Below are 278,393 nucleotides of genomic sequence, written 5' to 3'. Positions count from 1 at the left end.
CAGTCTTTCCTTAAACACCTTTAGGGACGGTGATTGCACCACCTCCCTGAGCAGCCCATTCCAATGTCTGATCACACTTTCTGTGGAGAAATTACTCATGATGTCCAACCTTAACCTCCCCTGGTGCAGCTGGAGGTCGTTTTCTCCTGTCCTGTCGCCATTGCCTGGGCGAAGAGGCCGATCCTCACCTGCCTACATCCTCCTGTCAGGTAGAGAGTGATGAGTAGTTCCGAGATTGAAAAGTCCTCGGGCTGTGGGGTCAGGGAGAGTGCTGGGGATGTCCCAGGCATGAGGGAATCAAAGAGGCCCTCAAATGGTGCACTTCTGTTACCACCAATGTGTTTTTAATTACATGGATTCCTGGCGTGATTCTACTGAAATAATAACATCGCTTGAATGAACGCAATATCTCCAGAAAAAAAAATATCTCTAGGTCTTCTTTTAGTTCTTTACTGGGGCCTGGTGGTTGGCTGTTTGACTTTTGGTGTAGATGGACAGTACATTTTTCAGCACAGCAAAATGAGAGGATTCCCATGGTGCATATAGAAACCGTTACAGTAAAAAAGCAAAGAAACAGAAGTTTTGGGAAGGACAATGGTAGGGGCTTGTCTGAGAGGAATGACATGAAGTTTTACTCCGAATAAGGTTTCTGTTGGAAGGAGGAGGTTGGTTGGCCTTGTGCACACCTTGGTCCCATGGAATTGGTCACTTCTCTGTTGCCAAGACCAAGGAATGCAGCCTGCCATGGCTGTAAGATGGGGAGATGTGTTTGCTGCTGGGGAACAGGATTTCTTTACCCATTTTCACTTGGAGCAGGGCTTGTGTCCAATTTACTGTGTAGTATAAAGGAATGGTAAGATGGCCAGAACCTTGGAAGGTTGTTGTGAAACATACCTTGGCATAAAAATATTGCTCAGTTATTTACTTTATCTGGGCACTGTAAACTGTTAAAAGTGCTTTGGTTTCTTTGTTCTTCTCTTATTTTTTAAAATTACAATTACCTCTTCCAGTACTTTGCTTTTGTATGTTTTTATTTAATACATAGTTTTAAGGACTGCTTTGTTTCCATACTGAAAGAAGTTATTCCCAGGTACTGTGTGTACCTGCACAAGTGTTCTGTCATCATGGACAGGATGCATTTTGTACAAAACAGCCCTCAAACCACTGGGGCTTGCCATGTGCACACACACCTGCTCTGCTAAATCCACACTGGAGGGAGATTTTGCCTTTCCACACCTTCATCCTCTGGATTCAGGCTTATGAGATGTCCAACATATCAGACTTTTAATTTGCATATGGGGTTTTGGGGGAAACATAAGATCTGAGAATTATTTGGTACAATATTTCAGTGATGAAACTAAGACTAAGTTCTGTATGCTAAAGCAAATTTGTAACAGGAACTGTATAAACAAAACTAGTCCTGTTTGTAGCAACAAAACTTTTAAGTAAGCAACAGACACTAATGTTTACGAACAAGAGAAAACAAAGAAATAAGCAAACAAAATAAGAAAACAAAGAAATCAGCAAAATAAGCAAACATCTGTCTAAGATGAGGGAAAATTCTCTCTAAAATGAAACCGGTTTGTGAGCTGTGCTGCTGCTGCAGCAGCCTCAAAACACCACCTGCAAGTGTTAAGCAGGAGGTGAGAGCAGCCAAGGTTTGCTTCTCCCAGGTTCTCCCTGGCACCTTTACTCCTCTGACAGTCTAGAAAATGCCCTTTGGAGAAGGCAGAAGTGGCACCTCCGAGCACAGCTGCCCCAGGAGCTCACCCATGGAGCTCTAAGGGCTCATGGTGGGGAGCACCTGGAAATGGTTGAAGTCTGTCCTGAAGCTGAGTGTGGTAGCAGGTTCATTACAGTCTGAGTTACACGGATTTAAAATGGGTCTGCCTTAGTCTTCATCATCCCAGCAGCTGTGATTAATCTCTGTATGAGGTGTATCAGGAGTCTGGTGGGTCTGATTCACATCTTTAAATGTAAATTAGGAGTGACTGCTGGGAGACACAAAATATTCCATAAGAATAATTTCTTTAGCTGAGGGAAGACAGGCAGGTATTGAAAGAAACCTAGATATTTTATGAGTATTGTGAATAATGTTTTGATGTAGTTGTGTGAAATGTGTTTAACTCTACAATATGTGATGGTTGTTATCACTGTGATGATTGCAGTCCTCCTGACAGCACGTGTTTGTACAAAGCTGTGTGGAAAATGAGGGAACAGTCAGCTCTGACTCTGCAGCTCTGTCTGAATTATTGACCCATGGCATGGGAAACCCTTTTGTACTCACCACTGTGCCCTGCAGAAAGAGAATCAGGTGGGGTTTTCCCCCAGGGAAAATCGGAGGAGCCTAGAACTTGATTTAGAAACTAGCTTATCACCTTTAAAAATGGCCTAAATCCCACATTTAGAGAAATTTTAATCAGGTACATTTTTACAAAAGATCCAGGGTCCCAGGAACTTTTTGAGTGCAGAAATGCTAACGAGTTAGCTCTGAAAAGGGAGGGGAAAATATATAATATAATATAATATAATATAATATAATATAATATAATATAATATAATATAATATAATATAATATAATATAATATAATATAATATAATATAATATAATATAATATAATATGTCTATAAAGTGTCAGTAGGCAGTCCCAGAGAGAAAGCTGGAAGCTGTTTCAGAGCAGTGGTGCGACAGGGGGAGGTCAGGCCAGAGCTCCTGGAAGCTCCCTTGGCTGCCCAGTGCCAGTCTCGTGCTGGGTGTGCAGCAGTGCCACCATGTGACACTTTGGATCGTGTCACCGTTCTGTTTAACACAATCTGAACGATTGCAGGGAGCTGGTGGAGGTCAGTGGAGTTGATGCACTACAGTGAAAAGGAATTTTTGTAGTGCAAAAGCAAGCTCGGGTTTGCATGCACTGTGCACAGAAATGTTGTGGGCGCAGAAAGCTTTGCCTTTCAGGTAACGGCCCTAAATTTAGTGAGTTCAGTGGCAATCCCTTCCACTCTGATTCCGAATCAAAGGCCACTTGCCAAAGACTCAAAGATTTCACTTCCTTTCCGTTCCTTGTCCCAGCTGCAGCGGTGGGGGGCAGAGAGAGGGGCCAGGATCCAGCGGGGTCAGGATGGGCTGGGCTGGGCTGGGCGGGAGCTGCCGCCCGGAGCAATGCCGGCCCGGCCCGCCTGGTGGCAAACTGCTGTCGCTGGAAATGCCTCCATTCAGCACGTCTGGAACAACAAATGCGCTCTCTGGGACTGCAGGCTGTAATCTCATCCCCGTGCATTTTCATTTGCAGGGCCCTGCTCATCCCTCTCGAATAGCAATATTGCCTCCATCAGATACTGTCTCAACAAACGCGGAGTTCGTGCTGCAGAGATAGCGTCTGTGTCTCGAACTCCACAGAGTTTCGGGGGGCAAAAGTTTTCTTCATCTTCTCCCTGTAGTCCTGGAACGGCAGAAATCAATATTCTGACATCTGTAAATCCTTTGTTCCCCTTTTCACCAAGGCTTTATCAGCTGTGGGAGGGAGGGATGGGGGGAAGAGGGCGTTGAGAGAGCCATTGTCCCTTCTCTCGGGAATGATCTGGAACTACTATGCAAATCTTCATTTGAAGACCCTGGGAACTGGGGGAGGGCTTTAGCTGCGAGCTCAGTGGGAGGGGAGCTCTGAATCCCTGCTCACACACTCCTGCCTAGTGCAAGGAGCTGGGAAGAATCTTTTGAACGAGCAGAAGAGACATTTTGTGCTTTGTGCGCTCCTGTGAGGCTTTGCACTCTTTATGTCTCCTGTTTTGTGCCTTTTTTCTCCATACTTCTTCTAAATGTTTGCATAAGAATTGGGGGCGGGGGGGGGGGGGTGGTGAGAGATCCAAGAGCTGCGATTAGCAGGGATGAAGTCAGAAGGGTGCAGGGTGCGGCACCTCTCCTGCCTCCCTCTCACACCCTGGGGTCTCCCACCAAGTTGTGGAGCAGCTGCAGTGCTTCTAACGCACCTACATCCCGATTGCTGGCATTAGCATATGGCACAGGCACAGATTCAGCAAAGCAAATGATTCAGCTGGTCAGGAGTAGTGGAGTAGAATAATTTGCCGTTCTGAAATTATCGCGTTGTAGCCAAGTCTTCTCTTACAGGGGCAAAGCCCCAGAGAGCAGAAGCTGCTTTGTGAAACCCTGTGGGCTGTCCCGGCTTGGCTCCGAGCTCTGTGTCACCTGGTTTGTATTAGGGCAGGGTCACACGAACTGCCAGCTTTCCTGGAAGTTATGTTGGGTTCTCCGTAGGCCTCGTGGAAGGGGAAATATCCTGGCCTGAGTTGTAGCCACATGGATGAGCAGGAGAGTGGGGCAGGGACGATTCAGATGCATATCTCTGCATTTTTGTGTTTATAACTACTGTAAAGGTGGTCATAGTCCTTTTGATTTCCTGACCTTCATTTTCAGGTCATCTGTCTCATCGTTATGTTTTCAAACTTTTAAGGGTTTAATGCTCCAGAAAACTAAAATTTACTTTTGAATAATGACAACCCTGGAAAATGGAACACTACTCACTCTCTCCTGAATAGCTGAGAAGATGTGACCACTTAAAAATCTCATTTTCTGTCAAAAGTATAGGAACTGAGCCCTGATTGTGTGTTACCTCCCACATGAAAGCCACGCAGTGTAAACCACTGGTGTTTGTCCTGCAGTACTTTGCTGCTGTGCAGAAGGAAAGTGCTCCACAAGCTTGGTCTCATATGCACAGCTGGCTCTGAGTCTGCTCTGGTTTTCGGTGTGTAGCTCTAGCATGACTCAGCTGATGGGTGAACCCCTGGAATGGTGCAAGCTGGAGCCAGCCTGGACACGGCCTCTGGCTCCTGTCAGTGCCCCCAGCACCTGTGCACGCTCCGTGCCCATGCAGATGCTTTTCTCAGTGCACTTGTTTGCATGAGGGCTGGTGTGTGAATGCACATTCTTCTCACCCACGCCTCAGATACACATGCAAACATACATCCTCGAGTGCACACAGCCATTCCCTTTCTCTCATACACGTTTGTGCACATACACAGACCTTTTTGAAAGCTCCTGTTTTCAGAAAGGTTTTATTTATAGGTCCTGCCTGGTTGTGAATGTGAAAGAGAGAAAGCCCCTCAGAGGGTTCCTTTCATGTGTAAATCAGCCTAGGCTGAGAGCATTGGGGTCACTGAGAGGAGGATTTCACTCTTAATTACTCAGAGAGAAAGCAGGCAGGGGACTTTCTCAAACTAATAGGGTTGTTCTCTGCTGGGGAAATCAGCTTGAGACGCCCAAATTTCTCTTGCATCAGACTTCGGGCTCTGATTCACGGGCCTCTTCTGCCAGTAGCCAGAGCTGTCTATGTGGCACTCGGAACAAACAGTTCAGCTTCCAAAACAGTTTACTTATTAAAGATGGTTATGCTCACTCTACTAATTGGGTGTTCTTTGGAGACCAAGGGAAGAGCTGACCTAGCTTGCTTTGGTTTTATGCTACTTTATTGACAAAGATATTAGTCTGTGATAATGTATCTGTGACTCCATCCTCAGTATTCTTCCAGACCTGAAAACTCACACTTCTCTGCCAAGTAGAAAAATGCTCTCCAGATTAGTCCAGTGAGCAGGACTCTGAATTTGAACTTGAAACCAGCACTGGATTCCCAGTTCAGATTCCCACCGAATGCCTTTGTATCTTTAGCTGTGGAATGGAATAATCTCTCTGGAATGGGACTGTTGAGAACAAAAGTCAGTCTGTATTGTGATACTCTTGGAATAGGGCTGTGAATGCCAAGGTAAATGGGTGTGTCTGAAGAGATGTGTCTTTTTCCTGGGATGCAATACAAGCACGGGGATTCCTCTGCTGAAGTAGAATTGTCACTCTCTGGTCATAAAACTGAGTCTGGAAATCTCCTGCGGAGGTGAGAACTCCCAGTCACAAGACACTTGAGTTGTCCAGAGGGACTTGAGGGCCTGCTTGGGCCACCACACACTAACAGAATGTGTAGCTGTCAGCAGCTGCAGGGAAGAAATCTGTGTTAAGTACATACTCATACAAGCATGCGACTGTGCACTTACACATGTTTTAACTTCACTTGACAAAATTTACACTTTCTCATCTGTACCTCCTTTTCATATATGGCCTCTGCTTTTCTGAACCAGAAATAAATGCATTGAGGGCTGAACATTCCCAGCCCATGCACAAATAGCCTCGTGGGAGCCTTGATTCAGGATTCTTGGAGCTGTCTTAGTTCAGCTTGCCTGGGAAGGTGGAGGGGTTTGTCTGGGAGCACCTGTTTGAAGATGCTGGCTCATAGTGGTGGGAGCCATGGGCAAATGAGGTCTGAAGTATCTGCAGAGGTCAGAGGGAAATGAATGGGTCATTTCTTTTGCAAATGAGGAGCTGCAGCCTGGAGCAGCCTTAGCAGAGCCCAGCATGTGGGTCCTGGCTGTTCCTTTTCTGACCTGATGGAAATGGGGCCCAAAAGGACTTCCCTGATGGAGTTCTGTCTCCATTAAACAGCCTTTGTTATCTTTTCCTCCTGCAGCATGCACTGGGTATAGAGCATGGATTGGGGGTTATCCTGGCTACCAGCACACTCAAAAGGATGAAGGTTTTATGGCTGCAGAGAAAACCTTGGGCTGCAGGGTATCCTTATTGCCTGTCCAAGAGGAAAGTCTTGGTTTAAGATGTAGAACACATGTATATTTCTGCTTTAATGCTCCTTTTTACTCAACCTACACTGAAATGAGTAAATCCAAGGGCTGCTTTAAAATAATGCACATAACTGACTAATGGATTAAAAAGCCTGGATTCTGTTCTTCATTCTGGTGGTAAATTTTCAGTTACTCTGCAAAGCCCTCTGAATGCCTATGCCTCACTTTTTCTGCAAAACACTGAAGAGAGGTAGTGTTGTTTTTTGGGTTTTTTTGTAACATCTTGAGGATTTGGGGTACAAGATGCTTTATCTATACAAAATATCACTGTTAGCACTGTCTGTCAGTGAAGTCTCTTTTAATCTACTTTTATGCAACGTTACTTTCTCTGAATTGTTGATTTAGAATTAATTTTAATGTTATATAAACAATGTCAGTTCTCTCTTGCCATTTGCTCTTTTGCTTCTTTGCAGACCACCGGGGAACTCCTTTAGCTGTGACATTGTAATGGGAGGTGGAGACACCTCGAGGAGAAGGTCGAGACAGACAACAGCAATTCCAGTCAATAACATCCTGACTTGCCTCGATTACAGGTTTGTGTGTGATCTGTGCATGCCATCTTTCCTATGTACAGGTATTTGCAATGAGGCAGGACATGAAAATAACTGTCTCCTTTGTAGGAGCTCTATGGGTAGCTTCCTATTATTATCATTGTCTTTTCACAGCTTCAAATAGAGTAGGGCAAGGTGAGTGTTTTAAGGGAAGGCAGCTAAGGTTGGAGTCAATGTACTGAGGGTTTTCCCTCACTGCTGTTATGTTACAGCCATGACAAGCAGCTAGAACAGTCCTAGGACTGCCAGAACTTACTAAAGGGAAACATGAGCTTATGTTTAAATTTTACCTCTGCTGTGTGTAAAGGGTTGTTTTTTATGGCTTTCATCTCTATTTTCCTTTAGAAACATCAGAAGAACTGTACACCCTTCAAATCTGTGTTGATGTGTTTTAAATGTATGATATGGAGCACATCCACTCTCAGCAGGTTGCAGGAAGGGGCCATAAAATCATAACACATCTTTGGAGGGGTAAGCTTGTTCTTTATTTCCTAGAAGCATCAGCTGGGTTTACACCACTTTATGTGGGAAGAGCTGCAGGACAAGATGAATGTTCTGAGGTCTCAGGGACAATTTCATGTTTGGGGTAAGGCTGTGGAGCCTCTGTCCAGGCAGTAATTTGACAGCAGATACGGGCACACAGTAGTGCAGGCTCTGAAAATTGCAGAAGCCTGCTGAGTTATTGTGAGCTGTTGTGGGCACATGGGTCTGCCTGCCTCACATTGTGCAGACATAACTGAGGCGTAAAGGAGGCTGGCAAATTGCAGAACAGAGATGGAAGGAGGAACAGGGGGCTGAAGAAGAAAAGTTAAGGGTTCGTAGGCAATGGGCTCAAGCCTAGTTGTGAATTCCTAGCAGGTTCTTGGTCTTTAAATGAAAACGTTTGTCAAGTAACATACTGATTTAATGTGGGAATGGGATAGATATCTGCAAAGGTTTTGTGGTTTTTGGTCTGATTACAAGAGATTTAACAGAGAAAGCAGTTTTACTTTCTCCCAAGGTATGTATTTGTTCATGTACCAAAACTAAATAGGGCAGGCAGTATAGATGACAGCACACAAAGTGAGGCACAGATGATACATATAATGTTTCTACAGATTTGGACTGATTGTAAATAAGGCATATAATGTGATTTCCTTCTGGTAGTGTCCAACCATACCATCAACAGCATTGGTGAATTATCCAGGGCCTTGCATCAGCTGCACTTTGCTACACCTGGCTGCTGGTTTGCATCCTCTGTGCCACAGACCCACTCCTCTTTTACCTGGGCAATGTACCTGGCATTTCCATCATGAGCAGCACCTTTCTTGGACCCTTCATTAAGTCCTGTCACTGCAATGGACCTCAGTGTCACAATGTAGTGCCTTGGCTGTACTCAGCAGTGGCTGTGATCAGGCTGCATGTCTGTGCTGTGCTTGTCACCAAACTGCTGGGACAGATGCATTCCACAGAGCACAGCCAGCAGCTCTGTCAGGGCTCTGTGTAACCCTTTCTGGTGCCTGTCAGGAATGTACCAGGCTCTGCACAGCAGATTGGTAGGCAGTCTCACTACCACACCTCTAGCTGATGGACAGGCTTGTAGTATTTTTAGATTGGACCCTCATTTCAAATTTGGTTTTGTTTATTTGTTTTGTCTTTTAAACTTTCAAAAGCTTTTTCTCAGACCCTGAACCATTCCTATGCTGGTGCCTTGTGAGTTAGTAAGGACTCACAAGTTTTTTTGGTAGATGTGTGCAGGAAGTAGCTACAGGGTTGGTCATTCCTGTAAATCATTGGACTCTTCATAAATTTAATTCTGAGCTTTTCCTTAAAAGCCCTCTCCCAAAGTGGACACAAGACAATGGACACCAGCAGGCACAGCTCCCAGTGACTAGGATATTGTCACATATCCAAAAGCCTGGTGGGAGGAGCAGACATTAGGTCTGAATTCATCCTGGCAGGGAGATTTGGCTGAGAGAGAAGGAAAAGAAGGTCAAAGGCAGCTCCAAGGAAACGGCTTTGGTTTAAAATGTTTCATTAGAGTTTTCACACTGGAAATATAAAGTACAAGAATACAATTACTTGGCAGAGAAGCCACATTTAGTAACAGTCCTGTATACTTTCAGCATTCTGTATGGAAGGACACACAATATATCCCTGACCACCTTAGCAAATTTATGGGTTTCTCTTCATAAATGTGGGTTTTTCCAAAATATTTTACATAATTTGGAAGGGTTTTTAATCAATATTGATAAAATATGTTCTTTCTTCAGTAGATCATTGCTCTCTACTGTATCCATGTAAACTTTGCAGGGCAGACTGGCTTTTATCTGAGCCGTGTATCAGTGTCAGTGCAGCTGGGAACACTTTTGGGATGCTCACCTCATGTTTTTTCCCTTCCCTTCTTTGATTTTTCCCAGTGTAACTCAAAAAGATAATCCCAGACACCCTTTCCCAAAGGGTTAGTCTTTCCTTATTGATTCAAGAAGTTGTCTTTTTAAAGACACTTGTTATCTGCCACTTGGGTTTTGTTGCCTCAGGAAGTTTCACCTCTCCCTGCAGGCAGGGCTGGGAGTTTGGACTAATGCAGATACCTACAAGACCTGCCAGTGCAGGGCCATGGCAGATGTCACCTGTGAGGAGGTAGGAAGTGGGGTACCAGTATGTCTTGTCTGTGCTCTTCTTTTGGGACACAGATTCACCAAAGAGCTGAGCAACTCACATGTCACAGAGGAATATATGGTGTGAGTGACTTTTTTTTTATGGGAAGCCAGGATTAGTTTACATTTGCATTTTTTCTGGTTTAAGTTATAAGCTAAAAATGTGGAAAGGCTTTGTCATTACATCTCAGTGGCAGTTTTCTTTATTTTGGCCTAGGAAGAAGGATTTCCCAAAACAAAACACAAGCACACACACAGTGCCCTGCAAAGGTAATTCCTTACCAGACCCTGAAACAGTTGAAGTACAGATTGTCTGTTTTGCACACTGCTAACCTCTTTGGCATATTTGTACCCAGGTTCCTTTGTCAGCACCTGGAATCATTTTTATGTTCTCCCCTGGCTGTGCTGGGCAGTGTGCTGACAGGGCCCTGAGTGCACCAGCTGATTCTGCAACCTCCTACCCCTGTCCTACAGGTTTGGCTGCCTGTGTTTGAGGTCTGTCATGATGCAGTGGAATGTAAGCTGGGATAAGAGTGCTGTGAGAAGAGCTGTCTGCCAAAGGGCTGGGAGAAGCCAGCTGGGGCCTCCCAAGTTCCATTGGGAGCCATGGCACAGAGCTGCCCTTGTCCTCAGTCCTCATGTGGGGTGGGCTGTAAGGCTGTTTGTGCCTGGCTGTGGCTGATCCTGACTTGACTTCCTGGCTTTGCTTCAGACCTGGCACTTCATCCCTGTGGGCTCCCTGATCTCCTGGCTCTATGTGGTCACTGTCACCAGACCTGCTCTGCTCTTCTTGCTTGGTCACTGTCTGTGTGCCCCTTTACCCAAGGTCCCTGCTGTCCCTGCTCACCTTTGCTCCTCAGGCTCCCCAAGCTCCTCTGCAGCTGCTGCTCTGCCCCGCTCCTGGCATGGACCACAGCCCCTCCGTGTGTCTGAGACTCCTGGAGGGGATGGGCACGGATATGAGAGATAGTATTGCAATGACAGTAAGGAAGATGTGGCATTAATTTTGCCTCCCTTCAGCTACCTGAAAAGCCAAAGCAAAATTCAGGTCTGTCAGCAGGAGCCCGGAGAGCAGCCGGCAGGAGGAGCTCGCTGGACACGCCGCTGGATCGTTCCCAGGCACTCACAGACGCGGGTTTCAAGGGCATCGCGTTAGATCTGCCTTCTTGGGACTTTCTTGCAGACAAACCACCAACAGCACAAGGCAGAGGAAACTTCGTGGTATTGCAGCCGAGCAGCCCCAGTGATTTATATTAAACGTGTTTTAGACTTTTCTCAGCTTGTTACTCCCACCATCATGCTTTTTCCTGTCATTATTTTAGATACTTAAGGTGTTCAGGAAGATACTGAGGGTGTCTTTTATTCCCTAGAAGCAGCCAAGTGTTTTATTTTCCAGGAAAGTTAGAGTAAGATTTCTTGGACAGCATCCTAACCACGGAGTAAAGAATTCAAAAACAATGTTTGTCTTAGCATAGGAAGATATCCTCCTGGAGTCCTCATGACCTCTGAGAAGACCTGCAAGCACAAAGCTCTGAAATGTATCAGTACCACTCTGAGTATTGGCTTGACAAAATTGTTCAAGCAGTTCTGCCTCCTTGTATACAGCTCACCTTTGTCCTCTGTGAGAAGCGGGCACAGAGGACAGTAGCAGCTCTTTTGCACAACACGGTGTTCTCTTTAGTTAGGTGCAAAGTGTCACTCTGCTTCTCAGGCCAGTCCTGCAGCCCTAAATTTCACAACCCCCATGGTCGTGCCTCTGCACCACCTTTAAAAATAATTAAGTTGTTTGTTTTTTTTAAGTTGGTGAATTCTTTGCTTTTGTAAGTCTGTCCCTCATTTAGTTACTAAATGGGAGCTGGGTGCCTTCTGGTCCTGAATGTTGCTGTAATAATTATTTTGATTCTGAATGTGCCAGAAACTATTCTAATGCATATCAGTGTAAATTAAGTCAATAGAGATTCTTCAAATTTATCCTGGTGTTCAAGAGAATGGAATTCATGCACTTCAATTTACAGCTTATTAAGTGATCAGAATTAATGAACTTGCAATGACCTTTTCTGTTCTTGTTTACACGTTTTCTTCCTATTCACTCATAATGTACATGATTTAGAAAATGCAGAGAGTTGAAAAGGCAGCGTGTGGGTCAGATATGTCCCATGGAGCACAGCATTGTGCTTCAGGCTTTAATCATATTTTCAAAGCTGCACTGTAGAAATGGCACCTCTGTTGATGCTCAGAAACCCAGCTTGATTTTTAGAACCCTCTCTGCATTCTGAAAGCTAGAAAAACATTTGTACTAAGGAACAGGGAAGGTGTTCTTCAGAGTCACTGGAGTTTAATAGATGCTGAACAATTCCTCCTTTTTTTTGTTTTTTGAGAATTGTTTTTCAGTGTAGTACCATATTTCAGCCTGGAGGTTGGGAATAATACAAACCATTGGATCCATCTTCCCTTTTATTCTGAGGTTTGGAAATCACTTGGGATGTCACCAAGAAAACCTCACATAAACCCTCATTTTCCCAAGACCAACTGAACATTATTGCACTGTGATTCAGCTCAGTGTTTGAATGACAAAAGTTTCCCTTTCATTTTCATTATGTCTAAGGCTAAACTTGTGAGGCTGTGTGCCCATCTGGTCATTGTTTCTCTCTGACTTCATGGTATAGGATGACTTCTAAATGCTTCATCTGATCAACTACAACAATTTCAGTGACTTTCTATCATTACTGTGAGAGGGAACACCAGTAATTTGTGGAAATACTAGGAAATCAAAAAGGGAGAATTGTGAAGCAGCAGTGATTTAGGCACCACTGCACTTGAAGGTGTGAAGCAACTGGGTGATAGCTCTTGCATACCAATACCTTTATCTCATCTCTGGCTATTGTTCTAGAAAAGTTACCTGAGCACACAGAAAGATCTGTCACTAGATAAATACGGGGCTTGTACCCGAAGTTAGAAAGAAAAAGAAACCCTGATGTGAAGGAGTTAAGGGTGCTCTGCTAAAGGAGTAATGTACACATGCACAGGAACACTGACAGTGACATTTAGAGAACCCATTTACTCAGGGAGTGGAGGTAGATGGGGCATTAAAATGCTATTGTAAGAGAGAATAAGGGATTCCTGAAGAGGAAAACGCTGCTATCACAGCAACACATACACAGCCTGCTTGAGGGCATGCACGTGCCCCAGACACTGCCAGGGGAGCTGAGAAGCTTGGGAAGGTGGCATATGAGGCCCATGGACAGGGGGAGTGTGAGGCTTATGGAATAAATCCCTGTATGGGAGAGCAAAATCTTCAAGGGAACGGCTGTAGATAATAAACTGCCCACAAGAAATGAGAAATAGAGGGCAGGCAGCCACCTCACCCTGAGCAACTCTGCTGATGGCTGTGGAGAGTGAGGAGGACCATGGCAGCACATGGGAAAGAGGTTTCAAGCCATGTGGGCTGGTTCTGGCCGTGTATGACTTGCTGGAAACTAGAGAAGCTGGTCAGTAACCCAAGCAGGCACACGTGGAGCCCAGGGCTGGACAGAGCTCCCAGGAGAGCCACACAAGTCACTCACCCTGCAGAGAGCTGGAACTGCTCCCCTCTGTGCTGGGGCAGAGGTGGTGCCTCTCAGGGCCTACTGGGCACTCCCTGTGCCTGAGGGTACCATGCAGAGACAGCCCCTGGAAGTTGATGTATTCCTAATTCTTTACCTCTTTTGGCTCATGTACTTGCATACCAATGTTAAAAGATGAGAGAGACCCTCAAAGGCAAGCATAGAGAAGTGACACAGTACTCACTGAGGATTTGTAAAAACGGGGGGGAGGAGACCCCATGGTTGCATCCAAGGAAGGCAGGGCATGCTGGATTTACAGGACTCAGATTTAAGTACAACTGACATAAAATTCCAGTTGAAAAACAAATGTGTCTTAATATGAGTTTCAAGTACTGCTCTCTTTTTCTGAATTTGTTAATTTTTTTCTTCTTCCCTTCTTAGTGCTGAATATTCAAGCCCTCAAGACAACAACTTAACAACAGTGAGTATTTCCAAGTCCTGTTTCTTTAAAAAGTTCATAAAACTTGTCAGTACCCTAGTAAAGCTCTTTCTGCTATGCTATCTAATCCAAAGTAGTTTGTATCAGATTTATGTTCTGGCAGCTCTGTGATAAACTTGGACTCTACCACACTGCAAACACAAAAGATTACTTAAACTTGTTGTTATTGAATTTGAAGGACTCTTTTGTTTCATGGATCCACACCCTCATACCAAGCCCATGGTCCCCAATGGCTCTGTACCTTATGCATTTACAAACTTAGGCAAACTGGAATGAAGACATTTCCAGCAGTGAGAATTTATTATTTTGGTAGATTTAGCCTGTTCTTTTTGTTAAAGTTGTGCATGTAAAAAAACACAGTAGGAGATATAAAGTATTGGAGAATTCAGTGATGTTGGGTGTTTTCACCAAAGAGTCCTTGAGATGTGAAACTCAGGTTTTCTCTCTCTCACTTAAGTCTCCTTAAACCTGATGTCTCAGTTCATAAGGCTGCCCTGAAACTTTGGATCAACCTGGTAAAGTTCCTAGAGAAAAACAGTTACGCAGAAAATTAGCCGACTCTTGATTCCCCTGGTGTGAGGCCTTGCAAACTTGAGCCTGAAAACATAAAAGACTGAAACTCATGTCAGTCACACCCTCAACACAAAGATTATAGGTGTAACCAGAGGAGGAATTCATCACAAAATCTCTCTGATCTGAAGTCAAGCAGAGCTTTGGAAACAGCTGCCAAATACCCAAGGCCAGAGAGAGACCTCTCATCCCAGGGCCAGTTCATCACCTGTGTTATCTGGGGCTCAAAGCTTGCTCTATCCCCAGACTGTGGAAAGAGGAAAACTTACTGACATCCTTTGCAAAAACTGGAATGTTTTATTTGTGCATTGTGTTTGGTGGGTTTTTTGGGTTTGTTTTTTATTTGTTGTTGTTGTTGTTTTTTAATGTTAAAATGAGTCAACATTTGGTGAAGGAATAATAATTTTTTTACTATGACTCCAGGAGAAAAAGGTATTTACTGTCTCCCCACTTCCAAGTGAGAAATTCACCTTATAACAGCAGAGGTACCTTGGGGTTGCACCTAACAGTGACTAGCATCTCTAATAGTACAATGGTCTGTACTGTCTGACTGCCCCTGGAGCAAAAAATCAGTTCAATCATTTATAATTCATCTTTAAATTACTTGTCTTGAAAAGGCTGTATATTACTGGTGTATGACCATGCAATCTGGTGTCTGTGTTGTTTCTCTACTCATCACCACCACTATTTTACTTGTTTGTTGCCTGATTGCACTGACATTTGTAAGACATTAACGAAATTTGGGGGTTTTCTTCTAATGTTATGTCCCAAACTGTACATGACTAGCTCAGTGGGACTCTGGTGCAGGTCACTCTGCATTACTCTGAAAGCTGCTGGAAGTCCAGGTGTGCACAGGCAGCAGGGACAGGCAGAGGACACAGTGAACTTCTCTGCTGGGTTTTGGTTTCAGCCCCATGCTCTGTGCTGTTGTGTTGTGCTGTGAGAATCCTTCAGTTCTTCTTCCCTTTGGGTCTTCAATGCTAGCAGATGGAAATCCAGCTCAACTTTCAAAAACTCTGAATAATTTATTAAGAACAAAATTGTTGGGTCTGAGAGCTGGTTCCTTTCTCTTTTTCTTTCTCCTTTTCTCTCTGCAAACTGCCTTTCAAAACCAAAGTTTCTAATTACAGGTCAGGGAGGCAGGTTTAATCACACAGCAGAGCCCTTGATGCAGCATTAGAGAGTGTTATTTATACACCTGAATTAATAGGGATGCAGCATTTCAGTTGAGAAGAATAAGGTGGTTTTCAATTTCACTCTTTTTATGTGAAACAAACCACATCAGATTCACTGAGCTTTTTGACCTAAATTATTGGGATTCTGAGTAACTAGCAAGTAGCTGCTGTGCAGAGCTAGGGAAAAAAAAAAAACAAGAATAGACAGAGAACTGCTTACATAGCAGAGGAACAACAGAAGCAGGATGTATTGGAAAAAGCTGAATTGGAATGGAAAGAGGAAGCCATTGGGAAAACTGCAAGGGTAGAAATGCACATATGCAATTGTCTATACCGAGGAAAACTTTTGGAGAGCTGTGGCATCCACAGAAACTGAAGTGCAATGTCAGTCTCTTGGCACACACTTAGATACCTCAAAATATTATGGTACTTTTAGGACCAAGAATAGGAGAGATGGAGGTGAAGCATGTGAGGGGTTGCAGGGAATGTGATCCCTACCCCCTCACCCCACTTACAGTCACCATCAGCTTTTGCAGGAGGTATTTGTTCTGTAGTACTGGAAAGAAGTGGGGAATCCCAAACAAAATTGTTCATGCTGTGCTGGGAGCTCCAATGTGACTGTTTTACAGCAGCACAGAGATCCATTTTCCCTGCTAGTTTGGATATGAAACTCACATTCACTGTGGACTTTCATCCAGCTCTATCCCTGTATCTAACTTGTATATTTTGGCTTCTTGCTTGCTTTCTGCTTAGAAAGTCCAGGAAAATCTGTAGCAGCTTTCTGGACAATGTTTTCAGGGCAAAAATTTGGGCTCCTGTGCCTATACATCTGATTCTTTCAGCTGTGGAATACACTGAGATCCTGATTGGCATTGTTTGGGCTCTGAGATAGCTTTGTGTATCTCCCACTTGGCAGCTGTGTTGGGCCACATGATGGGCAAGGGGGTCCCCAACACCAGGCTTTTCCTTCTGGCAGCAGTTTTGGTTGTGGTTCACCTGTGGTGCCTGTGAGGCACCTCTCCCACAGCATGCCCTGCAATACAAAAATATCTGTCACATAAAAATCCCAAAGTGACAGAGAGGGAGGGTTGCTATGCTTCAAAATAGCTAAAATGCAGGTTCTGTGGGTATGGAGCTGAGAACAGCAGCAAGGATACCAGATCTTATGCTCAGTATGTGAGACTTGGCATGGCCTTGAACTCCTAGAAGCTGCATTTTGCTGTGAGTGGTAGATTCCTAGAAACTGTACCCAGCAGCCTCTAAGCTTAGCTAAGAGACAGATGTATGGAACACAGGCAGCACCTATATGATATATTACTTAAGGAAAAAAAGGTTATCTACTTATGTAAATTTACATTCACTCCCAAGATAATTTTTTGTTTGGTATACTTAGACTGTGAACCCTGTCCTCATGTATGTCTGCAAATCATTACCACAGTGCTGGAGCAGAGTGTGTGGGGAATAGGAACTGATTCACCAGGTCCAGAGCATCACAGTGCCCTGGCCACTGAAGCTCTCAGAGTATGTCTCCAGCAGTGTGTCAGGATCCAAAACTGGGCTGCAGGCTGGATGGAAACTCAGTTGTAGAAAAGAGGTCAGAAGCCTGAGAGAGCAGGCAAAAGGGAAGTGTTCAGCAGAGAAAGATGAAAACAACTGTTCCCCTGGACACAGTGGGAGCAGCCAGCTATGCTTCCCAGGCTTTGCATTGCCAACAGGAGGTTTTCTACTGTTCCACTGTTCCATTATCTGCCAGGCTGCCAGGGAGGAGGATGTGAGGTCTGTGTGTGCTCTCCCTGTGACATCCCTGTTATTACTGTCACTTGCAGCTGGCTGACGCCCACCATGACAGAGGCCACCAAGGGTTTGGTGCTGTGTTGTACACCAAAGACAACTTGTCTCGTGTCGTAGTCAGGCTGCCCTGCCTGTGGGAGGAGATTTAGGGAGCACTGCTGCTTTTTGGTATGTATGTATGTGGGTTTTCTTCCCCAAAAATAGCTACCTGTTGAAGTGGGAGTATTTCAGAAGGGAAGAGGATTAGCAGTGGTGACATGGATGGTCATATTTCAGGGCAAACACCTGTAAATCAGTCTAAGCCTGTAAGTAGCAACCTATTAAACTGAGTTCACCTCAGCAGCACTTGCCCTGTGTCTGCTTGAGAAGGCTGGATCCAGTTACCCAGCCCTCAGAGTAGAGCTGCTGCTCCAAGCTCAGCCTTTCCCCATCTTCTGTACCACTGCAAATGGAGCAGCTAAGGATGGTAACAGCTGACAAGACAAAACACATTAAAGAGGTGATGACATCTTTTTAATACATCATCTGTATTTCTACTTCTCTCTTATCCCGTTTCTGGCCCCTCTTGGAGCTCTGAAATGCTTTTCCTTCTTGTTTTGTTTTTATGGGCTTTTTAGTAGAGAAATTCTGTTAACATTAGAGATGTTAGATGGAGTCTTCCTGTGCTGTCCCTTCTGTTCTGCAGAAAAGCTGCCAGCAGGGATGTGTTGCCTGGTTTGCTAGAGGGGAAGCACACAGCTGTTGTATTATCCCATGCCCTTTCCAACCTGCAGGTGTGCAATGAGAAATCAGAATATTAATTTGAATCCTCTGTTCTTGCCCTGGGTTTCTGGGTTTTCAAAAAGGACTTGACCATGTGGAATTTCTGAATGAACGGATGCAAACTCCCTTTTAACAAACTTTACATAACAAAGTGCTAAGAACACTTTTCCTATAGATATATGGCTTAACCACAAAGTATTAAAAGTTACTTTGTAAACAAACATTCTGTACCTGTGACCTGGCAGTGAAAATGTTACAGGGTCACAGAGCTCAATCCAGTTCTCTCAGCAACTTCCAGAGTGATTTCTGACATTACAGTATTTAGTTCTTGGGTTCCACTGTTCCATTATCTTAGAAAATAACAACCACCTCACCAAGACTCTGAAGACATGTGAGATCTTTGTCTAGTTCATGTGTGCAACTGAGATTGCATAAGGAAAGTATCCTTGTTTTTACTGATATTTAAATATTCTGTTAGTCACTCTCCTTTTTGTACCTTACATGTATGTGTGTGTGTGTGTATATATATATATACACACTTTTATATAATCTAATTTATATAACTTATAATCGATGATGAGCCTACAAAGTTCTTAGGAGTCACTGCTTCTTCAGGTCAGTTACATCCACCCTTCTCCTAAGAAAATCGAAAATTGGCATTCAAAAAAATTTGCGTCCACATAATTCAAAGTGAATATCATCCCTTGTTTACAGATTCTGAAAGTAAAATTTCAGCAGGGATTTATACATATGAGAGAAATATAGGAGTCAAATGCTATATAAGGATGTTTCTGTAAGTATGTGTCCTGTGTTTTCAGTAAGTGTTCAGAGATCCTTCTGGCTTTGGAGTTTGGGAATTCCTGAGAACAATCGGTGTGCCTCTGAGATGCTGCATTCATCCCTTCAGGACTGTGCTGATAGTCACTTTCCTTGCTCAAACACCTTGCCCTAGTTTCCTTCCAAGAACTAAGAGTGTTAATTTCTTAAGAAACTTCTGCTAATTGTAAAGTAAGTGGTCTGGGGAGAGGGGTAGACTCAGCTGTATCAGAAAGAAGATCCAGTTCTGCTTGTACAGAATAATGAAGATTTGGCTCTGTCAAAACCCTATTCCCAAATTTTCTCTGGTGTTTTTGGGAAAGACTGCACCGCTGTGGGAAGCACTGTTGGCCTGGGTGAGTTGCTGGCATAAAGCTGTTGATAAAAAATGCACTCTGTGCCATTGCCTGGGTAAAGAACATTTCATTTTCTAGTGGGCATGAGGAGTTGTCAGTGTCATTGAAATTTTGTAGCTCTGAATAGTTGCTGTAAATTTCATCTGGGCAATATCCCCAATTGTGTTAGATATAATTACATTCAAAGTTCTTTTTAATCATTTATTTGGAACATGTCCCAAGATTCAGCAGTTTTGGACTGGGACAGAAATTGAATTATTTATTATCAATTAGAGGTTGTCAGAGCCTTTGACACCACGTTGAGCTGGCATTGTTTGGTATCTGTATTAATGATCGTATAGATAAAAGCATGAAATTATTGGTTGGAAAGCTTTTATTCTAGGCTGAGAAGGCTAGTTTGCATACTTGGCTGGATGCTTCCTTACACTCACTGTCATTATGGCTCTGTTTAATCAAGTCAACGTTGCCTGTGGAATTGCTTGCCCATAAATTGATGAATTGAGTGTAAGAATAATTCCCCCTAGATTGAACCCAGTTGTGACTTCCCTTGCCATCCCAGCCCAGCACATTTAGACTCTTCTGCTTTGGCTGTGGTCTGCTACAGACCCTGGAACAATCTTTGTCACATCTGTTCTTTTCTTAGAAGAGCAATTTATTGATGGCTGCTGGTGCTATGGCAATGCTGGGTGCTGAGCCTTTGTTCCCCCAGGTGAGGGGACAGAGCCCACAACCTCACAGGTGTTCCTGGCCTCTCTCACAGCTCTCTTGTGCACCCTTCTCTCACATCAGTCTTAACAATGATTTTTCTTATTGTGCTTTGGCACTTTGCAAGAAAGCTCAGCTTAAGAGGGAGATCACATTACGGAAGAGCAGAGTGTGCTCCCAGAAACATCACTGCAGAAAGGGAAACTGTCATGGAATCAGAGGACAGGAGCATGGAGAAGATGCCACTTGTCTCCTTGAGTGGCTAAGGAGAGAGGATATTCATGTGAAATTGTCTCATCCCCGTATCTCCTCAGTTTTGTTACCAAGGTTAGTATAGCCTTAGTGGGAAAAAGAAGGGGGGGGAATCCCTTCTGAGGACATACTTGCACCATTTTTTGTAGCAAATAAGTTTTGTTTCTGCTTGCACTCTGAGCTGCTGGAAGCTGTGTGCATTAGCCCTGTACTGAGACTGATCCAGCATATTACAGGATGTGATTTGAACAAGGTTATAAGAAGTTACATGCTAGATCTGCAGAAAGAGTGGGAACTTTTCATATGATAACAACAAAAATTCATAATTCCCTCACCAGTTCTACTCCCCATTGGAGTCAGTTTCCACTGTCTTCTGAGAATTCCAGTTCTTGAAATTTATGTAAATTTCTTAGTGGGATCACTGATCTGGGGTTTTTCTTCTTCTGATTTTCTTTTTCCTGCTTCACAGCATACTTATCAAAAGCAGGGTTGTCCTACTGTCACAAGGAAATTTTTTGCACACACAACTTTTCCACTTATTTCATTGCAGTAAAGGAAACTGGGACTAGAGAAAGAGAGAAGTTCTCATTTTACTGGGAAATTTCGAGATTTCAAAATAATTCCAGAGTGTGTCACATTTTAGATCAAACTTTCTTACAAAATTAAACTCTGAAAACATTGTCTTCTTTTAATCAGAACAGTTCCTCTGATTTCAGTGTCTTTAAACTGAAAAAAAATCTAGCTTTTTATATAATTGTATATATTTTTTTTTTTTTATTTTGAAACGCTTTCCTCAACTATTTGCAGTACATCAAAAATGCCAAAATAGGTCTTTTTGACATTATTTAAATACCACATTCATTTTGTTAAACTGAGAAATCATAATGTTTTTCAAAACAATTGGGCTTCAACAAACAAATTTTTTCCTTTAGCATTCATCCACTCACAAACACTCATTATCTAGACAAATATTTTAATACTATGTAACTCTCATTCTTTTCAAATTGGTGACTATGTGTTAAGAAGTTCCTCTTCCAGTGATCTCACTTGGAAAAGCCGAGGCTGCTTGCATCCAACCTCTCAGGTCAGTACTGACTTCCACAAAGGAAAGTATGCAACTGGAATTCCTGGAACAGACCTCTCTCGCAGTATGTGCGTTGTATCAAAGACGCTATTTCTCAAGGAAAAAATAAACCAAAACACAACACAAAACCCAAGCCAGTCAAAACCCAGCCCATAACAGCAAATCAACAAAAGTAAAGCCACTTTTGTTATAAATCAGTTTTTGTCTTGACTTGCAGAAGGTGCAATGGCTCCTTCATCTGCTCAAATCCTTCTACTTGGAAAAAAAAAGTGGAAATGGAGAATGTGGCCTGTCGAGCTGCGGTGTAATGCGCCTCAAACGCTAGGAGCAATCCTTGTTTCACAATCTGGTAGCGATGTTCCTGTCTCCCCGCCTCCCTCTCCAGAAGCTGACAAGCAGCAGCAACTCTCAACTGAGGCAGACTTGGGAAATGACTAATTAAACAATGATTGCAGGATTGCTTCCTGCCCTGGGTATCAGACCACAAGGGTGAAGCTTCATAAAGATGGAGTGAGTGCAGGAAGCGGGGCTGTGCATACTTCCACAATGGGGGCATTATGGAGACATGCCCCGGAGGCTGCCGGAGACCTCGCTGAATGGATCCTGATACCATCGGGGAATGGAGTACCTGCTAGTTCAAAGCGAGCCTGAATGCAGGTTTTAATCCTTTCTGACAATTGTTGAGAGGAAATGGCCTTTCCTCTGACCTTATCGTTGTAAACAACAACTAGTCATCAGGTTTGTCCTGCCGAGGGAATAGTCAAGGTCTATGCAAGGATTTGACTTCATATTTTTTTCTTCTCTGATTACAATGGTTTAATTCTCTAGACCTGAAATGCATTCTCACCCCTTAATATACTGACTTCATGTACATTCTTTCTTAATTATTGAGTCCATACAGCTCGGCCTGGTTCAAATTAGCTCCTTGGAGCTGTGGCATACGTCCCATGGCCAGTTTCGGTTGCCCTGTGGTTGTTTTTATGATGGGCTGTTGAGAGATGCCTTTTCCATACACCAGTATCCCCAGAACCGGGTGTGAGACAAGCTGACAAACTCCTCTAGCATGACAGAGTTATTTTCACATTGGCCAAGAGGCAGGATGGGGAATTGCTGCTAGGCACCATTAGTGTGGCAGTTTTAGTATGATAGAAGGATGCAAACACTTCTGGAATTGCAGAGGTAGGTGGATTTGTCTCTGTGGGATCACATGGCTTTTAGAGCTAAGACAATACAGATGACAGAGGAAATAAGACAGTGGCTTTTCTGCTCCTGGAGTTCAAGCCAACTGTCTGTAAACAGCTGGACAGAGTGACAATGCAGAAGAGGGCTGACCTGCTGCACTGACGCGGTTTCGGAGTGATGAAATCCACCTCCCCCCAGATCGGGGCAGGACTTTGCCTCTGGCAGGGCCCCAGTATTGAGATGCACATCCCACATCGCGGTGCCTGTAAGCATCCCCTTCCGGGTTGCTGCTCATCAGGTGCTAAGTGCTGTAACAGATCAGCTGTCAGAGCCTTTCTGAAAGGGAATTTGCAGAGCCATTAGGAAGGCACTTCTGTGCCTGGTCATAGACCTTGGCAGGGTATAGGAGGGTACTGATGGCTTTGCATGAATGGCTTTTTCATTTCGGTGGAGTTTATGGATAGCACTCGCATGTCTGCTCTTTGGTCCCCTGTTCTGAGACAGAGAGCAAACCAGAAGAGATTCCTCCCTTGCACTGCACAGCCTGGCTGATCACTGCAAAATGAGGGATGGGCTACAGAAGTCAGTGTGCCTAAACTCTCTGCAACTCTCAGCTTTTTTTACTGGAACTAAGGAGCATTCCTCTTTCCCTAGGTAAAGAGGATGAATTTTAATCTTTTCTTCTTGTCCTGGTTGACCCAGCTTAATATCTGTTCCTCCAGCTTGTAAGGATTCTTGCTACATGTTTGACAACAGAAATGTGGTGTATTTGCAGCAGGCTGGAAATCACTGTGTGTAGGTCCAGATTTCTAGTGAAAATCTTGTAAGGGTCTGCAAATGAGAACAGGTTAAAAGCCATTTTCCTTGGGTTTGTAGGAATGTCTGAGTGGGCTGTGGTAGGCTAAAGTGAAACTGGTGGATTTTCATAGAGAGGATGTTTGGTTTTCACAACTGTGAAAACCTGTGGTAACTTTAGGCTGTGTTTTGTGTAACATATTTGTGAGCAAAGAGAAGAGCCTGAACAGTGCAAAGAGCAACCTCTGAGCACCACATACATCCTCTGCCAAGGGAACGATCAAGGTCAGGGTCTCAAGTGGTGAAGTAAACAGGGCTGGATCTGCCCTGTGCTTTGTCTCTGGCACCCACATGTGCTGTGGCCAAGAACAGGCTGTACCCAAGGCATGGGTTTCTCTGATTTCCAGCAGGATGTGGGGCTGTGGGTGGAAGAGGGTGTTATAGTAAACATTTGCAGTTTGTCCTGTAGCCACGTGAAGTTGTTTTTCTTGCTCCATACCAAGATGAGTTGGAATAATTTTGCTTCCAGTTTTGTTCAGAAAACAACTATGCAAGGCTGTGGCACATGTGTGCCAGTGGGACTGAGACTTAAATAAGTGGGAAGGATCTCAAGAAGATCTGATGTGATGTGCCTGAAGGAATTTCCTTTCCTGGGGGTTGACCCCTGTGGCAAGGTTGTGTAATTAGACTGCTGGGAGATCTGGTCACTGGGAATGGTGTGTACTCTGTAACCTCAGGAGGCCAGCAGGTTGGTGGGGCTGTCCCACCATCCCGGGTATCTTGTGTGTGCTCTCTCCATCACCTGTGCACTGTCTGCATCGGGGTCACATTGTCACAAAAATGAAAGAAAGGATAGTAGAGGAAGTATTCACTTTTCAGTTGGGATGAACACAGTATTTTCTGAGAGAAATGCTCTCTGTCCATCCCACTCCTTCTCCCCTCTGAGATTTGCTTGTTTATGTGGTTGCAGGAGGTAGCTCTTTGCCTTGTTGTGGTATTACCTGTGCTAAGGAGGATCATAAAAAGCTCAAGCACTTATTGATTTCAGTAGTGGGAGCTGTGTCAACAGTGATAAAATGGTGCCTCTCCCTCAGTTATGGAATACCTGTCAGGTTTTCTCTTTCCACCCTGAGGTTCCCTTTAAGACTTTTTGAATTATTTCCTCCGCTTTATAGAGCTGTAACAAAGGATGAGTGGCTGGATCACTGTGCCAGCTTTACCTGAGTAAAAGGGGCCACAGACAGGCTGAAAGGGCTCCTGTCAGCAGGCTACTAATTGCATGTGTCCATCAGCAGGTTGTCCTTCTATCAAAGAATGTTATCTTGAGATGAATCCATAGGCAGCACAGAAGGATCTTGTTGAGAGAGGCAGAGCAGGGAGCTGTAGAGTGCTGCTGCTTATTGGGATGGTGTCTTCACAGCAGGTGCAGGAGTGAAAGGGCAGCACCAGCTCTGCGAGACCTGCTCTGCCTTGCAGTGATTGTGTTAAGAGGGAGTACACTTTGCTTTTCTTCCTCACAAGGGACCACTTGCATTTGTTTTGCACTGCTTTGCAATATTTCTGGAAGTCTGCAGTAACTGCTTGGAATTCTGTGGGGAATGAATGCTGCTTTTCCTTCTTGTTTTGTCCACACACATTACACCATGCATTGAGTGTAAAGAAGAGTAATCTCTGTTTTGGAGCTTAATGAATGCTGTAATAGACTGTCTTGGCAGTCTGCATACCTGAGAATTTTTTTTTTTTTTTTCTGCATAGTAACAGCCCAATTTGCTGTTTTGCACAACCCCAGTTATGGACTTGTCTAAGTTTTCTTGTACAGTTCAAATCTTACCTGTGGCCTGTCTTGAAAGCCTCTCACTGAGACCAGGGAAAAGGGCAATTACTTAAAAATATTTGCACGTGGTTAGACTTTTTTCTGATCTACTGAGAAATAATCACAATCACTTCCAGATTGATTCTTTGACTCAAAGAAAGCATCACCAGAGCTGACAAGGTCTCATTCTCAATATGTTATATATTGTAATTAGGATGTATATTGCTATCAGCACCCTGAGACCACAGGAGAACATGAGCTTGTTTGCCCTTACTGAATGCATGTGAGTCTCACGAATATTTTTGAAGCAGGTCAAATACTTGCCATTGCAAATCTAAGAGGCCTTAATGAAAGCAATCCTTTGAGCAGAAGTGAAGGTGGATTTCTCCCTCCTTACAAAAATGCTCAAGGAACACCAGAATAAGTTTGAAGTTGTAGGTGAAGTCTGTGGAGTTAGTTTTCTCTCTGAAGTTGTGGAGGGGAGGCTCCCATTCATTCATCTGCAGGTTGGCACTTAGCACATGTCTGGGGGCAGTGGAAGAGCCAGGCAGCACTGGGACAACAATGATAAAGTCACTATGGAAATTGAGACGCTTCCCAAAAGCAAGTTTGCTGATTATATGGCAACAAACAACTTGGTGTTAAGGGGTAGGGTAGAATCCTCTTTTTAAGTAATTGTAATTATTATTATTTAGAGGCAATTACATTGTTAAATGAACGCACAAACATTATTAGCCATCAAAGCATTACATGTGATGCTGTGGGAAGGTGGGGAAAACAGTGAAACTGAGGCATGACACCCCCTTGATACCTCCAAAATGAGGCAGAAGAAACCCCAGCACTGCGGAAATTCAGCTTTTGTGAAAAATGGTTTGTGGGATTCTCTTTAACCTGCCTACATGGATGTGCTTGAAACCCCAAAGGAGAGGGCTGGGTAGAGAAGCAGGGTGTGAGGTGCAATTCAGGTGGAGTGATGATGGAAACAGATAAGGCTACACATCCTATCATTATCACTTCAGATCCTGCCTGCCAAAATGTCTGGTCCAATATTGGTCCCACTGATTGACTGAGACACAAGACTACTAAAGACCCGAGAGGTCCTGAGCTCAGTGTAAATCCTGGGAATAGAAAGAGGTGTTGACAGAAGAACTTGCTGTCCTCCTGGACAGTCTGGAACATCTGCCCATGAGGACTGAGAAGCCTGTATTTAGCCATTTGTGTCTTTGGATGTTGAAAGTGGGCAGAAATTTTCCTGTTGAACCAAGGCTACATCCATGATTAGGACCAAGGTTCATTCTATTTCCTTGAGCTCATGCTGCCATTCACTGACTTATACTGCTGGAGCTCATTTTCATGGTTTGGTGGCAGCTTGATGCTAACTCTGAGCAAAAGCCTGGCGAGATCCCAGATGTTGCCATGATCATTTAAGAAATTCCCTCCTCCTAAGACACATGCAGGATCACAGTCCTTTTCCTTTTCCTTTTCCTGCACTCATGATGCTCAGGGGGCTGGAGCTGAGCTGCTGCGGCCCTGTCTGCTTGGGGATGGAGTTGTTTACAGGAGAGGGAAGCCTGTGTTTTTGTGGAGGTGGGGAGGAGGCAGATGTCCTGCCTCCTGTTCTTCAGCAACCAGGAGGTTTCTCTGTTCTTCAGAGTCACATACATTCAGCTAGACTTCTTTTTTAAAACGAGACCTGATAACCTCTCCTCTGGCCTCGATGGAGGAAAGCTTACCCCCAAACTCTCCTGCTGCTTTGCTTGGTGATGCCTTCAAGCCAGGGAGGACCTTTCCTGTAAACTCCTGCACAAGAGGAGGCCTGTCGCTGTGAACTCTTGCATAGTAATTAGAGGAAACAACTTTGGGCTCCCACCACTGGTTATGCAACAGGACTGGATTGTTTGTCACCACACAACCCAGCACCAACACGCTGGTGCCTCTGTTCTGACACCCCTCGTTTGCCTCCATCCATTCTCTAAGCATCTGCTTTGCAGATTGCAGGAGTTTCTGTCCCACAGTCAGCTCCCAGGTAAATCCTGTCTGGGACATTTCGAGGGAAATTGTAGCTCCACAGCAGAAATGGCCCCAGTTTCCAAGGCAACTGTCCCCTCACCCTGTTTTGAACTGCCTGGTTCCCATAGAAAGTTGCCCGTTAGTCTGGTCAGCAGCTGCTGCAGGAGCACGCCACCTCCAGAGTTGTCCTTGGCTGGACTCTTTATTCCCGTAATGAGCAGGCAGGGGGCCACGGGTGGCCTGTGCTGCAGCCCCGAGCAGGGCCTGGCGGCGCTTGGGCAGGGCAGCGCATCCAGGAGCTGCTCTTGAGTGGGTGAGGGGGTGGTTGTGCCTTTCTACCTTCCCAGGGAGAAAGTGGTGCTTGGGGCTCCTGGGAGGTGCGTGGAGCTGGAGGCTGAGGTGCTGATGGGGCTGCTCTTGGGGGTTTTTTGGCGAGCGGGAAGGTGACAAGTGAATAAGAGGGACACGGCATTTTATTTAATTAGAAAAACCAAACTCCCTAAAACTAGCCTCCGAAGGGCCTCCGTTGTCATCAGCCGCACAAAGAGCTGTGACAAATGAAAGGAACTGAGCAGAGAAAAGGCTGCTTTCTCTTTGTGTCTCTTTCCCAGCTTCTGTTTGCTTTGCTGTCTCCCTTGCTCCCATTGATCAGGCATGTGGAAACATTCCTCCTCCTGCACTCCCATTGTGGCCGCCCGGTTGCCAGGCTGCCGTTGGCTTGAATAACTTCACTAAGCCAGGCCTCTCCAAAACCATGCCATCCGGCGTGCTGGGTGCAGAGCCAGACACTGCCCTCCCATCCTCCTCCCCTCCCTCCCCCCTCCCCAGCAGCGCAGGGGTGCAGTGAGAAAATGTGCCAAAGAACAAGGGAGGTAACGCGGAGCCCCAGCTGTCCCGATGCGGGGGAGAAACACAAGCTTGCCCTAAGAAAATAGGGGCAAAAGGAGGGGACAATGGCCAGCCTGGGCTGCTGCCTTAAAAAGAAGGTGGGTGGTGGTGGTGAGGGCTGTTAGCCCAAAGTTTCTGAGCAGAGAGGAGACAAAATGGTACGTTTCCCAGGGATACAAGCTAGTAAAGTGCAGTGAGGTAAACCCTCCCCGTGGAGGGGAGAGGTGGAGAGGACAAAACAGGAGGCAGCAGGCAGCCGGCTGGGAGCAATTCATGGCCAACTCTCACTGGCTGTGCCACAAACATGTTCTTACAGCACACGGGGCACCTTGGGCCAAGCTTGCCACTGCTGCTGGCTTGTATAGCACCTCTTGTTGAGGTGACACCACTGTCTGGTGCAGGTGACAGCTCTGGCACACAGTGTGGCTGCATTCCTGGAGAGAGTTCAGGGGCAGGCTGGGGGCTGTACCCCCAGGACCTGCTCCAGGGATTCACTTGGGGTAGTTCTGGTGCTGAAGACACTGGACTGGAGCACCTAGCCAGTGGCCCAGCGACCTGGGGGGCTTGTGCTGTTGTTGCAGAGGGGCTGACACCAGCCTGCAGTCTTGCTGCCTACAGCCATTATTATGCCGAATACGAATCTGGCCTATTGTTCTTAAGGCTGTTTTCCATCGGTGAAGTAGCAGTAAGCAATCTGTGCTTTCAGACATGCTTTTGACTCAGCACGGCTGGGCTTGGATCCTCCGATGGTGTAAAGCAGCCCATCAGCTCACAGCATCACCTGTGACCCCGTTTAATGGTCCCACCGCTGGCAGTTATGTCCCGGTGCTCTGGGTCAGAGGAGCTGTATGATGACCACGGGCTGAGGCTGTGGCCAGGCAGAGGATCCTCTCCAGGTGCCACCAGGCCTGGCCACAGGGGTGGCCCCTGCATCCCAGGAGTTGGAGGGAGATGTCCTGGGGCAGCTGAAGCCAGGCTGGGTTTGCTTTGCAGAGAGGTCCTGGGTTTGCACCGGGTTTGTGCTTGTTTGAAGGGCAGGGACTGCTGAGCTCAGGTGATTAACATAACAATCCCGGAGCTCTGCCTTCATCCTGCGGCTAAAGCCTGGTTTGCTCAATCCAATTTCCAGCCTCTGCCCTTTCTTTAGCAGGCTAATTACAGCGTCAGGACAGTGGAAATGACCTTCTTAAAGTCACAGTGCCCCTCATCTACTTACCTGTCAAAACACAGGAGACAGAGCACTGGTATCATTCAGAGAAATAACATGTTTAGATACAATGAGTAAATGTACCAAAGTGCAGAGCTCTTCCCTGAAGTTCCCAGTGGAAACTTGGTGTGTTGTTACCAGTAGTGATGTGCATTTGTAAAGCTCTTTTCAAGCAAGGTCCACTGACCAGCAGAGCAATGGAGGTGCAGGTTTGTTCAAATTTAAAGAAGAGTAAGCGTGCACTATTACACTGATAAATGTGCAAATGCTCTCATCTCACACAGAAACCTGTGAGGGCACTGGGCTGGAAAGCTTCTGCAGTGCTGGCTTCTCTCATTAGTCATCCTAGCCTCATTCTGTCTGTAACACAGAGTGCCTGGCTCCAGTGCAGCTCTCCCTTCCTCCTGCACAAACTTGGATGTGGCCTGTGGGCCCAGAGAAGCTGTGAGTGCTCTGGTGGTTGGTCCTGCAGGTACTACAGCCCTGGCATGGGCTGGAGCAGGAGCCTGTGTATGGAGCCTGCCTGGGGACTGGAGCTTCAAATGAAACAGCATGAGAAGCTGCAATCTGCAGGAAATTCTTGGGCTCAGCACGATGCTGATGTGGCCCTTGACAGAGCAAAGGATGGGTGCTCCCAGTGTCCTTCCAAGGGCTTGTCCATTGGAGCAGAAACAGGTGATTTCCAAGGATGGCAGGGCTTGTTTTTGTTTGAACATTCTGAGCAGCTTTGTAAAGACCTGAGCTGTATGTGGCCTTCATATTCTTGAAACTGTCAGCAGCCACAGAAATCAGCCCCTTCACAGAGGATAACAGAAAGTAAAAGTTTGTGCCTGACCAGTAGCTTGGCACAGGATATTTCTGTTGTGGTCCTGTTGAAATTGTCAGTGATACCTTGTTAAGGCTAAGTTTTGCTTAGGATTGGTCTCATTTTGTGCCTCAAAAAGAAAGAGGCAATCTCCTGGTTGCAGGAGGACCTGTGAGGTGAAGCCAGTCTAATCGTGGAGCAGCCGTAGCTAAACTGCTTCTGGAGCTGAAAGGATGGTTTTGCTATCTCTCCTGCCTTGAAAGGAGGAAATATGGTGAGCATCATGAGGCTTAATGTAATGAAGCAGGCCAGGAATAAAATTAACTGGTTGGCTGATACAGATGTGTCAGTCACACTTTGCCCCAAAGCCACTGCTGATTGCTGAGATACCTGTCCCATCAGGCACTGAGAAGAGGTAGCAAAAAAAATTTCAATTCATGGCAGTCTTGGAGACCTGCTGCACACAGCAAATTTGATGCTGTGATAACTGACACTGTTTGTGACAGACAAATCTGTGGCTTGTGTAGTGAAGCAGTTCAGAAGTGCCTGCTGTCGCATACCAAGAGGTTGTGGAAATGGTACTTGCTAGGAAATATGTTGCAAGAGGATCCCAACTACCAAAGGCATCTACTGAAAGCCATAGGAGAGCAATGAGATATTTGAGAGTACTGGGAGATTTTTTTCCCCTGTTTTTTTTTTTTTTCCAAAGGCATAAATGGTCTGATTCTATTGAGAGCTACAAAAGAGGGGATTTTTGAGAAGCAAGGTGAAATCATGAAAACTAATACTCCAGCACTGAAGTATAAACTAAACATATCTGAAAGAGAAGAAAACAATTACAGGAAAGGCTGTTACTAGCAAACTGCTGGGAGGAGGGCAAATGCATCCAGGGCAACAAGTCTAGGATAAATATAAGGAACAGTCTTGGAGGCATGACCTTGCCCATCCTTACTGCAACAGCCTTTTCCTACATTTTGCTGCTGGGAAGATAGTAACAGGAGTTGTTCTATCTCAAGTGTGGAATGCAGGGTTGTAGGAAAACAGTACAATTGCTCAGTCCTGTGTAGAGTGATGTGGCTTTCCAACAGGGCAGGAATCTATGCACAATGAGATGGACTCACCCATGTTACTGTTGTTGATGGGGAGCAGCTGGTTGCTTCAAGTGAGTCAGATATAATTTGAAATTATGCCTGGAATTATATGAAGTATTTAAAACCCCTAAGATAAAAACTGAAATAAATCTGTTACCCGTAGTGCGGGTGTACTCTGAGAAGAGACAAACTGAAGCTCACAGGAAACATTTATTGAAAAGGAAAAATAATGTCTCTGCAATAGGATTTTTTTTGTTTGTATTTTCCTATGTGAGCTGTCCAAAGGAGACTTCCTTGTTGGAGGAAAGCCCTGCTGCTGCTGAAGGGCAGGACTCTCGTGGGTTGTCACTGGTCAAGTGGTGACAGTAGGCAGCTTGGCAGAGTCTGCATGTAGACTTTGGAGTACTAAAAATCAAGGCAAGTGCTGTGAGCTCTTCTCCATGTGTGGTTAAATGCTTTCTCTGTAGCTGGTGCCAGGCACTGTCATGGCCCACTGCTCACAAATGCCTTTGCCAGGTGGAGACCACGTCTGCTTTAGCTGGAGTTAAGGACCAAATGTGACTTTGTTTTCTGTGTCACTTCTAAATGATTCTTAGGCTCCTCTTTCAGGTAGGAGGTTTAGAAAATTGAATCCTATGATTTCAATGGGGGAATTCACCAGTCTCTCTTTTTTCCCCTGTGCTCTGAAATACATGAATAACCTGAGTGTATGATAGCTACCCTGTACCACAGCTATGCCAGTGGAGGATCTTGTGTTTCCCTCAGATTTCACAACACAGTAAGTTACTTGGATCAGTCTCTCAGAGAGAAGCCACCATGGGAGTGCTGTTTTCAGCATCCCACACTGTCCTCAAACAGAAGTCAGAGACCTCCTATTTGAGTTTTATAGTAATTGGTTGCTGTGCCACTGTTTTAGTGCCATGCTGTCTACAAGCAGAGATCGTGCAGTCTAATTTTGTAATGAAGAATTATAATAAAACAGTAGGCAGTGCTTCCTGCAAAAAATATCTCCTGCGTGTGGCTTTTTACAGGATAAACTGTCTGGCTTAAATATAGAAACAGTGTTCTTCTGTCAGGAACTCTAAATGAAAATGCATTTGAGTTGGTGTTTGCTGGCAGTGCATTTGGTATGTCATTCACTTACCTATCTAAATTCCAAGTGTAGTAGTTAAATCAACATTAATTCATTCTCCTGTGATGTATTGGACTGATGGAAATCATTACACATTTGGGAGATGTGTGTTCCACATCAGAGCATAGCAGTTGTCTGTCAGGGTCTGGCTTGCAGGTACCCAGGGTCCCTTCTGTACACCAGGCAGAGTCCTGAGCCTCCTGCAGCGTTGGCTGTGCAATCTCCTCAGCTCCTGATTACTCTCTTTTTTCTCACTCACAAGGACCTTGAGTCAGCTACGTCTGGGCAGGCTCTCAGTAACAAAACTTGTGTTTGAAAAGTGCTATGTCTGGCAAAACAAGCGGCAGCTCTTGTGAGGTCTTTCCAAGCAGGTTTCTCTCACTGCTGTCATTCCCCTTGCACATGCACCATGCTCCCCATACCCACCCCAGGATTTTCTTGCTTCCTTCTGGTGATTGACTGTTATTTTGAAGCACAGGCTTACAGAGCCAAGACAGAGGATCTCCAAGGGAAGTTTTAAGTGTTCAATAAAGGAAGGAATGCAGGGAGAAAAGAAAGCACCGACTGCAATGGCATCATTCTCTTTCCAGCATCCCTTTGAGGGTCTCCTGTCTTCCCTGCCTGCCTGTGACCTCCCTCCTCTTCCAACCAGGCTCTTTCTTTTTTCAGTCTTCCTCCTGCCCCTCACCCTCCTCATTCATTGATCTCCCTTTAGGCTTTATTAGTGACTCTCCCTCCCACCCTTTCTCTCCCTCAGTTTTTCTGATTCTCTAACATGAGACAATTGAATGAGGCCAGACTCCTAAGCCGAAGCTGGGGGTGAGAGGGAAGAGGCGTTAAGATTTAATGATATTGCCTCTTTAAGGAATCCCTAATTCCTAACACCCATCTCCTCCCCCACCTGAGAACCAATTAAAACTCAATGAATTCAAGTGGAGGCTTTTGTGCATCACATGTGCTTGACTAACAAAGCCTTCTCCATGCTGGAATAAAAGCTTCTATTCAGCAGCCAGTTTGTTCTAATTCAAATCACTTCCACTCCAGCATCCTCTCCTTCCTTGCTGCTCCTGAGTTCCCAGGCTGGGCTGCCACCCGCACAGCCCTGCCCAGAGCTTCATGTTTTACCTTGCAGAGTCCTACTGCAGTGAAGCAGAGGATGGGAGATGGCCTCCATATGGTTAACTGGGCAGTCCATGCTCATTGTGTCCCTGTTCCCAGGAGCCTCCTAGGCTGGGGATGAGCCCACGTGGTGCCCTGCAGGAGCTCCAGCCCTGGGAGCTGTCTGGAAAGGATTTCTTGTGGTGCCCTTGGGAAACAGCTCCTATGTGCAGAGTCCTCTGTGTGTAGACAGAAAATTGCCTTGTCTATGGTCAGAGCTCAGCCTTCCTTGAAATAAGTGAAAATCTTCTCTTTTTTTCTGTCACTGTGGGGGTCATGCCGATGTAGTGACACCTGAAGTAGCAGGGAAGTCCAAAAGCACACAAAGTCTATGAGAGTCCAAGTCGTTTGTACTTTCATCTTCCTCAGGGTATAAATTGCACTACCTGGGAACCTGAGGGTAACTTCTGTCCTTTATTGTGCCCTGAAAATGAGCTTGGATAATCTGGGGGATAGAATACATTTCATGCTATTCAACTACCAAATTTAGAAACCTCACTCGAAAGCTTTGCAGCTGCAGATCTGGAGCTTGGGTGGCTTTAAGTAGGGAGGTAATTCTCTGTCCAGATGTTAGCCAGGTAATCTTCCAGGTGTAAAACAGGCTCTGCTCAGAGCTTCTGCCTGTCCTTTACTGATCAGGGTTGCCTGAGCTGGTAGCAAAGCTGTGTGCATGACATTAACTGGGTTATCTTTTCTCTGTTCCTGCAGCCTCCTATTTGCAGAGATACTTTTGGATTTTTTTTTGCTCTTGTGAGAAATCTCTGGTAGAAGCAGGTTGAGCGCTTTGCTGTGATCGCAATGAGGTTTTTACTCCCTCTAATCTCTCCTGGGAGTGAGCTCCTACACTGCAGGCCAGCTGCCAAGGAAGCTATCTGCTCTGCTCCAGAGCCTTGTTCTGGTGGATGGCAGTTCCATTGCTCCTGAAACACATGCTTCTCTCAGGGAGCCAGGAAGGAGATAGCCAGCTCTTGGGTAGCTGGGACCTGTCCCACAAAGAGCTCTGACAACTGAGATGAGCTCTTGGAAGCTGGTTTCATTTTTCTAGAGGCACCAATGCTTAGAGGAGTGGTTTGGGTCTACGGGCAGTTAGGGAACTGTGATGTCTGACAGCAGAAATACTGTGTTTTGAACTCATCTGTAGTTTGTGGTGCTGGTAATTCTTCCTACCACACTGCTTTCAGCTGTCCAGCATGGCAGGGAACAAGTGTTAACACACCTCAGGGTGTGTTGCAGTCTTCTAGTCAACTTTTATGAAAGAAAGATTTGAACACCCCTTAGAAGTCCTGTTCCTTGCTATAGCTGTGGTCTCTCACATCTTACCAACAACCCCAACTCTGGCTATCAACTAGAGCTGAATATATTCTACTGTTTTCACAAAGTATGTTTGGGTCTATACTTGTCTGTCTCACTCATGTGTTTATAGATTTGGACATGGAACCTTCTTTTGATGTCAAAAACCTCTTACTATTGTGTAAATTGACATCAATTTTTCATCCAGATTTTTTTTTCTTTAAGTTGGCCTCTTGTTGCAGTGATGTGCAGAGTTAAAAGTAAAGAAAATGTGCTGTGGATGGATTATCCCTTAGCAAACCCAGCCCTATGTCTACATAAAAGCAAAAGAACAATGTCTGACAATATGCAAAATGCTTGGGGTGCTCAGACTAAGACATAAATTGTAAAGAACTGTTCATTAAATGACAAGTTAATTTCAGGTAATGCCATGTGGTGTCATGACAGTAGAATCTCTCCATCAGTATGGTGAAGGGGAAGAAGATCAGAATCAAAATCTGTTCTTCTGTTGAAAAAATTCTACTTTCCCTTGAGTTAGAGAGGGCTGATTATTTGGGGAAGATAAAAGTATTTCCCTTTACAGCTTTGAGTTATTTTCTGCAGCATGTTCTCTCTGAAGATCTTGAAACTTTTTTTTTTTTTTTTTTTGAGGTAGGAAGAAAACCCCTTGGTTTTCAAGTAGAAAAAGAGAATTTTCTTGGCCCAAATCACCTGGCCAATTTGTGAGAAAGAGGTAGGAGCAGCATAAACAACTAATGACTTCACTGAAGAGCTCACTCCTCTGGAGCCTCCTGTGAGATGGAGCTGCCCTGGAGCAGTGAGCAGTGCTCTAAGGTGGGGCCTGACAGTGCTGTTGCCTGCTCAGGGCCTGGCACAGCTTGGTTGGTCCCTAGGCCTGTCTGTAATAAACTCACTTAATTGAAGAGAGCAGGAGATCTGAGCTGCTGTGGTTGTGAGGCTCAGTGGGCAGAACAGCCCCTTCCTTCATGATGCAGCTGAACTCTCCCTGTGTCAAACACTGACCTTCATCTCAGGGGCCCTGCACTTTGTTCCTGTTTCTTGTTAGTGAAATGAGTTTGATGGTCTCAGACTTACTAGTAAATGGTCTCTACTTCAAAACAAAGTGCAGTTGGTTTGGCAGGAGAGTCCCAGGTCTGACCTGAAACTAAATTACAGCTGACCCTGAGACAGTGAGGCCCCTCCAGGTCAGGGACAAGGGCATTGTCAGGACACTGGGAGCTTGCACTGTAATTAGCAGCAAAGGTATCAAATACCTCTGTTTCCAGCATTCCTGTCCTTAAAGCAACACAGGCATAAAATCTTAATTTTTTTCCTACTGCAGCCTCACTAAAAACAAACCAAAAGGGAAGTAAGGCTCAACGAACTTCCACTGATTTGCTTTTTCTCTGTAAATCCCTCCCCATCTTACACTGTCTCCCACAATCCCTTGTTCTCCCAGCATCTGGGAGTGAACTTGCCACACACTGCATTGCTTTCAAGGCTCCAGAATGACCAGCACACTTGAGCATGCTTTGCCTGACAGCAGGAGTGTGTAAGAGCAGCTTTTCTACTTCAAAAACTTGTTTTATTCCAGAGCTGCTCTGCTAGCAGCTGTCGGTTCTATTCCCAGGTGTCTTCAAACACCAGAGAGGGAGGTCCTTTTAGATTCACCCTTGAAAATGTGATTTAAATACCCTTTCTGTTACAGGAACATTGTAGCATTTGAGAGAGTAGAACACTGGTTTCCTGGGTGTCCAGCAGAGTGGCAGTAAACAGAGCCAGGATGCCTGGCAGTTAAAACCATAGAGAAGGTGTAAATTACTGAGCCTTGTGCTTTCAGCCTGGTCACCTGTGCACTAACAATCCCAGACCTTGTGTGTGCACCATGGGCTTGTTTTGCAGAAAATGCTCTGTGCTGAGAGCTTTCCCAGGCCTTCTTTGGAAGAGGAATGTTTACTCTTCCCTAGCTTCTTTCAAACATTTAAAATCAGTGGGAAGTTTTGGAAGATGCCTCACTATTTCCATCCATCACAAGTGGGCAGGTTCCAAAGCCCAGGGTGTCTGTGAAGGAGTACACGTGATTACGTCCAGAAGGGAAAGGCTAGAGCAGGGCAGGACATACTGCACAGGGATTCCAAAACCACCCATATAATCAGATTACAAGTCCAGTGAGTCAAGATGTCTTAAACCAGAGTATGATCCCTCTCTTTCACGTGTAACTCATGAGAGTCCTTTCTTCTGATGTCTCTAAAAAGGCACTGATCATTCCTGCAAAAAGGAGTGCAGAATTGCTCATTGAATAATTGGGAATATGGCATGGAGATGGAACTAAAATCTTAAACACATTTTTGTCTCAGCCTTAAGTATTTTTTAATGTTACTATGCTAATATTACTTAAATATTTAATATTACTATTCTCCATTTTGATTAATGTATCTGACAGAAACTTTGAATTGTAGAGGTTACTGTTTCATTCATACTTTTACTAAAGGGATGGTTTCAGTATACATTTCACACCTCCACTGTGAGAGAGGTTTCCTGCTGCTCCTCTGTGTCCCTGCTTTTGAAGGAGTATCTCCATGTTGTCTGTCTTAGCCTTGGCTAAATAATGCCCTGGCCAGCTACTTTGGAGGGGGCTGGTCCTTAGCACTGTTGCAGTGCCTTGGCCACCAGCCAGCTGGGAGCTCTGAGGAACAGTTTGTGAATCACTACTTACTCCTGGTGGGAAAAGGGTCAGTGACTCAGTTTACTTCAGCTCATGGAACTGCATGGGCATGAGGTAGGTGGGGAGATTTCTGCCTGGAACCAAAAAAACCTCAACAAACCAAAAACCCAACAAACCTCCAAACATCCCCCCCCCAAAAAAACCAACCAACAAACCGCCCCCCGCTTTCCCCCAGAAAACCCAAACAAAACCAAAAAAGCCCAGATAAAAGAAAATGGCATAAGGGACCCTAAGGTAGCAAAATCAGCCTTGAGGGAAATCCACAGCAGGCAAAGGCGTGAAAAGATAAATGCTTTAAGGCTGTGAAAAGTGAGAAAAAGATGGGCAAGGATGGACAAGTAGCAGCATGAGCAAAGTATTTCCCACTAGACTGTGAGCAGTGCAGAATGAGAGCTTCTCTTCAGTTAGAGGTCAGCTCACAGGGTGTGTGGGCAGGGCAATCGCTGTGTCTTGGGACCAAAGAACAGATCTTGAGCCTTTTCTAGTTCCAAACACATTTAAAAGCTGGTGAAGATTGCTGAAACGAGAGTATTTAGTAACAGCCATCTCATTTCACATTCCCTAGCCTGGAAGGATTGGGAGCCTGTAAGCCTGAGTAAAGACGTGCCCTGGGGTGAGGGAAGCCCTTCCTCTCTGGGGGACACCACTCCTGCTCCAGAGCATCTGTGCTGGGTGCACTGGTGTAGAAAACCAGTTCTGAGTATAACACACACTGGGTGAGTTGTGCCTTGCAGTAGCCTGTTCTACAGCAACAAGAGAATGACCAGAGACCACTGACCACGAGTGCACCTGGACCCTGGCAGGCTCTCGCCTCCTTTCCCCTTCAGCAGGGAGGAGGCTCAGGCAGCAGTGACGTGTAAGAGCAGCTAAGCCTCTCCTGCAATCTGAGCATGGCAGCTTTGCCTGGGAAGACACTGGTGTCCGTCTTGATTAGGATGTGATGCCTGATGTAAGTCATGTGACAAGTACAAACAAAATACCTTGGCAAAACCTTGGGGAACCAGGACAGGCTGAGCTGCTTAGGAAGATTTACAGGGTGTATTTCTGTCCTGTATACTTGCCTTGGTCTGAACCTTTCTCATCTCAGGAGCTCCAGCATGCACCCTGGATTTTAAAGATTCTCTTTTCTGTTCTTTCCTCCAAATAATCTGCAAACCTTCTCAATGTTGTGCTGTTAAGTTTAACAGTTACTCAGCCCCAGTTACTTTACACCATTTTAGTACCTGGATGCTATAATGTCATCCTCTGAGAAGTGCCATTGGGATTTGTGGAGCAGAGGTCCCATAATCTTAGATTAGAAAATAAGTCTTGAAGAAATGGGAGAGTTAAAAGCCAGTGCGAGTGCTGTAGCAGAGTAGGAAATCGATTATATCCTGAAAGAGAGGGGATGAAGAAACAGCTTCTGCTTGCTCAGCTCCTGTTCATGTGTTGAGCCAAAAGTTCTCTGTTTGCTCCTCTGAGTGCTTCCTTCTGGTGCTGCTCTGGGACAGTGCCAGGACCCAGATTTCTGCCTCCTGCAAGCATCTCAGCAGGGAATCCAGTGCTTCCCTTGAGTCCTGTTCTCCCCCTTGTTCCTCTATTCTCTTGGACTTGACCTTCTTTAAGGCAGATTTTAGAGGTCCTTGACATGGTGCTGACTCCATGCCCAGATTAATAATTCACACACACGTCAGACCTGCAGAGGATGTGCAGGTGCAGGGTAGTGCAGCATCACTGCCTGGGGAGCTGCTGCTGGAGGCCCAGCACCCTGGGCAGCCGGGCACAGCCCTGTCCCTGCAAGGAGACATTGCAAACATGTGCTGGCTGTGCTGGTGTGTTTGGGGCTCACCCTGCCCCCCTTCCACTGGGATACAGGATTTTAAATTCAGAACTTTAATACTTTGGTAAAATGTTAGTATGCAAATCCCTTTTGTATAAGGTGTCTGGCAGCTCTCAAATGTGACTCAGAACTTTTTCTGTTACCCCTCTTCACACAGCTCTTTCCCAAATGTCTTCTCAGTCTTCTGGTATTTGGTGAGCCTGGCCCCATGCTGCACTGTCACTTGCCCTGATATGAACCCATGGACCAAACCCCTAAATTTCTCTGTTACTCCTCTTCTTTAGGCTCCATCTATGCATGTAATGTGCAAGAACAAAACAGGATATAATCACCAAACTGACATTTGTTTAATTTATTCTTCAAAATTTTATTGAATGGTAATTCCCCAGCCTTCCTGGCTCCCCGCTCCCATCTTCAGCCATCCTTATAGTTGCTAGTTTCTCCTGATATCTAAAATTTATCTCTTTCTGTATCAACTAAACCTATTGCCTTACCTTCACTGAGCATTAGAAACAATTTAATCAATCTTCTTTAAAAGAGTCCAGCACATCTGGTGGATTTTGCTTGCATCCATCCTCATATCTCTTTTCTAATGGTGGGGAAATGAGTCCCTGTGTACCCCACCATGGGAAGCTCTGAGCTTCCAGGTGAGGAGGGGAAGAATGAGAGGCAATGTTCTGCTTCTCAGCTGGGGAAGAGCTTCCTGACAGTGGATGCTCTAAGATAGGTCCCTTCTCCATAGGAAGTGAAGACTGGGAAGGGGTTAGGTAGGAGAAAGGACAGAGCAGAAAGCAGTGCCTGATGGAAGGCTGGGACAAACTCTAAGAGGTTATAGAGGGAAGGTGGAGCTCAGGGCACTTTCAAGGAGAGAGGTCTCATTTTTCAAATCTGTTATTGCTTTCTGTCACTTTATAGCAGTCTTTGGAGTATTAAAAAAAAAAAAAAAAGGGAAATGAAAATGTTTCCCTCTGCTCCTTGGGGAGGGGGGTCCTTTGCAGGCTGCTGCAGGAGGTGGGACCTGGCTGCTGGGCACACTCCATGCATGGAACAGCTCCTGTGTTACAGCTCAGCAGCCAGGGCTTCCTCCCTCTTTGCTGGACTGATTTAGACAGGATCATGGAGACTAGACGCCACGTAGTAGTTTTTGGAGTTTGTAGAGAGGGAGAATAGCAGGCAGGGCTCTCTGATTTTTCCCTTAGCCATCATTTCCAGGACAGCGGGTGGAAGCCTGCAATCTCCTACTGTCCTTCAGAGACCTCTCTCTGGGTTTGCTATTTTATGCTGAATCCCTACACTGAATTTACTACTCTGCAAGTTCTCTTGATGCTTTATTTTTCATTCCCTGCAGACTTCTTTCCCTTTTTTTCCCTGTGAGGCTCCAATTCCTCTTGCTGCTTTGTGGTAATTGGGGGTGGTCTCCTCCTTCCTTCCTCACTCCTTTTGCAGTTATCCCAGCTATCTCTATTTACTCTTGCTATCCCCTTTCTCCTGCTCTTTATTAACACCTATGTTTCTCTTGCATGCCACCCTGTTCCTCTTCTGTATTCCCACCCATCCTGTTTTTCAGTGCTCTGCACCATGTAAACCCCCATGAATCTTGCTCCCTGAGGTTTCTTATAAGAATTAAAGAAGTCCTTGGTGCATTTGCAGTTATTCGTCTCTTCCTATTGCTGACTCTGTCCCTCCCCCCACCTGAGTGGAATCTAAATAATTTAATTTCCCTAAATAGCTCCTCTCTGCCTGTGTGCCTGACTCTTGCCCCAAGCCAGCTCCTGCCAGGCAGGTAGTTGCTGGAGCAGTGGCTTCCCTTCCAGGTAGACACCCCTGGCTGCCTCATGCATGGCCTAGCAGGATTTTGCCATCAGCCCTTCCAGAGGGTCAGCATCCTTCCCGAAGCAGGCGTGAGAACCACCAGAAGGCACTGCCAGAGCCAGGCAATGCCCCCAGGCTGCCCATGGAGCCACAGTTAATACCTGCCAGGTTTGCATCTTCAGCACTGTAATGCAAGTGTTACAAAAATTATTTCAATTCCAGTTCAAATTTGTTTATTAACTGTCCAAACTAAATGAAAAGCAAAACTTTTCATGGTTCCTGACTGCCAAAACCTCCCAGCAAGAGACAGGTCTCCAAGACAATCTCTCCCTAAGCTTTATAGGATGAGGGAGGAAAAGAGGCGGCTGCTCTCCCTGACCCTCCCCTAACCTCCACATTTTGGAACCTCCCTCTCCCCATGAATAACTCCAGTGTCTGCCACTGGTGCTGGGCAGAGCTTTGCCAATCATCCTCCTCAGCAGGAAGTGGACATGATTTTGATAGTGTCACTCTACCGCACATGAGACACTGAATAGCAGCAAGAAAACTGAGCAGTTTTGTTAATCTCGCTGGTGTTTGGCAACCTCTCAGCAGCAGCCACAGAGGCACTACAGCTGTCTGTCTGCAGCCCCAGGAATACAATGCTGCATTATTTTATATTCGGCAGATCATCTTTCCAATCATAAGGTCTGGAATGTTTTATATGTTTACTTCTCCGTGAGGAAAGCTTCCTACTGTCACTAATCAGCGGATTTTTCAAGACCCACTGTCCTGTGCATTACAGAGATAAATGAATTGATACTTACAAAGCACTTGGGGGTCCTAAGGTGGAAATACAAAATATGTGTATGTTTTGGAAACAACCTTGGAATAAGTTACATGGTAGGTTACTGTGTCATTGCCAGTGATGCAAGTCCAACCACATTCTCCACCCAAATCTTCCTGAAGGCTCATTTTTTTTCCTCTGGTCTTCACAGATGTTAACTCACATTGATCCTGTTCTCCCCTCTCCAATATTATTTTGGTGGAGAAAAAGTAAATAAAATAATAAACATTTAAAAAAGACAATGAAGCATTTTAACAGTGTCCCTCAGAGTGTTCAACCTGTACTGTCTTAAAAATAGCACGTTTAAAATTATAGTAATGCACTGGTAGCAAACCAAGAGATGTTATCTTTTAGTGAGTCCAACACTGAGCTCTTGTTTCTTATTTTTTTCCCCCTCTTGTTTTTAATTAGGATTAGTAGTGGGCCTAGGTTGGGCAATAACGGAACATAAAACCTGTGTCAGGTAACTTGAAATTGTTAGTTAGTTCCCCCTTTAAAGTATTTGCCTCCCAAATGGGAGAGAGCAGGTGCTGGGAAGGAGCAAAACATCCCTGAGTCTGGGCAGTGTGGCAGGTGGCTCTGGTAGCCCAGCTTTGTCCAGGTTTCTCAGGAGGTGCAAGGGGAGATGGCTGGGGTGCTGCCCCAGCACCGCTGCTTCCACTGGCTCTGCACTCCTGCCGTCACTGCCAGCTGCAGTACCACCTCTGTCTGTCATTATTTATATTTCCCTGCTGCACCAGCCCTGCTGCCTCCCAGGGCACCTCCACCCAAATGATGACTTCAGCCCTGTGGAATGAAGAGTGGGTTATTCTGGAGAAGCAGCTCAGCCTGGACCGGTGGCAGCAGGAGCTGGGATGCTGCACAGCTCAGCTCCCAGGGGCAGCTCCCAAGGCTCTGGTGCTGAGTGTGTTGCTGTGCCCAAGCACAGGGCCAGGACACAGGACAGGATCCTGAACCAGCTCAGGAAATGGGGTGGGTGAATGGTGGTTTGGCAGAGCTAAGGGGCAGAGGATAAACTTACTCAGAGTTGCAGCCCATCTAACAAAGATACTGTTGCAAAGTATTGTTATAACTAAGGTGTAGTGGTTCCTCTCCAGGAAGGAGAGGATGTGTACTGGGACGTGGAAGAACAGTCGTGAGAGAAGGGGAAGAAAGGTCAAATGAGGATGGCACTGACCTGAGCTGTCAATACCTTGCTTTAAGCAGTGAGAGGGTACAGGGGGGACCCATGCTGGAAGGAGCAGAGCCAGGGATGCCTGTGGGAAGTATTTGGCATCACAGTAGCTTATGCCTGGAATCCAGTGATACCCTCTTGACATGAGAAGGGGTCACAGCACTGACACCAGAGGTTTTGAGCACTGCTCTGTTCTGATTTGCCACAGATGCAAACAAATGCCTTCTCCCAGAAGGATGCTTGGTACAGTCAGGCAAAATTTCAGCTCTCCTCTTGACTCCAACTTTACAGGTATTTCATTTGTTCCTTGCTGAGCTCCTCCAGCCACCCGGGCTAGGTTGCCCAAGAGCAGAGGCAGAGTGCACAGACCTGCTCGAGAAGCAGTATGTGAATGAACTTGTGTGGCAGTGGAACTCGAATGGAGCTCCGCACGAGTCTGTCAGCCTGAATGAGTAAGAAACTGCGCGGTGCCTTGGGGACCAGCCTACCCCCTTCCCACTGAGCCGCAGGCAGAGAAGAGCGGCCGGGCTGTGCATACCTGGTGCTGCGGGGCTCTACGGGGCTCCGCGGTGCCCGGCAGCAGCTCTGCCCCGGGTCCTGCAGCCTGGGCACTGCCGTGCGGGGCAGCGAGCGGCGAGGCCAGGAAGCCCCTGACCCCTGCAGGGTCCCCGTGGGCTGCCAGGGGACACGGAGGTACCAGGGCTCTGAGAAGGCGCCTCGACTCCCCGCGGCCCGGTCGGGATCCCGGGGTGAGCAGGGCAGTCCTGGTCCCGACCTGGAAGCACCCTCGGCGGCGGCGAAACACCGGGAGGAACAGGGCCGGGGTCTCCGGGGTCCGCCGCAGCGAGCCCGAGCGCACCGGGCCGGGCCTGGCTCCGTCACCCTTTGTCCACCGCTCCGGGGCAGGTGCGGGCAGCGCGGCCAGGGACAAAGCGGCTGCGAGCTCCGGGGCTGCTCCTGCCGCCGCCGAGCCCGGAGCCGGGCGCTCTCCCCCAGCGCGGTGCGGGCGCGGCTCCCGGCACTCGGCCCCCGTGCCGCCGGCGGGTTTTATGCGCAGGGCGGCCGGCGGGCCGGCGGGGGTGGGAGGAGCCGGGCAGGTTGTGCCCGCCGGGCCCTCCTCCCTCGCTCCCTCCCCGCCCGGCGGAGAGGGGTCGGGGGAGGGGGCAGCATGGCCTGTCCGTCCGGCCCCTTTTCCAGCGCTCATCTGCCCCGGGAGTGCGGCGCCGCTCCTCGCAGGGAGAAGAGGTCCGAATGGAGACAGACGGCAGCCAGCCCGGCCTCGCCTCCCCGGACTCCCCGCACGACCCCTGGTACCTCCACAGCGGCCGCCACCGGCCACCCCCACCGCCCCCCCCGGTCCGGCCGCGGCCGCCCCCTCCCCCGGCCCCGGCCGCCCGGCCCGGGCAGGCGCGGCGGCGGCGGAGGCAGCGGCGGCGGCGGTGCCGCTGCCAACATGGCCGATCCGCGCCCTCCCCTCCCCGCGCGGCCCCGCCGCCGCTGCCGCCACCCCCGCGGGGTGCCGCGGCCCCCCGGCGCGGCCCCGCTCACGGCTCTCCCCTTCCTCCCGCAGCAAAATGTTCATCGGGGGACTGAGCTGGCAGACCACGCAAGGTGAGCGTCGCGGGGCCCCGCACCTGCCGCCGGGGCCGGGGGTGGCGGAGCTGGGGCTGAGCCCGGGGGGGGTGCGGCGAGGCCGGGACGGGACGGGACACCCACGGTGGGTGCTGTACTTGCAGAGGGCTTGCGGGAGTACTTCAGCCAGTTCGGCGAGGTGAAGGAGTGCCTGGTGATGCGGGACCCGCTGACAAAGAGATCCAGGTGAGAGGCTGGGCCCGCGCCTCCCTTCGCCCCCGCCGCGGCCCGACCGCCACTTTAACCAACTTTCTCTCTTCTCTCCGCATCCCCTCTCCTGCCCGGGCTGTGGGGCTCAGGGGCTTCGGGTTCGTCACGTTCATGGACCAGGCTGGCGTCGACAAGGTCCTGGCCCAATCCAGACATGAACTGGACTCCAAGACGGTGAGATGACTTCTCTCATCTCAGGGGTGCATTTACCGGCGGAACGGCTGCGCTCGGAGCAGCCGTCGATTGTAGTGTTTGATTTCCAGTTAGAGGTTGTAAACTATTGATTCCTGATACGGATCGATCGTTCCCTTCTCTGTCCCACTTGCCGGCGGGTAGCCTAGCTGCCGCCCGAGCACAGGGCTCACCGTGTGCCGATTCCTGGTGTGGGTCTGTGGATCCCGGTGATGGTTTTCTTCTCGCTCGTTGGTTGTAAGGCCCATCTCAAGGCCCATCCCGGCAGTGACTGTAGCTCTCTCGAAGCTGGGATACCTGAATACGTTTGGGATGAGGATTTGCCCCAGGAAATAAGACATGGCTGCGTTCCGAGAGAGGGAAGCCGCCCTTTCATCCTGTGTGCTGCTGAGCACTGATCCCTCCTCAGGGGTGCTGTTCCCCAGCGCCCAGGCCCTGCTTCCCTGGCCATGGTGGCCTGTGCATCCCCCCTTCCCGGCAGAGAGCCCTCATTCTGTGCACCCCAGAGACTCTCTTGTGGTCTCCCCAGGTGAAGTTTTTGTATTGGTCACGGAGGTTCAGGACTTTATTGTCTCCAAGTGTGGCCAGTGTCTGCCCGTGTGGGCTACCACCAGCTTCTTGGAGCGGCTGTGGCTCCAGCCCTCACTTTGCAAGTTTGGGTGATGAGGACCCCCAGGTGGGCCAGCAGAAAGATTTGGTGGCTCACTGGACTAGTGGCGTAAGGTGGTGGGTCCTGCCTTGTGGATCTGTGGTGCTCAGGAGATGTGCAGACTGTTTTGAGGGGTGGGGGTGAGATGTCTGAGTGGGAGGTCCCTTCTCTTTAGTTTCAGTGACTTGCCTTCCCCTGAATTCCTTTTCCTTATTGCTGCCCTGGGGTGAAGGTGAGGGTAGGGATGGGGGAGTGGCCGGGGCTGCAAGGGGATGGCACGGTGAGGGGGCATATTCTGGCTCCAGGCAAGGGCTGCTGAGGAGTCCAACTGCAGAGTTTTATTTCTTGCAGTGCGTGGCCCAGGCGTCCTAGTCTTTATCTTGGCAGAAGGAGAGGGCGGGAGAGCGAGACCCTCTTTCTTAGGGTTTACGGCATGAGTTGCAGCAAGATTTATGTCTGTTCCTGTTTAACTGCCTGGATCGCTCCCTTTGATGTGCACAGGTCCTTCCACCCCATGGGAGCTCCTGGTTAAACCCACCCCAGCCTTCCTGGCTGAGGCTTGGTCCCCAGGACTCCTGGCCCTCCTCCTTCCAGGAGTGATGCGAATTTTTCTCTAGGGGGTGGGTTTACAGTAATGTCTTTTGAGGAGGGCCCAGGGTTTTCTTTTTTCTCTCTTTCTTTTTTTTTTCTCACTAGCCTGTGTAAACACAGTCTCTGATCAGCTAGTCCTGTCATGAGTCTGTGGGTTGGCATAGACCCCTCTTGAAAAGGCAAGTGATGGATGTCGGTTGTAGCACTAATCCTGGAAGTGTTTCAGGGCTGGGAGTGAGCTGAAATCCATGTTGTCCATTCTCCTCCCCAGGCTGCCGCTGCCGGGCTGTGCGAAGGCGCTGTGCGGCCCCGGGCGCAGCCCAGGCGGGCAGGGAGGGACGGTGGGCGCTGCAGGAGAACAGAAGGGCCTCGTGGCCATTGAAATTCCCTGCTGCATCTGCTCTGCTCGCCCCGCCGGCAGGCACAGAGAATAGGGACAATTTTCACCAGGGCCTTCTTTGTTAGGAACTTTGGTCCTCTTCCCCCTTCATTCTTATTTGTTGTTTGGTGCAGTTTTCAGCTGGGTCAGATGATTTAGGGTGTTTTGCCTTGTGAGAGGTTGATCTTATGGGAGCACATGGAACCTCCATATGCCTTTTCCCTGCTGAGGTGAAAGGCTTTGCTGTGAGTCATGGGTTAAATGACACAAACTTATCTAAATCTTAATTTAGAGTTTTATGAAACTTTGCAGGAAAAGGCCTGGTGCCCTCTAAGGACAGCCTTCTCATGGGGCTTGGTGTCTCCTGGCAAACAGCATTTGATAGACTGTGTCTTCTCAACTTGTTGCTTCATTGTCTTCTGATTCTTCCTACCCTAATGAAGGCGCTTGGCCCAATTCTTCGGGGCAGCCTTGTTCTTTTCAGACTCCTCTTTGTTTGTAAGCTAGATAGCAGACTACAGGGTTATTTTTGAAAATACTTGATATGAGAATTGGCTTTACAGTCTCAAGGTAAAAGATTTGCGTGACTTTGTAAAGCTGCAGCTGGCCGCTGCCTTGAGCTGCTTCTTTCCACGCTCTGGGAAGAGCACTTGGCAGTGCTGGGTCATCCCGTTGTTTCTTTGTTGCTGTTGTTGAGTTTTTGCTGGGTTTGTCTTTTGTGGTGGAGGGAGTGATCTGCAGCTCCCATGCAGTGCCAACCAGCAGGGCAGAGGTAGTGACAGAGGTACAATGAAAGAACAAACCCGGTCCTGATGTCTGGCAGGTCCTTCCCAGCCTTCCCTGTGCTTTGGGACACTGGTACCAGCTAGGCTAACACAGCATTTACGAGATCTGAGCTATGAAATGAAGCTCTAGGTGGCCTGAAGAGTATTACTAAGGACCTGGCTGGCCTGTTAGTACACCTGCAACTTCAGTGGGATTCCTCATTACCAAAGTCTTGTGGGGTGAACTGGAAGCAGTTTGAGCTCAGGTGACTTCCATTCACTGCAGCTTGATCTGGGGTTTTGTTTTTTGGATACAATCTGAGCAGTTCTGAATGCTCTTAGCAGATTTCTATCTGGGTTTGTAAAAAGGATCCATTACGTCAGTGGGTGACACTGAAACACAACTCCTCCAGGGCTATTTGTTTTAACACCAGAAATGAGGGAATAAGGTACCGGTGCCTTTGCTTTAATTAGGAAAGACTCCAGCAGCCAAGGAGCAGTCCAGTTTGAGTAACTTGAGTCCGGCACCGAACTCGCTCCCCTCTGCGTGTTCCCAGGGCTGCGCCTGCAATCAGTCACCCCAGCCTCCCTCTACCTGCAACAATAGCTGGTTGTGCAGAAGAATTTGTGAAATGACTGCCTGCTCTCTCCAGCCAGGAGGACACGTTATCTCTGCCCAGTTGATCACACTCAGGGTAATGAGAAAATGAGGCTGAGCTTAGCATTGCTGAGTATGAAAGCATCTTATTGGCAGGAGCTGAATGACACTGGCTGAGAAGTAAAAGACAGTAGATTATTGTTTTTGCTTATTATCTGCCATCAACCTCCTGGTCTCCTGCCGTCCCCTGTCCTCAGAATTCGCTGTGGGTGTCTGCACTAGCCAGGAAGCAGTGGGGAGGGGGGGGATGTGCCTGGGGAGGGGAGGGCCTGGATGGTTCCGATGCCCCAGGGAGGCACTGGAGGGTATGCTAATCTGCCGGCGCTTGGAGCTTGGGGAGCGAGGTTTATTTTTGAATTTATTTGTGCTCTTCAGTTTTGCCTGTGTTTACCTACGTGCTGAGTTTATTTATGTTGTAAGCTGTGAGTCAGGATGGAGGTGGGGAAGGCAGTGAGAGGAGCTGGTGGAAGGGCACAGGGGGGCCAAGCTCCGGGGCTCTGAGTCAAGTAAAAGGATGCGGGACGGGAGGGCAGCCAGGCTGGAAAGCTGAACAAAGCACTGAGAGGAGCTGGAGAAACACAGCTTCCTTTTGGGCTGTTGGAGCTGCTGGGCTGATGGGACAATGCTCCAGGCTGCCCTCCCAGCTGCAGCCTGTCCAAGTGTGGGGATGAGCCAAACCTGCCTTTACCACAGGTCTTTGTAAGCTGATTTGTAGGTCTGGATCATCCCCGATGTGATGTAACTTTACAGGAGTTACTGTAAAAATGGGCTATAAAGAAAGAAGTGGTGGCTGAGGAGGAGAGAAGGCTTTGTGGGTGTTTGGCTTGCAGCTGCATTGGTGTTGTCCCAGCTTTTGTGGTGGTGCTGGTGGTGGTGTGAGGCTGATGTAGGCAGGCACTCATCCGTGCTGAGCCCGGCAGAACACGCGGCACCTGGATGGCGGCGCGGGCCCGGCTGCTCCGGCCAGCAGCAGGTTTATAGGGAAGCTGAACAGGCACAATGGAGGCTCAGCCCGCCGAGGGAGGGAGGGAGAGAGGGAGGGAGGCATCGCGGCTTTGTGTGCAGCGCGGCCTGGGGAGAGGGGCAGCACGATCCCTGCGGCCGCAGCCTCCGCAGCCGCCTGGCCTGGGCTCCTCGGGTTAATTTGTGCCATCCTGTCTGCTCTTTTATTGCTTCTTTTTGTCTGCCCTTCATTCTGTGTTTGAAGGGATGAAATGTTTGGGGGTTTGTGTGCTGCTTCTTTTCTGTCTTGTTACTACCCAGATGAACTTTGTAGTTGTAGGAAGAGTGAAGGGTGAGAGCAAAAAAGGCAAAATAAATCACTTTTAATATGAGGCTGGTGATGCAAGGCACCCAGGGGCTGGCCAAGCGGGAGGGTGCAGCCCAGCCTGTTAATCCCAGCATGTGATGGGCTCTCAGTGCATCTGCCCAGTGCTCAGCTGGAGATGGACCACTGCATGCTGGGACTTGTAGTCTTCCTGGGTTACACCTTACCAAGAGGGAAAGATGTCTGCAGCCAGCTTCATTTTATGAACCTCAGGTAGATTCTTTGAGTTTTTAGCAAGGTGCCACATGGGCAGAGACAGCTGCACACATGAAGGAAACCGTGTGTCTGTAAATAGGCAGGAAAAATGTGTTCACCTGTTCTTCCCCACATCTCTTTCAGATTGACCCGAAGGTAGCGTTCCCTCGCCGAGCACAGCCCAAGGTAAGCACTGTGGGCAGCCCTTGTGCCACAAGGGGCAAAATTTGTGGTGGTGAACCTTGTCCTTCTGTGCAAAGTGGCAATGCATGCAACAGAGGTGCTCGCTGGGATTTGCTCAAGGCCTCACCTGGAGCACAGTGCTGGGAGTTTGCATGGCACTGAAGGAACCAGGAGGCCCCTTGGTTGTACTTCAGGATGCACTAGATAGAGCTGGTGGATTAAATGCTGCCCAGGGTGACCTTAGTCATTCCAAGGTTGCAGACAATGGTTGGAAGTTGCAGGCCCATGGAGATATGGAGCAGCTCCATGCTGTGATGTGACACAGGTGGAAGAGTGTTGTGTGTGTGTGTTCACCTGTGTGTGATGAATAGGTGTATGGCAGGGAAGGGGAGAAGGATTTCACTTTGTGAAATGCCCTTGTGTGCTTCAGCACTGGAAAAGGCTAAAGGAGTTTGGTGTTGGATCTTACCTACAAGAGGCTCTGGCATTAAAATGCACAGTGGCAGGAACTTTTTCCAGGTGTGCAGCTAGAAACTTTTAGCTGAGGAGCCAGCAGGATGCTGGGGACTGCCTTTAGACTTTAGGTCTTCCTTTAACTTGGCTCTTGGATGTGGCTTTTAAAGTTTAGAGTCTGTGTTCCAAGTGCTGTTAGGGGTGAAAGAGCTGAGGAGAAGCTGTGCTGAGAAGCAGAGAGGAAAGAGGAGACTGGTGGTAGGAGGGAAGTAAGGGGTTCAGGCACTGAGAACAATTGGTGAGCAGGTATCCCAAGTAACTGGAGCCAGGAAGCACATGGTAGGAATTGGGTTAATTCCATTAAGCAGTTTGGTGACAGAAGGTGCTTTAGTGTTAGAACGGGCTGCTCTCCAAGGCAGGGAATTGCTGCGGATTAGCCCTATGCTCCTTGGGGTAATTAGGACCATGTGTTCCTCTGAGAGCAGGGGTGTAGCCAAGCAGCTAAGGGGAGGATGCAGCTGGAGAGCTGGTTCAAAGGATGTCGGTGTGCCTCAGCCTGGCAGCCATGGCCCCTCTCAGGGTAGTTAGTTTTCTTCCTTGTCCCAGCAGTATCAGTGACAAGTGGCAGAGGGATCTTGTCTTTACATTTGCAGAGGCAGAAGCATTTTAACTGGGTGTTGACTGGGCTCCATTGAAGTGCCTGGAGAATGGTAGTGAAATGAGGCTTATTCCATTCCAGATTGGAAGGCTGTGCAATTTGTGGGGTGGGAGGGCAAAGCCTGGGGAACCTGCCTGTGATGGCTTCCTGTCACCCTGGGAGCAGAGCAGGCACCTCTGGGGCTGCCTGGAAGAGGCTGGCTGTGCAAAGTGGTAGGGCTGGGGAAGGGACAGCTGTGCCCCACACATTTGGGGTGGTGTCACAGTGCCAAGGGAGTGGTGGCAGGCTGGTGAGGGAGGAGGCTGGTAATTGTCTGACGAGGAGGTGGTGGCTGGGTGCTGGCACGTGTGGTGGGCTCTGTGAAGACAAGAGCATGAATCTGGTGTGGGACAGATCTGCCAGCTGTGTTTGGCCAGAGGGCTTCAAGAAGTTGGAAGCCCTGCAGCAAAGGGAAAAGCACTTCCCGGCAGCAGAGGGGAGTTAGTGGCCTTTTGAGTCTCGTTCTCTGCTCGCTCTGGGTTTATTTGGTGAATTCCTGTCCTTCCCTTTTCCAGATGGTGACCCGAACGAAGAAGATATTTGTGGGTGGTCTGTCTGTGAACACTACTGTGGAGGATGTGAAACAATATTTCGAGCAGTTTGGAAAGGTAAGTCTCTTGAGTGATGTTGGATCAAAGCTGTTGCTTCTGGGGCAAAAGGAGTTTTCTGAACTTTTGTGGGGGCGGGATTAGAAGCTTGAGTCTTTTGCAAGGGTTAAGTAGATTAAAGGTCAGTTACAGATGCTGGCTGGCTGTAATGTCCTTGTAGGGGCTACAGCCAGTGACTCCTGCCCTGTGGTGATTTGAAACAGAGTTTATCCTTGTTCCCAGAGTTGCTAGGACCTCAGCTATGGGAAATTTTTCCTATCCAGAAGCCTCTTGTGGCTCACAGATTTGCAGTTTGTTCAAATGCTGGAGGAAGGTTTGTAGCTCCTAACAGAGTGGCTGCCTTATCAAACCTCTGATTTTGGCCTGTTTCTAACTCAAAACCTTGTGATTTATTTTTCATTAATCCTGTATTAAAAATAAGTCTTTTGGTCCTGAAACTTCTGCTGAGTCTTGGGCAAGTGGTGGTGTAAGTTTTGTATGGTTGAAGAAAGTTTGGCACTAAGGCTGTCCCTTGTGTTGGTCTGGCTCTTCTGTGGCCAGTGGTGGCTCAGGGAAGGGTGGGCTACTGTGGCTGGAAGTCACTTGTGCCATGGTCCATGACAGCCAGGTGTGTGAATTGTGAGACTGAACCAAATCTGAGCATTGAAGGGAGTTCAGTTGTGACCTTTCAGCTGAGGAGGTTGTCAGCATCTCCAGGAGTGCTATCAGCAGGATTAGACTGAAGGATCCCAAGATTTTTAATGGGATTAGGAATTGAAGGGGATCATTGTACCCAAGTGCCGAGTGTGGTCACCTCTGTGGGCAGGACGTTGTCACTGTTTCACTGTTGTTCAGTGGAGTTGTGCATAGATTTGCTCTTTGGGGCAGGAAGTGTTGGATTCTTCAGCTCTTGGAACCTTCCTGCCCAGTTAGGAGGGAAGAACATGGTTTGGTGGGTGATGACCCAGCCAGAACGTTGCTGATGGAATCATGGTCATGGAGGGAGGTACCATGGAAGCTGCAGTGTGGGGATGAAGGCTTGGTATTAATCTTCTTTTGAAATTTCCTACAAAAGGGTGATGTCATGTTAAGGCACACTAATTAGTGAAAGGAAAGGGGGTTTTGTAACCAGATTTGCCATATTGGTGAAACTTTTGGGCAGAAAGTTTGATACAAGTATCTCCTCAGAACTTTGCTTCTGAAGACAAATTTGCATGTCCTGGTGTGCAAAGTGGGACTCTGTTCACTTCTAAGAGAAAGTGGTCGGATATCCTCGTGTTTGCCAGTTGGTAGCTCTGTGTGCTTTCATTTTCTATAAGAAATAGGCAAACTCTGTTGTGTCCCCAAGAGCTTTTACATGGTATCCTCAAGGGTGCCACCACTAAAGGTGGTGGTGTTCATGTGTCTGTGCAGTCTGAAGGCTGTTGGACTTGCAAGTTCTCCTGTGCTGCTGATGGATGTGTTTGATAGGAAAACAAATTGTCTTTGGCATAATCCCCTTTTAACCTTGACTGTATCCCTGCTAATTCAAAGAAGCATGTCACAGGGCACTCAGTCTACAGGCAGTTACAGTTGCTCTAGTCTGAGCAGTCCTTTCCAGCTCTTTTGGGGTGCTGTTATGTTTCTCCTGTTTAATGGTTGTGTGCTGAGAGGTGTTCTGATGTCAGGCAAGGACTGGTTGTGTGAGCCGGTTTTCTGGAGTGGGCAGGAGGGAGAGTTCTGCACAGCGATTCATTTCTGAAGAACCAGTGTCCTGGACAACATCCAGAGCTTCAAGTCTGTGTGGGGCTGGAGCAGTTGCCCCCTTGGCTCTGGGGAGGTTCCATGGGGAGATGTTAGTGATGGTCAGATTGACTTGCTGTTTTCAGGGCAATTTTCAGACTCATCTGTGCACTTCAGATGAGAGACTCTTCAGAGCTCTTGTGTAAAGCATCATTCCTGGCCTGTAACCATCTTCCAGACTAAGCCTCAAATAATTCACCCATGGCCAGGAGAATTGTTTCCTGAGAGATTCTCTATAGTAGAGAGCTTGGATGGGCAGGATCGATAGGAAAGTGCATTTCAGAGGAAAGCCTTGTGGCCTTCACCTCTGGAGTTCTGAGCTCTGAATGTGCTGTTGTATGGTTTGTAGGGTTAAGCCTGTTGCCTTCAGTTTCAGCTGTTGCTCGTGGAAAACATGATTTTGATGCACAGTCTCTTTTGGTGGCTCTTTATGATGTGCTGGGCCTCCCAGATTTCAGAGGTCACCTCGAATCCCATCTTTATGGGTGTCCCAGACGTCATGAGTGGTCTTCATCTCTTTGATTTATGGCATCTTTAAGTGAGAGGTGCTGGAGCTCCAGTCATGGTATCCTCATCTCAGAAAATGTTTTTTCATTAAGACTTCCCAAGTCATTTGGGTCCAGTACTGCTTCTGGAATTGTATCAGGACTGTGTGAAAAGCAACTGTTAAGGATGCTCTTTTGAAAGCATTTCTTTAGAGGACCTACCCTATTAGGAAAGAGCTTTGTAACTATTCCCTTCTCTTTGAAGTGGCCCCACAGTCACCTAGGACATGGCAGGACAAAAATTGCTCCTCTTTCCTCCTGCCTATCCAAGGAAGGCATGGGAACACTTAGGATATAGAGAGGAGAGAGCTGAGAGCACCAGCATCCTGTCTTGATTGCTCAAGGTGCCAGGGTCCCAGGGGTGATTTTTAGTAATTGTTGAGAATCCAGTGGCAAACTTAGTTTGGATGTTGGCTTTAGGGGGAGATCATGCTCTGCTTCTGAGGACAGGGGAGTCCAGGCTGCTGGATGGCTTTTGCATGAAGGTTTGTATGTCACCCTCAGGCCACAAGCCTGAGTGTGTCTCAGATTTGCCACCATTTAAGATCTTTAAATTAGAATAGATGCTTTTGAAAAATACATTTTAGCCCAGACAGAAAGCATGTACATGCTGAAGGAATTACAAGAGGAAGTGCTATGGCCTGCAGAACAGATGAGGTCAAATTAGATTATCATAATGTTCTCTCCAGTTCAAATCCGTGAACTGCAGCTCACAAGCCTACCAAGGTGGTTGGTGTCAGTGCATCTCAGGTCAGATGCAGCACACCTCCTACATCCATTAGCAGGAAAAAAATGGAACTTTAGTTGGGCTGCAAAGGAAATGGTTTTCTATTTCATTAGACAAAAGTCCCAGATGTGATTTTTCCATTTTGGCATTTCTGCTTATTCTCTTATTTTTGTTTTGTTTTGTTTTCTTTCCTTGCTGTGTCCAAAACCTTCTCTCACCTTTGTAAAATGGAAGTGGCAAAAAAAAGGTGAAAATGTGTGAAAAGGAAATCCGTGAGTATTACTTAGAGATAAAGCAAGAGAGGGAGAGACTGGCACCCTAGTTCTTCATATCAAAATACTTGGTTTTAACAGGCACAAAAGGTGAAGCTTCAAAGAGGATCCCAAATACACTGTGTCTCTGCTTCAAAGAGGAATCACTTTGGGGTTTTTTCCCTTCCAAAACTCTGACTAAAATATATGGGCTGCTGTTTTCCTGAGAAAGAAAATACAAAAGTGGGTTGGTTTTTTTGTTTTTTTTTTTTTTAGTACAGAGAGAGAGAGACTGAAAAGTGATCTCAAGCTGGCTGTGGTTTGTCAGGTGCAGCTGCGAGGGCTTTGAGCATAGCAGGATCTCTAGGAAACACCTCTCTGGTTCCAAAACTTGAATCTCTCTGAGATCCAAGCTCAGGCCATGCACATGCTTTCTAAAGGAGATTATTTTTTCAACTGTAGGACAGAAGTCCTGGAAAGACTTTCATTCACAGTATGTGTAGCCAAGTACTTTGGCTTAAGTTGGATGGTGTTGAAGATCATTAGACAGCAAAAGGAATTATTTCAACAGCTTCTCTAGATTCAGGCTACCACCCTCACTGAAACCTGAAAGAGAAAGAGAGGAGGAAGGTGTTTGCAGCTACCACCTCAGGCACAGCTAGTCTTCTGTCTAGTTCAACATGTATGAGAATGCCAGAGGAGCTCAAGTTGCAGCTTCCTCCTTTGCTACTTCAACCTGTGGGGACATGTTGTTCTGTATTATTTTTGGGGAGGAAAAGGAGTTGTCCATCAGAGTAATTTCTTTGGACTGTTGGGTCTTTGATCTTGTAAGCAAGGTTATTTGTTTCAAATCAAAACTGAAAAAACTCAGATCATCTTTCTAATGCAAGAGTTGTTCTGATGAAGTTTTGTGGTAGAGAAGGTTATATAAATTGCAAGATAGGAGGAGGCTTAGAACAAATAAAGTCATTTTATCATGGAGCATATCTAAACTATGAAATCTTTGCTGCGGGAAGTTGTTGCTAAAATTTACATAGGCTCCAAAATGATTGGGCAAATTCATGGAAGGTCTTTTAACATACACAGACACCCTTTTGAATTCAGAAAATCTCCAAATCACAAATAGCTTGGATGGGGATGTTGTGTTCTGGGCTCTGTGGTAATATCCTTGCCTTATCTTTATGTTCTTCCAAAATTGTCTGTTGGTTGATATCTTGGGAGGTTTTGGGCAAGGCAGAGCTCTGCTCTAACTTGATGCAGCTGGTCTTTTGTTTGTCATCAGGAGAGAAGCTGATCTTAACAGAAACTGGAAGTGCAGAGGTCCTGGAAGAAATGGGGGCCTGCACCTGAATCAGGTTTTTGAACTCATGGTTTTGTAATGTGCTTTTACATTTGGTGAAGCAGCAGTGCAGGAAATACATTCCCAGTGACGTCTTTGCATGACTCACTAATCAGTTGCAGCACCAAGGGTGCTTGGAAAGTGCTTAAAACCAGTCTGCATCTCTCACTGGGCCTGAGGTAATTGTGTGTGGATGAGTCGGCCATGAAAGCTCAGCCTCTGTGAGGCAGCTCTTGCCCAGAGAGAGATCTCCTCTCTAAAAATACCCTGGAAGCAAACAAGAAAAAAGATCTGGGGTCTGAGGAGGGTTCTGACCTTTAGGCTGCCATCTAATACTCCATCCAAATTCTGGACCTGAGAGGTCCTGAGATCTCTCTGGGGTGATGGCTGTTACTGTTGCCATGAGGGAAAATCACAGTATCTGAGGTGCTGGATCAGATGAGGGTCTGTCACAAATCCCTGTTCATGTAGTCCTGCCACAAGAATGGGGTGGTTGACTTAGGTGTGTGCAATGAGTTTTCCCTGCTGACTAATGGGGAAACCTTCAGATACTGATGGCAAATGTCTTTAAGGAAGACTTGTTTCTGTGCCTACAGTGGCCATGATTTTCCTCACTTTGGATTGGGAGAATGTTAATTAATTAATCCTTAATCTGCTGCTCTCTGGAAATTTCAGGGATCAAAGCTACTTGTCAACCTGCTGTGGATTTCCAAACTGGATTTTGGATTTTCTTCCACATATCAGAGGGCAATTTATGTAAATTCTCACACATAACATGGTTGCCATGAACAGATGGGGAGGGGAGGAGAAGGGGAATCTGATCACCTCTCTTGTGGCAGTAGGCAGTTTGGCCTGTGGTAACAATGCCTCTGGAACAAAGGGTTCTCTGTGCTCCGCATCTGGTAGGCACATAGCCAAAACCACTCTAGCAGTAATGGTCAGTCAGGTCTTCTGGGGTTCACCTGATATTTGCCAGGTGCCTGTGTGAGAGCGGGCAAGGACACCTGGACAGTCTGTTCTGTTCTCTGTGGCATGGAGCAGGCTCTGTCCCCTTGGCCAAGTCTCATTCCCAGAGTTCTGCCCGTGGGTCTGCAGAGCAGGGTAAGAAGGGTTTGAAAGGCACAGCACACCTGCTCCCTGGAGGCAGCCTCTCTGTCCGTGTATCCTCCTCCTGGAATTGGCCTGTCCTGTTTGTGCAGCTGGGACAACCTCACAGGGCTGTTAATGCTGTCTGTCTCTTGACAGGATGCCTGAGTGGTTTCTAGATAGTTTGGTTTCTATTTTCCATGTGGAAGCTGTCTCAACAGTTACTATTTTTCTGCCTAACTTTACTACAAATGTGTTGCTATGATTCCTTCTAGGACCGGCTCAGACATTTTTATTTGCAGTTCAGGTGGAAGATGTCCATCTCCACAAACCCTTTGCTTTCAAAACTACCAACTTTCAAAATCTGCCTTTGTGAAAGTGCATCCATATTTCCTATCAAACTGGCATGGGAAATTATTATTTTATTAAATCTGCATGAGGATGTCATTGGCTTCCCGTTTCATTCTTAGTTATCTGCTTTTCATTCTTAGTTATCTGCTATGGGGAAAATTGAGAGATATTAGAGTGGAATGAAAACCCCCAGGTATTTTGGCCAAGGCTGGATGGATCATTTGTAGTTATGGTACCTTTAAGTGAGGGGTGCTGAAGCTTCAGTCATGGTATCCTCATCTCAGAAAATGTTTTTTTTTTCAGGTAGACTTTTTCCTGTAATTTGGGTCTAGTACTACTGGAATTGCATTGGGACTGTGTGAAAAGGAACTGTTGAGGATGCCCTTTTAAAGTATTTCTTTAGGGGACTTACCCTCTGAGGAAAGGGCTTTCTCTGAGTGAACTCTGTTCATTCTTCTTCCAAGTGCCCTCACAGTTTTTTAGTACCTGGCAGGACAAAAATTGCTCCTCTTTTCTCCTGCCTGTCCAGGGAAGGCACAGGAACACTTAGGATCTAGAGAGAAGACAGCAGATTTCTTAAGCTCAAGGTACCAGGTTCCTAGTGGTGATTTTTAGTCAATTGTTGAGAATCCAGTGGCAAGCTCAGTTTGGATGTTGGCTTTAGGGGGAGATCATGCTCTGCTTCTGAGGACAGGGGAATCCAGGCTGCTGGATGGCTTTTGCATGAAGGTTTGTATGTCACCCTCAGGCCACAAGTCTGAGTGTGTCTTAGATTTGCCACCACTTTAAATTAGAATAGATGCTTTTGAAAAATACATTTTGGCCCAGACAGAAACCATGCAAAAAAAAAAAAAAAATCACTCCTCTTTTTTTACCTTCTTATTTAGGAAAGGCATAGGAACACTTAGGACCTAGAAAGCAGGGAGGACCAAGCCATCCTGTCTGATTCCTCTAGCTCAAGGCACCAGGTTCCTGGGGGCGATCATTTACAAGAGGATGTAGTGCCAGGACAAGGGGGAACGGCTTCAAACTGAAAAAGAGAGAGAGAGAGTAAGTTTAGATTGGCTCTTAGGATGAAGTTGTTCCTGGTGAGGCCGAGGCCCAGGCTGCCCAGAGAACCTGTGGCTGCCCCATCTGGGGCAGGTCCAAGGCCAGGTTGGAGGGGCTGCACCAGCCTGGTGGAAGGGTCTGAAGGCCCTGCACAGAGCCGCGGGGCTGGAACGAGGGGATGAATCCCTCGGGAATGCCGGTTCGCCTGTGCTGGGGTGCCGGAGGCCCCCGGTGGGTGCCCTCCCGAAGCCCATGGCAGGCCGCGGGCCCGGAGCGCTGCGGGGCGGCTTTGTGAGCCGCTAATCCGGGCCCCAGCTGCCATGGCGGCCGCGTTGCCATCGCGACGGCCCCGCCGGCGGCCGCCTTTGTTGGGGCCCGGCGCGGCCCAGCCGGGAAAGGCCCAACGCGGAGGGAAGAGCGGGGGTGGGGGATTGCGGTGGTTCAGCACCACAATAGCTGCCCACTTACGGCCCGTGGGGGTGTAGAATCGGTGCAGGCAGAGCTTTGGTGGGTGCTGGATGTGGTGCCTCAGAGTGAGGGTCTGCCCAAGTTATCCATGGCAGGAGACAGATGTATGTATCCCCTGTAGCCAGGGTTAGGCAGGATCTGGGCCCTGCTTTACCTCACAGGTGTGTGCTGAGACCACCCAACTGAGCCCACAGGCTGCCTTGAAAGGAGACATAAAGATGGTCATGTGTAGGTTTTAATGGCAATAAAATATATCAGTTACAGTCATACACAGAGTTGAAGCCCTGGAGTTGTGTGCACACACACACACACACACATATATATATATACACACACACTTATGTACTGTATAAGATTTAGTTTTTAGCAGGAAACAGCTTTCAAATAGAGTACATGTGTTACAATAAATATGTCTTTGCGAGGCAAGTACATTTTGGAGTGCTGGGTACACCTCAAAGCAGAGCCATCAGAAAAAGTGCAGAAGGAGGAAGGCTGCAGCTCTCCTCACAGCATACAGCATGGTTTGGGATGAAATGGTTGTACATCTTCTTTCTCTGAGTGCTTGAGTGCTGTGGCAGTGCCCAGCCATTGCCTGGGATATTGCTGTGCCAGGAGTTTGTGTGGAAGTGCAGTGGGCTGTGCCACTTGCAGCTGCTCCTGCTTCCCAGGCTCTGCAGAGAGGAGGGCTGGTCAGGCAGAGTAAGTCAGCAGTGGGCCTGTGCTCATTGACACTAGTTTGTTTTTTTTTTCCTCACGCCCATATCTCATTGTCATGGGTTTGTGGTCTCCTGCTACCTGAGCTAGGAGTGGCACTACCTCAGAGTGCCTTTGACACAGCTTTCTCCCAGTGTTTACTGGGGAGGAGAACAGCTACTTCTCCAGCCTTTTGGTGAACTGCATGGGAGAATGGATCTAGACTTTAAAATGGGGAAAGCCAGACAATAAAACCTGTTGAACTTTTTAAAGCCATGTCTTGCCTCCCTCCAGCACATCACAGTTGTGCTGTGCCATGAAGGGAAATGGTGCAGATGTGGGAGCAAGTGGCAATGGGGAATGACAGCATGAGGAGCTGCTCTCGGCACCCATCTCCCTAACTGTGTGTCCTGGGAAGCTGCTGAGGAGTTGCTTCGGGTCTGTGTCAAGGCTTATGTCCCCTGTGGCTCCAGACTGGATGCTTGGCATGTTTCTCAGGTGTTTGTTTACTTGGCTGAGGAGGCTGAGCCAGGATGGTAAGTGTGTGAGATGAGCAGGAGCCAGGTTGTCTGTTGTCACCTGGAGTGGATGTGTTAGACAATGCCAAGGGCATCAAATATGATCCCTGTCTGCTTATGTTGGTACTGGAAATATCAGTAAGGGCTGCTTCCATCCACCTGGCCCTGAGGTGGAGCTGAGTGTCCTGGGGGCCTGAGAGTGGGAGCCTCTCCCTTCCTGACTGGGGCTGTGGGGTCTCCATGGGCAAAGCCCGTGGCTGCCTTTGCCAGGGCTCTGCCCTGTCCAGTGACTGTTCAGGAGGAGGCAGCAGTGCAGATTCTTCCCGGGGCAAGGCAAGGGAGTAATCCTGTAGAGTTGGGGGCCGTGCAGGGCTTGCTGCTCAGGGAGGGGCTGTTTCACATGGAGAAGGAGGAGGGCCAGGGCAGCTGCTGGCCAGAGACTGCTGCCACCTCCCCTGAGCACTTGCACGTCCAGTTTCATAATCGGATTAAGGCAGTGGTATTAGAGGAGGGATGGGTCAGTGGGACAGGTTTACACTGGGGCTTACACGGAGGGGATTGAAGTGTATTTTTTAACCCTGCTCGGGCTGACCTGCGGAGTGGATGCGGCTCCGCAAGGCAACACTCGCGGGAAGATGGGGGGAAAAGTGGCACCAGGCGGTGATGTGCCGGGGAGGAGAGCAGCCCCAGGCCGGCTGGGGGATGGGATCCGGCCGCCCCTCCCCCCCGGGAAGGCAGCCCTGCTCAGGCCTTGCAGTAAATTTGCTCTAATTACAGCCTCCAGCAGTGGGAAACCTCACTTAGAGGAAAGGCTCCTCATGGGGTGGGGGTGGGGGCGCTTCCCAGCTTTCCCAGGCAGGCTCTGTTGTCTGAGGCCTCCGCTTCCCCCACCGCTGGGAGGCCCCTTATTCCTCTCCCCTCTCTCCAGCTTTGCTTCTCTGCCCCCCTTTGATTCTCCTCTCCTTTGAGGCCGGGATTTGGGAACAATGCCCTCCCTGCTCCTTGGCCCCCGGCTGGAGCTGCAGGCAAACAATTGGGGTCGCTCGCTGCCAGGGGCTGGGCCGAAAGGGCTCAGCCCAGCAGCACCTGCCCCGGGCTGGTGGGGGGACCAGGGCCATGCTGGTTGTGGCTTGAGGAAGTGCCTGGTGCGATAGCTTACGTGTACTGCATATGTGTGCACACCCTGTTTCCTTCTTGGGGACAGGATGTCTCATCTTGATCCCCTCAGGTTTGGGAAAGCCGGGGAAGCTCTGAACAATTGAGTTGGAGGATGCTTGTTGCAGCAGTAATAATCTGACTGCAGCCATTCTCTTTGCAGGTGGATGATGCGATGCTGATGTTTGACAAGACAACCAACCGACACCGAGGTGAGAGCTGTCTTCTGGCCCTAGGAGAGGTTATTGCAGAGGATTTGCCTCCTGCCTTGCCTAGGGAGGGGTCCAAGCAGCAGGGGATGCAGGTCGCAGCTGCTCTCTATCTTGCCTCCAGTCACCCCATTCTTTTGCATCTGCATCTTTTACCAGTGGCCCTTGCAGCACAGAGAGCTTTTGTCCAGTGCGTTTCCTGTGCTGTAAACTCGTCGAGTTGCAGATATGTGAGAGGAGACGGCCCCCTCCTCTGCATGCTCACCTCCGTGGCTCCAGCCTGCAGTGTGTGTCTTACCTTGTCCCGAGTAATCTGAGCTCTGGGAAAGCTGACACGAGAGCCTGAAGAGTGCCTGCTTCTCACCCCTTCCTCGGCCTGGAGCCCACTTGTGCTCCCAGGTCACCTTTTCTTACCCGAGTCCTGCTGGTGGAGTCTGGTTACAGGATGGGAGCAAGGCTGTACTATTTGTGCTATACAGACCCAGCCCATCCATGGGTGTCCCTGCCTTCCTGGTCAGTCCTCAGACCAACTACCTGGTGGTGTGGCAGGGCTTGACACTTGCATCCAACTCGGAGATTTAATGGCAACAGCTTGACCTGCAAACTTAGCTTCAGCCTCTTCCCAGTCAGGGTCAGTAACAGCCCTATGCTGGCTGCTTTCCTGTGTGTTGTTTGAAGCACTTCCAAGCACTCCTGCCCCCAGAGCAGCGAGGGAACTCTCCCTTCTGCTCTTGCTACTCTCTGTGCCCTTCAGATTTTTACTTTTTTGTAAAGCCATTAAATCTACTCTGACTGCCAGGCCTCGGCAGTCCTAGGATGTTGTTCCAGCTTCATCTTGAAAGGGAAGAAGCATTAACCCCTGTTCCTCCATGGGTGCCTGCCAGTCACTGGTCCAGTTAGAGCTGTTGGGCATTTTGGGAGGCAGCAGGGAGAGCTGCTAGCCACTGTGTCAGCAGAGAGGGGGCTCAGCCCAGGGCATAGCAGGCCTCGTGGGAGTCTGATGGGGCTCAGGACTGCTTTTGGCATTTTTCTGCTGAATTCCTGAGCTCCTCTGCTTATGGGTGTTGAGATGAGTGGTGTGAATCTACCTGGGCACAGACAGATGGGGGAGTTTATAGCGAGGTGTTTCTGGCAGTGTGGAGAAAAGGTGAGGTATGGGCAGTGGGTTCCCGTTTGCTTTTGAATGTTATTTTACAGCGCCAGCTCTGGAATTGGCCAGCTCTGGAAAGCGGAAAGTTCTGCTTAATCCCAGCTTGCTTGCACAGCAAGCTCTAAGACATCCTCCCACCTGCCTCAGTTCTCCGGAAACGGTTGCAGTCAGCTTAGAGGAGTTCAGTCTGCCCACCCGAGCTGGGCTTTGCCAGAACTGTCAGCAAAGGGCTTGGTGAGAGAAAGGAGGTGCGAGCGTGGGCCAGGGGCCAGGAACACGCTGTCCTGTCTTACCCCAGATACAAACCTTACTTTGGTGAAACTTTGCAAATCATTGTGCCTGTATCTGCCTTGCTGTGTGCAGCTGCACTGCTGATCTGTGCCTGCTCACACGAGGCTTTATGGCCAGTGCCTGTGAGGGAGCTGCAGGGTGTTCCTGCTGGTGGGGTGCGTTTAGTGAGGGTGGTGATGTCCTGGCAAGCAGCTGTTGGTTTCCCCACCGATTCTTTGTGTGAGCATCTGCCCAGATCCTCCCCAGTGTTACCAGCCATGTGGTTTGCCTTGCAAATAGCAAAGTTTAAAAAAAACCAAAGAACAACAAACCTGGATTTGAGACCAATTGGGTTCAGAGTGGGTGGGAAATACAGGATGAGTAGGAGAGGAGAATCTGTAAGAGGACAGTCCTGTTCTTGTGCATAAAAGTAGAATTTGCTGGAGAGGGAAGATGAGTGACAGCTGTATTCGAAAGGGCTGATTGTACTCTCCTTTTCTCCTGCCAATAAAAGGCTGTGAGTAGAGAGTTCAAACTGTGAAAGGTCTGACCTGATCAGGGAGTTTTGCTTTTTCTTCAGGATTTGGGTTTGTCACATTTGAAAGTGAAGACATTGTGGAAAAAGTATGTGAAATCCACTTCCATGAGATCAACAACAAAATGGTGAGTGTCTGGGGCAGAGCCTGGGGGAGCAGGGACAGCGGTGTGGATGTGGGAGAGGCAGGGTGCGAGGCACTTGGGTCCTGATGCACCTTCTCTGCAGTGGGGAATCAGATTGAGTCTTTTCCCAAAAATCACAGCAGTCAGTCTGGGGAAGAACCTCACCTTATGGGGGTGAACAAGCATAATACTGAGTTCTCAAGGAAGAGAGCTAACTAAACAAGGAATGGTACTGTGCTTGAAGTTTTTGAAGTTACACAAAACCTTGTAGCGGCCTGGGAGGGGGCAGGTTTTATCTTTATTCAGAAATGAGGAAAATCAGGCTTTGAGGCTCTGGTGCAGGGTCAAGTAGAACATCAAGGGCAACACCACTAGGAGAAAAGCAGTGTTGGAGCTCCCCATTGCCTGTGGTGGCTGCAGAGCAAGAGGGAAGGCTGGCACCATGTGGGCTGGGGACAGCGATGCCTGAGAAGGGCAGCAGGGCAGGCTGACAGCGGTGGCTGGGGCTGGGACGTGCTGTCACGCAGGCAGCCCTGCCTGACCTGCCTGTGCTCCGTGGCCGTGTCCTGTGACAGTCTGGGATCCAGCCTGTGACAGGCGAGCCTGATCCTTACTTTCCTGTGGCAGGTGGAGTGTAAAAAAGCTCAGCCGAAGGAGGTGATGTCCCCAACGGGCTCTGCACGAGGGCGGTCCCGAGTCATGCCTTACGGGATGGATGCCTTCATGCTGGGGATCGGCATGCTGGGTAAGCCCCGGTCAGCTCTGCCGCGCTCCCCCCGCTCCCGGCCGTGCCAGGCAGCAGCTTAGAGGTTTATTCCGGGAGCGCCGGGGCGGCCAAGGGCAGCGCTCCCCGTGCGGGGCCGCCGGGACCTGTTCGCGATCGCAACTTGCCCTCTGGTGGCACCGGGAAAAACTGCAGGCGTGCCACCGCCGCCCTGCGACACCCGGGCCGGTCCTGCGACACCCGGGCCGGTCCTGCGACACCCGGGCCGGCTCTGCCCATCGGCAGCTCCTCCACGGTCCCGCAGTGCACGGGGACAGCAATTCCTTCATGTGGAATAGGATGTAACTGCAGAGCTGAGTGTGGAGTAATCTGTACCCAGGCCTCTTTATCCCGTACTTGTATAGGCTTTCTGATGAATTTGTTGATTAGAGTCACTAAGCTTCCACTTGAAGCAGTGGTCTGTGTAAATGTCCCCACTGCCATTTAAAGACTGTTAAAATGCCCTTAAAGTTCTAGTTGAGTGTTGTCTCACTCTGTTCCCTTCCTTTCAGGTACAGTAAACACCTGGTATTGCAGGGAAAGTTATAGATTTATCATGGGGACTGTCTTGTAAGGAGAAGTTGGTGACAAGCAGGCTGGATTTCATGTCTACCAATGCTCCCAAGACAATAGCATTCAGATAAAAATTTAAAAATTAAAAACAAAAATAATTTGTAGCCCTATCTTTTGTAGGAGCACAAAACCTAATGCCTGAATCTGAGAGTCAGCATGATCCTACCAGTGTGGGTGCAGGTCCTGGCTTCTCTCTCTTCTCACTTTCATTGGAGCCAGGACTGAGCTGACCCAAGAGCACTGTTTGCTCAGGATCATTGCTGGTGTTGCTGGGCAGGATGTACTCAACCTGGCTCTCAGTGCTAAGCCTGCTGAGTAGCAGTTAGTCACTGAACAAAACCCCCAAAAGGGCATTTTTCCACCAATGTTTTCACTTGACTTACTGAAGGAAAATAAATCTCCAGCCTGTAGTTTTGGGTTTTGCCTTTTCTAAGCCATCTGAATTTTAAAGCAGCAAGACTCCAACTGAGTCACTGGGAAATCCACGGACTCTTGTCTTGGGAGATCTCAAATTAAATACTCATCTGTGAGTCAATGCCCTGCATTCTCACAGGCTTGTTCCTATAGGTGGTCAGCTTCCTGGGGAAGAGCAGGACTTGTGCTCCTGCCTGCACCATGAAGAAATGTTCTTTGTACCTGCATTCACCAACCCTTCTAGTGCAAAAGTGACTCAGCCATTCAAATGCCCCCTCCTCCCTGATCTCCTGTTTGTAAATCCAGCTGATGCATCAGAAAGCCTTAGTCTGCAGAGCTGTGAGTCTGAGAAGGAAATCTCCATGTCCTTACATGTTTGGAGCAAGGAAAAATTAAACGGGCCTGCTAAAACTCCTCTGCAGGCTCGCACGTGTTGTGCGCTCTGCCCAGTGCTCTCCTGGGGCTTCTGCTGTTGCCCTTCTCTGCTGTCTGATGCCAAAGGATGCTCCTGCTGCTGGTGAGCAGCCAGACCTTGTCAGCTTGCAGTAACAGAGTCCTGTTCTCTTCCCCAGGTTATCCAGGCTTCCAAGCTGCCACCTACGCGAGTCGAAGTTACACTGGCATTGCACCTGGTTACACTTACCAGTTCCCTGGTGAGTGGAGCTCCCTGCTCTGTTCTTTGCTCTGCCTTCAGGTGATGGGAGCCCCTGGCATGATCTATAACCCAGGCTCTGCCCCTTTCACCCTTTTCCCTGTTTGGTCTTTCTTTAAATTGGAGATGGATGTGGAAGGGGGATTGGAGAAGCCCTGGAATAGGTGGGAACAGCTTGTCCTTCATTAGGATTATCCTCACGCTGCAGTGGCAGGAAAAGCCCAAGGCTGCTCTGATGTCCTCTCTGCTGGCCTCCTCTGCAGGGCTGCTGCTGTGACACAGAAGGGCCCTGCAGCTCTGCCTGTCTCACTGCCTTTGTGTGTGTCTGTCTCTCTTTACCAGAGTTGCCACCACTCTGAAAGTAGCACAGAATGCTAAACCCCATGTGCCAGTGATCTCCTGGGCACGCAAAAGGCAGGTGCCTGCAGCACTGCAGTTGTGATCTGAACAGTGCCTGGACAACTCACAGCCTTCACAAAGCATCTGCTGGGCCAGGGGGCTGCAGATCCCCTGCAAACAGAGCGGTTTCTAACACTGCCATGTGCTGAGAACATGGATTCAGCGATCAATGGCTGGAACCTGCTGTGCTGCAGCTGCTCAGAGCTGCAGGGCCTCCCCTCCTACTCTCTGCCAGGCCAGGGAATGAGGCAGAGCACACTTAAGGGACACACTGTGCTATTGCTATTTTCTAGAGTTGTGGCAACTCTGAGCATCCCTTCCTCACTCCATCCCTCAGTGTGATGGTTGATATATGAAGTTTTGATATTAAGGGCTGGGAATGGGAAGTTTCCTCTTTGTCTGAGGTGAGCCCAGGCTAACTGGCTGAAAGTTGCTGTTGCCTCCTGGCTGTCTGGAAGCTCTCCATGAATCTAGCTGTAGTGGCTTCAAGTCCCTCATTGTAAACCTGTGCCAGGCTGAGTGTGGCACATACTGAGCACCCACTGGCCTTGCTGCTGAGAGGTCAGATTGGCTGAGAGGTCAGATTGGCTGGGTCACAGAGTGGTGCTCCAGGGCAGACCTGAGGCTACACAGTGAGGCTTGAACTCGCCATGCCCTGGCCACATTTATTCCAAGGATAAATGGATCCTTTCAGCCTTCAGGGCAGGAGTCCAGCACCTTTCAGCACCAGTTATAAATCAGTTTAAAGAAGACACTGGCCTGGTTGCAGTCTGGTTGCAGACTGCTCCCCCAGCAGACCCCGGCTGCTGTGTCTCTGGGGGTCTCCCTCGGGGCGTTTGATGAGTTCCTAAGCTGTCTTGCATTTCGTTTTTAGAGTTCCGTGTAGAGCGGACCCCTCTCCCGAGTGCCCCCGTCCTCCCTGAGCTCACAGGTCAGTCCCACTCATTTCCTAAACTCACAAGCTGCAAGGGGAGAAGGGGGCTTTGTGCTGTTTCAGTGGTGTTGCTGCTCCACAGCCTGGCGCAGTTAGACTGGAAATGTGCCTTATTTCCTCTTTCATCTGGATAAGCTCCATTCAAAGCTGGGGATGGAAAGATGGAGAGGCAATCAGAGCCATGTGTATTGCCTCTGAAGAGGCCCATGCAGGTCCTTTCCTGCTGCTTGCCTCATTTTTAGCTCCTTGCCCCAGGCTGTATGTAAACCAGATATGGAAGCTGCAGAGAGCAGGGTGACTTCAACAGGTCTATAAATGGCGTTAACCTGAGCTGTTGCAAGGATGAAATTTGGAGTGCTGGGAGGAGGGAGAGGATGTGGATGCCCTCCTGGTTACTCTAATCCCATTTCCCTGGGAAGGAGGGGCTGCAGGGAATGATTTCCCTTCTCTGAGTGGTACAGTTCCCCAGCCACTCCCACACAGGCTTCCCAGGTAGGAGTGAGTGTGCTGGGACCTTGCAAAATCCTGCAGTGCTTGTAGGGAGCTGTGGAACAAAATGGGAGCAGAGGATTGTTCTCCGTGTCCTTCCTCAAAGTGCAAATGCCCTCTGGATCCTCAGGCCCTGGGGTGTGTGCAGTGTGTTCTCCCTACGTGATGTTCCTTCTGTCTACTCTCCCTTCCACGGCCATATTTTCCCAGCTCTGTCCTGTCCATGGTTTCTGTCATAGAAAAGCAGCTTTTTGTAGCACCCTGCTCCCCATGTGCCATTTCATTTCCATAGTGTTCCTCCTTCCCAGTGCTTCCTTGCCCCCACCTGTTTCAGGGTTTGAATCTCTCTGCAAAGGGGTATGGAAAACCTTCCTAGGAAGCTCTTCTGGAATTAGCAGTACAAACAAGGCTTGAAAGGGAGTTTCTGTGGCACAAAACTATGTTAATCCTCAGGGACTCTCTGTTCGTGAGGATGCTGAGGTTGGCAGTCACCAATGAACAAATTTCCCTGAGGGAGGTAGGGGAAAACTAAATCCCATTTCCCTCATAACAAAACCCTTCCCTGACACCATGTATGCAGCTGCATAAGCACCTTTGAGCCTTCTGCTTGGCAAGCAAAGCACATATGTGTCCAGTTGTTTATTTACATGTGTGTTTTTCTGCAAAACCCATCACATTTGTAGAGGAACATTGGTGACTTGGTAGAATAGTTTCTCCCTTGATGTCCACCCCCAGCTGTCCTGTGCCTTTTCCTAGCAGAGGTGACTCACCCAGAGCCTGGCTGTCACTGGTGCTCGGGGTGCACCAGAGCTCTGCACAACAAGAAGTTATTAATGCTGCTGTCCTGGCTGGGTGCCACATTAGCTTACAGTCCTGAGTGTCTTGCTGAAGTACCAGCTGGGGATCGTGGCATCCTTCCCTCCCCGAGACGCTTCCCTCCTGTTAAGCAGGCGCTGCACAGCCCTGGCTGGGCTGTGGTTCCCATGCAGAGGCTGCAGTTGGCCCTGGGGAGGGCAGAGCCGTGCGCTCGAGGGCCCTTGTGCCTTGAGTGGCTGCAGCACACATGGGCTGCGCTTCACAGCTCTGGGAGGGGAGCCAAGGGGAGGGGATGGCACAGGCAGGGATGCACACACAGGTGCTTTGTCACCCAGCACAAACCTGGTGTCTCAGCAGATAACACTGCAAAGGCAAGAAGGATTTTTCTTGGAAAAAGAGCTGGAGCTTTTGAGATGACCTTGCCTCGTTTCTCAGTAAAACCACATTCACTCATGTGTTAGGGACTTGCAGGAGGGTGGCTGCCAGCAGCCTTTCTTTCCCAGAACAGCATCTTTGGGGGTGATGTGCAGCAGCAACATGCCTGCATTGGCCCAGGGCCTGTAATGAGCGGCTAACCCAGATAGAAGCCTCCTATGACGTTTGCTTGAAACAGGCTGGTGCCTGCTACTAAATATTCCCTCCTAAGCTAGTCTGGGTTTCAGCCTTTACGCGATTGATTTGTTCTGACCTCTTTTTATGGTGCTCTAAACAGAATCACAGTGAATTTCACATTCAAGCATGAAATGCTGACCCAGTCATTTTAAGGGCAAAGAGAAACATACTGGCTAGATGCCTCCTGCCCCGAGGGCTGAATGCCTGTGGCAGTAGAGTTGGGAATTAGAACTGTTACATATAAATTAAGACTTACTGTTTTAATTAAGCCATTTCTAGTTCCTGCTCCCTAGGTATACGTTTCCTGCTTTTCTACAATGAACAATGAGGTTTTGAGCAATCAGGAGCAAAACTCAGTGTGGGTAGAATGGTATGTCTTGAGCAAAGAAATAGGGAGAAAGAGGCTATTAAACTGTTATTCAAGAATATTAACAAGAGACAGAGGAGGGGCTGAGCCTCAGGATGTTAAGCCTCAGCTGCTGTCCCTGAGCTGTTGCCATTCTCCACATTTACTGCCAAAATCTGGATCTGTAGCTTCAGATTAACTGCATCTTGCAAGCTTAGTAGTGACAGGATACATCTGAAATTGCCCACTTCTCATTCAGCTCTTCCACACCGTGTCTTTGGCTGCTCTGGGATGTGGGCTTGACAGAGCATGGCTTGTGCAATCCCCTGGACATTGGCTGTGCAAAAGAGCACTGATAAATTCAGGGCTACGCACTTCCCCGTTGTCATCCTTTAATGTGTGGTGCACTAAGCCAATACATATGTGTGAGCCCAGTATTTTGCAGTAGGAAATGCAGGCTCCCTTTGAGGAGTTTCCCATGTAGCCACAGTGCTCCTGAGATGCCTGTTCCTTCTTTTGCAGCAATCCCCCTCACTGCGTATGGACCGATGGCGGCAGCAGCAGCTGCGGCGGCTGTGGTGCGAGGGACAGGTAACTCCACTTTCCTCCCCAGCATGGGTCCTGCAGGAGGTTTGCCAAGGGGCTGGGGAGGGGGGTGGGACGGGGTTGCATTTTTGGGATCTTCACTCCGTAGTTCTGCTGCCTGCTGTAGGTTCCACCCCCAGTCGCACCGGAGGCTTTCTGGGCACCACCAGTCCCGGGCCGATGGCAGAGCTTTACGGAGCCGCCAACCAGGACTCAGGGGTCAGCAGTTACATCAGCGCTGCCAGCCCAGCCCCGAGCACCGGCTTTGGACACAGCCTAGGGGTGAGTGCTCCCTCTGGGCCCTCTCTGGAGGGAGGGACATGGGGAGTGGGCTGTGTCTCCACGTGGTGAGGGAGGTGAGCAGCAGCGGGCAGCCCTCTCAGCCCACAGTCTGTTTTCTGGTTATGAAATACCACCCACTGCAGCATTGGCTGTGCCACTGCTGAGCCCCAGACCAAGATGGACAGTGCAGAGCCCACATGCTTGGTTTCTGTTGGCTCTCTCTGATCACCACTCAAGGTCCTGATCTCCAGTCCTTTTCCTGATCTAGTCCAGGCTTTCCAAGAGCCCATCTTGGCCCTGACACAGCATTCTGCAGGGCGATGTGATCTTTAGCCCTGGCACCTCCAAATGAAAACATTTACTCTGTCATCTGGGCCATGACTGAATTTGTTGTGTTAGCAATTCTTCTTCACTGTTCTTTTGTTTAAGAGTGGGGTTTTAACTCTTTCTTCACAGGGTCCCTTGATTGCAACAGCTTTTACCAATGGGTATCACTGAAGCTGGGGACCAAGGAGGCAGGAGGTAAGACAGCTTTGAACAGGAGCAGGTAATGAGAGAGAGGAGTGAGGTTCTGAGCTGGTCCCTGTGCTTGTGCTCTCAGCTGAAGCTGTGGATGTTGCTGTGAAGCTCCATGGCCTGGCCCAGCCTGTGGGAGGAGTCCTGTGGCCTGCCTGGGTTCCCTCCTGAACCAGGAGGCTTGGCAGGTTAGGTTCCTACTGAACACTCCCCAGGCTGGGAGTGGAGAGTCTCTTAGTGTCTGGCACAAAGAGGAAGAAAATGAAGTACTGACAAAAAAAGAAAACATCTACAGGGTTGGCCAGAGTCACAACCCAGTGGTGATCTGAGAGACAAGCTTGGCTCTTCTGCGGGGCTGGGGAAGCCTCCACCATGCAGCTGGTTGTTCTCACTGCTGCTGAGACCAGTCGCTGGGAAGTGAAGTTTTCATCTCCTGCCTGGGAGAACGGCAGAAGGACAATCTGATCACTTCTGGTATTGGTCCTTGGATGGGCTGAGAGGGAACTGGTGAATAGTTTTTGTTTGCTTTGCAAATATGACTGAAGTTAGCTGGCTTAAAATTTAAAATTAAAAAAAGTGAACAACCAGCTTTTCAAAAAGGAGGGCAAAAACTGGAGGGAGCAGTGTCCACAGACAGGAGCCCATGGCAGCCTGGCAGGGCTGGACTGAGTGCTGGGGAAATGGCTGGACTCTGCTATGTCCCAGCCCTCACAGGGACCAGGCCATGTGGGGTGTGGGACCTTGTTCCCTAGGCCTGCACATTGCCATTGAAGACAGAAACATCTCTGCTGTGCCTGCCATGTGCAGAGCAAGACTGTGTCGGGGCAAAGTTTGGGTATTGAGTGTTTCTGTCAGAACACACCAGAAAAAAACCCCAGGAGGAAAGCTGTGGCTGTTCTAGACCCTGTCCCTTCCCTCCCCTGCTGTTTCCCGCAGATTCCCCAGTGACCTGACCGAGGACAGCGCGTGGCTGGAGGATCTGGTGAGCCTCGGGGGATGAGCCAAGGTTTCCTTTCTCTTGAATCAAACTGCACACTGCCGGCTGGCTGCCAGGCTCCTGCCGCCCTGCCCGATCTCTCCCTTTGACCAGACCACACTGGACTGAACCCGAGGAGATCATCTCGCTTTCCTACTAACCACCGACGGTTTACGCTTCCCCCTCCCTGCCCCCAGCCCACTGATTCTTCTTTTATTTATTTTATTAGCTGTTAGTTTTATTTTTTTATTTTATTTTTTTATCTTTTTTGGGGGCTGCCCCTTCTTTTTGTTGTTTGCTCTTTCCCGAGCTAGTAGACATATTTTATGAATTGGCTTTGTGATTGTGTTAGGTAGTTTTCATTGAGGAGTATTTTTATTTGGCTTTGAAACTGTTTTGAATATTTTCAACTCTGTTGTTGTTGTCGTCAGTGTTTTTAAAGCACGGTATGTAACAAGAATGCAGTTCTGAAGGGAAGAAAGAGACAGAGAGAGAGAGCAAAGGCTGAGAGGAACTGCTGTATTTCTATTTTTTTTAAAGAAACTGTTTTTAATTGTTTCTGTTTTGTAAATGTGAGGCTTTGAAAAGTGTGAAACTCCAAGGATCCGAAAACGTTGGACATTGCTATGGAACAAAACAAATGTATATTTTGCTAAGTGAAAAACACTATCCTTACAGCTGAAAGATTTTTTTTTTTCCTAGGTTTAGTTTTACGTGGGGTTTTCTTTTTCCTCCTGTATAATATGTAAATATCGTGAGCTGAACCTGGCTGCTGCCTGCAGCCTGGCTCCAAGGAGCAGCTCCAGGTCCTGGACTTGGTGCCGCAGCGTGAGCAATACTCTCCAGCAGAATCCTGACAGGACTTTGTTCTTTTTTTGTACACCTTTTACTGTAAGATTTTAAGACCTCTGATGAGATGAGATGAAAGGGGGGCGGGGGGGCGGGCGGGGTGAAACGTACCAGCCATCGGCTGTTTTGCTGAGCGGGTTAAAGCTGCTTCCAATTGCTTGATGTACAGACTCCATCCCTGGGCTCCATAGCACCGGCTCTGGGCTGGCTTAGGGAAAGGCTTTGCCGCCGTTGCTTGTCTTGGTTACTTTGAAAGGAATTCACTCTCCAAACTTTATCGCTTGCGTCAAGATTTCCTGGGAAAGGGGATCCTCCTCTGGAGGCGAGGGTATCAGAAGGGGTGTTGGCCAGGGGGAGATTTGGGTAGTTGTTCTCTGAAGGGCAGGGCTCTGGGATGGGGATTCATTAACAGGGGAGAAAAGCATTAGGGTGGTGATTTGGGGGCGGGTTAAGGGCTTCTCAGGGATTATATGAATTATAGAATTGCAGCTTCCCGTTTGCTTTACTCTGTGTTCTGAAGACTGTGGGAATTTGTCCGTTGTCCTGTGCGGGGCGATCTGGTCCCTTCTCCAGAACCTGCTGGGGCTTCCCCTGGTATGGTCCAGGCCTCTGCCAACCAGCACTCTGCCAGGGGAGACCTCCAGCAGGAATACATGGGGCAGGTTTGGGTCTGGATTTCAGTGAACCAAAGACCTTGTTAAGGGGGGTGATTAAGCCTTTTATTAAGATGCAGCCAAACTCTTTTCCCAGGGAAATAAAAGCTTCATCTTAAGTTTTAAAAATCATTCCCTCTCTTCCCCCAAACTGAGCCCCTGTAAAGGAGATGGGCATTTAGAAAAGGACTGGGAGGGCCACAGTGCCCACAGGGCCCTTTTTCTCTTCTATCTCTCCCCTGTCTGCTGGAACTTGTCCTGACCTGGGCGATGCGTTTGGAGAGTTCTGTTTAGGTAAGAAGGTACTTAACAGATCAGTACTGAAAACACAAAGCAATAATTTTTGTTACTGAGACAAGAGTCTGTATGTCTGTTTTTTTAAATATTTCCTAATTAAAGAAGAGCTGCATTTTATTGGGTTTATTTTTATTCTATATACTTCAAATTTGGGTCTGCGGACAGCGCTTTCCTCCCTCTTGGTGTATGCGCTGAGCTGCTTCCGTGCCCCCTCCAGACATCCCGGGCCAGCTGTGCTGCTGCTGGGCTGTGAGTCACTCTCTGGCCACTGCCTGGAGGCTGGGGCTCTGGTTTCAGGGTGGGCATTTTTTTTAAAAGAAATAAAGCTGTGTTTTTAAGCCAGTAAGTTATTACACTCCAGTGTTTGTTCTCTCCACACCTGTAACCCTTTTTCCAGATTTCAGTTTTAAATTCCTAATAAATTATTTGAAAACTGTCCTTCTCTGTCATTATTTGGGGGTGCAAGGTTTTCCAGTGGGGGAGATTTCAGGACCTGGCAGGAGTTGCATCCTGCCTTGAGGATAGAAGCCCCAGGCAGGTCTCTGACTTGCTGTTCTGCTCCCACACTTTGGCAGTGGCCAGTTTATAATGTGAGGCAGATCTGGTTTTAGTGGAGATTGTGTCTCTTTACATTACAGAGGTTTGTGTAAGTATTTGTAGGTTCAGAAAATGAGATAATGTGGTGCTTACAGGGTTAGCACATACCCTGGATTCAATTGACTGTGGTGGACCAAGGAAGCTAGATGCAAGGAAGTAAAATGTGGAGATGGGAAGTAAAGTCCTTAACAAAACAAAAGAGAGAAGGGCTTATAAAAAAAAGGCTTAAAAATAATTTAAGCCTTAAGCCTGTAAATTTGAACCAGTTATAGGTTGAAATGTGCTCACAAGTGTACCAAGGGACCAGTGGCTTTGTATACAGCACAGGTTGGGGGAAACCAAAAATAGCATTGGTGGAAAAACCTTTACCCTGCTGGGATTTTTCTCATGAGGCTCTTGTAATACTCACGTGCTTGCTTTCCCACACTTGGTGATCCTTTTGTTGAACTAAAAATGTAAGAAATTGTTGACTTATGATTTTAAAAAGGCCGGTTGACTGGAAATTTTCTAGGAAACATCAATAATACATCATATACCGAGAACAGAGAAAAAGGAACCGGACTCCTAAGTTTCATAGGTAAGAAAACAAATTTTTTTTTTAATTTTAAAAGCAGAGAAGAAAGAGATCTCTTAAGTGGATATTGAAGGGAAAGTTGACAGATTGATATGTGGGCAAAAGACAAAATTATTTTTTCTGAACTAACTGTGGTACAGATTGTCCTTTACATCAGCCTTTAATGTTTGTTCAATATTGGGTTAGAACACTGAGAATCTTAAATCAACCCAGCATCTGTTCAGCTGTGGTAACCCATGAGTGGGGAGCCCCAGAATGGGAGCGCTTGTAGAGATCAAAGAAGTTGGAATGGATCTGTTTGTTCAGCACCATGTCTAACTTTCCCTAGGTGTCCTATGGATATGTCAACATCCAGTGGGTACTGTGGGTGTCCTGGTGTAGTTTCAGACCCTATGAGGAGGAAGGTGTCTTCATCAACCCTTTGGAATCTACTGGTGGGATGTGAGCCCAAAGTTTCCTGCATGAGCACCCTGGTGTATTTGGCTGTTGTAGAAAGGTGGCCTTTGTGTTTCTCTGGTGCTTTGTTTATCAATGCAGACTTGACAGCCATGTCTAGGAACCGTATCTTGAGTGTGTAAAAATGCCAGACCTGTAGCCCTGAAAATTCCAGAGCTTCTGGGATCTAAATATGAGCACACTGTTTTACTTACCCCTGACTGATTCCAGGAAGACTTTTCTTACCCATTTTTTTTTAACTTCTTTCAAGGTTCCCAACTCTCCTCATCCTGTTGCATAGAAAACCAAAGGTTCTTAACTGGGTTCTGCATTGGTGTTGGAGAAAGAGAAACTGCTCTAAGTCACTGAAGTCTGCTGTGTATGTTGAAACTTCTAAGCCTGGTTCATTTCCAATGTACATTGCTTAAGGCCACATAAAACCAGATACTACTCCTTGTTTAAACCACCTAAAGGTTTTCCAGGTCACTTGGCTCCTATTTCTTGTCTAGTAGTACCTCCTCTGTGGTTTTAAAGTAAAGAATAGCTTGATTTTTTTTTTTTTTTCAGGTGAGCTCATGCCAAATGGTCATTTGATATGAGTGGACAACCTGTATCTTATTCTCTGAGTTATGCCAGGAGAACCCATGGAGAGATACAGGATTAATGATATGTGGGATACCATTAAAAGAGGATGCAAGTATTAGTGGCAGGTGGTTATTAGTGTGCCAGAAATTCCCGATGTAACTACCATACTGATATTATTTTTTAGTAGAGAGCCCTTAAAAATATTCAGATCTTTCAGGCTGACTTCTAATAGTAATACTACAAGAATTTAATAGCAAAATCCTAGAGAGCAAATATTTGCCTTTCCAGCTTTTATGGATTTAACTCAATTGGCCTTCAACTGGTCACGCCACAACCTGGAAGAAGTCTGCATTTAGTAACATAAATACTGGCTGGTTTATCTCATACCACGTCAAGGTGAGCTTGCTGTATAAAGACTCATTTCCCTTGGCACCAGTGTTTGTGTCAAGAGCTGCAAGGATGAAGTTCCTGGCCCTGCTTTTCCTGCTGTCGGGTGTGTAGGTGCCCTCGTCCTGGCCCAGGTAACCCCAAACCTGACTCTAACCACCCTCTGTCTGTCTGTCTGTCCGCAGTGGGTGCAGCCAGTGCCGAGGAGGCCTCGCCCCGGGCCGTGTGGCTGTTCCGTGAAATGATCAAGTGCACCCTGCCCCAAAGCCACCCACTGCTGGAATTCAACCACTACGGCTGCTACTGCGGCTTGGGGGGCAGCGGCACTCCCGTGGACGAGCTCGACAGGTACAACTCTGCCTTTACACACCTCTTTCCTTGCTTGTACTTTCCTGCTTCAGCTTCATCTCAGCTGGCCCTGCCTATGAACGTTTACAAAACTCTCTGGCTACTGTGAAGGAAGCTTTCTTTCACAGGTGGATTCAGGGGAAAAGGATGTGGTCTATCACACCTTGATGCCTTATTACTAAGATAAAATATAATTACAGTAGCTCTTCTCTTCTATGGCAGCACAGTGTGCTCATTCCAGCATTTTTTTTTTGCAGCAGCAGTGCTGGGCCAGCAGCCTGGATGCAGCTCTGCACACTCTGCCTGGTGCTTGACCATCAACATTTACAGGCTGGGCTGTAAAATGCTAGGAAACTGCAAGGGCAATTTAGAGACACACAAATCTGGCAGCCAAGTCTTGGATTGTGTTGGCTGAGAGCTTGTCAGTGACCAGGCACTGAGAGGGAAGTGTAGGGTAAACACTGGCTTTGACTTTCCCTGTGCCCAATAGACAAATGTGAAGGTGCTCCCATAAGTATTTACCAGGTACCTCTTGGACCATGAGCTGGCACAAGTGTATCCCTTTGAGGTCCTTTGTGTCTGCCCTCTTATTGCTGGGTATCTTTTTTTTATTGTCAAGAGCCTTGTCAAAGCAAATCTAATGTATTTGTGTGTCTTACAGGTCAGTTGAGCCTGTGATTTTCTAGTATTTTCTAGTATTTTCTAACCTTTTTCTAGTATTTTCTAACCTTTTTCTCCTTGCTTCCCAGGTGCTGCCAAACCCATGATCGCTGCTACTCAGAGGCAAAGAAAATGAAATCCTGCAAATTCCTCCTGGACAACCCCTACACTAAGCTGTACCGCTTCAGCTGCTCTGATGGGCAGATCACATGCAGCAGTATGTCCATTTCCACTTCACCCCAGATATCCTCCAGCCTCTCAGGAAAGGGCAGGGCTGTGGTACACTCACACCTCTGCGGCAGGAAGGCACAAATGCAAGCTCTTGCCAGGGGACCTGGTCATTAGAAAGAGGGCACCTCAAAGAGGCACTGGAATGAGTATTCTCTATATAGCCCACAATTTAAAGTTTGTGAAGATATATTGTACAACAGAATATAGAGAAGCCTCTCTAGTCTCCAGGGGATTGAGTACTTTTCTGGGAGGCCTTCTAATGGCAGTATGCAAGAGACCAGCATGTTAACTTGGCGTTGTTATATAGTTTCTGCCAGACACCTCTGATGAATAGTGGAGACTTACAGGGCTCTGGAACGGAGGTAAAGAGCGGAGAGGTTGGCAGATAAGGCTGCAGGCAAGGGAAGAAGGGGCAAGGAGAGAGATGGATTGGCTGGAACACACAGCTTTAGGGGCACTGGGTTAGTGGGCAGAAGCCTGTTCTCCCCTAGAACGATGGCAGCAGTGAAACGGGCACATCGTGACAGCAGAAATGCCAGCCCGAGCCTCTGCAGCGCCTGGCGAAGGAGCCGCGGGCTCTGACCGCTCCTCTCTCTCCTCCAGGCAAGAACAAGGAGTGCGCCGCGTTCATCTGCAACTGCGACCGCACCGCTGCCATGTGCTTCGCCAAGGCGCCCTACAACCCCGAGCACAAGCATCTGGACACCGACAAATATTGTAAATAGTCACCATCCTGTGGCTGTGGGCAGTCGCAGGCCAAAATAAACAAATAAATAACCTAAACCGATACTCGAGGCCGCTGCTCACCGCCGCGCTGAGGGGACGGGGCGGTGGGGGGGCGTGGGGGAGAGAGGGAAGCCCCGCCCCCGCTGCCCACGGCCCCGTGTGGCGCGTGAGGGGCGCGAGGCGCCCCCGCGTTCTCTGATTGGCCCTTGGAGGCGGCGGGGGCGGGGCGCACCTGCTCAGGGCCTCGCGTGCCCCGCCCCGCCCCTCAGGTGCCCGCGGGCGGGGCTGCTGAAGGTGCGGCTGCGGCTTCCCGCCCTCACCCTCCAGGGGCTCTTCGGGGCGACCGTCCCTGCCTACCCTCACCCTCCCGGGGCCCCTCGGGGCGACCGTCCCTGCCTGCCCTCACCCTCCAGGGGCTCTTCGGAGCGACCGTCCCTGCCTGCCCTCACCCTCCCGAGGCCCTTCGGAGCGACCGTCCCTGCCAGTCCTCACCCTCCCGAGGCCCTTCGGAGCGACCGTCCCTGCCCGCCCTCACCCTCACGGGGCTCCTCAGGGCGCCCTTCTCCCGCGCCCTCACCCTCACGGCGCCCTCACTCTCCCGGGATTCCGGAGGGCGCCCTTCAAGCCTTCCCTCAGCCGCCCTCGCCTCGGGCTGCCCACGCGTTAGCCGCAGCACGGCTGTCCCTCTTCCCCGGGGCATCGCTGCGTGAGGGTCTTGAGCCTTTTGGTGCTCCTTTCTCCTGGTGCTCCTCTCTCTCTGCTTACCCTGGGGAGCCCTTCCCCTATTCGCAGTCAGGAGCTGCAGAGAAGGAGGTAATGTCAGCCTGGAAGGCAGGGAGCCCCTCTGAGGGACGGTATCTGCCCTGCTTTCCCAGCCCTGCCAAGGTCCTGTGCCAAAGTTGCCCCCCACCCTTGCTTCCTGTTTTGCTGGCAGATATTTTTGGAGGTGTGGGTGAACTCCTGGGGCAGGGTCTACACACACCTGCTTGCTGGCAGGGCATGAGGAGGGCGCCGGTTCATCATCAGAATGAACTGTACCCAAACATGGAGCAGACCCCAAGGACCTGAGAGTTCTCTGGGAAATGAGAAACAAATGGAGAAAGAAGCTGGCTTGGTATGTTATTGGAAGGTACTTGCAATGCCTTCCTTCTGAAAGTAAATGTATCTTTGAGGGCATTAGAATGATATTGAGAAAGGATAGTGAATTGCATTTAGTTCTTCTTTTCCTTGAAAAGGGGAAGGGATTGTGTCACAGCCAGACATTCAATTTTAAGATAGATTGAGTCCTGTTATTTTACCAGTATTTGTTGCTTATTTTTCTCACGTATTTGTGTTATGTGAATTTTCTGGAAACACTGAGTGCTTGGAGTCTTCCACAGAAATCTTGAGGATCCTGGGTGCGATTCTGTCATATGGCAAAAATGAATCATTCTTAGGGCTGGAAGAGCAAGATGAGGTCTCTTGTACTCCCTCACTAGTTTAGATTCTCTGAAATTATTGTTTGTAGAACAGTAAAGCTCCTAAGTAAATGTTACTAAAATCCCCTTGTGATAAACCTCATTGTAGAGAAAAAAAGTAAAATATCATCACTATCTGGAAGGAACACTACACTTTTGAGCTGTATTATCACAAGTAGTGAAGATTGCTGGGGTGCATTGGAAGCATTTCAGAGACTCAGTATGAATTTTGCCTGTAACAGGAACTCTAGATTTGAGGTGAGCAGTATATCTACTCCTGGCATTCAGCATTTGGAGCATGCTAGCATTCCCTAGATAAACCCCATAGATAGATAAAGGCTCAAATATATTCCATATCTGTCTTACTCCATACAGATTTTATAAGCCTGCACTTCTGTTTGATCCCTTGATCACACTTCTCATTTCCCTGCCCTTTTGGTGGTGTGAAAGACCCTCCATTAAACCTAAACATTCCCCATCCATGGGGAGCCTTCCCACATAATGCAGAGTGTCAGGCCCTAATGAACGCACAGGTGGGGAGGCTGAAGGGGTTGTGCAGAGCTGCTCATTAGGGCTTTGAGGAACATTGTGGGAAGAGTAAGAGCAGGGCTGGTGACTGCTTGAACTGCCAGTGTAGGGGAGTACAAGGAGTGTGTGAAGATCTACCATGCTGGTCTGTACTTCTGTTCCAAAGCAGAAAGGGATTGCCTGGAATGCCAGGTATCCCTGTGCTCAGCAAGGGGGAGCTCTGAGACCCTACACAGCACCACAGCTGGTGCTTGGGATGCTGGAGGGAGAGCAGCTCCCGGGGCTCACTGCAGAAGTGAAGCCTCAGTCTCTTATCTTTTCTCTATTGTTGTTTTCTATGCCAAGATTTTTCACTCTCTGCAGGGAGGGCTGAATTACTCTTAACTGCATGGGCATTGCACAGATGAAAGGGAGTGCTCCAGCTGAGGTGAGACATGAAGAGAGCAAACAGTTCTGCTGATGGTAATGATCCTGTGCCAGTTTCTGTTTGGGCCTGGAGACCAATTCGAGACACTCGCACTGTTGCTCGTCCTCTTCAGGCTCAGCTTCTCTTTTTCTCTGCCATTGTCTGGTTAGTGGTGCAGAAGGGAAGAAGTGCACTGGGGTACCTTTCCTTGGGAAGGAAGATGACCAGGAGCTGCACACAGAATTGCAGGAACAGTCTGGAACAGTGGTTTTAAAGCCCATCTGGCTTGACTCTGCTGTTTCCCTCCCTGGGAAAGGGTGACATCCAAGGCAGTCACAGGGGAAGAAGCACACTCTAGATGGTGGATTTAGTCACCTTCACTCCACTGAACCTCACAAATTCTGCATGCCCTGGGTTTTGGGTCATTTTCCAGAAGTAATGAACAAGCAGGTGTGTCAATAGGAGCAATCTGACTGTAAGATGTGGGAGGCTGCACTTAGACCACAGGCACCAAACCCTCTGGGCCATTGCATTCTGTGCTGCCCTCACTGGAGCTCAGTATGTGAAATACCTTCCTCAGACTTCTGGACTCAGTTACAGATGGCTCTGAGAATTTGCCCAGAAACAAAGACAAGATTTGCCAAATAGGAAGTAACTTTTATTTGCTTTGGGTAACTCCAACCCCACTTTCAGAGGAGCAGAAGAAAAATCCATTATAACGTACTCTCAGCTCCTCTATCCAAGCTTCAGGAAGAACAGCTGTAAGAAAAAGAGAAGAGCAAAAGCTGTTGATTCAGCTAATTTCATGTCATGGCTTTTGGTGTAGGAATTTTAGGCTCTCTCAGGCATTTCTCATGTGAGCAAACTTAATGGTATCTTGGGGAATATGTTAAGAAGTGAAGTGTTCTGATCCTGTTCTAAAAGAGGTCAATTTTAGTACTGCTAGATCAACTTAGCAGAAAAAAGAAGGAACTTCTTCATCTCAACCTCATATAGTTGTTGTAGATATGCTCATTACCATATAGTAATAAACCATGCAGAGGAAATTTACTGTTATTTTCATTTATTCTGACTCATTGTCCTGGTGGCTTAAAAGTACAGTGAAGTTGGGGGAATGACTCATCTGAGAGTGATGCTGAAGGCACACCCTGACTCCTCTCCCACAGGCTCAGCTGCAGAACAGGAGAGCAGGCAGGGGTAGATGAGGGAGCTTTAGTTACCTGTCACAGAACTCATTCCAAGACTTGTTTTAGACTGCTTGGCAATGCTCCCACACCTTCTCAAAAGGCTGGCTCTACTGGCACTGAACCTGCAGCCCCTGGTTTTGACACAGCAATGTGGTGTAAGGTTCATGGAGGGGGAGAAGATGATGTGGATAGTGAGAAACTCAGCCCCAGCTCCTCTGCTAAGGAGGCATCAGCGTCTCTTCTTACAGGGAAAGCCCCTACATGTAAACATGGTGTAGGTGGAGACTCTGCTGTGCTTTAGGCATGATTTCTGCAACAGCTTTGGTTGGTGGGACAGCTGTACTGTGACAGGACTGCTAAAGATGGAGAGAGATCTGTGAGCTTTGCTCACTGCCAAGCAGCAGAAACCTGAGTCACTGCAAAGTGGAGTCACCATTCAACGCAAGCAGAATGCAGGTGGGAGTCCTGAACTGTTCTTGCTTGGCTTCAAACTGAAGCTGTCTCTCCTCTAACCCAACACAGCCAAAGCTTGAAATGTATCAGGCATCTTAATGCCTTCTGCAGAAACTGGATGCCTTATGTATCCCTTAGATTCTCTGCTTTATTTGCTCTCTCCTGGCATGGATTTGAATCAACAACAAAGCAAAAATGAACTTTGCATCCTGTGGTCAGCTGTCCTTGCTTTGCTACTCGACCTTTTAGCAGATGACTCTAGCATCCTTGTTTCCAACTGCTTGTTACAGTTCTTGTCAAAATATTAGTCCAGGATGCGTTACTTGAAGTAGGAGGGGGCACTTGGAAAACCCCAACAATTAAATCCCTCAGAGCTAGAATGGGGGAGTGAGTGGTGGTTTCATGAAGAAGGTCAGGTCAAACTGTTAGTGTTCTAGTTTGTGCCAGGTTCTGTATTTTACTCTGTGGACAGTTTGACAGAGTTTGCAATCCCATCCTGAAGATCAACAAAAAATCATTACCCAGTTAGTGATGGATCTCCTGTTAGGAGTGTGGAAATTGCACCTTTCAACAGAGATTACCTCCTGAGGGAGACCTATTGTACAGATTTAATTGTATTTCTCTCTTAATTCATCAGCTGCTAGTAATTGCAACCTGCATTTTTGCAGTGGAAAAAAAAGAATCTAAACTAGCTATTGAGAATGTACTTAAATCATGGGAGGGAGAGAAAATTACAATGCAAAGAGTCTCAGTCTTCTAAACAATTTTAATTGATTCCTTAGCTATTCATTAATTAATAACATCTTCAAAAAATGCATTCTGGAAAATGTAGTGGCCTCACTGAAAGTAGTGCTGGTCAGATTAGCTTCAAGTAACTCCTCCGGCATCTCAACAATGTTTAATTTTTCAAGGGGTCAGATAGGAAGCAGTTTTATTTGTCAACCAACAGTTGAGAGAAATGCTGACTTCCCCTCCTTGCTGGAAGACATCAGCCCTTATAGTTTGTGCTTCCAACTAATCTGTTACAAGAGCAGTGTTCTTGTTCAGTTTCTATTTTGAACCTTTTTTCTTTATAGTGACCACTGCAGTTCCTCTTGCCTCCTTTTCCTCTTTGCTCACTCTACAGTATCCCACCAGTGCACTGGATCCCCCAGCAGTGTCCCACATCGCCCTCCTGTGCTACAGCCTCAAATTACCTGGTCAAAATCCCCGTCCCACCCTTCTCCTCTGGGGACAATTATAAAAAAGGTTTTTTGTCCTCAGACATGGCAGTCCAATTATCCTGTCCCAGTGAATTAACAGGCACTGTTTAACGGCAAGGTAAGGCAGAAAAGTACTTTTTTTTTCATCCTCATTCTGTTTCCTGATATGTGAAGATGGTTTCAGTGGAGAGCACTGGTGAGGCTGACACGTGTGACGCTTGCTGCCCTCTCCTGGTGCCCTCAGCTGCTGTGCACTGCATCTCACAGCTGCCTCTTGGATTGGAGTTTTCCCCTTTCTGAGATGAGTCCTGCAGGAGAGGCAGAAAGAAGCTCCTTTATCGACTAAATTGATTATTTTGAACAGCAGTGTTTGATTAGGATTAGCTGGACCAATTCAATCAGGAACAGCTTTTGAATTGTGAGGCAATTCACTGCAAAGGCAACAGTTGTGATCAGGTGATCCCCTGTAGCTTCCTGGTGGTAACTAATGGATTGAAATTCTGCACTACTGAGTCTTCTGGATACTCCTACCCAATTCTCTGGGAGTGCTAGCACTAAGTATGTTTCTTGTTTATGATCATGGGAAACAGTATCGTGGCCCATCAGAGCAGACCAATTACAGATTAAAATTTACAGCCACCTTTTGGTGCAGTGAGGGAACATTTTGTCAATCAGCACATCTCAGCCTCAGCATTTGCCAGGAACCCATATTGTTACCCTGAAAGGTGACTGACCAGGGAAGGTACCCACCTTGTAAAAATAACTTTAATCCTGCTAGCTACTGAAGCTCAGCTGGCTGGGTCATGTGCAAACAATCAAAGGCAGCAGCTCTCCACAGCGGAAATTCAGCTTTAAGGATGCAAAGTGATCCAACCTGGTGGGCCCAATGTTAAGGACTGCAATTGGCAGCTTCTTCTCCCGGGCAGCAAGAGCAAACCTGTAACCAGAGTACACCTGCAGGAGTAGCAGAAAAAACAAAAATACAGGCAGCTTAGGCAAAAGAAGAGTTACAGAAAGGAATAAAATAGCTGCCATTGGCAATGGGAAAAGGGCTGTACATACATGCTGTGTTAGGCAGCTGCACTGAGCTCAGGTAGGAAATGTCTTCATTCAGGAGTGCACAGAATAGAACAGCTTTTAACCTCTGTCAGTGAAGGATTTGCAGTTTCATAGAAACTGAAACTTCAGAGCAGATTGAAGGGAAATGTCCTTGTCTTTTAGTAAATCTCTGCAGCAGTTTTTATTAGTTATCACAGGTACTTAAACGCTGCACTTTGATGGTTCCTGCACAGCCCAGCTAAGGTAGTACAAGAACAAACCTAAGGCATTTCAATCATTCCTGTACAGAGGATTATAAGCTTAAGAAGTGCAAGCTTAAGGAATTTGTATCCAGTATCCTGAAGCCAAGAGAATCACAATCAGGCAGCCTTGGTTTTATCTTCTTCTGGGAGGTGTTAAGAGTAAGGGTTTTTTTATGTAATAGAACTTGTTCCTGGAAAAAAAAATTATCTTACATAAACACCATTACAAAAGCTTCTATGGGTTTAGAAGTTACCTTACCTTATAGATAAGAGGCTAGTGGAGAAAACATATTGTGATACAAAGGACAATCCCAAGCAGCAGAGATATTTCAGCTCTCTTATTGAGAATTTAATAAAGAATGAGAGGTCCTAAACCCTGGTATTTTACACAGCGTGCCATGAGGCCTAAAAAGCTACCAAAGGCTAAAAATTTCAGGTAAAAAAATGTGAGGAATGAATTGTATCAGGTATCTTCCCTTTAGGGACAATTGTGACCTGATGGAGGAGGCAGCAGAGAGAGGTGTGAGTGGAGGTATTTACAGCAGCATGAAGTAGACGGGCAAAGAGTGACAGGGAAGCCCAAACAGGTCACCCATCAAGCCAGATTCTAACCACAGTAAAAATGAAATACAAAGAAGGTCTGCAAGTGCTGGTCTGATCCACAAGCCATTTGTAGTCCTAAGCTGTGGGACCAAGGATCATTGCAGGCAGAGAAGCAGGAATGCAGTTTGGGAGGCAGACCTACTTACCTGCATAGAGGATCCTGCTATCAGCATGGAGTCTGATTCTGCCAGGCGCTGGTGTACAAAACTGACTTTTTCCTGGCTCACTGTGTCTCCAAAGAAAGTCACATCAGGCTTCAGGATCCCACCACACTTACGGCAGGCTGGGACTTGGAAATTGCGCACCTGCTCGTCCGTCAGGAAGACATCCCCATCCGGAGCCACCCCAAACGCTTCAGCTTTCCAAGTGGGATTCAGAGCTTCAAAGTGCTCCTGCAGCTCAGAACGCAAGATTCGGTCTCCACAGGCCAAGCAGAAAACCCTGAAAATTAAGGCAAAGTCTTAATAGAGAGTTTCAGGTCAGCTGAAGATCTGGAGACTCTAACTTGTTCCTTAGGAGGCCTGTCATAATTTTCCACATTTATTTACCAAATAATACAGGTCAAGGAGATGTCTTTCTACTCTGTTGCTTTGTAGGAATGCTCTAGAGGAAGTGCTTTCAACCCTGCCATGCATCCTCTCTCCCAGTTCATGCTGTGCTTTTTCATCTAGAAATTTTGGGTGATCCCAGACAGGCTGTGATGGCCCTTCTCCAGTACATATATCCCATGCAATTCTGGAACTATCCACTCTGCCTAAGGTAGATAATCCTTGTATCCTCATGATCCCTTTGTTCTCTTTACTAAGAGGACACCAAGGAAAGGGGAAATGGATGCAGGTTTCAAGGAAAGTGATCCAAATAATGCTCCAAAAAATGGAGTGGTGGTCATGTTTCTTAAATACCATGCTGTGAACAGCACTGGGTTGTGATTTTTTCTCCACCCCAACCCAATACCACCTTTGTGTCTGTCATCTCCAGCAATGCAGTGTGAAGATTTTGCCTCCTTTCTCAGCAGCTGGCAGTGCAGCTGTGTCAGTCAGCACTGACCGCCCCCAGTGCCAGCAGCTGTACCTGTGTGTGCAGCCGTGCAGCTCCGTCATGCGCTGGCTCCCGGCTTTGGTGTGAAGGGCATCCACGTTCTGGGTCACCAGCCAGTGCAGCTTGCCCAGCTTCTCCCAGTCCCTCAGCACCAGGTGTGCCTTGTTTGGCTGGTGGGAGGAGAACTGGGGCCAGCCCACAAAGTTCCTTGCCCAGTAGCGCTGCCGGGCGCTGGCGCTGCGGACGAACTCGGCGTGCTGGACAGGCCGTCTGTCTGTCCTGGCGTAGAGCCCCACTCCCTCAGAGCGGTAATCGGGGATCCCTGACTCGGTGGAGATTCCAGCTCCAGTCATTACAAACAGCCTCTTGGAGTTAGAAACAAAGCGCTGCAGCTCCTCCACTTCTGCAGGATCTGGGGGAAGACAGGCTGGCACAAAAGTCAGGTTTGGAGAGGCTCTGGATACAGAACGGGATCTGCAATGATGCAGTCTGACAGCTCTGAAAATGCCACACCACTTCCTGGCAGAGAACATGTTCAGCTAAAAGGCAAGAACAGAACACATGGAAGGTAACAGAAAGCAAAAAGCATGTCCTTAATGCCATTTGCTTGTGATTCTCTGGGAAATTATGCTGTTAAATATTCTTTGCTCTCTTTTTAGTAAAGAAACAAATTATTTTGGAAATGTGAACTAAAACTCAGCATGCAAGTATGTTCTTTTGGAAGAGGGGAACACTGAGAACAAAGTTAACAACTCTGACTTGCAGGGTTCCTGCTGTTCTACCCTGGTGTGAAGGATGGCTGCCTAAGAGGGCTTGTAAAGAGTGCAGAAGGACCTGTGCATGTGAAGCCTTTCCCAGGTATGTGCAGCAGGCCAGAGGAAATGGCAGGAAAGCCAAGCACCCCATCCCAGAGGCACTGGCTGGTTCCTCCCCAGAAGAGACCCTTGTTCTGCACTTTTAAACACTCTGCCTGCTCCAAATCAGTCTTTTAAATTTACCCCATCCTTAACACATGTTGTAGGAAGGGAGAGAAAAACAACCTCAAAATGTTTTTTTTTCCCTGACGAAGGCCTTGACTGGAGTTACTCCTGTGTGGCATGTTTTGGTTGTTTTTTTTTTTGTTTTTGTTATTTACAAAGGCCTGGTGCAGAACAGGCCTTGAAATGGGACTGAAGATGATTAGGGCACTGGCTAAATGCCTCTGGCACCTTCTCTTCTGTGGGTGCCACCTCCCAGAGTCACTGGGGAGCTGGACGGGCACTGCTTTGCTTCTCCAGCAGACACAGGAGCTTTCTGAGAGAGAAGGGATCATCCAAAGTGTTTGGGGAAGAAGGAACTGCCTGGCAGGTAGGAATGGGAGGGACACCCTGCTTTAAGGGAGGAATGCCATGCCCTGCTGGGGCAGGCAGGATGGATGGCTTTGCTGACTAAGTAGCCTGGAATTGTGTGCAGGACCTGTTGAGACACGAGTGCATGGGTTTGGACTTTGATTTTGTTTGTGCTTTTGAGCAGTCTGCAGTTCTTTCTCCATTTCACTCTTTTAAAACTACTCTTTCTGGGCCTTACTGTGGTTTTGCAAACAATGTACAAAAAGCTTTGAGAGCAACAGTCCTGAGAATTGACTGTCTGGTATTTCTGCCTCCTTAAATCTCCCTAAGCAGGGGGGCTTGTACAAGATGTGGAGGACAGAGGAAGAACTTTATTTACTGATAAAAGGGGATGATCTCCTGAACATCTAAACTTCAGATGTACTTAAATATTGCTCTGTTTACTGTAAGACCTAGTACTGGTGGGTAACTGAGGGCTTACATACAGCTGAAGTTGAGGTGTTCAGCTCCAAGCACTGTGATGCTAAATTGTTGCTAGTGGCAAAGGGTAGATTTGCCTCAGTTAGTCTTCAGTTCTCAAGGCTTTTTGTCATCATCAGTTGAAATGCAGGGAAGATTGGACAGACTCCACAGTCTGAACTGCTTTTTGTATCTAAGCAGTGATTCTGTTTGCAATGATTTTTGCTTTGTTTTGCTGTTTAGCAGGAGTCGTGTTGGGCATTCCCTCTAAAGAGGTTTAATTTCCCATATGAATTCATTAGAAGGGACAAAGGCTCCCAATAAACTAATTTGCTTTGAGAGTAACTTGTGTCATGATGCTCCCCAAAGGCTGTTAAGCCAGCTTGATGGTAATTAAATTGCTTTAACTGATGAAAACTCTTCATTCCTGCCCCTTATCATCAAAAGATCTCTCAGAAGGAAATGTTCAGAGGCGAAATGAAATAGAAATATAATAGGGGTTGGCCCACAAGAGAGAGAAAGCAAAAATTACAGATACATTTGAAAGGTGCTGTGAACCAGGTAAGGACTATGGAAGAGAAAATGTTAAAGGATGGAATATTTCTTGTCAAATACAAAGCTGCTTGTAAAATGAAAGTGCTGAGATTAAAAAAAAACCAAACCAAAACAAAACATAAAACAACAAAAAACCAAGAACACCAAAACAAAAAAAGCACCAAAACCCCAACAAAACTACTTTACATAAGTGAAACTCTTTAAACGTACCTACGGAGATCTGAGGCTAGAGTTTGTTTTTAGCACACACCCAAGATGCTCCATAGGAAAAGATCAGGCAAGGTTAAGGTAGAAGAGAAACAGGATCCTACAAACGGCTACAGGCCAGAAATCCAAAGGGACCCCCGCGCCATAGGGACCCCCACGTGTCCCTTGTGCTGTGACAGCGGCGGGGACGGGGTGGCAGCCGAAGCGAAGCCGGCTGGTGAGAGAAGAGCGGTGCGGTGACCAACGCCGAGAACTCACCTGTCATGGTGCTGCCTCCCGGCCGCGGAAGGACGGGGCTGGCTGCCGGAAAGGGGAGCCCGCTGGGAAATGTAGTTCACGGGGAGAAATGTGCACCAAGCACAGAGACTACAGCTCCCATCAGGCAGAGGGGGAGCGAAAGGTGCTCCCGACATCCAAACACCTGAGGCAGTTTGAGAGCGCTGAGAGATTCATAGCAGCCCTCAGGGAAACGTGTGAGGTTAAAATCCGAATTTATTGGGTACAAATGCATGCGATGGCTTTGCTAAAATGCATTGTAGATGCTTGTCGTTATAAAATATGTGTTTTCTTTTAACCAATACCAACATGTTTTAGGCTTAAAATGTGGCTAAATAAATTACTGAAGAAATATCCACTGAGGGCTGTTAAAGATATGTCTAGCTTGGGAATTAGGGCAGTGCAAGCCTGTCTGCTGATGACTGTGCACCCTGGCAGGAACCCATCTCTTTGCCTCCCTGCTCGGTGCAGGTTTCAGGCTCAATAATCACCTGATAATTTGTTTAGTTTGCCTGGCAATAAGGAGTTCGTGTTTGGTTTTCTTCTTTTTCTTCTTTTTTGTTTTGTTTGGGTTTTGTATTTGCTTTGTTTTTCTTCAAATGAGGCTTATATTTCTGAGGAACAAATAATATGAGGAAGGCCAGACTGCTGTATGGTAGCAGCCTGGGGCACTGGATGCCCAGCAGTCTTACAGACAATGTGCTCTTTCTAAAGATTTTGACTGCTTTTCAAATGCATTCACCAAAGAGCTCTTGCTAAACAGTTCCAAACATTGCAGAAAGTTTTAATCCTTTTTTTTTTTTTTTTTTTGGTCTCTTACAGTAATTTAAAAAACCAGGTGAGCCTGAGCGTCTGTGTACCAGTGTGTAATTCTGTGATCACAAGGAAGAAGAGCATCCTGCAGTGCCTGTCCCTCTGCCCCTGGGCTTAGCTATGGAGTGCAGCCTTCTTTTTGGCAGCTTCGTGAGTCTAAACGACTTTCAGTGATCTATACTTTAGGAGTTTAAACGTGTTTTAAACCGTTGGGTGATGACTTTGCTTTGGTGGCACCCGACAGACGCCCTTTCTCCCCGGTGCTCCTCGAGAGCGCCCCCGCTCCTCCCAGGATGGAAACCCGCGATTTTTGGGCAATGTCCCCGGCTCGAGCAGCGCCTTCCCGGCCGCTCATTACCATACTGCCCTCCCGGCAACCTCCGCGGGTCCCGGCGGTGCCACGGGCCCCCGGTGCATCCCTCCGTGGCCTCCCGGTCCATCCCCGGGTGCCGCAGTGTTGTGCGGGCTGCGGGCGGGGGGCTGCGGGCGGGGGGCACCGGGACCCTCGGCAGGCGCTCTGAGCGCGGCGGGAGCGCGGCGGCCCCGGTGCCGGGAGGGAGCGAGCCCATGGCAGCCTTGCGCAGTGGCAGTATCGTAGCCGATGAGGGTATTCCGAGGCGCGATTATTGCTAATTGAAAACTTTTCCCAATACCCCGCCGTGACGACTTGAAATATAGTCGGCATTGGCAATTTTTGAGAGCCTCTACGGAGGCGGATCTAGCGTGGTTAAAAGATAGATGTTCAGAGAAAAGAAAGGGCATGGGTTCAAGCTTTTCGTTCTCAGAGAGGGAGATAACTCGGCAAATTTAAGAGTCTTGTTTTTAGAAGTGGGGTAACTCAGCTTATGCGTTACTCCACGTCTAGTTTCATTGATAATTTCTCGTTCAGCACGTTAAAAAAAAAAAAAAGACACCGAATTCTTTATGAAAAGCGCGCTCAGTTTATTGAACAGTGCCCTGTGCTGGAGCAGGCGCGGGCATGCTGGGCAGGAACTCGAGCTGGGATGCGCTCCCCGGCGCGGTGGCCGCTCGGGGCTGCCCTGGCTCGGTACACCGCGGATGCGCGGAGGGGCCCCCTCGTTCTGCGCGGGGCTGCCCGCCGTGACGTCACGCTTAGTTTGCATATTCCCTCCCAGCAGCCTTTGCGGGTGTACCGGGGGCCCAAAATGGAGCGCAGAACGGAACCCCCCCGGTTCCGGCGGAGCGCGGGGGGCTCGGGGCAGGCGGGGGGCACAGCCGGGAGGGTGCAGGCAGGAGCGGGCGGGCGGCGGCACTCACCGCGAGCTGGGCGGCAGCCCCGGGGCCAGTGGCGGCGGCGGCGGGGTAGCCCCGTCAGCTTTGCGCAGTGGCAGTATCGTAGCCAATGAGGTTAATCCGAGGCGCGATTATTGCTAATTGAAAACTTTTCCCAATACCCCGCCATGACGACTTGAAATATAGTCGGCATTGGCAATTTTTGACAGTCTCTACGGAGACTGAAAATTCTGGTGAAAAATAGATCAAACTCAGATAGAGGATATCGGCTTAAAGGATGAATGGAGCGGGGTTCTACCTCGCGACTGGAGAAGTCTAGTATGGAAGATAATCCGGTTTTTGTTCTGTCGGCGCTGCCCTGGTTTGCTGCCGCCGAAACAGCGGTTTAATAAAATGAGGGCGCTGTTAAATAAAAAGCTCGTTTCTTTTTCTCTCAGAATTACTGAAAAATGAATCGGTCAGCGAAAACGGAAGTGGAGAGGCTTAGGTGCGGGAGAAAGGTTTCTGGAATAGCTCTTGTAGAGCAGGATCCTTAGGAGAGCTCAGCCTCTCAACAGGCAGGGAGGAATCTAGGGGGAGTGAAAGTCTGAATCGTGCTTCCCCAGCTGCAGAAGTCCTCTAAAACCCATTAGGGAACTCCTAGTGTAAAGTACTGTAAACTCCATTTTGTGTGCAATTCTTTATTGACATCACTTGCTTTAAGAAAAAATAAAACAATAGAAAAAGGCTCCTTATTGTCAAAGAAACCTTTCCTCTGGAAAAAGCAGCTACTGGTGCCAATGCCTATTATAAGTAAACCCATCCTTTCCTAATTTGCAGCAATTGAGTAGCTCGGCAGGCCCTGCAGAGGGAGAGTAGTGACCACTGCCCAGCAGCTCGGCTGGGGCTGTGCTGCAGGTGGGAGCAGCTGCCCTCTGTCACTCTGTGTGAGTGAGGTGAACCTTCTGCTGCTGACAGCCTGCCTCTGCCATGCTCTGTATGGGCAGAGAATCAGATCCACGTGTGCCATCTGATGCTCCTGCCCTGCCCTTAGACCCTGAGCTGGGCAGCTACTTGGAACTTTGGTAGAGTAGAAAACTTAGTAGTGAACATCAGTGTTTCCTCTTAATAATTACTATTATTTTTTAAATAACATTCAGTCATGCTGGGATATCATACACAACAGTGACCAGGAGTGACAGTGAAACCTCATAGATTGCCTTTGTCCCCCCATTTGTTCCTATTGCCAGCAACATCACTTGAAATCAAACCCTGAAGCATAGGGATACCATTACCCTTTGGCAGAATAAGTCACACTGGTAAATAGCAAAGGCATATGTAGTTTGCAGTGAGTCATACACTTCAGGTAATTTCTTGATTCTTATAAACTGTGTTGGTAAGTATTGGATCTGTCACTTGGTTGTTTCTCATTTTTGCTGCCAGAATTTGCTATCTGTGATAATGCCTTGGTGTGGTGCTTTCAATCTCATTGCAATGTCCTACATCCAGAAACCAAGTTTGTGAATTTTGCTGTAATGGATCCTTTCAACAAGTGTGAAGTTGGACCTCGAATGTGGGAGTTGCATGTTGTGATTTACTGCTATTGCCTGAAACCTAAAGCTCCAATTGAAAATTTTTCCCTTGCATTCACCTGAAGAAAGAGCAAAATGCCCTTGCATGATGTTCATGTGGCACAGCACAGAGGGCACACACTGCAATGAAGGTGCTGTCATTGCTCTGCAGTTTCAAGTCACTCTCTGGAAAGTGCACAGGTAAGTTCTAAACATGCCTCACAGGCCAGTGGAGTTTCATTTCTCTTCTCTGACAGTGATTGAAAATAATGATGCTTTTCTTTGGTGGTGTTATGAAATGGATCACTCCTCTGTTTGGCAGCCAGTCTGAAATGACAAGGCACTGGTGGATGTTAATCCATCAACTCTGAGGGTCTTGTGTGTGGTCAGTGGGTTAAGCTGCCCTTTGAGGGACTTGGTCTGTAACTGGTAAATAAATGACTCTTCAACAAGAGGGAAAGATGCCTTGAGCAAGTACTCTGGCTGCGGATTGTGTGGACTCAGGAATGCTCTGAACATGGATTGTGTGGAGACAGGAAGCCCTAAAGTTCAACATTTTGTTGATGTTGACTCACTGTATAACTTCATTTCCAGTTCCCAGCCCTGTTTCCCTATATCTGCAAACGGGGGTGGTAACTTCTTGTTACACCTTCTGTGAAAGACAAGGGTAAATCAAAATGTCTCAGCACAGGGCACAGCATAAGAGGAAGGCTGTGTATTTCTAGCAGCAAGCAGGTGTTTGTGAGTCAGGGAGAGTCTGAGGCAAAGAGCAGGTCAGTGATGAGGCAACAGCAGTTCAAGGCATTGGGAAGGACAGGGCTTGAGCCCACACCACGGAAGAGTTGCCTCAGCAGCTGGGGTTTTAACCTGCCCCTACTCCTTCAGCTCTCGTGGGAGGGTTAGGGACTGGCAATTTTAGGTAAGAAATGTCAATGTGTGAAGAATTCAGTTATGAACAGCACCTGGCTGTGAGCAGGTTGGTTTAAAAGCAGTATGCCTAGAGGATAGTATCACTCATGGGACAGCCCTGTCTCCCACCCCACCTTTCAATGCAGTGCACAACCCATAGGCAAAGCTTTAGAAACAATGACTTTATTTTTTCGTTTTTAACACTGAGCATCTTGGACATAACCTATTTCTTGTGGGTGCAACCCTAGCTGGTTTTATGACAGCTTATTTTCAGCCCTGAGACACAATAGAAACTGCTTTCTTGATTTACATTCACTTCCAGACTCCCAAAGGACATCGTAGGAAGCTGAAAATAAAAACTGCATACCAGGCTACAATATGAACAGAGCACAGCAGGCACTTTATTTATGCAGAGGTAAAAATACAACCCAAGTTGAGGCACATGCTTGTCACATGTTGGTGGAGGAAACATGCAGACCCCAGGAAAGGACATGTTTCTAATGACTTCAGATCTGCTCTGTGACCAATCAGTGCTAGTGGTTTATGCTGCTCCACCTGGAGACACGCATCCTGAAGTTGTCATTGTAAAGCCAGTGATGGATTTTGAGAAAATTTAACAGTCCCTCCAAATAATGTTTTACATTTTGCTGAGGCAGACCAGCAAGGGGGATGTCAGGTGAGATCTTTGGCATGGATGGTGAAGCATGCAGTGAAAGTCTTTACTTACACTTGTGTTGTACTTAGATCTCAGTAAGGATATTATTTCTCCAATACAACTGTATTTGGAGTAAAAGCTGGAATGAATTTCTTGGAGGTTTTTGACTATTCATAAGCATTGGCTGGGATGAGGGAGGAGATATTTCCCTGCCCCCCTAGCGATAATTCCCATTAAAGCATGACTTAACACAGGAAATAATGATGTCTGACTTGTGCTAGCAGGGGAAACTGGGCATGTTTGTGCCTAGAGAGTAAAAAATACAGCACTGGAGATTGCTCACAGCTGACCTCACGGTCTCTGTTTAATGGAAATACAATTCCGTAATCTCAGCTCAACAACAGGACATGTGCTGTTCAGTTCTGGGAACATTCTCTGGCTTGGTAGTAATTTTGTAAGGAAAAGAGCTACAAGAGTCATGTTTCCTGGATCTTCGGCAGTTCCCACACTGATATTTTTTGGTGTATCTCTCATCAGATTAAGAAGTGAACATTTGGGCTGAGCAACTGCCTTTACTGCCATGTCAACTTGGCTGGAGCACAGTGGGAAACAGTAGCTCTGATGAGGGTTGGGCTGTGCTGTGGCTCAGACAAAGCAAGGACTTTGCTGCCTTGGAATGTTGTTCTATAGAGGTTTGAAAGGAAAAGCATGTGGGAAATGATGGTTCAAGATCATCACATGAGAAATCCAGGTGGGCTGTTATAGTCCTTGAACACAGCAAAGGAGAAGTAGCTGGTGACTTTCCTGTATGGTGGCCACAGCTTATGGAAAATTGGTCAGGAAAGGTTTCTGCTGCCCAGCTTCCCTGGGATGGGGTAAATCAGCTGAGGCTCTGAAATGTTTGTTTGAAGGTTTCGGGGCACAGCCGCAGCACCCAATAATCCCGGTGCGGCCGCATCAGTGTACCGGGAGGACAATTCCTCTGGGAAAGGCTCCTGCAGGGCACAGTGCGGGGCTCGTGTCGCGTTCCCGCTCAGTCCCGGACGCGCGCGGGGCCGCAGGAGCGGGGCGGCTCCCGTGCGGCAGGACAGGCTTGGCCCCGGGGTCCGCGCCCCGCGGGTGGCGGCTCCGGGCGCTGCGGCCTCTCCCGGCAGTCCCGGGGCCGTTTCCCAGCCCGGGGCCCCGACCCCGCTGCTCTGCCCGGCCCGGGCTGGCGGTTCCCGCGGCGGCCGCCAGGGGGCGGCGCGGGGCGCGCGGCGGGGGCGCGCTGGCGGGCGGGCGGGCGCGCGCGGGGGCGGGCCGGGAAAGTTGCGGGCGCTGGGGCGGCGGCGGCACCGGCGGGGCGGGAGCGGCTCCGGGCGCGGCGGCACCGGCACCGGGCACGGCGGCACCATGGACGACTTGGGTGAGTTCCGAGCTGCGCGGGTTCCCCGCAGCGGGGGCCGCCTCCCCGCCGCGCCCCGGGCGGCCGCGGCCCGCCCGGCCACGCTGCGCCCCTCGGCGCCGCGGGGCTCGGGCCGCGCCTGTCGCTCCGGGGACGTGTCGCTCCCCGCGCACCGCGCCGGCCAGCCCGGCTCCCCGCCCCGCCCGGGCCCCCGCGGCTGGGCTGTCCCGGGGCCGCCGCCCGCCCGCAGGCGGTGGCTGTCCCGGCCGGGAAGGGCGTCCTGCGCTCCTGTGCCCGCAGCAGCGCGGAGCGTACTCGGGTTTCAGCAAACATCGCCTCCCCTGCCCCGCCGCAGCCTCTCCAGCCCGTTCTTGGGCGAGATCTGAACTTTGCGCGGGTATGGAGTGGGGAGCCCTGGGGGGATAAGCGGAGCCCAGCCGGGCTCGGAGCTCATCCTTGTCCTCCCTCTGCCTCTCCCAGGTGGGCTGCATTATTTGGTTTCCCGAAACCGTGTAATGGAGAAATGTCAGGCAACTGGTCTCAAGGGAAAGATCTAGAGAATTTGAGTTCCTTTGGTACCAAGCCGGAAAGGGTGTGGATCTGCCAAAATCCCTTGTGCTCTGGGAGGCATTAGGACGACTGAGTTCCGCTTATGAAACTGATTAAATCAGACACTGGGGAGGGGCTGTGATCCGTTACTTCCATCCTACCTTTAATAGAAACCAGACGTCCTGTCGACATATAGTCCAAGAAAATTGCAGGTTTATTTCTGGACCTGGAAGCTCACATTATGGTGCTGACATTAAGCTGATGGTCACACCTTCAGAAAACAGACTTTGAATTGGGCTAATGATAAAACTTACAGGGCAAGGAGTCCATCTGCTGTGTGGCTTTCTGGTGAAAGGTGTGCCCATGGAGGAGTCATCCTTGGGGAGTGAAACCCTCTGCTTTAGTGAAGTAGCTGTTGGTGGAAACAGAAGTAATTTCTACTGCAGCTTCTTCTCATGGTTATTGTTCCTTTAAGTGGAGACAGCTCTGTTTACCTTTTCTCATATCCCTCAATCTGGTTATCTCTTGGAGATGTGGTGCGAGTTCCTAGCGTGTTCAGGAATGCATTGCTAGTCAGAACAGGATTCACCCGGGATTCTGTGTATTGACTTGAGTAGCGCTTCAAGGTGAGCATACAGGTCTGTGTAGGGCCAGTTTAGTGTCTCAGCAGGATGCTCTTCAGTAAACCATGGGAGCCTCGCTGTGCCCACTGCAAGAGCTGCATTCCTGAACAGTGGTACTGTGACTTCCCACTTGTTGGAATAGGCTGCTGCAGTCCCTTAACATTTTTTCTTTGCTCTGTAGGAGAATTAGAGGTAAACTGCAAAGAAATTGTGAAAAAGATCTGAAGTTGTGCCTGGCTTGTTTTTCTGAGCTCTGAAGTGTATTGGGACAACCAGAAGTTAGAACTTTTAGTCTGAGCAACTTGATTTCATCAAGTCTTAATTACACTGCGTCTGTCTCAATTTTTGTACAGCCTTTCAGACTGGACAAGATCTAATTGACTGTAGGCAGCTGAACAAAACAAAGTGTGACCCTTTCTCTCTGTAAGCTTTTCTGTAGTGTACAGAATTCACCACGGAAAAGCACACCAGCTGTTTTCCCTCTGTGAATCATTGTTAGCCCAAAATGGCTCACTTACTGCTCTAAAGCCATTCACCTTGGGATGCACACATAATGGAACTATGCTGTGGTGATACAACTCCCCTGAAATAAGTCAGACTTTCGAACTCAAGTGAGAGTTGTTTGTTTTTCTTTCCTCATTATCTATGGGTGGATTATCTGAGTTGTGGATTAACTGTGCCATGGATACAGACATCTGCACTGGCCCTGTCCAGAGTCAAGCTGGTTAGGCAGGACTTGTTGGTTCAGGCACAGTGCCATGTAGACAAAGCTGCTCTGCTTCCAGGGGCAGTTTTGGCCCAAAAGGAGTTTGATATTGAGCTGGGACTTGCAGGTTCAGAGTTGATGTCAAGTAAAATCAGCTCAGATACTTCCATGCCTCGCTTCTCAATCTGTGTGGCGCAGAAATGAGCAGTGAGTGAAATGCCTTGCTGGGCAGGAGTGAACCCTCACAGAGACCATTGGTGTGTCTGTTCTTAACTCCCTGCCTTTATCAAAAATCTCCTCCCTCTCCCTAGAGTTGGAGGATTTGATCAGTGTGCACATGTCCACTGTAAAATGAAGGTCCAGAAGTATCTCAGTTTGGTTCTTGGACTGGAGAGTTTATGAAATGTATGAGAATGGATTTGTCTTGCTTTGAGGATTAGTTTGGAGTTGAAAAAAAAATCTTCATTCCCATTTCCCCCCTCCCCCAGTGTTGAAGAAGCTCACAGAGGAAACTTTCTGCAGGCTGGATCTGTGCACCCAGTTGTTCTGGGGGAGCCTCCGTGGCCCAGGACACGCAGTGCTGGGGCTGGATGGAAACTGGAGCAGCCCGTGGTGGGAAGGGGGAGGAGAGCAGCTGGCTGGGCTTGTCTCCCTCCAGATTGTGTCCCTGCAGTCTCTCTGAGGAAGCGCCTTTGCGGATGTGCTTGGAGTTTGACAGGAAGTTTGCTGAATGAATTTGCCGTCCTGCAGTGCTGTAAATTGGCACAGAGAGCACAGCTTTGTCCTCAAGAGTGAGAATCCAGATTTGGGGCTCTTGCCCCTTTCAGGGGATTGCCAAAGCACAGCCTGTGCTTCCAGCACACAAGTGACCATCCACACATTCTCACTTCAGACAATATGAGACACTGAACTAGATGTTGAGTTACTGTGGTGCTGCCTTGTCTGTGTAGGATGAGGGAACAGATCTGTTAGGATCTGCTTGTTGCAGAGGAAGAAACCTAATTTGTAGAACTTGTCATGTATTTATGGTGAGAGGAGTAGGAGAAGAGAAACTTTACATTTGCTTTAGTCAGAGTACTGTTTTGATTTTGACTCCAGAAGTTTTTTACAGCCTTTTTCTGAAAGGATTATTTGCAAATACTACTGGGAAACCTTTTGGTAACTCCAGACAGAAATGGCTTTTAGAAGCTTTCATTTGATGAAATTCTCACTTCTCTACTGCTGTTTAAAAAACAAAATTGTTTTCAAAGGCTTCAGATATTTTTAAACTGGATTTTGCAACCAAAAACAAAACAGCATTCACCAGAGCTTGTAAAAGGTGTTTTACAAAGAAGTTATATCTGTTTAATGGGGACGTGTTTATGGCACTGTTTTGGCTGTCCACGTCAACTACATTGTGAGCTGTTTTGTTTAGGTGTGCTTTCTCACTTCTAGAAGGATTTTTCTTTTGCATAAAGTTTTTCTAGCAATTTGACTTCAAAATTCTGGGTTCATAGTTCAAGGGCACAAGAGATTTTGCTTTATTAGTTGTTTTCCTCTGTTTTAGGAACTCTAATCCACCCTCTCTTCAGTGCTTAATCCTCTCAAGATTGACTTTAAAGAGAGCAATCTTGCCATTGATTTTTCATGGGAGTGTGGAGGGAGGTGCATGTGTTTCCATCTGTCATCTGTCCTAACATTTGGAAGATTGCTGTGCTCTGCAGGGCGGTGCTGTCTGTCCCTCTCCAGAGGGGGATGCTTGCCTGTTTCTGACTCAATTCCTTTCGTCTGGGAGTCAAATGCTGTGGGTTTTGGGGTCACTTGGCTAAAGTTTGCTGTGAAATTGCTTAAGGTCAGCTACGCCCAGGAAATGGTATTGGGGGAAGCACTGGTAAAGTAATTTGGTGCCTTGGCTTTCTACTGGCTCAGATTTCTGAGTCCTTCCTGCTGCTGGGCGAGAAGGCTGTAAACAGAACTAATGCTCTGCACAATGGGGTTCTGACTTGTTTCAGCTCCTTAGCTGTTGTGACCCCTCGTAAAACAGGGACTTCATTGTCCTGAGCAGCTCAGACAGGGAGTCCTCTGCCTCAAGCAGTGTGCGATGCAGAGAGAGGCTTCTTTTCTTGTTGCTCTATTTCCACGGAAAGGCTGGACCCTGTGCTGTCTTTAGCTCCTTTGTCCCTCTCTGGGAGAGGTCAACTTATCCTAAGTGTTCAGCTGCCCTCCTGGTTAAAACTGATCCTCCGACACCATCTCTGCCACTGGAGAAACAAATGGGAAACTTCTCATACATCTTCATCTCTCTCCCTCTTTCTCTCTCTCTCTCTCTCTCTCTCTCCCTCTCCCTCTCCTTTTTCTTCCTTTCCTAGGGATCACGATACTTCAGTTTTTCTGGACCCCTTTTTCCTCACCTCATGCCCTTTGAAGTCTATCTGTTATATGAAACAAGTTGTGAAACTGTAGAAATGACAGCTAAAATTTTAAAGTCTGGCAGCAGAACAAGGACTAATAATGCATTTCTATTTAGATCAGAGTTGGTTTTCTGATCTGCTGCTCAGACTGACAGATAAAAACCCTTATATTAAAATTAGAGGGGGTAAAAAGGCTGTCCCTGGTCACAAAACAAATCTAGTTTGAATAGAACTAATGTGTTAGTTGTGATACCCAGAATCTGATGCAGCTTTGGAGACAGCCAGAGCAGATTCTGAATGCAGTTGTGAGTGCTAGTGGAAAATCAGTGCGAGTGAATAGGAACTCTGGTCCCAGTTTCCTGCTCTGGTCTCAGCCTGTGCTTCCCTCTTTGTGCACTGATCCTGTGTGTCCCTTTTTGTCTGATGCGGAAGCTGTTAATGAAGATGCTCTTCTGTTCCAGCTGCCTGAAAGTGAGACATTGTCTGTGGGAAGCTTTCTCACTCTGTGATTAGGGAATGAGTTCCTTGCTCACTTCAGACCTGTCCTAACTAACTGAGGTTTAGTAACAAACCCTGGGAGTACCGGTTATCATGACTGTTAGGATATTGCATTGTAAAATGTTAAGTAGGGAACTGTCTCATCTGTGGCAGGATTACTACATCCACTAGTGCAGAGTAGAAGCAAGAAGTGGCACCATTACTTTCCACTTTGGTTGAAGTTGAATGGGTTAGAGAATAAGTTGTGATCTCAAATTGGTTTCACCTGATTTAAGCTGGCTGCTGAGGTGTTCCCTGTGGCCATCTCCTTTGTTTGTGTCCACATTAACTGTTGGACAGTTAACTGCATCACAAGCTGATTCTTCTCAAAGTCGTTTTTTTTCCATGCACAGTGGACTGGGAAGTGAGGCTACCTCCTTCAGCTGTGGGTTATGTTTAATATAGCATAAGGTAACCATTTCTCCACAGCCTCAAAAATGTACCCTAACTTAAGGCATGTTGTTTCTCTGTCTGTGAAACAGGGGTAATTACTCCTTACCTGCAACGTGTGGTTATGTTGGTTGAGATCTTTGTGTTTCTGAAATAGCTTCCAGCTGAAAAGCTTCTTTCAAGCTTTTCTGGTCACCATTGCTGGAAAAGTTTACAGTGGCAAGTTTAAATTAGATTTACAAGTTTTTATTCCGTTCTCAGGCCTGTTGAACATTCCCTCTGTGCCTTTCTGATTGCTCATCCTTTCTTCACCCCCCATTATGACAGGCTGTGAGTAGGGAGAAAAGATTTTCTTTCCTTTCCAAGTTCCCCGCAGTGGCTCTGCCCTCGTCTTTCCCTTTACCACAGAGCGTCATGAAGTCATTCAAGGAATGTTGTGTGCTAAAGATATACCATAAAAATAGGAGGTGGGGGATGACTTCCTTGTATCAGTTTTAGCTGTTTTTCCCATTCATGCTCGTTCTCTTTGCAAATGGCCCCAGAGCAGCAGCAACCAGCTAGGTGTTAAAATCCGTGCTTTCTCTTCTGGGCATGGGTGTTTTTAAATCCCAATGAAACAAACAAGTTGAAATGGGAACTGGAGTGCTGTGGAACAAGTTTGGTGTTGGTGTTTCAGTTACAGGAACTGAGTCCCTGAGGTTATGTGTTTGTGCTGTTTAGGAGTCTGGTAAACTTTTTCTGCTCACACAAATGCAGCTTTTTCTTTTAGCAGACAGTAACTATTCTGAATTTACATGGGAAATTTATCTAAGCAGTTTGAGACAACTGTAAACTGAGGAGCCAAGAGAACTTATGGCAGGCCACAGGGGGAGGCAGCCTGCATTGTTAGAGCTTGGCTCCTTTTTCCCTGTGCTGGACTGTCTCTGCACTGTGGACAATTTCAGTTCAAGTTATTTAAATGATGCTGAGATAGTCTGAAGTTGTCCAGTGCAGCTTGTCATGCCACTTCTCACAGTGTTCTCACTGTGCACATCTGCAGAGATGGCTCTGCTGGGTGAGGTACTGAGTGCCTGGCTGGCAGCGTGCAGTGGAGTGTAGCTTGATTTCTTGTGGTTTTTTGCTGTTTATTGCATGTGTTTAAACCTCTAACATTTTGCAAATCATTTGAAGAACATAAAAAAAAAGTAAATGGCACTCCAGGGAATAAACCTTCTGAATGACACTCTGCATGGGGAATTGTGCTTTAAATGGCTCAGCTATAAATCAGACTGTATGGGGGCTCCAGGAATAAACCAGTCCCGTGTTTTTGTCACAGAACTGAGCTGGCAGACAGAATTAATCCTGTGTCTGTCTAGATGCCTCACAGGATCTTGCTTTATTTCCATTGCTGAAGAGGAAGGTGAACAGAGAATTTCACTTTGTGCCATGGGGAAGTTTGTGGTTGTTCAGGGACTGTGGTTAGGATGAGTTTTAATAAGAGCAGGAGATGGTGAAAGAAGCCAGAGGTAGAAAAAGGTCATGGGCAAGAGGGCTGTAAATAATTTGCCGTGGATTAGGGGCTTAGTACTCCCTTGTTTTTTCCTCTTTCATGGTCCTAAACCAGTTCAGGGCTTCTCTGTGAAAAGGTTTCTTTTGGGTTGAAGCCACTAATTTCAGCTGGGTCAGACATAAACGCCTAGGGCTAACTGCATGTCACTTGAGGCTACTGGTGCCCCATGAACTGGAATAAGATGATGGCTTGGCTGGTCTCTGTTGCTCATCTTGTTTTACCATTAGTTGCATCCATTGCTAGGTTTGGGTTGGTTTGTTTTGGTTTTTTTGCTGCCTTTTGGGCAGAGGTGATCCCCCAGAGGAAGGTGCCTAGAGTAGTGTTTCTGGTTTGAAGCTCCTGTTCATTATGGTTTTATATGGGAGACTTTTTCTGGGCTGTGTAGGCCTGGTCAGGCAGTGTGACACACAGCTGGAACTATTCTGCCTGGCTGTGAGCAGCTCCAGCAGTTAGACAGGATCCCTGCAGAGAGCTGGAGCACTGGGGGAGGGAATGAAATGCCATTTCATCCACGTCATGAAATCTCTTATCAGTGGCCAACTCAGTGTTGTGAGTGGGTGAGCTGCACTGGTCTGAAGAAGCTGCCTTTTATTTCTCCTGTGAAAGATGAGGAGCTCAGCACTGTCAGTCAGGCTGAGAGCTGGGCAGTGGCTGTGTGGAGTTTGAGATGAATTTGTCAGTCAGGTTCTTATAACCCTAAGCTTGTGGTTTTCAATCTATCCTGCTTGTGCTTAATCTGAGATTCGCTGCTTGGCTGTTCTGAGCAGTTTGCTCGGGCAGTGTCTCACAGCTGCTCTGGCATGCTGCTCCTGTACTTCTTAACTGCTTAAATCCAGTGCCTCCAGCACCTTCTGTCTTGGGGTCATGCTTAAAAGCCTTGCTGTGAGTTTGAGAGAAAATCTGTTAGGTTATCATTCATTTTTCTAGTAGGGTTAGTTAAGGGCTTCATTTGTTGGATGCTACTTTCCCATCAAATGCGAAGGAGAAATCTGCTTGAAACAGATCACCGTGGTGTGGCTGTGGTGATGTGAGACTGAGAGCTTCTGGGCTGGCTGGATCTGCTGGAGCCCCCTGACTCTGTTGCTTGGCTCTGGAAAATGCTGTGTGTGGGGTGGGAGAGCCAATGGGGCTGTGAGGTGTTTGGAGCAGTGTCCTGTGCTTGGTCTTGTCCTTGCAGGGTTGGGAGGCTGTTTGCTGGGGAGGAGGGGCTGAAGGAAGGGGCTGGGGGTGGTGCAGGGAGGAAGCTTTATGTAATTCTTGGCTGGCTTTTGAATAATTGTTTTAATGAAATGGAATGCAGTGTATTCAGTACTTGCTTGGCAGAAACAGCTTTTTTTTTGTTTTTTTTTCTGTTTTCTATCTTGGAGGGGGGAAAGGAGTTGGAGTTGCTCTATTTTCCAGCCGCTTTAAACACTCTAGGCTTGGATTTGTCACGAAGATAGAAGTGGAATATTGTTCTTGCTGAAAGGGCAGTTGCTCTGCTGTGCTTGTGTGGGACGTTGCCTTGGTACATTGGGTGTGTAAGTGGCAGAGCCTGGTCCCTGGGCTTCTCTGAGGGCTGGGGATGCCACTGTGGTTTGAGATGGAGCAGGTTAAAGTACCCAGCAGTGAAGGGATGAATGTGATGTAAGTACACATCCATATAAAATGTGAGTGCATCCAAGTACTGGATAAGAAAATTCATCTCTTTTCCTCTGTGCCCTAGTTCAGGGCATAGCAGGGAAGAACATGATGAGCTGAGACAAAGAAGTCAACTTAATTTTCAGCGAAGCAAATATGTAGGCACTGGGAGTCTTGACTTCTCTAGACTTGTGCAGAACAGTCTCTCCAGTTATCTCAGAGGATTGGTGACTTTTATCATAGGATTGGTGGAGGGACAGTCAGAGATCATGCTGAAAACCCTTTTTTAGAAAGCAATTTGAAGAAGGATTTATTTCATGTACCTCTGAAAGGGAAGTTTATTCTCATGCTGCTTCTATTTCAGTATTGCTGCCATTTCCATTTTTGGTCAGTGTTGGAGATCGGGCTCTCTTACTCATCTCTACCTCTCAAAAATCTACTTTCTTTTTAATCTTAGGAATTTTTTTTCTCAGTTTTTTTTTTTCCTGCAGTCAAGAGTTCTCTTGTGAGTAACAACCTTTGGTTGATAGAATAAAATTTTTCTTTATCAAATAACAACAACAACTTGTGTTCAGGGCACTGAGTTGAAGAAGCTGTCATGCATTTAATTGCTTTATTAATACTGCTCTTGGTAAAATATCCTCACTATTTCTCTTGCTGCTGCTGAAACAAGCAAGAGACTTGTGACTGGTACTTGTGTCCTGATACCAGATGACAGGTACAATGATGGGTCATCTACCTTCTCATGTAAGAGGAGATAAGAGAACCTTAAACATTCTCCAGCTCTTCTCCATCCACTGGCTCCAATATACTCCAGTTCTAAAAATGTTAGTTTACTATCTAGATTTAACAATTTTCTTTCTTGCAGTGGGCCAGTGTCATGACATTGTGAAACTCTTGAGCCACATTCTTCTGCCAACGCTAAAAAAAAACCAAAACCACCCCTAAGTCAGAGCTCTGCAGCTCCAGAGCCATCAGCAGTCTCCATCGAATTGCCACCCACATCTCCCAAAGTGGACTGGGAGACCAGTTCCCACGTTCATTTCTGAAACACTGTCCTCCTTTCATTCCCAGAAGCTGTTTTTAAAGTGGAAAGAAGCTGCTTTAACTAGATTTTTAACCATGTGCTTCTTGGCCCCTTGTACTTTGTTGCCTTTCAGAGCTGTTGCTTGCCCGCTATCTGCAATAACTTGGGTTATTTTTAAGTTACAGTGCAGTGTGCTCATCAGACTGAAAGCTTCATTTTAAAACTTTCTACCTATTATAGTTATAAGTAGTACCAACATCTACAGGACTGAAAAATGTGAAATATGTTGTTGTCATTTCCTCCTGCCCTGTTCTGTGAGTTTACATTGTGCTTTTGGCAGCGCTTTGTGTAAAGTCAGTTTTTGATGATGACTTACACTTTTTGGCTTACAGAGATTTTGGTGTTGCTTCCAAGTCTGCTCCCACCCTGCTGCAGAGAACCTTTGCAGAAATGAAAACTTTTTAAAAGAAACATCCACCATTTTGAGACTACTTCCTTAATAATTAGATTTTTAACAAGCTAGTTAAACCACATTTGACACAAGTTCCCATTTTAAAAAAAGGGAAACAACCCACTTCAGAGTGGTTGGCAGATCAAGCCAGCAAGTCTTTATTTATATCTCAATATACTAACTTTTTATCTGGGTGAGATTTGCTGGGACTCTGTCTCTCCTTATTGACACAGGCTTTTAAATCTTGAGATACCGTGCTTTTTTAAGGGTAGATTTGCATTTGTTGAATATTCTTTGCATTTATGCTTTTGGGAGCTATGCTTGTTACTTACTGAATGGGAAGTTGCTGAAGCTAATGAAAAATATGTGTTTCAAGGTCTAAAATCTGTCAAGTCTGCATTCTGATATCCCATTTAAGAGCCTTCAGGATAGGAATGCCTCAATAAGACTGTACTAAATATGGGTATGATTACAGAGTCTCTTTAGTGTCCCTATTCTTTATTACTGGAGTCCTCCTTCTGCTGGTAGCCAGGGCACTCTACATCTCATTGGCAGAATTGGTTCTTCTAATGCTTTTAATGAATTCAGAATTATTTTAATGAATTCAGAATTTACACTAGTATTTCAGTCTTTTATTTCATCATCTTTATGTGTGTCTCAAATTTTGTAACTGGGCACTTTGCCTAGATGGGTCTATACTCAGATCTGTTTATGCTGCTTGGATAGGATTTCCACAGCTTAAAAGATGCTGTTTTTTTCCCCTCAAGTTCCATGTCCATTATTGCATAACCATGCAAATCCTACTCTTCCCTTTATTGGTAATAGGGCCCACATGCTTTCCTGTTTCTGTTACTTTTGAAAAGGCACATAATTAACTTGGAATGTGCAAGCTCTGGCTGTATTTTGTCTGCGACTGTGTCCAAGCCCATTTTTACATAAGCAGATGGAGAGGATCACAGGGACCCTTAGCAGTGCTGTTCCTGGCTGTGTGGTACCTGTGTGCTGCTGGGGTGCCTGAGGTGGTGGTCCTGCTGCTGCTCAAGGGGGAGAGGGCTTTACTTTTACTTATCCTTTCTCCTTCTGTGTTGTCTGACGTGCTGTTTGACATATCCCTTCCTGCTGACTGCTGTGCTCCTCTCTTCCCTGACCCCAAAGAAGACAGTCAGCTTTTTCCCACTGGGTGTATATCCTGTTGGACTGGTTCACAGAGGGGTCTTGTGAGAGCCAGAGCCTGCACAAGTAAGTGGCAGCAGCACATGTCTGGAATAGGGAGTAAAACCTCTCCATTTTTGGCAGTGGTGAGCTGTTAATTCGCCTTTCTGCATCTTATGAAACTGTATCCTTCACTCCAGGCTGCTCACTGTCCAGTGGAGCTCCTGTGCTCCTGTAAGCCCTGATGTAACATGTTTTCCTTCCCTAGATGAGTTACAATCGGCACTTAGCAAATTATGATCTCCAAGCTGACAAGTGCTTTACAGCTGTTGTGAGGGGTCCCCCTGAGAGGTCAAACCCACGCCCTTCTCATTTCCACCTGAGGGCTCTGGAGCACAAGCACACCAGGATTGCTGCTGCCCTGAGATTTGGAGACCACTGCTGTGTGTGCACAATGTTGTGATTTGCCACTGTTGATTTCACACTAAGCTGCTGCTTGGAAGAGGGATCCAGTCCTGGATCAGCATGTGTTGTAACCTCAGTGCTTTTTATGACAGCTTTCAGTTGTACAAATTTCAACCAAATACCAACACAGGGCTTAAAAATGCCCTTGTCTACCCTCTTTTCGGTGGGCATGTAAAGGGCTGCTTGTTGTAGCTGGGTGCTGCACACCTCTGCATTCAAGCCTTGAGCTCTTGTTACCAGAGCTGTTGTTTAAAATCCAGTGTCTTGTTTCCTGCTGGTTCTATTCCCATCCTTGGACTCTTTTCTCTGGTGGAGATCTCCTTTGTGCCAGATTTGTCAGATGTTTGTAGAATGGCAGTGCTATGTTTTGACCTGGTGCTTGTGGAGAAGCTGCAGGCTGGTGTAGCAGGAAGGGTCTGGTTCCTCAGATAGCTGGCTTGGCTGAGCCCCTCTTCCTGTAGGAATACAAGGGAGTTGGTATTTTGTCCAGAGCCCTTGGCCCTGGAAATTTTCCCTGAGGGGTCAGTTCAGTGGCTGCTTGTTTGGTGTTTGTAACTTTTTGTTTTGGCAGAGGAGAGCAGATCCTGTTGGACTCGTAGAAACTTTGAGGGAAGCCAGCAGCATATGAAAATTCTTATAACGTGCACAAGAAGGGTTAACTTAATATTTTGAATGTATAAGGATAAATAAAGGACTAAAAAAGACAGTGTATTGGTTACTAGTGGTTTTGGGTTTGTTAAGTTTTTTTTCCCATCTAGAACATTGGCTGCAATCCAGCCCAGGTCAGTAGTGAGGTGTTAACTGCTTAGTTGTTTGTGTAAAATGTTTACACTCCCTCCAGTCTGTTCCTCCCACCAAACTGTCCAGGATGCCGTTTCATTCCTGTTTGTCCAGAGCAATGTCCCTGGCTTTAGTCTGAGCCAACTCACCTCCCTCCCAGAGACTGTTGGGTCAGGATTGGCCATTTGCTGCTGCCGTTGTCTGGGACTTCCTGGAAATGCCTGAGGATGTGTTTGCTGTCAGGCAGAGATCAGAAATAGATCTTGCATAAGAAGAGCCACTCCAGGAGAAGACTGTCAGAGGCTGTACTTACCCTCCTTGGAGTCCAGAGCTGTTTCCAATTTCACAGCTGACACATAGGAAGAGAAATGGAGACTCTCTAATTTGTGCAGATAGTTGTTCCTTGTGATCTTTTACAGGGCTAGGTATAACTGCCTGTTGAACACCAGTCAGTTTGCTTCCAAAAGGAGAGGATTCTGACAAAAGACTTGGTGGCAGGTGGAGCTCACAGCAGACTGCAGATTCAGGCTGAGAAATTCCAACTTAAATATTTTTAGTACAGGCTTGAGAGTCAGATTTGCTTTTGTATTCTGATATAATATGGACTTGCCATGTTATGTTGGGCTGTTCAGGGCTGCATCTCAGTTCTCCATTTCTGAAAGGTACCTTTCTTTTGTGCTATCAAGGAAGTGTGAATGTTAGGGTGAGGATTCTGATTTGTGAGCCTTGTTGGGATTCAGGTACAGTGGCTGCTGACTTTACTGCCTGCAATTGCTGCAGGCCATAGCCAGTTCTATCAATACAAAATGGAATATGTGGAGATTTAGGTTTAGGGTGTGGAACTGTCACAGCTGTGACTGAAAAGCTTCCATGTGATAAAGGCTGTAACTTGTGGGTGGGAACATCATCTGAGGACAGTGGTACTGAAATCAAGCAGTCTGAATCCCTGGAGGCCAGGAGCTGGAGTACTGGGGAAGGCTGGTGACATTTTACAAATCACCTTGTGATCCTTCTCTTGTGCAATCTCCAACTTCTCTGTCCAGTGAAGCAGAGCCCAGCTTTGCTCTTCAGCATTGTGCAAACGTTGAGGTCAGATCAGCTTTTGCACACGCTGTGTCACAGGATGTGCCACAGCTGTGATGTACAAACCCTTGACAAACTTTTCCTCATTCTCCTGAAGATTGTTCACGGAGCAGTGGAAGAATTTTTTGTGCTTATCCAGTTTTGGAAATGGTTTCCTGTTATTCAGGACTCTGCCAGCCCAGTGAATCTAGGCAGAAAGGAACCACACAAAGGATTATTTTCTGTTTTGGCTTCACACAACCATGAATCTGGAGGCATTCAAGGCTTGTGTAGCTGGATCTGGTGTTCTCAGGAGCCTTTGGTAGCTGTGAAACTAAAAATATTTATTTGTTTGGTAAGGAACATGGAACATGAATTCAATTTTCGGCAGCCAGTCTTAGCATAAGGTGTTTTTTATTGGCATGAGCTGTTTGCTGCTCATCACTATAACAGAGGGAAGTAAATATGTCTCTTTCCACTTCAGGTGTGGAGAAAACCATGCTATAAAAAAGAAGATGCTGTATGTGGCAGGAAATAACCCTTCCCTCCCTTCCCACCCCCTGATCTAGCACTTCTGGAAATGAGAAATAAATGGGAGGACACACCCTTGGGAGGGAGCAGCCTCTGAAAGTAGCTGTCCTCCATGCTGTCCTTCGATCTTCAGTGCCAGTAAGAGTTTGTTCTTCCTGGTGTTTCTGTTGGCAGCTTTTGAATGTGATAGGCAAGGCAGTGGAGTGGACAGCTGAGGGTAATTTGAAGAACTTCAAAAGGCTACACTTGCTTTTAGCAGCTTTTTGTCCAAAAACCAAGAAAACATATTCAAAACATATTTTGTTTCTCTGGAGCATTTTCCCTTCTGATAGGAGAAGGGACTTGAATACAAATCACTTCCAGTGTGAGGATGCTCAGCACACTTGTGACATATTGAGGAATATTTATCTCTGACCACAAAAGCAGTTATGTATCTTGTGGGACTTCCATTATCTCAGCCATCTAATGAACTGTTCTGAGACAGTGGAAAGGGGATGGAGGTTTTGATCAGGAAGCTGGAGAAAGGCAGAATAACCATGTGTTTCTCTTTTGTAGGTGGTGGTTCATTTCTCTCACTCAGTTTAAGCTGGAGTCTAGTTTAGTGTTGAGAGAGTTAAGTGGAAAAATTCTGATCCTATGGGAAAATCATTTGTGGTTCCTTCACACAGCCTGGACTGTAGGCAGGGAGTGCTGTGAATTTGTTCTGTTTCATCCAGGAAACTGTGCTGACTCAATCTTTAAGCACTTGTGGTGTCTCTCAGCCAGCATGCTGAGTTGGTGATCCCATGCCCTGTGGAACTAGTTAAGATCAGGTTACCTCCCTGCCAGCTTGGGATGTGAGCAGAGCCAGCAGCCAAAGGATTTCCCAGCCTGTTGCATCCCAGATGTCAAGAGGTGGATCTGAGGTGCTCCTCAAGGAATGGGGCTGGGACTCCCAGGGACTGCTGGTGTCAAGCTGCAAACTGGTCAGCTGGTCCTCCTCCAGTGTCCTTGTGCCCTTGAGAGCCCTGCAGCTGCTGGGCTACACAGGAGCCTGCTGACTGCACGTGATGCTGCCCAGTGCTCCAGCAGCCTCACCCTGCAGACAGACAGACAGACCACTGCAGCTCTGGGTGCCAAGAACATGGTGTGGGCAGGAAGGATCTAGTGGTGACCTTAATGGTTTTTCAGCAGACCCACACAGAAATAACCCTCCTGCCCATCTGAGGGATCTGGTGGAAGCTCTGAGCTCACGTGGTGGCTTCTGTTGGGTTTTTGTAGCATACAGAGTTGGCTTATCCTCACTTTTATGGTCAGGAGTCTGTCAAAAGTCTGTCACTCTTCAGCTCAGCAGCACAAGTGAGGCATCAGTGGGTGCATAGCAAGTGTGGCCCTAGGGACTGAGCCATGTCACAATCCTGGGGCTGAAAAGCCAAAATCAAATGTCAGTGTAGGTTTGGGTGGAAGCAGCAGGTAATGGTGAGGGATGTCTCCAGAACAAGGAGCGTTTCAGTTGGAGCTGGCTGCTGGCTGCACCTTTTCAGGCTGCCTTTTTTTCTGGTCTGCATCTGAGCTGCAGATGAATTATGGGAATCTGATGGGAGGGTAGGTGATTTCTTTCAACTAATGGCAGGATGGGCTGGATTTACAATTTGTGTTCTGGCCTAAGGTTTGAAAGTAGAACATTTCCATTTAAAGCAGAAATTTTATTCATTTACTTGAACAAGAGCTCAATTCTGCCATTGGTCTTTTTAATATATTTTCTAAAAGCTGCTTAAGTCATAGGGTGGTTGGAGCTGTGCTTCCAAGAAACCTGATGAGTTTATCTAAAAAAACTGAAACCAACACCTCAGCAAACTTTTATTGGATTAGTAAGTTGAATTAGTTTAGAAAGGGGTGATCAGCAGGGCAAGTTCCAGGAACAGCCTGGGTTTGCATGCTGGGGAAGGGAGGATCCCTGGGCCTTTCCCTTACACTGGCTGTGTGTGATGGTGTCAGCTCTGCTGGAGCTACAGCCAGAGCACTCCAGGGCTTTGCAGTTCATCCCCAAAAGTGCAGTTACTGACAAACAGTTCCTGAAATTGCTTCACACAGGCTGCATTTGCACACCCTTTTACAACCCCAGGCTTGGGGTGGTAGTAGTGCATGTTGGTTGTGACCACTTAGTTGGCCACAAGCTCTGGAGTAAACTCTCCAGCTTGGGTCTCAGTGGTTGGGAAAGGAAGCCACAGTCCTTGCTGCAGCTGCTCATGCAGACCACATCTCACACTGCAGTGTCTTGTCTTTGTTTAGACATTTGCTGATAGTGGTCAGAGCTGGGTGCATGTGCTGCTGTACTGGGCAAGGCTCCCTGGTTTGGCTGTCAGTGCTCCAGTTCTGGCACAGAAAGGATTCAGGGTGGCTGCCACCACCTGATTCCAACAGCAGTTCTGGCTGTCACAGGGTGAATCCTTGCTCAGTTTGTCTCTGCAGCCTGGGCTAGCCAGGCATAACTGCAGCTGGGAGGTTGCCTTTGCTTTTTGGGAGCACCCACACAAGTTTGTGAATCAGTGCTACAAATGCAAAGTTTTGCTAATTTTAAGGGGCGGTTTTGGTCTGAAAGTGGAGAGAAGCTTCAAAATTTTAATGGCTATTGTCTTTACTGTAATTTACCATGCCACATATTGATATTAGTTTGGGCATTTGTTTTGTTAAGCAGTGACACAAGATATGACTTGCAGCAGTACCTCGATAGTGAGAAAGCACAAGGCTTTAAACATTAGTACATTAAGGAGAGAGCTGAGGGATTTTACTGACCATGCAATCTGAACTTTCTCTAAGCAGGCCTGGGCAATGTGAAGTAAAAATCCCAGTGGCTGCTCTGTACTGATACTCCAGCAGTTGTTAGGCCTAGAAAATGACTTACCTTTTGTGGCTTGAAATTTTGTGTATCTTAAATAACAATCTGCCCCTGCTTCACAAGAAATCTGAGCACTTTTATGTGTCCTGTGTTCTAACCACCTTCTTGACATATTGATTACATTTTGGAAAACTTTTAGATGTCATCTCAAAATGTCTTAGACAGTAAGCCAAACTATTTTACAGTGAGCTGGAAAACTTGAGGATTTTAAGAGCATATAATTGCACTTTGAGTTTTTAAGGTCTCGTTTTGAATGTAGTCTTTGTATTTTATTGCTTTTGTAGTCTCTGATCTTTTTGCATTTAAAAGCATTGATTGGAACCTGCTTTTACCTGGAAGTCAATGTGGGCCTTTACCTGTTCATGATTTTCCTATTTCTGATAAGGCTCTTCCATTTTGCTGAGAAAAATCAAAATGGGAATTCCTGCCATCAGTGTCTGGGGCTCCCCACACCTGCAGTCAAACTCCAGGGCAGTGAGAAGTCCAAGCAAGGCTCCAGCAAGTGTTCTTGATGCAGGTCTTGTAGAGCACTGCAAATATTTCTTTTGAAAGGCTGTTTAATAGGATAAATATACCCAGGCTCCCCATTCCTCTGCAGTTACTCATAAGGTAAAACTGTCATGCCAGGGATTGGGTTACTGCCTTGAGCTGTCTCCCTCTATGTGAGCTGGAGCTGCATTTACTCCTGGAGGTGCTGAGAGAAGACTTATTTGAACCTAATGAGATTTTTAAGGTGTGCATTCAGGTGTTTTGCAAAGAGGTGTCTCAGATGAGGCTGCAAGCTCAAACTGCAGTTCTGGAAATGCAATTCCTTTCCCCTCACTCTCTCAGGGGACAGCAAAAATCAAGGATTTGAATTCAGCATCTTGCAGGTTTAAGAAAAAAGGGCTGGGGAGAATGGTGTGTGATTCTGCCAGTGAGAGGTCTGCAGTTTGTCTGATGCCAAGAGAGACATGATTAGCATATAAAGTCCATCTCATTGAGAGCTGCCCTTAGGGATATCTTCATTTTTATTTCTATTTGCCAGTCCTCTAGGAATCTTCTGCTGCCTAAACCAGGAAAACTTGCAGCACTTCTACCTATTTGGATAAATAGAGGCAGGGGGAAATAGGGGAGGTGCAGATACCTGTTCTGTGCAGCTGCAGCAGAGGAAATTCTGTAGTTTGTGCTCTGACATCTCATCCTGATTCCCAGTGTGCTCTCTTGGCTGTCAGGGACATGTGGCACCAGAGATGCTGGGGGAGATGGGACTCTGTGGCTGAATGCATTTGCTGTGTGCTGGCTGGGTGAGGAATCCTGTCTCCAGTGCTACTCACTTTCCAGATGTCTCATGCAAGAAGCAGAGCTACAGGCAGTGTGTGGTTTGATACATGTGCAGATGTGGCTTTCAGCTGTTGAAAATGAAAGGCTGATATCTGAGGCATTTGAAGTATCTTGCTTCAGTTATGCTTCCATTTCCTTCCCAGCAGTAGATGAGATGTGGAAGAAAATTGACCACCATCCTTTTGATCTCCTCACTGTCTTGATAATGCTGTGATTTGCTGTGTCAGCATGGCTTAATAATCCTCAGTTGTTGAGAGAGATGAACTGCATATGGAAATCCTTTCTCCGGAGGAAAGCAAATTTATATTTCTCTAAATTGCCTCACTTAAAAAAAAAAAAAAAAGGAAAAGATAAATTCTAAACCGCTTATGAATAGTGGAAAATTATTTACTGCTTGAGGAAGAATTAGCATTGAAAAGCTGCTTGATGTCAGTTGGCAAATGTGAATTTGTCAATGCCTTTTCATGTAGGTTTTTTCAGAATTAATCCATGATGTGTTCTGCTTCACTGTGTCACCTTAATCCAAAAGCATTTTTGAAATGCACAGGAAAGGGGAAGTGCACAAAGTATGCTTTGATATGCATGGGAAGACACATCTAAATATATAAAAATATATATTTTTCTTTTTAGTAACTTCACTTTACCTATTTAAAGGGGCTGAGTCCAGCTCAGATTTCTAGAAAGGGTTGTTGATGTGTGCATCAGTACAAAGGGGCCCCGGTGTTACCGATTGCTGCTGCAGAGTGCAGAGCAGGGCTGTGCTCCCTGGGCTGGTGCTGCTGCTGCTCTGTGTCAGTCAGAGCTGGGCTGTGGGAAGCTGAAGAATGTGCCCCTGGCTGCTCAGAGGCCGTTGTGCTGCAGGATGCTGCATCTGCAGGCAGCGAGCGCTGACACGCAGCCCTGCGAAGGAGCCTGCCCTGGAGCCCCTGGAATGCCGGAGCTCCTCTGGGCCCACGAGCTGTGGGCTGGGGAGATAGCACAGGAATGTGCACTGCAGAGCTTGATCTCTTCAGTGCAGCTTGAACTGGTAAATGGGGCTCAGCCTAAGGACTTGTCCTGCTCTTCTACCTTGCTGCTTTGGTGGTAGAAGGGATGTTTTGTGAGTGGTTCGGTGCATTGGACATCAGTGTGAGAGTTCTTGTCCTGAGCTGTTGAAATGACCAGCAGAGCTTTGTTTTTGCTGGGAATTACCTTGAAGCAAAGCAGTTGGTATGAAAGGGCTGCTTGTACATACCTAACTGATGTGCAGAGAGGTGTGGAGGATTTGTGGAACAGAATCCCAAGGATCTCTTAGTTAATAATGATCTTTGGCAAAAATGAGGAAAGGGAGAGAGGAGCAAACTAATGTCCCTGGACCTCCAGGTGTCTTGGAGTGCTTTTTAGTGCCTGATGTGGCATCATTCTTTAACTGTCCCTCCTCCACAGGAAAATCTTTGTAGAAAGCCCACCTGAATGCAAACAGTAATGTCCTGCCATACTGGGGAGGATGTGGTTTGAGTAGCCCTCAGGACTAAATGTGATTTCAATCGAGTGTGTAATTTTTGGGTTGTCCAGGTTACCTGAGCCTGTGGAGGACCAGCTGTGCTTATGCTGAGGTGCTCTGTGCTGCAGTGCACAGGGATTTAGGACTTTCTTGGCTGTGTAACTGCTCCAGAGTAGCCATGATAAGCAGGAGTGTCCAGGTAGGTGGTGTTCCAGCAGGTGTCCCTTTTGCACCCTCCTGAGAAGCACTCTGTGAATGGAGTGGAAAATAGAGATTTCTGTATGCACAGCCCATAGATAGCTGACCCCTACAGAGTCTTTGGAAACTGGAGTGATTCTGCTCCATGCACGTGTTTCTGAATTGACATTTTGTCTGTGGGTTGTGTTAGTGGCTTGTAGTGAGAGTGGGGAGAGGGGTGATCCTGGGGAGGAGCAATGGTTTGAAGGTCCGTTATAACTCTGGTTTACTTTACTGCTACAAAATGGTTAAATCTATTCTCTTGAGATAACTAAATGTATGGTCTTCATCCTTGGGAGGTTCTGCCTCCTAGAGCTGTGTCTGTGGTGTTCCAGGGAGTATTTGGGGCTGTGGTGAGGTCAGGGTGTGTGGCTGTCCCGGAGTTCTGGGCGGTAGCTGCTGTGAAATTCGCCTCTCCGTGGGGAGGTGCAGCACACGTGGCACCGCCGGGAGTTTGTGTGTGCCTGAAACAGGGACAGGCTCCCGGCTCTTGAACAGGTGAGGTGGAGGCACTGCCGGGCTGGGCACTGCCGTGGGTTTCGTCGCTGTCCCTGTGAGGTGTTGGTGGTGCCCTCTGATGGATGTGCCGGTGGGCACTGGCCCGAGTCACTGCCTTGCGGTGGCCCAGTCAGCTGCTTCCTGCGGGCTGATTCACGCGTCCTGCAGCACTGTCCCTCAGGGGTCACCTTGGGCAGGAACACTTCATTACCCAGTAAATCGATCGAGACTTTAATATTTCTGTTTAAGCATTTAATATTCCATTTAAGGAGAAGTCGGTGTTGTGAACTCAGTGTGTGACGAGAGGTGCAGCACAAGCACAGCATCCCTGTCACAGTTCATCAGGTTACAGATGCTGGTCCCTTTTGCAAAAGAGAGAGTGATGCATCTTTTTCTATTAATAAATCTCCATTCTTTCCCCTCATCTCTTATATTGTCGTGTGGTAGTTGTACAAATCCTAAATGAATGCACGGTGCTTTGGGACCTCTTGGGATAAAGTGCTAAATGGAAAACAAAATGTTAATCCCTTTGGTTAATTTTTGGTTGGGCTTTGAATAATAGCCTCAAGTGACGCTCTGGAACTCCTTGGGTTGACCTCCAGGGGACGGACCTGCAGCCCGTGCCTGTGCACTGGGGAATCGCTTCCCGTGGGGTGGGACGGTGCCACTGCCCCCCTCACCCTGCCCTGGCCGGGGACGTTCTGCTGCTGCTGCCGGGCCCTTTAAACGAGTGCAATTTCCCATTTCGGCAGAGTTTCAGGGAGCTGTGGTTGCTGATGAGATTGGATCCGGGAACAGCGACGGGGAGGGACGGAATGGGGAAGACCTTCCCTCTGTCATGGCTGTGAGCTTGGAGGAGCAGGGGTGCAGGGAAGGGAGGATCGGGGACTGCAGGATTTGGGGGCGAGCAAGCACTGGGAGAGTCCTTCCACATCGGGAAACCGGTGTGTGAGCGCCTTTCCTGTCCCGCCGGCCTGGGGTGCTGCCTTCGTGCAGCTGCTTCGATATCAGTTGTAAAGTTGGAGTTTAGTTTGAGTAACCGAGTAATTCCTCTCCGGCCTTTTCTCCTCCCTCCGCTTTCCGTTCCTCGGCTTTGCCTTGTTTGCTCAAGTCAGGAAGGGGGAGGGCATGGGGGCGGTTAATCATTAACCTTAACTCCTTCACAGCCATGGGGCTCAGTGCTCCTGGCATTCCAGACCTCCCTGCTTCCGCAGACCTGTCAAAGTAAATCAGTGCGTGTAGCCGAGCTCACTGTGCGCCATCGGCAAAAGGCAGTGGGTGTCTGTCCCATGGGTCAGCAGCACAGAGAGGAGCCGAGCAGGGCAGTGTCTGTGCTGAGATGGTTACAGCTGCCGCTCCTGCACTGAGGGCTGGAGGTGGAGGGTGGAAAAATGGTTTGCGTCCCCTCTGCAGGGCCGGAGGAGCCCAACACCCTCACGGGATTTTCACTTCCTGGTGGAGTTTGAATTGCCTTTGTCATTGGAGGGGAGAAGCAAAAACCACTCCTTCTAGGCAAGCACTTCTCTGGGAGGTGGTGTGCGTGAAAGCTCCAGTCACAGGACCTGCCTGACTGTAGGAATTGCAGTTCATCGGCAGTTCCCTGGAGGTATGTGCCTTTCACTCTGCAGTCCACCAGCTGTTCTTTTGCTTGAAAAGAAGATTCAGTTCATTTTTCCCCAGCTGTGGAATACTTGTCTCCCTTCAGAGAATCTGCTTCTGGGATATTTTGGTCCCTTTAGGAAGATAGATCCTGTGACTTTAATGGTTCGGAGCATCTTTATTACTAAATGAAAGGTGTATAGAAATAATTTAACACAGCATTTAATTTGCTAATGGCTGTATTCTGCTCTCTGAGTGCAGGACTGCTTATTTTTCCTTTTATGATGCTTTGATTTTTTGAAAAGAGTGAATATAAAAGGGGCACCTTCCTCATCTTGTAATTCAATAATACTGTCCTCTTCCAATACATTTTCCTGAAGGCTTGCTAAGTGCATTGGCTGCTGTGGAGTGCTGTGCTCAGGAAGTGGCTCAGGGCTGGCAGGTGCTGCCCGGGGAGCTGTGGGCAGCCATTAGTGTGAGCAGTTGCTTGGTTGCTATTCTGGTGCCACCAGCTCCTTGTGACCTGGTGGGGGACACTGCAGGGTGGCCACACTCAGGCTGAGCCCCTGTGCCCCAAACCTGAGTGTCAGGTACCTGCTGTGTGCAGGAGAAGGGATCTGCTGAGTCTCCCTGAGGACAGCTGGGTCTGTGCAGGGGAAAGGAGATCTAGGGGGGTTCACAGAGTGTTCCCTCCCAATTCTCCTGAAGCGTGTTCCTGTTTTCTGGCTGAATTCCACATCTCCAAAGGGACCTGCCGGGTGTGTCCCGTGAACATGGAGAGTGCTGATGTCTCCAGTGAACTCCTCTCTAACAGCCTTGCAGAGGTGTGCACTGTGCTGCTGCCCCAGTGGAAAGCTGGGCACGTGGCCAGGGAGGCTTTCTTTGGAAAGTGAGTGCAGCACAGACCTGCAGGCGCTCACTGGAGTTTCCCCAGCAGGAACTGCAATGGCTCTGCAGGGTGGGCACATGGGCTGGAAGGTCCAGCAGGTCAGAGTTTGCCTTTGAGTCAGCCCAGAAGAGTGCAGGGTTGGGAATGGGCAGAGAATACATTTGCAGGGAGAAATCCAGAAGGCTGGGAATGCCATTTTATGCCTAAACTCTGATGGGACTGTGGGATTTTTGAGAAGTGCTAACTGTGTCATGTGGGTCCTCTGCCTGGCATGAGTGACAGTGTTTGTAGCTGGTGGAGGTTTTCCTTCTCTTGAGGAATTTGTGAGCAATCTCCACCCATCTAGTTAAGAATTGTTTCCAGAAGAAATGGCGTTTACCTGGCAGCCTCTGGAAACTTGTTAACTGTTTGTATGAGGTACTGAGGGGGATTTCTGTCAGGACAACCAAAATACATCCTTCTGCTGCCCTGATGGACTGATCTGAACATTTCATGCTTCTTTCACTACCTTTGACTCTGGAGAAAGCACCTCCTGAGATCTTGTTTCCTGCAGAAAGCAGTGCCTGCGGCCACAGTAAATGACTCTGTGATGATGTGGGGCCTGTAATTAGTCTGTGTCAATATCCTGGTGGAGTAGATGTCTGGACAGGCTTTCCTAGGTTGCACTTCTACAGGGTACAATGAGAGAAGACTACGGGTTCCTGTTGTTGGGTGTTTTTCCAGTTAAGGCAAAAATCTGAGACTGACACAGCTTTTCTGGCTGCTTTGCTACATCTTGGTGTTCTCTTTGTAGTACAAGTTTGATTAACTCGTTCATTCCTGAGCAGCACTAGTGTTTTTCAGGGCATTTGGTAGATTACCAAAGATGAAAAGTCCTCCCAAAAAACTTCTGACACAGATACATTAAATGAGAAGAAAGAGACAAAGCTCTAGTCCAGGCTTTTACCATTTTGTTGGGGTTTTTTTGCTTTCCTGCAGACGCCTTGCTGGCAGACCTGGAATCAACCACCTCGCATATCTCCAAACGCCCAGTGTTTCTCACGGAGGAAACTCCTTACTCCTACCCAACTGGAAACCACACGTACCAGGAGATTGCTGTGCCACCCCCGGTGCCCCCACCACCTTCCAACGACGCCCTGAATGGCACCGTGATCGACCCCTCGGAGCAGTGGCAGCCCAACACACCCAGATACGGCCACCAGCAGGTGAGTGGGGCTGTGTGGGTGGGAGGGTGCTGGTTTTGTAAGGGCAAGATCTCTCAGCACAGTAAGGAGGAGGGAATAGGAAGAAACGACGATGAATTTGGCTGTGGAGCAGGGAAATGGGGGGAGGTGGGAGTTTTTATTAGAACTAACTGGTTGGAGCAAATGGCAGAAAAGAATTTGAAAGCCATCGTCACTGTGCTGACAAAATGGTGCTGTGATGAGATTAGTGTTAGTCATCTGTCTTGAGCCTGTGGAGGGCAGACTGGGGGTTTCCAGCACAAAGCTGTGACTCATAGGCAGGTCTGAAGTAAGGGGAAAAACTGTTCCTGGTGTAGCTCATCTGATAGAGACTGGCTTGACTAAAGAGCAGATCATTTATTTTGTTCTGCCTTGTCAATGCATGGGTTTGCAATGCAGTAGTGTACATATTTGTTTTGTAATCTCTGTTTCCAATGCAAATCTTGTTTCCACAGCCTCAGTCCCAGTCTCCTATATACAGCTCTAGTGCCAAAAGCTCCAGTGCCTCCATTCCTAGAGACGGGCTCAACTCTCCTACTCCCCGTGCCAGTGAAGAGGAGCACGTCTACAGGTATCCTGTCCCTTTTTAAGAGATAAGCCTGACTCACAACTTGAGCTTGCTGAGGGTCAAGCTGCCTGCTCTAAGTGGAAACAAGCACTGCTCTCCGTGTGTGTTACATTGCTTTGTGTCAGTTTTGATTGTCTCTTTTGTAACACACCACTGTAACTTTCATACTCACTTCAAACTTTGACCTGGCCCTTGGGCTTGCTCAGCTGCAGGAGGTTAAGGATCCATCAGACACAGCAGGATCTGGGTTGTGTTGTGAAGGATGTGATCCAGACGCAAGTGACAAATCCACCCCCCTGCTAAAGAGCACAAAAGTTCTTCAGGGGGTGGATGGCCTTAGGGTTATTTTTCCCTGGGAACTCAGTACTTGTGGCCTGGAGTGTTGTGCAGGGACTTGAGTTTTCAGGTAAATTCAAGCTTCTTAAAAGTTCCCTCTCAGTAGGTGATTGACAGATAACAAGTTCACACTTGCAAAGGCAGCTGCTCTCACTCTGACAGGTTGGAGGAGTAGCCTGCACAGTAGGACAGACCTTTCTGCTGACATGGGGGTGAGTGCTGTCAGAAATTCATCCTAGGCACCTTTTTACACTTTGGAGATTGGTGTTTCTTTGGAGTCATAATCTAACCATGCCAGCTCTTTCTGCTGAGCAGGAAGTTGCTTCCAACCAGAACTAATTCTGGTTAGAGCTCAGCTCCTCTCTGGGCAGCTTAGCCAGAGGTGGTCCAATGGAGATGGTAATTGCAATTTTTTCAGATGACTGCATGCAATTAGTATTAAATGAAGGTAATTAGAGCTCTAAGTCCTCTTGAACAAGGGTCTGGTGAGGCTTGGTTCTGGTGTGAGTTGTAGCTGCTGTGTTGGTTCAACATGAAGTATGTTCTCCTCAGATTGCAGTTATGGATCTTGTTTTTCAACCTGAAGAGAAGGATAACTTCCCTTATGGAATTCATAATTGTCACTGGTGTTATTACAGGTGTCAGAGTCCTTAACCTGCTAGATACTAACTTTTTGAGCATAATGTGGTCCTGTGCACAAGGCAGAAGTTCCCATTTTGTATTTGGAAAATATCTTTTTGATAAAATAAGAACCTCTAGAGCATTAAAAGTTATTTGTAAAGTTCATTTGTAAAACCAGGAGCAAAAAATGTTCCTGCGACTGACAGTGGAAAGACTGTTACTACAGTGTAACCACTATAAAAATCACTGCATTGACCTGAAGCTCTGCTTTGGAACAGTTTGCAATTCTGTGTGGTAAATGATATCACCCATATAAGACTAGCAGTAATTACAGCCAGTGCCTTATACATGCATGAGTGTTTAACACAGTAGAAAATAATAACAAATTACTTTCTTGTGAATTGACTACAGTTCCCCAAATTAAAGGTGAGAGGACTTGGGGAGACCTTGAGTGATGCAAGAGGCTATGACATATGCTACTGCTTTTCAATTTCTGCTTCTAACCTGAGGCTTGTGCTTTGCCTCTGTCTCCAGTCTGTGCTAGCCCTGCATTCCCTCACTCAGGGAGGAGGATGTTGCTGCTTGGTGTGGTGTCAGCAGAAACAAGCCATTTTCCCATACATGAGCTAATGGTTCTGCTGCTGTTCTGTGCATTTTGCATCTACAGACAGTTAACTCTTCCCTACAGGGCTGGGCAGCGCGTAATCCTAAAATCAGAGGCCCTGTCCATCAATGCTATTTTTGTGATTTACAAGAATAGTAGTGGCTGTGTTCAGTCATGTCACAAAGCATGTGTCTTCTTTATGCCCAGAACTAAAAGCATCAGCCTGAAAAGACCACAGCACATGTGTAAACTTCGGGAACCTAATGAGTTTCCCTCCATCCTTCTGCTGTATCTTGATGCAGAAGTTTCACATTTCCCTTTTATCTTCAGTTTCCCGAACAAGCAGAAGTCTGCGGAGCCATCTCCCACAATGACCAGCTCCTCTCTGGGCAGCAACCTCTCAGAACTGGACAGACTCCTTCTGGAGCTGAATGCTGTTCAACATACCCCTGCCAGTGGCTTCACAGGTAAGGAATAGGAAGACATTTGGTATGAGTGGATACTTTGATTCTCAGAATAGTAGCTTGCTTTTTCTTTCCAACATCCTTAGTGAGGGAGACCCCTCCAGCCCTTAATCAAAGATTCATTTAGTGAAGGTGGGATCTCCTGAGGTCTGAGCTGCAGCACCCTGCTCAAAGCAAGGCCAGCTTCAAAACTGCCTCTAACTAAAGTTTTGAAGTTAGTTTAGGTTGCTCAGGCGCTTGCACTGTTAAGTTTCTAATATCCTCGAAGATGGATGTTCCCCAAGATTTCTGGACAATGTTTTGTACTTGCTTGTGATTAGCAGATGTGTGTGTGTGGAATGGGGCTCTGAATGGCTCTTTTCTGCTCCCCTTTCTTCAGATGAGGCTGGCAGAAGCCCATCACTGCCCAACGTGGCTGGCCCTCACTATGTTGTCCCAGAGAACAGCAGCTCAGGGGGAGGGAAGGCTGCACCCCCGACAAAAGAAAAGCCAAAGCGAAATGGTGCCCGTGGGATTGAGGATGTGCGTCCCAGCGTGGAGAGCCTGCTGGATGAGCTGGAGAGCTCCGTGCCAAGTCCAGTGTGAGTAGTGCTGTGGTGGTTGCAGGCTTGGGTGGGGTGGGGTGGGCTCCTGGGGGAATGGTGACTGTGGTGTAGGGGCAGCTGCTGCAGACAGTGATGGATGGAAGATTGGCTTTGTCTAAAGGGTCAGAAGTCAGGTGGGTACTGGTGCTTTGTAATCTGCTTCTGGATGGAAAAATGCATAAGTCATCCGTTAGAGGTAGACTGTTCAAGCTCAGATTTACAGCTGAGCACAAATACAAAATGAACATTCAGGCATCATCTGTTTCTTAGTGGATGGGATGTGTGTGCACACGTGAGGCAGGGCCTGCATGTGCTGGGGAAGCTGGGCCAGGTTGGGCTGTGCTAATGAAACTCCTCATGCTCTGCTTACTTGGGGGAACAGTGGGACTTCAGTCTAGGAGTGCCCTCCAATGTTTAAACACACTCTTCCTAAAATTTTCTTTTAATTTTTCCCCTGGCCAGGCCTGCAATCACTGTGAGCCAGGGCGAGGTGAGCAGCCCCCAGCGTGTCACGGCCAGTCAGCAGCAGACTCGAATTTCTGCTTCTTCAGCTACACGAGAACTGGATGAGCTGATGGCATCCCTCTCTGACTTCAAGGTACCCTGTCATGGCAGCTGAAAGCTTCATCTTGTCCCTACCCAGCTCAGTCTCTCTTGCCTGTTAACCACATTTGCTGATCTTGGTTGGTCAGAATGCCTCCTTTACCTCTCACATTTGCTCTGATAAACTTCCTGTGGTGTATTTGTGCTTTCTCAGTGGGGCTGTAGGTGTCCTTGACTGCTATAAATTGTCATCACTGGCAGGGTAAGGCAGTTCTGGGATCTGTTTTTCCTTCAGTTCTGCAGTTTGTCTGTTTGCCAAAGATAATGAGCTTTGTTACTGCTCGGTAGAGTGAATTATTTTGCAGTGCTACAACTTAATGAGAAGGAGAGAGGCATGGGGACACCACTCTGCTTTCTGACAGAGACCAGGCCCTTCTGTTCTGTGGGATGACTCCTCTCTGGAGTGTATTTTTATCCTGATGTGCTTTCCCTGAGGAGAATGGATATTCCAGGCATGTGGTGTGAGCACTGAAGCGCTTACCTCAGACAGAAGGAGATTTCAAAGGTTTTATCTTAAAATGAAATCTCTTATTCACCTCAACATGGGATTAAAGTTTCAGTTTCTTGTGGGGGCAAAGGATGGCAAGTACTATTCAGTGTCAGCATATGTACTTGAATAACTTTTTCTTTATTCATGTGGGTGTGTTACCACTCCTGCACTAGATGATGAACTATAGAGGTTGTTCTCATGGGATTTCATTTACCCATACTCATGGCAAAATGAAAAATACTTTCTCACTTTCTACTTTCAGCTGCTTTGCTTATAGTTTTACCTAATTATTGACTTGGATTTCTTCTGAGAGAGGTGGAGAAAGCAAATATACTGGATAGTTTCTTTGTTAGGTTTGCCTTTTTTACATACCTATCTGCTTTCTAATCCTAAATCAGTTCCTAACTCTCTGTTTTATTCCTGTATGGAAGATTCTGCTGGATGCTTGAGATTTCTTGTCTGTGCTGAACTCCATCCCCTCCTAGATGACATTAGGTGGGGCAGCCAGAGCTGAGCAGTGTTTTGTGAGGAGAGATACAGAACATGTAGTGACAGCTTTTGCTGTTTGCTGTTCTTTCTGTGCTTAGTGGGTCCCATGGAGATCAATACATCACCCAGAGTTGTGACAAGTGTGTGAGTTCAGAACCTAGCACTGGGCACCCGTGTTCTGAGAAGCTTCACTTGCCTTGTGCTTGCTGGAATGGAATTCAGTCTGCCATTCCTGGCACATGCACCTAAATCAGTGAGAAGCTGTGAGTTCCTCAGTGTTTTCTCTAGACTTGCTGTAGCTGTGTTTAGTCAATTGCAAATATTGACACCTTTTTTCTCCTTCTGAGGTCCTAGGGTGTAGTGCAGGGTAGCCACAAGCTCTGTCCACCCTGGTTGAAACACTGCAGTGCTGTGGAGCTGGAGAGAGCTCCCACTTGTGCTTCTGGCATTCCATGCCCTGCTCCTTCTGTGTGCTGTGGGAGCTGAGCCCTGTGGCCTTGTGCCCCTGCTGCTTTTATCAGGAGCTAGCTCAGGGTGTGGCCCAGCCTTTGCTCCCAGGTGAGCTCTTGGCAGCTGAGAATGACCTTGCCCAGCACAGGTTTCTTTGGTGAGAAGAGGGAGTGGGCATTTTTAAGTGTGGGTGTTCAGTACTTTGCACTCTTGAGAAGCTTTAGAATCTCCACTAAAACCTGTGTGACAGAAATGAGCTGCTGTGGCTAACACCACCTGCCTTCCTGGCTTAGTTTTCACTTGACCTCAGAGACCAAATTGAAATGCAGCAAGATATTAAGATCTGTGCTTTATTAAGCACAGCATTGGTATTTTTGTGAAGCATTGAGCTCATCTGTGCCTAAACATTCTTCCTGGAGCACAAGGAACACGGCTTCTGTGATCATTTCCCTTTTGTTAATGATGTCATTGACTGTTTTTAAGTTACTTTCCTTTTCTCCTGTTGTCCAGGTTGCTTCATTTTCCCTTCAGTCCTTTTTGTTTGGTTATACCTCTTCTGTTTGTGCCAGCTGGGGGTGTTAACTTGGCTGTAAAAATGTATTCTAGTCTGTACCAGTGTCAGAATATAAGGGAGACAAGGGCAGTCCTTGCAAAGGTGGAATATGAAAGGCTGCTGTTGGAGTATCAGACCTGTGTGTGACTGCAGGATACAGGATAAAAACCCCAAATATGATATGTAATTAGTTGGAATTGATAGAAGTTGCAATGGGTGAGGATGGGAGGAGTGGAGGGCACTGGTGCTTGATTTGCCTTGTACCCCTGAGTAAAAGGTGATGTTACATTACCCTTTTATTATATTTTGCTCACCCTGATTTGTTGCCCCTTCTTTTTGCTTACAGAATCCATTTGATTTTGGTTATCTGGTTAATCGGTCATCAGGCACTGAGATTACTTAATGCACTTGTTTTTTTACCCTCTGCCATTTCTGTGTAATGTGATGCCTGCTTACTGCATAACTGGACACTTGTAGTTAACTGTTCTGTTACTGTGGAGTGCTCACCCATTGCTCTTATTTTGGAATTAGTATGGTTTCAGTATGTTAAAAATACTGTTTGAGCAAAACGTTACTCTTGCCTTGAAAGTGACTGACTTCATTTTAGGAAGTCTGGAAACCAAATGTGAAGCACAGCATCAGACCAGGTTACTTTTACAGGTGTACCCAGCTTAGGCAAAATTCAGGGAGAGGGCATATTGGGATATTCCCTCATTTTAATATACTGGCGAGTCATTTTCCTCTCAGCTGTGACTGTGGTCACAGTAGCCTGGCTGTGCTACTCGAAGGGAAGAGCAATATGTAATGAAATTTGGTCTCTTACTGCTCTTTTCTTTCTGAGAACAGTCTCCTTGTAGCACTACTGGTGTGGCTCTGCAAGCGTGTGCATGTGTGCCAGCTCCTGGCCCCTCAGCATGGCAGGAGCTCAGGTCAGCTGAAGGTTATTATTCTTCCATTTCCTGACAGGTTTTGTGCATGATCTGGTTAATTATATAGTTTTTTCATGATAATTATCTCAGAAAGGTAAGTGGAGACTGAGGTAGCATATGTGGGGCTTAGGAAGTTATGTGCCCTTCCACCTCAGAGCATAAGCATCTGACTTCTTTAGGCTGCTCTGGAAAATATGATGAAGAGTCAGAGCAGGTCTTGATAGCTCTTGGATTTGGAAATCCTTTGTGGGTACATTTTTAAAACTGAGAAGGCACAGTCTTGGTCTTAGGTTGACCTGCTGTGTGAGCTTGTCCAAGTTGCTGATCTGAGTCTCCCTTTCTAAGAAAAAGGAGTTGTAATACTTTGTCTCCTAGAGTTTAATCAGGAACCACTGGAAGTGGGGAAAGAAGCACCCATGATCTTTTGTTTTCAAAAGATCCTGTAAGTCAAAGAAAGCCAAAACCTATGTATTAATTGCTCTTCTTAGAATGTTTTTTGGATCAAAATTAATACTGATTTTATTACAATGTCAATGTGGAGTCTTTGGCCTAAGGGGAAGAGGCTAATCTGCCACCTAAGCAATGCTCACAAGGGCATGGAATGACTGACAGGCTCGTATAGATTCAGTGTGTGTCCCTTCCAAGGTGAGATTAGTGATGTGAATAGAACAAAGCCCATGTCATCTGCTCTTGCTGTGAATGCCCTGAAGCTTTGTTTTCATTGCCATGAACTCAGCCAACTGGAGCATTTTATTAAGTGTATCAAGAAGAAAATGTCATGCTTTGTTCTATTCATTGATTGAATTTTTTGCAGCTTTGGAATACAAAATTTACATGTCTGACTGTGAGTAAGTTTACATGACCTTTATTCACAGTCGAGACACTCCTGGGTTTGGAGCTGGCTTCGCAGCAGTGGCCATGGCCATGCCACACCCCCATCACAGCTGCAGGTGAACACTGAGCTATCACTGAGGAGGAGGGCCCAGGAAAAGGATCCCAGAGGCTGTAGAACTCGTGAAGATCAGTACAATGTCATACTGGTTCTGCTCTTAGGTGTTTCATTTTTTTTCCTTACTCTTGGAAGTAAGGATTTGGGTCAACATGGCTTTTTGATTTGGGAGTCATGATTCTTATAATGTTTAATTCTGTGCCTTTTTTTTCTTCTCCTTATCTCTGTCATTATCTTTTTCTCTCCTTATTCCTTCTATCTCTTCTTTTGCAGACTAGTTCCACTATGTCTCTGATTTCTGAATCTTCCCTAGAACCGGTTCCCAGTTCAGCAAATGCAGACTCCAGCAACACTCCTCACAGTTTAACAGTGCTGTCCCATTCCAAACACCCTTCTGCAAGTCACAGTGGGGACTCAACAGTGCCAACATCTGTCCCCCCAGCAGACACCTGCATTGAGGAAGGCAGTGACACTGCAGTTCTGCCTTTGTCAGGGCACCCTACTGCCCCTCCACCTGTGCCCCACTTAGCACAAACTGTCCCTGTGCCCCCGCCACGGAGCTCCTCTGGTTATGCTACTCGTGGGGAGCAAGTGGCCTCTGCCAGCTTAGTTCAGCTGAACAGAAAGCCTGACTCTTCCAGAAATACTTCCCAGGCTGTGCCAGCTTCCAGTGTGGAGCTTCTCTGTAGGTCTGCTAATGTGGAGGCACGGGGCTTAGGGTATGATGTGGCAAAAGAGACTGAGAAGAAGGAGCAGAGAACTGATCCCAAAATCTCAGATGTACCCATTTCAAAGAAGGGGAAGATAGCCAAGGAGCTGCATCAGCAGGGAGCACTCAGGGACTACTCAGCTCTTTCCTCCCAGGGCAGAAGTGTGGAAACAGCTTTAGATGAGCTGTGGCCCCTGGAGCTGCCTGCACATGTGCCAGAGGTGCATGAAAAGAATGACAATGTTTTGGATTCTGTTAATGAACCTTCTGTTGTTGCCCTGGATCGGTGGGATGTCTTCCCAGACACTAAAAGCCAGTTGGGCTTTGTAGCAAAGCAAGGACAGGAGCTAAAAGCTGAAGTGCCACACGAAACCAAGGTAGACCACTGTCCTGATGTGGGCAAGAAGAGGCAGGGCAGAGACAGAACTCCTAGGAAGGCAGGTACTGCTAACATGAACAAGGCCAGAGGAGACCAGGAAAAGGAGCAATTCAGAAGCTCTACAGTCACTCCAGAATCTCCTGAAAGCTTTGGGAAGGCTGAATGGGATCTGCCATGTGTCTCCAAACCACCCATTGAGAGGATTTCTGCATCAGGCCAGGCAGGCACTGAGTGAATGTAGGAGTAGGGCAAGTCCTAGCCAGGACTGTTCTGCCAGCACACTCACAGTGTGTGCATGCAGTGAGTGTGCCCGGGCTCACCCCACTAACAGCACGAGCTCTGAGCGGTGTCACTGACAGCTGCATCTCACAGGGCTTCACAGCCCCCAGCTTTGTCTTGTGGTCTCTCCTGCATGTGATTCAGCAGCACAGAACATGGCAGCTTGTAGGGACTTCCTTGTGAAGTGGACTTTTATTCCCTAACTGGGGTAAGGCTCAGTCCACAGAGACCTCCAAAAAGCTGAAAGGGCTGTTTCATGCTACTGATTGGGATGGCAGCTCCTCTGCTCTGTTTACTGTTTTAGGTCTCATTACTGAAGCTGTCAGTGTTCCTTTCCGTGCTGGAAGTACACTTTGTGCACCAGACATCTCTGACCAAGAGCCTTGTGCCTGTCAAGGGCAAACACAGAGGCACAGCTCTGTGCCCTTGTGATGCTGAGGTTTCTGTAATGCTCAGTGGAGTGTTCATGCTGTACCTCCTATCTTGGCTTCCCACTGGTTAATCTTTCCCTTCCTTTTCTAGACAGTTATTTTTGGCTGCTATGATTATCCTTACAGGGTTTTTCCTTGCACTGAGTCACTGTTCTGGGCTGTGCCAAGAGGAATTTTGGCATTGTGGAATAAATGCCATCACTCTTCCTCCTCACAATTGTCACTAATGTCTTTGAGTTTGTGCTGTTGCATCTTGGGGCTTGCTCTGACTTTGCTCTTCTCTGCTGATACTATTGCCTTTGTCATTTAGATAAAATCTTTAATCAAGAGGACAAAAGAGACTGCGAATGTGCATCCAATGTCTCGGGACCTCTCTCCAAGGCGCAAACTAGGTCCTGCCATATTCCACAAGACTGAGTCCCAAGATCGCTTGATTGAGGAGCTTCAGGACAGACTGGGCATCGATAACCAGGAGCAGAAAGATTGGCAAAGCCAGGATGCCTGGCTGACAGAGGGGGTCATTGTCACTGCCAGGCCCCGGGGGGAAGAGCAGAGTGGTGAACAGCAAGTAGAGAAGGTAGAAAGCAGGGTCACACGTGCTGGGAAATTCCAGCATGTCCCTCTGTTCAGATTGCATTGTGTGGAGGTGCAGACTGAGTTTCTGAGCATCCTAAGCAGCACAAAATGAAGAAGTAACTATTCACCCTTGTCTGGCCTGAGAGGGAAAGCAGCACAGGGTTCTACTTCTGTATGTTTAAGAACTGGAGTGGGATCTGAGGGAGCTGCTTATGGTATCTGTTGATGCAGTATCCTGCTATCACATCTCAAATATCCATGTGAGGATTATTTTTAAAACCCCACTGGGAAGCCTGATACACAGGCATGCTTTGTTCTGTCCAGTGCTGTACCTGTGCAGGCCTTTCTGGGGATGAGTAAAATGGTGCTCTTCCTTAAGCTACAAAGAGCAGCACCTTTTGTAGCTCCCTTCTCCTTGCTGCTTTTCCCCCTTAGATAAACATACTGGTAGCAGCCAGCCTTCCTGTTAAAGGAAGTGCTTGTTGGTTCCTCTTTGGATTTATTCACCTTTCTTCTTCCTCCGTGTCTTTCTAGGTGGTTTTTCCTCCAGAATCCCCACTCCTCTCCAGGAGGACAATCTCTGTTCCTGTCTCTTCCCAGCTCCAGCCTTCCAAAGAAGCTGCAAAGATAGTCCCTGCTAATGCTGCTCCTTCTCCTGCCTCTGGCCCTGCACCTCTTCTCTCACTCCCACCTCAGCCTTCCTCTGTGTCATCTACCCCAGCTCCTAGTCCAGTTTCTTCCTCTTCCTTCAGCTTGGCTCCCCAGCCACTCTTCCAGTGGGAAGTTTCTGATAATGATTATCATGAGGTTTCTGTTGTGGGCACCCCTCCTAATGAAGATCCCAAACATTCCTGTTCTCCCCAGACCTGGACTCCTAGCACCAAGGCAGTTGTCTCTGTTGGCTGTCAGACTGAAGATGAAGCTTTCTTCCCAGAAATGCAGGCAGGCTTCTCTATTCTGATTTATGTTTTTAGCAGTATTTTCCAATCCAACTACTGCTTGTAATTTGACAGCTCAATAGATAGAGTGTTCAGGTAAAGGCTGGTATGAACTGCTGGATGGGAGGGAGGACTCATGGACAATATCTAATCTCAGCTGTAGTACTGCACAGTACATGCCTGTGCAATAACTTGCTGGGGGATATGTGGGTCCTGTGTGTCCTGACAGGCACTTCATGCAGCAGGGACTCTCATTTCCCTCTGAGATTGAGGTAACTCTGAAACACAGCCTGGAGCTCTCCCTTCCACAATCTCTCTGAAGTGGGGGGACTAGAAGAGGGCAGAACATGCATACTGGAAGGAGCAACTCAGCAACCCTTCCTGTGTTTGCCCTTTTAGGCAGGTGTCCACTGTATGAGTGGATTTGGGGGAGGAGATGGCATGGTCAAGACCTGGGTTCTGCATCTCCTGCCAGGGAAGGGCTGTAGCTCCAGGGTGGTGGGGAGTCTTTAACATATAAGTGCAGTGCAGTGTTAGTGTACAGCTCTAAAGCAGCGAGCAAGAAACATCTCTGCATCTTGACCTGTTGTACTTTGCAGGTGACCTCTGCTCCTCCCCTAGTCCGCAGTGCCAGTCTGTTGGCTGCTCCTACACCCTGGGGCCCCACAGCCCCTGACAAGGCAGGATCCCCTTTCTGTTTCCTCAGCATGGTGTGTGCTCTTCTGGTTGATGAGTGTGCTGGGATCTGCTCCTGGAGCTCCCAGCACTGTTAATGTGGATAATATCCTGTATTGCATGGTTTGCTACCCACAGAGCTCCTTTCTGAACTTGAGTGATGGCAAATCTCATGGGTGAGGGGTGGGAGTTTGAAGGGCCTTTGCATGATCAGTTTGCATGAGGATGATGTGCTGAGTGTCCCCTGCAAACAGCATGGATTATGTACAGGAGGTGGAAACAAGCCTCTTTCAGGTGGGGGCTCATTTGTGAGCTGTCAGGAGGGCTGGATGGCCAGGCCAGCTAGAAATGGAGGTGTGCACAGGTATTTGTGCCTGCTCTGGGGTCAGCCGTGACTGGCAGGACTTTGTGCTCCCTCCAGGTCACTACAAGGGTGAAGTGCTCTGTTGCTACATGTTGAATTCATCTCTTCTCCTTTCTTCCTGGATGGTATTTATCACTTGTATGTGGCATCTGTGCCTGCCCTGTGTGGCCATAACCCCTGGCTAGAGCAAGAGAAGCTGTGATTCTTTCCACACAGTGCAGCCCTTTTCTTCCTGCTGCATCATGCAGGAAGCCTGGGCTTTATCCTGGGGCTCTGGACAGGCTTTGTCTCCAAGCACTGTTGTCTCTCTCTGTGAGAGTGCCCTTGCAGGTGTGTGTGTGCTTTGGAGGCAGCCACTGTAACAGTTTTTGGTAGCAAATGTTGTTGTGTGGTGAAGGGTTTGTTTGACACTGAGGATGCTGGGGTGTGATGAGGCTGCTTGTGCTGCTGGACTAGGAGAGGTCAGTTGAGAGAGGAGGGGAAAAGCTGTGTGTTAGGATCCATTGGGAGTCACATTGCATGGGAGGCAAGGCTGGAGAGTGTGTGTGAAAGCAGCTAAATTCATGTATGTCATGAGACTGTTTATACAAATGAGCAGAAACCAGGATTTATCATTGAATAAACTGGTCAACTGCAAGGACAAGCAGCTGCAGCACAGGGAATAGAGCTCCTCCTGTGGATGGAAGGGCAGGGTCTGCCAAGGCTTGGAACACTTCAGCATGTCCCTGCTCCTTTGGCTATGCTGGCAGCAGGCTGGTTGTTCATAGACATAGATTTTGTCTGTTTTAATTTACTCTCTTAGTAAAACAAAACATACTCTAAACCAAATTTCTTTGTGTGTCCCTAAACCTGACAGTAGCTATGGCAGTGCCAAGTCAGCTGAAATCATCTCTTATTTCCTTGCTGGGGTTTGTCTGTAAAGGGGGCTGTAAAGGGTGACCAAGGAGAACAGAATGCTTTGTTTATAAGTTATGAACCTCAGTAAAACATTTCTCCCCTCCTCTGGAAGCCTTTCCAAGCCGTGTGTGCTGTGGTGGTGTGAGTTTCAGAAGCAGCCTCTGAGACAGGCATCCAAATCCCCTTCCCCCCACTGGTGCATTTCCAACTACAGTACACCTAGCAGCCCTGTCTGCTGGGGATGCACTGCCTGCTCTGTAGGTAAACAGCAGCCAGCTGGGAGGGAGTTCCTTCCTTCCTTCCTGCTTCCAGTTGCTTAGCTCAGGCATGGGGGAGAACCACCTGAGAGTGAGAGAGAGACTTGGCAAACAGGTGTGCAGATGGTGGTGCAAAGGGAGAAAATTTTCTAGCTGAAGGGGAGATGAGAGGAGGGAGAGAAGAGCATCTCTATCAGAGAGGAGAGACAACTGAGAGCAAGAGCATAGGAATGGAGAGAGGTCAAGGAGAAGGGGCCCTCTGGATGGCGTCTGCTTTGTCAGCTGGCCAGGAACTGATGAGGTAAAGGGAAATTTTTGGCAGAGGCTTAGAGAGCACTATACTGAGTGCCTGGGATGTGCTGGTGACTGTTGCTGTGTGTGCAGTGAAAGAAAATCAAATTCTCAGTTCACAGCTCTGCTGTTACATATCTCAGTTCTCTGCTTGTCTCTGTGTGGTCAGAATACATGTGTGTACTTGATCCTGACTCTCACCAGCTTCTTCAGAGAGCGTAGCTGACTCCTGTCTGTCTCTGCAGGGGAGTCACTGGCAGCAACAGCAGGCATTTATCTGATAAGCATAGCAGCATTCACCTTACAGTATTTGTTTTGTCTCACCTGCAGTTCATGGCGCAGGGAAAAGCTGGGAGCAGCTCCCCTCCATCCACAGCCTCCAAGCCTGGCAGTCAGCTGGATACCATGCTGGGAAGTCTTCAGTCTGACCTGAATAAACTGGGTGTAGCTACAGTTGCCAAAGGTGTCTGTGGAGCCTGCAAGAAGCCTATTGCTGGGCAGGTGAGTTGAAGGTGCTGCCTCATTGCTGAACCTTGGGCTGCAGCTGGGAGTAACGGGGAGGGCTTGTTTCGTGAGGCTGGAGAGACTGGAGATGCTGGAGAAACTGAAGTACTCTATTTATCCACTGGCTAGGTACGCTGTAAGCTCCTCCAGTGACCTCTACCCTGCCCCTGAGGGACTGCCCTCTCCTGAGATGATAGGTAATTCAGTTTTCATGCTACCCCAGTCCAGGGCTCACTTGAGTAGTAGAACTTGTCATTCTTGCTGACCTCCAGCTGGTATCTTGTCATGTGGTCTAGGGAAGGGAGGGAGAGATAGAGTTGTTCTCCAAAATCTGTTTTCCCAACAGGTAGTTACAGCCATGGGGAAAACCTGGCACCCCGAGCACTTTGTCTGCACCCACTGCCAGGAGGAGATCGGCTCTCGGAACTTCTTTGAGCGGGACGGGCAGCCCTACTGCGAGAAGGACTATCACAACCTCTTCTCCCCTCGCTGCTACTACTGCAACGGGCCCATCCTCGATGTGAGTTCTTGGGGGAGTCATGGTGCTGGCAAGTTCCTGCAGGCCTAGGTGTTAAAATTCCACTTCACCCATGTATTCTGGGTGGAAGGTTTTGTTCAGGGATTTCTCTAGTTGTTCTGGCCTTCCTTTGAAAGGGAAACAACTTGGCACAGTCAAATTCTTACACTAGTGAGTGGAGTTGGTCCCTCTTACCTTTGCTGGAGTTCCTTCAAAACCCCACATTGCTCCATCATTCTGGTAATGATTCCTCAGCTTTTGTTGTTGGTAGCCTGTGGTAACAGGCACCAGTGCTGGTCCTTAAGACTGGGTGGGGCCCTGTGTAAGGGAGGAAGCAGTGCCTAAGATCCTTTTAGGGTAAAAAAAAGTGTGCAGTGGGAAAGTCTGAACGAGCCAGAGGCAGGGGCAAATTGACTCTGCTCTCTAAAGGACAGTCTATTTTAATGCTTGCTCTTGTCAGCACCAACATTCATGTGTCCCCTCTCCAGCCCCCCTTACTCACCTCCAAGTCATTTACGTGACCTGCACTTTGTGTTTTCTTCTCAACAGAAAGTGGTGACGGCTTTGGATAGGACATGGCACCCTGAACACTTTTTCTGTGCCCAGTGTGGAGCTTTCTTTGGACCTGAAGGTATTGCTGGTTTATGCAAGGGGAAAGCAATCTCCCCTCTGAACTGCAGAGGAGGGAGTGAGGCAGAGCTGCTTCCAGGGTACAGCCTGAGGCATCACAGGGGAACTACTGGAGTTCACGGGAGCTGTTTATGGGGGAAGGATGGTGCCAGTAATAATGGCTTCTCCCTGGGGAGGAAGAACAGGCCTCTGCTGGGATGGGAAGGGAACAGGACAAGAAACAGCTGTGGCTGCTCTGTGTGCTAGCAGGAGGATGATCCTACCCACATGGGTCACCCTGCACAGATTGTGTCGCCACAGGTGAAGATGAGGAGCTGATCCCTTTGCCTCCCCTCTCTTCTGGCAGGGTTTCACGAGAAGGATGGCAAAGCCTATTGCCGCAAGGACTACTTTGATATGTTTGCTCCCAAGTGCGGAGGCTGTGCCCGGGCTATCCTGGAAAACTACATCTCTGCCTTGAACACCCTGTGGCACCCCGAGTGCTTTGTCTGTCGGGTAAGAAACCCAAGGTCCTTTACTGCTGCTCTGTGACCCCTCTTGTTTCCACCCTGAGGCATCTGGTCCCATATCAGGGTAAGGTGTCTTTGGGGTAGTGAAGGGCAGCCAGCCCCACAACATAAAAACATGCCAGCAACCAAACATCTTCTTGTTCTCTGTTTATATTAAATTTTGGAGTTGCTTTGCTCTTTCTGTTCCCAGCTTTAACTATGGGCTTCTGCAGCAGCTCACAGATAAGAGATATTTCTGTGACCTTTAAATAATTATAAGCTAAGCTTCTCTCTGAGCACTTGCAGCAATCAGATTTTGAGGATATTCCTCCCATGCTCCATCTGAAAATGTAAACTAATGAGAGTGACCTTGTTCAGACAAACATGCAAGTCAATGAAATAGTGGCAAGCTCCATACAACAGGCATAATAAACAGGAATACTGCAGATTAAATGCCTGGCGCTCTTTCAGAGAGCATTGCAAATATTAACTCTTACCATCCCCAAGAGATGAGCCAAACCAGCCACTGTTTCCTAGAGGGGCAAAGAAGGCAGAAACCAGATCAAGCAGCCAGAACCAAAAGCTGCTGATTCCTGTTGTGATGCTCAGAGCAGACAGTCACCACCCTGTTGGGACTGTCTGTGGCTCCTGCAGTGGTGTGCAGAGTGAAGCAGAAGCTGTGCCTGACTGGGGCTGGGAGGGCTATGCCTTCTCATGCAGAGATTGGGACTTTATCAAGCAGTTCTGTTTTCCTTTCCCCCTACTGCAGCCTGAATTAGTGAGGCCAGAACAGATTTCTTCCAGGCCACAAGATGTGATTCTCTACTGTTTCTGCAAAAGCAGAGCAAACCTTTCAGCTGTTCTGCTGACTGAAGTAACTGTCAGCATTGGTAAAATCTTGGACTTGCTGCAGGCAAGCTGCATTCTCCTGCAAGTGTTCAGCTGCCCAGGGCTCTGCATGCTGTTTGCTGGACTCTTGTCCACACACTGGGAGCCAGCTGTGTGTGATACTCAGTGTCCCCCCTGGGAAAGAGGACAGCAAAACCAGGATTCAGGAAACTGCCTCCTCTGGGTCTTGCTGCTGATATATTTGCTAAATCCCTCCCTTACTCTGTTGCCTCAGTTTCCCACTTTTACAAGGAGAGGAGTCTCCCCAGTCTGGTGGGGATAGTGGGTGCTTCTGTTGCAAGTTGTGCAGTGAAGTGTCCTCAGATGCTGAGGGGAGGGAGCAGCTCTGGACATTTATTAGCACATAGCTGATGTATCCTCTTCCCCTTATCTATTCAACATCATTAGCACTATAGAACAAACAGTTTCTCCCAGCAGTGACCCATGTGTAACTGGAAATATTTCAGGCTGGACAATCTTTTGCAGAGTGTACCTGCCTAATGCCAGCCATTCTGGAGAGGTCACTCATAAAGATTAATTGTGCCTGATTTTCTCAGCTGGAACCAGTCCCATGCTCATCAGGATTCTGCTGCATGAGTCTCTTGGTCCTTTTTTCTGCTTGCCCTTGTGGGGAAGCTGGAGTGAGGGGGAAAAAAAAAACAAAACCAACAGGGAAAGGTGCTGCAGTGTTTCCCCTCTCAGGGCAGGAATGTTCTCCTTTGTCCTGGCTGGATACATCTGGTAACTCATCCATAGTAGTTTCTTTGTAGAAGTGAAGCCAGCTGGGTGAAGGAGCTGACTAATTCCCTTGCTTATTTTTGTATCTGTCCATTTCCTAGTCTTTTTTTGGAAGCCCTTCCTGATGGACAGAGTTTGGCTCTGGATAACTGGTCAGTGCTGAAAGGCAGCAGTTCACCTGCTGGGCTGTGCCATGGAGCAGAGGATGCTGGTAGAGCTGCCCCTCCCCACCACCCCAGCTTCTCATACAAGCTGTCCCCTTTGCTTTGTCCTGCTGCAGGAATGTTTCACCCCGTTTGTCAACGGCAGCTTCTTCGAGCACGACGGGCAGCCCTACTGCGAGGTGCATTACCACGAGCGCCGCGGCTCGCTCTGCTCCGGCTGCCAGAAGCCCATCACAGGACGCTGCATCACTGCTATGGGCAAGAAATTCCACCCAGAACACTTTGTCTGTGCCTTCTGCCTCAAGCAACTCAACAAAGGAACCTTCAAGGAGCAGAACGACAAGCCCTACTGCCAGAACTGCTTCCTCAAGCTCTTCTGTTAGAGGCACTATAGATGGGCGCTCAAGCATCTTTCTGCCACCCCCTTGGCAGTTCTGTCTCTCTGAACATTACTGTGATTTAGGAACCTTACCAGGCAGGGGAGGAGGGGGGTGGGGGGTGGGAAGTGCTGCTATGGAGAGGCAGTAGATCCAGAGATGAGATGGACCATTAAACTGGAAACGCCCTTGCTGTGTCTCAGAAGAGAGAGGCTGAGATCCCTCATTATGGTGTGTGTGTGTCTGTGTGTGTGACTGACAGCTGAGCTTAGCTCGAGGGCTCTAACAGGGAGATTTTTCCCAGCCGCCTCCTGGCAGCAGGAGGCTTTGCCAGTACTTTTCAGCCTGTGTCAGCTCTCTGAGCAAATGGTGACACTTGCAGACAACACAACCCTCTGCTTTGACACCTCATTCTCAGGCTTTTGCCTGCTGGTGTGCAGGGTGACAGCACAGCGAGGCCACCCTGTGACCTCTGTGCCACCCTGGCTCTCCTCACAGAGTTACATGGTGTGTGTGACTTGCTGAGACTAGAGCATCAGCACAGGCAGCCAAGACCCTGCAAGGGTCTCTCCAGTTCCATTACACTGTAAGGAGATGATACCACTTACTCTTTTTTTAATTAAGAGGAATCAAGGTGTTACTGTGTGGGGTGTTTTTCTTTTTTCCCTAGTTTGTTACTCCCTTTCTCGATGCCTTCTCTCAGCACACTGGAGCAGGAGGTGGGGTAAGCCCCGACCATCCCTCAGCACTGTTGTGCTCTCCTGTGGGGACATGCAGCTCCATAGGCACCCAGGCCAGCTCAGGGAACCTGCTCCCCTCACCTGCTGCTCCTGGGGGAGGAAGAGGCATCACCCCTTCTTTAAACACAGGTGCAGAGAGGTTAGAGCAGCCTTTTTCATCCAGCCCTGTCATGAGCGAGTGCGACGTGCGAGTGTTTATCTGGCCTGGAACTCTCCCATCTATCAGGGCCTGAATCTGTCACAAGAGTGGCTAGAAGGAAGGGTTTAAGAAGCCAAGAAAAAAAAAATTCCTAAATTTACATCCTTTCTTCTTCCAGTTTGCTAATGAGACCTATCAGCCCCTTGGTGTTTCCCTTTTCTGTGCTCTTGTTAAACATGTTCTACTGAGAGATGCTACAGCAATAACCTTTTATATTGACTGTTACTGGTATAATGAGTCCTGGGGGTCAGGTGTGCATGACACACTTGGAGTTTTACTATCAAAGTGAATACTGTATCCTGTCTTTGATAAGAACTGTAGATTTCTACACTGATTTTGAATTCATATCTAATTTACTTTTAATCCTCTTATACAGAAATTGGTTTTGAAGTGATTTTAAGAAAGCAACTTTTATATCAAGCTGTGCTGTTCTAGGCAGTGTGCCAGTTGGGCTGGCTTACTGCATCTGTAATCTCAATGCTTTATTAAGCCTAACTAACATTCAATATTTCCTTTTTGTTGCGGGTTGGGAGGGGCTTGAATCTATGGGCAAGGGAACACGACTTGTATTTTTTTTCTCTAGCACAGGCAGGTGAACTGTGAATAGATTTGGGGTGTTTTTTTTTCCTCCTCTGGGTCACCTAAAAGTATAATTTTGATTTTTATTGTAATCTGTAAACTGCTGTATTTGAATCACCTGCCGTTCTCCCAAAGCCCAGCTTCCAGGATGTTAAAAGTGACTCTTGATGTGCTAGGGGGGAAGGAGTTCTTTTACCTTGGTTTCTCTTCTTCAGCTGCCTGAAACCAGAACAGGGTTAACTGGGGAGGGGGCTCCTTTCTTTTTGTGGAAGAAAGGTCTTGTGAGGAGAAAAAACTGGGAGACAGAGTCTGTTCCTAACTAGCTGTGCAGCTTTGGGCCAGTCACTAAACCTTACTGTGCCTCAGTTTCCCCATCTGTAAAATGGGGGCAGTTTAGCCTGGATTTGTGAGGTTATTGTGAGACCTAGTTTATGTTTGGTAAAGCACTTTTAGGTCTCTGGCTGGAGGGTGCTGTGCAGAGGGAAGCACTGCACTGAAATTCCCAGTGGTGTACCAGCCCTGGGAGCAGTGTTTGGAATTCCTGCTCCAGAGAGCTGCAGCTCTGTCACCGTTGCCATCTGGTTGTGTTTGCAGCTCGGCAGGTGCATTATAGGGCTCCAGGGGTGGCTGTGTCAGAAACCAGCCCTGAAACCCATGGGTCACTGTCCCATGTAACCTCATCACGGTGCTGCACTGCCCTGCTCAGGTCACTGAAACTGTCCCACAGATTTCCCCCAACAAACAAACCTCAGTGTGTGGGTGTGAGGCCAGAGGGAGCTGTGGGAGCACTGGAGCTGCGTCAGCTGGGCTGAGCACAGCTCTGGGAAATTCTTGAGGCAAGAGGCCTTGTGCATTTGCCTTTTGATCTTGTAAGTCTATTTGAGTTAAAATGGATGTTCCCAAGCTGCCTGCGTTTATCTCTGGAATGGTCAACTTCCTTGGTGCCACTGAGGGGACACACAGCTGTTGTGTGCAGATGCTGGAGAGGGGTGAGATGTTTCTGGCACTGCCACTTTGTGTGACACCTGCAAACTCTGTAATCCTGTGCCTCAGTTTCCCTGTCTGGGGAGTCTTTAACCTACCTCACTGCTAGCTGAGGCTTTGTCAGTGACTCTTGTGGCACACCTGGGTGCAGGGTGCTGTGTGGGGTGCGTGGTGCTGAGAGGAGGCTCCTCTGGCCTTAGTACGTAACCGAGATGATGTCACACTCACCTTCTGCCTTCATCTGGTGTCTGCTATGCTGGGATGCCACACCGATGCTACTCTGCCAAATAACACCTGGTGGTGGCTGCGGCCGCTGCGGGTGTCCAAAATGCCTGTTCGTTCAGTGCAGGTGCGGTTTTAGGGCAGCACAGCCGCTGTTGGGCTATAGGGGTGCTCCGGGAGGGTGTGTGTGTGCCCCCCCGGGCCAGGCGCTACCCCTGGGGAAGGCCTTTCACATCATGGCTGGGCTGGGGGAAGCTCTGCTGGGTCGACAATTATTTGATTCTTTCCTCCCTTGTAAACTTCTAACTCCGCTTTTTTTTTTTTTCTTTCCTCTCCATTTAAAATTCTTGCAGTTACGCCAATAAAATTTTTACCATTATAGTCACGCCTGTGTCGCGGTTGTTTCGCCCCTGAGCTTGTGAGGGAGCGGAGCCCGGGCGGGCCCTCAGGGCTGAGGCGGCGGGGGGGGGGGGGCAGTGCGCTCCTCCGGCCGCCAGGGGGCGACGCGCGCCCGGCCGCGCGCTCTCCTGCGCCTTTCGCGCCTTCCGCTGGCGTCACGCGCTTCCCGCAGAGCGGCGGATGATTGACGCGGCGGGCAGCCAATGGGCTGAGGGAAGGCAGAGCCGCGGCGCTCTGCGATTGGTCATGAGCCGTGGTATAAAAGCAGACAAGCCCGCCCTACGGCCCTTCTTTCCCGGAGCCCTCGTGGAGGTGCGGGCGCGGCGCGGCGGCTCAGGGGCCCGGGCGGGGCTGGGGGGCAGCGCTGAGGGGAGCGGACCGGGACCAGGACTAGGACTAAGAGCGGTATCTGGGCCGCGGCAGGGCTATGGGGTTGAGAGCGCTGGGCCCCAGGGCGGAGAGAAGGGTGGGGACCCACCTGAGCCGCTCTTCTTCCTGGCAGGTCCCAGCTCGTCTTTAAACCCACCGGGCGATCCTTGGAGCACCGCCGAGATGCCCAGGGAAGACAGGGCTACGTGGAAGTCCAACTATTTTATGAAAATCATCGTGAGTGTCGGCTCGGAGCCCCCGTGGGGCGCTGCCGGGGCAGGCTCGAGGCAGCGGGAACCGGGCGGGCCGGGCTGTGGGGGCTTTTAAGAGAGATGGGTGAGTGCTATGGGGTGTCTGAACGAGTTTCTGGCATTAGGAAGAGATGTGAGATAGTCCAAATCAGGCCTGCTGAGAATTTGCCGTGGCGTTGCGGACTTGTTCAGGGATGGGAATCGATGGCGGAGTGAAGGATGCGGCTTATGGCAGATCCAGCCTCACTTGGAACTCATCTTTCTCAAACTTCTGACTTTTTTTACGTTTTAATGTGTTGCGGTTTTAATGTTGCTCTGTGCACTGCTCTGAATTTCTTTGTATAGTTACAGTATTTGTTTTGCTATAGCAACTCCTGGATGATTACCCAAAATGTTTCATTGTGGGAGCAGACAACGTGGGATCCAAGCAGATGCAGCAGATCCGGATGTCCCTGCGTGGAAAAGCTGTTGTGCTGATGGGGAAGAACACGATGATGCGCAAAGCTATTCGGGGTCATCTGGAGAATAATCCTGCTCTAGAAAAGTGGGTAATGCTGCCTGAGGGCACTTCTGGGTCCTCTGTCTCAGAGGAGGGGAGGTTGTCCAAGGAGTAAAGCTGAAGGCTGTCATATTTTTTTCAGGCTGCTGCCTCACATCCGTGGGAATGTGGGCTTTGTCTTCACTAAGGAGGATCTGACTGAGATCCGGGACATGCTGCTGGCTAATAAGGTAAGAGAGATCAGTCCTCACTGCATATTTATGCTGAGATGGAACACAAAATAAAACTGAGTCTTCATGGTGGACAGGAAGTTCTCAGGGGTTGGGAATTGGCCCTTGCAGTCTTAGCAAGTGCTTAAGTTCAGCTGCCTCACTTGTGTGTGCCTGGGTGCTGCCTCTCATGGAGGAGCATGTCACTGAGGAGGTGATCCCACCAGATCTGGGTGAGCATTCTTGCAGCTTCTCATCTCCCCCCTCTCAGGTGCCAGCTGCTGCCCGTGCCGGTGCCATCGCTCCATGTGATGTGACTGTGCCAGCCCAGAACACAGGCCTCGGACCTGAGAAGACCTCCTTTTTCCAGGCCTTGGGCATCACCACAAAGATTTCCAGAGGAACCATCGAAATTCTGGTTAGTGAGCTGCAGTTCAAGCTGTTCTTTGACTGGGAGGCCTTGATTGTGGCAGCTGAGGGAGCTGTGAAGGCCAAAGCTCTCATTAGTGCCAAGATACTGTATGAGCACTGTGATAATTGCACTTTGGGATCTGGAGGAGGGTGTCTGGCTTGGTTTCAATGTGCAGCGTGGGGGGATTGAAGTTCTCAATCAGATTTCCACAGGTAGGCTCTGTCAGAGGAACGTGCAGGTGAGCTACCTGTAGGTAATGAAGGAAAGGTGCTGCCTTTCTCCTGGCTGACGTGGACTTGTTTATGTGATCTGGGGCTTTCTCTGAATGTGGAGTGTGTTGTGCTCATTTGCTCCTCCAGTTCCACGGTCTGCATTTGTGTCCCACTGCTTTGACATGCTGGAATTTCTTGGTGTGTATTCACTCCTTTTCCCTGATATCTTCAGAGTGATGTGCAGCTTATCAAGACTGGAGACAAAGTGGGTGCCAGCGAAGCCACCCTGCTCAACATGCTGAACATCTCCCCGTTCTCCTTCGGGTTGGTGATCCAGCAGGTCTTTGATAATGGCAGCATTTACAACCCTGAAGTGCTGGACATCACCGAGGAGACCTTGCACAAGCGCTTCCTGGAGGTGAGTGCCACAGCCCTGTCCCTTGTGTTCTGCCTTGCTGCTCTGGGAGCCACCACTGCCAGAACAAAGTGTCCTGTCTGGTATTTTCCATGAGGTCCTGCAGAGCCAGGAGCTCTCCCTGGTTCTCTAGAGAAACTGTATGTCAGGGAGTACCTTCCTGTAGGATTCTTCATCTGAATCTGCTTCAGAAATCATTTGAGGCCACTTAAAATCATGGAATATCCTGAATTGGAAGGGCCCTACAAGGATCATCAAGTCCAACTCCTGGCCCTGCACACGACACCCCAGCAATCCTACCCTGTGCCTGAGAGCATTGTCCAAATACTTCTCGAGCTCTGGCAGCCTTGGGGCTATGAGCATTCCATGGGGAGCCTGTTTTCTTATTATTCCACTTAAAACTCCCCTGACGCAGCTTTGTGCTGTTCTCTTGGGTCCTGTCACTGGTTACCAGAGAGCAGAGATCAGTGACATTTAAGTATTGATGCATTGATTTCACTGGAGCTGTTACCTGTGTGCATTGCATGCTTTCCTGTCTGTTGGCAGTGTAAAAGCTGTCATCTGGCCATCCTCTGCTGTAATTTCTGTAATTTCTCAGACCACAGAAACACAAGTTTGTCTCTTTGCAGGGTGTTCGGAATGTTGCCAGCATCTGTCTGCAGATTGGGTACCCGACCATCGCGTCCGTGCCCCACTCCATCATCAATGGCTACAAACGTGTCCTGGCCGTGGCCGTGGAGACTGACTACACCTTCCCTCTGGCTGAAAAGGTAATGGCTGGCTCTGAGCTCTGCAGAGCAGGGTGTTAGAAGTGCATTGAGGCACATTCACAGCATGTCCCCTGGTTTGAGAGGACTGGGATGTCGCTCTTGTGCTGATTGAGGCAGGATTGTAGAAAAGGCAAAGAAGGGTTTATTCAAAAGAACTGTGCGGTTTTTATAGAGTGGTATGATAGATGTTTTTGTTAGTAAGCCAACAGAACAGAACCTTTCTCAGACACTGTCCTTAAGAGGAAGAGAAAAATAAAGTAGAAAAACTGCAAATTGTTTATACTCAACAAGTTATCACATCTTTCCAACTCCCTAAAACTTCTCACAAGCTGCTGTGAGAAACGCCATTTCTCTCTCTCTGTCCCATGGCATCCACACTGGGACACACCTGTGTGAGATGTGTCTGGAGAAGAGGCACTTGCTTCTTCCATATCTTGTGTACAAATGGCAGGAGAAAGCTGATTTACCTGAGGGCTGAAAGCTTAGCTGAAATGCCTTTGGCTCTTCATATCTGCTACTGATAAATGGACCTATTTGGATTCTGGCAAGCTGCAAGTGCTGCCTTTATCATTGCAAAGGTTCAGTCTTGCAAAATGTTTTGTTCCTTGTGAGTTTACATTTCTTTCCCCCACTTTTACAGGTGAAGGCCTTCCTGGCAGACCCTTCAGCTTTTGTGGCAGCTATGCCTGTGGTGGCTGAAACAGCCGCACCTGCTGCTGCTGCCGCTGCTGCTGCTCCAGCGAAGGAGGCAGCGAAGGAGGAGTCGGAGGAGTCTGACGAGGACATGGGATTTGGTCTTTTTGACTAACAGCAGCCACCCTCTCTGCCTGTGTCAGAGTTGGCCCGATGGAAAAATAAAAAGCTCTTTTACACCTTCATGTGTGCCTGCATCGATGGTGTAGTCTCCATATCAGCTGGGGTTTGGGAAAGGTGTAACCCGAGGGGCTTTGCGCTCCAGGGCGATGGTTGTTCTCGGGCCGGGGCACGGCAAGGAGCGGTTGTGCCCCGGCCCGGGTGCTGCAGGGGAAGAGTTGTTCTCGGGGCCGCAGCGCGGATCTCCCCGGCCGGGCCGAGCGCAGGCCGTGCCCGCTGCACGTTCGGGCGGTGCAGCCGCCGCCCGGCCCGTTCCGTTCCGTTTCCTCCCGGGCCAGGCGGGCAGCGCCCATCGCCGTGGCGCCGGGCCCGCCCCGGAAGCCGCTACCGGTTCCGGGGTCGAGCGGAGCGATGGCGGCCGACACGCAGGTGAGTGCGGGACGGGCCGCGCACGGTCCGGCCCGGGCAGGGGAGACCGGAGGGGGCTGCGCCCGGGGCCGCGCCCCGTCCCGCTCTGGCCCCGCCGCGCCCTCGGCCCGGCTGTGAGGCCCGGCCCGGCGCCCGAAGCCGCCCAGGGACGTGGCAGCCGGGGCGGGCCCCGCCGAGCCGCCCGCACCGCGCCGTGCCCGGCCCGCGGGAAGGGGCCGCCGCCGGGGAATCCGGGCGGAGCGAGGGGCGAACGGGCCCGGCCCGTCCGGACGGGGGCCCGGCACGAGTCGCGTCCCGCCCGGCTGCGGCGCCGTGTGCGGCTGTTCCGGTTCGCACCGCCCGGCCGCGGTGTGACCGCTCCCCGTGCTCCGGCTGTGGGACCGCCGGCTTCATCCTGAGGGGCTTGGGGTGTTCCCAAAGCAAATCCCAGTCTGCTCAGCATCAGGTCCTTACTTGTACAGATACTGCTTTTGTCCTCTGTATTTGTTTGCAGAAGCATTGCCGGTATGCTGGCTGTCTAATGTGTACATAAACATCCTAAAAAATAAAAATAGAAAGCAAACTGTTGAGGCTTATCCCAGTGGCTTTTCCATGGAGACTTGGTGGGTAGTCGAGGTTTTGCAGTTTGTGTAAGTCACTGAAATGGTGGTGAGATCCTGTAGTGTTATACATAATTTATATTTTTCATTTCTAGACTTAGGATAATTTTAACACGTTTTTCATGTCTGCACATTCCCCTGCTCGTCATTAAGCAGCATGAGTAAGTGCAGCTTGGTTTGAGTTTGCGTATGATGAAGTCATGTAGTTGAAATCTTTGAGAGGAGAGCAGGTCCTTAACAGCAGCTGGTTGGTTTGGTTCTTGTGTCAGTGACGTTGTTGGTCACGCTTTGCAGCTCAGCCCAGCCTTGCTGTTCAGAGGTGCAGCACTGCTTCCCAGCCAGCTTTAAAGGGGACTTGTGGGTGTGAAATGGTGCCAGTCTCAGGGAGACTCAGGATGGACTTGAAAGGTCAGGAAGCCACTGTGCAGGATCAGCCTTCCAGAGTGTAGGCAAAAAGCTTCACTGAAAGCAGCTTTGAGGAGCTCTTTGAAAAAGATTGAAAAGGAACAGTTTTCTATGAGTTTCTGAAGACATGCTCTGCCTTTTGGAAAGATGATTCAAAGTTGCTCAGTTTAAGAGCTGGATTTCAAAAGCCTTTCCTGGAGAGCTGTGCTTTGCTTTATGTAAATGCAGAAAACCTGGGTGTGTAGGTCTCCCTGGGTTGTGTGCAGTTCGAGTGCCTCTTCAAGACTTCCTGGACTTCAGGAGATAACATACAGGGAGAAGCTCCTTTGAATTCTTGAAGTTACTGTTTTTTGCTTTGAAAGGTCCTGTACTCCGGATTATGGGTCCTAGCTCTTACTCTGTGTTACTTTTAGAGGGGTAAGTGTCTCTTACAGAGCATGAGAGCACAGATAATTGCAGAGCAGTCATCCCTCAACCCTGGGGAAGGAGTTTCACAGAGTGTGAAGCACAGTGACCCTTCCTTGGTGGATGAGATGGTGGATGCTCACATTTGGGCACCAAGGGGTCATGTGGCAGCAAGTGACATGTTCTGCTTGCCCTGGTTTATCTTCTGTAGGTTGATATTAAAGGCAGTCTGGTGGTTTTTGTGCTTTGTGGTTTTAGATTTCTGACACATTGAAGCGGTTTGCAGTGAAAGTAACTACAGCCAGCGTGAAGGAGCGGAGAGAGATCCTCAGTGAGCTGGGAAAATGCATTTCTGGGAAAGGTAAAAGCTTGGGAGCACTGTTCTGCTCACCTGTGTGGAGGAGAATGTTCAAATGTTTTGTTTCAAAAGGCTGTATGAGGGGTGTTTGGTATTTAGCAGTGCTTTGAGCCAGTGCTCAATCACAGGGTTAATTCCAAGTGTGGGTTTGTGGGTAGCACAGAACCCCAGCTTTTGGCACAACTTTTTCCAGTCAGTAGTTGTAGCATTATGTATGTTAGTTCTTCTTATAGTGTATCAGTTGAGTTTCTTTCATGACTCTTGGTTTATTCTTTTAGTACATATGGAATATTTGGATACACACATGTATAGAGATGGGGAGTGTGGAAGATTACTGATGGTCTTAATAAAACAGCTGAAGCAAATTTTTTAAACTTATTTCTGTCATTTTCTGAAGATGACTGTGTTTCACATGTTCCAGTTATACCATTATTTGTAAAAATACACATAAAATGTATAGAAAGAGCAAACTTCTACTGTAATTCTTGCAAGCAATTTAATAGATGCAAGCATTTTACTGATTTCAGTCATAAAGTGAATCGTGTTTGCGTTAAAGATCAAGAGCACAGTGATTTATGAAGAAGTATTTTGAAATACATTGTTACAGATCTCCCAGAAGGTGCAGTGAAAGGCCTTTGCAAACTCTTCTGCCTTACTCTGCATCGATACCGGTGAGTAAATGTGGTGGTGTTCACAGGGGAATCAGGATGGGGGAAGAGATGAGGATCTGACTCCATGTTCCAGAGGGCTGATTTATTATTTTATGATATTATATTAAAAGTAAATTATGTATTAAAACTATACTAAAAGAATAGAGAAAGGATTCATCAGAAGGCTAGCAAGGAAAGGAAAGAATGGAATGATAACAAAAGCTCTGACTTTCAGAGAGTCCAAGCCAGCTGACTGTGATTGGCCATTAATTAGAAACAACCAACATGGACCAATCAAAGATGCACCTGTTGCATTCCACAGCAGCAGATAATTATTGGTTTTCTTTTCCTCTGAGGCTTCTCAGCTACTCAGGAGAAAAAATTCTAGCAAAAGGATTTTTCATAAAATATCATGGCTACAAGTAAATTGATGTGGAAAGGCTGTATTATGTAATCTATCAGTATTTAGTAATTCAATTGGTCTGGAGCATCTGGAAGTGTTAGCATGCAGGGTCACAGAAATGTATGTGACATCAAAAAATGTCATCTTGCAATTACATTCTCAGGGAAGGATTGATATTAAAAAGTTCTACAATATTTGCCTTGTGTTTCATCTTTAATTTTTAAATTAAAACTTTAATCCTGTGGTTCAGTTTGCAAGAATGAACACCCATGTCCTTGTGAAGCAAGACTGACCTGTCTTTTAGATGCTTTGTAGAAAATTTTAGGTGGGATTAAATCATGGTCTGTTGTAGAGGAGCTGTTCAGAACCCATTTTCTTCCACAGTCTGCTGGAGGGCCTCTACATAACTGCTGTCACTTGAGAAGGGGAATGGAGGTTTCTGATAAAAACTTCTGTACTGTGCAGAAGAGCAAGGATAAAATAGTTATTAGGCTGACTGCTGAAGTGAGAAAGCAGAGCAGGGGTAGTGGTGCGGTGCAGGGGTGGTGAGGGTGCGGTGTGGCAGGCTGGGGACGTTCCTGATCCGTGTTTGTCACAGGGATGCGGCGTCCCGCAGGGCCCTGCAGCTGGCCCTGCAGCAGCTCGCAGAGTCCCAGCCTGAGGCCACGGCCAGGAACCTGCTGCACTCGCTGCAGTCCTCAGGGATCGGCGGCAGGGCTGCAGTGCCCAGGTGAGTCCCTCGTGTGGAAGCAGTTCTGAGTTGCTGGCAGTTCCTCCTGTTCAGAATGAGGCTTCTGCTGCTGCTTGGCAGAGGTGTTGAAAGCCTTTAGAGGGAAAGCTCTTAATGCTCTTCAGATGTTCCTCTCTTACCTCTTCCATGTCATCTGGGAAAGCAGAGGGAATATCCCAGTATAACTGCTGGTGGGTTTGGGCTGAGTTATGGTTTAGCCTTTGTTAAACTTCAGGTCTGGGGGATGAGGAGCAAACTCTTCCAAGAAACAGTCTCCAAAATCACTAGGAAAGGGAATTTCATCACCTGTCAAGGGTTCAGCTGCCTCATGTGCCATTTGGAAGCTTTGAGTGTCAAGCCGGAGCTGAAACAACCAACTTCTGAGGGCTGATTATTTTCTGTAAAAACTGAGGCTTTAGCTGCATTTTTTGTGTGATAAAATTGCTTGCCAGTCAGGTGCTGTTCTAATTTGGGCAAAATAGGTCTGTAATGGTCTAGTAGGTGTAAGTTATGTCCTGGGAAGTGTAGATTTACCTCCCTCTCCTGTTTGTACAACAGTAAGAGCAGTGGATCTGCAGCTCTGCTGGCACTCTCCTGGACGTGCCTGCTTGTACGCACAGTCTTTCCAACACCTGACAAGAGACAGGGAGAAACATGGAAAAAACTGGTAGGTTCTTTAAGGTTTGTAGAAATATCCTATCACAGATATGGATCTAAATATATCTAATGTGTTTAAGTTGTTGCAATGTTGCAAACAATTCTGAATTTAACTGAAAACACCAAATTTGAATCCAGGTTTAGAGGAAGATTTGGTGTATTGTGACCTCTCTCCTGTTCCCCTGGGAAAACTGAAGGTGTATAAAGCATGAGTGGGGCAGTCTTGCATCTGTGCAGTTGCTCTGCATACAGAGATGGCTACTGGTGCCTCTGAGGGGCATCTGCAGTGTGACATGAAGTCCTTGTGCCTCCCTTGAAATATCTCTGTATGATACTGTCATACAGCTTTTGCTTTCCTTTCACTTCCTTTACACAAACATGTGACTCTGCTCATAGCACACTGGGATATAGCTGGAACAGATTTTAAGAAGAGATGTAATCTGTTTTCAGTGCTTCCAAAACTGTTAGGCATGGTTCTGCTCTAGGTGTGGGATGAAAGCAAAGGCAGCTTGTTGGAAGAACTCAGATGATCTAAAGACTTAAGCAGATTCAGCTGATCATTGACAATCATTGACATTTGGCATGTCTTGTTTGATATGAGCTCTCTGAGAAGCAGGTGCACAAAGGTTTTTATGTCTATTGCCTTTGGCAGGTGGAGGTTCAGTGTTTGCTCCTTTTGGAAGTCCTGGGAGGCTCTCACAAGCAGGCAGTGGATGGGGCTGTGAAGAAGTTGAACAGGCTGTGGAAAGAGGTGATGTTTACCTTATGTGCCATATTCTACAGCTGTTCTGTTCTGCAGTGTTATTAACATGCCTTGCTTTTCTCCTCTTAAGAACCAGGATCTGGTGGATCAGTACCTATCTGTCATTCTTGGGCTTGAACCAAACCAGAGTTATGCTGCAATGCTGGGACTTGTGATGCAGTTTTGCACAGCCCAGAAGGAGATGGATATTATTAAACGATACAAGGTAAGTCTGTTGTACAGCTTTTTTTTGGGGGAATCACAAACATCATTTGTTCTCATGAAGAAAGGACTGAATAGGTGTCTTAGTGAGGCTGGTACTTTGCTTCTGCCCTGGTTTCACTGTCTGTCAATTCAGTAGTCCTGCACGTCTGACTGAAACAGCTGGGGTGTGTTTAGACAGGAGGTGTCAGATACATGGCTGTTTGGTGTTGCCAGTGCATTTCTGTGGATGTCCAACACACAGCTTCCCACCTTGTCCCTGTAGTGGGAGTAAAGGCAGCATGTAGCTCTCAGTGTGGTTTGAGTGTTGGGCTCAGGGTAGAGCAGGGAGCACTGGTCTCTGCTTGACTGGCTCATGTGAGGGTGCAAGGAAAGGAGGAGGAGGAGGAGATGGGGTGTCCAGCTTGGCACCTGAGTGTGTGCCAGGAGCTAAGTACAGGTTGAGATGTGGCTGTAATCTGGTGTTTCTGCTTTTCAGAGTGCTCTCCTGGATTTCTACTTGAAGACCATCCTTATGAGCAAGACAAAGCCTCAGAAGCATGTGCTGGTGAGACAGTGTTTAGAGCTGCTTGTGATGTTGTCCCCCAGGCAGCACTGCCCTGTGCTGAGTGCCCTTTGTGTCCCCTTTGCAGGACAGCTGTTCTCCGCTCCTTCGCTACGTGTCCCACGCTGAATTCAAGGACTCTGTTCTGCCAACTCTGCAGAAATCCCTGCTGCGGAGCCCTGAGAATGTAACTGAAAGTGAGTCTGTCACCTCTGCATTGCTCTGTCAAAGAGCCTAAATCCTTACTGCTCTGGAGCTGTTGGGGCAGTGTCACTCTGGGCTATGCTTTTGGTCCCTGAGTGCAGGCAGGATTGTCTGGCATCAAGGGTTAGATGTGGAGAAGCAACATTTATGGTGTGATCCCAAGTGTCAGGGTATGTGATAGCTACTGTTTGCACCGAGGACAGGATTTCACAGCTGAGTGCTAAGAATAATCCTGAATTATTCTGTTCATTTGGCATCAATTTCAGTAGGTTTTTTTTATTCCTACTCTTTATTAACCTGTCTGCTCTTGATGTGAACTGTGGGGAAGAGTGTATTAAAATGCTAATGGCATACCATATTTTGTTAAGTAACTGTTTTTATCTCTTATGTTGTCAGCAATCTCTTGCTTGCTCGTATCTGTGAACCTGGATCTTAGCCAGTATGCTCTAGACATTGTCAAAGGACTGGCCAGTAAGTACTCTCTCACTTCTGGAGGGAATTATGAATTCAGAATAAAGCTTTCTGCAACTTTCTGGCTGTAGCTACAACAGCTTGATTGCTGGTGAAAAGGTTGTTTTAGGTGAGAGGGAGGATGGTACTATAAATTGGAACTGGAATAGTTCACATGATGGTTCCAGAAGCTACATTAAGCCACATGTAAAGATAATCCTTACTTGCTGATTTTATGCAGTTTGTCATAGGGATCTCTTGGGTCGTGTGTTACTTTCTAGGTCATTTGAAATCCAACAGTGTGCAGCTGATGGATGAAGCAGTTGTGGCATTAAAGAACTTGGCTCGGCAGTGCAGCGATCCTTCGGCTGTGGAGTCTCTGGGCAGGCACCTTTTTGCCATCTTAGGGGGTGAGTAAATTGTAGGATAAGCAGTGGGGATGAATCAAGGTTTGACAGCCTCGAGGAGTTTTGTGTATTGTATTTTCTGTTCTCTTTACTGCCTGTATGGAAGGGGTGGCTCAGCTTGGATCAGGGATAATGGGGCAAGGTTTTGAGTTTTGGAGGAGATTCTGGAGATTCTTGATGTAACACAGAGCTGTTGCCTGTAATCACCTGTCACCTTTGTGTTTCTTGTTGGCAGGCTCAGAGGGGAAGCTGACAGTTGTTGCTCAGAAGATGAGTGTCCTTTCAGGTGAGAATCCTGGAAGAAAGCTTCTCTGATGGAAGAAATTGAGCAGAAGGCTGAATGGAAGGGATCTGTACCTCAGCCTTTAGGATTTTCAGCCTGTCACTCTAAATTGGCTGTAGTTGAACCCATAGAGGGTGCTGGATACCACATACCAGTTCCTGACTTTCTATTCAAAGCAAATAATTAGCTGATAGGCCAAAAATTTTCTTAAAAGAAGATGACGTGCACCCAGAGTGAAAATGAAGACAGAGATCTGGCAGTGTGGTACATGGTGGGTGTGATATCCAGATGTAGTGACAAGAAAGAGATGTCTGTCCAAGGATTGAAGTGTGAAGGGTTGTTCTTGATTGGTTTTAGATATTGTGCTGGTAGTTTGGGAACTACTGAGAGAATTCTGTCCTTTCAGGGATTGGCAGCCTTAGTCACCATGTAGTATCTGGACCCTCCAGTCAAGCTCTGAGTGCAACTGTGGCTGAGCTTTTCATCCCTTTCCTGCAACAAGAAGGTGAGACCTGTTGCCTTTGTTCTGGGTTTGCTAAGCTGTGTTCATCTTGAGCAGGGTTTTTTTTCACATGGTTACTCAAGATTAATCTGGATTCTTGCCTGCTGTGTAAGAGAATCTGTTGCCCTGTTTTGATGAGCAACCTAGGGAGACTGTGCTGTGCCTGTTAGGAGCACGTGTTCTTTTCCTGCATCCTGATGTTGTTACCTTCTTTCTGTTTTCTATTTTCTATTCTGTGCTTTCTGCAATTGCTGAACTGATGTGAGCTCTGTGTTTCTCCCCAGTCCATGAAGGCACATTGGTCCATGCAGTCTCTGTCCTGGCTCTTTGGTGTGCTCGGTTCACCACAGAAGTTCCTAAGAAGCTGGTGGAATGGCTAAAGAAAGCCTTCAGCCTTAAAACCTCGACTTCAGCAGTGAGACATGCCTACCTGCAGTGCATGCTAGCCTCCTTCAAAGGTGAAACTGGGCAGCTGCTGCTAACTCTTGGTTGTGGGGCTTAGGAGGAGAGTTAGCAACCTTTGTACTTCCTCATACAGAGAGCTCTGCAGATTAGGGAAGACTTTGTAAGGCAGTGTCTTTTTACTGACCTCCTTCACATTTCTCCTTAAACTCTTCTGCATTCAAATTTATAAAGATGGTTTGTTTCATTGTATAACTACAATCACTGTCCATCATGCTGTCTTTTATATATCTCAAAGTAATTTTTGATTGCTTTATTTTTGTCTTACATTAAATTCTTACTCTTAAATTCTAGCTCAGGGGCCATACTTCTGTTTTATATAGCACCCAGCACAGTTGGATCTTGGTCTCTGGCTTTGACTCTTGGAAAGTTTAAAAAAAATTTCTGTGTTTGAAATGAAGAACTCAAGAAATTACTCTCTTTTGGTGATCCTCTCAGGATTGACATCTTGGTCTTGCCCCCTTTGACTGCAGCATTTCATGCACATTTGTAGACCTCTGGGATTCCTTAACTTCTGAATGTTTGAAGTGAAACAGATGGTCATGGCATGCCAGGAATTTGCTTTCCCTCTCTCAGGGAAACATTCATCTTTGAAGTCAGACTTCCTGTGATTTGAAGTGATTCCTTTAATGCAACTGAATTAGCATTTTCTTTTACATCCCACGAACAGAAACTTAATCTATTGAGATGGGAATGTTCTGTCTATGAGAAAACGACTGAAGTGGTTGCCATTGAGCTTTTCATAGTTGCAATTTAGTGATAGTGATTGGCAAATACTTTGGGAGATTCAGTGTTCCCAGTGTGTGTCTGATTCCTCTCCTTGTCTCCTGGCAGCAGAAAACCCATTGGTACTTGGGTTGGAAAGTGAGGACCATGCTGTTTTGTAATGTGTCTCTTTTGTCCCTTCAGGTGACACATTATTGCAGGGAATGGACTTGCTGCCAATGCTGATCCAGACAGTAGAAAAAGCAGCATCTCAAAGTACTCAGGTTCCCATGGTAACTGAAGGAGTTGCTGCAGCTTTGTTGATCTGCAGGATGTCTGTAATTGAGGGACAAACTGGTAAGGTCACAAAACAGCTGGCAGAATCCAATATAAACAGGTTCTGAGGGTTAACACTTCTTGACAGTGTGCAGGAGATACTATTTCTTAATCTGTGCATAGTTTCTACATAGAGCATCATTGATCTTCTATAAACCAGGGAAAGATTAATTCCCATCTCATTTATGTCAGTGAAGAGTTCTTACTCTTCCATGGCTTCACAAATTCCAGCTTCCATTCACATAGGGAAATATTCCTCTTTATTCTGACAGGAGATGTTCACCCTGACCTTACATGGTTGGATTTGACTGATGCATGGGCAGTATTACTTGATTGTTATTTGGGTAGTGTTTTACAAACCTTTGGAAAGCATAGGGACTGGAATTCTGTCTCCCATTAGAGGATATTACAAGAGCTCTCTGAGTTCATACATCTGCCAGGACATAAAATCAGATGTGTTCTACCAAAAGCAACATACCACTTCCCCCTCTTCCTACTTCTAGGAAAGTTTGCCCTATGAAAGATTAAGGTAAATTAGACTTTACATTTCACACATATAAGTCAGAGAAAAGTATTTTTATCAGCTGGTGTTTTTTGAGTGTGTTTATAGTTCTCAATGAGAGAAATAAGAAGCTTAAGAATTGAAGACCAGTAAGGCTAGAAGTAACTTGAGGGATTTCAGGAGAGAGAATTCTACTGTATTTTATGTACACTGATGAGTTCTGACTTATTTTGAAACATCCTTGATGGACATCTGTTCTTTTCCTGTCAGAGTCTAAGCTGAGTGGTTTTTGGCAGCTGATTTTGGATGAGAAAAAACAAATTTTTACGTCTGAGAAGTTTTTGCAGTCTGCATCAGAGGAAGGTAAATTGACAGTTACTGGATATCCAGTTGCTGTTTAACTATGTTTCTTAGTATTTGACAACTAATGTTGTTAGTCCTGTTCTATGTCCTTGGAGAATACAGTTTCAGATTAAAAGGAGCTGTGTACTCTTCAGAGTACATCTACAGTAGTTGTAGTTTGAGCTTGAAAATGAATTAATTTATTTCTTGATGAACCTGAGTTATCACTCATTTATCATTCCAAATGATAAAGAAATGGAAGGGCCTTGTGATGGTTGACACTCAGGACCCATTTCATTGCCACTGAAGCCATTTTGGCAGGGCTCAGGAATTAACAGAACAGAAGCACTGAGCATGGTGTTTATAATTTGCTTTGCTCTGTCAACTTAGACCAAAATAGGTCACACACAATGGTCAGGAAAATTGTCCTGGGATCCAGCTAACAACATTTCAATGAAATCATGGTTCAGTTCCCAGTGTTGGCAGATCTGAATTGGATTTGTCTTAGCTTCAGTTAGAAGATTATGTAGAGGCTCAGCTTGGGGAGCTATTTTAATGTGTCCTGTTTGCTGTTCATTTGTTTTCAGGTAAAAAATCTGTTTCCTTACAAAGTGTCATGCTGTTTTAAATATTTGTCTTTTCCCCCAGCCATGTGCACAGTGCTGCAGCTGACAGAGCGCCTGCTCCTGGATCATGCACAGCGGCTGCCTGAAAGCAAAGTTCAGTACGTACTGTCCCCTTGCTGTCCCCAATCCCTGTGTGACCCCAGAGTGCTGCTTGGGGGGGTGGCCTGGGAATGTTGAACTCGTGGTGCCTTTGTGTCCCCTTGGCTGGCTCCCTGGCTCACCCTGTGTCTGTGTTTGCAGGCAGTACCACCGTGCCCTGGTGGCCGTGCTGCTGAGCCGCACCTGGCACGTCCGCAGGCAGGCCCAGCAAACGGTGAAGAAGCTCCTGTCCTCCCTGGGGGGGTACAAGCTGGCCTATGGGCTCTTGGAGGAACTCAAAGTGGTTCTCAGTTCTCACAAGGTGAGTAGCCAGCAAGTGTGTGCTCAGACAGATGTCTGAGTGGTGCCATTCACCTCCCTGCCCTAGGTTTGCTGTTAGTGTTGGCATTGAGGTGCAGCCTGATGTGAACAGGATTCAGCTCCAGATGATCTCATGGAATGCCACTTTTTATTGGATTACTGCATATTACAGTATCAATGTCTAGGGTATGCCTAGTCTTGCCTACATACATAGAAAAGACATATTCAAAATATTTTGGGGAGGAAGCTGTAGTTTTCCATGTATTTTTTATTTTAGTGCAGATTTAATATCTGCTGAAAGACCAAGTGCTTCATTCCTTTTTTTGTATCTTGGGTCTTTATAAGCCCTGGCTTATAGACTGCAGAAGTTGAACACAATGTTCCCAGCCAGCTGGCTCAACCTTTTCCAGAGTCTTTGCCAGAAGCGATCATTTTAGTTTTATTTTACCCCAGCTTGCCAAATCCAGTATAGTCCTCCATTCCTAATCTTCTTGTCACTGTCATCCTTGTGCTTTGGTTTTGCTGTTATCCTTATTCCCTTCTTTCCTTTGGAAACTTCAGGTGTTTGGTATTGACAGGGAGATGGCATTCAGCCTGGTGGTACTGTGGGGAGGTGTGTTCAGGTCTCAGGGAGGTTTGGTGTTGTCCATTCAGATTCTGCCTCACGAGGTGCTGGTGACAGAGGCAGGAGAGCTGTCGGAGCTGGGAAGGACATACATTCCCCCTCGTGTGCTGCATGAGGCCCTCTGTGTCATCTCCAGTGTGGCAGGGCTTGATGTGGACTCCTTTGAGCCAGAGAAGCTGGCCCTGGAGATGCTGCTGGTGAGCCATCATCCATCTGTAGGTAAGTGCAGGGATAAGACTCTCATGGCCAATGTATGAGTTTTTATTGTGCTTTTTGTTTTGTTGTGCCAGCAACCTGCTTCATGTTTATTGTCCTCATTTATTCTTCTTGCTAGTGGCAGTGCAGCCAGGACTTTGGCCAGCCCTCCTCATCAAGATGAAGATAGATCCTAAAGACTTCATTACCAAACATCTGAATGACATTTTACCCAGGATCACCACCTACACTCTGGAGAACCAGGTGATAACTGCTTTCCTTGTTATTTTTGGGAGATATCTTGGAGGAGTTCAGTACTAACTGGTCTATAAGGAAGGAGAGCAGTCTAAAAGGTGTGGAAGAGGGAGGTTAAAAGAGAATGTCTCTGGGGAAAAGGAGCTGGGATTTAAGAGGGAAAGAATGTACCAGCAACTGAGTAGAATTTTAGATAACATTCAAATACCCACTGAACAACGAATTTGGGATTGGAATGTAAGGGAGGTGTACTTTATGGAGACAATTTTAAGCAAGACTGGTTATGTTTTTTTCCTCCATTTTCCTGACAGTCATCAATGAATGCAGTGGGGTCTCTCTCCCTGCTTTTACCTGGCAGAGTGCTCCCACAGCTCATCAGCACTATCACAGCATCAATGGAGAATCCAGCTCTGTGCCAGGTTACTCGAGAGGAATTTGCCATTATGAAAACACCCGAGGGAGAACTGTATGACAAATCTATAATACAGAGGTAAGTCTTCATAATTTCTTTGTGCATCTGGGGATTGATCACCAGTGATATTCTTGCCAGTGGGTGACTGGGTGTGTCAGATGCTCTTTCTGCACAGAAGTTCATGGATTTTTCTGCCTGGTCCTTAGTCCAGAGCAGTGCTGATTCTTTCTCTACTTTTCCTTCTCAGTGCTCAACAGGATAGTATGAAAAAGGCTAACATGAAGAGGGAGAACAAAGCTTATTCCTTCAAGGAACAAATCATTGAGCTGGAGCTGAAGGAGGTGAGTTGATGGAATGCCAGGCTGGTCAGAATCTTCACTGCAAGCTGTGTGTTGTTCCATGGCTTCTGGCATATGTCTGTGTGCTGGTGGGAAAGATTCTCTGAACTACTTGGAGTATTTCTATCTGTATGTATCCCATTTTTTAAACAAAGGTTGACTTCTCTTAGCTCTGGGGAGGGTGACATACCATCCCCTGTAAATGAAGTAGAAAGCACTTTTTAATGATACCAAATAACTTGTGACCAATGCAGAGAAACTTACGTTATGCCAAGGGACACTAAAGTGTTGTTAACCTGCTGATTTCCATTTTGTGTCTTTACTCAAGAAGGGTATACTTGGAAGAATATTTTGATACTGTTTTAAAAATAAATTGCAAAAAACCCTGTTTCCAACTTGCTTCTCTGACTAATTGAAGGGATGGTGTTTGTAGCTCCCAGATAACGATGACCATGGCTCTCTGTTGCAGGAGATAAAGAAGAAGAAGGGAATAAAGGATGAGGTGCAGCTGACGAGCAAGCAGAAGGAGCTGATGCGTGCACAGCTGGAAAGGGAGGCTCAGATAAGGAAACGGCTGAAGGAGGTGAGCTTTGGTTGTATTTTTTGAAGCCACCATGACCCCAGTCATTTTGATGGAGAGAAAGTGGTGTAGCAGTCACCTATTTGTTTCTTCTATTAGAAATGAGATTGAATTGATTTTTTTCCCAGTGGAGCTTTTTTTAATTTTAAAAATTAAATTGTTTCTCTTACAGCTTGATAATGAGCTGGAAACAGCTCTAGGACTCCTGGACACTGTTTTAAAGAAAAAGCCTCCTGGTCTCACTCAGTACATCCCTGGTCTCATCAGTTCTTTCTTGCCACTTTTTCGATCTCCTTTGGCTGCTCCAAGGATTAAGAAGCCTTTTCTTTCCTTGGCTTCCTGTGTCATGCCTGCTCGCCTGAAAACCTTTGGTGAGTATTTGCAGTTGCTCTTTAAGGGCAGGATATGTCATTTTGAAGGTGGTGAAAATTCTTGCTCTTATAGACTGTGGATCATGACCATGTACCCTAGGAAGCCAAGAGGAAAAACCACCTGGAACAGTGCTTAGGGAGATGACTGTGATTTCCCAGAGATCCTACTGCTGGGTAGGACTGGGACAAAAGACAAGGACTTGTCTGGTCAGTGACCAGCTCTGAGGAGCAGCTGGTCACTGTGGAACCATCTTCCCTGTGCAGAGTTAGGATGGTGTGAGTGTAACACACACATGTTGTGAAGAAATCTGTCCCCTAACAGCCCTGGGCTGGGCTTCCTGCTCTGAGCCTCTTTGCAGCCTGGGCTCTTGCCCAGGGCTTTGTTACAATTCTTGGCTCTGTGTTCCTGAGGCTTGTTCTATCAAGAACCTTTTGTTTTGGCCCTCTCATGGATTCTTTACTGTTGCACTCCAGGTACCCTGGTAAGCCATGTGACCTTGCGCCTGATGAAACCAGAGTGTGAGTTGGATGAATCCTGGTGTCAGGAAGAGCTGCCCACTGCTCTGAACAGAGTGGTCAGTTTGCTGCATGCCCACACCATTCCCAGCCGAAGCAGCAAGGGAGAGCCAGGTATGAAGTATGGGGAATATGGTACATTCTGTTGGCACTGCCCCCACCTCCAGTAACTATGGACTGGTTTAGTTTTCAGAGTTTGTATTATATTTTGCAAGCAAAAGTTCACTTTTTCTTTTTTAATTGGATAGCTGTTCATAGATATGAAAAACCTTAAGGGTTTTTTTTCTGCTGGTAGTAGAAGTGATGTTGCAACTATAGTTAAGTGTAGAAATGAAATAAGAGTAGTTTTTCTTAAAATGGTTCATACAGAAGTAACAGCAGTGAAATTAAGGTTCATCTTTGCCAAGGACAGCTCCTACCTTTCAGCACCACTTAGCATAAGGGATTCAGTGAGACTAAGTGGAGAGAGAAAATAATTGCTTGTTATCTGTGATCACAGCAGTGAAGTGCCCATGGCCTCTGCTTGTTTGCTGTGTGGTGCTGCAGTTCATGAATATTTTATACTGCCATGATTGTAGAAAGAGCAGTTCTCTCCACTCTATAACATGAAGGCAAGCACCAATATTTTTACAGTGCAAGGTAATGATTTGAGTTAAAGTAAACCTTTTTTTCCTGATTCTTTAAAAAATTTATTTCCTGGAGTTAGTTTTTATTTAGGTTGCTTCCAAAATCTTCACAGTGGAGTGCACAAGTACTTGTGCCACTCCACTGAAGATGACAGTTCAGAAGAGGAGGGTTGGTGTGTGTCCTCTGGGGGCTGGGATAGCTTTGGTTGTCCCAGGATGTACTCTAGGGAGAGAGGTGGTTCACTTCTCCCAGGCTTTGGAGCTGTTCATCAGATAACCCAGTCAAAAGCTGCTGTGGTAGATGGTGTATATTTTTAAGGGAAATGTGGGATTCTGTTTGGTCCCTTAGCCCCATAGTTCAGTTCTCTTGCTGTTCAAGGAATGACTGGTGTCACTGTCACAGCTGACCAGTGGCCATTGGCCATGTTGACCACCACTTCAATGCTGAATATCTCAGTGATAATTTGGTGTCACCACTGTGCAATTTATTGCCATAGTAAGTGCACATTCAGTAACATTTGAATCCTTTTTCAGGCTTATTTCTAGAAAATAAGAAAATAGTGGAAGTATTTTCAGTCCTTCACGATTTCCTATATTGTTTAATTATATTAATAGCTAATTTTTTTTCCACTTTTGCAAGAGAAGGGCAGTAGTTTCCACAGCACTTTGTTGTATAGTATATAGTATGACAAATCATAGTATATTCCCAAAGGATTTTTCCTCTTTTTCAAAGTTCTTTGGAACGTACTTGTGTGATATGATTTAGTAGAGATTAATTTCTTAGGTTACTATGAGACCTAAGATTCACCATACCTCCTTGTAATGTGGATGACAGAATTTATCAATCATTGCTGAAATGCCAAGATACATCCTATAATCATTCTTTTTTTGGTCAATACCAGCTACTGTGTGAGTAGAACGTTTTTCTCCTCCAGTAAAGCTTTCTTCCTCCTGCTGTGTATAGAGGGACAGTGGTTTAATGCTAAAAATATCCAGCCAATAATTAAAAAAGAAAAGTGTAAAAGCAAACAGATACTGAGCAAACAGAGAGAAAAATCCCACATGAGAAATAGAGAGGGTTTTACTGAAGCTGTTCATGTTAAATAGGAGCTCAGAACGTGTTTGGGATTTAATATTTCTCCCTTGAACTACTTTTGCAGTATTTTTGCCCTACATAAGCTGACTAATACTGCAGTATTGTATCTGCAATGCTCTTCATCTGCATTTAGAAATTTAAACTTGGGCATTCTCTGTCAGCACAGATAGGATATAGAAAGGAAATGTTTTCTGTAGACACCTGATACTTGAATATTAACTGGACTAATGAAAGACTGGAAGGACCATTTGTTATATGCTATAGCCAAGGCCCTGTAGAAAGGAAGGAGCAAAATCTTTTAACAACGGGAATCCAAAAGCTTTAATTTTTTCAAGGAGACGAGGAGAGCTGAATCTTGTACCAGAATTAGGAGGACTTAATTCTCAAAGATCCAGCTGAAGGCTGGAATGACAGGTTAGCTAGGTTGGTAGGAAGTGTTTAAAGGAAATGCAGCTGACAAACAGGGGGGTTTTGCTTTGGGACAAATGAATTTTATAAGTGACTGTCTAATTCATTGAATTGTTTCAATTCCATTTACAGTATGTATTTCTATACTCTTGTGGCATTGGTAGTAATTTGGAATCCGAATGTGACTTTAATTGAAGCCAGGTAGAGTCACAGAATCATTCAGGCTGGAAAAGACCATTAAGATCATCAAGTCCTACCCTTAACCTAACACTGAAAAAGCCACTGTTGGAGCTGCACTGTTGCTGGTGCTAAATGGCAAATACTTAGTTTTACTCAGCATCTTTGTGCATGAGGCTGAAGCTTGGCCATAGCTATTATGAGCTACTCAAGTGTACATTTTATACCAGTCAGTATTATCAACCAAGTCATGGAGGATCAGCTCTGTTCACAGGATGTTTTTTTCCTTTTCACAGGTGCTGCCCCATTATCAGCTCCAGCATTTTCCTTAGTCTTTCCTCTCCTGAAGACAGTTATGACTGAGACACCCCATAACAGCGAAGACAAGGAGGAGTTCCTGGTCAAGATTCTGCAGATTCTTACAGTCCATGCCCAGCTGAGATCATCAGGGAATGGCCAGTCGTTGTTGGTGGATGAGGTGAGAGCTGTGGGGTCAGATTACCTCCTTCAGATGAGCCATGGGATAAAACAGCTGATGTGCAAACTGGACAAAGCAGATGAATTGTCCACGTTAGAGTTACCTGTATAGGATTGTTTTCTGCCATGGGTTTTGGTACCTGTCCAGCCTGAGATTTTGACTGGGATGTTTTAAGGAACATCATACATAGGCAGGGCACTTTGAAATCACAAGATAAAAGTCTTTTTCCTTCCTCCCCTGCCCTTTTCTCCCCTCAACCTTTCAGAATGGCCCAGAGTTGCTGCCCCGCCGGGACATGCTAGTTCTGCTGACCCGGGTGATAGGAACAGGTTCTCCACGGTTACAGGTGAGTGCTCAGCTCCATAACCACAGTCAGCATTCTCCCTAAGTTTCATCAGCATCTAAATGAGGGAAATGTACCAACTGGTTTAAATCTCTGATGCCGGTGGTTGATACATTCCCAATTTTCTTCTGTGTTTATGGTATTCTTGGATTAAAATGCCTGCATCTTTTTTTCTGTGGGTTTTATTGCACCAGATATATTCAGTCTTCCAGAAGTGACTTAAGCAGAGTTGGGCTGAACTTGTCATGGTTTGGTCACTGTTCTTTGGGAATTTCTGCTGTGGCAGCACTCGTTGCTTGCTGTGCCAGCAGTTCAGGGTGTAGTGGGTCTGTGCCACGTGCTGGTGCTGTTGTAGGTGCTGGCCTCGGAGGCGCTGACGGCGCTGTGCGCGAGCAGCAGCGGGGAGGACGGCTGCGCCTACGCCGAGCAGGAGGAGATCGATGTGCTCCTGCAGGCCCTGCAGTCTCCCTGCATGAACGTTCGAGATGCAGCTCTCAGGGTAGGTGGGAATCATTCAGGGTCACACCAAATTCCTGAAGTTCTTGGGAGGTGGATCTTTTCTAACACTGATGCAGAGAGGAGTCAGCTGTGATGCCAGGCTTTGGGCAGTGTGTCAGAGTCATGCTCTTTGTACCAGATTTATCTGCAAAAAGGAGTACTCTGGGTTTATCCACACTTTTGTTTTCTTAAAAGAGGTATAATTAGGACTACTTAACACCTTCTGTTTACAATTGGATAGAGCTTAGTCTTAAAGAGAGAAGCTGTCAAAAAATTCCTGTCTGTACTAGGCCTTGTTATTGGAAAGCTTCAGGCTTAGTCACTTCGAGAACACAGAAAGAAAAACCTCAAGGGCGCTTGGTGTTCTTTGCCATGAAACAAATTCTAGTTTAGCCCACCTTAGCTGTCTCGTCTGTACTCAGAAGCAGGACAGACTGTAGTCACCAGAGCCTTTCTGCACCCTGCCTGTGGAGCACTGTTCTGGAATCTCATCATCTCACATACTAGCAATAAGAACTCCTTGATCAAAATGGGCAGTGTAAGACACAAAGGCACAAACAAACATGAATTTTGACACTTTAAACCACTGAGAGCTTGACTTGACAGAAGTTTTAATTGTTTTAAAGCATCTGTTTCTAAAAATCAGATCCTTTTTCCTGATTTTCCTGTTAACTAATTCAGGGACTGATGGAGCTACAAATGGTTCTACCAACCCCAGACAGCGATGAGAAGAATGGACTGAACCTGCTGCGTCGCCTCTGGGTAGTAAAGTTTGATGTTGAAGATGAGATTCAGAAGCTGGCAGAGAGGTAAGGGTTCTTCTTTATTGATTGGGTTTTAGGGGGACCTCTTCTCTGCCCACAGCATGGAGCTACACTCAGGGGCTTTGCCCCACAGCTGGAGGGCAGCTGTAGGCCTCTCCAGTTGTACATGTGGCAGTGCTTTCTTTGCTGAAGAGTGACCCATCACCTCTGTGTGTGTGCTGCAGGCTGTGGGAGTCCATGGGTCTGGAGCTGCAGCCTGACCTGTGTTCCCTGCTGATCAAAGATGTCATCTACCACGAAGAGGCAGTGCGACAGGCAGGGGCTGAGGCTCTTTCCAGAGCTGTAGCTCAGTACCGAAAGCAAGCAGCAGAGGTCATGAGCAAGCTCACAGAGATCTACCAGGAAAAGCTCTATGTAAGTACTCTTACCCTAAGGGGTGACAGGCATGAACTACTGCTTTATTTTGTGTTAGTCACTTTTCCTTTTGTCTGTCCTGAAGATGTGCATTGAATCTACTGTTGTCCTTTTTGAGCTTAGCACAGACTTCAGTGTCTTGAACTTCATGTTGTCAGCCAGTAATGGCACCACTGGATAGGTGGGAGGGGTGCCTTAGATGATACAGAAAGGCTGTGGTAGGGCAACGTCAGTTGAAGTAATTTTGACTTCAAACTTGCTTTCTGCTTGTTTTTTTACCTTGCCCTACTGCTAGTGGTATCATAACTCTGTGCACCATTATCAAATGGCAGTGCAAGTGTGGTTAACAAATTCCCTGCATGCCTATCCTTGGAAAAGGCATTTTAATGAAATCTTTTCTCCTTCCAGAGGCCACCTCCAGTTTTGGATGCTTTGGGACGAGTGATATCTGAATCACCGCCTGACCAGTGGGAAGCAAGGTACAGTTTGTATTCAGACTGATCTCATCACTTCCTGTGCATGCAAATTAAATGTTTTTGATTTTTATTTAGAACAAAAAATTAAATGCAGTTGTATTGACTTGCTGTTTTCATGTGCCCTTCAAGCAAACTGGGGGCAGGTAGAACTCCATCAAAATATTGGGTGCTACCATCTCAATGTCCTGATAAAAGCAGAGTCTTTCCTTCTCAGACTGTCTGATTTTTGTCTTAGTTTACCATGTTCCCACCTCTGTATGGGCCATTGATTGTTTCAAAAGCAGCAGTTCGAGGCTTAATGAATTGGCCAAATTCCAGTTTGGATAATTACTTTCTGTTTACTTGTATGTTCTGTACAGGTTTAATTGGAGATCATCTTGTTTGCTACTTCTGTTGAGCTAATCTGGCCTTTAATGCTGATGTACCTTGTTGTAAAGCTGCTGCATTTCAGCAGTAGTTCAAGTGATCCTGATGTCTACGTTGGCTCAAGTATCCCTAAAGCCTAATTGAGATAAAAGCTATTATATGGCTGAGGGATTGTTGTCCTTTTGGGAGACTTCAGCATGGAGTTATGTAATGAAATGCACAGAGGTTGGACACTCTGAGGCAGTTTGTTTCCGTAATGGTTCTTGCTCTCAGTTTCTGTAATTGCTGCTGATAGCAAACGTGATTGTGAGCTCTCAATTCTGTGAGAAGTCAGTAAGCTGACAGGCTCATTACCTTCTTCACAGGTGTGGCATAGCACTGGCCCTTAACAAGCTCTCAGAGCATCTGGACAGTTCTCAGGTGAAGCCCCTCTTTCAGTTTTTTGTGCCGGATGCTCTGAATGATCGCAGTCCTGAGGTCAGGAAGTGCATGCTGGATGCAGCTCTTTCAACGCTCAACACTCATGGCAAAGTAAGTCTGAATGTATCTGTCTCTGTCAGGGGAAAAAAGATGTGATGGATATGTAGATACTGCATTGGAGCCCATCGATTTTTAAAAAAAAATTATAAATTTCTTAGAGGTTGCTGTTACTTGTAACAGCTGAAAACTTTCATTTAGGAATTTTTGTGTTTAAGGTTTTTCTGTTAGTGTCTAGTGTTGACTAAGTGTGGTTCATCCCTGTCATTGCTGTAAAATATAATATCCCCGATCAACTGGAGTTAAAATGGTATAAAACTAGAGTAATAAAAGTATAATCAGACCATAGATTTGATATGGTCAAATCATAGATCTTTTGATTCTGTGAAGATGAGAATTCCTTTTCAGGCTTCATGCAAAGCAAAACATGAAACCTTGCTGATTGTTGGCTTAATTAAACTTAAAACATTGAGGAGCTGAGGACCATCCTTCTCCCTGCCAGCTCTTCCCCAGCAGTGTCAGATGGGGAAGGTGTGCAGGGTGTGAATTGCTCAGCTTCTGATTTCCTCATATGTGCCAGTCACTTCTGGACAGATACCTGTATTCTTTAGTTTAGCCCAAGACAATTGGGGTATTTTCATATTATTTATTCTTTCATTGTGTTTCTTAGAAAAACAATGTGAAGTTTGACGTTTCTGCTCTCTCTTGGCAAATGGGGCGAGCAGAGGAGCGGGCACTGATGTTCAGGCCTGAGAGCTTGTGTTGCTTCTGGCAGAACATCATGCTGGCAGGCTTGGGGATTCTAATTTTGAAGAACTAATTTTTCTCTAGCAGGAAATATTTGTTGCCTGTCGGGATGGTACAAGGTTTTATGTGATGTGACACATGAAATGAACTGTAAATACAGTGTGATTGTTCAGTTGTTGGCTCAGAGAAGAACAAACAAGTCCACTGAGCATAGCAAATCTCATTCTGAGTGGACTCTAGTGGCAGGTTCTGTGGTTTTGTTTTTCAGGACAATGTTAACTCTCTCTTGCCAGTGTTTGAAGAATTCCTGAAAAATGCTCCTAATGATGCCAGTTATGATGCTGTCAGGCAAAGCGTGGTCATTCTGATGGGGTCACTGGCAAAACATCTGGACAAGAGTGACCCCAAAGTGAAACCAATTGTTGGCAAACTGATAGCAGCCTTGTCCACCCCATCTCAGCAGGTAGGTGCCCTTGGGAGGAGTTGTCAGGTTCCACACAGAGACAGGTTAACACCAGGATACTGTTAGGGTTGGCAGAGAGATGAAAAATGGTGACAGAAAGGTTTCACTTGGGGTGCATTCTAAGGGGAATTTATGTTGGTAATGACTGTTTTGTGATCTGGTGGCTGATGGATTGTTTTATAGGTTCAAGAGTCAGTGGCAAGCTGTTTACCACCTCTGGTGCCTGCAATTAAGGAAGATGCAGGAGGAATGATCCAGAAGCTGATGCAGTTGCTGTTGGAGTCTGATAAATATGCTGAGCGCAAAGGTGCAGCCTATGGTCTGGCAGGCCTGGTGAAAGGCCTGGGCATCCTCTCTCTCAAGCAGCAGGAGATGATGACCACGCTGACCGACGCCATCCAGGACAAGAAGAACTTCCGCCGCCGGGAGGGTAAGGACAGGAGCTTTTCCCTCCACATACTCATAATTTCTCTTGTACCTACTACCACTGTGGTCAGGTGAAGTTCCTGCACCCCTGTGTTTGGTTTAGCTACATTTATTTTACTAAAGTTTGGCAAGAAAGAAATGGGAAGTATTTCTTGTGAGGCCGTTGGTTGTGTATAGTGTCCCAAAATTGCTTGATTCACCTTGTGGTGGTGGAAGGAATTTCTAGTCCTAGACCATATGGATGTGCCCCCCTCTCCTGTTGCCAAAGGCAGGTGTTGCTGGGGGAGAGTTCCTTTTCTGAGGCCACAAATCCCTACTACAGCACAAGCCACAAGGGCAAGAAAGCAAGAGACTTTCAGCTGTGAGATTTGAGTGCTTTTGGAAAAATATTTGGCAAATTTTCTCTTCTTTTCCTATCCTCCTTAAATGAAGTTGTGTTTTCCTCTGACTGTCTTTTTTGGGTTTTTAGGGGCTCTGTTTGCCTTCGAGATGCTCTGCAGCATGCTTGGGAAGCTGTTTGAGCCCTATGTGGTTCATGTGCTGCCTCACCTGCTGCTTTGTTTTGGAGATGGGAACCAGTACGTGCGAGAGGTAAGGTGCTTGAAATTTCTGCTATCACATAGTGTTAAAAACCCCATCCATATGGAATGGATATGGATGCAAATCCTGTTTTTAACAAGGCAAATAGAGAAGGTGACCTATCCCTTGAGATACCACTAATAACAATTTGATCTTCTTAGTAACTGAAAGCATCTGATTTCATTGGCCATTAATTGGGAGCTACTTAGCCAGCTGCATCATTGTACTGAGACACTATTTACGTGAGGGCTTTGTTCCCAGAGAGTCTCAGAGGAAGGAAAACAGTGTTGTGTCACAGTTTGTAAGTGTTCTCTTCTCTTTGGAGGCTGCAGATGACTGTGCCAAAGCTGTAATGAGCAATCTGAGTACTCATGGAGTGAAGCTGGTTTTGCCATCACTTCTTGCGGCACTAGAAGAGGAATCTTGGAGAACTAAAGCTGGTATGGACCAATATGCACCTGATAGGACTGAGAGTGACCCACAGTTCCCTTTGCTGTCATCCCCCTTGTGTATTCCTTAATCCCTACACATGGCCATGATGGTTTATTGTCTTATGAGGGACTGTGGAACTTCTCCAGCTTTTTACAGCTGAGTTCCCTGACACATTTGAGTAACCTTTTTCCCCCTGGCATATTCAAGGGACAGTTTGTATCCTGTATCTATAGTTGTACTTCAGAACCTGGAATTTCCTTAACATATTCCTTCTCCCTTGTACAAAAGAAAAGTATTTTTTGGTGTCTTTAGGTGGCATAGAGTGACTTAATGCATTTCAGCCTTTCTTTGTGTTCTCTGACTGGTAGATTTGAGTTTGAAGTAAATGTGATCATCATCTCATGTCAGTTCTTAATACTGTGTTTTGTCTTTTATTTTGTCTTTTTTTTTCTTGGTGTGCTTTCTTCACAGGCTCAGTGGAATTGCTGGGGGCTATGGCATACTGTGCTCCCAAACAGCTCTCCTCCTGTTTACCCAACATCGTGCCCAAACTCACTGAAGTGCTGACAGATTCCCATGTGAAGGTGCAGAATGCAGGGCAGCAGGCTCTTAGGCAGATTGGGTCTGTCATCAGGAATCCAGAGATCCTGGGTAAGACCTGTCTGTGCATCTCTAATGTCCTGATGTGACTGTGGTTTATAATAGCAAGGTTTAGGTTCATGGTATTTAGGATTAAGTGCAAATTTGTGTAGAAATGAAATTAATCCTACAGAAGTAAAACATGAAAGCTTAACAGCAGCTGTCTGCTTCCAGGCTTTTTAAATGTTCCTGTCCATTTTTTCATCTGATGTTAATAGAGTTTCTCTTGTCTTTGTGCTGCTTGTTGCCTACAACATCTCATCAGAGCACACTAGCTCATCCTGACACATTTTTGGTTTATGTACAAATAAAAATCTTTTCTCTCCTTTTTAAAAACATTCAGCAATTGCTCCAGTTCTGTTGGATGCTCTTACTGACCCCTCCAGGAAGACTCAGAAGTGTTTGCAGACTCTACTGGATACCAAATTTGTCCATTTCATTGATGCTCCATCCTTAGCCCTGATCATGCCAATTGTTCAGAGAGCTTTCCAGGATCGTTCCACAGACACCAGGAAAATGGCTGCCCAGATCATTGGGAACATGTACTCCCTGACTGACCAGAAGGTACAGTGCTAAAAAAGCCCTCTAACTGTATTCTATTTGATCACTGTGACAAGCACTAGAGACAATTTATTTGGCTTGGAGATTTTGCTGTTAAGATAGAAAATACTATCATCTGTACAGCTTCTTAATTAAATGTATGTAAATGAGCAGATGACTATAAGGATAGTGACAGTTCTGAGGTCCTTAAGACTGTCAGCTTTGGTCATCTAGTTATTACCAGTTTATCCCTACAAAAAGGTCCTGTAATTTTTACCAGATAAGAAATGCCTCAACAAACAACTGAAACACAGATCAGCTGCTAACAAATGGATCCAGGATTTGTTTGAAAAGTATTTGTAGGACCTGACTGTAGGCTAAAGATCTGTGTTTAATTTTTGTGCTGATAATCTCTACATTTAAACCTTGTGTAAATGTTAAGAGTGTTGGATTATCCTAAGACACAAACTGCTGCGTTGTGAGTGAGCATTAAAAAGGTTTTGAGTGATCTGCACAGAACTGGTGTTCTTGGACTTGCAGAATAATTCACTATGCTTGTCTGCAGTATTGTGAGAGCAGCTAATTAAACTTTCAGGATGTTAAGGATGTTTGCTGATTACAAGGGGTGGATGTCCTTTACATGAAGGTGACTGTGTTTTCTCTCATTCTGAATCTGGTTCTGACTTTTTGGGCTCTTTGTTTTAGGATCTGGCTCCATACCTACCCAGTGTGACCCCTGGACTGAAGGCCTCTCTGTTGGATCCTGTACCTGAAGTAAGTCTTTTGTACAAACACAGTCTGTCTTTCAGTGCATTAGGTTAAACATTTTCCTTATCAGTCTGGCACATCTGTAGCACCTTTGACTGGACATTTTGCAGATCTCTGTTCCTCTTGTCTGTTAGGTGCGCACAGTGTCTGCAAAGGCCCTGGGGGCCATGGTGAAGGGTATGGGAGAGTCGTGCTTTGAGGATTTGTTGCCATGGCTGATGGAGACACTGACATACGAGCAGAGCTCAGTGGATCGCTCTGGTGCTGCTCAAGGTGGGGACAGCTGTGTGTGAGCACTGAGCTCAGGTCTTCCCATATTAAATCAAATTAGCTGTTTGTTTTGTGTGTGTATCAGCTCTGTTCCCTGCTTTTTTTCCCCAGGTCTGGCTGAGGTTATGGCTGGTTTGGGGGTAGAAAAGCTGGAGAAACTTATGCCAGAGATTGTAGCAACTGCCAGTAAAGTGGATATTGCTCCACATGTACGAGATGGTTATATCATGATGTTCAACTACCTGCCAATTACCTTTGGAGACAAGTTCACTCCCTATGTTGGTCCCATCATTCCTTGTATCCTTAAGGTATGTAGCAGAACTGAAGAATTTTATTTATCACAGAATAAAAATAAGCCTCCAGAATATTTTAAGTAAAATTTTTGATAATTGTAGGATGTGCAGAGATTTGTCCAGCTTGGCTGAACTACTAGGAAAAAAGGGAATTAAAATGATAAATTATTTCTCCTAATTTATTGGCTTGCTGTCTTTTACTTGTGGTCACTGGTAATTTTTTTGAAGTCATCTTTGTGCATTCACAACTCCATAGTTCATTCGGTTTTCATGGTGGAGAGAGAAAACATTGGCTTGTTTTCCTCCTGTTGCTTTGTGTATTGTGAAAGGCTGAGTTTTCAGAGCCTTTTTGTGCCTGTGCGCAGGCCCTGGCAGATGAGAACGAGTTTGTGCGGGACACGGCGCTGCGCGCGGGGCAGCGAATCATCAGCATGTACGCCGAGACTGCCATCGCTCTGCTCCTGCCACAGCTCGAGGATGGGCTCTTTGATGACTTGTGGAGGATAAGGTAAGGCAGAACCAGCTTAGCCACAAATGTTTCCCTTCCGTGCTTGAAAAACTGGTGTGGTTTAGGCTCTGTGTTTCTCCTCAGAAAAATGCAGAGACCTCCTGTGAAGCAAAAACAAGTGTCTCTTTTTGCTTGTTGATTTGATTAGGATGCCTTACAGCACTTGAGTCTGCAAAGCCCTGCCAGGCTGGATCAGGTTTCCTACTACCTACAGAGCATTCATGCTGGATTATTAATTCTGGTGGTGACTCTGAAATGCACTTCCAAGGAAGCTGATGTGGCAATATTTAGCCCTTGTGTACTGTTTTTCATTTCTCCAAATGCTGAGCAAGTTATTGTTCTCCTGTGTGTGGAGATGCACAGTGGAGCACTCACAGCCACTAGCAGTTACTCAAAAATTAGCTGCACTAAATGATTTGTGCCAGCTGAGTGTTGCTAAGTACTCTTGCCCCAGCTGAATGTCGTTTGGGTTAGACACATGCAGGCAATGTCTTGTTCCTTTTTAGAGTCAAAGCTATTCTTGGATTCATTGCTTTCATTTGAAAATTCTCTCAGCCCTTCCAGTTTGGAATTCATTCCTTCCCTTTCTCTTTATCATGCTGCTTTCAGCCATGTTGGCAGACTGATGTGACACATCAGCCCATGCAGCATTTCAGTGCAGACCCAGCTGTGCTTCACATTTGGCTCCAGTCTGTAGCTGACATCCTGTCAAAATTGGACAGGTACTGCCTGAGCACCCTGTTTGTAACACTTGACTTACTCCTGTTGCCAGGTTTAGCTCAGTTCAGCTCCTTGGAGATCTCCTATTCCATATCTCAGGAGTCACTGGAAAAATGACCACAGAAACTGCCTCAGAGGATGACAACTTTGGAACAGCCCAGTCAAACAAGGTAAAGCCATTCTTGCCTGTTGTGCCTTTATTTTTTTCCAAATTCTCCTATTTTAAATCAGCATGGACAGCCTGCTGGAAAGACATACTGAATAATCATGTATTCTGTTCTTTTTATAGATTTCAGGGGCAGATAATACAATTCTGTGCTGTTTCTTTCCAGGCTATCATTAATGCTCTGGGAGTGGAGAGGAGGAACAGGGTGCTGGCAGGGCTGTACATGGGCCGCTCGGACACGCAGCTGGTGGTGCGCCAGGCTTCCTTACACGTCTGGAAAATTGTTGTCTCAAACACTCCTCGCACGCTGCGGGAAATCCTGCCAACACTCTTTGGGCTTCTGCTGAAATTCCTGGCCAGTACTTGTGCAGATAAACGAACGGTGAGGAATTAAGTTGTGCCTTGCTGATCCTGCAGGTGACTGTGGAAAATAACTCCTGAGGAACAGAGGCTAATTCTTCTCTATAAGTAACTCCAAAGCTGTCATCAGTTTAACTGTTCTGAGCATAAGCAGGTTTGAGTTTTCTGCTGAAGGCAACTGAGATTGTGATGACACTAAAACTATTTTTCAATGGTTATTTGTAATACTGTTTCCATTCCTCCTGCACTATGAACAGTAGCGAATGGTCAAAAGCGAACATTTGCTCACAGTTCACCTTCTTAAGTTTTATAAAAAAGGAAAATAATTAATACATTTTTGGGGACAGGTTGCAGCACGGACATTAGGAGACCTTGTCCGAAAGTTAGGGGAGAAGATCCTCCCTGAAATCATTCCTATCCTGGAAGATGGACTGAGATCAGACAAGAGTGATGAGAGGCAAGGAGTCTGCATTGGTTTGAGCGAGATCATGAAATCAACCAGCAGGGATGCGGTGAGTCACATGTGCCAGGTGAAATTCCCATTTCTCCCAGGTATTGATGTTATGGTGCAGGTATTGCACTTGAGACAGAAAAATACAGCCAGTGTTCTGTGGTCTGAAGTCAGGGCTTGTAACTAACAGTGAGTTGCTGCTCAGGCAAATTGTATGAATTTGTATCAGTCGGTAAATTTAAACATTGCCTTTTATGAGATACAATACTAGAAATCTTCCACTAGGTAGCCTTAGAGCACTGCAGCTATTTGTGCTGATGGTTCCTGCTTTTCTTCCAATATTATTCCAAGCAAATTGCAGTTTAGTTTCAGTTTTGCAAATTCTGCATTCTTCACTACTTTACTGAGTGTCTGTTGTGCTTTAGATGTTCTGTAATTTTATCTCTTCATCCACAGGTGCTGCTTTTCTCCGAGTCCCTGGTTCCTACAGTGAGAAAAGCACTGTGTGACCCTCTGGAAGAAGTTCGAGAGGCTGCAGCCAAAACATTTGAACAGCTGCACTCAACAATTGGCCATCAGGCTCTTGAAGACATCCTGCCCTTCTTGCTGAAGCAGCTGGTGAGCATTGCTCAGCATTAGTCAACAGCCTGATTAATGATGTTGTGGGACAAGTTTTGAATAATTAACTTAAAGGAGCAGGAGGATTGTAGTGGCAGACCTACCAGGGAATGGCAGCAGTATTTTGTCTCCTCCTGGAGTCATCCTAGCCAGTGGTAGGGAAGATGTTGTGGCTTCAGCCTAAGCCTAAGAATTGCTACACCTGGCTCTGTGATGGAATTGCCACTGTCACCCGATGAAGTTGCTTGGCCAACATGTCTGAAATGGAAAATCTGTCTGATGTGACAGAAGAGCTTCGTTTGGGTTTTTCTAGGGACAATGAGAATATGAGAACATTTTTTTAATAGAAGGACTTGGTTTTGTTTTTATGATCACGTGTAAAATTGTCCCTTGAAGCAGGGCTTAGCTTAGTGTGTCACAGATAATTTCTCACGTTTGTCTCTTTCTGTTTCCCTGTAGGATAATGAAGAGACAGCTGACTTTGCTGTGGATGGTCTTAAACAAGTTATGGCTGTCAAGAGCCGTGTGGTGCTGCCTTACTTGGTGCCAAAGGTAGAGTGGGAAACAAATTTTAAACTTGATATTTGTGCTGTTTTCTCTGCTTGCTGCCAGTTTTCTCTGGACCAATATAGCAAAAAGGAGAGCATAGTCTGATTTCTTTTTTCTGATTTTGTGCTCAAAACATTGTTATTTGGCTTGTGATGCATAAATATTTCATGCTGTAGAGAAAGTGAGACTCCTGCTGAAAAAACTTTCTGCTTGTCTCAATTTTTGGTGTTATTTTTTATTTTTGTAGCTGACTACCCCCCCAGTGAATACCCGGGTGCTGGCTTTCCTCTCCTCAGTGGCAGGGGATGCTCTGACACGGCATTTGAGTGTCATCCTGCCTGCCATGATGTCTGCACTCAAAGAAAAACTGGGCACCAGTGAAGAGCAATTGGCAAGTAGCACAGCTCAACTCTTTGTTGTGACAGGTTGCCTGAAGATAGTGCACCAGGTTTACTTCCCATCCCAGAATCTGTGTTCTCTAAATTCACAGATTGCATGTTTAATTCAGTCCATTAGCTTCTCCAGGATGAGTCTTTTTGCCTGGTGGCATATTGTGAGTCAAAAAACGTATGCTTTCCAAATCTATTTGTATCCATTTAAAAGTCTCCTTGGCCTGCTACAAGATACAATTCTCAGTTTGCTTATTCCTGGAGAACTGCCAGAAAGTCTAGTTAACTTTGTATTTATTCTTGGTGTAGAAGACTGAGAGATTAAAGGGCTGCAGGGAGGAAATCTCCTATTTTGCATGCTGCACTCCTCACGTACTGCTTTCCAAAACATCTGGTGTTTGGACTCCAGAGAACATCCTGGAGTTGTGACTGTGGACAGACATTTTCATAATCAGTTGGTGAATTAGAAATGAGTGACAGTCCTGTTGCCTTTCTGCTGTGGATACCCATTAGATCAGCTTCTAGCCCCAAGTCTGCCTGGAGATCTCTAATGTACCCACAGACGTGCTTGTAATTAGGGCTGTGACGCACAGCATTAAACTACCTAAATCCGAAGAATGTTATCTGACTAGACTCACAGTCTCTCACGGGTGAGTAAGATGGGGAGACTGAGCTACTCTAATTTTTGTAAATTAGCCCTCCTGCAGCTGCTGGAGCAATCAGTTCAGCAGAGTTTGGTCACTTGATAAATTTTAAGAATTGGTCATACCTGTGTCTGCACCAGGACTGAGTCAAGCCTTTAATGGTGATGTGAGCAGCTCTTTAATGAGAAACAATTAGCAAATGGGGTGTGTTGTAGGATTTCTCTAAGAGACAATGCTGGGGATAACATGGAGAAACCTGGGGCTAAATTTGGCTTTGTTCTGTTTGAGGGCTAATGTAAAGTTAATTTGGACTCTTCAGGAGATGGCAAACTGCCAGTCTGTGATCCTATCTGTGGAAGATGATGTTGGACAAAGAATTATAACTGAAGATCTGCTAGAAGCTACCCGCAGCCCTGAGCTGGGCATGAGACAGGCAGCAGCTGTCATGCTGAACATCTACTGCTCCAAGACGAAAGCAGACTACACTGGGCATCTCAGGAGCTTGGTTTCAGGCTTGATTCGCCTGTTTAATGACACCAACCCCGTAGTTCTGAATGAAAGCTGGGATGCGCTTAATTCCATCACCAAGGTGAGAGGCAGCTTAAAAAGGTTACAGGAGTAATGCCTGGCCTGAGAAGACTTCACAGAAGCTATCTGGATGTCATGTTGCCTGATCTTTGTTTCACCCCTCTCTCCTGCAGAAATTAGACGCTGGGAACCAGCTTGCTCTCATTGAGGACCTGCATAGGGATATCCGGATTGTCGGGAATGAGGCCAAGGGCGAGCATGTGCCAGGATTCTGTATTCCTAAGAAGGTAAAGGATCAGAATGAGTGTGGATTCACCACAGCCACAATACCCCACCTTTGGGGAGAGCTGGTTGATATTATAGCTATTAGAAGCAGTGACTATTTAGGCTTTCCAAACCTGTATATTGGAGGACTTTTTGTAGGTTAGAGCTCTTGAGTAACCCTACAGAAGACCCCTCTTGCAATGAGGTCTCTGACAGTTCTGTTATGCACGTAAGTTATGGTTACTGGCTGCTTTTTGTGGGGGAGTAACACTGGACTTCTGTGCCAAATTTCTCTGGTTTAAAAATTCCCTGAGCCGCCACCACTTTTCTCATAGCAACTGGCTTAGTAAGGCGGAGAGGCATGAAATCAAACCAAATAAAAGTAGCTCTGTCAGTGTGGAATCAGGCAGCTGAAGGTCAACAGGAAATTGAGAGAAACTCTCCAAGTTTGTGCATCTGGTGTATAATAGCAGCAGAAATAAGATACATATTTCTTGCATCTTAGCTTCTAAGCTTTCTTATCCGATTTTCGTGACAGGGAGTGACTTCCATACTTGTGGTGCTGCGGGAAGGTGTTTTAACTGGTAATCCAGAACAGAAGGAGGAGGCAGCAAAGGCCTTAGGGCTGGTTATAAAGCTGACTTCTGCTGAAGCTCTCAAACCATCTGTGGTGAGCATCACTGGGCCGCTCATTCGAATCTTGGGAGATCGGTTCAGCTGGAATGTCAAGGTGGCTCTGCTTGAAACATTAAGCCTTCTTTTAGCTAAGGTAAGATTCCAAGTATTGGACTGTGGTTTGTGAACATTTTCCATGGCAACCTTCAGAAATACCTGTTGCTGTTCATGTAAATACAGCGGGGATGTCTGCTGCTGTGGATTTGATATGTAGGAATAGCACTGTAACTTGATTGGATTCTTCCAGCAGCTTCTGGCCTACAAAAAAAGCACCCAGTGCTGAAACACTGGGCTTCTTAGAAATATTGCTAAATGCCGATCCCACTTTCAAGTGATTAAAACCCACCATGTAATAATCTCTCCTGTATCCACCATTTTTATGTATTGTTAAGTGCAAAGATCTTTGAACAGAGCTGAGCTTTTATTCAGTACTCTGAGTACATGATAGTGTAAAATTTCTCAGTGCTACCCTTGTATTTCAGTGTGAAGAAAAGATAATTAGATTGGAAAGGGTCAAAGGTTTTGTGGTAAATTGTTGTTTCATGTTTTTCCTATTTTAGTAGCATGTTAGATTTAACGAGGGTTCTCTGATAACAAACTGCTGTAAAAGAGGTTGTCAGGCTTTGATCTCCAACTGCTCTTTAATACTTGACCCACCACTTTCCTTTCTTCTACTCTGGAATAGGTGGAGATTGCTCTGAAACCGTTTTTGCCCCAGTTGCAAACAACGTTCACCAAAGCTCTGCAAGACTCAAACCGCGCTGTTCGCCTTAAAGCTGCCGATGCTCTTGGGAAGCTCATTGTCATCCATGTCAAAGTGGATCCTCTCTTCACAGAGCTCCTGAATGGAATTCGTTCCAGCGATGACTCTGCCATCAGGTGAGCTGCAGCTGACAGCTCAGACCTTCCTGCTTACTGAGGATGAAAGAGCTGGGATGAGTTGACAAAACCCCCAGTTAGAGTAAGATGCATGTATTAATGAAAGCAGTGGACTGTAAACCAGGAATGGGGGTGATGGGGCTTTCCTGTGTCAGGTGAACTGTGACAGTATTTAGGAGAAAGAGTGCTGGGGGTCTGCCCAGTTCTCCTCTCCTGCACATCCCCAAGCAGCCCACTTCCAGATAAAAGGCAGTGTTGACTGTCAGTCTGACCTGAAGCAAAGCAGCTGTTCTTGTATCCTACGGCACAGATCCCTAAGATAGGAACTTCCTGCCATGATAATTTTTTTAATGTTTTAACAAACAGAAAATATCTCTGTTGTGTTAGACAGACACATGGAAGTACTGTCTAGGGTGGAGTCTCCAGCAGTGCAGAGAGGGGATCACTCTCGCAAACTGTAAGGCCTGTAGATCCTTGCTCAGCAATTACACTATCCAGAACAAAACTTCTCTTGGAGGGTAGGGGAGAGGCAGTGTCTGACTGTAGAATGTGATCTCTTCCAGGGATACAATGCTGCAAGCGCTGCGGTTTGTCACACGAGGAGCTGGTGCTAAAGTGGATGCTGCAATTAGGAAGAATATTAGCACAGTGCTGCTGGGGATGCTGGGACATGATGAGGTACTGCTTCTGCCACCTGCAAAGGTCCCCTGCTGCACACAGTCTTGTTCTTACATTTAAAATCTGAACTTTCTAACAGAAATACTATCTAAAATAACTTCTGGGAAAATTACTAATGATGTAGTCACAGTCAAGAACTGGAGATTCCTGACCCGTCCCTGGTAACTCTGAAAAGCCTCCAGTTTAATGTTTCCTTGGCAACTGCATATGTGTGTTTGACCTGCAGCTCCTCACTAACAGGTTTCAGGTAGCTCTGCAGTCAGGATTTGTTTTTTATCTTGGAGAAAGCCTGCAGTGCCTTCACTATATGCACGGATGTGTTTGTAGCCTCTCAGGTGAGGTTTATCATTCTGTGTGAGAAATTTTTCTGATAATGACAGATTTTTCTCCAATGAGAGAAGCTCTCCAAGTTTAATACAGGGTCTTCTCTATATAGCAGATAGCAACAGTAACATGAAGGAGCTTAAATTAATAATTTAATAATTTATTTTTTATGTCAGTCTCTGCAACAGACATGATACTGTTGACATGCTAGAAATAGAAATAAATTTGGGGGAGAAGTGGACAGTAATGGGATGGTCACATAAGGAAGCCAAAACAGCAAAAACTTGAAAGTGTTAAATGAAGAGTAGTGAGAGTTTATCACAGAGACCAGCTCATCCTGAGATGGCTAGATTTAAAGAAGCTCTTATAAGCTCATCTTTTAAAACACTGAATTTCATCTTTATGACTTTTCCATTTAAGAAATCAAAACTTAGATAAAATCTGTAATTCTTCAGTCTCTGCTGGCTTTTTTGACCTTAGATTTGGTTTTAAGTTCCATTATGTCCAAGAAACAATATGAACTGAAAGAAATCCTCAGGAGTATGAGCGAAATACTACTATTTATTTTATCCTCTTTATTTCCTGTCATCTTCTGACACTTGTTTTTCTTGCTGCCTGTCTCTGGGGTGTGTTGATCTCAAGCCATGTTCTGTGTTCTCCCATCCCTGTCAGGATGCCACCCGCATGGCCTCGGCCGGCTGCCTGGCAGAGCTGTGCGCCTTTCTGTCCGACGACGAGCTCAGCAACGTTCTCTACCAGCACTTACTGGGTAGGTGAAGCTCTCTACAGGACTGGAACAGATGCTGGAAGCAGGGAAGATTCCTTCTGAGCCATTGATTCAGGATAACTTTGTGACTGAATCTCTGCTCTGTATTATCTTGTGCTTTTCTCATGGCCCTTAATTGATGCACTCTGGTACACAGGGAGCACAGGTAACTGGTTGTCACTTGGGATTGCTCAGACTTTTTTTCCCTGGATTTGTTATCTGATGGCTTGATAAAAGTACTAGCATGGCTGAGTAATTGCTGTTGCCAGCACAAGGACAGTTGGACATGACAGGATGTTCAGGGTGGACAGGAGGGCCATCCCACATTTTGGGAAAGCACTGTGATCTTAGGTTGGCTGATGTTAATTGCAGGCCACATCTGATGGCTTCACGTGCTTTTGGAAAATTAACTATTTTGCCTCCAAGTTAGAAAAAAACGTGCATTTTATAGCACCCCAGTGTTTGAGAGTGTTATGGATTACTCTTCCCTCTAGGCTTAGAAAGGAAGTCTGTTGGCTGGTCAAATTATAGATGATGACTTTTACAAATTTATTAGAGAGTCAAAGCTTGTCTAATTTTGAACCATCAGAAGTGTCTGCCTTCCTGCCTGTTCAAGTGGTGTTCTTGCCTGGAAAAGGTGTTGCATATTAGCTCTGTGTGTCTTTTTGGGAGAAACGGAGGAAGCCGGGCATTGCTTTAGATGCCACTCCTTATTTCATTTTATGGCAGTGAATTGACAAACTGCCAAAAGCCTCTCAGATGAAGAGAAGTAGATGGCATGAGCCCTGCCATTGTTTTGTTCTTTCCTCTGCAGCAGATGTCTCTGGCATTGACTGGATGGTGAGGCATGGCCGGAGCCTGGCTCTCTCTGTGGCTGTGAACGTGGCTCCTGGCAAGCTGTGCTCCCCAAAATACTACAGCAGTGTCCAGGAGATGATCTTCAGCAATGCCACAGCTGACAGGGTGAGTCCTGCCCCACGGGGAGTGCTGTTGCAAACTCTTGTTGGGAGCAGTTTTGAAAGGTGTTTGAACAGGTTCCTGTGTAACCAACCAGGACAAAAACCCCCGAGTGCCATCTGAAGATTCTCCCTTGGCTAGATGCAGTTTTTATGGTGAAATTACACAACTGTTCTGGTTCTTTGAGTTCTGATCTCTTGGGAGATGAAGATTAAATAATCTTTAACTGCAGAGTAGCTTTCATTTGGAGTAAATTACACTCCTGTTTCCCTAGAGAGCTCTCATTCACAGACCAAGTTTGCAAGAAGTGGAAATCATTTTAGGAGGGAGAGTTTAAATCTGGTGTTGAATGAGTAGTTTGGGGTAGGAATTTTGTGGGCTTGGTGGGGCCTGCTGCTTTATTTCCTCTGGCTCATGGTTGCATTGGAATTTTTTCATCATATTACTCAATACCATTAACCCAATGTTTTTTCATCCTGCTGTTCTTTTGAAAGATGGTTTAGCCTTCCACAGAAAATGACAGACCATGAGTTTGGTTTTAAAGGCTGTTGTTGAACTGTGCTGTAGTAGTAATACCAATTCTTGTCTTTATGGTGAAGATCCCCATTGCAGTTAGTGGCATCAGAGGGATGGGCTTTCTCATGAAATACCACATGGAAGAGGGAGGCAACCTGCCTCCCAAACTTTCCAGCCTCTTTATTAAGGTAAGAATTTTCATGCTAGCTATCTGCTGGTGTTCTTGTGTGATCTGCATCTCTGTGTGACCTAACTCATGGATGGGTCTATCAAGTCCCTGAAAGTCTAGAACTTTCTTTTTGAGGCAGAGTGCAGATAGAATCACTGTATCAGCCTGCTTTGAAGCTGTGAATACAACACTGCCATCCCTGCTCTAACATGGAAATTTGATTTTGAGCCTTCTGTACTGAATCTCAAGCCTGAGTCTTATAAATGCATTTTTCCTTTATAGTAGCAAACAGCTGGCAGAGAGGCAGAGAAGAGTGTGAGGAAGATGTCAGGTTTTTAACATTGCTAAAGGTCAAACAGCCTTTGCTAGAAATCAAATACCAAAACTCACCTAACCTGAGAACATTGAAATTAACATCTTTTTTCAGTTTATTTTAAATATTTCAATATTTTTTCTTCAAAATTCCTTTATTGGTTGTTGGTTTCTTTTGGTGTGTGGCTGGGTTTTTTTGATTTCTTTAGTTGTCTGCCCTCCCCAAACCCCACCATTCACTTGAGTATCCCTCTTGGTAGACAAGGACAGATAGAGAGGGGTGATGCTGCAGCATGTTACATTTTCAGGTTTTACATTTCTTTGCAATTTACTTGAAAAACTACCAAACTGCCAAGCTGACATGATACAGCCAACATTCTTCAAAGCAGACTTTTTGTTTGAAGTCCAACTTTTCTATGTTAATAGTATTGTGTTAAAATATAAAATACCACAGTTACAACAAAACCTTTATCACTGTATTAATAATGTACCTGACATTCAGACATTAGCTTTCATGTTTTAAATGGGTTAAGGTTAAAATACAAAACTCTCATTCTTTGAATTTTGAAGTGAAATCCCCTGTTCAAATGCACCCAGGATTCCAACCAGAGACTGGCCTGGCTGTTGTTGCTGAGTGAGTGTGCTGTAGAGGTGCTGACACTATCAGCTTTTCTGCACTTAGGGGTCATTGTTGCTTCCTGAGACACTAGAGATGAACATGTGATACTGTCATCAACTACATATTTAGAAATTTTCTATTGAAAAGTTGTCATGTTTTCAAGGTTTGACCTTCTCTTACACAATTTAGTCAGACTTAATTGGTAACAAGTGTGTATCTTGTGTACCTGTGAGTTGAAAACTGTTTGCTTTTTTTAGCATAGTTTTAAATACTCAAATTAGGAAAAAAAATAACAACTGCGTTAAATATACAGTCTTGGAATATCTGAATGCAAGTGTATCTTTGTCTCCTTCAGTGTCTTCAGAACTCATCCAGTGACATAAAGTTAGTTGCAGAAAAGATGATTTGGTGGGCAAATAAAAGCCATCTTCCCCCACTGGATACTCAGACAATTAAACCAATTCTCAAAGCACTTCTGGACAACACAAAAGACAAAAACACCAGTGTAAGAGCCTACAGTGACCAGGCTATTGTCAACCTCCTGAAGATGAGAGCGGGTGAAGAAGTGCTTGAGGTATGAGACATATAAAAAAAACATAATTGTTGGTAGTAAGGCTGTGTCACCCTGTTCTGCATTTGTCTGTGAGGTGCCTGCAGAATGTGCTGGAAGTCTCTTATGAAATAGATTCAGTGGGACATTCCCATTTTCTTTTAGATCTTCAGCAGCATTCTCATGCTAAGCTCTTAAGAAATCAGCAACACCTGTTCTGTACAACCTCACAGTGCAGCATTAATAGAATTGAGGCATTTAACATAGCCCCTTAAGCCTTGCCTGTGCTGAGTTCCCTCAGCTGGCACTGATAATTCATTGCTTTGGTCACCTGGATGATCACAGTGGTCTTAGGAAGTATTTAGGATAGACCACTTCATGCATCCATTTCCAGACCTGTTTTCTAAGGCTGACCTGTTTTTGGATAGTTCTGAAATTGTAAAACCAGGTGGTGACTTTTGGGATGTTTGAAAGATTTTAGTTGGTACAGTGCCTCAGGCACTCACACTCACTCTGATTTTGAATGGTATGTTGTAAGGAGTTGGTAACTGTTGCTGTCTCCCTTCCACAGTCAGTTTCCAAGATCCTGGATGCTGCCAGCCTGGAGCTTCTCAATGAAAGCTGCAGGAGGTCCCTGCGGAAGCTGGCTGGGCAGGCTGACTCTGAGGAACAGATTGATGACACTATCCTGACGTGATAAAGCTCCCGAAGACCAGGAAACACTGAACCAACCGCTGCATCAGCATTTCAACTCCAACACCTATTATAAATGTTTTCATTTTTGAAAATGTTAATTCTGATGGGATTTCATGAAAAGGACTCCCAGAGAGTATTTTAGTATCAAATATACCAGAATAGCCTTAATTAGACCCACACTAGATGAAAATTAAAAATTTGGTCCCCTTTTTGAAACAGATAATGCGCAAGAGACAGACATACTAACCAGTACTGGTCAGCTGTGGCCAATTGTGAGATGTGGCTAGAGCACATCAGGCTTAATCTCTGGTGACAACTATTTCCTTTCCAGGGTCTGTGCAAAAACTCCACTCCTGGAGGTATTGTTGGTTTTTGCACACCCCCTGGGAGGCAGGAATAGAACTCAGTGAAAGTTCAGTTGTATTGTTTCTGTGTACTGCTAACTTGCTGCTTGTGACGGTTCTGAAGACTGAAAATCCCTGTAAAACGAAGTATTTAAAATAGCCTTAGAAATCACAGATGCGAAAGGGGGATTAAATGCAGTCTGTTTAGAGAAGGAACATTTAATAAAGGCTCTGACTTTGATCCTTCTGATGTAAACTGTTCTTTTTACAAATTCATTTGTCAACAAACTCTGATTTACTTTTCAGACCTGTTTGTTCTAGGGCATACAGTTTGTAGAGTGGACAGTGCTGTGAAAACCTTTCACAGAACTGAGGCAATACAGGATTTAAAGCCAAGCCAGAGCTGACATTTAATGAAATCTGTAAATAATTACTCCTGTTAATTTCAAAAGTATTTTTGACTACAGACAGCTTTTTAGTTACCCAACTCACAAAAAGTCCTTTGTATTTACGTCTTCAAAGGCTTCACAAAAACTTGGCTTTAGGTCTTTTGGTCAATGAGTTGTGCTGCTCCAAGAAAGTCTTTTATTTTACCTGGCCACATATATCTCTTTTGGAAAAAAAATCAATTTACTAGTAGATATGATGTCACTTGATGGAAATACTGAAAATCTTGTTGCAGAATACAATTTTTTAGAAGGCTAAATGTGCTTTACGTTTCATGTAGAGCAATAGTTACATGAGCTGGACCTATTTTATGAAACTCACAGAAGCTGGTTGCACCTAAGACAGAGCACTAAGATTTGTTATTTCATGTGGGTGGGGTGTGTGTGTGTGCAATCTTCCTTGCTTGTAACTCTGGATGGCTCAAACCGTGATGAATGGAGAACACAACACTACACATAAAATTGGAGAGCATGAGGTGGACCCCCATGGGAACACACATTCTGCCAGAAGCAGTTTTCTGATTGTTATGGCAGTAGCAGCAAACACAAGAACATTTTTATCATATTCATGCCTCAAACAGCAAGATACAATAGTGAGCAGGTATCTGGGGAGTGCTGTGGTTTATTCTGGTCAGAAGTACAAAAATCTGACAAGAGGTTCTTGGTGCTGTGTCAGTTCCCAGCCTGTGGTGTAGCATCCTGACAACAGATTTGCTGTAGGAGTTAGTGGAAGGAACTGGGGAAATCAGCTGTTTTACCCTGTACCTAAGATAGGCTCAGCTCCCACTAAACCATTCCTAGCTGACTGCCACACAATTGTTTATACAGCATCAGAGGATGGAGATTCCATAACCCTCTATGCCATCTATTTTGTTATATGAACTTACCGGACTGTCAGAACTTACCTCATGTCTGAGGAAAAAGTTTTCCTTGCTGCTACCTGAGTCCATTGCTGCTTGTTCTGTTCCCACAGACATTGAAGACAGTTCATTTCAGCAGCAGCTGCATCATCACTTCAGTGTCCTCACCCCTGGATGAAATAAAATCAGATTTTCTATGTATTTCCTTAGAGATTTACATGTTTTCTAAACTTACACTGCTGCCCCTCACGTTGGTTTCATTCTGACTCCTCCTTGCCCCAAGGTGGCCACTGCTGGCCCAGGTCTCCTGGGGAGTTGTTTTGCAAGCCCCACACAACAATCTCAGTTGTCCACCCCAGCACAAGGTCTGGGTGTTCCTTTCTTGCAACACCACAATGTTGTGGACATGTTTAGTTTGTGATCAGCTATGAAGCCAAGGTACAAAATGGCTCTTTAGTTAATTATCTCTAATTCTGTATTTATGCTTTGGATGTATTTCTACAAAACTGCAGTGCTTCCCAGTTGGTCTGATGGAAATTGTGTTCTATTTCATGACATTTAGCTGCATTTTGAAGGTGAGTTTTAATTCTGATTTTTGCCTTTCAAAATACTTGTGAATTTGAAATCATCTTAAAACCACATATTCTGCACTGAGTTGGTAATACTAAAAAGTGAAAAGTCAGCTAAGTGCTCTTAAAGATTTGGCAGCTTGGGGCACTGGAATGAGTTTCACCTGTGATGAATTAGCTGTGCTCTGGGATCCCAGGAACAGCAGTTAAACCATGCAATGCAAAAACCTCTGCCCTGAAACGCCACAAAATTTGATGCCACTCAAAACCTACTAAGTAGGTGTCAAAAATCTCAGTGATTGTACTGGAATCACTTGCTCCATCACTGCAGCCAGGAAGGAATGAAAAAATGGCAAGTTTTGGTGAAGAATGTCTGTTTGAGCTCTTGATCATGGGCACCTTGGCTTATTCTGATTCCAACTGATGCTCCACATAAACATGGGAAAGAAAATTATAGGTAAATGAAGCCTTTTCTATTCACTTGTTCATTTCAACCAATAAGTTATTCTATTATTTTGATGATTTGTATTTCCAACTTAGGTAGCAGCAAGTGGAAAAACTCATTCATTTTCCCAAACAGCACCTGAATTTCTGCACTCAGCTTAGTGATTCCTGAGAGAGAGGAGTAAAAGGTGGGAGCTCACTTGCAGTTGTGGAGAATATGCTGATTTTTCAGTCACAGTGAAACACTCGATTTGGATTTTGATAGCTACTTTTGCTAAACTATTTATACACTGCAGTATTAATGTATCAGAGATAAAATACCCATAATTTTTGCCACAACATGAGATCTGATAAATTGATTGTGCCAACTTGGAGACTAAAGAATTAATTTTTTTTTCATTTCAAATGTCTTAAAAATACCAGTTGTCAGTAAAAGATAATTTTTCCCTACAACTGATGGTAATAACATCTTTGAACTCTCAAGCAGCTGTCTCTGAGTGACAGCTGAACTGTGTGGATTTCAAGAAGATAAAAAAATAATTTATGAGAGAGGTTTAAACTGACAAGGTGCTAAAAACTACAATGGAAGAGAAACAAATGTAAAAGCATAAAATATTCAAAAATTTTGATTTTTTTTTGATTAGTCACAGTTCTTACTGTCCATTTTATTTGGTAACATCATGACATTTCACGCTTTTCATGCGATGAGGTTTCATGAGCTTAAAAATAGAAGTAATAGGAGTCACTGTCATTTTGGGTTTGAGCTGGTGGTTTGTGTGCTGGGTTCAAGGGATTTCCCTGCAGCTACAGTGTCCTCAGTTACTCTGGTGGTGCTGGATTGCCCCATTGCAACATACATATATAAATACATATATACATATGTGGTGTTTAAAATGCATCAGTTGCAGAGTGAATGTGAGCTGAAGGTCACATGGGTGGATTCCAGGATTTGAGGACCTTGACGGGGTGAACTTTGAAAACCATAATATGTTTTTGAAGGTTAAGATTAAGAAAGGTTTATAATTAAGTGGAACATGACCCACTAGACCAGGCTGCTCCAGTCCCCACCCAGCCTGGCCTTGGACACATCAGGGATGGGACAGCCACAGCTTCTCTGGGCAACCTGTGCCAGGGCCTCACCACCCTCACAGGGAACAACTTATTCCTAATACAGACTCATTTATAATCTGTAACAATCCAAGTTATTTAGAGCTAATATACCTCTTCCCATATGGATGATAATGCATGTTAGTAACAGGTTTCATTAACTAATTCAATTTGATCTCAGCAGTTCAAGTACCAGTGAGAATCTTTAAGAAAAATTAATCAGAGCAAAACCTAGCACTTTTCCTGTGCCATGTCTCCACTTAGAAGTGGCAATCACCTAAAAAGTGACCATAGCCTGGCAGAATACGTGTAGTCAATATCTGTGCAACTGATAACAAAATCACTCAGGCTGCTGGACGACTGGGAGGGCTCTGGAGAGCCACACTACAGATGTGGCTGGGGACGGTGCAAGCACAGCTGCAGATGGGCATGAGGTCAAGGCCCTTCCTAGGCCATACACAGGCACATCTGTGGATTAAAAACCCCAGGCATTTAATTTCAGACTGGCCTGACTTGCCAGGGCTGTGACACACACCTGGGCACTTCCTATCACTGCTGTGGGGCTCCTCACCTGCGGCTTGGGCTGCGCTGGGAACTGTTCCTGTACCTACACAAATCGCTCCTTTGGAGCGGAGCTGGGACTGCTGCGGCTCCCTCACGCCTCTGACACTTTCCTGGGGGCAGCGTCGCTTTCTGCCGCGTCCTCACACGAGCACTACGGGAACTGGGGGGGAAGCACGCGCCCGACGGCGGTCAGTTGGTGTCTGGGCACGGGGGGGAGGACAAGGTTCCCGTGGAGGGGAAGCGGAGGGCGGCGGGAGCCTGAGGGCGGCTGAGGGCGGTCGGTCCCTCACACTCCCGCCATGGCCACCGGCGCGCGCCGCCCGCCTCAACCGCCGCCCCTCGCGCGCAGGCGCGGGCGCGTGAGGGCGCGGCCGTTTTCCCGCGCAGCCGCGGCGCGGGGCTGGGCGGGGCCGGCGCAGGCGCGGCGGCGCAGCTGGCGGCCCGTGGCGGCGGCCCGGCGCATGCGCGGCGGCGGCCCCGCTGTCAGTTCCGGCTGTTTGTCCGGGAAGTGGCTCCGGCCGGAGCCGCCGCCGCCCCCCGCCCCCCCCCGCCCGCTCCGCCGCCCGCGGCCGCGCCCCGGCCATGGCCCGGGACTACGACCACCTCTTCAAGCTGCTCATCATCGGCGACAGCGGTGAGCGCGGGCGGCACGGCCCGGGGGCGTGGGTAGGCCGCTGGCGGGGTGGCCGCCCCTCGGGCCGTGAGGGGCCGGAGCGCGGCGGCGGGGCCGGGTCCGGGGCGGGCGGCGCGGGGGAGACGGGGACGGGCGGCCTCCTCCGCCCGGGGCAGCCGCCGCGTTGTGCTGCCGGTGCCGCGGCGCGGGGCTGAGCCGGGACCCGCGCTGTGCGTGAATGGCGGGGCGCGTTCGCTTGGGCTTCGGGAGGTTTTATCTGATAAACCTGCGGAACTGGCTACCGCAGGATATTATGGTAAATAGCTTGGCTGGGTTTGGGAAAAGGCAGATTAGACACGTAGAAGCCAGGACAGCACCGGCGGTGCTGCCGGCATCAGCCTTGGCGAGCGCATGTTTTGACGGCGCCCACTAATCTGTTGCTGGGATGGGCAGGGAATTCCCTTCCCCTGTGACAGGCAGTTTAGGGATCGATGGGAAGGGCTGGCTGCCCTAAGGACTGTTGTTTCCAGTGTGGCAGCTAGTACGTTTTAACAGTCATTATTATCTTAATTATTCCTTAAGACTTCTTTGTGCTTCAGCCTGAAGTCTCAGTTCTAGAGTTCCTTATTTTTTTAATGAATCCTGGAAGAGCTGGTAGCTTTGTGTGCTTCTTGTTATAGCATAGGATGCAAATATCTAAAAAGAGGAGATAAAGCATAGTTTGAGGTTTTTTTGAAAATAGACCTTTAAATACTTCAGCAACCTCAGAAACTTCTGGAGGGCTGAGCGTGTGAACTGTGCCAGTGTCTGATGCTTTGGTCTGGGTGCACAGGGATTGGGGCTGGGAGGATTGCTGCCGTCGGTGCAGCTCCGTGTTGGTAGCACTCCAGCAGCTTGCAGCTGAATTTCCATAAACTGGAGAAGGGTGCATCCACCCTCTTCTTTTAACAGAGGTGTGGTCCTTGGGGCGGCAGGTCCCGGCATGCAGCGAGGCACAGCTCTTGATGAAAGGGTAATGTTGCACGATCTTGGCAGTTATCACCTTCAGAAGCCTTAGCTTCGTGCAAAAAAATGGTTTTTTCTACACTAAACTGTGTCTGCATGAAGGGATCTAAGGAGGGAGATAGGACAACGGCTTCAGAGCAGCTTCAGGCAGTTCTGGGAGCCTTGGATTATTACATCCAAATGCTGCATTCTGAGTAGAGCAGTGGCTCTGTTGGTTGCTGATGAGTTCCAAAACTGTTCAGGCAAGATAAACAGGATGGTGAAAACTCTGAGGAAGACTTCTCATTTTAAACAATTAAATAAATTTTGTCAGCTCAGTCTTCTTGAGCAAAATCCCTGTAGTGTATCCAGTGAAAGGAGTGTTGTGAGAATTGTCAGGCTGCCTGTGGTTCTCTGCTGTAATTAAATCTCACTATGTAGTTTGACTATTGATTTTTCTTTGGTTTTGTTTTTGTTAACCCCAACAGGATGGCTTTGTCCCTGCTTGCACGAAACAGTTTGCTTGCCTTGTTTATTGACATTTATTCCCTGCAATAGGAAGTGGACTGTTACTAGATAGGATAATTCTGTCTCATCTGCTTTCCCTTGTATGCAAATCTGTCAGAGGGGTAGTAGGTTTGTGTGTTTTTAGAACAGGTCATCTTGAAAAGCTGCTGCTGATTTCAGCTGTGCCAGATATTTAAAAATAATACAGATGATCTGTGCTTTGCATCTGCTTCTTTAATTGACTCTACCATTCAGTAAGACATGGGTCTTAGAATCTTGTCTGACACTGAAATATACTTTTAATTGTAATTGTGCAAAGTCAATAGGCCTTTTTTTTTGTTTGTTTTGTTTCATTTTGCTGTCTTCAAGAAGCTGAGGGCCCTGCAAGCCTTGTCTTCAGATCTTCAAACAGCTCTGTGTGGGAAGTGTGGGGTCACCAAGAGTGTGGTTTTCTCTGTGTGAGCAGTGTGGGTCAGAGGCAGGGTTTGTTTAGTGAGATCATTGTCACTGGGAGCATGCAGAACTTCCTGAGTTCGGGAGCTTTCTTCTCTCTGGAAGCTGCCAGCCTGCTGGGAGCTGTGCAGCTTGTGCAGTGGAGGGCAGTGTGACAGAGCAGTGTCATGTGCAGCTCTGCAGCATCGCCCAGGGCCGCCTGAGCTCGGACCTGGTGCTGTGGTCTGACAGCTCTGGGGGTTCTGGCACCTTCTTGTCTTTCACTGAGCTGAAGGCCAAGGCTGCTTGGTCAAGAAGCACACACTTGCTGCTGAAACATCCTTGTTTTCCTTTAATTTCTTATTTTTTCTTAATTGACTGGTATTTCCAGAGCTTTAATTCTTGTTAAATAACTAGTCCTCTGAAGGAACTGCTCTGCTACCTTTTTTGAGCTCAGATATATTGATTATATGCATGCTGTAGCTTTGTATTTTTTAGTCCCTTACCTCTTTTCCTCCTTAGCTTGGTAGCAGTGAGGAATGAGCATGGCTTCTCCAGATGGCTGGTGATTTGAACTCTTTGCAAATGAGACCTGGCTTACTGTAATCATGCAGATTTTTAGGCTGGTTTTTATTTTTTGTTGGTAGCTGTTGTCACATGCCAGCAGCTGAAAACTACTGGAGTTCTGCATAGCCTTTGCATAGGTCTTCTATTAAGAAGAATTTGCAAGTTATACATCATCAAAATAATTACCTTGGATAACTTCTACCTGAAAAGATTTAATAGATAATTACCTCAGTGAAGTTGAATTTCCTATTCATGCCATAGCAGATTTATTTTGGGGAGAAAGGGTCATTAACAGCAGAGATGTTATGCAGAGATAACAACGTGGAGACATTTAGATACCCAGATTCCCTTGGGTGGGTGTGCAGGAATGAGTTTCTTACAGCTCTTGTCTGAAGCACTGTGAAAAATGCTTCCCTGCAACAGGGTGTGATCAGGGTGCAAACAATCAGTTATGGAAAACCTGGATGAAGAGCTACTCAAAGCATTTAGAGGAATGTTTCATGGAACATTTTGGCAACAGGGACAGCTTCAGAAAGGTGTGTGTCCTTTCAGTGAGATGTGCAACGAGGCTGTTTCAGACAGCAGTACAGGACAGTGATTCCCAATTAGCGTTCAGGCTTCTGTTACACTGTGGCCATGCTAATGGGAGCTTTGTAGTACCGAGCCCTGTGTGATTGTCAGAGCAGTCCAAATTCCACACAGAATGGGAGGTAGGCAGGGCTGTTCCTGACGTCACACATGATGTGCAAGTGGAATTCAATAGTGCTGAATTCAGAGCAGTGCTCTGAGCACTTGTTCATTCACAGGACATGCTCAGCTTTGGCTCTTTCCCTAGCAGATGTAAGCCTACTGATTGTGAACTTGCTTTTAGTTATTATTCTTCTCTGACCTCTTGAACTGACCACAGTTCAGAAGCTGCTGTTGCAGGGTTTGCTGAGGGCTGGAGGAGGGAGGGCACAAGTTCCCCCTCCCTGCACTGCTACCACAGGAGCATCCTGTCTTGGGGTGACTGTGCTTGGTCAAATCTCCAAGGAGAGTGTGGAGATGAATAGTTAAGGTGGATGGTACTAAATGATGTGCTGATTTTCATGCAATGGATGGATAAAACATTGTCATGTTCCCCGACCCCCAGGATGACTGTACTGAAAGTTTGCTGTGTTTGTTTGTTGTAGGTGTGGGCAAGAGCAGTTTGCTGTTGCGTTTTGCAGATAATACCTTCTCAGGTGAGTGGTTTGTTTCCTTCAGTAAGTGAAATGCTCTAGGTTTGCTGCTGGTTGTAAGGAATCTGTGTTTGCCCACTGATAGCTGTTCTGGGAATACATCATCTTTTAACTTTGCATCTCTTGGTATAGGCCTGTGCAGGCCATCCTGCCTGATCTTCACTTGCAGCTGGAAGTCCCTGAGTATTGAAATACTGAGGTGGTTCCAGAAACAGCTTGGGGGGTTTAGGTTGTGCTATACTCTGCAGACTTCCTATTAGCCATTTGGGATTTAGATTGATTGAGTATTGTGGTAAACCACTTACATTTGTGATATAACCAATTTATTGGGAGGAAACTCCTAGAACTGTAGGACTGTATTCAAAATAAGTGTTTCCACAAGTATTTAAAGCAAAGTGTTGTCTCAAAATTTTCACAAGTGAAGTGCTCTCATAGTTACTGTCTATTTCTTGAGATCTTTGGGTGCATACTCTTGATCAATAGGATAGAAAAATAATAATTCTATTTTGTAACACTGAGCTTTTAATTTTAAAGATGGCATGGGAGAAGTGGTTTTATGGCTAGGAAGAAAAGCTATTAGGTACAGATAAAAATATGTAGATCAGCATGATATAAGGCATTTTAAACAGTAAGCAGATTGGGGAGCCTTGTTCTCCTGTCCAATCTGAGAGCTGCTGCCAAGTAGTGTCCAAGCAGTGTGCTTTGGGACATCCAAAATAAACAAGCCTTAGGTTCTCACTTACCCACGCTTTCCCTCCAGGCAGCTACATTACCACCATTGGAGTGGATTTTAAAATCCGGACAGTTGAGATCAATGGAGAGAAGGTGAAGCTCCAGATCTGGGACACAGCTGGCCAAGAACGCTTCCGGACTATTACATCAACGTGAGTAACACCAGCCTTTGTGCTGTGCACCTCTGGGCCTGGATCTCCTAGTCCAGAGTTGGGGTTTAGCTATTGAAGTGCTGCAGTTGATCACTAGTGATAGCTGTGTGGTCTGTACAGTGAAACCTCTCTCAGCTGTGTCAGAACTGACTGTGGTGGTGATGTTCTGGCAAGCTTTGGAACTGGGATTTCAGAGTTCCTCACCCTTCTATGCATTTCTGTGGTGGCCTTGTCTTATTCCTCTGCTGGTAGAACTAGAGGTATTAGACTGCATGTAGTAGGCAGCTTGTCTCGGTGTCCTCTGACTGCACAGCCAAGCACAGAGTGCAAACTCTCTGTCAGTGTCATGTAACTAATGAACAGCTCAAAGATTGAAGAGTGGGATTTCTCCTGGTTTTCCTTTAGGACAAATGCTTTAGCAGCTATCTCTATGTGGAGTTCTGCTGAAGCAGACGCCCACATGATATTAACCTTTTCCTTGGTTGGAATTCAGATTTGAACTCATTGTCCTTCTGAACAGCATGTGCAGAGCTTTTCCTGTTCCTGAAGAAACCACACCTAGAGCTGCGGTGGTGGGAACTAAGAATAAAATGTGTTTGTAAACTGATTGCAGTAAAATTGGACTGCTCATGGGGGGAAGAGGGAAAAGTGCACTTGGAAATGGAACTTTTGTTTCTTGGGTTTTAACCAAAATAATTCTTGAAAGATCCATATGTTTCACTTGGTCTTTCATGACTCACTTCTCCTTTGGCTCTTATTTGAGAGAAGGATAATTTTCAGCTGATGAACTGATTAATTTGCTTACACCTGAAAATAATGAGATTGGTTACATCTGTGTTATGTCTAGAAATGGCAAAGTCCAACGTGATGTGTGCGCCGCCCCTTTCCTCTGCACTCCTATACGGATATTACTGGGTTACTTCCATTGTTTCTTAAGTGTTTAGCTTGAAAAAAACCTCAGTTGCCTCTTGTAGGGTTCCTGTGTGTGACATCACTTCTTGTTGGAGCGCTGCAGGCAGTTTTGGGAAGGAAGTGGTGAGGGGGAGGCAGCCGTGCAGTGCTGCAGCCCTGTCAGCTGTGACAGGCGAGTCGGAGAGCCCCCATTACTGCTGAGTCAGCAAATGGCCTTCCTGTTTGCAGATTCCCGGGCTCAGGAACGAGCGCTGGGTCCTGGGGTGATGCCAGCTAGCTTAGAAAGCCATGGTGTGTCCAGCACTGAGCAGGGATACCAGCAAAGGAGGACTCCTCTGTCAGTGGGAATTGCTGCAGATCGGACCTTGCGGAGTGTTTTATGGAAATTGTTTTCTTCATTAACATTTCAAATAGATAATGAAATGGTTTGAGGCATTTGTGCCATGACCTCTTGGAACTCTGCTGCTACTTCCTTTTGCATTCATTGCTTTTTACCCAAGTGAGGCATATTTTACTTTAGGGGGATCTAATGTTTTGGGGTTTCTTCCTTAGCACTCTGGTAGTTACAGAATGGTAACTCCATGGTCAGGGAAAAAAATCTGCATTTTTTGCAGTTCTGTGCAAAGAAGTTCACGTGTCCAAGTGCATTTGAAGTGTTGAAGAAAATGCTTTGGGAATGCTGATTATAGTGGGATGAGGGCTCCTCTTGCTAGGTTGGTTGGCTGTGCCTGTCTAGTGTTCCTAATCATATTGCCTATAAAACCAGGCAATAACAAAAGTTAAATTTTAGAAATGGTTCTGGCTGGCTTGTTTTGTGGTTAGTTGGTTTATTTTTTCATTTATTGGCAAAGTTAACTGATTTATTTATCCTAAACTGACTGACAAATCAACCTTGCTTGTTCTTACAAAAGGCCTTGGCTATCAAATCATGGGTGGAGTGTGAGTGCCCTGTCAACAGAATGTAGTAGTCTGCCTGGTCTTTGACTAGATTGAGGTTTAGACTGAAGTTAAGAATATAAAAGGTGTTCCTTCAGTATTACAGTAGGTCAGGGAGTCCCTTTACAGTGAAAGGCAGAGTTCAGATTGATGTTGAGCCAAGCCTGGCAAGCAAGCCTGAAATTAGAGCCCATCTGGTAATTACAGTAATAGGTTGGTAGTGCTGCTGTGTGGACTTAGAACTGCAAAATGGTAGAGGTGGTAGGAAGTTAATAGTGGAAAATTGGGAAACATTAAAAGGTTGTAGTAGTTTGATTTCACGTGACTGTAACTGCAGTCAAAAGCTGAAAAGCAGAATAAAACTGTTAAGGAACAGAAATCACGTTGGTCTGGAGTATTCACAGAAGCTCAAGAAAATTTCAGACTAGGAAGTATAAAGGCAGCTGGTTTTATTGTCTGTTAAATGTGGAAATACTGGGATAGCTGGTGCCTTCTGGGAGGAGAGGCTGATCTGTGTGAATTTGGTTGCCATGGAATGTCATCCAAATTAAATTTGATTTAAATTCACCAGGGATTTAGCATGCCAGGATGCAGCTGTATTAGCAGGAATACTTAAAATGCACGAACAGCCAGTCCCTGTACTTGATTTCCTCTTGTAGACAGGACTACTTTGTCCTGATTCAGGACTCTGGGTTTAGGATTCCAGCTTTACATAATGGCTGTCAGATGCCAGCTCAGGATGAATAGTGATAGCAGAGGGACCTTCTGCCATGGTTTCCTGTGGAATGGCATGTTTGAGAGAGGGATAAGACCTTTGAGATGATAGAATTGCTGTGTCTTGTAAAGCAGATATGACTAAAAGGCTAGTAGTTAAAAGACTGGTCTGACTGACAATAGGTGTGCTTCCAACAACTTGAAAGAAAGATGAGTATGAAACCAGATAATTAGAAGTCTCTGGAAATGGTTAGAATTCTAGATGAATGAAAAAACAAAGGAAATGTGTGCTACAAAGTAGTGAAATATGAACAAAGAAGCTGGATTAAAAACCAGTGCCCTGTCTTTCACGTTTGGCAGTCAAATGTTTTCCTGAAAAAAAAAAAAAAAAACAACATATGGGTCCTACTGGACCAACATAGTGTCTGTTTTAAATCTGACTTAGCTGCTGCTGTGCTCCATGAAGCTGTTGTTATAACTCCAAATGTTAATATTGGGGAGCAGTTGCTAGAGGGAATCTGAGAACTTTCTCACTGGTTTCTTGCAGCAGCAAATGCCCCAACCAGTGGCAAATGTTCCTTTGTGTTTCCCAAGACTGTGTTCAGGGATGTGAGGAGGGGATGCAGGTGGCTGAAGGACATGTTGAGTTTGGGTAATCCCCAGGTAATTCCAGTGGCAGAACAAGCAATAAGGTGTTTATTTCAATTAAATGTTGGCTTTCTTAAGCCTTTTCCACACCTAAGCTAAATGTAAAGCCTCTAGGTCTAGGGACTTACAGCTGTATGGGAGATTGTTGGCTACCACCCAGCATCCAAAGGTGTACACAGGTCAGGTTTGGTTGCCTTTCACCTCAGCAGGATACTTTCATGGATACTCTTAACATGAATAACTGGTCTAGAACATTTTTTTCTGTATTTCACAAAGGTATTTCCACCAGCAGATGCTGGCTTGGGGGTTTGCAGAGTACATGGCAGAGCACTCCCACCACACAGAGGACAGCCAGCACCAGTCTGTGACTGAGAGGCTCAGATTGAGGACTTCAGGTCTCTTCTGCTTTCATTTCTGTGGTCTCTATTTCCCCAAAAATGTGGATGGGAAGGAGATAAGACATTCTTTCCCTTGTGTCAAAGTCTCAACTACCTCTTGGTTGCCAAAAGCACAAAATTTACACCTACTCCTCCCTGAATGCCAAAAGCCCCATCTGTTCTCTACTCGCCAAAGCCCACAACCTGTTATAAAAGCAATTCTGCACTGCATCATTCTGGAAGTTGAAGTATGGGATAGGATAAATTAGATTTTGTTTTCTAGTACTGTCCTGCATTTGGGGTTGGAGAAGCTTCTCTGTACTTGTTAAGCCTTAAATGTTATCTAGGATGCAGAGCATCTAACAACTGATGGAAAATAGCATGACCATATTTTTGAGAAAGAATGTGTGCTATGGGACTTAAGAGTTAGAGAATAACAGGTAGTCATGGTCTTATCTCTCAGGTTTATCTCTCTTGGTAATGACAGCCAATAGAGAAAATGACATTTTAGTGTAGACGAGGGGTTGGCAACCTTTCTAGAACGATGTGCCAGACAATTTTCTGTTCCAAAAATAGCAGCAGTGTGTGCTGGTAGGCACTCAGCAGGAGCCAGGGGTTGCTGTCTTGCACAAAGGAAGCTGTTTCTGATGAGGTGGTTGGCAGTATCAGTGGCAGGAGCTCCAAACCCCTGCAGGGTTCCCATTGCTGTGGTGGTCTCTGCTGCAGGGTCCAGCCCACAGCCCCATCCCAGGAGCAACACGTGGTGGTGCTGACATGGAGGTGTCAGGAGTGGGGTTGGTGTGTGCAGCTGCCCCTTCTCCACTCCCTGACATCATGTGCTTTGCTCAGGAGAAAATGTAGGTGCGTGGGCAAGGTAGGAGCAGCAGGATGCTCTGCTGGGCCCCTGCTCAGGCTGACAGGGATGCCAGGCTGGGCTCGGTGTGCACAGCACAGAGAAGCAGCTCTGCGTAGGTGCAGCTGAGCCTCTGCGCTTCTGCAAGGGCTGTCTTGGCAAATGCAGTGCTCAGTGCTGGGGAGGAAGTGGTAGGTCAGCCTGGGGGCTGCTGAATTAAAAGATTATTAGGTGATGATATGGGAGAGCTTGAAGATCATTTTATTGTTCAGCTGTGGAGAAATGCAGTGTGTTGGTAGGATTGATGTCACTCAAAAGAGGATTCATCAAAACCAGTGTGCAGGGCGTGCCAGTATCAGGAGAGGATGGGTTATTTTTGCAACATGTGGATTCAGGCCATGAAATACTTTTCCCTCTAAAGGATCCAAGTTATGAATAAAGTTGTGTTGTAATCAAGTCAAGCACAAATGCAGTGCTGTAGCAAGTTTTGAAGTTGTTGAAAGAATTGACTGTGAATGGACTAGAACATTTGAAAGTGCAGGATTTCTTATGGGCTGGGAATAAGTAATTCTTACCTGAGTTAGTTCTTGCCAAGGGAAGCAAATGTACAGCATAAATCACTGGTAAAACATGGCATGGGAGAAGCATTTGAGTGTCTTCTGCAAGTGCCCAGCCAGGCAGTAGGAGCAGACTGTTCTGCTGCTGCAGAGCATCCTGGAGGAGCCCTGGTACCCAGGGCTGTCACTGCAGGGGTCAGGAGAGGAAGGTGTGTGAGCCTGGGGGTGCTCTGCGCCTCTCTGCAAGTCTGTCTGATGATGCATAAAGGCAGGTGGCTGCTCTTGTAGAAGGATGATGAGGCTGGAGGTGGAAGAGACAGTGACTTGCTGAAGCACTTCAGCAGCAAAGAGAGCTGAAGCTTTGAGATCTTCTCAAAGGTGTGTTTGGGTTAGAGTCAAAGCTTTGAAGTTCAAAGATGTGTTTGCTGAGTTGGAAAAATCAAAGAGGAGCAGAATGGTCTCAGTGGACATCTCTGAAGTGCACAAGCAAGAAGTGCTTGTGATAAGACAGCAAGGTCTAGTAATGCTGTCACAGTTTAAGGGAAAAGCCTCAATTTTGTATGCTGGTTTCTTGAATTTGTTTTATTAAAAATTTTAATATTGATCAGAAGAAAGAGAAGAGGATGAAAGGAAAAGAATAAAGTTACACATAATACAAAAAAATGGATCCTGATGAAGACCTCACTGTTAACTGTTACCTGTTTAAATTACTTTTTATTTTTTGGGTTACAGCTGCCTAATTTGCCATAGGGAATGTACCTGGTAGCCTTGTGATTGTGGCTGAAAACTGAGAAGGCAGAGCTTGCTTGTTTCCTATTTAGCATTTTCGTGGTGCAGATACTGTCTGTCTTTGGTAGCTTTGTGCAGGTGATAATGTTGGAACCTGAATTCAGATATTTTTCTTGCATATCAGACTTGTGCATCATCTTTTAAAGGTGCCAGTTGCCCAAGACTAATGGGAATAAACTGAAATACAGCTTATTTTTAATGGCTAAAGGTAGCAGAGTGTATTGAATGCACATATGGAGTCGATCTGTTGAGTAGGAAGGTGTGATCAGAACACAGTCGCTCAACAAGACAGAAATTTTTGAGAGCTCAAGAGAACTGTGACTGAAGGTTGAGTATATTTGGAGATCTGCTGAAATTTTAGTCTGTAAGTGATCGTTCACAGATAACAGAATTACTGCAAAAACTTGATGTGGCTTATACAGCCCCAGGGATCACATCACAGCCAGGTCTGAGGATGTGCTGGGGGTACCATCGCCTTTGGTCCTGTAGCTGGAAGACAGCATTCATCTTTGAAGGTCCTGACAACCTGAACAAGGAAGATTTTAGAAGACTTTGGACTTGGAAATGTATTTGTGTAGAGTGAATGAGCAGGGAGCTCTCTAGCTTTGGGGGAATAGCCTGGGATCAAGCTGTTATAAAAGAGCTACATGAGTCTCAATGGAGAGAAATGGGGGCACTTGATTACCATAACTTGAGGATTTATTGTGAATCCTGTAGAAGCTCAGTGGAAGAGAAGGTGATGCCCTGGGTTAACATTTGCTGTCCTTTGTACCCACAGGTATTACAGAGGAACACACGGGGTCATTGTTGTCTACGACGTAACGAGTGCAGAATCTTTTGTGAATGTAAAACGGTGGTTGCATGAAATTAATCAGAACTGTGATGATGTCTGCAGGATACTTGGTAGGTAATTAGGGAGTTACAGCACCTTATTTAGGGGGCTGGCCTGCTGGAATACCAAACTGACTTTTATTCTCTTTCCTTTTTTAGTGGGCAATAAGAATGATGATCCAGACCGAAAAGTGGTAGAAACAGAAGATGCCTATAAATTTGCTGGGCAGATGGAGATCCAGTTGTTTGAGACCAGCGCCAAAGAAAATATTAATGTGGAAGAGGTAATATAATATTCAGAAGAGTAGAGATACAATGATTTAGGGATAATGGTATGGGAAGAAAGAAAAATTCCATTCTTCCCATTGAGAAAGAAAAAGTGCTTGTATGAGTTGGAAGTAGTAGGTAAAATCTCAAAAAGAGACATTCAGCTGTTTTTGGGTGAGTTGGGGAAGCAAAATGAAGGAGCCCACACTGCATTTTCAGTAGCTTTGCAGTGCTCATGTATTAGGCAGGAAGGAGTTGAGAATGCTTGTAGGAGGTAAGACTATCCAGACTTCACTCCTGCCCTCAATTGCCAAACTGCCCTGGTTTTATTGGTTTGGAAAAAGGGATAGAGGTACTGTTTAGTTTGGGAGTGGGTTGGGGAAAGCTATTGGATTTCCACTTGGGCCATAGTGGGTTGGGGAAGGTCTCTGAAGTGTTATTGTAACATAGAGCAAAGGGCAATGGGAGCAGCACCCCACAGGAGCCAGCACCCCACAGGAGCCAACCCGAGTTCTGGGGTGGTCTGAGTGTGCTTGTTTCTCTTGCAGATGTTTAACTGCATTACAGAGCTTGTCCTGCGAGCAAAGAAAGAAAACTTAGCAAAGCAGCAACAGCAGCAACAGAACGATGTGGTGAAGCTAACGAAGAACAGTAAAAGGAAGAAGCGGTGCTGCTAATGCCCCTTCCCTGCTGCAGAGACTCTGCTCTCAGACAGATCAGCCCCTCCAGCTAGACTCGGGCAATTCCACTGGGGCAGGCTTTGGGAGGACTTTCTCAGTTTTGTGCCGTTATTTAAAGATTATTTTTTCTCCATGTTTTCTATCAAGAGGCGCTGGCACCTTCCCACTGCAGTGCCAAGAAGGTATCGGATGGAATCTTGCCCCCCTCTCCTCCCCTGCTCATTCCAGTGCGCCTTGTAGACAAGAAGGACGTTGCCTACCAAGTGGACTAATTAACCCAAGAGTTTGTATATAATGTATATTGCTTTAACCAGCCTCGCCTCTCTGTTGTCGCTTTGGCTTCTGCCTTCTTAATGTCAACCAATCATGGACTGCAGAGTTCATCTTTTTAAAGAAAAAGTTTAAAAGTTCTTAATTTGAGTTGGCCCCGGGCTGGCACTGCTTCCTGGGGCCTCCAGCTGCATTTCTGTTGGGCTCCAGGCTGGCATCTACTGCCCCTGGGGCCCCTGGCTTCTCCTGGAGTCCCTGGCTTTTCCTGGGGCTCGGGCTGTGTTTTTCTAGGTACCAGGATTGCAGGTGTTGCTGCTGGAGCCTGGGGTTTCGTTTCACCAGCCCCTGGGCTGGCAGCTGGAGCTGCTGCTGGGGCCTGGAATTTCAGCTTGCCATCATCCAGATTCGTGGCTGGATCCTTGGGTTTCACCTCCTTGTGCTGCAGCCCAGCTGTACCTGTGCTCTCCTGTAGTTTGTATCAAGATACTGGAAAACAAACTGACCTGCAGAAGTGGGATTTGTTTGGATAAAACCTTTTTTTTTTTAAAGCAAAGTTTAACAACTTTGACCTCTGCTTCTGGTTCTGCCAGTGTTCTAAGTGAGGGTCCATTTCTTTTGAGAAGAACAAAAATCATGTGATTCTGCCAAAAACCCCAAACTTCTCCTTGTTGCCCTGTCCACAAATAGGCAATCTGAACTTGAATGTGAATTTTGGTGGCAAAGCTTTTGTTTTTGAGAGAGAAAAGGCATGAAAAAAATTGAGCTCTTCTTATTGATGTCTGAATATGAAAGCTGCAGGATCATTCCCAGGATTCTTCAGTTAGGAAGGAGGACTGCTGTTTAATGCAAAGAAATGGAAAGCTTGCTTGCTTGGGTTATGTGGTGGTGGAGGATCACACTTGGAAACAAACTGGGCTTGCTGTGCTCAGCAACATTTTCCTGGCCCTCGTCAGCCTTTCTGGGAAAACAAGGGCTCACTTCCTCAGCCTGAATAGATGTAGTTAAAGGTGGAGAGTGTATGTGTGTGTGTAACTAAAATATCAAATGTCTGGGCTGAAAGGACACGCTCAGCACCTGAATTATTGCCTAAATAATAATAAAAAATAATTTTACCTTAAAAGGCATGGAGGGTATGACTTCCTTTAAGGCCTTGAAGGGGGACATACTCCATGTGCCAGTAAGTGGCCCTGTGGAATTGCTGGCCTTAGTTTGGTAGGATGTGATTCACCCATGTCCATGAGCTTGGAATCAGCCCACTTCTCTCCCTTCCTCACCCTTTCTCCAGGAGAGGCTAAATTTTAGTCACTTATTTTGCCTGCATTTTTTTAGATTTTTCAGGTTGTGGTGAGAGCCCTGATCATACAATCACATCACAGTCAATCACTTTAAAGACTTTTTCCAAAGTGCAAACGATGAATGTGCAACACGTGGGTTTTTAATGGGTTCAGGTGCTGGGATATGGATCCAGCTGCCTTCACCCACCTCTGTTCTTCACATATCCTGCATTGGTGACCCCAGAACTGGAGTGAGCTGGGATGGTGCTGCTGGGGTGAGCTCTGGTCAGTGTTGAGAGGCTGTGCAGAGTGGTGGCTTTGGTCACACCAGCCCCTCCTGCCTGCTCTCCAGTGTGGAATGTGGTGTGTGCTGGGAGGAGCTGGGCCCGTCCCTGGAGCTGCCTGTGGGGTTCCCCCTGCAGACTGAGGGGCCCGGCTGTGTTACTTTGGGAATCTTGTTGGTAGCTGTGTGCAGATCTAGGAGGGAGTAACTTCATATAGGCAGAAGTAAAGAACATGTCTGAATTTACTGGAAATGATGCAATAAAATGAGGAAATGGTGCACCCAAGCCTGGAGTGTTCTCTTATATGGAAAAATTGGTCCTCTTTGAGTCCAGGTTTTTGTGGCTGTGGTTGGAATTCTGTCAATCCAGGTCCAGCTTCCTGGCTTAAAGTGGGAATTTCTTTTTTTTTTCCCCCAGAGCTGGCTGAAGAGGAGCAGTTACCTCTGCTCTTGCCATCACTGTTCAATTGGAAGGGGTGGGGACTGTGTCTCTAGTGGTGCTGATGTGAAGTTTCCTAAATGTTGAGCAATGGAATGTCTAACTGGTTTGCTAGGATTATTTCTGTAATGAAAGTTTCTAATTATGCTTTTTAAATAATTTTAAAAAACTAAAAATAAAGGTTACAAGCTGCCAAATCTTTTTTTGAGGCTCTGTTTCCTCTGCTGTCCAGCACCTGGAGGTGAAGGGTGGCAAGCCAGGGGTGAGCTCTGCTGCTGAGTGTAAAGGGTTATTTCCTGAGAGGGGATATTAAAAAAACCACAATTAATGCTTTCAAATGTTTAGTTGCTGTTTTAGTTTGAATGAAAGAGGAAGGTGGAGTGGGTAGCTTATTTCTATGTGAAGTGAGATGCCTGTGATTGTGCTGAAATCTTTTGTCTTTCTGCTCAACAGAAAGTATTGAGTGAGCTTTGAAAGCTCCTTCTCCCGAGGTGAGGAACAATCACCTGGAGTCTCTCTTCACTTTCCCAGGGAATTGCTGTGTGTTTAATGAATCTGTGCAGGAACTGCAGCCGTGGCTGTGCCCTCAGCATCCCCTTGCCCTGCCCAGGCTGCTCCTGGGCAGAGATGGAACCCTCTGGGAAGGTGCCTTGGCTGTGTCTGTGGCCTTCGGGAGGAGCAGCTGGAGGGGGCTCCTGGGGCCGTGTGGGTGGCCTGAGCTGCAGCTGCTGCCAGCTGTGGGTCTGTGCCTCTCTGTGTTTCCTGTCTAAACCCCTCCCAGTCTGAGTCTGCCTCCATCCCAGGGCCAGCAAAGGACACAAATGGCTGGAAGGTGAGATGATTTACCCACCTTTAGGTGTTCCTAAGAGATGCAAATGTTTCAAATGTTTTTGCCCTGGCCCCTTCTCCCCTAAGCACACACAGGGGCTTTACCTGGCTGAATTTCGTGGGATGATGCAGCACCAAAGATGCTGTTGGGTGTTAAATGACAGTTCAAAAAATGAGCTTGTTTTGCTGCTGGGTACAGTAAAGTGGTGAGAGCTGAGACAGTATCGTATAAATGATGTTTTATTCTGAAGAGAACTATTTACAAAAGAAGTAGAGCATTGTTTTTACTAAAAATATGCCTTTATAGATTTTTATAATATGTATCTTATAAAAACCATACATTTATTTACATGACTGCTACATACAAAAATTACAGCACTGTGGTATATGTACATATCTATAGGTACATTCTTTCTGCTTGTCCCTGCTGTGTGCTTTTTCCCTCTCAATCCAAGGGAATCATTGCTGCAGCACCCAGACACTTCCTTTCTTGGCTTTTTGGTTCAAACAATCTTGCTTTTTATAGCTGAGTGGGGAGTAGAGAGTTTGCCTGATGGAGAGGCATATCTGGAATCTACCATTCTAAGTAGGACAAGTGCATGTGGCCCTGCCTGCAGCCTCACTTCCTGCTCTCTCTGCAAAATGACTCTGTTGTCAGTAACTTTTTCATTTACTGTTCATCTCCATGACAAGTTGCTGATCTAAGTTTGTGGGAAGATAAAGTGCTAGTGACTTGCCTTTCCTTTACATTTGTTCCTTGTTTACAGTTGCTTCCCTTGCAGGGTTTAGGAAGGGGAGACTGATCCCTTTTCCCTCAGGCTGGCATAACAAACGTTTGCCCAAAGAGTCTCCTGTTACCTGTGGGAAAGTCCTTTGTAACCTTAATCTCAGCAGGCATCTCTTCTCTGTGCAATATTTGAACAGTGACTGTGCAGCACTACTGTTTTATTTACCATTATCTCAAAAGCAAGGCTGAGGGTTGTGTTTAGAGCTGCTGATCCCACTCATTAAATCTCCTTTGGGATCCTGAGTACCTGCTGGATTGATGTCCTTCCTCCATTTCATCTCCTGGAGCTGCTGTGTCCTTTACACCGTGGGTGCATCCTGGAAGAGTCAAGTGCCACAAGTGAAGGAAGTGTCTTCCAACCAGCACTGCAAGGCTGATTCCAGGCTGTGACAGGATGGGGGGAGTGTGTTAATGACAGCACAGAGTGAAGCAGTCGGGACCTTGTTAAAACACAACGTGACAAATACAGGTGAGGTTTTTCAAGACAGAAGACAATACCTAGCTGCTGTGTTAAGGCAGTTTCTGTTCCTGTGGAGTAGCAGCTCAGCACAAGGAGGTCTCCTTTGGTGTGTTGTCCAGTTCATTACACCCAGTTCTCTTGTATCTCTGGGTTTAGTAGTGCAACTAAGTCTTTAGGGTGAAGGGGCTTGTTTGAAGAAACCATACCCAACTGGCACCTTAGAACATGCAGACTTTCCTCTTGCAATCTCTTCTGTCACTCTTGTTAAATAAATAAAATTGCAATGGGATTAAGGATTCTCATTGAATGAAGAGATGGGCTGTGCCTACCCCTGCAACCAATCGAGTCACTTTCCTCAGCAAACGTAGCAGAAGGCACCTTTCTTCATCTCATCACTGCATCTTCGTGGGGTTACTTAAGGCCCTTGCCTTAGGATTGCATCCATCCATCCATCTATCCATCTATCCATCCATCTATCCATCCATCCATTCATCCTCACTGGGGTAGAGTCCCACACATGGTGGGCATGTGGCTTGAAGAGAGCTGGTGGGATCTGGGAAATGACCACTGACAGCAGAAGAAAGGTCCCTGAGGACCGAGATGTTCATGTGGCTCTCCTGTGACAGAGCACCGTTCTCAGTGTTCACTGGTGTCACCGTGTCACATTCTCAGTGTTCACTGGTGTCACTGTGTCACAGGTGTCACTGGCATCCATGCATCCACTCCTCATTTTGCAGGGATCCAAGGCTGGGGTAATGCATGTGGGTGTGACTGAGTCCTGGCAGCAGGAGGTGCTGAGCAGGTGCCTCGTGTCCCTGCCCTGTCCAGAGTCACAGCAGAGGCAGGATGGGAGCATGAGGTCATGTGGCACTGCACTGCAGCCCTTCCCCTCGCTTGCACAAGTGCCTACAAGGAGATACTCAACAGCTGAGCATTGCCTAGAAAGGAGAGGCCAAGTTTCAGTTTCCTTCCCTGCCTGTGAGGCTCCTGATGCCTTTCCCCAAAAGCATCAAGCTGTATTGGTGGGGCTTTGCCCAAGCATCTCCTGAAGAAAGTTCTGTAATCCAGAGTTCATTGCTTTCATGTAGATGGGTTTCACCACTCAGCTCTTCACTATCATGGCCAATCTCAGAGCACTCTGCTCCTTGCAGCCCAGAGCTGCCTTAGTGCAAGATGATTTCATACCAGTGTGGTGGCTTCATGTAACAAGGAAATACAGGAATGCTCAAATCTTCATAGGCAGAAAGGATATTTGTAATACTGAGGTATTATGGATGTTCTATCCCACAGGGAGGCTGAATAACACTAAAACCCAAGCCACCAGCCTCTTACCTGCTGCTTAGAAGGTGATTGGTACCTGTTCTAGCAGAAAGCTTGTTCCTGTGAGTAGAGATAGCAGCTCCCTGTGGGATGGTGTGTTAGCACCGAAGTTGCTGAGCAGGGCAGGGCTGGAGGTGAGGCCAGCTCTGTCTGCTGTGGGACAGTGTAGGTGGTGGCCTTTTGAAAGCAGCAGGAAACAAACTCATGGGTATTATGAGCTGGGAGAATGTGTGAAAATTGCATGACAGCAGCAGGACATCTCTGAACTGAGCCTGGTGCTCCTCACTGGCTTATGATGGTAGACTGATAAAAGAGAAGAGCTGTAAAGTGCCCATCCAGTGCAGAGGGCAGGTCTCTAGTTGAGTATTGCAGGGTTTCCAGCATTGCTGTGTGCTGGAATACACCAAAAAAGCCACGTTCCTTCTTGTTGATCAAGTCGTGCAAAGCAGGCTCTGGTCATCTTTGATCCAAAGGACCTTTGGCTCACTAAAGGGCTGAGTAGCAACTGACCCCCAGCAGGGACAAATCTCCTTTCTGTCAGGCCATAGCCAGTGTTTCTGCATAGGGCAGAGTAACCTGCAGGCTTTCCAGAGCTTTGTAGACACCCTGATAGCCTTTGGCTTCAGTGAAGGCAGATGCCAGTGTGCTTTCTGAGGATGGAGTCTGCCAACCCAGTGTCAAAGACTGACTGACATCATTGGGAGTAGGCTTCCAGTGAATTATTAGTTAGGCTTTTGGGGGCCTATCCAGTTAAAATGACAGTTTTCTTACTCTGCTTGGGAGATGTGTATGGCTTTGGGGAAAGGTGTGTGACTTGCTGAAGCTCCCAAACTACTTTTGGCCATTGGAGGAACAGCAGGTGCCCCGGGACTGAACATGCACAACTTTTATCCAGTCTGTAATCTGTTGTAGATGGTCAGTCTCCTGGGGAGAAATCTGAGTAGCTACAGCCTGCAACTCTTACCTCTAACAGGAGGGAGCTGGAGAGGACAGTGACACCACCCATCTGTCCCCTGCCCTGAGCTGTGAGGAGCCTGGATCCCAGGGAGGGTGAACGGCCACGCAGAGCTCAAGGGGAGATGGTGCCCAGGCAGGAGCTGCAGTGAGGGCTCAGCTTCCACCATGGAGAAAGCTACATTGGTCAAAACATGGTATTGCTGGGGCCAGAGTGACTCCAGTCTCAGTGGGATGGATGAAGGATGTCACAGCTGCCAGGGTGATACAAATGGCTCCCTTCTGTCCTCTTGCATTCAGCTCTCTTCTTCCCCTTCTGCTTGCTGTGACAGAAGTTCTCAATCCCCTGCACCGCTCTGTCTTGGGGCTGCTTATTTCCTTCTCCAGCATAAGAATGCTTTTAAGACAATCAGAGAATTCTTCACAGCAGAAACTGGACTGTGTCAAAGCGCCTAAAATATACCCTGAAGTTTATCACTTCATGTATAGAATAAGAAAAGTTTCTTTCTACTAGAATCACATTGTCAATTTGCAAATCTCCAATTCATGTAAACATTTGGTTCAGACCAGGTGCGGTGTAAATAGTGCAGAGTCTCAAGGGTTAACTCCTTTGCCCCCTTCTTTTTTACTCAGTGAATCAGACTTGGGTCCATCAGCAAGCTGGGCAGCTGCCCCACTCCCCATCTTGAAGCAGGAATTGTTGGAGAGTTTTCTCTTTTTCAAATTAATTTTTCTTGAAAAAGGAGAAGAGCCGGTTTCCTTCGGCCCCGCCGGGCTCGTCCCCCTGCTGCTCCGGCCTGGGGGAGGGCCTGGCGCTCCGCCTGGTGCCACTGGAGAAGGAATAAGCAAGCTGGCTCCATTCCTTCGGGTGTTTGTCCATCAGCTGCTGGTCAATGACCCTGTGCATGTCATCCTGCAGCAGAGGGACAGGACAGGGCCGTTAGTGGCAGCTGACGCCCAAGGGGAGCTGGGGTGGGGCGGCTGAAATGGGAATGGAACGTGCAGTGATGAGATGGAGCAGGGATGAGGGAGCAGGGACAGGTCTGTGTCCCCACCCCACAGCAGGCTCAGCTGTGCTCACTGCCACGAGGCTTCTCAGGGAGTGAGGAAGATCAATCACACAGTTCTGAGGGACAGATTGCTCAGGTGGTCTGGCACAGGAGCTCTGTGCCTGCCTGGGACTCACTGCCACCCCTAAGCTGTGTTTCTCTGCTGTCTGCAGCCTGCAGATGTCCCCTTCGGGGAGAAATAAATAAGAACAAATGCAGCTGAAAGCAGAGGCCAGAAGAAGGACAGAGTCTGTGCTGAGCAGGTCTGTGTGCACAGCAAGTGGACAGGCAGGGGTGGCAGAGCTGCTGCATGGCCACTGTCACTGGGGCTTCTCTGGGGGAGCTGCCGAGGGGCTGGGGCAGGTGTGGCCCACCAGATCCCTCCTGGGCTTTGCACCAGACTCACCAAACAGAACTGAGCTCATCCCTTGGACCCCCTCCTCCCCTAGAGCCAGCACAGCAGTGGGAGCTCTGACTGACACCTCAACACCAACTGTGGCTTTTCAGGTGTACCAGGAATGCTCTGATTTTGTTCATGTTTGCAGCACAGTGAAGCTCCTTTATACAAAATAATTACCCAGGTCTGTTGCCACTAATGATGTGCTAACATGTTCCTTGAAAACCTGGCTATAAATTTTACAGATTTTAAACTTTCAGATCCATTGCTTCTCCTATAATTGCATATTTAAGCTACAACTTAGTGAAAATGTGTGTATATAAACTAGCCCCACAGGAGGAATCAACTACTCCCCAGCAGTTTGGTCCCTACTAGGGCTGAGGACACTGTAAGGATACTCTGGATGGGCTGGAGTGGTGGAAGTGCTGTTCATTCAGCACCTGGTGAGGGGCAGCCCCAGGATTGAAGGGAAGGTGCTGCCATTGCCCAGCAGGTGCCCCAGCTGCTCTGGATTGGAATCAAATCAGTCAGCTGGGACTGGAAACTTAATAATGGCTGATCTCTTGTTGCAGCATTTTCTTCAGGGAAAAGGATTGATAGCCATGACCTGGGCCTGAATTTAGTATGGGGGCTTCCCCTGTGGGAGCAGGAGGGTGCAGAGCTACACAGACTGGGGAAGTTTTGGGTCTTTTTAGAGCAGGGCTGGAGAGAGGAAAGGCAGAGGGAGAGTTGAAGAGGTTGAGGTGAACATCAGTATGAAATATCAGTGAGACAGGTTTCCAGAGCTGAAGCTGCCATGTGAAAATGTACAGCACTTGGATTTTGAAGGCACCTCTTCTGCTAAATGAAGTAGGTACCCAGGCTCCTGCATGGCAGATCTGTGTCCTTGATTGACCATACAACAAGGGATGAGAAGGATTATGTATATTTATATATATATATATATACACACAAAAATATCATATATATATAAAAATACAGTATGCACTATTGAGAGTGCACTGCATTGGATCCCTGTCTGTCAGATGTGTGAGTCAGAGAGAAAAGCACTTGGATAGGGAGGATTTTTTGCATGAATCCTATTTTGCAGCCTGTATGATTATGTCCTTAGAGAACACTGTCATCTTGTTGACAGCCCTTGGTGAAATGCAGACTAGAAGTGAGCAAAAGCAAAATGTTACCAGATTAAAGAGTCCAATTATGCCCAGCTAAAGCAGAGACTTTTATCCTATTTTATCAGAAACTTTTCTGCAAACTCCTTTGCAAAATAGTCCCCAAAATACATAAATCTCCCCACTTGTTTTGTGCCTCTGTGGCTGAGCTGCTGTTGAGGGGACATGAGGTGGCTGGAAACCTTTTTGTTGCTGTGTAGCAACACCTCAGGTCAGTATGTTAGAGACAACTTACTGCCATGAAGTGGCCTGAGCCTCAGCTCACAGAGCTGATGGGAGCAGGTCTGGGGTTGCTGTGTTACTGCAACAGGACCTGTTCTAAGCCCCTAAGCTGGGTTTATTCTAGCACTAAGTAGGCCTAACTTTATAGCACCCATCCAGACTGAACTTGGATCCAGACAGCTCCTGTGCAGAGCAGAGTGTCACCTGGACAATGAGGCTGAGAAGTAAAATCCCAGCCTGTCTTTCAAGAAACTTTCCAGATACTAAATATGTGGATAGAGAGGGTTAATAAAATGTGCACCTCAGCCTGGCTTTGCCCATGGACCTTGGTGAAGCCTCACCATGGGGTGCAGGATGCTGCCCTTGGCTGCTGCTGGGATGGGGGGTGTGGGCAGAATATTGGTGGGTGATGGAGACCCCCACTGGCCCCTCTTGCCAGATGATGGTGAGGGCACAGAAGGATGTGGGTGATGGTGGCAGCAGATGGAGAGGGGATGGTGGGTGTGGGGAGCTCACCTCAAAGGCAGGAGGGGTGTACGACTAAAGCTGTTGGTACAGGAACTGAGAAAGGCCACTAGATCAGAAACCAAAGGAGCCAGATAGTAAAAAGCCCTGAGGAAGCAAACTGTAAGCAGGAAAAAGAAAAGAAAGAAGAAAAGAAAAGGGAAAAAAAAAAACAAAAAGAGAGAGAGAGAGAAACGAAAACACAGTGGAGTTGAAACAGGAGCGAGGTTGTACGGGAAAGGTTTCTACTGGTCAGGCTGGTTCTTAGTAGAGCTGGGGGCTTGCATGGTCTGCAACAAATCACTATAAATGGCACAGACCTTTGCTCTTGAGTCTGCTCTATTTTCTGTTGAAGTAGCCCTCCCTTGGTGCTGCTTTTGGGAGGAGGCAGCTTTGTCTGCTCACAAGGATTTTCCCCACTGACCCCAAGCAGAGCATCTCCAGGGCAGCTGTGGAACTGCCATGACTTTGTTTTTTCACCTTGCTGAAGAACTGGAATTTTAGCTTCTCCTTCTTGATGGATCTTCAGAGTTTATGCAAACAGTGCAGCAACAATCAGCACAACCTCGTTCTCCCACCTTTCTGCTCCATCATGGAAATGCACAGACATGCTGTGCCCACGTGTACCAGGGTGTGCCTGCCTGGGGACACCTCCTGCATGGACCCCTCCCCACCCCAGGGCAGAGCAACGTGCACATTTCCCATGTGAGGCACAGTCTGCTCTCCATTTTAAAGGAGTTTAGAGCTGTAGAATTCACTGCTCACAGCCAAAAGGGTGGGAGCAGGGAGGGGCAGCACCCCCCACACCTCCTGCAGAGCCAAAACCCCCAAACACCCAATCCATGGGTGCTCAGGCAGAGAACAGGACACAGCCACAGGGAGGGGGGACAGTGGGCTCATGTCTCACCTGCCAGGCCTCCAGCTGCTGCGAGAGGTTCACCTTCTGCTGGATGGCATCCAGGAGTTGGCTGTTGAGGGACATCATGTCGATCTTGCACTTGGTCAGCTCCACCTCCACCGCGTTCTTCCTGCAGGGACAGAAATCCAGACATGGCACCTCCTTCTTTCTAAACAAAGAGTCAGGCATATCTAAACAAATCTACAATTTATGTCTTTCACTGGCAAGTCCCCACATCCTAAGATGTTCATCTCTGTTGTATTCTGAACAATCTATTAATCTGAGTGAAGAACTTTTGATATCTTTACCTTAAAACCAGCAGATTTCTGATAAGCACACTGTGAAGAATACTGAAAAAAAATCAGATACACTGCTGTGTAAGGTAATAGTGTGCCTGGATAATGTGCAAGATTTGCCAATAACATGGAGATCTAGAACAAGGTAGGATCTATATTCAAATGTTTTCTATTTTTCTTCCATTTACATGCATAGAAAACAAATGATATGTGCTAAAAATCAAATGACTCATGTCTGATTGCTTGATCAATAAATTGCAATATAAAACAAACATAAAAATCTCTTAAAGAGCACAATTCTGCTTTCACTTGGGACTTGATTGAAGGAAGGATCGAAGGAAGGAATGAAAGATGAGAGCTTATTACAGCATATACTTTTTAAGAATGAAAACCTGTCAAAATTATTTGAATTAATTGTTAGGCTTTAAGGAAAGCTCCCAATTTCAGTGGAGTTGTCCCAGCCCTTGGGAACACCTCTGCTGCATTTCTTCCCAGACATTTGGTGGCCATTGAGCATGTCATGCCATGGACAAGGTTACCCAAAGAGCCCCAGATGCTCAGTGGCTGAGATGTTCCAGCTGCTCCTTGCATGTGGAAAGGAATTGTCCTTCAGGATGGAGCAATTTCCTAAGCTGCCCAAGCTGGGAAATGCTGCTCATCCTGCTGGGAGCACACAGGTGAGCACAAAGCTGAAGTTTTCAATTAACTGCTGTGTGATAGGAAAGTGTAACATGACTTGAACCATCTTTCCTTGCAAACATTTTCGAGAGAAATAATTGCATCTTATTAACTGCAGCTCATTCCTTGTCTCGTAAGAGCTCCCTTGTAGAAGAGCAATTTGGGAATTTGTGTTTATATTCCAGGTATTAGAATATAAACACAAATATTCCAAGGTTGCTTAACACTTCCAGTTCTCATATTCCAGGTACTGGTTGCTTAACACTTCCTCTGAAAGGATCCTATTTTCCTATTGCTTCCCATGTTGCCAAACTTCAGCTTCAAGCAAAAATTTTCCACACCAGATGTCTGCCTCGGGCAGTGATTTTATTTCTGTTCAGACTTAGGGATTTTTGGGGGGGATGGGTTGAACAAAAGCAACTTAACCCTTGGGCTGTGAGGTGGGAAGAAAATCACGAGCCTCCCCAGGCAGAACCAGCCCACTCGGTCTGGATGTTTTCACTTCAGTGACAAGATGCTCCTGTCTGCTCTCCCTTGCTGCCACTCTCTGCTCCTTAATCCCCCTCACTCGTGCCTCATTCCCACAGCTCCTGCACTGCAGGACAGCCCAGCCAGCCCCAAATATTGCTGCTTTGCCCAGCAGGGTCACAGGGAAGTGGAGAAGCTGTGCCCTTCCACTGCGGGCAGTGCTCCGAGCACCTGAACAGCCTTTTGTTCGCTTCCCCGCTGCTGGGTGGATGTTTCCAGGATTGATGGCAGTGTTGCCATAGCCACGGCAGAGCCAGCAACCCACAGGCACCGGAACGTCGCAGCTGGGATGCTCCTGCTCCTTGCCAATAGATGGAGGTGTTCCAGAGCACAGCCGCGGCACTCTGGTGGCCAGCTAGCCCAGCAGGGGCAGCACAGGCGATCCAGCCACTTACAAAAAGGGATGGTGAAGGCTGATTTAGCTCCTGCACCCTCAGAGGTGCAACCCTCTCCTGCTCCTCCTCTTGTCCAGGGCTTTTCCCCTAAGAAGATGGACTGGTGGTGTCCTGGCCCACCAGGATTATCAGAGAATCCTTTCTAGCAGAGCACAGAGGGGTAAAGGTGTCTGTCCCTCTCCTCAGGGCATTTTGGCAAGCCCAAGAGCTGAGGAAGGAGGATTTGGGGTATGGGGGAGCAGAACTGCATGGATCTGTAAGGATGATGGGCAAAATAAAGAGCCAAAGCAGTGGGAGAATCCCAAAAGGAGAACCAGAGAATTACAGGACTGGAGATGCAAAAAAAGACCCTGGAACAGGAATGGCTTGGGGAAGAAGCCCAGGCAGGCTGTAATGGGGATGGTCAGAAAAGCAGGGCTGTTTCTCTGGAACAGTAAAGGAAGAAAAATGTGACAAATAGGGCAGACCTAGTGTTTGCATTTAGCTTCCTGAAGTCCTCTCCTCCTCACTGTGACTCACACCAGCACTAGGGATGGCACAAACACGGCTCACAGAACGCTCCTAAATGCCCTCAGTCCAGCCATGGGGCAGCTCTGCCTTTAGCATCTCCTGCCCTGCTCCCAGGCTCCTGGCAGCATTTCCCAGCACCAGCACTTTGTCAGAGCTGCTGTGGAGAGCAGGAGAAAGCCACTCCAGAGGCATCTCCTGCCATGGCACTCCTCAGGTGCCGCCCAGGCTGGCTCTGGCCGCTGGTGGCACTCACTTGGCGATGGCCTCGTCGCGGTCCCTGATGGCCTGCAGGAGCCGTTCGCTCGCCTCCTTGTCCTCGGCAGCGCCGCGCAGCCGGTCCCGCTCCTCCTTCAGCGTCGTCATCTCCACACTCAGCAGCGTCACCTGTGGGCAGAGGGAGGCTGTGAAACCCGGGGCTGCTCAGGAAAATGTACAAGTGTGTGGGGGCAAAGCCACATGGGCGAACCTGCAGGTTGAGAGATCCCCTGTCATAGAAAAAGCTGCGTCTGCTGAGTGGGGCTGTTAGGGCTGGTGCCACCCTCCATGAAAGGCGCTGAGTGACTCTGGGACGCTCACCTGGGCAAGATGTGTCACCAGGGTGGCCTCAGTAACATGCAGAAACAGCACTGAAAGCTGGGCAGGGCAGGACCCACCTGTGACTTTGCTGACACTACTGCATCAGTGCTAAAAGGTTGTCCCTCTCCAAGCTGTTTGTACACATCCTTTGAGTCTGCTTGTTATAATTCTGATCTTTCCAGGGCTAAATTATTGCTAACATAATTTACCAGCAAATAATATTTTTGAAGGGACCCTTACATCTTCTGAAGTAATATGAAGCTGTAGACAAAGGATGTGAAAATTCTCTTTCATACCATGGAAGGTGTTACTGGCACATCTTACAATTTTAATTAGACTTTAAAATATGTCTGGAGTCTTTAATAGTCTGAGAAATGATCTATGGTTTTGGTCCTGTGCAGAGTGAGTTAATAGGGTGTGAAATCATGCAAGGATTGCATTAGCACAGCTTCACAATATTTCATACACATTTAATTTCTTTGTCTAGGGCACACATGCTCTGTTACACTACTCCACCACCTGGAAACCCTTCCAGCACTTGACCCACCTCCTGCCTCTAAATGCAGCTCAGTAGTGCTTGAATCTTCAAAGAAATCTTTAAATAGAGGGCAGACAGTCAAAAAGGGCTGATCACATCCAGGGTGTGGGAGGATCTGCTGTTAGTGAGGCACGGCTGGGCCGGGGGGAGGAGGGTGTGACTGCACCCTGTGTGTGCAGAGACTCCCCACGGGACTGGGGGGCTGTGCTGGGGCTGCCAGGGAACCAGGGAGCTGTGCCAGGGCTGCCAGCTGTGCCAGGGCACAGCTCCCCTGTCCCCTCCCTCAGCCCTGCATGGGGAGCACCTCAGAGCAATGCTGTGACACAGAGCAGTGGTGATGGGGTGATGTAAAAGATGCTGAGCACTTCTACAGAAATCCCAGGGGACAGAGGATCCAGAGGCCCAAAACCTGCTGTTTGGGGATAGGTTTGGGATTTTAATTGGTTCTGTCTGGGCTTCAGGTAAGAATGGGAGGAAACAAACAGGCAGAAGGTGTGAAATAGCTTCTCAGTGTAGACAGAGAAGAGGATGGCTCCTGTCTCCACTTGCTCACTGTGCTGTTGGGCAGGAGCAATGAATGTGTGTGTGATGCCACAAGATCCTAAAAGCCATTTAGAAGCAGCTCCCCTTTGATTGTATCAATACCAGTGCCAGAACAGAGGGATGAGGAGGCAGCAGAGCACTGCTTCCCCTGGCTGGACCAGATTTCCACATGCATCAATTTTCTGTAGCACTGAACAGAAGACGATGTTGCCTCTTTAACAGGTGGTGAGAATAATGATTAACCTGCAGCAAGTGTGAGGCTGGATAACAGGCAAAGCTGTGGGAGACATGTACTGGCTGTGGGAGGCTGGAGTTCCTCTCTGAGAGTAATGGCTGCTGCATTTGTAGCTACGCCTCATCTTTCTCCACATCACACAGAGGTGTGAGAAGAAAACAGAACTGCAGTCCTCCCTTTGCTTACTAAATATTCAAAGCTTTGGCAGCTGGGGACCCCTAAAAGCAGACCCAGGGTTCCAGGCTTGCAATCAGGGCTGGTTTTCTGGTCCCTCCTGGCTGGAGAGTTTGGGGAGATCAGACAATAAAATCTGTGAATAAATCTCTAAAGGTCTCTGTCAGCACTGCCAGGTTGCAGAGGTCGAGCCCTTGTCTCCTCCATCTCAGGTGTGTTTAAGGGCAAGGGAAGCTGTGTGTGGTGCACAGGACTGCAGCAGCACAGCAGGGCAGTGGCTGGCTCATGTCTCACTGGGGGCAGAAGGCTGGACCCTCAAAAGTGTCTCTTGTGGTGGCCACACTGCTGAGAGGAGCAGTCCTAGGGAAGGAAGGGCTGCAGGGCTGCTCCTCTCCCACACTCTGCCCTGATCAGCTGCTGTGGAAGCAGGACATTTCCCACCCTTGCACAAGTGCAGCCACCACTGCCAGGGTGTTTAATGATGCTCTCACTCTTTTCCCTTTGGTGGGAGCTCCCACAGCCCTACAGGCTGTCAGATCCCTGGTTGTGCTGACTTTCTGAACAGAGGTGTGTTTTCCTATTTATTCTCCAAAGGGTGATACAGCACTGCTGGGAAGACCAGTCAAGGACATTAATCCCATTCCATGCTCCAGTGCAGTTGCTGCTGCTTCTGCTGCAGCCTCCAGATCCTCTCCAGCATCTGGAGTCTTGTCCCACAAAGACAAGGACTGCCAAGCACCTCTTTGGATGCCTGTGTCCATATCCTGCTCTTGGCACAGGGTCTCAGACACAGATGATGCTGGGTGGGGTGCAGTGGGATTCTGTGCTCAGGTATGGAGTTGGTGTTGGGGCTGGACCATTCCTTGCTGTTGAGGTTGCTTCAGCTGGTCCCTGGGGTGCTGCCTGGTGCCAGCCTGGCCACAATTAGGATTCTCTGGGAGTGCTTTTCTGAGGGTTTGTGATACTGCTGTGAAAGAGGTCAATTCAGGCTGACCTGAATTGCTGCACATACCCCCCTGTGAGGGTTATGTGCACCATTCCATGGATATAAAGGTGCTGCTCAGCAGAGGAGCACCTTTATATAGTAGAGGAAATGTATTGTATTAGAATATCTGTATAGAGGCTTTGCCCCAGAGGTCCCAGTTGCCCGTGATGGGCTGCAGCTGCGATGTCCTTAACTGGGCTGCAGCTGTGACCAATGAAGGTGACTGGGATAAAAGGGGGGGTGGGATAGCGGTCAGGGAGAGCCTTGGAGGAGCCTTGACCTGAGAGAGAACAGCATGCAGAAGAAGGAGTCAGTGAAGATCTGCAGCCATGAAAATACACCAAAGAGGTATGGACTTTAGAAGTCTGATAACAACAACACCTTTATATCCATGGAATAGTGCACATACCCCTCACAAGGGCTCAGTGCAGCAATTCAGATCAGCCTGGATACCTTCAGGTTTCCAGTACCCCATATCAAGAAGCCTCATACTTTGAGATCTTCTGTTGAGAAGAATTTAAGTAACAGAGACTGGCTAAAAAGCAGTCTGGGTCTGGGAGAAAGGCCTATAGGAAGTTTGGCTGCTTGAGATGATGCTTCAGATGGGCCCCAGCCAATTTGTCAGAAATTTTCATCCTAAATGCTTAAATCCTCTGCATTTGGTTTAACAAATCTCCCTCATCCAACCATTTTGGCCTAAATCTTCCTGGGTTATTTATCATGTTGGTCTCTTTGATGGAAGGCATGTCTTGGAGGATGAACACTGCTGTTACAAGACCACATGTAAAGTGTGGGAGTTGCTAACCTGGCTGTGCAGTCGCTGCAGCTCCTCCAAACTCTGCCTCAGTTTCCCCCGTTCTCCCTCCATTAATTCCCTCAGGGCTCGTGAATCCTCACTGGTTCTCCTGATCTGTTCCTCTAAGGTGTCGTCGTCGCTTCGCCGAGAGCTCTGAGAGCGGGAGAGAAACCTCTTGCTCAGATTTCACTTTAAAAAAGGCAATTGTATTAATTTGGTACCAGTTTGGGATGAGGATGCTGAACAATGAAAAAGAAAACGTGAATGTGACTTTGGTAGAGCTTTTTGTTTCCATACACCTCCACAACCAAGGGTTCTCAACCAAGGGTAGTGCTTCCACACATGCTGCAAAGAGCATGCAGAGCTTGGCATAAACCAAATTTACAGAGACCTACTGCCCATTTGGTAGCCCACATGGCTACAGTCTCTGTTTGTGGACGTTTTACAGGACACTCTGTTTTATTTAACAAATACAACTTCATCTCTATACTCTGCCTATAGGTACTTAGGTGAGGAGGGTGAGTACTCCCTCACAGCCCCCTGCAGGGGCTACACTGTTTTCCTCAACACAACACCCCAAATAAGCCCTAATGGCAATGCAAACAGCTTGTAGGGAATGGGACCAGGCCTGATTTGAGCCACAACAAAAAGTGAGGTGTTTGCTTGTAATTCTGCACTTCTGTAGATGATGACTGGTTCCTCCGTGCCACCCCCTTTGCTCAACAGCCTGGGGACCACATCCTACAGACATCATCTTGTGCCAGCAAAACCCTTAACCTGTCATGGATTTGAGTTTGGCAGCTCCTGCCAAGACATTTTTACCAATGACAATTCACAAGGACAGAACCTTCCAACATAGGGCTTATGATGTTTTTGTGATACTATTGCTAATAAAGCAAGGTTAAGAAAATCCCAAAGGAAATAACCGAACCGTGATGTGTAAGGCAACCTGCAATATTTCCACAATGAAACTCTAACTTACTGGAAATCTCAAAGTAAGCCTACTTTTATTAATTTTCCAGAATGCCTCCCAGACCAATGACAGCTGTACGAGCTTGAAACTTCAGGTGGTCTGAGCACTTCAGGCTGAAACCCTGCGTGCTTGGCTCTTGGCTGACCATTTGAGACACAAAGAGTGGGCTGTGCCCTGTGCCACAGAGAGACACCAGGACCTTCAGGACCCAGCAGCATCTGCAGCAAGCTCTGGGCCAGGAGATGTGCCCAAGGCAAGGCCTCTCTGTGCCACCACCTTACCGTGGAGTCTGCCCCATCCAGCACGTTCTGGATGAGTCTCTTGAGCTCGCTGAGCGCGGCGCGCAGGCTCCCGGCAGGGACGTCTTTGGCTGAGGAGGTTTCTGAGGACTCGTCCATGGAGGAGTCGGTGGACACGGCCGAGTCGGCGCTGTCGTTGCCCCGTAGGTGGGAGCACAGGTACCTCACCTGGCAGTACGCCTCCCAGAGCTGCAGCCTCAGCTGCAACAACAGAGCCTGCCATTAGCCTGGGCTGTCAGGGCTGTAGAGAGCCTCCCTCCATGGCCAAGTGCTGTCACAGACATCTTTTCTGAAAAATCCTTTCCTTAGGATTTTTTCTCCTGAGAAGCTGAGAGGCCTCAGGAACAAAATGTAAACAATGGTTATCTGCTGCTGTGGAATGCAACAGGTGCATCTGGGATTGGTCTCATGTGGTTGTTTCTAATTAATGGCCAATCACAGTCAGTTGGCTTGGACTCTGTCTGAGCCACAAGCCTTTATTATCATTCCTTCTTTTTCTATTCTTAGCTAGCCTTCTGATGAAATCCTTTCCTCTATTCTTTTAGCATAGTTTTAATATAATATATATCAAAAAATAATAAATCAAGCCTTCTGAAACATGGAGTCAGATCCTCATCTCTTCCCTCATCCTTGGACCCCTGTGAACATGGTCACAAAGTGCAGTGTGGGATTTCCAGCACTCACAAATATTTGCCACATTGATTTGGAAATGGATGCAGAGGTTTACTTTCATATGGTCAAAGGGTGTTGATGCCAAACCCCAATCCCAATTTTCAGCTCCAAATCCAGATCAAATGCATTAAACTCCCTTTTGCTCTGGTCACAGTGGCCTGTGGGCTTCCCCAGAGGCTGGAGGGCAAATACCTGTTCTCGTTCTTGCTCCAGCTCCTCTGCCTCCATGCTCTGCTCTATCTCAGAGAGCAGGGATGTGCTGGTTGTGTTGAGGTTTTGGAGACTTTTCTCCTCGCTGAGCTCCTCCACCTTGCCCTGTAGCTGTCGGTAGGACAGCCTCACCTCCTGGAGCTCCAGCTGGCTTTGGTGCAGCTTGGGAAGAAAAGCAAGGAAACAGAAGAATATTAATGGACGCAATATGGACTGGATCAATCTCTTGTTTTGTGAGGGAGCTGGGAGGGAGGAATGAGTGACACAAAACAGGGTTTCCAGCCAGGAGGAAAGTACTCTTGGCTGGTATTGCTGTTTATTGGAGCCTAATAATCTCTAAGTGTCATTAGGCACTGTTTAGAATCCAGAATATCCAGAAAGATAAAAATAGCAGATTAATCAGCACTAAAATGGAGAACATTGTGAAGAAGTTGGGACTCAGGTAAAAAAAATTGCTGAAAACAACACAGCAGGAAGTGGATCCAAAGAGAAAGTGCTATCTACATGTTTTTTAAAAACATATACAAATATATATTTAAAAAAGGAAGAATTACTCAGGGTTGTTTTACAGAACTGAGGATTCAGTGCTTGGTAACCCACAGAAGTGAAATGGAAAAACCTTGCTCTGCCCTAAGCCTCAGAGGGGCCAAGCTCGTTTTCTGGGGAGTGACATTTGGTGATTCATGGCTGTGAACACCATGGAGATTGTTGGGAAACCACCTGAGCACTGGGATCTAAGAGGTCAGTGACAGCACTCTGGAACAGCAGAGATCAAGAGGGGCTTCTCTGGATCTAGAGAAGGCCCTTTTGAAGCCAATTCTACAAATTAAATAAAATGAACTGTAACCAGAGTCCTCTGATTCTTTTTGCATTTACCTTATTTCCCCAGTACCCTGCCCCACTTCCTTGCTCAGATCTCCCTCCTAAGCTGCTCTTTGCTGTCAAGATGCCTCGTTGATGTTCCTGTTACCTGTCTTCATGGGGAACACCCCGGACCTTGCTTGCTGCCATTCTTGCATGAGCCATTTCATTCCTCTAGTTGTCCTGTCTCCCAGTTTGTGGCCAATTTTACCCCAAATCATGACTTTTACTGCATCTCCCCATCCCCTCCCTGTCTCACTGCTGCCTCCTCACCTGCAGGTCCTTGTCATGGCTTTGTCTCTCCAGGATGAGCACTCGGTCCTGCAGCTCCTCCACAGTTCCCTGGAGCAGGTCGTTCTCCTCCATCATGGCACTGAGGCGATGCTCCAGCTCCCGCTTCCTGTCCGTCAGCATCTTGATCTGCAGGGCAAAGAGAGGCCCTGTCAGACTTTGCAGGGAGCAGAGAGGAGAAACACCACATTCCCAGGAGAGAAATGAAACAGCAACAAGCAGAAGGATGTACACAGGTGTTCTGTACCTGTATGACAGAAACTACCTCTGTGTGTGGTTTAAAGCTTAGGAAAGCTCTGAAAGGAACCAACTCCTTTCCCAGGCTGCAGGGCCTGCTCCAAAGGGGCTGGCTGGGTGTGCACTGGCAGGAATATGCAAGGCATATTCCTTGAAATCAATATTAACTGGAGACCACCCCTGCCCACCCCTTGAACCTGAATATTCAAAAGACTGGGAAGAACTGGTTACTTTTTTGGCTGGTCCTGATGGTGGCATTTTCTCCTGTATGGGTGCTGGAGATCACAGGGTGAGCCAGCATGATACAGGGTGAGTCTGTGGGATCCTGCTCCCTGCAGGGCTGTGCCACAGCACTGCCCATTGCTGTTCTTAATTGGTGTGTGTTCATCAGGTCCTCACCAGGGATTTTTCTGTCTTTTCAATTGTGTAGACTCTTTTCTGTGCCATGCTTATTTTTAGCCTCCCAGTGATCGGTTGCCTCCAAAATTGGTTCATTTCTTTTAATTGTCAAGGGCAGTGATTTCAGGCAAGGGACAGTTTGCCAAACAAACCCTCCATGACTCAGTTAGCTGGGAACAGTGCAAGGGATGAATCAGCACTAGCCAAGGTCACTTCTGTTTAACCAAGAAGAAGGAGCTTTTCCCCACATTAGTACACACAGGATCTCTGGGGTCTGGTATGCCAGCCATCCACCAGTCCGGCATAACCCTAAATATTCCTTATGGCCTCCTTTCAGTTCATGGAGCGTAGACAAATTCAGCAAATTCCTACTGTTTAACCCTCTTTGGGACCTTGTCTCTTTGCTGCTTTCTGGGTTGCTGGAAAGATCTGGCTGCACAAAGGAGTATCAGCCAAGTATGTGGACTTGCTATTTCTGCAGAGTAAAGGCTGCTGGAGGTATTGGAAAGCTGCTCTGAGGTGACTAATGGTTTCTGAGATGTCTCTGCCCACCACCACCATGATTTGCATGGGTTGAAAAAAGAAAAATAAGAGGTTTAATGGAGAGATTGTATCAAGATTTCATATTTGGTAGGCAGAGTAATGAATATGCTGTAAATAACAATACAACATAAAAAACACCGCTCTGCCATGAGCCCTGGACCATGGGAAAGGCACAGGGGGAAAGGGTTTGGAAAGCAAGAGACAGGAAGGAGGTGAGGAGACAAGGTGTGGCATGCATGGTGACAGGCATGCATGGTGACAGCAATGGATGTGCAGGCAAACCCTTTCCAAGCCTCCATACTTACTTCAAGGACTTGCTGCTCCACACCAAGGGGAAGGGAAGAAAAGGCGAGGGACCAGCAAGGAGCAGGTGGGAGCGGGAGAAAAGAAATCGAGAGATTTTAGGAAAAGCTTTTCCAGACAGCTTTTAAATAAAAGAAGTGGTTGGGTAGTAGAGTTGGACATCTTCTACCCATCTTCTACCTGTCTATGTGATCCCCAGTGAGCCTGTCAGGGAAGGGGAAAGGAAGGAAGTTGTCTCATTCCTGCAAATGTACCTGAGTTAAAACAGGCAGGGGCTCCTTGCTTTCCCAAGTGCATGGCTCAGAGGCAAGAGAGGATTGCTGCTTTCTTTGCAAGCATGAGCAACAGAGGAAAAAAACCCTTGCAGACCTTCCCACCATTCCTACCAGAGTTTAGTCTGTACTGGACAGCAGCCCTGCAGGAGCACAGCCATAGTTTGGCTCCTGGAAGATCCTTCTCATCCATTCATTTTGCAGGAACGCTGTGGCAAAGGCAGCACTGGAAGGTGCCCTGAGCCAGCCCAGCCAGAACACCATGGAGCAATCCTTGCTGGGGGAGTCCTGTGCCACAGTGCTGCCATCCCTCTGCTGGCTCCACTGGCTGACTGTGTTTGCCCAGCTCAGAGAGGGTCATTACACAAGCTCCAAGAGCCCTGGCTGCTTTCTGCAGGAGGGAGGCAGGTGACTCACCTCGGCCTGGAGGCTCTCCAGCCGCACGATGTGCTGGCTGCTGGAGGAATTCTTCTCCCGAAAGTCCTCCCGGAGGGTGTGGACCTGCAGGGAGAGCTGCCGCTCCACCTCCGACGCCTGCAAGGAGACACCAGCTGGAGTTACCCCAAAAGCAGCCCTCTCCTCCTGCCCAGGGAACCCCACCCAGATACACCTTCTGCACAAGCCCAGTTTCTGCAGAAACTCTGAATTTTGCAGAGTTTGGGTGAGTGAAAATCTCATCCTGGACGGACACTGGGGAGAGCTGCCATTTAAACCATGTTGATTTTTCCCTTGGGGCAGCCAAGAGGACACAGCCCATAATTTTTTTCACTGCAAAAAAACATGATGACTCCTGTGTCCTAAAGGAAATTCACTTTGCCTTAAAAATTGTAGCCTAGCTGGGGTTGAGGAGAAGACCAGGAAACACTCCTATTAGATTTACACTCTCTTAACCTCTGAACATCTTTGGCACAGCTCTAATATAACAAGTACTCTTTGCCTTTGATTCCCAGCTCCTGTCAAGGCCAGATGGAGAAACATCCAATGCACATGACTGTCAGTGAAGGATCCCTGGGCTTGTCCCTCTTTCCCATTTTGAAGCAGAGATGCCCCACTTATGCAGGGTGGTTTGAGGACAGCAGAAAGGTCATTCCTACCTGCAGGATCCAGGCTTGAGGCAGCCCTTACAAATGACAGCTTAGACATGTTAAGGCCTCTCCAGGCAGCTTTATGGCTGATTCTTACATGTGAACACACTTGCTTAGGCTTGTGAGACAACATAAGGTTTTTATGACTAAATCCTAAAGAGACAGCAAAATGGACAGTTTTCTTTTTAATTAGCTTCCATCAGGTTCCATTACACTTAGGCACAGAGCTGGCACTATGCCACAGGGGCTGGGATTGAGCTGATTCCCCCCAAGAGGTGGCATTGCTGTCCTGCTTGGGGCATGTCCAGTGGCAAAAGCCAAACTGCTTTAGACAGGGAGGTGAGATGGGAGGGAGGGATTGGAGCCAGCAGCTGTGGGCAGGCTGGGGAATGCATCTTCAGGTCTGGCAAATGTGGGTCTGGATTTTCTCCAGGTGCTCTGACAGTGCCCAAGGCAGAGCTTCACCAAAGGGTGCAATGACTCTGCTCTAGGAGCTTGTGACTGGAGCAATGAGCACACAGACCCAGCCTGAGCTGCCCACAAAGGCAACACTGCTCCCTTTTTAAAATGATCCCTTATTTTGCACAGTCTGCAGCAAAATATTCCAAACCAGAAGCATGAAGTAAAAGGCTGTTCCAGCTCCATCAAGTGGAGGAAACTGGTGGCCTCAGCACTGTTTGCTTGGAGGGGCAGCAGCAGACAGAAGTGTGGCCACCAAATCAGGCTCTGACCACTGGCTCCTAAAAACAGAAGTGTGTTCCAATGAAAAGAAATAATCTTGTCTACCAATTGGTTTTTAGTTCCCTTCTTATACTGTTTTTTCACTCTTCTTTAAAGCCCCGTATCAGAACCCTTTGCAGATTGCCAAATGGATTTAATAAAGCTTCCTTGCTTGGGCAGGATGCACAGAATATAATGACAGCACAGCACTATAGGAAGGGGGTGGTTATTTTTCTTCCCTTAAGCAACTATAGGTTGCAAAGCATCCTGAGCAGCTATTAATTGGTGACACTAAAGAAGATGGATGGATTGTGCTTTTTCTGAATGATTCACTTGCTTTTGTAATGACTGCTGAAACATCTTCATGCTGAAACACTCTGCAGGAGCTATCAAGGATGAAAAAGCACCAGATGAAAAGCACTGAAGGATTTTGCCTGCAAGATGCTGACCACACTCCCAAGGAGCACAAGTGGCCCCAGAGGAGATGACACACCAGTATTTGATAGCTCACTGTGTAACATAATTTATATGCTTGAAGAATTCTACATACAGAGAGTATATAAATGTACAACAGAGCAGTAAGGAAACAAGGCAGTATTAATGGCATTGTAAAAATCCCTGGTAGGAGAATATATAGCTGCTCTTGCTCGTTCTGCTCCCCATGCCCAGACAGGAGCAGGTGAAGGGATGAGCTGCAAGGATGATTCAGATTGTGGAAAGTCTGTTATATGAAAGGAGTCTAAAAAAAGGATGGCTTGTTTTATCTCATGCAGTGAATGCTGAGAGAGGACTCCCTATAAATACATCACGGATGAGCACACAGAAGGGAGAAGCGCTATTTAAGCAGAAGCACAATTTTGGCAGAAAAGAAAGATGTGAATAAACCGGATAAGAGTATATTAAGGCTGGCAATAGGAAGATTTCTACATTTTCAAGGACCTGCTGTAGGATTCCTCTTCCTGCACCATTACAGTAGTAGAAATGGTGGCAAAAAAATTAACTTTGTAATGGAGCTGGGTCACTTTATCATGCAGCTTCTTTCAGAGGGCTGCCTGTGACAGAAGGGAAATGAATTGACCTCAAAGGTCCTCTCCAGTACCAGGCTGCTTGCAGGACTGTAAGACTTGTATTCACCAGCATTAAATCATCATCTGGAATTTATCTATGTGCTGCCCAGCTCACAGGTTCACACATCTTATTGCCACAATTATAACCCACATGGAGGGAAAAAAGGACTCAGTTGCTGTTAGTATTTAGAGCCCTAAAGGCAGACAGGATGTCACAGTGTCACCTCAGTGAACACCACTTGCATACTACCTCATGCAGTAGAGAAAAGCAAAAACAACACTTGCTTTAGGCTCACACAGTACAGAAAGTACTCTCTGACCAGCTGTTTAGCAGAAGTAAACAGAAATGACTGTATTTTGTGTTTCCCTCCACAGGCTAACTAGAAACAGTCTTCATCCAGTTTTTCTAGACATGAAACGGTCATGGAATCTTCCTTGTCATGCTACATTTGTTTCAGAGGTTATTAATCCTGCTGCCAAACTAACCTTTCTAATTGATTGTAAAGGAGAGATTTTAACATCAGCTTGCATTAATTTATGAAGGCCACCTTGACAGTGTCCAGTATTTCTCAGGCTTTATGGTGTATATTCAGACAGTGTCTGCTTCAGCTCTCAGCACTGCTGGTGGCGTGCACCTGTACATGTGTGTTTTAAACCATGAGATTCCCACTGATTACTTCTAACATGCTCTTTTTACTTAGTGGTTTCAGTGAAGATGTAACCTTCCATCTCCATTTCCTCTTTAATGTTCAATATGGCTTTTGCTGAATGGAAGTGAGTTTGTTCTGCCTCAGCCAGCCTGTAGGGCTTTCTCTTCTCCATCAGTGTTTCCTAAACATTAAAAGCTAAATCTTTTGTGGTTCTGTCAATCACTTAGCAATGCACTGATTTTCCTAGAGACAAGTAATATTCTTTACAGAAAGGAGACATATATTGCCCAACATCACAGCTTTGCTCTGTAGTTAAAAATGAATTAATTTCCTCAGTATGGGCAAATTGGCCAACGCAGCCGCCAGGCAAGATTTGAAACATATCTGCAAAAGCATAGACATCAATTCACAATTAGATATATCCAATCAACTGTGAGATTTGTTTTCTGGTCTTCAGGCAAGGTTTCGATGAGATTTGGGCAGTGCAAGAAGAGCAGGAGGACATTTTGGCTTCTGCTCTAATTAAGGGCTTTTCATCATTGCAAACTTGATTAAGTTTCTCTCGTGATTAATTCCCAAGTGTTAAAATACACAAAGATCTACATGTGTATATCTCTGGCAGAAAGAGATGCTTGCCAGTTACAAGAACTCCATGAGGTTTAACATCTGGAATGTATGAGCAATAAATACATAAAACAAATATAAATAAATTGGACCACTGATGTTCCTGTGAAGGGGGGATCTTTGAGAAGTCAGGGATGGACTGTGACAAATTAATGGCCTGTAGGTTAGTCCTAGTCAAAGAAAACCTTCCTCTGGGGTAAGAGTTGATAAATAAAGCTAACTGATTACAAAATATCTAGCTATAAGTCATGTCACAAAGAAAAGGAGAATGGAAAAAGTTAAATAGACTGTAGCTGGGTGGAGAAACCAATGTTTCCATATGATTTACTTCTACAAACAAGATGATTAAGATTTAACAAAGGATATTGAAGATTTTCTTGCCTAAAATAGCTAAGAAAGAGAAGTTCTAATTAGTGCTAAATTTGTAACACTCAGGAGAGCGTGTTACCCCTTTTATTAATTTGCTAATAGCTGAGTTCAAGGGACTTCCAGTTCCCACTGTGGTCCCATTAACACTTCAAACCACTAATTGCTGCCTCCCCTGGCTGCAGGTTCCTGGATTCCCAGCTCTTCTCTGGAAGGAAAATATATTTGGCTACTAAAACATAACCAGAGCAGGAAACAACAACAACAACAACAAATTGCTTTAGATTAGTAATTTACAAAAAATTGTTAATCTGGCTTCTGAGGGAAGTCCCAGAAGATTGGGATTGCTGTCTTGCCACTGCAGCCAGCATCCTGGTGCTGGAAGAACCCTGGTTTTCTGGGATACTTGATCCATGCCAATAAATTGGCTGTTTCCTAATCCTTGGCACATTGGCACCATAAGCCACAATCAATATTTTGCACACCTGGAAGTTGCTCGGTTTGGGAATCTTTGAGAGATTTTTAGCAAAGCTTTGAATGCAGGTCAACTTCAAATTCTTATTTGAAACGTTAGTCCATCCAGGAAAAGTTCTTACATAATATAAGTGCTTGTATTCACCACCTCTTGGGGCCTTCAGCTTGTATTTGCTGATTGATGTGCCCAGAGGGATTCCCTGAGGAATTCTCTGTGGAGAAGAGCAGTGGCACCCTGGTGGGCTGGCCAGATGCCCACCCAGCTGCTCTCAGCCCCCCTTCTCAACAATGGGCGAGAAAATAAGATTTGAAAGCTTGTGGGTTGAGACAAAGACAGGGAGATTACACACTATTAGGGGAATTTGAAGTTAAAACAGTGGCCAGTAAAGTAAAAGGCAAAGCTCAGACCAACCATTGCCTGGGATTAGCAATGGGGATTTTTGTGGTGAGGGAGAGGATGGAACTGTACTGAGGGTGGATATCGCCCATCCTGGTGGGGTTGTTGATGGTGCTATTTCCTTTGTGGTGTGAGGAGGGTTTTTTGGGACTGATGTCATCAGTGGAGCTGTGCAGTGTGTGTGGTGAGTGGATGCTTTAATGACCATTATGAAATTAGCATTTTGCTGAGGCAAGGGGTGGAATTTATTTGCTGCAGATGCCCAGGCACTGCTGGGGGGCTGAGAGACCCTCTGAGGTGAGGCTGGGGCTGCCCCAGGGTGGACATGGTGAGTTCCACCCCAGCCCCTCTGCGGGCAGGGCTGAGCCTGTCATTCACACCTCTGGAAAAATGCACTCAGGAAAGGGCACAACACCTTCTGCCAGTGTCAGCTGAGGTAAAAAGTGTGTGAAACAGCAACAGCCTCGTGGTTGAAGGAGGAGTAGGAGGGGATTTGGCTAGGCCTTCTCCAGAGACCTCTTCCTGCTTCTCCCCAGTGCAGCACAGGACATCAGAGCTGGGAAGTGCCCCCATCCCTGCCAAATGGGGAGTGGGGCTGAATCCTCCTCCTCACTTCATCCTTCACTCTGCTACTGTCCAGCTGTGGGGGATTTCAGGCTGATGAGCTCTCCCTCTGGCAGGAAACAGGCTGCTACAGGCCTGCTCCATTGGGTGGGGGCCCCACACTGACAACAGGGCAGGGGGACAAAACAGTAAACAAAAGAATGTTAGTTTTGCACAAAATGAATCTCCCCAGAAAAAAGGAAAACAGAGATCTCGGTCCAAAGGACTGCCAAAGCAAGGAGACTCAGTAATGGAGGAAAGGCACAATTATGACTCTTTTATAAGCATCAGGCTGGGGACACATTAGTGATGGGAAAAGCCTCATGGCTGCAGCATTAAACCTATTCTGAGAGGATTCTGTGAGACAAAGGGCAGCAATGGCAGCTTATGCTAAGCTCTGCACTACTTCCACAGTTTTGACATTTTGGAAATACAAGAATACAAGCTTTTATTGCTTGCATGAAAGTGAGAAATTTTTGCTGCAGATTTGTTCCCTTTCCCTTCTGTAGGACAAGTGGGAAATGCACTTGTCCTACAGAAGGGAAAGGGAACAAATGTGTGTCCTTTAACCTCACTCCTATTTACCTGAGTTTTACCATAACAAAACCCCAAGAATGTGTTTCCTCTCCACAAGCCCTAGTTGTGCAGTGGGTGGCAATGGGTTAATGCCAATCAACTCTGAGGCCTCACACCTGAGAGGCAGAGGCCCAACTGGCTGAAAGAGAGAGCAGGCAGCACCTGGGGCTTTGTATTTTAGGGTGGAGTGCTCTGGCACCTGCTTCTTGACGTGGAATTAAGAATAGAGGTATTTAGTTCCTTGGTGGAAACATCTGCAAACTATGGCTCTTCTCAGGCTGAAGCTGGATTTCTTGTTTTTGGAAGGAAAAGTGTTTGCATTGTATTACTCTGGCTCCTTCCTGTATTTCTGGTGACTGGAGGACCATGTGGCTACAGATGGAGAAAAGGTACTGATACTTTTTTTCTTTTATTTTCAAGTGTCCTTGAAAAATCCTTTTATCAAAGATGGTTGACTTTTGCTGCATCACTAAGCAAAGTGTGAAAAACTAGATGGGGTTTTCCTGGCAATGTTCTTTTTTTCCTTTCCTGTAAGGTTAGGTGATACATCAAAACCAGTGTGCAAGGCAAGCATCTGAATGCTTTGGGAAAGAGTTCAGGGGAATGAATGCAAAATGGTGGCCTTCATCTTGTCTTTTAGTAAGTGTTCAGATAACTGATTGAGGCCAAAAACCATTAGCTTGGGCTAAATCAATTTACAGGATTAGGAACTGCAGGGGCAGTTGGGTGCCACATGGGGGTAACTCTACCTGGGTGTAACACTTCCAGGTCTGTTATTTGAATGAAAGAAAGAGCTTCACAAGTGGCTGTGGGCTGTTTTAGGAGGTGCTTAAACACGAGCCTCCCTTTTTTTTGTGGTTTATTCTTGACCTAAACATTTGGCTCTTGTGGAGAAGAAAATAGAGTGTGTGGAAAAATGAGTCAGCCAGCTTCCTGTGGGAGGGACTGCAGGAGGCACGATGCTTTGAATGCTGCAATAAATTAGCACTGGAGATAATTCAGAGGACAAAGTGTGCCTGGAGGACACACCATGCTAAGTAGTGCACGAAGTGGCTCCTGCTCTGTGTGCAAATCCTGCTTTGCAGAAGAAGTGTGGGAGATGAGGCAGCTCTGCACTGTGTCTGCTGTGGGGCTCTGCACAGAGAGCTGAACATGGGCTTGTTGGCAGCTGCTTGGCTCCTGGATGGTGAGAGGATTAGGGTAATAACATGTGACACCAGCAGCCTGGTCTGCTTCTGTGGGGATGCTGCACATCATCTGGAGTGAAGCATTTGTTACCTATTGCACATGGAAGCAGAAAGGCTGCAATAATCAAGTCTGGTGGAGCTGAGAGGAACCACCACATTAATTCACTGCAGCACAGCCTGGCCCTTGTTGCAAGGGTGTCTGGGACCTTCAGGTTAAAAAGTTTGGCATTCCCCTTGTGCCTGTGCAAGAGCACAGTGCCTGGAGTTCTGTACTGGACTAGCAGAGGGAATGGTACAGTTTGGAAGTGGACAGTTCATGTTTTCCATCAGTAAGCTCTGTGGTCTGCTCTCCAAGATAACTTTCAATGCATTTCTAATATTTAATTTCCACTAATAAGTTTTTTTCCCCCTGATAAAGGCATATTTTATCTTGATAGACCATTTTGGCCATTACCTTTGATGTGGGTTTTTAATCCAGATTTGCAGGAGCTCAGTCTGTCTTTGCTACATGAGCTAAAGGCTGAAAAATATTTCTTCCAGTAACTTCCTAGTGAGCCAAAAGTGTGGGTCAGATGAGAGGACAAAGAAATACAAAATGCCTGACTAGTTTGGAAATAACTGAACTGGAAACACAAATACTTAACCTGGTCATTAAAACCTTTTGAAAAATTAAGAAGGTTACAATGTTGGAGACAAAGAAATGTAACATTCCCTCCTGCCTGAGAGGCTTTGCTCTCTTTCTATGGTAGCCTGAAGTCAGGACAGCCAGTCTGTTCTTGAATTAATTCTTTTACAAAATCATTTTAGTCTTAAGACCTTAAACCTGGAGGTGTTTAAACCCAAATGGTTGTGCCTGGAAGAAAGAGACAATAATTAAGCTTCTTACAGTCTCCTGCTCTGGCTTTAAGCACTCTCTCCCCTTTATTTCAAAGCAAATTAACTGAGTTCTGTTGGGGATATCTAATATCTGATGGCAAACTAACAGTTCTGTCTGCTCTTGAAATCTTCATGTCTACACCATGTTAAGCTCACAATATACTGTTTTAGGATTTATTAGTAGTAAATACAAGCCAGAAGTTTTCCAGTGTATGTAGACTTGGTACTCAACCCTGCAGTTACAAACGTGTCTGAATGCATGAAAATAGGGGTGACCATTCCCATATATGTGAAATGAGTTAGTGCTAAAAAAGATGGGACAAAATTCAAGGAGTTGGTTTAAAATATATTAAACTCTCCCAGGCAGTCTTCAGACAGGAAGAGAGAAAACATTTTCTCAAATGTATATTTAAATTTTATGGTAGATTGACCTGGACATGTTTGACTAGCTTTTAAATCCCTGCAAAGTTTGATTCCAAATAACTTCTATCAGGCTGTTTCTTAAAAACAGTGCTCATATGTGTTTGCTCATTTCCTTTAAAACTTGATAAACTTATTTCAAAAGTGAGAGGAAAAAGAGCTACGAAGTGGTTTTTGGAGCTTGGCTTGATTAAAGCAAGATGTGCAAATGTTCATTGCAGAAGGATGATTTCTCATAGCCAATACAGTAGAACTTGTGGGTCCTTTTTGTGGAAAAATAAGGAAACTCAAACTCTATAGTGAACAGTGGCCAGGATGAAAGCTACAGCTTCAAACTATTCCAATAAAGTTTCCTCTTCACTAAATGTTTTAACCACAGATAGGTGCAATAGGGCCACACATGGAAAGTGAATGCCATAAAAATGAGCAAGTCCATCACAAAGATTTGGAAACTTTGTGATGGACTGGAAACCATGAAACTCATATGGCAGCATGTCACATTGCAGTACTCAAATAAAAAGGTACAAATCTATGTTCTTAAAGGATTGTTCTGGAGCTGTTAAGTAACATTTTACTGAAAATATTTCTTGGTCAGCTAGTACTTGATCTGTCCTTCTAAACACAAAAGAACTGTGCTGAATACCTGCAGACAAAAAGCTTCTAGAGAGATACCATTTAACTTAGCAGTGCTTCTTCCTGTACTTTGGCAGCCTCCAGCTATATCTGAATTGTTCTCCCTCTTGACAGCATGAAAAGATCTGTTCAGAGCATAAGGTCTTTGGAGCAGACTTTGAGCACAAGGCAGACCTTGCTCTTGGTGATTGCTGACAAAAGATAATTACAATGCGTTAGTAATAACATCTGAGCACTTTGATCTGCTGAAGCTGAATCTATACTTAGTGCATTAACATGGGTAATAAGTACAGGAATTCTGTCTCCTTTTAGCCCAACTTTGCTCTGTTTCCACCCAGGGTGAGCCTGTGGATGCAGGTGCAACAGCTGCTGGAACACAGCATGTTTACCTTCTGTGCAGTGACAGATGTAAACACTGAGGGGGATTAGGTCTTTAATTCCCACATCCTCAGGGCAGGGCTTGGCCTTCAGAGCACTCTGCACCTCCCCAGCTGTACAGAGGGGCAAATATGCAATAGTAATTTCTAGTGTGAGCCAGAGCATAAATTCACAGCAGGTGTATTCAAAGCTGAAGACATATTTTCCAAACCACACTTGTAACCCAGCTTTTGGGAAGCTTCTCAGTACTTCTCCAAGTGGCCAGATCTTATTCATGTGATAATGATCTTATGCGTGTGTCTCTCTCTGGAGAGACTGCATGGCTGTAGCTGTGGCCAGTGTCTGGATGAGGGGAGGGTCTGGATTTTGGATCTCTCCTTGCAGCTTTGTCCTCCTACAATCTTGCTTTTAAAAAGCTCTTGCATGAATTTTATTGAAATAACAGCTTTTGGCAAACTTGCTGGCATTTTGGTACTTTAAGTCCTACAACAGGCTGTGCTTGGAAATAAAAAATCAAGTAGATGTGGAGAGGAAACGTAGCTGAAAAACGAGGTGGGTGCAACACATGCTGTGGGATGGCATATAAAGGATACTATACTCTGCCAAACCATACACATGCAGGGGAATCATTATCAGGGACTGGAAAGAGCCCCTCTCTGTATGAGTTTCAGGGTTTAGTGTATGTGAGTATCACTAAAGGTAAAGTATGGATGGTCCTGTATGGGGGAAGATGCCTCAGTCACCAACCCTTCATGTATTCATATAGAAAAGAAGTGCAGTGTTATTAGAGGAAGAAAAACCTGCTGCAGCAACATCCCAGCAGCTCTGTTAGAGTAACTGCCTGGGAGAGAGTCCACTGAAAATGTTACAAAAGCCGTGCTTGGCTGTGGGCAGCCAGTTTGGCACAAATATGTTAGACTCAGACTTGTACCTGTAGCCAAGGTTTTGCAAATCCAGGTCAGGTGTCATTCAAGTGAAAGCCCTTTCCTGCACTGTCTAAGATGCTGCTTAGAAGGATAAGAGTCACTGAAGCTGTGTTTTTTTGGCACAGAGGCTGCTGCTTTTTGACAACTGACTCCATGCAGACACAGCCAGCTCTCAGCAAGCCTGGGCTGAGCTGGAGCAGGTGCCAGGCAGGTCTGGGACTGACCCACAGCCCTGGTGTGGGGCTGCCTGCAAACCTGTAAGCACTGGTCAAGGTCTTAGGCTGGTAAACACTGCACAGACAGAATTAGCAGCCTGTCCTGTGTTTGATGCTGAGAAAAGATCTCTTTTCTCTGTGAAGGTTTCACAGCTGAGGCTTTGGCTGGTAAGAAGCATGCTTCTCTCCTTCACCAAAACTTCCTGTTCACCCTCAGTGATTTGTCTTGGAGGGGCAGAGTTTATAAACAAGGAGAGTTTCCCTACAGCTGCCCTTTAGGGAAAATATTGTTGCTTTTGGCTTTGGTGCTTTTAAGCAGAAGTCAGTACCAATGACATGTACCCTGTGCATGTGCCTTTTGACCCTACCTAGGGCCAAAAAAGGGAATGGAGACCAGCTGTAAAGTGCAACAAGAAAAGGACAACAAAAGTGGTGTGGCAGTGGCTGTTCTTCAGCTTCAGAGTCTCCCTGACAAGTTACTGTTGGGAACGTGCTTAATTTTCAAAGCTCTGTTTGAACATGCTCATACTTTACCTGTGGCAACCTTAGTTGCTTTCCAGGTATGTTCATTTATCCCTTTATCTTCAGCAGAGAGGGCTGCCTTGCCTGAGTGTGTGTGGATTCTCCTGCACTTAATCGTGGGCTGATCTACTCCATCTCTTCTGCTACTACAGCAGGATTTTAAACTGGGATCTTCCCTAGCTTTGCTGCACATAAATGATTAACTTTCTCTTCCTCTAGCTGCCTGAAATCAAGAGTAATGTGACCAGTGACAGAGGAGACTGTGGTATTCAGCTCTCAGCAGTTTTTATTACTCCTGCTGCTGTAGCTGAATTTCTGTATGTGCACAAGCCAATGGTAGCAGCACTAAATCTCCTGAGCCCCTGCTGTGTGCTGGAGTGTCTAAAATGGTGCTGCTTAGAGCTTCTGCCAGTACACAGACATGTGAGTGAGCTAGGAGGGCTTTCATCCTATCAGTGCTAAAAATCACCTGCCTTAAGCCACTGATCCCTTTCCTCCCTCCGTGCAAGTCTTGCATGCAGTGAGGTGTGTGCTGGTGCTGGCAGATGGCTGGGGAGCAAACAGGTCCACATGAGCATGCAAAAAAATCAGGCTGCATCACTGCTCACCAGCCTGTGCCAGGACCTGGGTTTTCTTCTGCCTGTCACTGGCTGCCCCATCACACCTTGGCTTGGCTGTTTGGTGACCTACCTCCTGGAAAGTTTTCCCCCCTCCTCTCTCAGCTCTCTCTAGTTGATTAGTCTAAGAGATATCAGCCATGGCACATTGTTGAATTCATTTTTAGACACAATGCTGTGCCAGAGATTTATTTGCTCAATTACAGAAATACTATTATTTCTGCTGCAGTATGTCTGGATTTGGTTTTGTTCCTGAGGCTGGTGCTGATTTCAGCCTCCTTTCCTTGGCTCTGCTTAAAGATATTTTTTGTTGTTCTGTTGAATTCGAGCAGATATCCCCACTTTGGAAAGTTATAAAGAACAGAGTGGACTGAAGAAGGAACAAGTGGTTTAATCATGTCACTACTGCAGCACAGATAGGCTTTTATCACTTAGATCTTCAACTCTTAACACTTCTATGTAATGGCAGGGCTGCTCAGCTCCATGCACAGGCACTCTCTGCATCTCCTATGTGGAGGTCTCACGTCAGTGCCACACATGGCAAAAGCTGGCTTTGGGTGCCCAGGATGCCACATGAGACAAGGAAATTCTTCCCCAGCAGACCCACACACCAGGTGGAGGAGAGAAAAGCTTCATGCAAGTGGAGCATGTGTGGAAGCTCCCTGACTTGATGCTTTGGTCATGTCTGCCTGAGCAGTGGGGCACGAGGGTGCAACCCAGAGCTGCTTGCTCAGAGAAAGTGTGAGTACAACCCATGTCAGACAGTGTGTGCACACCAAGTGATGGCCTGAACCCTGGATCGTTTTCAGAAATTAACAGGTTAAAGTGAAGCATAATTTTGTTAAGCTCTTGCAGGGATTTGGAATTTCCCAGTGTGATCCCACTGACAACAAGGGACAAGGAGATAAAGATATTAGAGCTGAGTTTTCAGCACAAGTGTTCTCTCAAGCACTGATTCAAAATACAGCTTCACATGTCAAGCTGTGAAACACCAAGTATATCCATGTCTCAAACTTATTTATTTAGAGGACAAGACAAATACTACCAGTTAAAAAGCTCTCTATTGATTTTCACCCTTACTCAGGTTTGCTGAAAGGGTTTAGGATTTAATATTGTTTATGGCAACAATTAAACATTACCAGGAAAGGAGTGTTTTGGCCAGGTCCCTTCACAGAGTGTGAATTTACACGAGGGTTATGAGGCTCACTGGGGCTAATCCCTGCCAGCATTATACATCATCTGACAGTTGCCAAGGAGACAAGGATAATCTGAGTGAAACAAGATATGTGAGAAGGGTATTTATGGACATTTGCCTAACGATGCTGGTGGAATGCACCAAGAAGTGATTATCTGAGTGCCTTTGAAGTACTACCTCTTCTGTGATGAATATGGAGGACTGGTACACATGCAAAAAATGTCCCAGAGAAATTAAAGCAGCAGCAGCTTGGCCTTGATTTTTTCCTTTTATCCTATGGTGGCCTCATGTAGTGCTGTGGGTGATGCCTTAAGATTTTAGCCTTTATATTTTTCAAATCCTGTACTGCATTAGTGCATAACTCTAAACTCCATATAAAGTATTAACTACTGTCTTCATATTTTGCATCAGACAAATCAATTCCTGTAAGCCTAAAACTCAAGGACACCCTACAGCCTCAGGACCCGAAAAGTACCAACAAAAGTGAATTGGGGGGGAGCAAACTGGGGGTAAATTACTTCATTACCTCAACCTGAACCCTGATATGCAAATGGACCAAACTTTGTGTGAAAAACTTGTGACCATCATCCATCTTGGGTGTAGCCTCTGGGAGGCTTCTGACTGCCCAAGGTGTATCTATTGAAGGCCTTTAAGAAATACCTGCTGTTATTCTCTTAATCTTGTCCAGCCTCTGGTTCTAGAAAGTCACTCCAAGGCTTCAAGGGGAGGGGCAGACAAGGCTTTTGCAGTGCTGTGAGTTCCCTGTCCAGCCACCTGCACTCTGTGGCATCAGCAGAGCATACACAAGGATAAACAACGTAAAGAAGTCATTTCAGTCTGACAGAGGCTTAATGAGAACTGTCCACTCCACATACCTGAAATACTCACAGGTGCCTCAGGCCAAGGGGTGTGAGGGGAGGGGAGAGTGGAGGTGTGCAGGTACTCACAGGCATGGAGGTGTGTGGGCTTTGTTGATGGCTTTACAGCCAGCCAGCTCATTCCTCCCCCCTGCAGGGTGAGCCCAGCTGCACCACAGACACTGGCTCTGGGTGCTTGTGTCACATTCACTGAGCTGTGGGCAGGGTTAGCATCATGGCCTACTCGGTATGTGGGTCTAGACAGGCATTTTGGGCAATTATGCCACTTTCCCTGACCTGGGGTGCCTTATAGCTCTGCTTAGGGAGATTAAATAAACCAGAGAACTAATACCTTCATTTGAACAAGTTCATGCTTGGAAAGGCTTCTGCACTGTTGGTTTCACACAGCAAAATATTTCCTTGGCAGGGTGTTCCATGGCCATGAAAAGGGTCAGAGATTGTTGGAGGAGGCCCATGTCTGGGACCAGGAGCACTAAAATTGTGTGATTTGGAGCTTTCCCACATTGGGCAAATCTTCCCTTCCTGTGCTGAGGTGAGGCAGTGACATGCAGTCAGGGAGAAAGCTGCCTGTCTCCTTCCCTCTCCTCCACTCTGACCTTCTTAGTCTCTGATACTGTCTCTTGATGGAGAATTAAGAAGGATGGGAAGACAGAAGGAATTTCCCAAGTTTTGAATGCCTGATGCAAAGAACTCCTTTGAAAGGAGGGAGATGCTGAGAGCCAGCCTGCAGCTGATGGGTTGTGTCTCGTGATGCCAGAGTTAATCTGGGTAAGCAGAGATTAACTGAGCTGCTGGATTGGATAATGCCTGAACTGGTTTATTGCAGCTTCTGCTGATAAAGCAAGCCCTAGCCTTATACCCCTCCTTGTCTGCAGCTCTGCAGGGTGAGGGCCTGTGCCCATGGCAGCAGTGCCTCAGGCACAGGAAGGCCCCAGGAAGAGGTGGCATTAATGAAATCATCAATTTTATAAGCATTTGCCTGTACCCCTTAAAGCTTTAAATATTTATGAGTTAGACTTCACTAAGAGTCTGGTCCCTTGTGCTAAAGTGGAGAGTGAAATAAAGGCTAAGCAGCACAACATTTAGGGAGAATTTGTGCAGAAAGTGAAGTACAACATCCAGGAAAGCCTAGGGAAATAAATCTTTCTGTAATAGAGGCAAACCTACAGGAATAGTTAGAGCTGGCAAATCCCTGTGCAACTTCATAGCTGATCAATAGATGTTATTTAGACAAATATCACACTGCTACATTCTACCAACGATCTCTTTTAAACAAACGTGGTCATTCCAGGCTTTCTCATTTGGCTTCTAAACATAAATCTGTTGAAAGTATGACTCCCACAAAATCTGAGTCTATTCAAGCATTTTGAACAATGGCCTGTTTACATCTGTTTTCACCCTTTCATTACTTTATGTCCATGTAGAGTTACAATGCAAGTCAGTTCCAAAGCCTTTGAGATCACACATTCCTTGTGAGCATTCCCTCAGGTTTCTCTGCCTCATTCTTTAGTATTCAGGAATAGCAAGAAGACATGACCTGATGTTAGTCAAACTCTTGCCTGCATAAAAGGGAAACCTCAGAAGGTCTCTTTCAGACTTAACTTTGCCTGGTTCTTCTCGTATCAGTGCAGAAATTGGCCAGCCCTCCCTGACTGGTGTCTGCTTGGCCACTTCCCAAAAGTTTCCTTTTTGATGGAGACCTTGTAGAGTTTCTGGACCATCTCTTCTACTCAGCCCAACTTACAGCTGTTTTTTTTTTGGTTTTTTAAATATCAGTCTAATTTTTATCCTGCAATTTATACACATGACCATTTATGTAAGGGACATGGAGAATAAAGAAAGCTTATACTTGGTCAAGGAGTAATGTCTGAGCACTAGCCTTACCCTGTCATGCTGTCAGTGTGGGACACAGAGCACTAAATTCCTATTCCACATCTTGAAAACAAACAACAAACCCCACCCCAATTCACCCCCATTCTATAAGATCAAGAGAAGCTCAAACTCTTGACTACGCTCCCTAAGTGGAGATTTTTCATTTACTTGGGTCTTGTTTATTGGTTTTCATTGAAAAGTCTGTCAGTGCCTCAGTTTCCTGGTGTTCCAATAGAATTTATGCCAATCCCTTGCTAACCAAGTAAAGAAACAATGGAGAGCTCTTTAGGTACTTCTCCAAAAGGCCTTCTCTTGAAATTTGTGGGTGTTTTTGTCCTGAAACATTTCACCTGCAAAAGCAAATGGGACTATGGATCTTTTCTATAAATACAGACCCTTCCCTACAGCAAGTCTTGACATTTGTACCTGTCTAATGGTCCTAGTGTGAGTGAAAAATCTACACCTGAATTGTAGAACAGTTCCATTTTCCTGGATTTGAGCTTGTAGACAGCCAAGTACAATGGTGCTTTGTTCAACAAGTAACCAGGAACAGCTCAGGCAAAATAGTTGCCAAATGGAACAGCTTTCTAAGAGCACCCCTGTCACTACAAAACTGTGCCAAGCCTGGAAGTGGATTCAGGAACAGACTTTAAAGGATGTAGAGAACAAAGCAATCACAAGGTTAAATTTTGTTATCTTGGTGCACTGAACTGCAAAGGAACTGAAGGATTCCATTTAAAGGGCAAATCCAATGAGCTGGATGCTTTAGTTACCCAAACATCAGCAGGTCGTGTAACTGTTCTGTGAAAGCTCTGCAGCTATGACACATCTGCATTACTGTGCTAATCTTGGTAGAGTCATAACCCAGCTGAAACTATCCAAGCAGTCCCTCAGTTTAAAAATGTTCTTTCCATGCTTCAACAGCAGAACCTTCTAGGCAAGAATAGTTAGGAGAGGAAGAGAACAGTTAATGGAATTGTTCCCAACACTTCTGACCTCAGCAGTCCCCCTTCAAACACTGACAGGGATCCCATCCATGATGGAAATCTGTTGGAGGACTTGGCATCTACAGAACTGAGCCTCTGCAGAAGGATAACTACTGAGGTTGTGAGGCCAGCCTGTATCTCCTCCAAATTAAATGCTTCCTTGGGCTGCTTATGAGCAGCCTTTTACTCCAGTTGCTCTGACATGCAGGTCCCTTGACTTATGTCAGTTGTTTTCTGTGGTACTCCTGCCTCTGGATCCTGTTGTGTCCCTGTCTGAGGTGGCATTTCCCATCCCTGTGGTGGTGCTGCCAAGCATGAGCCAGCTCTGTATTGCATCGTGGCCACCAGAAGTCAACAACAGCATCTTCCTGATCCTGTATCTCTGCTCAAAATAAACTGGGTTCTGTTAAATGCCATTCTAAACAAAATGTTGGTTAAGCTCTTGGCTGTTTTGCAAGAGGCCTCTGATTTCATGGGTAATCAGAGCACTCAATACAGCTGGCAAAACCCTCTCAGTGTAGAAGAGACTTCCCTCTTGAGCTATTGTCTACTAAATTGCATTTAGAAAAAAGCAAGTCTTCTTTTTTTCTGCTTGAAAAAAGAAGACTTTCATTATAAGGTGTGTAAACTTTATAACCCAGAATGGGTCTTTAAAGATCAAATGCTTTTAATTGGTTTTTTCTTATGTAGCTATTTGCAAAGCCTTCAATCATGTTTGGTTCTAGCTAGTAATGCAGTGGCTGGATACAAACACCTTCTGTGTCCTACTTTCTAGAATCTCCTGGAGGAAGTGTTTACAGCAAGTGTGAATAAGCAGAAATATTTTGAAAAAATTTCTTCTGCCCATGTGTTCATACCTCTGAGCTGCTGTATAAAACAATTCCAATAAACAACCTGGATGTAAACAAAATAGCCACTCAAAATGTTTAGTGCAGTAGAAGAGGGGAGGAAAGGACTCATTCAGAATTTTATCTTCTTACTCCAGAACAAATTCAGCTTCAGTTTTATGTTGGATTCTGGCTTTCAGATGTTCACAGATTAGTGGTGCTGCTGATGTCTCAAGACAGAAGCCCTGCATGAACTTTTGAAATCTCTCCTAGGACCACTTGCCAGCAGAAAGCTGGACTATGAGAGGGCTCAGCTGAAGTGCAGGGAAGAACAATGTATGGCTGACTACCAAGGGCTTTACACCAACGTGTATTTGTCCACTCTTCCTGCAGATGTGCTGCTCGGTGGAAGGGGGGATGGTGGGACAGGAGGAGTGGCTCTGTGACGGCTCCCCGGGCAGCCTCTGCTGCCTCATCCAGGCACGACAGCCTCGGAGGGTGGGAGATGAGCCGTGCACAGCCCGCAGGCTCAGTGGCTCGGGCAGACAATCGTTTCCCGGGAGATGCTCTGTGCCAAATCCCCAGCAGGGTCACCTGGGCTCACTCACTGATCTGCTCACAAGGGGCTCTTTTCACGCAGGATATGAAATGTTTGCCTGTCCCAGCAGTCTCGGGAGCTCACTGTGGATGGTACAGACAACAGGCTGCCTTGGGCTGGTACAGCTCCAGGCGATGTTGGGGGGGAAATCGCCGTGAGCAGAGGAGGGAAGGTGGGGAGGGGCCCGCGGGGGATGCAGAGGCGCCGCGGGAACACGTCCCGGCAGCGAGCCGAGCCCACGGGGGTGGCAGCCGGGCCGCGGCCACCGCCCGCCCGCCCGCCTCGGACGTCACAAGTGCGTCTCCCTGCGTGTCCCTGACTGTCGTGGCGTTACAGGCAGAGAAATCACACCCGGTTGCCACGGCGACATCAGCAGCCGGGACACGCTGTGCTGTCATCCAGCAACCGGCGAGGGGTCCTCGGGGACAGAGGGGATGCTCTGCTGCCCCAGAGGAGGATGAGGGTCCCACCCAGCCCCTGGGACCCAGGGATGCCATCCTTTTGCCCAGGAGCAGCGACTTGTGTAGTTCCACTGCCTTAGCAGTAACATTTTTTTCTAATCTAAATAGTAGTTTAATCCTTTTCCTAAGGAGGGCTTTGCTATTCATGAGCCCCTGTTTTAGTCCATGCACAGCTTTCATAGAAGCATGAAATGTTAAGGGATGGGAATGGACCTTACAGATCATCTAGTCCTAATTCCCCCTGCCACAGGCAGGGAATTTTCCCACTAGACCAGGCTGTTCCAAGCCCTGTCCAACCTGGTTTTGAGCATTGCCAGGGTTGGGACAGCCACAACCTCCCTGGGCAACCTGCTCCAGTGTCTCAGCACCCTCACAGGAGAGAATTTCTTTCTAATACTTAACCTAAATTTCCCTTTTAATTTGTCCCCATTCCCCCTTGTCCTACCAATACAGCCCATTCTCTTTCTGCCCATTCCATAAGTGCTCATCAGCCAAAGGACTCAATGGTAAAAATCTTTCACAAAATGAGTGTGTGCAAAATCCTTGAGCGAATTCTGTAGGGGTGCTCCCCCTCATGTTTGCTGAAATTACTTTGGCACTTCCTGTATTTATTCCTTGATGTCTGGATGGCCCTGTTCCTGTTGGGTCCCAAAGCTCTGTGTGTTCTAAAACGGGGTTAATGGGTGCTGCAGGCTTGGACTGACTCTCAGCAGAGGGTTAAGCCTCTGTCCTTGTTCTCCCAGAAGGATAAGTGCCACTCAGCAGTGACCTCAAGGTGTTTCTCCATTACCTTCTAGGGCACTGAATCATTTCATTGAAGGACTCTGCAGGCGAGAACAGGCAGCTGCAGTCACGTCCTATATTCACAGCCTCAGCATGGAAAGCCTCAGCACTCCAGGCCTGATGTGGCACGAAGCTGAATTATTAACAAGTGCTCTCTGCTAGAGGAGAAGCAACTGGAGAGAAGGAGCCTTTCTCATTAGTATTCCCTGGGTGATCAGGGATCTGGCTATGTGGCGTGAGGATCTGCTGATGCTCCAGAGGGGTGGGGAGCTGGCAATGAGGTTACTGGGAGGTTCACTGGAATCAGTGTTTGGCTCTGTCTGGTGCTGGTGTCTGTTTCCTCTCACCTCAGCATGTGTGACACGAGTGTGTGACTTATGGCAGGCACAAAACAGTGCTGGAGGGCTGTCTGCCTTCCCCCAAGGAATGAGCAGCCCCACCACAGCTGCCATGACAAGCAGGTCCTTCAGCCCCTTCAACAGGAAGCAGTGCTGCCCTTTTTCCTGCAATCTCCCCTTCCATTGAATTTGGACTGCTCAATGGTGATGCAGGTGAAAATTTGCTACTCAGGACTCTGTGCTTGCTTGCTAATAAGCTACTCACTGAATAGGTCCAGTAAACACTTTGAAGAGCAAAAACTGAAGAGTTTTTATGGAAAAGAATTCAGCGTAGTGGTTGATCTGCACCTTGAAATGTAGGGATAGTAAAAGAAACTCTTCTTTAGCCCAGGTTCACTCAGGATCTTTGTCTAGTTAAAAATAAACCCCCTGAAGCAGGACTTAAATTCAGCCTGGCTTGCCTCTGTGCTAAGGATGGAGCTCTCAATAGACCCTGCTGGGCTACTGGAGACTACTTAATAAACAAGACTTGCATTAAGCACCTGTATAGATAAAATAAGGAATTAAAGACATAATTCATAGTGTAATTACTACAGATCTCTGGCATGGCAAAAGCAGTGCATCTTGCCCAGCACACTTCTTCCAATAACTTGCTTTTTCAGTGAATAATCTGAATTTCTTAAACCCAACATTGTTCCTATGCTGATAGACCCAGCAACAACCATTCAGAAAAATCTCTTCAAATAAGTAACTGACAACAGATCTGCCTCTCCTGTGTGTTCTTGACCATAAAAGGATGTATTTAAAATACAAGTAATTTGGAAAGGAGAACACATTATGGTTAGCTTGTTCTTAAATAAAAACCTGTTTCTTTCAAAGCAAAGCTAGGCAGTGCCTGCCAGTTCTCTAACATGCTGCATGTTAGAGCATGAAGTGAGAAACTTCAACTGAAATATTACTGAAAGGAGGGTTTTGTGGTTAGTAAATAATACCTCCTTTGGAGAATTGTGGGCTGGCTGCTCCTGTTCTTGTAGCAGAGGGATTGACTGAAACACCTCATTCTTTGTAGCAGCATGCTGGCTCTAGATGCTGAGTGAATCTAAGGAGTTGGTGATTGAGGGCCCCTCTGAGGGATGCCACAGCAGCCCAGCATTCCCCTCTACACACAAGGAGCTGTTTCAGCAGTGCAAGATGACACTCTGCCACTGCCCCGGGAAACAGATTTGCATTGCAAAAACTACCTGAGCCTGCCATTGTGAAATCGCTCCCGGTGCTCCACGAACCATAAAAGAAGCCCAGCTGAACCGGGCAGGATGAGCCTCGCCCAAGCTTCACGCAGCAAACAGCTCCAGGAGCCAGAGCTGGGGAGCAGGAAATGTGTGGGAAAGCCATCTGGTGAAGGCACTCAGAAACAGCGTGGAAGTCTTTTCTCATTCACTTCCTGACAAAGTAGTAATATGTTGTCTCATTATAGGAAGATGACTGGTTGTTATTATTATTTGTATTAGTAACTCCTAGAAGCCCAAAGGTGGGGACAGGACTCTTGCTGTGCTACCTGCTGTGGGCACATGTAAGAGGAGACCTTTCCCTATACACACTCCTCCATAAAAGGACAGAAGGCATAGGATTGTGGGTTTTGTGTTTTTCTTTTTTCTTTTTCTTTTTTTATCCTCGTGGGGAACTGAAACAGATGGGAGACACTGAAGGAGCTGGAAACAGAACATGTAATAATTCCCAAGCCTTGACTTTCTCAGCAGAACTGTTCTTTGCCTCATACTTTAGCTCTGAGCAGTTCTGGTGAGTGGTTTGTACCCTGGCACACTGCTCATGAGGAGCTCTTCAGTTCTCCTTGGTAAACTTGGCATTTAGCTTGGTGTGGACACACTGCTGAGAGCTCCTGCACCCTTTGCTGTGCTGAGGCAGGGGGAGGGAAATCAAAGCAATGTGCAGAAGGGATTTTAATCATCATGTAGCAAATTAAAAAATACTGTGGAGGTCTTAAACTTGCTCTTTGGCATTTCAATCATGTCTTTCATCATGTGCTCCCAGTCCAGCCAACCAAATTTTCCCCAAGGTTTAATGCTGCTCTAACCTCAGGCAGTATCTTTGTTCTGCTAAAAGCAGAGAACCAAAGGCTGTATTTCAAGAGGAGGCAAAGTTCCTTATAGCCTACTTACTATTATTAGATATTTAAAGTTCTCCTATATCACCACCTCATTGGAAGTCCTCAAAACTTTTTAAGGACCTTATTTTAGCCTCTTGGTGACAGAGGCAAGAGGCTAATTTTTAGATACTAGAACAGACTTAAAATTCCTATCCTTGAGTTTTCCTTATCAGTCTTTGCTGGAACTGATGATGGATTTTTTCAGTCCCAGGCAATAATTGCAAGACAGAGCTTTCCAGGTCCCCTTGCTGTCCTTGTGTGGGTGTGTGTGCTTGGTTGGTTGGCATTAGTGCCAGGTTTAGACAAAGTGAGTATGTGTTGGCTTTTCATCTCTGGGGAAGGCAGAGTTTAAAAAATGTCCTAAGGACTAATTAGTTGGTGAAAGTGTGGCAGCAGCAGGAAGGAGGAGGGGCAGGATGGAGGAGATGGTGGCTGCTGCCCTGCTTTGAGATAAAAGAGGCTGAAGCCCAGGGAATCCAGAAGAAACAAGCAGGACCATGTGGGCTGGCAGCTCCTGAGGCTGACTGTCATTTAACACACAGAGCCTCATGCCAAGGGGATACCTTCTCCAGGAGTGACATGATCAAGTGTTGTTAAGTGGGGCCACGAGGTGTTAATGCTAAAAACTGTAGAAATTCAAATTTGAGGAGCTTCTAGTGTAGAACGACTACCAGAGAGAAGCCTGTCTTTGTGTCCTGAGTGAAGCAGGATGGGGCAGACTTGAGGCTCTGAATAAGGCTTTCATCACCTTGTCCCAGACTTCTCATGACCCTCTGCTCCCAAACAACCCGCGGTGACACAAATGCAGAACCAGGAACACAAGGATGATAGCAGCAACGCCTTAAACATCACAGAAACTGTAACAGCATCTCTTTGTGGGGCTTTTCCTCCTCAGTGCTCAGTTCATGATCCCAGGAGAGACTCCAGCCTATGGCAAGCACATCCATGCAACCCTTATTTGTCCTTTTTATTAATTGGAAGCCTAAGTGGTAACAGGAGCCAGAACTACACGGGTGCAGGGTTCAGGCAGTGCCACTGCCTCAGGGATTATTACATGTGTAACCTCTTCAGAATAAGAGACCAGACACATGAGACTGTAAATACACTATGGAGCAGCAAATATGGAATATTAAGCAGCTAATATAATGCTAAGATTTTAAAAAGCCTCAGCTAAAGCCCTGAGAATGACAACAGATTGTTCCATACTCTCTTTCAATTTGTCCAGGTTTTCCTGACTGTGGGAAGACTGTTTACCCCCTTGCTATACTCACTGCTGTGTTTGAGTTACTGGCAAGTTTTGGCCAGGTGACAAACTCAATGAGCACTGAATCGTGCCTCGGCAAACATCAGCTCTGTCTCTATCAGAGCTTATCTGCATTGGAGAAAAACTGTCCTCCAGGCTGGGAGCAGGGCTGGGCTGCAATGGGAAGGGCAGCAGCAATACTCAGCATTTTTGAATATGGCAGTTCTGAAGTGGGTCAATGAAGACCATTTCTGGCACTAACAGGGAGTTAAGGGAACAAAACCCATGCTTGGACACCACATGCTGGTAAACTTGGTGGTTCCTCTGACAAGGCTTTGTGGAGTGGATCTCTCAGCATCTGGCTGTGAGAGGTTCCTCTAGCACAAGTATCACGTGAGGATAATCCCATCTGTTTTAAAAGCCCAAAAAAAGCTGTCTGGTTTGCCTCTCCCACCTTCCAGTATGTTCTTCCAGTTTATGCTTATGCTGGGACAATAACAAATCTTACATTCCCCAGCCAGTGACAGAAATCATACATACACAGAAGGAGCCAACTTATTAGCCCTGGATAGGAAACCTGACACAACACAGGGCTTGTGCAATCTTGGGTGGAAACCCTCATCCATAGTGTATGTGGAATAAGCTCTGTCCAGAGAAAAGGTGAAAGATCTGTAGCTCACTTGGGACACATTACTTTAAGAACATGAATAAACTTAGCAGCATTCCTGAGCTAAGGAAGATCAGGTCTTTTTGGGGTTTTTTTCCTCTTTTTTTTTTTTTTTTAAGTTAACCAAATTGGAATAAGTGACTTTTTAAATTCTTGACAAGAAAATCTACAGTGGAATAAGGAGTGATTTCCTCAAGTGTCAGTACAGAGTGTCATACCCAACACTAGCTCCTCTCACCTCCAGAGGCACAGAACAACTGCATACACAGCTTGAGTGAAGGCCTGCACATCTGACCCTCTTCAGAGTCCTCTGATCCTACTGTTGTGGTTGAGGTGTTCACTCTTCCATAAGCAAAATTCCTGTGTCAGCCTCAGAGACCCAGCTCTGACAGAATTTAGTCTGAGAGAGGTTCTTAGAGCATGAGGTGGGCCTCTTCAGCCTGAATCTGTGTGTTTTTGTTCTATGCTATTTTGGGAATAAGCAACTGCTAACAAGCAAATGCTTTCGTCTGCTGGAGTAACTGTGTTCTCAAGCATTAAAATTATGGTTTGTACTAACTGTCCAGTGGGGAGGAAAAAAATCAAGGCTCTTAATTCCAGAAGACAGGTTAACTTCTGTGAGAAGGAGGCAGAAACTGTTAAGTCTTTTGCTGTCAGAAAGAAACTCATGCTGCAAGTATTCAGTCAATTAGGCTGATTTGTAGCAGCCTCACTATAAATCCTCTTTCATTCAGAGGCAAGTTAAGCTCTTTGATGAAACATGGCATTCCAAGGAATTTCAGTAGGTTCTCACACATCTAACCATGGCAAAGTTATCTGTAGTGACACACCATCTGAGAATGACATGGTATGTTCAATTCTACAACATTACAGCCAATGTATCTCAAAAAAGGGAGGCCTGCAAAAAGCCTTTCGCCCCACTGTTGCAGATTAGCCTTCTTCTTGCATGCTAAATTTGTTCAGCCTATTAGTAAATTAGAAACAGATTTTCTACATCAGTTCTTGATACAAAAACAGTTGAGAGAGATAACTATGCAGTAAATGACCACTCAACCCAGAAACACAACTCTTTTGCCAAAGAAATGCATCACTCCTTGGAGGTGTAAAATCAGTTTAAAGGCAGCATGTGTAACATAACCAAAGGCAGAACCCTTTGTTTCCCTGGAAGCTGGAGATTCCCCACTCCTGTGCCCCAGAGGGGGATGGCAGCTGTCCCGTGCCCAGCTGTGCCACCCAGCTGACTCACCCTGCTGAGCTGGTCCAGGAGTCTTTGGTTCTGCTCGGAGAGTTCCTGGACAGCGCGCGTCTTCTCGCGGTCGGCCTCGCGCAGGTGGACCTGCTGCTTCTCCAGCTCGTCCTGCAGCTGCTTCACGTCGCTCTCCAGCTCTGACACCCTTCCTTCCCACTCGCCCTCCTTGTTCTCAAATCGCCGCCGCAGCTCGTGCTTCTCTTGCTCCAGGTGCTACATGATGGGGGAGAAGGGGTTAGGAAGGGAGGGAAAAAAGGTGAATGTCTCCTTTTCCTCCTCTATGCTTGGGCTAAAACCTCATGCAGGAAAGAGGACGGTGCTGGAGCGTGACAATGCCATGGAGATAACAATTCCACATCAGGGCAGGTCACTGGCACTAAAGCCAATTTCCATTTCCAGCAATTGGCCTGTCCTTGGCCACTGGAGTTCAGCACATTGAATTTTTACTGAAATAACTGCCAAAAGAGTGAAGTAGGCTGCATGTCAATAGGCGAGATATATAGGCCAGACAGAGCAATTGATTTAGCAGAGCCCAGCTTAACTCCAAAGCAATATTTCAGTGGTCAGTGGCATAATTTTTTAAAAATTGCCTTTATAGTCAAAATACACAAACTATATACCCTTACTGTTGGTGAGGAATGTAGATGAGGCATCCTTGTTGTCATATGGGTCTCATGAACAACAGTTGAATCATCTATCCATTTGCTTCTTCTATTCCTGACCTAATTAGTTGTCTGAGAGTTTGATAGTGCACAGTAACTCCATTGTTTGATGCAGCCTGCTCTGGAATGGCAATGGATGCAATGAACTGGTTGCTATAGACATTATGTATGTCCATGTTCTGGGTTCAGGTTTCTTAGAAACCACTCTCAGTTCTGGAGACTCTGCTTGGCTTTGGATTGGCTGGAAAATGAGGGACAGCACCAATCTGGTGAAACTTTTGCATGTTTTACAGGCTCAGTTAAATGAGGGCTTGATTGAAACAGAGCTGCAAATCAGGTCAAAGCAGATTTATGTTGTGCCCATTTGAAAGAATCCCTGCTCCAAAACCCTGAGTTTGAATTTCCCTTGGTGGCTGAAGACACACATTTACTTTCAGAACAGTCACAGATTGGGGACATGGGCATGTCCCAGGATCAGCAGGGAAACCTGAAAAATGGGAGTCCTCTCCTTGTTGGTTGTCCTCTGATCCCCAGAATATTCTCCTGATACTCTCTATCAGATTCCCCAGTCTTTAGGGAATGTGTCTTAGAAAAGAACAGAAACCCACTGGGCCAAACACTGGTAGCACTTGCCTATTTCTCCCAGGTGAATTGTTCCCTCGTGAACAATTCCCATGGCACTTCTGATAGGAGGGAAAAATAAACCTGCTAGGTGGAAAAGAAAATTGCACTGCATTTATGTGAAGTGGCTTTTTATTGCTTGTTAGAAACACAGGCTGTGAGGGGGCTGTTTCCCCTGGGTGCCTATTGCTGATGACACACAGCCTCCTTGGCAGGGTCCCTGTCACCTTCCCAAGCAGGTCTGAATGTCAAAACCCTCCAGTACCTCTCCAGCTTCTGGCCTGTGTATTGCTAATCTTCCACCTTTTTTTTTGCTCTGCCACACAGATGCCATGTTTTCTCTTTCTTCACCTGATCCCCAAATCCTTTCCTATGCTCCTTCCAGCTCAGTGTAGCAGCATGTTGCTTATGCCTTCAAATCCTTCTGCAAATTTCAGACTTTCATGAAAAACCCTTAAATATGAGGGAAAGTTGATTAAAAACAATGGTCCATAGTAGGGGATTTCCCCATGTTTCAGCTCTAAAAGAATGAGCATCCTTGCAAATGAGAGCTAAGCAAAAATATAAATATTTTAGTGCAATAGGTAGGCATGAGATCCCAGCACCTGGCCCATGACAACCATTGCAAAGAAATCTTGTTTGTAGTCCAAGTGTGGCTGGAGCAGCCACAATTTCACTTTCAGCAGCACACTGAAAATTCTGTCTTTTATAGCTCTGCCTCTTTCACTGCTAGGCAACGTTTAGAAAGATCCAGGGCCTTCTCTAAATGGAAAGTGGAACTTCAGCCTGCTGAGAAGCAGCACTGCAGTTGAAGTGCCCCAGACACCCAAATGTGATTTAGAAGCCACTGATAAGCCTTGTCAATCATTTAAAAAGCACTTTAGTTTTTCACTGGAAAAGAAAATCACTACAGAGAGCCCCAATAAATGGCCATCACAAAGGCTGGCATTAGAAGAAGGTGAAGAATATGAAGTTTATTCTGTTGTGACAGAGAAACCAGAGCAGAGCAGGGGGTCACAGAGAGGCTGTTGCAAAGAGGAGGAGAACCCAGATGAGATGTGTTGACTGGTCCCTCCTGCTTCTGTCAGCAGCCATCTCTCCTGGCCTGCCCTCACCCCAGCACCTGCAGGGCTGCAGGTCTGGAGAGGGGATTTCTGCACCTAGTGCTGATAGGGCAAACTGCTGGCCTCAGTAGGGGGGTTTCTTGTTTCCTGAGTGTCTCTCCATTCACCAGCTGCTCACTGATTTTTAAACAGAACTGCTTTCTAGAAGATGTTTTCTTCTGAAAACAGCTTCTCTTCAACTTAACTGAGCTGGGCTAGTCCTCATCTGAAGAGATGAAAGCAAGGGGGAGTTTCCCAGCTGATAAAAAGAGGGTTCATACTGTAAAATGCTTGGACACAGCAGGCTCCTCTGTGTCAGAGGAACAGCACTATTAACTGTTTTAATCCCTTAGAGAGGATAAAACTGTCTAGGATCACATATCAGAATTTATTACAGAACTTCAATTTCATGATTAGAAATGAATTTAAATTCAGGCTGTGAAGTGCCAGAATAGGTGCATGGCAGGAATGCTGTACCTCAGCAATGAACCCACAAAAGTAGAACATATTTAATCTTGAGGCAAAGCACCCAACAAGCAGACCAGGACCTTAGCTATTGTTAAATGGAGAGGCTTCACTGAGCTCTTGTAACCCATTCTGAACTGTGAATTGGGACAAAATATCTCCTTTTAAGTGTTAAACATCATTATATCAGGTTGTCACCAAGGACATTTGAGACTGCTTTGTGTCACCATCAGAAAGTTCTCAGCACAGGGAAGGAGGGAACAGCTGTGGGTCCTTCCTCTCTGCTCCTCTGAAATAAAAAAGCTTATTGTGAAATTTTATTCACTTCAGTGGCAACAGGAGGAGGCCGAGATTTAATCTGCAGAGGCTGGGATTATCAAGCTTGTGTTTTAGAAGATTAATGTTGAAATTTGATTTTTTGTGTGAAGCAGTACTGGGTTAAATTTGCCAAACACAATGGAAAAAAAAATGCCCCTAAAGTAGATAACACTAACTCCTCTCAAATGGGTAGCCTGGAAAATAGCAATCTGTTATTCCACTGGGAAGTTAGGGCGATAGTAATGGGATGAAAATATGTAAACAGCCAGTTGTGTTTACAATCTCTTCACTTACCTTCTGAATGGGCCTGTGAGAGCAGAGGTAAACATTTGTGGGATGTTAGATGTTATTTAAAGTACTATACAGTCATAGCTTCTCCCCTTTCATTTTCACCTCTACATTTTGCAAGCGCTGAGTGGTATTTGAGGTTCCTGAACTCTCTAAGAGGCAGCTCGCTGGGTACCTAAACTTGTGCATTTTTCCTTTAATGGTAGGAAAGGTTCTACTCCAACTCCTAAGGAAAACCATGTCAGCACAACACCACGTACGTCTGTTCTTGCTTAAAGATCAACCTGGAAGCATTCACTCTGGCAAATTTTAATACTCTGGGAAATTCTCATCTGATAAACAGAGCCACTAAGCAACAATTTGAGCAAATGTCACCTTCACTATTTTTTTATTAAAATAGCAAAGGCAGAGAGATTCCCTTGCAAAAAGGAAGGGATCAGTTGAGGTAAATGACAAGCTTAATAAGAGAGAGGAATTTTTGTCAGGAGAACAAAGGGCATACAGTAATTTCACAAATCCTCTTGAACTTGAGAAATGTTAAGTCTGTGAGGAAGGAATACAGGAATATGCAGGACTGTGCAGAAAGGTCTAGGGCTGTGACTTGAAATGTGAATGTTAATCCAGCACTGTTCAAACTCTCTCCAGAAAGGTGAGAGAGGCTTTCCTCAGCCTTCTAAGCAGTATTACTTCTTGGAAGAAATACAATTTCAAGAGTAGCTATGAGGAAGAGTGAATAATAGTGGTTCTCTCAGAATTGTGCAAGAGAGTCGTTAAAAAAAAAAAAAAGCTGCTAGCACAAGTCCTTTTCTTTGTAATAGCTCTATTTTATCTTTAAAAAATCAATAAATAGCTCAACCCCCCCGAGTTCCTTGCAAACAGCTCTCTCTAGATACCTGTAGGCATTTTTTAGAGCAAACGGCTAACAGCGATGTATCAGTAGGGCTTATCTCCTGCCATGCCTAAAGCCTTAGCTGCAACAGCTTAAGCATAAGGGTCACATATGCTCTGTAGCTCAGTACCTGCTGTGCAAATTTAACTTCCGAGGTATTTCTGTGACGAGATGAGCCGCGCACATCTCTCCCAGGTGGTCCTGGGGCAGAACAGCCCCCCAGGAGCCTCCGGAGCGCGGTGCTGCAGCCCGGCCCCGGCCCCGCACGCCGGCTCTGGGCCGGGGGGATCGGGGAAGAACGGCAGCTTTGCCTCCCCCAGGCCTCGCAGGCATTGCTCAGACCCTTTCTTCCCCGTCACGGCCACAGCGCGTCCCGTGGGCTGCTCGGCAGGGCCCGCGCCCGCCGCCGGCGCTCGCCGGGGAAGGGGCCGCGCTGCGCGGGGAGAACCCGCGGGCCGGGGCAGGGGCCGGGGCCGGGCGGAGCGCGGCGGGGCCTCACCTCCAGCTTGTCGGTGAGCTCCTTGTGCATCCTCTCGTACTGCCGGCTCATGTCCTGGTTGCGCTCCAGCAGCGCCTTGCCCAGCCGCGCCGCCAGCACCAGGTCCTTCTCCTTCTGCCGGATCAGCGAGAGCAGCTCGGGGTCGCGGGCGGCGGCGGCGGGCGGCGGCTCCGGCGGCTCCCCGGCGGCGGCCAGCAGCGCCAGCTCCTCCTCCAGGGCCAGCTCCAGGGCGGCGGCCCCGGGCGGCTCCATGCCGCCGGCGCTGTCCGCCTCCGCCGGTGCTGACCCGGCGGCGGGCAGGCGCAGGCACGGCGCCGACATGGCCCTGCGCGCCGCCGCCGCTCCGCTGCGCCCCCCGCGCCCGGCCCGCGGCTGCGGCGGCTGGGCGGGGAGCGCCGCCGCCCCCGGCCCCCGCCCCCCGGCGCCGGGCCCCGGCAGCGCATCGCCACCGCCACGGCCACCGCCACTGCCGCCGGCGCAGCCGCCGCCAGCGACACCGGGCCCGGGCGGCGCGGGGGAAACCGGGTCCTGCTGGCCCCGGCTGCCGCGGGCAGGTCTCGCCCCTTCTGCCGCAGGCCCAGGCCAAAACTCCCCCCAAAACATCGGGGAAGTGCCAGGAGGGAATTTGGCACCCCCGAGGGGCACAGCGCGTTCTCCTCGCTCGCCGCCCGATCCCCCAGAGCTCTAGCGGGGCTCTTTCGGTTGCCAGAGCCGCCCTCGGGATCTTTGTGCTCAGTAGTTCACCCCGGAGAGCTGACTACAGCTTCCAACAGCCACCGGGGCTTGCTTTCAATTTCAGATTGTTTGGCATGTTCTCGGGTAACATTTGTCCTAAAGGTACCCTCGGTGAACGTTGGGAATTGTAGTCAGTTCAGCTCCCAGTACTATTCCCTCTATTGGGGGCAGGACTGGTTGGGGTTTCAGTTTTGGTTTTGTTGATTTTTTTAATCTCCTTAGATCCCAGTACAGGAAGGAGGCTGAGGCAGAATACAGCAGCATAAACCTGTATATTGTCACCTTTGCTAAGACCCCATTCCCTCAATTTCTGATTATACTCTAATTTTAAGCAAGGCTTTAACAGTGATGGCACAAAAACATTTTAAAGAGAACTTGTGCTTTTGGTTCCTAGATTCTGCAGACAGGAATTATGAGTTTCACAGCTTTTTTCTTTGTACACTGCTTTCTTGGGGCTTGCTTTCCTTTCCTTCACTTAGACCATGTTCATCTGTATGCAACAGCCCCAACACATCAGTCCAAGGGTGTTTTTGGCTGGGACAATTGGTGACTGATGCAGGTTTCAAGCAGGCTGGCTTCTGCCTGGCGTCAGACCCAGGGCCCTGGAGAGCTGCTGATTATTCCTAACAGTTAGAACATGAATTGTGGGAGTGCAAACTTCCCTCTGGCCATCTGCCACTGGGACTTGGCCTTTCGTGGGGATACACCCCAACAGCCCAGCTTGGGGGATCTGTTGATCCTTGGCCTTGTTCTTGGCAGCATCAGTTAACAGCAGTGCTGCTTTTTGATGTGTGAGCACCTACTCTCCAAGGACTGGGCAGACTGGTGCCTCGTGCTGCCAGCACCTGTCCCAGCACGGTAACTGTTGGCCCTTATGACCATTGTGATTTTCTTTTCGTTGGTGACCCAGAGGTGGCACCTCCTTTATCTCACAGCAATTCCCCCAGGCACTGACTTTTCTAGTCCTTTTGTCCTTGCAGCTCCACAGACGCTTACACTGCTGGAAAGAAGGATTGACCATAAGGTGAGATGGTTTGGACAATATTGGCCCTTTTAAAAGAATCCCTGTCCCAAGAGGAGCTGTGATTGCACAGATTTGATCATCTCTATTTAAACACAGGAGGGCGTTTAATATTTAAACTGATTGTGAGCACCTTCTGCTGGAAGTGCCTACTACAGCAAACCAAGCCTCCTGGTGTGATTAATGAAATCCATTGTGGCATCAATTTTCATCTCTAATGCTTCCTTCAGTGTATAAAACAAAAAGAGATTATACTGAGATGGTTTTAATCTCCCAAACAAAGCCTGAAACAAACCCCATTGCTGCATCTGTTAGGAGAGGGATGAAGAAAATCTATTGCTTGGATGGAGAGGGAAAAGCACATATAAATCAGTGAAATGTATTGTAAATATGCCACCATCTTAGTCAGGCCTCTATACAAGCTTAATGTTCTTTTGGGGACTATTGACTGCAAAACATAACTGTGTTATCTGGAGCAACCCTGGATTAAAGCTTTGTTTATAGCACAACATATTATTGACTTCCACTTAAAAAAAAAAATTAAAAATCCATTGTCCTGTGAATTTAATTATTGGTTTGGCTTTTTAGAAATATGGTATGTTACTGCTTCTAAAACTCCTTTGTATGCTACTTTATTAGTATTTGATTTTGTATGTGTCATCTCAATCAAATACCTATGAAAAACTGCTAAAAATATAACAATGCAGTTTCTTTACAATGAAATGGTGGCATTATCTTTTAGGATCCTAAAATATATTTCAGCTGAGAGCTGCGGCATTTGCTGCCTATAAGTGGACACCCAACTCCCATTTCTGCTCTTCTTGCCCTGCTTCAGCTTGGTTATGTCCTTTGGAGAGCCTCAGCCCAGAAAATAGAAGAACCAGTTATTGGAAACAAGTCAAATATGAGGTTGTTTTGTTTTAATTGCACTGCTGAAGGCTGATGTGAGACTTCACTCCTCAGGTACTGCAATTGTGAGTAGCTCTTGTGGAGATTTAGATCAGGCATTTCAAGAGCTGACACTCTTGAAACACAGAAGCTTTCTGTGTGTACAGAACAAATGATCTTTCAGCCTGGAAATCACTCCAGGGATGGCCCTTTCTGAAAATGCAAAAAGGCCAGACTGACTCAAGCACACAGAGAACCAAGAGCAAGTGACTGATGCCAGTGATGTCATCACAGAGCACAGAAATGTCACCTTGCCCAGGACACACTGCCTTCTTTGTGATATTAGCAAACAGGGGTGAAAATAAAGCATAGGTGTAAGAGAGTGGTGTAAGAGTCTTTGTAAGAGGGTCAATCATTCTTTCCTTGCTCAGATCAAAATCTTGCATAGTTCTGTATAAACTAGAAAGCAAAAGGTTCTATTCTTATGGGGCAAAAGGGTGGCACTGACCTTGCCTCTGAGTAATTTTTTTCCCTTCTTGCCTTTTTCCATCCCACAAGCACTGAATTCAGTAAAAAAGCCATGGGGAGGGTTGGAGAACTTGATTCAAGGAGCCATCCAGGCCATCCTGCCAGTGCAAATTCCCTCTGCTAAACAGGTTCCTAATAGAGCAAGATACTGAAACAGGCAATCCAGCTTAAGCTGTGGATACAGCAGTGGGTATTGTCCTTCCCAGAGGGTCAAGGGGAGGTGAACTCTAAGCTGTGCAGGCTCTTCAAGCCCAGTGTCAAGTATATTGTTAGATCTGATGCTTTGAAATCTGTATTCTGCCTTGCAGGGATTTCACTGGTTGGTTTGCTCACAAAGGAAGTGTGGCAGAGGGTCTGGACCTTTGGTGGTTACACCAACAAATGCTGGAACATGTAGGACTGTATGACTTGAGCAGGACAAAGCATTTTTCACACATCAGGAAAGCTGCAAATCCAATAAATGTCCAAGTGCTTCAATCAATACCTTCACCTCAGCTGTGAGGGCAGCACTCAGATAACAGGCACTGCAAGGGATCATCTTTTTTTGTTTAGAGTAAGGGGAGAAAAAGATGTGTTGTGGGAAAGCCACAGCCAGACCTGTAAAAGTAGGTTATTGTCCTGTGCTTTTAAAGCCGACTGTGGTGAGAAAGGAATTCCCATCAACATCCTTAATCTTCCTGCCAGTGGGCTGACAGACTTCCAGGGGAGGCAGCACAAGCTATCAGGTTTCTTTTGCCATTCTCTCTCTCTCTTTTTCTCTCTCCCTCCCTGCCCCACTCCCCCCTTTCTGAATGATGAATTGCTTTATTCTTCTCTCTGTTTTTCTGCACTTAATTTCTGACAAATATCTTATGTTTTCTGGTTGTTTGTGTACAACCACAGCCTCAGCCACAGCCTCCTCTGCTGCAAGAGGTGCAGGCAGCCTCAGAGAGTTTGCAGTTACCCTAATGAATAATTAAAGGACATCTGTGTCTTGCTTGCAAAACAGGCCAGAACTGTAAAGCCAGAGATAAGACTCATGTGTGACCTTTCTTTCTCTTTGCTTCTGTAATGTCCAAACCTATCCAGTATGTGTGTGCCCAGCTTCTCCCTGATGCTGAGTAGAGGAAATACAGAATGGGAAGGTGTATTTGCAGAGCTTGGTAAGGGTGAAAAAAACAGAGATTTATTGTTAAACTCTGGAAAGTTTTAAGAAGGGAAAGGAAGTTGTTATGAGTGTTAGCCAAGCAAGATGTAGTAAAAAAAAAGGCCATCCTATTTTTCTCAAGGCTCAGTATCTCCATAGAGTTTCTGACAAGTTTGTTTTTTCCCAGGATTATCAAAATCACATCAGAAAGAACAGAAAGACCACTCATCCACCATGGTGACTCATGGTATTGAAGTCAAGGGAAACATCCCTTGACTGCTAAGGGGGTAAAGCATGGATGACTCAGGAGTGCCCAAGGACAGAACCAACCATGCTGTGCTCACCCTGCCTGTGTGTAAGGAACAGGGGGTGCAGAGGGAAAAGAACAGGAGAACAGTTTGACTTGTAATATGGCATATAGGAGTTAGAGATGTAACTATTTTGTACCATAGGTGTTAGTCTCTGTGAATTGTGAAGTTTGGAAGCATTCTGTAACAGTCTCTCTATACAAAGCTGACAGTGCTGGGAACAAGCAGAACTACTCCAGACCTGGAGGAGTTGCATGGCCAATATTTCAGGCCAGCTTGATCTGTTTGGTATAGTAGAGGAAATGTATTTGAATATCTGTCTAGAGTCTTTGCCCCAGAGGTCCCAGTTGCCCTTGATGGGCTGCAGCTGCGATGTCCTTAATTGGGCTGCAGCTGTGACCAATGAAGATAACTGGGATAAAAGGGGGTGGGTTAGCCAGTCAGGGAGAGCCTTGGAGGAGCCTTGACCTGAGAAAGAACAACATGCAGAAGAAGGAGTCAGTGAAGATCTGCAGCCATGAGACTGCACCAAAGAGGTATGGACTTTAGAAGTCTGATAGAACAACAACAGTTTGGGGTACCCCACCAACAATTTGGCTTTGGTTCATAGTTGGCCCTGATCTGACACACATGCTGCCTTGCACCTGAGGCTCCTTCTTGGCTTACCATGATCCAGGGAGATTCTGGACACAGGATCCAAGCTGGCTCCTTAGTGGGATGACCTTCCAACACTTGTGCCAAGAGGGCTCCCATCCTCACACACCCTTGTGCCAGCTGCTGGGATTGCAGTGTGACACTGCTGGAGCTACCCAGAGCTGCTGGAGAAGCTGCAGAGAAACAGAAAAGATCTCAGGGACACAGTGAGCAGAACAGGGTGCAGAGGAGAGCTGGGCTGGGGAGGTACAGGGTGGCATGAACACTTACATGTGACACACAAACCCAGCTGTGGGCTGGCTGCTCCTGCAGCCCACAGGAGGAGTAAAGATGTAATGGTTCCATGGGAGATGTACATCTACATCTAGACTGGTGCTGTGTTTTTTTAATGAACTAGGTGTTTTCAGCAGTGGGTGTGAGTTCTCCCTCTTGAATCTTACCACATGACAATGTTTGCCAAGCCTTTGTGGAACAAACACTCCTATTAAGATTTAAAAAGTAGCTTGTGCCTTTGCCCATATTAAGGCACAAACTGAGAGAGCTGTTCTTGCTTGTATTTCTTTACAGCAAACCATTAAGTCCTAAAATTACCTGTCATGGTGGGGGCCGTGGAGTTCTGCAACCATTAAATGATTGGACATGACTTAGTGCTTTGTTGTAGGGAAAAATTCTTGTTCACTATGATCTCTGTGCTTCTTAGGGATCTGCTGTGATTTGTAATGACTTGTTTTAGGAATGCTGGTCTTTGATCTGGCATTACTGGATTGTAATTGACCATGTTGACACAAAGCAATGGTGGGGGTTTAATGCAGCCTCTTTCACTCACTGTTGTGGTCAATTATTTCATGATAATGGCAACTCTGCCAGGTATTTTTGCTTCATTGAGCAATTATGTTGTTATGGAAACTGGTATTCTATAAATTATCTGAAGAGAGGCCTGATTCACTTCTTGGGAACAAGAAATTTTAAAGTAAAAAGTACAGGATAACAGGGTTTCTCATTAGTTGTATACTTATTTGTGTAATTACTAATCCTTAGAGCTGGTAATTTGCACTCCTTGGTGCAAATATCAGCACCTTCGTGTCCCTGCAGGATCTGTCACATCATTAGGAGTCAGACCATCCTGCCCAGGGGGAGGCATCCTGGGTATGTGCAGCACAGAAGCTTTGAGAGGAGCTTTTGCAGCACCCATTACCTATGAGAGTAATCCCCTTTCATGCCCTGAGCTGTTTCCTCAGCACTTTCCAAGAGCACGAACTAGATAAACATGTGGGTGGAAAACCATTGAACAGAAGTAATTAAGTTGCTCCTGGTGAGCTAAAGCTCATTCTACATGGATGAGGAATCCTGCATTAGCTTGAGGTAGTCAGTGCTATTCCCCAGCATCTTTCTCCTTTTTCACACTTTCAAACTGAGATTTCTTCTGGTTCTTTTTAACAGCTGAGTTACTAAAAAGAACATTGTCACCTTTTCCACGTTCAGCTCACAGGACAGGGGACACACTGCCTCCCTGGGCCCCAGGAGTGCTCTGCAATAACCTCTCCTCCTCTTAGCTCTGGAGGCAGCTGGAAATCTGTCTTTGCTGTGTCAGCCTGGCCATGGGGAGACCTGCAAGTACCATGGAACCAGTCTCCAGATGATGTTTCCCTGAGTAGTGGGGTTTAATTTGGGAGGCAGTAATCAACCTTGCTATAAAACTAGCCAAGTCTTGATTTCTCCAGAAAAATGAAAATCCTGTGTCTTCTTATGCTAGTTGCTGGTTTCTAAATTCCCTTCAGTTTTGTCAGCACCTTTCTGTTTCACAGAATGGCGAGTTGCCAGACTGGTGTATCATCTTCCTGGGGTCTGCTGCCCACGTAGCAGGTATTCAAATTCAAAATAGCAGACTTTCTAAGAGTGCAGGACAGCTTCAGCTGGCAGGAAAAGATTTGGGTTTCTTACAAATGTGGTTACATATTGGTGTATGAGAACAATTCACAATGGAATGAAACCTGTTATGAGTGATTTCCATTTTAAGCTCATGTTATGTATAGGAGTTTTCAAGAGAAAAAGAATTGCCAAATAACAGCTAAGACATACTGTTGAATTATGGGTATTGCTTTCTGCTGTTTAATTACTTGCAGACTGCACTACCCCGTTGGAAAGGCAGAACAGTTTTCATCTGGCAAAAGTATTTCTGTAGGATTAGAAAGTAAATTATTTTCCATCACTTGTACTGCTCAGAAAACCAATGTATCTTTTTTTGCCCCATTTGGGAACTTGAATCACAAACAAAAGCAGAATGTAGAAAGCTTCTTTATGTTCTTGTTTTACTGCAAGCATAACTCTGTACAGCACTGTGCAAAGATCCCTGGATGTGGCACATGGCATCTGCTTTTGGAGAGGGAGCAAAACCAGACCTTTCCCAAAACTACACACCACCCCTCCCTGTACTGTCTGCTTTCCAGGAGTTCAAAGCTCTTCACAGAAACCATAATGAGGCAACTCTAGGGGTGACATTGTCCTGTAATCCCTGCTCCCCTTTCACAGAGGGATGAGGAGAAGCCAAGGCAGTAACTTGCCAACAGTCCCCAATGCCAAGGCATGCAAATCTCGTGATTGAGTTGTGACCTACAGTCCCAACCCTTAGATCTGAGTTCCTCTTCAAGAGCCAAGTCACAAAAGGAAAACAAAAGAGTTCCTGTCAATATCTCTTTGGAATGGCTACACTGCTTTGGTTTTTGAGTCAGACTCCCAAGGATCAAGGAAGGAGCTGCTGTAACACAGGTGAAGTCACAGATATATAACAGTGATGGTATAAAACAGCTGAAGAGAACAAGAGCAAGAGAGAAGGTTGATGCTCCAGAGGGCTTGAGATCAAAACATAAGCAACATGGAAAACATGAAAGAAATTGGTCTTAAATACTAGAAAGGACCAATGGAGAGAATGAATCCATATTACAGTAATTTTACTGGTCCACTTTACAGTAATTTTTTTTAGATTTAAAATTGTGAGATAAATTATTCTTGTAATTTAAAAAAGTATTTCTTTATTCCTGCTGGGAGGACCTAGTTGACATCAGTTGTAAATGTGTTAGGACAGAAAAATCAAAGTGTTTAACTGCTGCGAGGCACTCTCATCATATCATAATGCCTTTTGAAGCAGTAATTCAATGATTGATCAGAGGAGATCTAATTAACTGACTGCATTATATGAAAAAAACAACCATGGAGAAAGCTGTGATACTCTGGGTATCACATTCATCAGAATCTTTGCTCTGCTGCAGGGGTGTGGGTGTTCTAAGGAAAAGCCAAACCTTCATTCAATAGATCACCTAAAAATAAACCTTAAGATTAAAAGTTTCCTTTCTCTTTCTATCCTGCCTTTCCCATATTATTCCTTTGCATACTTCTAGACATTTTAGGAAGTGCATAGACCATATTTGTCACTAAAATATTCAGCATTAAGCTAACTGCTTAAATCTAATATTCACCCACACATTATCTATATGGGGGTGAAATTAAGATGTGAACATTACCTTAATAAAGTGCCTTCTATTCTTGTTTCCCATTTTTGCATTTTGCTGTACAGCATTCTGTGCCTGCAGGGGCAGGGTGAGCTCAGTTGCATTGGGAATGACATTTATGAACATTTAGTGCAGGCTTGGTGTGAGTTCACAGCCAATGTCTCCCATGGGGTGTGTGAAGGCAGTGATGTGACAAAAAGGGAGCCAGATACTCTTCACTGGGATCAATGAATACATTGGCATGCTGTTGTCAAAAGATAGGAAGATTTGGTGCATATTTTTCTTGCTCAATGGCCTTTCATCCTGGATGTAGAGACTGATAAAATCCACAGCAATCCAGGCTCTGGGTTTGGCTGAATGCCCTTTGGTCTGTGATTCTCCTCTCTCTTGGAGATCAGGTTATTTTATAAAGCTTCACACCTTTGCCTGCCTAGAATGATATGAAATCAGCTTTGTTGAGCAGGAAGGGAAAAGTCATAAAAAATAATATTTTGTACATTATTTCAGTGCTGCGGGTTAGCTTGCCACTTATTTGTGTATCTGGCTTCTTTCAGTAACACTGTGATATTAAAAGTATATCTTAGGATGTTTTTTCCTATTTAAGTAATTCTCTTCTAAGTCGGTGTCAGATGTAGCCTTATGTGAAGAATTTAGTTTTTATTTTCACTCAGTGTTTCATATAAACCCATCATATAGACAGATGAGTTTTGCTTCCCCAAATTTACACTTAAATGAAGACATTTCAGTGAAGGCCAAAAAACAGAGGCAGCAACTACCTTCCAAACATTCCATTATTGAATATCCTTGCAGAAGAGCCTGTATGGCTTTCCATTCCACTGTCTGCTTCATAATCCTTGTTACTCCCTGGGTCAGTTTTGTGCTACTCAGTATAAAATACACACTGTGTCAGTTTTACTCCAGTTATTTAACTCCAAACCTATACACAACTTGCTGAAATATTTATGGGTTTGCCCTTCAAGTGTTTTTGTTTGTTGAGTGTTTCAGAACTTACTCAGTGGGAAAAAGGAGATGCTTGCACAAAACATGATATGTCTGCAGAGTTCAGGAAATATTGTCTCACTTTTTGAAGCACACCAACATCCCTGTCCAGTGCAGAAGCCTCCTGGGAACTTGCTGTGGGCAAGAAAGGTAAGAGCTTGCTGTTATTTTTAGTGTGTCTGTACATGCGTCACCCTTGGTTGCTTCTCTTTCTCTCCTGATGACTTTTCAGCTCAATAAGTTGTAGCATAAATAACCTGCAGTGCTATAGCCACCAGAAATTGGAAAATCATTCAGCAGCACAGCCTAAGAGCCACCTCCAGCCAATGGGGGAAAGGCCTGTGGGTCAGGGAGGTGATTTATGGGAATCATCTCTCAACTGCTATAGAACTAGCAACTAGAGTTGGAAAAAGAAGCTGGAATAAAGGAATCTACCTCTATGGAAAAGTGCCTCACTCTGCACTTCAAATGTTTTATTTTAAAAGCTGGAGATGTATTTATAGAGATTAAGATGAGGTTCCCCAGTGCCAGCCTTTTGTATCTATTATTCTAACATGCTTCTATTGAACTCGTCTGGCTTTCTGCTACCATTTATTGTATCTATTAGTTGTTAGTCTGTTGAACCCTTCCTCTATCTCAATTTTTGAAGAATAGGAGCAGTTTGAGTAATTGGAGAATGCTGCCTAGGCCAGTGATTGTGTTTATAAAACAGAAACATTATGTTCCTCTTTATTTACAGTCATTGTAAATGGAAAATGCATCTATTGTTTGTGTTGCTCTGAAATTATGTATTGCTCTTTCAGACACCTGAGGACCATTATCACCTCCTGAATTTTTGTGTTTGTCTGTGAGAGAAAATGCCCTTTATTGTCCTATCTCAGAAACACCATCTCATCAACTGGGAACCAATTTAGAATTCTTTTAATTCAGCAGATCATTAGAATATATATGACACTTCCAGGGAAAATTAAACCATGTGGAAGCAATAAAAGACTGGCAGTTATGTCTGATCAACAGTAATAGTCCAGCATCTTGGGAGAAAATAATGTATTTTAATTCAAAAAAAGCCTATCAACATTTAACAAAGCTGAATTTTGTATTTTTAGCCCATTACAAAGTTACCAGTATTTGGTTTTGTATTGTTTTTTGTGCATTTTGTTGTTGTTGTTTTGTGGGTTTTGTTTGTTTTGTTTTGTATTTTTTTGGTGGGAATAAGGAGGAAAGAGTGAAAAGACAGACAGCTGCAAGGACTTGCAGCACATTCTAATGCTTTATTTTGTTTGACCTGATTTAGCAAGCTTCCTCTGTTGAAATATCATCGTCTATGTCGGGAATTATGTCAGGAAGCACAATATGTGCAGTGTGGGTGAGTGAGCTTGCAAAAACTGTCAATGAAGATCAATTATAGGAATTTTTGAATTACACATTAGATAAGAAGCAGATGACTCCTTTTCCCTTGCAACTGCGCTGTTCACTATTTTAGTCCAAACTCAAATGCAGCCGTAGAGGCAGTGCCGATCTGTCACTGAGCGTCACAGCCTGCCCAGCCTTATTGATCATTCTCTTCTTTATGGCTGAGGTCCTGCAGAGCCCCGGTTTTGGCACAGAGCTCTGTGCACAGGAAGCCAGAGAGCAGCAATCCACTAACAACCTAGGATTTATATGCAGCTTGGGCAGAAATGGCCCTTTACAAATGACTTGGTAGGCATGAAAAGAAAAATGCTCTTTAGGAGTTGCCATTTTCTGGTGTGTTGGTACTGCTGAATGATGCAGTGGGGGCTGTGTGTCCTTCTCTCACATCACAGCTGGGCAGGCAATGACAGGGGGAGGCAGCCTTGCTCCTGCACCTTCACTGTTTAGAAATACCTTGGATCAGCCTCTTCATTGGCTATTTCTGAATGTGGAATAGCATTTTTTTGCCCCAAGAGGCTGCATATAAAGGGGGAAGACTTTTGCAGACTCTACACAGCTGTTGAACACCGCTGCCAGCATTTCCTGGCTCTGCCTCTGGCTCAGTTTGGAGCTGAATTCCAGAAAACAAGTAGGATTTAAAGAACCCTTTTTAAGAGAGAAGTAGCAGTTCTTATTCACAGGAACTAGATGATAGATCATCTTTTGAGGCTGGGATACTGAAAGGCATCAAAATGAAAGCAGGGGAACATAGAGAAGAAAGAGGTGCAACAAACTATGCAGCCTGTGTGCAAATCTCTTTTATTCCAGCATCTTGTATTCTAAATAATCTTTCTTTTGTAGTATCTGTTCATGGAGGAATAGGTTGATGCAGAACACAGACTCCTCCACTGATTTAAATGCTGTTTTCTGGAGGATTTTAAGTGGTAGCTGGTTGTTAACAAATAAAAATTACTTAAGATAAGTTTTAAAGAAAATTATTTATTTTAGTTATTGCTGGTTTTTGTCATTTTGAGGTTGGCTGTTAGGCTTTTATTGATAGCTCTTTGGTATGAAAAGCTGACTACTTTCTGCTTCATGCTTAAAAGCTTTAAGATGTAGGGTGTGCCAAGTCTGCACCTTCCCCTCATTTCCAAGGGACTAATTGATACTAATTGTTCTCATCCACTGGCAGAACTCATTAATGCTGCATCTGATCCATTTCAAATTTCGCAGAAGCAATACACAAGATCCATTGCTCTGAGGAAAACTGGAGGGCTAAGTGGTGAGAGGAATACAAAGAAGAAAATATTCTACCTTAATACCTCTATAATTCAATTATAGAGGAATTTGAACTAGTAGCATAATCCCACCTTTCATTAAAAAGTTCTTTTCAAAACAAAAGTCGACCTTCAGTACTTTAAAAACACAGGGGGAAAAGCAGCCTAAAGCCATTTTTTATTCAGGAAATGTTTATTCTACAGAAACTCTTTCACATGGAATTTCCATTCCTCTTTCAAGATTTGTATTTTTGTATCCAGCCTTTGGCTAAAAATGGCAAAATGCAATTCCTTGGCAGACCATGAGCATTGCACCATTGCAACAACTTCCCACCTTCCTTTTTTTTTTTTTTTTTTTTGAGGAAGAATATACTGGGTTTGGAGCCTTTTCTTTCCAGGTAGTAAAGGAAATTTCAAAGTGTGAAAAAACAATGTGAGGCAGGCCAATCACCATGAGAAATGGTGAAGAGCACTCCAAAAAAAGCAATTTCACCATGCAGCGACCTCCAAAGCAGCCAGAAATTGTCATTCACTTCCTTTATGAACCTTAAAATACTTCACTGTTTGTCAGTGTTATTTCTTAATCATGCATTCATCACAATTCTTAACAGGGAAAAGCTGTTTAAAAATGAGAATCCCACCACAGTGACTGTAAAATATCTCCTGGCCTCCAAGCAAACATTATAGAACTAATTCTAGAAGGATTAAATAAAGTAACATGTAGGCTGTCATTGCCGAGCTCTTCGGGACAGGAACGAACGCACCCACTCAGAGCAAGAACATCCACAATCCAGGAGGTACCAAAATCGTGATTCCAGATTGAAAAACAGGCAGGCAATCAAATCCAGATTTCTTTTAGTCTCACCTGGAAGAGTCCTTTGACATTAAAACTGTCATGGCCTCATCTGCTGCTTTTATTTATACTCTGCACAAAGTGCTACTATTGTGCTTTTTTACCCTGTTCCCGCTGCCCACTATGCCATAGGGCTGCAGAGCACACATTAGTGGTTACTGGAACTTTTGGAATAAATCTTCAAAGGAAAAAGACAGAGTTTATTCCAAGTTCAATTACACCAAGAATCCAAGTCTACCTCTGTATCTTTAATCATTAGAGTTAGTAAGGACTGGGTTTGTTTTCTTTTAAATAGCTGGCATCATTTTAACAGACATATTTTATTTAATCTATTTTATACTTAATTTTGATACTTCAGTCTGATGGTATATTTGTTTTTGTAACAAAATACCTGGGCACTGATGCCCAATCCCACAAACAAGGAAATTATTGCTGTAGCTGAGGAAAGGATGTCTTTTCTGTGGATTTGTTGATTTAAGGCAAAGAAAAGAGTCCTGCTCTGAACATCTAGAATTAATTCACCCTAGGAGCAACATATGATTAAATTTTAATAATAAGTTTAATTGTGCTCTCAAAAGAATTCTGTCTCTTCACCATACAGGTATTGCTGTTCTTTTCTTCTTTTGGAATCTAAGTAAAATATAACTGGGTATGGCCATTTTTACATGATTATTCTACCTAAATTCCAGAATAATTGAGAGTTATGTTAGATGCAGTTGCCATCTGATAAGCAGCACCTGTCCTGTTCTAGGTTTTATCTTGTAAACCAAAGTTGCCTTCCCTTCCCATCAATGAAAACATGCAAGTGGTTCTTTAGGACATTTAAAACAAAACATTTTTTTATAATGGCTCAGCTACTTTATCAGGTTTGCTTTAATTAAGCTCCTGTCACCTGTTGCTGTGCAACATGTAATTCCCATTAAGTCATGACAAATTCAGTTTTCAGCAGCTCCAGGAGATGTTAATGTGAACACATCAATATTCATGTCTCTTGACAGATTGTGAGGTTTAATAAATTGCTTTCTATAAAATCATTTTTGTGGAATCAGGGATGTTCCTCTGATAGCACAAAGCAAGCCTGAAGCTGAGATATCTAAAATATCATTTGCTTTTCACTGCATCTGCAAGTTAATAAATTATTTCTCTGGAAAGTAATGAGGGATTTGTTTTAGGCTAAATATGAAAAAAAAAATGTAGAAGACAATTAGGATTAAAAAAAGCACTTCACTTTCATGAGGTTAAATGCTCAGTTTGCACATAAAGAAAGATTCTTAGTGACCCAGTTCTGTTACTATTTCATTTTGGTCACACCAGAAATTTATCATGATTATGTTTTGGCTTACAGGGAAATTCAACATATGGCTGTGTTAGGAGAGTGTGGTCACAACTGAGCAGTGTGTGCTGGAATGAGGAACCCTCAGAACTGGGATTTGGTCTGAAGAGCATCATCACATATGTCTGTTTGCATTTTTATGAATAAATCAAAAGAGAGATGACAACTATGTATCTAATAGGAAGGCCCTGTGTTTTAAAAACTGTTTTAAAAACTGTTTTAATGGATTTTACTTCTGTAAATATAAAGAAAATAGAAGCAATACATAAAAAAACCCAGTGAACATTAGCATTTGTATAATACAATTATTAGCATATTACTAATACAAATAAAAAAGACTTTTAATATTTTAGTCAAAATAACCTTGAAGAATATTATCTCTGTGCCTACCTTCTAGTGAAAGTCTATGGAAGAAACACCAAACTGCCTTTCAGGTATTTTGAAGTTTCATTTCCTTTTTGCTTATCCCAGGAGGATGACAGCAGAGTGGTCGTTTTCCAAAAATTCTCAGGAGGAAATTAAAAATACTGCAGAAGGAAAGACAAAGTAATTGTTTTCCTGGTGATTATTTCTCTTTGCCTTCATATCTTTGATAAGGAATTTACTTACCTCTTCCATAACTCTTCTTCCCAAATCTGTGTTTTGCAAATATTCCTATCCCCTGTAAGTGTGAATGACTATTATGTCAGGTTGGATAGTTTGGGAAAAGAAAGTGGAACAAAATGTGTCAGGAATCTAAGGATTATTTAGGTCCCTTTAAGCAGTGGGAGAGCTACACTAAACAAGGGTTTATGAGAGCATTGGAGTCAGCCAAGTTAAACCCTTTATTTTGGAACAGGCAGTGGTAACCCAGGTGTGATCAGGGCTAGGGCTGAAGAAAGACCTTGGTTCATTACAAGCTCTTTTAAATATTGGTGAGTTAGAGGAAGGGATAGAGCTGATAAAGGCAAATTCATTTTTTGTTTTCATGTAGAATTATAGATTGACATACAGATTAGCTATGGTAAAGGCCTTGCTGAAGAGCATGATTTATTCCTGGCATCCACATCCCCTGGGAGCCTTGGCTGCAGACCCATCTGCATGTGCAGCATCACAATTTGGAAAGAGCAGAGCTGGAAAGATTTGCAAGGTAGGACAAAACCCCATTTGTTGGTCATCCTTAGCTCTTAGCATTGTGACAGCACAAGCCCTGTTTATTGTTTTCTGAGCATATATGAATTCATTAATTAGCACCTTGGGCACAGCCACCAGTGCTCAGTGCTCCACAGATGAAGAGATTTCCAAGTAATGCTGCTGTAAATACAGAAGTTCACAGCCAGATGGTGTTGGGGGGGACTTGGCAGCTCTGTGCCCATTAAAATATGGTGAGGTTAGTTAGGATGAGGATCTGAGCACCAGGCTCTTGGCAAAAACCTGGAGTACCTGCCTGCCTGGTCGTTTACTTCTCCATTTATGGGGTATCTTAGACCTCAGGCAAGCCTGAAGGATGTTACTGTGACAAGCAATCCTGGGAACAGTCACCTTGCAGCAGCATGAGGGAGGAGAATTTGGGCCAAGGAAACAAAGGGAAACCCCTACTCTTATAATAAAATAATGTCAAACAGATGGTAACCAATTCAGTGCATGGTGAGATGTCAAAACATGTTGAGCACCATATTGGGACCTGCTTAGGGAAAATCACAGTGCTATTTATTCTGTTGCACTTTTGAACAACCTATTAATTTAATAGTAGGAATAAGCCCTTGCTTTGTACAGTTGCAGGTCTGCTGCTGCTCCTTCCAGTTCAGTGAGGTTGTACCCAGGAGCAGCTGTCAAGTTCAAGGAGTGATAATTTGGCTGTTACAAAGGACTGGTGCACTATGATTCCTCTTGATAAAAATATCAAAGGTAGGAAGGAATCATCACTTTCACTCTGAAGGCTTCAGATCATCAACTTAAACAATAAGAAAATATGTGTTCTTCAGAACAGGTATGTATTTCTTTTTTACCTGAGACAGTAGAAATGGGTACTGAGGTGTTAGCACTGAAACTTCAGGGTTTTTCTTTCTCCTCTCCTCATCTGCCACTTCAGTTGTTTCCTTAGCATTTGATAACAGTTCTAGTGCAACTGCATTTTTATACTACTATTTTATTTTGCTGCTAGACTTTTCCTGTTTACCTAAGTCTGTTACAAAGCAACAAAGAAGGAAAAAAACCAGTATGTGATCTTGAATCACATGGCTGCTTCTAGCAAAATATGCATTTAAAGCCCTTCTTAAAGGGAACTAATCTAACTTGAGTCCTCACCTAAATGATGAGGAAAACTCTATCTGTCCCAAAGGGTTTTAAGAGCCAGCTTCTTTGCTTGCAAACACTCAAAAATAATCTTTATTTGGAAAAATGAATTATAAATTAATTTACTGTAAATCAGTAAACTGATGCTATTGCTGAACCTGTTGGGCAGCTGAGAGAGGCCCGTGGTCCAGCCAAGCAGCTCACCTGGCTAGTTAAATTTGGGATATTGTGTGTTCATGTTCTGAAGGGAAAGGGGAGCATTCATGTACATGAGATGGGACCCTTAATGAGCCATGTCCTCTCCCAGCGTGGATGAGCTGTTCCACAGCACCCTGCAGAGAGGAGGGAGGGAGAATCAGCCACACCCTGTGATTTGAACCCAACAGAGAACTGAGCTGTTCAGAAGGACAACCCAGGTCTTCTGCTGCCCCCATTTTCTAAATCCAAACTGATGTGCAGATATGGTGATATCCCCAGTGGAATTAGAAACAGTGGGGATGTCTAACAGTAATTCTGGCAGTTAAAACAGAGGGGGTTAATGATATTTGTTGAGGAGACAGGCTGGACAGAGGAGCCTGAAGGTCTCTTAGTTTGGATGGCAGACTTGTTCAAAATCTAGAGTAGAGCACCTTTAGACATGGTAGGGCTCCAGTATCAGGGCAGGATGTGGCATTTCACTGAAATGCACTACCATGGCAATTGCCCAGTTCATGCACAGGAAGCTCTTTACTGCATTTCTATTTAAGAGCTGATCTCCCTGGGAAATGCGGATGTGGATGAGACACAGCCAGTCACAGTGTCCTGAGTGGAGTCCAAAACCAAACTGGCAGTGCAGGTAGTGGACAATAAATTAGATTTTAAAAACTCTTTCACATTTTGTAACTTGAAATGAACCCAGCTATGTAAGTTTCAGATGAGAAATACACCACAAATCTGTCAGTGTTCCAGGGGTGGACTGGGGAAGGTGAAAGGTAAAATGATTTGTAGGAAGTCAAATGTAATAAATCCATGAGTGCATTACTTGATCAGCAGGATGCCAAACTAGTATTAGCATCATTAAAATGAATGTAAGACGGCAAGCTATCTTATTTTATATCACTCACAGCGACATGATTATTTTTAAGGACCACGTCACGGAGATTTCTGTTACCAGATTAAATCTTGCCCCGACACTGTCGAACAAGGGGCTGTGTTTTGCACCCCTGTGATGCCTCCAGGTCTCAGCAGTGCTCCCTGCCGATGTCCCACGGACATCTCCGCACGGATCCATCGGGTCCCTCCTCACACAAGGTCATCCCGCACCCCACTGCACCTTCTGATGAGGCCTCACCGACACAGGGCTGCCGAGCTAAAGGCCTTTCACCACTGCCTCACTTTAAAGTTAATCACCCTGTATCTGAATAAAACGGCCGTACAGAAAGGGTCATAAAGGTCAGGCAAGCATTTTGCAGAAGGAAATTTAAAGCTTCTGAAAACCTTTCCATTTCCCCTCTGGCTGCCCTACCTGGCAGCAGCTACTGCCAACTATGACGTCTAGGGTAGGGTTGAGCCAGCTTCACTTAGAACCACTGGGAATGAGTCATTTTTCCCTTTTAAGATGCGGCACAGGAAAATAAACAAACAAACAAAAAACCGTGAAATACACGACAAGCGCGAGCAAACCCGTGAGGGCAGGGCAGCGCCAGCGGTGTCCGAAGGCCCTCCTGAGCTCCCTCCGGAGCTGGGGAAGCCCCGCCGCACCAGGGTCCCCTCAGGCTCCCCTCAGAGCCCCGCGGCCGCTCCCGCCCTCACGGGGCTGGGGCCACACCTGGGCAGGGCTTCCGGCCCCGCCGGCCTGCGATTGGCCCGCGTCGCGGTACCAGAAGTGACGTCAGGAGCCCCACGCCCACCGCGCCGTTCAAACGCTGGCGGCGGTAAAAACGGGGCGCGCGCGGGGATCGAGGGGACCTTGGGGGCTCCGGGAACGGGGCGATCCTGAGGGGGAACGGGGCTTGGAACAGGTGGCGCTGAGGGGGGAACGGAGCTCGGGATGGGGCAGCTCTGAGGGGGATCCGGGGCTCGGGATGGGGCAGCTCTGAGAGGGACCCGGGGCTCGGGATGGGGCAGCTCTGAGAGGGACCCGGGGCTCGGGATGGGGCAGCTCTGAGAGGGACCCGGGGCTTAGGATGGGGCAGCTCTGAGGGGTCCGCCCGCTGTAACCTCCGGGGTCTGGGGGGCTATGCGCCCTCCCAGCGAGGTGGTGGGGTCACTGTCCCTGGAGGTGTTTAAGGAAAGGCTGGCTGAGGTGCTGAGTGCCACAGGGAAGGTGGCACGGTGGGGTTCGCTCACTGGATGGTCTCTGAGGGTCTTCTTCAATGTAATTGCTTCTGTGCTTCTCCCCACTTTAATTGCTGGGGCGCTTCAGGTGTGTTTAAACACATAAATTTTGTCCCCGAGGAAAAGTAGATGTTACTTAAATTCCATCTCCTCTCATCCATATTTTTTGCTTAGAGTCAGCCAGCCAAGTGCTTCCTGAATGTCCCTGTTCCCTTTTTCAGGTGCTTGTTTCAATGAGATAAGCTATAAAGATGTTGAAGTTTAAATGTGGAGCCCGAAATCCGGTCGAGGCAGGACCAATGGAGCCCATCACCAGCCGAGTGTCCCGGCTAAATCTGCTCTTTCAGGTGAAGGACATCTGGCCTGGGAGCAGCTGGTCTTGGTTTTGTCCTTCTCCATCCCCAGGATCTCAAAATACAGCTTTGCTTGTTTGGATGCTGAAACCATGCCTGTGTTGTTCTTTAGGGTAAAAGAAAGGGGTGACCAAGTGAAGTTCAAAGTGCACCTGGTTTGCACAAAATTCAGTGGATAGTAACTGGTCTTATGTTTTGTGCATCTGCTGATGTTTTAGCCTGATAGTTATTTCCACTTAAAGATGGAATATTGCTTTCTGTGCCCTGTAATCTTCAAATTTTCATGAGTGAAGGAGCTGTGGGTTTGTCCTAAGATGAATTTACCTAAGGTGCTGCTTTTTCATCATCTGAGGTCCAACATCTTTTCCTTCCAGAGCTACTGTTGATGCTGATTTCTTCAATTGTTTGTACCATGAACAGACCTGCATGATGCAGTGTCAAGGAAAAGGCCAGTCAGATCAGAGTCATCAGGAGGATATAAATTGTTAAAATTTGAATCATAGCTTTCTTGAGACTGGTAGTTTAGTTGCTTTGAAGAAACTTTAAAGATTGCTTTGTCTACAAGAAAAATACCTGTAGCAGCTATTACAGATAGTCATAGTGAGTTGATATATTTACCTCACACTTCTGTATCATTTGCCTAATTTCTGAAGTAGTGATTTTAAAATGGATATATATTATCTGCTCTATACATCTGTTATTGATTTGAGGCTTTTCATTGTTGTCTGAGACTCCATCTGCTGTTGCTGCTTTTTTTTTCCAGGGGAAGCCACTCTTTGTGACTCAACAGCAGATGTCTCCTCTCTCCCGGGAAGGCATCCTTGATTCATTATTTGTTCTTTTTGAAGAATGCAGAAACCCTGCTTTAATGAAAATTAAACATGTTGGCAACTTTGTCAAGAAGTGTAAGTTTGTTTACACTAATTTTCAGGTGTCACTTTATAAAACACTTCTTAAGAATCTGGATGTTAGAGTAATGCTTTAGTTGCTTTGATTGTAACCCAGGACTTTGAGCATCTGATTTTTTGTTGGCAGAGTCAACTCTGCAAAGGGGATCTTGGCAATCTTGGTAAGGATTTGTTCAGGTCCAAGAAGATCAAATGCAAGTGGCTTTTGAAGTGCTGTGACTCAAATGTGCTTCCTTCTTAGTCTGTACTGTATTTATATTTGAAGAGGTACTTTCTTGGAAAGTGAGTACTGGCTACAGCAAAGCTCTGAGTGTGCACCACAGAAGGGTCTCAGAAGTTGAGAGCAGGGTGGTGACTATGAGAAGAAAAGATTTGAGAGAGAAACTTGGTAATCTCTGGCTCTTTCAAAATACCTTTTGGATTCCATGTGTTACCCAAGTTCTGCATGTGTAGCTTGTAAAGAGTATTTCTGTGCTTCAGAAATACAGGTCCTAAAGGAGTAAATATTTTATTGATAATGTGCCCAGAATCCTTTTGGAGAAGAGCAAAGAAAATTTCCATCAATTTTTCCATTAAGATGTAGCAGAAAGACATTTGATTTCAAGTAACATGTTGTGCCCCCTGTTATGATTCCACCCAATGTTTGTAGTTATTATTAGCAGACAGTAATTTTCTGCTAGTTTGAAGAATTTTTAGAACAATCTCCCATGAGTGACTGATTATCACAGTGCATGCTGGCTGGAACTAGTCAGTGGAAAGCTGGAGCTGAATATCTGCAGTAAATGCCTCTGGTAGGTTGTTAGACAATAGACTGGTGCCTCCCTCAGGCAGAGGAGCAAACCCTGCCCTTGGACTAGAACTTGCTGGCTAAAGCCATCATGTTTAGGGAATATACTTTGTGTTGATAAAGGATGGCTGGAAAGAAATTAGGAACCAAAGAGGTTCTCAGCCTCTGATGTTATGAATGGGACAGAATTATGGTTGCCATGGGAACTGTCTTAGCATTTCCTGATCCTTTTGTATGTACCATATTTCAGACTTAACTCTGCATTGATACAGTCTTTTTCTAGTTCTGATGCATGCTGTTATTTTTAAGAAGCATATTCTGGAAAGATTTAACATTTCTTGAGAATCTGGAACTGAATGTTGGGATTTTTTTGGTTTTGGTTTGCTGGAGCTTTTTTAATTTTATTCTCCAGTTTCGATGTTGTCTCTTTTTTATAAAATGCCAGTTGCCAAATGTAAAAATAAGTGTTTTATTTTTATAGATGCAGAGGCTATCGCTGAACTAAAGGAACTGCAACCCAGTGTGAAGGACTTTGAAGTAAAGAGTGTGGTTGGCTGTGGTCACTTTGCAGATGTCAAAGTAGTGAGAGAGAAAGTCACTGGTGATGTCTATGCCATGAAGGTGATGAGCAAGGAGTCCTTGCTGGCACAGGAGCACGTACGTATGTTTTTCTCTTATGAGACTAGGAGGATAAATTGCAATTTGTTGAACACTTCCTTTCTGTCACTATTATTAGAACTGAGTTAAAAATATATCTTGAGAAAGTTCATCCTACATTTGAGTGAAGCAATAAATTTGTGAGTAGTTTTGCTGTGTTTAAAAGTCATTATCACAGTCTATGGGTCTGTTGGGTGAGGTGCCATCCTCAGGTACCAAAACATGGCCCTTGTTGTAAAGAGCTTCCCATCTAATTATAAAAAAAGAAAAACAGATGATGAAAACACTGAATCAGTATTGATCTTGTTGAAGATGGTTGGAATTTTCAGACAATCTATTCATTAAGGTTTTTTTTTTTTATTTTAAAGAGCGAAGTAGAATGTCAGGAGTGGGTGTGAAGGCAAACTGTGGTGACTGGATTTTTATGGAGAGCCTCTCGCTAGCTTGAGAAATGTGTTACTTGGAAACTTAAAAAAGGGATAATGGAGGTTGTTCTCATAGTTTGGTGAGAAACAGAAGTTAATCTTTGCTGACATGAGATGACAAGTAGGACAGAGATACTCCATGAGAGACCTCATGAATTTATACAATATCTGCATCAGTTGTTCCCAATACATGGTGCACTAAGGTTGCTCCTGATAGCCCTCAGCATTGTTTGTGGCTAGGAGAAATGGAGCCTGACTAAAATTACCCTTTCTGGGGCCCAGATTGACAAGAAAGCAAAGTATGGTGCTCCCCTCACATGGCACTTGCTCAGGAAACAGCACTTAATAATTTCTGTGTAATTTTTTTGTGATGTGTGCCAAGTTTTTCTAAAACTAGGGGATTATAATGTATTCTGACTCCCTCTCATCATGATGTAACTGAACACTTTTTTGGTAGGTGTCATTTTTTGAGGAAGAACGCAGCATATTAGCTCAGAGCACCAGTCCATGGATTCCACAATTACAGTATGCATTTCAAGACAAGAAAAATCTCTACTTGGTAATGCCTAGTTTTTGATTTTCTCCTCTACTGAACACCATTGTTGTTGGTTTATTAAAGAATAATGTGATGGTTGAAATGTGCTTGTTTTCTGTACATTTTCCTGCACTGTTTGATATATGCCCCGTGCCATACTGGGGAGTTGAATGGAATATCTTGTATATCTGTTCCTTTAAAATTGTATGTAGGTTATGGAGTATCAGCCTGGAGGGGACTTGCTGTCACTCTTAAACAGATATGAGGACCAGCTGGATGAGAACATGGTGCAGTTCTACCTTGCAGAGTTGGTTTTGGCCATTCACAGTGTCCATCAGATGGGTTATGTCCACCGGTACGTCAAGGCTCCTTTGGGTGCTTCTGTATTCTGGCCTCTTTCAGTATTTCACATGCTGTGTCAGAGGACAAAATGAGAAAATTAATCAGATTCCCAACTATAATTGTAGCTCAGGGCATTAACTTTGATGTAAAGTTCAGACCAATATCAAGAAAGGATTGTTACATATATTTTTCTGGAGGCTCAGTAAAAAGAAGCCTTAATGTTGCACTATAAAAAATTTAAATATTTTCCATGGACTGCTGCTTTTGGCACCAAATACTATGGGGAATTAATGTAATTGTTAAAAATGGTTGTGTGCTGATTGGTGAACAGGGCAGCATAGGATGTTGGAGTAGTTAAATATCACAGAGTTTTCTCTCAGGGCTTGGCGACAGTTACTGTGTGCATTTTCAAATCATACTGGTATTTAAAAAAGCTCTTCCCTTCTGAGGGTGTGGAAATGTTAGCAAGTATATTATGTTCCAAGAGCTTGTAGTGGCTGCACTTAGAGCATGGGCTGTGGCTTTCTAGTGCCAGGTCACTGGCTGAATTTGGAAGATGTACAGAATAAGTTGTGAGGGAGTTTGGGAGGAAAAATATAAAATACTTGACTGCAAGTCAGTTACAATGTGGTCAAGGTGCAAAATCACCTTCTCTTTTCATCTGCTCTCAATAATTATTAACCTTCCATGAAATGAGGGGAGCTGTAATACTTCCATATTTGCTTGGAAACAGGGCAATTTTTGGAAAAAGACTCCCACTTGAAAGGCTTTATGCATGTGGTTGAGTATAGCTGAATAGGAATATCCTGCAATCTGGATGTGCCAGTAGGGAATGGTCTGGAAAGGTTCTGATTGCTTCCTTCTGGCCTACAGGGACATCAAACCAGAAAATGTTCTTATTGACAGAACAGGACACATTAAACTGGTGGACTTTGGGTCAGCTGCCAAAATGACAGTAAACAAAACGGTAATAATGTGGATTTAAACTTTGTCTGTGCCTTGTTTGGATAGTCCAGTTGAAAAAGAAAAACTAACTTGGTATCTGTTCTTTGATTACACCTTGCTCTTCCCTTCTGCCTTTCTTGCCCACTATGGAATCTATTCACAATTGTATTTTTCCATTTGTGAATGGCTTTTCAAGCATGAGCTCAAGTATCTTCTTCAGCCCTCAGCAAATACATATTTGCTTATTAAAATGTTAATACACAAGAAAGCAGACTTACCTTTACCTTTCTCATGGTGCTGCACTGGGATGCAAAATCATACTTCTACAGGTTCTTACAGCTGTTCAATGCTGTGTTTAAAGGGGACATGGATTTATAGTTGGAATGAAAATTGTGCCTGTTGTAACTAAGTTCATAATTTTGAAGACTGGGGAGCTCTTGATCAAAATGAGTCACATTTAAATATTCTGGGCTTCACTCACCACAAAGTACTGCATCAAATCTAAATCAGTGGAGTGTTTTATAAGTTGCTTGTAAGTTTTGTTAACTGCACACAACTTCAAGTGAAAATTTTTAAAATTTAAATGTGTCTAAGTGAGAACATGAAGTTCTGCACCATATTTCTGTCTTGTTTTACAGTTTTTATTTTTCCATAACATTTTCTTTGTAATGTGATTCTTAATATCCTGGTTTTCCTTGCTTTTACATTTTCAGTGCTTCTTTGCATTGCATTTTCCTTTGAAATTTTTTCTTCACACTATCACTTCAGTCACTCATAGGTTTTTGTGTTAGCCTCCCTGCAGTTTTGTTTCATTCTTTATGCCACTCAGTACAAAAATGATTGTAGCATTGGCTCCTGATTTACCTTTTCTAAGCAGTCCAGAAATTCAGATATTAGTGCTTTGCTGTTCATGAACACTAGGTAAAAAGATGACAGAGAATGTAATGAGGGCAGGAATTATTTCTGTCTGAACTTGACCATTTTTGAAATTTCAACTATAATATCCCTGTTAATACTAGTTGAAGCAGAGCATGTTTGCTGTTTAAAACAAACATCAGTTTAATATTTCTGTGCTTTTTGGGATGCTACTTTTCTACTTTAGCAGTTTGTACTTTATAGAAACAATTAGCTCTGATAATTTGACTATATCAAATAGCTCCCTTTGTTTATCAGTGGTTTCCTTAACCTGGTGCTTATTTGCTGAACAGCTTTGGTTAAAATTACTTTCTTAAAATTCACATGGAGGGCTGAAAATTACATCTT

The 278,393-nt window shown here is 46.4% G+C and overlaps 9 protein-coding genes, 1 long non-coding RNA gene and 2 other non-coding genes across 25 annotated transcripts in view; 10 read left to right on the top strand and 2 right to left on the bottom strand.

Moving 5' to 3' along the window:
• Positions 1-43,818, top strand: part of LOC129128367 (uncharacterized) — a 43,870-nt gene extending 52 nt beyond the window's left edge. The window contains exons 1-5 of one of the 3 annotated variants that reach the window (XR_013184625.1): positions 1-209; positions 7,111-7,230; positions 7,594-7,719; positions 13,871-13,910; positions 43,458-43,818. The exon at positions 1-209 is cut by the window's left edge and continues 52 nt beyond it. This is a non-coding gene — a long non-coding RNA (uncharacterized LOC129128367). Of the gene's footprint in view, positions 210-7,110; positions 7,231-7,593; positions 7,720-13,870; positions 13,911-17,499; positions 17,627-41,168 lie in introns of those variants that run through there. The other 2 variants (XR_013184626.1, XR_013184627.1) reach the window with 2 other exon arrangements.
• Positions 43,819-44,279: 461 nt separating this feature from the next.
• MSI1 (musashi RNA binding protein 1) lies at positions 44,280-74,531 on the top strand. 4 transcript variants are annotated; one of them, XM_054645623.2, is made up of 15 exons: positions 44,280-44,476; positions 44,737-44,777; positions 44,903-44,984; positions 45,098-45,182; positions 49,908-49,949; positions 51,612-51,704; positions 61,812-61,860; positions 63,858-63,940; positions 64,565-64,682; positions 66,260-66,340; positions 67,613-67,669; positions 70,458-70,526; positions 70,648-70,802; positions 71,259-71,324; positions 72,255-74,531. In XM_054645623.2, exons 1-14 carry the CDS (start codon positions 44,418-44,420, stop codon positions 71,298-71,300), a joined length of 1,056 nt encoding a protein of 351 aa, XP_054501598.2. In that variant the 5' UTR covers positions 44,280-44,417; the 3' UTR covers positions 71,301-71,324; positions 72,255-74,531. The 4 variants fall into 4 exon arrangements, with proteins under 4 accessions (XP_054501598.2, XP_077043828.1, XP_077043830.1 ...); XM_077187713.1 differs by having other exon boundaries at positions 70,630-70,802; XM_077187715.1 differs by lacking the exon at positions 67,613-67,669.
• Positions 74,532-74,664: 133 nt separating this feature from the next.
• Positions 74,665-78,699, top strand: PLA2G1B (phospholipase A2 group IB). Of its 2 annotated transcripts, XM_077187716.1 has the most exons (4): positions 74,665-75,267; positions 76,857-77,019; positions 77,769-77,896; positions 78,514-78,699. In XM_077187716.1, exons 2-4 carry the CDS (start codon positions 76,913-76,915, stop codon positions 78,633-78,635), a joined length of 357 nt encoding a protein of 118 aa, XP_077043831.1. In that variant the 5' UTR covers positions 74,665-75,267; positions 76,857-76,912; the 3' UTR covers positions 78,636-78,699. The 2 variants fall into 2 exon arrangements, with proteins under 2 accessions (XP_077043831.1, XP_077043832.1); XM_077187717.1 differs by lacking the exon at positions 74,665-75,267 and having other exon boundaries at positions 76,618-77,019.
• Positions 78,700-81,663: 2,964 nt separating this feature from the next.
• SIRT4 (sirtuin 4) lies at positions 81,664-89,678 on the bottom strand. 3 transcript variants are annotated; one of them, XM_077187838.1, is made up of 6 exons: positions 89,619-89,678; positions 86,845-87,350; positions 85,920-86,214; positions 84,620-84,823; positions 84,005-84,177; positions 81,664-81,786 (listed from the first exon to the last, which is right to left on the bottom strand). In XM_077187838.1, the coding sequence occupies exons 2-4, from the start codon at positions 87,342-87,344 to the stop codon at positions 84,671-84,673; spliced, it is 948 nt and encodes a 315-aa protein (XP_077043953.1). In that variant the 5' UTR covers positions 87,345-87,350; positions 89,619-89,678; the 3' UTR covers positions 81,664-81,786; positions 84,005-84,177; positions 84,620-84,670. The 3 variants fall into 3 exon arrangements, with proteins under 3 accessions (XP_077043953.1, XP_054501790.2, XP_077043952.1); XM_054645815.2 differs by lacking the exon at positions 81,664-81,786 and having other exon boundaries at positions 83,414-84,177; XM_077187837.1 differs by lacking the exons at positions 81,664-81,786; positions 89,619-89,678 and adding an exon at positions 89,364-89,612 and having other exon boundaries at positions 83,414-84,177.
• Positions 89,679-91,021: 1,343 nt separating this feature from the next.
• LOC129128685 (U4 spliceosomal RNA) lies at positions 91,022-91,162 on the top strand. The gene has a single exon (XR_008535327.2). It is a non-coding gene; the product is annotated as a U4 spliceosomal RNA (small nuclear RNA).
• Positions 91,163-91,783: 621 nt separating this feature from the next.
• Positions 91,784-91,924, top strand: LOC129128684 (U4 spliceosomal RNA). Its single transcript, XR_008535326.2, has one exon. It is a non-coding gene; the product is annotated as a U4 spliceosomal RNA (small nuclear RNA).
• Positions 91,925-96,122: 4,198 nt separating this feature from the next.
• On the top strand, positions 96,123-141,014 carry PXN (paxillin). Of its 2 annotated transcripts, XM_054645776.2 has the most exons (11): positions 96,123-96,222; positions 119,919-120,145; positions 120,619-120,734; positions 122,623-122,759; positions 123,136-123,337; positions 123,803-123,938; positions 133,930-134,100; positions 134,450-134,623; positions 135,170-135,251; positions 135,597-135,745; positions 137,645-141,014. In XM_054645776.2, the coding sequence occupies exons 1-11, from the start codon at positions 96,210-96,212 to the stop codon at positions 137,909-137,911; spliced, it is 1,674 nt and encodes a 557-aa protein (XP_054501751.2). In that variant the 5' UTR covers positions 96,123-96,209; the 3' UTR covers positions 137,912-141,014. The 2 variants fall into 2 exon arrangements, with proteins under 2 accessions (XP_054501751.2, XP_077043912.1); XM_077187797.1 differs by lacking the exons at positions 133,930-134,100; positions 134,450-134,623; positions 135,170-135,251; positions 135,597-135,745; positions 137,645-141,014 and adding an exon at positions 128,077-130,043.
• A 271-nt stretch (positions 141,015-141,285) lies between these two features.
• Positions 141,286-145,043, top strand: RPLP0 (ribosomal protein lateral stalk subunit P0). The gene is made up of 8 exons (XM_054645521.2): positions 141,286-141,340; positions 141,531-141,634; positions 142,017-142,192; positions 142,290-142,377; positions 142,628-142,774; positions 143,213-143,398; positions 144,025-144,165; positions 144,806-145,043. Exons 2-8 carry the CDS (start codon positions 141,581-141,583, stop codon positions 144,971-144,973), a joined length of 960 nt encoding a protein of 319 aa, XP_054501496.1. The 5' UTR covers positions 141,286-141,340; positions 141,531-141,580; the 3' UTR covers positions 144,974-145,043.
• Positions 145,044-145,319: 276 nt separating this feature from the next.
• On the top strand, positions 145,320-183,835 carry GCN1 (GCN1 activator of EIF2AK4). 2 transcript variants are annotated; one of them, XM_077187576.1, is made up of 58 exons: positions 145,320-145,407; positions 147,075-147,177; positions 147,782-147,845; positions 148,826-148,957; positions 149,516-149,624; positions 150,267-150,365; positions 150,448-150,582; positions 151,057-151,125; positions 151,211-151,319; positions 151,723-151,797; positions 152,058-152,186; positions 152,419-152,469; positions 152,873-152,971; positions 153,253-153,426; positions 154,340-154,492; positions 155,244-155,336; positions 155,964-156,039; positions 156,182-156,341; positions 156,995-157,184; positions 157,300-157,424; positions 157,727-157,905; positions 158,075-158,168; positions 158,635-158,748; positions 158,918-159,116; positions 159,591-159,746; positions 162,236-162,417; positions 162,683-162,763; positions 163,116-163,259; positions 163,940-164,067; positions 164,247-164,436; positions 164,845-164,915; positions 165,644-165,809; positions 166,771-166,965; positions 167,149-167,395; positions 167,861-167,982; positions 168,296-168,410; positions 168,874-169,053; positions 169,385-169,605; positions 170,287-170,355; positions 170,484-170,622; positions 170,731-170,927; positions 171,278-171,420; positions 172,193-172,310; positions 172,473-172,688; positions 173,014-173,178; positions 173,574-173,735; positions 174,195-174,287; positions 174,532-174,675; positions 175,637-175,906; positions 176,019-176,132; positions 176,648-176,878; positions 177,470-177,663; positions 178,227-178,341; positions 179,338-179,434; positions 180,249-180,394; positions 180,988-181,092; positions 182,360-182,578; positions 183,126-183,835. In XM_077187576.1, the coding sequence occupies exons 1-58, from the start codon at positions 145,390-145,392 to the stop codon at positions 183,249-183,251; spliced, it is 8,010 nt and encodes a 2,669-aa protein (XP_077043691.1). In that variant the 5' UTR covers positions 145,320-145,389; the 3' UTR covers positions 183,252-183,835. The 2 variants fall into 2 exon arrangements, with proteins under 2 accessions (XP_077043691.1, XP_054501486.2); XM_054645511.2 differs by having other exon boundaries at positions 180,246-180,394.
• A 4,235-nt stretch (positions 183,836-188,070) lies between these two features.
• Positions 188,071-202,818, top strand: RAB35 (RAB35, member RAS oncogene family). 2 transcript variants are annotated; one of them, XM_054645546.2, is made up of 6 exons: positions 188,071-188,218; positions 191,860-191,910; positions 192,668-192,791; positions 199,356-199,480; positions 199,568-199,692; positions 200,224-202,818. In XM_054645546.2, the coding sequence occupies exons 1-6, from the start codon at positions 188,167-188,169 to the stop codon at positions 200,350-200,352; spliced, it is 606 nt and encodes a 201-aa protein (XP_054501521.1). In that variant the 5' UTR covers positions 188,071-188,166; the 3' UTR covers positions 200,353-202,818. The 2 variants fall into 2 exon arrangements, with proteins under 2 accessions (XP_054501521.1, XP_077044175.1); XM_077188060.1 differs by lacking the exon at positions 188,071-188,218 and adding an exon at positions 191,482-191,527.
• Positions 202,819-203,673: 855 nt separating this feature from the next.
• BICDL1 (BICD family like cargo adaptor 1) lies at positions 203,674-253,367 on the bottom strand. 3 transcript variants are annotated; one of them, XM_054645553.2, is made up of 11 exons: positions 252,969-253,367; positions 248,121-248,336; positions 222,944-223,060; positions 222,257-222,268; positions 220,755-220,901; positions 219,603-219,782; positions 218,721-218,939; positions 217,476-217,619; positions 213,873-214,003; positions 211,222-211,342; positions 203,674-207,883 (listed from the first exon to the last, which is right to left on the bottom strand). In XM_054645553.2, the coding sequence occupies exons 1-11, from the start codon at positions 253,287-253,289 to the stop codon at positions 207,695-207,697; spliced, it is 1,797 nt and encodes a 598-aa protein (XP_054501528.1). In that variant the 5' UTR covers positions 253,290-253,367; the 3' UTR covers positions 203,674-207,694. The 3 variants fall into 3 exon arrangements, 2 of the variants coding, with proteins under 2 accessions (XP_054501528.1, XP_077044174.1); XR_013184687.1 differs by lacking the exon at positions 222,257-222,268 and adding an exon at positions 210,327-210,435 and having other exon boundaries at positions 207,746-207,883; positions 252,969-253,365; XM_077188059.1 differs by lacking the exon at positions 222,257-222,268 and having other exon boundaries at positions 252,969-253,366.
• Positions 253,368-274,508: 21,141 nt separating this feature from the next.
• The window catches only part of LOC143695466 (citron Rho-interacting kinase-like), a 4,910-nt gene continuing 1,025 nt past the window's right edge, over positions 274,509-278,393 (top strand). The window contains exons 1-4 of the mRNA XM_077187944.1: positions 274,509-274,883; positions 275,766-275,867; positions 276,056-276,198; positions 277,059-277,152. Of these exons, the coding sequence (XP_077044059.1) occupies positions 274,644-274,883; positions 275,766-275,867; positions 276,056-276,198; positions 277,059-277,152 (579 nt within the window). The 5' untranslated portion in view covers positions 274,509-274,643. The remainder of the gene's footprint in view (positions 274,884-275,765; positions 275,868-276,055; positions 276,199-277,058; positions 277,153-278,393) is intronic.

This window comes from Agelaius phoeniceus, chromosome 18 (genome assembly GCF_051311805.1).
Source record: "Agelaius phoeniceus isolate bAgePho1 chromosome 18, bAgePho1.hap1, whole genome shotgun sequence".
Lineage (NCBI taxonomy): Eukaryota > Metazoa > Chordata > Aves > Passeriformes > Icteridae > Agelaius > Agelaius phoeniceus.
This window is presented reverse-complemented; position numbering and strand designations above follow the sequence as displayed.

Excerpts from the sequence above, each read along its gene's own strand:
- MSI1 (XM_077187713.1), top strand. The coding sequence starts at position 44,418 with ATGGAGACAGACGGCAGCCAGCCCGGCCTCGCCTCCCCGGACTCCCCG. Across the intron at positions 63,941-64,564 it reads ATGAGATCAACAACAAAATG|GTGGAGTGTAAAAAAGCTCA; the intron begins GTGAGTGTCTGG and ends TTCCTGTGGCAG. Across the intron at positions 67,670-70,457 it reads CGTCCTCCCTGAGCTCACAG|CAATCCCCCTCACTGCGTAT; the intron begins GTCAGTCCCACT and ends CTTCTTTTGCAG.
- PLA2G1B (XM_077187716.1), top strand. The coding sequence starts at position 76,913 with ATGATCAAGTGCACCCTGCCCCAAAGCCACCCACTGCTGGAATTCAAC. Across the intron at positions 77,020-77,768 it reads CCCGTGGACGAGCTCGACAG|GTGCTGCCAAACCCATGATC; the intron begins GTACAACTCTGC and ends CTTGCTTCCCAG. Across the intron at positions 77,897-78,513 it reads TGGGCAGATCACATGCAGCA|GCAAGAACAAGGAGTGCGCC; the intron begins GTATGTCCATTT and ends TCTCTCCTCCAG.
- SIRT4 (XM_077187838.1), bottom strand. The coding sequence starts at position 87,344 with ATGTTCTCTGCCAGGAAGTGGTGTGGCATTTTCAGAGCTGTCAGACTG. Across the intron at positions 86,215-86,844 it reads CTGCACGGCTGCACACACAG|GGTTTTCTGCTTGGCCTGTG; the intron begins GTACAGCTGCTG and ends CTTAATTTTCAG. Across the intron at positions 84,824-85,919 it reads TAGCAGGATCCTCTATGCAG|GTGTACTCTGGTTACAGGTT; the intron begins GTAAGTAGGTCT and ends CTACTCCTGCAG.
- PXN (XM_077187797.1), top strand. Across the intron at positions 123,338-123,802 it reads AGCTCCGTGCCAAGTCCAGT|GCCTGCAATCACTGTGAGCC; the intron begins GTGAGTAGTGCT and ends TCCCCTGGCCAG. Across the intron at positions 123,939-128,076 it reads CATCCCTCTCTGACTTCAAG|ACTAGTTCCACTATGTCTCT; the intron begins GTACCCTGTCAT and ends CTTCTTTTGCAG.
- RPLP0 (XM_054645521.2), top strand. The coding sequence starts at position 141,581 with ATGCCCAGGGAAGACAGGGCTACGTGGAAGTCCAACTATTTTATGAAA. Across the intron at positions 141,635-142,016 it reads ACTATTTTATGAAAATCATC|CAACTCCTGGATGATTACCC; the intron begins GTGAGTGTCGGC and ends GTTTTGCTATAG. Across the intron at positions 142,193-142,289 it reads AATAATCCTGCTCTAGAAAA|GCTGCTGCCTCACATCCGTG; the intron begins GTGGGTAATGCT and ends TATTTTTTTCAG.
- GCN1 (XM_054645511.2), top strand. Across the intron at positions 157,906-158,074 it reads GACAAATCTATAATACAGAG|TGCTCAACAGGATAGTATGA; the intron begins GTAAGTCTTCAT and ends TTTCCTTCTCAG. Across the intron at positions 171,421-172,192 it reads GATGACTTGTGGAGGATAAG|GTTTAGCTCAGTTCAGCTCC; the intron begins GTAAGGCAGAAC and ends TCCTGTTGCCAG.
- RAB35 (XM_054645546.2), top strand. The coding sequence starts at position 188,167 with ATGGCCCGGGACTACGACCACCTCTTCAAGCTGCTCATCATCGGCGAC. Across the intron at positions 188,219-191,859 it reads GCTCATCATCGGCGACAGCG|GTGTGGGCAAGAGCAGTTTG; the intron begins GTGAGCGCGGGC and ends TGTTTGTTGTAG. Across the intron at positions 199,481-199,567 it reads TGATGTCTGCAGGATACTTG|TGGGCAATAAGAATGATGAT; the intron begins GTAGGTAATTAG and ends TTCCTTTTTTAG.
- BICDL1 (XM_054645553.2), bottom strand. The coding sequence starts at position 253,289 with ATGTCGGCGCCGTGCCTGCGCCTGCCCGCCGCCGGGTCAGCACCGGCG. Across the intron at positions 248,337-252,968 it reads AGCTCACCGACAAGCTGGAG|CACCTGGAGCAAGAGAAGCA; the intron begins GTGAGGCCCCGC and ends CCCATCATGTAG. Across the intron at positions 207,884-211,221 it reads AGCAGCTGGAGGCCTGGCAG|GATGACATGCACAGGGTCAT; the intron begins GTGAGACATGAG and ends CCTCTGCTGCAG.